Genomic DNA, 288,358 nt, shown 5'->3' on the forward strand with positions numbered 1-288,358 from the left:
CTTCTGGCTTCAGGCCACAGCTTTCCACTAGTCTTTGCCTTCATTGACATCTCATTGTTTGCCAGCATATTATGGGGGCTGCAATGGGTGTCAACGCTGGCTTTCTCAATTACATCCAAAGGGCTCACAGACGCCGTGAGAGAGTGGCAGCCCTGGCTAGACGGAGAGGGGGCAACAGGCGTCGGCAAAGGAGGCCTTACCCACCCAGGGTATACCGCCAGCAGTTCTCCTATCTCAACATGTCTGAGGAGCAGTGTGTTCGGAGGCTGCGATTCAGAAGGGACGTGGTCACAGAGATCTGCCAGCTGCTTGGCGGTGATCTGCAGCCACAGCTGAGGAGCAGGACGTCTCTGTCGGTGGCAGTGAAGGTGACGGTGGCTCTCAACTTCTATGCCACCAGCTCCTTCCAATCCGCTACTGGGAACATTGCCAACATCTCCCAGTTCGCCGTGCATTGCTGCATCCGCCAGGTGACCAATGCCCTTTTCAAAAGGAGACGTCAGTTCATCTCCTTCTCCATGGCCCTTGCTAAGCAGCAACAGCGTGCATTGGGCTTTGCAGCATTCGCGGGCTTCCCCATGGTGCAGGGCGCCATTGACTGCACGCATGTGGCTTTGCGGGCACCTCTGGAGAATGCCAAGGATTACCGCAACCGGAAGGGCTACCATTCGCTGAACGTACAGCTGGTGTGTGACCACAGGCAGCTCATCCTAGCTGTCAATGCCCGCTTTCCAGGCAGCAGCCACGATGCCTTCATCCTGCGACAGACTTCTGTGGCAGACATGTTCCAGGCACAGCCTCACCCACGAGGATGGCTTATCGGGGACAAAGGCTATCCTTTGTGTACCTGGCTGATGACCCCGCTCCGTGCGCCCAGCACCCCTGCTGAAGAGGGATACAACGATAGCCATCAAGCGACCAGGAACATCATCGAACAAACAATCGGCGTCCTGAAGCAACGGTTCCGCTGTCTCGATCGTTCCGGGGGAGCACTGCAGTATTCGCCGGAGCGAGCCTCCCATTTCGTGGTCGTTTGCTGCATGCTGCACAACCTGGCTATCCGCAGGACTCAGCCACTGCCACCAGAGATTGGAGGACCACCTGAGGAGGAGGAGGAGGAGGAGGAGGAGGAGGAGGAGGAGGAGGAGGAGGACCAGCACAGGAGGGAGGCAGAAAGTGCAAGGGCCGCCCATTGCCGGCTTATTGAACGTCGGTTCTAGGCCCCCTCTCAGGGACTGGCTTGTGCCAATGTCAGCAGATGAATGTAGCCGCTCCACAAGCCCTCAGCCGAGCAGGGCAACCAGGACTTAACCAAAAAACCATGCACACTGCAATTTAACAGCAATAATTTATTGAAAACCGCTGCCCTTCCCACATTACATGCTCATGTGGAGAAGCCCCCTCCAAAAACAAAACTACCAGTCTCAGCCTTACAAAAAGAAAGAAAGACACCAGTCTCGGCCTTACACAAAAACAATTGCACCAGTGTCGGCCTTACAACAAGCACCAGGCATTTGTGCATACCTCTACTTTTTGCCCTGCGAGGGTGATGCCTTGCGCATCCTTGCCTGGCCCCTGCCCGCCCTGCTGCTCCTCCTCAATGGGAGCCCAGTGGCTGCAGCAAGGCTGGGGTAAGGCTGCTGAGGGGCAGATGGCGAGACGGCAGATGCCCTTGGGGGTCGCCCTGCACCAGCTCTGGCCTTGGAGTGTCCGGCTGTTGACTGCTCCAACTCTGGCTGGGCGGCAGCAGTCTGTCCAGCGGCTCGTGGCAGCTGCAATGGCGGAGTGGCAGTGTCGGCTGCAGGAATGGTGGCAACCTGGCAGATCGCAGGTGCTCGCTGGTCGCCTGAGACATTGGCACTCGCACGGGCCAGCACTGCAGCATGCGCAGCAAACAGCTGAAGAACAGACTGCTGGGCTGCTGCTGCGCGGCGAGTGCCCTGGCGATGCCTGGCTGATCCAGTGAGGGTGGCAGCAGTTAGTGCCCGTGTGGCCCTGGTCTGTGTCCGCATGACACCAGCCAGTGAATGGACGGCACGACTGAGCACTTGGCTAGAAGCCGACTGTGCTGCCGCGAAGTCCTGCAGACTCCTGGCCTGTGCTGCACTGAATTGTTGCAGACTCCTGGCCTGTGCTGCTCCGAATTGCTGCACACTCCTTGACGGACACTCTATGGAGTCAGGCATCCTTGCCACTGCAGCCATGAGCTCAGTGTGCCTGCGCTCAGCCTGGACGGCCATTTCCTCTAGGAGGCGCACCTCCTCTGCGCTGACCGTCGCAGGACTGGAGGCCGCACTCACCCTCTGGGGAGAAGTCCGCTGAGCTTCCCCACACCTCCCGTGTTGCTGCAGGCCGCTGGGCCCCGGAGCTTCACTCTCCTCCGACCCTTCCCCCCGGCTCCCCTCCAGGGAAGACGTGTCCCCTACATCGCCATGGGCTGGCGCGGCTGAGGGTGGCACTGATGGGCCGGCATCCTCTTCCTCCTCCTCATCTTCCGAAGGGCTGACAGTGGCAGCTTGAGGGCCCGCCTCCTCACCTGGCGATTCACCATCTGAAAGCAGGAAGGCACAAGAGTAGCTTTAGAGTGAGGACAGGGCAGCAGCGAGGGAGGCATGAGTGCTGCCATTCACCGCATTGGTCGGACAGTGGCAAAGGATGCTGATCTGATGCGCAAGTGGAACGAGAGAGGTCCAAAAGGTGATGCCCTTACCATTGGTGCCCAGAACAGGGTCGGCATCTCCACTGGCGACGGGGCCAATCAGCCGGCCTACCATAATGCGCTCCACACGCTGGTCGAGGTCGGAGAGCTCTTTGAGGTCAGGACGGCCTCCCCCGGTCTCAGTTCGGTTGCGCCGGTTGTGCACCACCTTGGCCTGCAAGAGAAAGGACGGCCTCTAGGTAGTGTGAAGCCCTGATCTTGTCTACACTGCCTCCCATGGTCGAATAGCTTGTACAGTGTGTAGCCCTGATCTTGTCTGCACTGCCTCCCATGGTCGAATAGCTTGGACAGTGTGTAGCCCTGATCTTGTCTGCACTGCCTCCCATGGTCGAATAGCTTGGACAGTGTGAAGCCCTGACCTTGTCTGCACTGCCTCCCATGGTCGAATAGCTTGTACAGTGTGTAAAGTGCTGAATGTGCAATTGATTTTCATGCCAGTCCCATAGCTGCTGGATGAGGGCTGGCCATTAGGGCTTTCAGTTCCCTTTGCCCATAATGTGAGGTGCACATGCAAGGATGAGGAGGACACTGGAAAGGGTACTCACCCTGACAACCCGAGTGAGGTCGTTGAACTTCTTCCGGCATTGCACAGGAGTCCTGGCAACCACGCTGTTGGAAGACACCCTGTTGGACACCTCCCTCCAGGCTTTCCGGTAGGCGCTGGGCAGCGGCCTCTTGCCACCTTCTGGGAACAAAACATGGCGCCTGCTCTCCACTCCGCCAACCAGCAGCCTCAGGTCGCCGTCGCTGAAGCGCTGCGCTCTCTCCCTGGCCTTCTCCATAGTCCTGGGCGTTGTACAGGTGAAGCTGAAGTGGTCAGGCCTAGGTTGAGGGCTGCAGTGTGCAGGGCGTGGCAGGCAAACAAATCCACCCTCCCCCTTTAAGAGATGACCAGCGCCAGAGTGTCTGCCGTCAATCAAGAACTCGCCGCACCGGCGCTGCGCCCGGCCTCGGGGGTATCGCTCATCACCGCCGGCTTAGCGCCTAAAGATAATCGTGCATCGCCTGTTTTAGCGCAGCAGCAACCTCTTGGGGCGATGCGACTGAATATCGGCGAAGGGGGCGCGACTTTGCGCCGGGCGCAAACTTTAGCGGCCGCCCGACTTTACCGCCCCAAAAGTGGCTATACTGAATTTCTAGGCCTATGACTCTATGGGGGAGAAATTTGGTTGATAGCGCCACCGATTAATGCCTAAAGAGGCCGAGAAGTGGGGTGCTAGCCAATTTCCGGCCGGGTGCAAGGCGCCTAGTGCCTCACCCCATATTGAGCATGCATTTAGCGCCGTCGCTAAATCTTAGTGCCCGCTCATGGGCGCAGGCTGATTGTGATAAAAATAATAACTTCCGGGAAGTTATGTCATCACTTCCTGTGAACTGTGAACTATGAACTGTGTACATACCTCACTTCCTGTCATATGTCACTTCCTGTTGGACTGGTATAAATACTGGTCTGTTCAGTATTGTAAGAGGCTTCTACCAGAGGTATGGTAAAGACCTCTCTTGTATATAGTGTGTTTATAAGTTACTTAAAGCTTACTTTAAAGTTACTTGATGGTAAGTCTCCTTTTTCTTACATCAATTTAAGTAACTTAGTATTTACACTGACAAATACTAGACCTTCAGACAAACTCGGAAGTTAAGGATCCAGGGAACCACCCATCATGGAGAAAATCCTTAGACCTATTCGTCTGGACTTGGACCCGAATACACCAGCAGCTGGCAGGGTATGGAAGCATTGGTATCGTACTTTTGAGAATTTTCTGGATGAATGTAAAGCGGATGCTCCTGCTAAATTGAAGATACTTGTCAATTATGTGACCCCAAAAGTGTTCGAATATGTTGATGACTGGGATAATTACGAAGAGGTGATTCGGGCACTTAAGAAACTGTATGCGAAGACCCCAAATGAGGTCTATGCTAGACATCTACTGGCCACAGCCCGACAAGGGCCAGGGGAATCAATTGACGAATTCCTGCAAGAACTTCGCAGGCTCAGCGTAGATTGTAACTTTCAGGCAGCCTCAGCTGAGCTGTACCGCCAAGAAATGATTCGTGATGCTTTCATCTGCGGGATTGCCTCTCCATTTATACGCCAGCGTCTACTAGAAAGTAAAACACTTGAGCTACAAAAAGCTTTTGACCTAGCTTGTTCACTGGATTTGGCAAAGAGAAATGCAGACCTCTATCAGCTGCCCAGATCTCGATCTGCTGCTGTAGCTGCAACCAGACAATTCAAGCGGTCTCAGGTGAACCCTATCATGGGGGAATCTAATTCTGATGAAGAAGAGGAGGACGACCCCACTTTAGCAGCCTCTTGGCAATCTAGGAAGGAATGCTTCTTTTGTGGAGATGCTTTTCACCCTAGGAAAACCTGCCCTGCTCGCAATGCAATCTGCAGTTATTGCGGGAAAAAAGGACACTTTGCTAAAGTTTGCCTATCAAGGGCCTCTACGAGGGCCAATCCAGCTAAGGCCTACCGAACTGCCCCAATTAGGGCCTATCAAGATGCTCCAGCTAGGACCTATCAAGCTTCCTCTCGACCTCTCCCCCGAAGAAGCACACCGAGAGTTTTAGCCACTCTCTGTGCAACGACACCAATTACAGCTGCTTGCCCACAGAACTTGTCTCATGCAGCCACAAAAATTTCAATTAAAGGGCATACCTTAGATGCCTTAATTGACTCAGGAAGTACTGATAGTTTCATTAAGGAACAGATTGTTGCGAAATTGAAACTACATGTCTTCCCATCGGACCAGGCAATTGCGATGGCCCAGTCATCACTTAATACCAGAATCTCCGGCTTTTGTGTTGTTGATATGACACTTCATGGTCGTATGTATCCCTCCACCCGACTTTCGGTGCTCAAAGACTTATGTAGTGATCTCCTCTTAGGGCTGGACTTCCAAAAACAGCATAAGAAACTCACCATTGAGTTTGGTGGATCCAAACCCGGACTTACTATTTCTAATATACCGTCTAAATTACCATTTTGTGCATTATCAGCAGCTTCACTTGATGAACCCTCATTATTTGCCAGTATTCCGCCTCAATGCCAACCGATAATAACGAAATCGCAGCGCTTTAATCAGGAAGACCAATCTTTTATTGCGGCTGAAATCTCTCGACTTCTAGCAGAGGATATCATTGAACCATGTTCGTCGCCCTGGCGGGCTCAAGTCGTCATTGTCAAGAACCCTCTAAAACCTCACAAACAGCGACTATGCATCGATTATTCGCAAACCATCAATCAATATACCGACTTGGACGCCTACCCATTGCCACGCATTGATGATATGGTTAATAAACTGGCCGAATACAAAGTGTTCTCAACTTACGATTTAAAAAGTGCCTATCATCAGTTACCCTTGAAGGTCTCAGATAAGCAGTACACAGCCTTTGAGGCTAATGGATGGCTGTACCAATTTCGTCGCCTCCCATTCGGGGTTACTAATGGAGTGGCTGTCTTTCAACGGGCAATGGATGGCCTGGTTAAGCAGGAAAACCTAAGGGACACTTTTCCCTATCTTGATAACATTACCATTGCAGGTCACGATCAACAGGAACACGACTCCAACCTCCAAAAATTTCGGGATGCCCTCCATCGCCGTAATTTGACCCTGAATGAATCCAAATCTGTTGAGTCGCAACCGACCATCAACATCCTTGGCTACTGCGTAGGCAATGGTATCATTAAGCCAGACCCAGAAAGACTTCGCCCGCTCCAAGAGCTCCCGTCACCTAAGAATCCGGCTTCTTTACGTCGGGCTCTCGGTCTGTTTGCATACTACGCTAAATGGATTCCTCATTTTTCGGACAAAATCCAACCCTTGCTGCATGCTAGATCATTTCCACTGGGAACAGCGGCTGTTGCAGCCTTTAACCTTCTCAAAAAACAGTTGGAGAAAGCGGCTCTTCACTCCATCGATGAGAATCTCCCTTTCGTGGTTGAATGTGATGCCTCGGAGGTGGCGATCTCGGCTACTCTGAATCAGGAAGGTCGTCCTGTAGCATTTATGTCCAGGACCTTACAAGGTGCCGAGCTACATTATCCTCCGGTTGAGAAAGAAGCCACAGCCATCATAGCGGCAGTACGGAAGTGGAACCATTTTCTAGCTCGCCAGCACTTTACATTGATCACGGACCAACGATCAGTCGCCTTCATGCTCGATAATCGAAAACGAACCAAAATTAAGAATAATAAAATACAACTTTGGAGGATGGAACTGGCCTCTTTTGGTTATACCATTCTCTATCGGCCTGGCAAGGAGAATGTGGCCCCGGACACCCTCACACGGGCATTCTGCTCCACTATGTCATCCTCCACTCTTATGGATGTCCACAATGGTTTGTTTCATCCTGGCGTTACGCACATGCTACATTTCGTACGATCACGGAATCTCCCTTTTTCCACTGGAGATGTAAAGAAAATATGCTCAGAATGCCGGCTTTGTGCGGAATTAAAACCTCAGTTCTTCCGCCCCTCAGATGGTATACTCATACATGCAACCCAACCGATGCAACGACTTAGCATCGATTTTAAGGGCCCAGTGCCCTCTTCAACTCGGAACACATATTTGCTCACCATGATCGACGAATATTCACGTTTTCCGTTTGCCTTCCCCTGCGCCAATATGCTGGCGTCCACAGTAATCTGCTGCCTTGAGCAGGTATTTTCTCTCTGTGGCATGCCGGCTTATATTCACTCAGATCGGGGTCCATCCTTTATGTCAAGGGAACTCAAGGACTACCTCTCAGAACGGGGAATTGCTACAAGCAAAACAACACCATACCATCCCATCGGAAATGGGCAGGTAGAGAGGTATAACGGTATCATCTGGAATTCCGTACGTCTCGCTTTAAGATCTCGGGGCCTACCAGACCAGCAATGGGAAACAGTGCTTCCGGATGCATTGCACTCTATACGGTCCCTGCTTTCTACAGCCACAAATACTACACCTCATGAGCGGTTCTTTGGATTCCAGCGTCGCTCATCTCATGGGACATCACTCCCGTCATGGCTAACTACTCCTGGACCTGTATTACTCCGAAGATACGTTCGGACGTCTAAAAATGACCCTCTTGTAGACGAGGTCGAACTAACCGATGCCAACCCCACCTATGCAAACATACGATATTCCGACGGCCGAGAATCTACCGTATCATTACGGGATCTGGCTCCCTGCCCACCAGGACCTAGTGGGACATCGGGTGATGGCATTTCACCAGGAAACTCTTGGGACCTATCGGGTACCCCTCTCCAGGATCCTGATCGGACACCAACTAGCTTGGTGCCGGTAGAACCCCGTGCTCAAGGTTGCGACCCTCCCAGTACCGCGCATGAAAGTACTGATCCGCCACAGACCAGCTCTGCACCTCCCTCTGAACAGAGGCAGTCCGACTTTGAACCTATTGGGGCTCGTACTCGAAGCCATGGTCTCCCCGACCCTTCACAGGGCAATCCAGGCCACACAGACTCTGACCAATGGCCAACCGCATGTAAGCGGACCAGCGACCCTCTACGACGGGAATCCAAACGGGTGCGACTCTTCCTTGTTCGGCGGCTGTGGACCAAAAGGTAGACCACAGCCTCCTAATCCTGCAGGAGGGAAGAATGTGATAAAAATAATAACTTCCGGGAAGTTATGTCATCACTTCCTGTGAACTGTGAACTATGAACTGTGTACATACCTCACTTCCTGTCATATGTCACTTCCTGTTGGACTGGTATAAATACTGGTCTGTTCAGTATTGTAAGAGGCTTCTACCAGAGGTATGGTAAAGACCTCTCTTGTATATAGTGTGTTTATAAGTTACTTAAAGCTTACTTTAAAGTTACTTGATGGTAAGTCTCCTTTTTCTTACATCACTGATTATGACGTCATTTGAGTGTGCAACGCCTTTTGGGTGCCCCGGACCGGAAATTCAGTGGCGCCCCCCTCCGTAGCGCCTGGCGCTAATAGTGACAGCTTTCCTGGGCCTTACCAAGTCGCTCTCGGGCTGGAGGAGCGTTATTTAAAGGGGACTAGTGTGGTTTAAAAGCGGCAGCCATTTTTGGATCACAATTTCCTCGAGAGCTACAAAGAGTTGCTGAGCTGCACACTGAGAGCCATTTGACCACTGAGCCAGCGCAGGCAGACGATCTTCAGCCTTCTGACCATCACCTTGCTGTTGGTGAGCCTTGACAATGGGGAACCTTCCTGTGGGCTATTATTATGGGGGCTGCATTGGAGGGGAACGTCCTGCTGCTGAATCATCTGGAAAGGGCACTGAGATGCTGGGAGAGGAGGGCGGGCATGGCCAGACGGAGGAGGGCCAACAGACGTCGCCACAGCAGACCTTACGCTGGCAGGGTTATCCGACAGCAGTTTTCCTACATGAACATGCCGGAGGAGCAGTGTGTCAGAAGGCTGCGATTTAGAAAGGAGTTGGTGACTGAGCTGTGCCAGCTGCTTCAGCCAGATCTGCAGCCACAGATAAGGTGCAGGACATCTCTGTCGGCGGCTGAGAAGATGGCTGCTGGCCTGAACTTCTACGCGAGCGGCTCTTCTCAGGCTGCGCGTCAGAGGCTGATCAGAAGTAGCTTCTAGGCCCCTCTCACGGAATGCTTGCTGCCATTCCAAGAACAGGAATGGAACCGGTCTGATACCCCCAAGCCTGTGAAGGGCAAGATGCATGTAAATAGCAGGCATGGCCAGTGTAAATGAAGAAAGTGTTTCATTACACAAAATGTGGTTCCTTCAAACATGAGAAAGCTATGGCAACAGAAAGCAAAACTAATACACTGACACATAACTGCCTCTCACACCCGGGAGACTGTCCAAAACATAAATCACATTCCGACCATCTTCCTTGGCCTTGATTCCACTGCGCCAACCAAAGCATCCAATGCCCCATCAGTGAGGCGTTCCGCCCTCTGCCTCACCCTTTCCATGTCTTGCTAGGCTGGTGCGCCACAGGTAGGCTCCCACCGCTTTGAAGGCCTACAAGGCAGTGAGTGTGTCTGGTGATGCCAATTGGCCTGCCCCTTTAAGAGCTGGCCGGCGCCACTGTGTCTCAGGGAAAGTGATTATTGACAGCACCCTCGCTGCACCCCGCCGCCGCAAAATTGGGTTGCGCCGCCGGGTTAGCGCCTTAAGAGTAGCATTCAGCACCTGATTTAGCGCCGCAATCACCTTTAGGGGCGCTGCAACCCAATATCGCGCTAGTGGCGCTTAATTGCGCCTAGCGCTAAACTTTGCGCATCACCAGGACTAGCGCCCCAAATGCGGCTATACCGAATTTCTAGGCCTATGACTCTAACATGGGGATTAGTGAGAGAGAGAGAGCACATTGGGATCAGAGAGAGAGAGAGAGAGAGAGAGAGAGAGAGAAAACATTGGGATCAGAGAGAGAGAAAACATTGGGATCAGAGAGAGAGAGAGAGAACATCGGGGATCAGAGAGAGAGAGAGAGAGAGAGAGAACATCGGGGATCAGAGAGAGAGAGAGAGAGAGAGAGAGAGAGAATCGGGGATCAGAGAGAGAGAGAGAACATCGGGGATCAGAGAGAGAGAGAGAGAGAGAGAGAGAATCGGGGATCAGAGAGCGAGAGAGAACATGGGGATCAGAGAGAGAGAGAGAGAACATGGGGATCAGAGAGAGAGAGAGAGAACATGGGGATCAGAGAGAGAGAGAGAGAGAGAGAGAGAGAACATCGGGGATCAGAGAGAGAGAGAGAACATGGGGATCAGAGAGAGAGAGAGAGAGAGAGAGAGAACATCGGGATCAGAGAGAGAGAGAGAGAGAGAGAACATCGGGGATCAGAGAGAGAGAACATCAGGGATCAGAGAGAGAGAGAGAGAGAGAGAACATGGGGGATCAGAGAGAGAGAACATGGGGATCAGAGAGAGAGAGAGAGAACATAGCTACACTAAAAATGGGAAAAACACACAATAGAAGCCCTACATGCAGAATTTTGCCGAAGCATTCTTCGCACCCAAAGGAAAACACCAACAAATGCATGCAGAGCCGAACTAGGCAGATACCCACTGATAATAAACATCCAAAAACGAGCACTAAACTTCCTAAATCACCTCAAATCTAGCTCCCCAGACACCCTTCATTTTAAAGCCTTCCAGACCCAAGAGCTAAACCCAGAAAAGAGTCCCCTGAGTCAGCTGCTACTGAAACTAAGTACTCCTACTCAGCCAGACCCTGACCAGTCCCAGACCAACACTGCCGTCCAAACACCAATCCGAGTGAACCAAATCATTAAACAATGCAAAGAAACCTACCTGGAACATTGGAACAAAATAACCAAAAGCCAAAGCAGATTAGAATGTTACCAGGCCCTAAAAAGAGAATATAAACTGGCAGACTATCTCTCGACCATCAGAGACACAAAACAGAGACAGACCCTCACCAGGTACAGACTAAGCGACCACCAACTGGCAATTGAAAAAGGAAGATACAAGAAATCCTGGCAGCCTAGAGAGAATAGAATATGTGATCAATGTCTGGCCGGCGAGGTTGAGACAGAGATGCACTTCCTCCTAAAATGCGAAAAATTCAACAAAACAAGAAACATATTATTTGACAAGCTCAGCCAAACAACCCCAGATTTCAAAGAATTGGATGACCTGTCAAAATTAAGATTAGTCCTGGGAGAAGGAGACAGACCATACCTTGGTGCCAAATATGTAACATGTCACAACCTGAGGACTGTTTAAAATTAATACTGAATGTACCCAACGATGTTCAATGACTGTTTAAATTAATATTGTTTAAATTAATATTGTATGTACCCAACGAAGGTCAAAATTGTTTGACACCTACAGAATGTTGGAAAACTGTACTTTTTGTTATGTAAGCTTTGGCAATATGGTTCCCTGTAAACTTTCATGCCAATAAAGCATTTGAATTGAATTGAATTGAATTGAGAGAGAGAGAACATGGGGATTAGAGAGAGAGAGAGAACATCGGGGATCAGAGAGAGAGCGAGAGAGAGAACATCGGGGATTAGAGAGAGAGAGAGAGAGAGAGAGAGAACATCGGGGATTAGAGAGAGTGATAGAGAGAGAGAGAACATCGGGGATTAGAGAGAGAGAGAGAGAGAGAATCGGGGATCAGAGAGAGAGAGAGAGAGAGAGAGAGAGAGAACATCGGGGATTAGAGAGAGAGAGAGAGAGAGAGAGAATCGGGGATCAGAGAGAGTGATAGAGAGCATGTAGACACCAGAGGTAACAGTGTGGGAGCGGGAAGAGAAGCCATTGCAGGAGATTCTCTGGTTGCGATTAAAGAGATAAGAATGGAACCAGGTGAGTGCAGTCCCACCCAGCTGGATGACAGTGGAGAGGCATTGGAGGTGGATGGAGTGGTCAACTGTGTCAAAGTCTGCAGACAGGTCGAGAAGGACGAGGAGGGATAGTTTATCTTTATCACAGTCACATAGAAATAGCCTTGGTATAATTCTAGTAAATCAGCATTGTACTTGCTCCAAGGCCAATATATCCTTCCTGAGGGGCGGTGCCCAGAACTGAATGCAGTGTCCAGATGGGGTCTGACCAGAGCTTTATATAACTAACATAATTTCCACTCCTTTGTATTCCAGCCCCCTGAGATAAATGTCAACATTCCATTCGCCTTTTTAATTATTTTTTGTGCCTGTCCACCAGTTTTGAGTGATTTCTGTGCTTGGATCCCTAGATGTCTGTCCACTGTTTCCAACACTTGTCAATATAAAGAGGACAATTAAGGAGATGCGATTGGGGATTTTACCACAGCCAGAAAGGACACTTATCCTGTTTTAATATCAAAATAGTAAACTTCAGGTTTGTGTTGTACTGAGAACCAAGCCAACTCAAATGTGAAATGAGTGTAAATGCAGTGTGGCAGTGCCTCAGTGTCCCACGATAGCACCTTGAGGTGGCAGTGTGGCATCTCTCCTAGTTGACATTGAGGGATGGAAAGGTCACCTTCTGATAACCAGATGGATGTTCAAGGCTCCACATTGCTTTAGCCGCCTCTCTGTAATAAAGGAAACAATGGATTATTTGCATATTATAAATGAGAATAAAGTAATAATTTTGAATTCCAGACCAAAGCTAAAGAATCTGGTTTACAGACAGAGAATTGTTGATCATGTCTTTGCCACAGGGAGTGGCTGAGACAGAGGCCTGGGCAACAGGGCTGTGTCCCCATGGGCACTCAGTACCAGGAAAACAGAAACCCTACCTGTGTGGAAATCCTCAGTAACTCGTTTTAGGGACTCTTAGATGTGGTGATGGGTTTCCAAACATTTGTCGGACACCCGGTTGATCAAATAAAGATCTCTTCATAAAGATCCCTTTGAAACAGAGCTCAGGCCTTTAGGGAAGGTCTCCCATTAACACCAAGTTTGAATCCTTAATTCACTCGAGTTCAATAAGTTAGCATGCAGGTACAGCAAGTAATTAGGAAGGCAAATGGAATGTTGGCCTTTATTGCAAAGGGGGATGGAGTATAAAAGTAGGGAAGTCCTGCTACAGCTGTACAGGGCATTGGTGAGACCACACCTGGAGTACTGCGTACAGTTTTGGTCTCCTTATTTAAGGAGGGATATACTTGCATTGGAGGCAGTTCAGAGAAGGTTCACAAGGTTGATTCCGGAGATGAAGGGGTTGTCTTATGAAGAAAGGTTGAGCAGGTTGGGCCGATACTCATTGGAGTTTAGAAGAATGAGAGGTGATCTTACTGAAACATATAAGATTCTGAAGGGGCTCAACAGGGTAGATGCTGAGAGGATGTTTCCCCCGTGGGGAATCTAGACCTAGGGGGCATAGTTTCAGAATAAGGGGTCACCCATTTAAGACGGAGATGAGGAGGAATTTCTTCTCAGAAGGTCGTGAATCTTTGGAATTCTCTACCCCGGAGAGCTGTGGAGTCTGAGTCATTGAATATATTCAAGGCTGAGATAGACAGATATTTGAGCTACAGGGGAGTCGAGGGTTATGGGGAGCGGGCAGGGAAGTGGAGTTGAGGCCAAGATCAGATCAGCCATGATCTTACTGAATGGCAGAGCAGGCTCGAGGGGCCGAATGGCCGACTCCTGCTCCTGTTTCTCATGTTCTTATGGCAGGTACAGTCTACTGCTGGACACACTCGCTGTCGGACTATAATGTAAAACCACCTGTGATTGTTCTCCATGAAGCAAGGTGGCAAAAATGTGATACGCTGCTCCAGTAACAGCACACGTGGAGAACCTACTCACCATCACTGTTCCCAGTCACAGTCTCACAGAACAGTGTGCACAGAAAGGCTGCTCCCAACAACAAAAGGTCACCGAGGGACAATGGTTGGAGAGATACCTCTTCATTACACTGAGGGCCTGCGGATGTTTAGCAGAATGTACTTTTTTTTTTTTTAAAGTTGTTCTTGGGATGTGGGCAACATTGGCCAGGCCCATTCCCAGTTACCCCAAGAGTCAACCATGTAATGATATCAGCAAATAGAGATGGTATTTGCCTGTTCGATTATGATGCCTTAACAGCATGTTTGCATGTATTGATTGCTTGTGCCTGACCAGCAGAGGGCATGTGATAGAGAGAAGCAAGGCAGTTCAGTTTAGTTTCAGTTTCGTTCTAGATGCATCACTAGCATGATGTCTCCTGTAAATGCTGTATAAAGAGTTGAACAGACTTTAGATTAAAAGACATTCTCTTTCATAAATGTCTCGTCATTGAACCCACAAAGAAATCAATACATGGTGTCAGAAGTGATTGAGAGATGAAGAGAAAAAATCTGAAGTTAAATCAGCTCTCCACAAATTAACAAGCCAAAAGAGAACATCGTTGCTTACCATTGGAGAATAGCTAACGAAGTGAAAAATGGAAGGTTTACACCCACCGGTGAAGCTTCAGTTGACAGGTAATGTGGCTGAAAATTGGAGGAGGTTCAAACAACGTGTGGGGTTGTATTTAGCGGCAATCGGAGCTGATGAGAAAAGTAATAAAAGGAAATCGTCACTGTTCTTACATGTCGTGGGTGATGAAGCGCTGGAGGTGTATAATAACTTCACATTCGCTGCTGATGGAGACAAAATGAAACTGATAAAATAATGGAACAGTTTGAGGCCTACTGCATACTTAAACATAATGTGACATTTGAGAGGCACAGATTTTTCACATGTGTACAGAAAACGGGTGAGACTATTGATCAGTATGTGACTGAACTGAGAAACAGAAGCAAATCGTGTGAATTTGGGGGACTGACAGACTCGCTGATAAAAGACAGACTGGTGTGTGGTATTCCAGATAATGGTCTAAGGGAAAGACTGCTAAGAGAGCAAGATCTAGACCTGGGAAAAGCCATAGCACTGTGTAGGGCTACAGAGACTGTGAAGTTGCAGGCAAAGGAGCTGTTCAGTGACAGTAGCTGCAATGTGGATGCAGTGAGTAAGAACGGACACAAACCGTTTAACAAAAAGAACGCCAATGTGAAAAAAGAGGCGTGGCCAGCGAACGAAAATGAAAGGGACAATCGAAAGTCATGTAGTCGATGCGGTACACAGCATCCACCAAGAAAGTGTCCAGCATATGGTAAAACATGCAATAGTTGCAACAAGAACAACCATTATGCCCGTTGCTGTAAGAACCAAATGCAACAAAGCAAGGTCCATGCAGTAGATGAAAGCGACATAGAGGAGTTCTATGTAGATGTTGTGTCTGAAAACAAAAAAGAAGAAAGAGACTGGATGTTGACACTAAAAGTGAATGACATACACATTCCATTTAAATTGGATACTGGAGCACAAGTTAATGTGATACCAGAGACTGATTTTAAGAAAATTAGACCCAGACCAAAGATACATGGAATAAAAGTGAAAGTGACAGGATACTCAGGTACCGATATACCAGTGAAAGGAAGATGCATTGTCAAAGTAACACACAAGGACAGAGAGCACACGCTAGCATTAATCGTGGTGCCAAAGGATGTGCAAGCCATACTAGGTTTAAAAGCCTGAGAGAGACTGAACCTGGTAAAGAGAGTCCTCGTTGTGGAAAGCGAAGGAGAGACAGTCTATGATGAACTCATGAAAGAGTACAACGACCTATTTAAGGGTCTAGGCTGCATTCCAGGAGAACACACGATCAGAGTAGATAAAAGTATGACACCGGTCATACATCCATGCAGAAAAGTCCCGTTTGCTCTTCAAAAGCAACTGAAGGCAGAGTTGGACAGGATGGAAAGCCTGAACGTGATTCGGAAGATAGATGAGCCAACTGAGTGGGTGAGTTCCCTCGTCGTAGTGGACAAAAAGAATGGAAAGCTCAGAATTTGCCTGGATCCAAGAGATCTAAACAGAGCAATAAAGAGAGAGCACTTCAAGCTTCCTACACGTGAGGAAATCATGGCACAGTTTGCAAATGCAAAGTACTTCAGCAAGTTAGATGCATCATCAGGATTTTGGCAGATGAAATTGGACGAAGCAAGTTCAAGACTGTGCACGTTCAACAGTCCATTTGGCAGATACAGATTCCCAAGGTTACCATTTGGCATTGCCTCAGCTCCTGAAGTGTATCACAAAACTATCCATATGATCTATGAGCACCTGGAGGGAGTTGATACATCAATGGATGACATCATAGTATGGGGAACCACGAGAATGGAGCATGACGAGAGACTGAAAAAAGTGCTGGAAGCAACAAGGAAAACAAACCTGAAGCTGAATAGAGAGAAATGCCAGCTCGGGGTGACAGAACTGACATTCGTGGGAGATATCCTTAGCAGTGAGGGCATCAGACCAGATCCCAGAAAGGTGTCCGCCATTGAGAATATGCCAAAGTCACAATGCAAAAAGGACATGCAGAGGTTTAATGGAATGATCAACTACATGGGGAAATTCATATCCAACCTCTCAGAAAAGATGGCACCACTGAGAAGACTAACTGAAAAGAACATAGAATGGGAATGGAATCATGAGCATGAGAAGTCATGGAGTGATCTAAAGAAACTGCTCACAGAGGAACCAGTTCTGAGGTTTTATGACCCAGCGAGACCCATCAAGATATCATCAGATGCATCACAGAGTGGGCTCGGTGCCGTTCTTCTGCAACAATATGACTACTGGCAACCTATTGCATATGCATCGCGCTCAATGACAGACGCGGAGACGCGATATGCTCAAATAGAAAAGGAGCTGCTCAGCATCACATACGCCTGTGAAAGATTTCACCAGTTTGTGGCAGGACAAGCAATCAGTGTAGAGACTGACCATAAGCCCTTGATTGCATTGTTCCAAAAGCCGCTAAATAGCTGTCCGCTTAGAATACAAAGAATGATGATCAGGCTGCAACGCTATACACTGAATGTTGCGTACACACCGGGTAAACTGATGTATACAGCAGACACGTTGTCCAGAGCTGTTGACCCAAGTGAGCCCGCAAACACCACAATGGATGAAAAAGTGAACGCCTACGTGGACATGATCACAAGTGCACTGCCCATAGCAGATGCAAAAATGGAGCTCATAAAGACTGAGACAAACAATGATGAAACAATGAGACGACTGAGAAAAAGCATCTTGGATGGATGGCCCAACATGAAGCAAGACTGCTCACGTGACATGGCAGAGTACTGGAACTGCAGGGCGGAACTATCAGTGGTCGAAGACATCATCTACAAAGGAAGTAAAATAGTTATCCCAAAGAGTCTGAGAAAAGAGATGTTAAAAAAGATCCATGGAGGACATCTGGGAATCGAAAAGTGTAAGAAAAGAGCACGAGAGGTGATGTACTGGCCACGAATCAACCAAGATGTGACAAATGAGATGTCAAACTGCACAATATGCCTGAAATATCGAGCAAGCAATCCGGTAGAACCACTAAAACCACACCCAGCGCCAGACAGACCTTACCAGAAGGTAGGCGCTGACCTATTCGTATGTCAAGGGAAGGACTATCTTGTAGTCACAGACTATTACTCCCTGTATCCAGAGGTTTGTAGACTGTACACCACCACTGCAGATGCTGTGATAACATGTATGAAAGCCATATTCTCCAGACATGGCGTGGCAAGCGAGGTCTTCACAGACAACGGACCCCAGTTTTACAATGCAAGTTTCCGACACTTTGCCAAGTCAAGTCCTCACTTTCCACAGTCCAATGGTCTAGTGGAAAAATCGGTCCAGACAGTGAAAAGACTGATGTACAAGGCAAAAGACAGTGGAACTGACTTCTACCAGAGCATGCTTGTATACCACACAACACCGCTCGAGTGTGGTATGTCACCAGCCCAACTCCTGATGGGATGTCGGCTAAGGTCAAACCTACCCATCCCGGAGAACCTCCTGATAACAAAAGAGGGGGAGAAAGTGAGGAAGTTCAAAGAACAGAAAGAAAAGCAAAAGTACTACTATGACAGAGGAACACAAAACCTACCTGAACTCCACACTGGTGACCAAGTAAGGTTCAAAGACAAAACAAACACATGGACTCAGAAGGGAACTGTCCTGAGTGAAGTTCAACCAAGATCATACACCATTCAGACAGATGAGGGTGCTGTTCTGAGAAGAAATCGTCGAGATCTTCTCATGGGACCAGCCACAGCAGGTCAAGAGACTGATACTGTTGAACAACCTGATCACACAGCTGAGAACCAATCATCTGAGGCAACAACTCAGATTCAAGGACAATCAATCAGAAAATCCTCAAGACACGTGAAGCCTCCGGAGAGACTCATTGAGCAAATTTAAGGACTATTGTTATAGAAGGAAGTAATGTTATCTTATTCTTTCTTCAAGTTCTAGCGTATTGGCATATTTCATGTGAACACACAAAGCAAGGTTAAAAAACCTTGATCATGATAATGATAATGTAAGTTCATTAAGTGTTACAGTTAAAATGCAGATTAATACAAAGAAAACATGTTGTTAGTTAAAAGTAAAATACTTTTGTTTTAAGAAAAGGAGATGTAATGATATCAGCAAATAGAGATGGTATTTGCCTGTTCGATTATGATGCCTTAACAGCATGTTTGCATGTATTGATTGCTTGTGCCTGACCAGCAGAGGGCATGTGACAGAGACAAGCAAGACAGTTCAGTTTAGTTTCAGTTTTGTTCTAGATGCATCACTAGCATGGTGTCTCCTGTAAATGCTGTATAAAGAGTTGAACAGGCTTTAGATTAAAAGACATTCTCTTTCATAAATGTCTCGTCATTGAACCCACAAAGAAATCAATACAAACCACAGAGTGAGACTGGAGTCATGTGTAAGCCAGACCGGGTAGGGCCATTAGTGAATCAGTTGGATTTTTAATAAGTGAAAGACTTGCATTTCTATAGTGCCTTTCATGTCCTCAGGACATCTGCAAGTGCTTCACACCCAATGAAGTACTTTTGAAGTGCAATCACTGTTGTAATGTAGGGAAACGCAGCAGGCAATGTGTGTACAGTAAAGCTCCACACACAGCAATCAGATACACGACCAGATAAGCTGGTTTTAGTGATACTGGTTGAAGGATAAAAGTTAGCCAAGACTCCCCTGCTATTCTTTGAAATACTGCCCGCGGGATCTTTTACGTCTATCCAAGAGGGCAGATGGGGCCTCGGTTTAATGTCTCATCTGAAAGACAGCGCCTCCAACACTCCCTCAGCATTGGGAGTGTCAGCCTAGATTTTGTGCTCAAGTCTCTGGAGTGGGGTTTGAACCCACAACCATCTGACTCAAGAGGCGAGAGTGCTGCCCACTGAGCCACAGCTGACCACCCAATCGCTTCTCGTGGTCATTTTCTGATGCCAGCCCACAAACTTATTGAATTCAATTTCACAATTTCACAGGGTGGGATTTGAACTCACGACCTCTGGGTTGCAATCTTACCATAAGAACTAGGTTTACCACACCTGCTGTTGGAAAACATACTTCTATATAGGTTTTAGCATTAAACAGTGACAATATGGCTAACACAGATATCGTGGGTAAGTGAAGTTAGCTTCAGATAAGACATATAGACAGTGACGTAGTGTCTGACATCAAACTGGCTAGAAAATGGGAAAATATGTCTTTGAGCCAGAACAGAAAGATAAGGTTAAGCAACAGAGGGCTAATAGAAAATACGAGACAAAGAAAGGAATTAATTCAGTCTACCATCTTGAGAAAGCTCAGCGAAGAATTAAGCCTCTGCACTAACTGTAGGTCTACTCCTGTGTGGGAGCCAGTGTGCCACAGCCAGCTGAACAAGGTAACAACGAGAATGATTGTATTCAAAGGAGAGGGAGCAGATTAGTTTGCTGGCACTTCGAGAGAGCAGGATTTGGACTGAGAGTTGGATTCTGCCTAGGCGAGGTGTCCTGAGTTGTGACTACACAATGGCTAGAAAGCTCATAACTTGTCAAAGTTGTAATCTATGAATGCACTGCTTGGTTAAGTTGGGGTGGACCTGGGACCTAATAAAGTTAGACACCGAGCTAAGCGTCTTGAATCAGCAGCCATGCCATTTGGTGTGGCCCAACGCCCACAAGCTGGTAACCAGAATGCTGACACCATCTTCTTCCACTTATGTGGGTTTTCCCAACATGACTTCCAATCTTTGCCAATGCCAACCCTGAGAACCACCAAGCAGACACAAGGGCCTTCCCTGACCAATACCTAGTGGCTCCTGTACACCTCCTAATGACTGGTTTAGTAGCAGCGGATCACCTTCCTGCTCTCTGAATATTGATTGGTGCAGGGAGGGAGGCTCATCTCGATGGAGAAACATGCTTTCTCACTTTAGTGTTAAAGTTTATTTTTATCTTCCAACTTTCCTTCCCTCCTGAAACCCCCAACCCATGCAGAGGGCCCTCTGTCACCTTGCAAAGTAGCCATATCCCACGTGTGAGCACAGACGGTGAGTATCTGCTGGCTGTTAGCCCGTGGGGGGCATGCCAGCCAAGCCCGAGACCTACACAGTTACTCCCCAGCAGAGCGACGAGGTCGGGAGTGGGGGACCTGGGCTGATTTCCCCATTCTCTAAGTCGGAGAATGGAAGAGGCCCTACTCTGCCCTGGCTGAGATCAGCTACCTTCGCACAGACTGGGAATCGAGCCGAGGGCCTCACTCCCTGCATTTACCAACAGCGCTGTGTCCTTCTCCTGTCTGGGAGCCTTTAGCTCTTTCCCCTACAGTACCTGGCCAGTGGTCCCTCGACAAACTGTCGATTCAACAGGCTGCGCTTCACTTGGACCTCACTCAGATGCAGTCGAGCAAAGGTCCGTATTATCTGCAAGAAATAGGATACATTATCCAAAACAGGCACAGTGGAGTCCAACTAGATACAGGAGGTCAGGACAGACCGAGGATAGGCGGAGCACGTAGGATCTAAACAGATAAAAGTTAAAGAATGCACCCAACAGCACGTCAGAGAACAGGCTGGGATTTTATCTTTTGCTTCCTTTGTCCTCATCATATTGAGGGATGTTAGGGCCAGAAAATTGGACACCTTATAGTACAGCACAAGTTAGATACAAAGTAAACTACCTCTACACTGTCCCATCCAACACTCCCAGGGCAGGTACAGCACGGGTTAGATACAGAGTAAAGCTCCCTCTACACTGTCCCATCCAACACTCCCAGGGCAGGTACAGCATGGGTTAGATACAGAGTAAAGCTCCCTCTACACTGTCCCATCCAACACTCCCAGGGCAGGTACAGCACGGGTTAGATACAGAGTAAAGCTCCCTCTACACTGTCCCATCAAACACACCCAGGGCAGGTACAGCACGGGTTAGATACAGAGTAAAGCTCCCTCTACACTGTCCCATCAAACACTCCCAGAGCCCCATCTACGGCACCAGAGAGACATTTTTCCATTGCCCACACCTGGAGTACTGTGCACAGTTTTGGTCTTATCTGAGGAAGGATATACTTGCCTTGGAGGCGGTGCAACGAAGGTTCACTAGATTGATTCCTGGGATGAGAGGACTGTCCTATGATAAGAGATTGAGTAGAATGGGCCGATACTCTCTGGAGTTTAGAAGAATGAGAGGTGATCTCATTGAAACATACAAGATTCCGAGGGGGATTGACAGGGTAGATGCTGAGAGATTGTTTCCCCTGGCTGGAGTGTCTAGAACCAGGGGTCACAGTCTCAGGATAAGGGGTCGGCCATTTAAGACTGAGATGAGGAGGAATTTCTTCACTCAGAGGGTTGTGAATCTTTGGAATTCTCTTCCCCAGAGGGCTGTGGAGGCTCAGTCGTTGAGTACATTCAAGGCTGAGATCGATAGATTTTTGGACTCTAGGGGAATCAAGGGATATGGGGATTGGGCGGGAAAGTGGAGTTGAGGTCGATGATCAGCCATGATCTTATTGAATGGCGGAGCAGGCTCGAGGGGCCGAATGGCCGACTCCTGCTCCTAATTCTTATGTTCTTATGTTCAGCCGCCCTACGACCTGAGTGAGATTTAGTGCAGTATTAGGGCCTGTTTACTGCTGTGCCCCATGCTCACTTGGATGAGTAGGACTTTTCTCTCATCACCCAGAGCTGAATTGAACCAAGATAACAGAGCAGAAAGGAGAGCAGTCCCTCAACAAGCCTAGAACTCGTACAAAAGAAACTATTTATACAATCATCTCGCGGAGAAATGATTAATTTGGCGTGACTATCAAGCCCATAGATTGTATGGACATGAACTCTAGCCGTCTAATCTCTGTGATGGGGCAGTTTGCAGCATACAGCCCCTCCAGCTCTGAGCTTTAACTGATAAAGTTTGTATAATCCACCACCTCAAACTTGCACTCCCTCCACCACCGGCGTACCGTGGCTGCAGTGTGCACCATCTACAAGATGCACTGCAGCAACTCGCCAAGGCTTCTTCGGCAGCACCTCCCAAACCCGCGACCTCTACCACCTAGAAGGACAAGGGCAGCAGGCGCATGGGAACACCACCAGCTCCAAGTCACACACCATCCCTTGGAAGTATATCGCCGATCCTTCATCGTCGCTGGGTCAAAATCCTGGAACTCCCTCCCTAACAGCACTGTGGGAGTACCTTCACCACACGGACTGCAGCAGGTCAAGAAGGCGGCTCACCACCACCTTCTCAAGGGGCAATTAGGGATGGACAATAAATGCTGGCCTTGCCAGCGACAGAATGAATTAAAAAGAGGAATGTTGGGCTGGCTGTACCTGGGGTAGAGTCCCACAGGTCTTAGTGCCCCGTGCCAACCCATCCAACTGCCTATTCTCCATGTGTGAGCTTGGCAGGTTAACTCCACCATGGAGGGGGCATTGCACCCAACCCAGCATCATCCTGCCCTCACAAGGTGTCCACCCACATCACACTTCCCAGCAGCAGTCAGTGGGCACTCTTTGGAGCAGGAGTGGGTCTTTGGCCAACGCCCCCTCCCCCACCCCCAGGCCGACTCCCCCCTCCCCCACCCCAGGGGGCCGACTCCCCCCCTCCCCCGCCCCAGGGGGCCGACTCCCCCCTCCCCCGCCCCAGGGGGCCGACTCCCCCCTCCCCCGCCCCAGGGGGGCCGACTCCCCCCTCCCCCGCCCCAGGGGGCCGACTCCCCCCTCCCCCGACCCAGGGGGCCGACTCCCCCCTCCCCCGACCCAGGGGGCCGACTCCCCCCTCCCCCAACCCAGGGGGCCGACTCTCCCCCCCCACCCCAGGGGGTGACACTCCCCTCCCCCACTCCAGGGGGCCGACTCCCCCCACCCCAGGGGCCCGACTCCCCCCACCCCCACCCCAGGGGGCGACACTCCCCTCCCCCACCCCCAGGGGGAGATGCTCCCATCCCCCACCCCAGGGGGCCGACTCCCTCCTCCCCCACCCCAGGCCGACTCCCCCCTCCCCCACCCCAGGGGGCCGACTCCCCCCGACTCCCCCCTCCCCCGCCCCAGGGGGCCGACTCCCCCCTCCCCCGCCCCAGGCCGACTCCCCCCTCCCCCCGCCCCAGGGGGGCCGACTCCCCCCCTCCCCCGCCCCAGGGGGCCGACTCCCCCCCTCCCCCTCCCCCAGGCCGACTCCCCCCTCCCCCGCCCCAGGGGGCCGACTCCCCCCTCCCCCGCCCCAGGCCGACTCCCCCCCTCCCCCAACCCAGGGGGCCGGCTCCCCGCTCCCCCAACCCAGGGGGCCGACTCCCCCCTCCCCCAACCCAGGGGGCCGACTCCCCCCTCCCCCAACCCAGGGGGCCGACTCCCCCCCTCCCCCAACCCAGGGGGCCGACTCTCCCCCCCCCCTCCCCAGGGGGTGACACTCCCCTCCCCCACCCCAGGGGGCCGACTCCCCCCACCCCAGGGGCCCGACTCCCCCCCACCCCCACCCCAGGGGGCGACGCTCCCCTCCCCCACCCCAGGGGGAGATGCTCCCATCCCCCACCCCAGGGGGCCGACTCCCTCCTCCCCCACCCCAGGCCAACTCCCCCTCCCCCACCCCAGGGGGCGACACTCCCCTCCCCCACCCCAGGGGGAGACGCTCCCATCCCCCACCCCAGGGGGCCGACTCCCCCCTCCCCCACCCCAGGCCGACTCCCCCCTCCCCCACCCCAGGGAGAGAAGCACCCATCCCCCACCCTAGGGGGCCGACTCCCCCCTCCCCCACCCCAGGCCGACTCCCCCCTCCCCCACACCAGGGGCCGACTCCCCCCTCCCCCACCCCAGGGGGCGAAACTCCTCTCCCCCGCCCCAGGGGCCGACTCCCCCCTCCCCCACCCCAGGGGGCGACGCTCCCCTCCCCCACCCCAGGGACTGACTCCCCCCTCCGGGGGACGACGCTCCCCCCTACCCCGGGGGCGATGCTCCCCTCCCCACACCAGGGGCTGACTCCCCCCTCCCCCACCTCGGGGGACGACGCTCCCCCCCCACCCCGGGGGCGACTCCCCCCTCCCCCACCCCAGGGGCTGACTCCTCCACCCCAGGGGGCTGACTCCCCCACCCCAGGGGGCAACGCTCCCCTCCCCACCCCAGGGGCTGACTCCCTCCTCCCCCACCCCAGGGGGCCGACTCCCCCCTCCCCCACCCCGGGGGGCACCCAGGCCCATTGTAACAGCCTCTACTGCCAGCCCAGCTGAGATGAATTAACTCAGCACGGCCAGGAATTCAGCTCTTTGCAGCTGAATGCTGCATTGGGAGATGCCTTTCACACCCTGCCCCGGTACCCCTCTATTCCCCCCGGTACCCCTCTATTCCCCCCGGTACCCCTCTATTCTCACCCTGCCCCTGTACCCCTCTATTCACACCCTGCCGCTGTACCCCTCCATTCACACCCTGCCCCGTACCCCTCTGGTCCCCCCGGTAGCCCCTCTGGTCCCCCCGGTAGCCCCTCTGGTCCCCCCCTGTTCCCCCCCTGTACCCCTCTGTTCCCCCCCGTACCCCCCCTGTACCCCTATGTTCCCGCCCCTGTACCCCTATGTTCCCCCCCTGTACTCCTGTATTCCCCCTGTACCCCTCTGTGCCCCCTAACATTAGAACATAAGAACTAGGAGCAGGAGTAGGCCAATCGGCCCCTCGAGCCTGCTCCGCCATTCAATAAGATCATGGCTGATCTGATCCTAACCGCCAATCCACTATCACTGAACCATCTCCTGAATCTAACAGAATTAGACACACGAAATAGGAGCAGGATCAGGCTACATGGCCCCTGGGCCCGCTCCGCTACCCACAGGGCCATGACCGATCCGAACCTAGACTCATGTCCAAATTCCTGCCCACTCCCCATAACCCTTTATTCCCTTTACTTCTAGGAAACTGTCTATTTCTGTTTTAAATTTATGTAATGATGTAGCTTCCACAGCTTTTTGGGGCAGCATATTCCATGGACCTACCACCCTCTGAGTGAAGTAGTTCCTCCTCATCTCAGTTTTGAAAGAGCAGCCCCTTATTCTAAGACTATGCCCCCTAGTTCTAGTTTCACCCATCATCGGGAACATCCTCCCCGCATCCACCCGATCCAACCCCTTCACAATCTTATATGTTTCAATAAGATCGCCTCTCATTCTTCTGAACTCCAATGAGTAGAGTCCCAATCTACTCAACCTCTCCTCATATGTCCATCCCCTCATCCCCGGGATTAACCGAGTGAACCTTCTTTGTACTGACTCGAGAGCAAGTATGTCTTTTCTTAAGTATGGACACCAAAACTGTATGCAGTACTCCAGGTGCGGTCTCACCAATACCTTGTACAACTGAAGCAATACCTCCCTATTTTTATATTCTATCCCCCTAGCAATGAAAGCCAACATTCCATTGGCCTTCTTAATCACTTGCTGCACCTGCATACTAACCTTTTGAGTTTTGTGCACCAGGACCCCCAGATCCCTTTGTACTTCAGTACTTTCCAGTTTCTTGCCATTAAGATAATAACTTGCTCTACGATTTTTCCTGCCAAAGTGCATAACTTCACACTTTCCAGTATTGTATTCCATCTGCCAAATCTCTGCCCACTTACTTAGCCTGTCTATGTCCCCTTGCAGGTTTTTTATGTCCTCCTCACTCACTACTTTCCCTCCCATCTTAGTATCACCTGCAAACTTTGATATGTTACACTCGGTCCCCTCCTCCAAATCGTTAATATAGATTGTAAAGAGTTGGGGACCCAGCACTGACCCCTGCGGAACACCACTAGTTACTGATTGCCAGTCTGAGAATGAACCATTTATCCCAACTCTCTGCCTTCTGTTAGATAGCCAATCCTCTATCCATGCCAGAATATTACCCCCAATCCCGTGATTTTTTATCTTAAGCAATAATTTTTTGTGTGGCACCTTCTCAAATGCCTTTTGGAAGTCTAAATACACTACGTCCACTGGTTCCCCTTTATCCACCCTATATGTTACTTCCTCAAAGAACTCCAGCAAATTTGTCAAACATGACTTCCCCTTCATAAAACCTGTACCCCTCTGTTCCCCCCCTGTCCCCCCGTCCCCCCCCCGTAACCCTCTGTCCCCCCCCGTAACCCTCTGTCCCCCCCAGTAACCCTCTGTTCCCCCCCCGTAACCCTCTGTTCCCCCCCCGTAACCCTCTGTTCCCCCCCCGTAACCCTCTGTTCCCCCCCCGTAACCCTCTGTTCCCCCCCCGTAACCCTCTGTTCCCCCCGTACCCCTCTAACCCCCCTGTACCCCTCTAACCCCCCTGTACCCCTCTAACCCCCCTGTACCCCTCTAACCCCCCTGTACCCCTCTATTCCCCATGTGGTAAGCCACTGTTATTGTTGTTCACTGTTGTTGTTGTTGTTGCACACTGTTGTATCTATGCATGCCTCAGCTGGCTCCGCCCCTGGCTCCACCCACATGCCCAGGTATAAAGGTGACTGCTCTGCAGCCCCCTGCCTTCTTGGAAACCAGTCAACCACGAGAGGCATGCTCTGTTCTTTGTTAATAAAAGCCTTTTAGTTACTCTCCTAACTCTCCGTCTTTTATGAGTAATTAATAGCGCATCAATTTTATTAACAAAAACAAAATGTCGGCACCAAACGCTGAGCAGCAGGCGCTGCAGCTAACGACGGCACCAAACACTGAGCAGCAGGCGCTGCTGCATGCCCTCAGACCAACATGCCTGGACCTAGACCCTCAAGAGGCGGGTTCATCTACCAAGTTCGCTCAATGGCTGCGTTGCTTCGAAGCTTACCCGGAAGCCTCAGCCGTGACACTAGATGGAAACAAACTAAAAATCCTGGCCTCCAAGGCGGGCCACCAAGTCTACACGCTCATCCAGGACGCGACTACCTACGCGGTGGCTATCAATCTGCTAAAAGGACAATACACACGCCCGGTAAATACGGTTTATGCCAGACACCTCCCGAGATCCCGCAAACAGCAGTCCGGGGAATCGGTGGAGGCATTCCTACGGGCACTACAGATACTCGGCCGAGCCTGCGATTGTAAAAAGGTATCGGCCGCGACACACACGGAGGGACTTATCCGAGATGCTTTCGTTGCGGGCCTCAAGTCCGACTACTCCCGGCAGAGACTGCTGGAGAAGGGCAAAATCGACCTGAAGAAGGCAGTGTCCCTCGCGCTCTCGCTAGACGCGGCCCACCGGAATATGGACGCATTCTCCCCTAACCGCTCCGCACCGTGGACGCCGCAACCTTGGGTCATGGGACCGCCACCCCCCGGCACCAACTGCTGCAGTGATGTCCAAGGGCCCGAAATGTTACTTTTGTGGCCAGGCAAAACACCCCAGAGCACGCTGCCCGGCGAAAAACGCTACCTGCTCTGGCTGCGGGAAGAAAGGACACTACGTCAGCGCCTGCAAAGGTAAAACCGCTAACGCCAGCAGCGCCGCGTGTGAACCGTGGGGGCAGCCATCTTGGACACCTCCAGCCGCGTGGGGATCGGGATCATGGGTGCAGCCATTTTGTCCGCCATCTTGGACGCCTCCAACTTCAATCGCGGGTGACCCGGACTCAACCACCGCCTCGTCTGACGACCACAGCGACTCGCTCGACCATACGCTGGCCTGCGTGACGCTGGACCAATCTCTCCCTCACCAACTGTCCAGGTCCATGATGGACATTACGGTAAACGGCCGCGCCACTACCTGCCTTCGACAGCGGGAGCACGGAGAGCTTTATCCACCCCGACACGGTGCGCAGTTACTCTCTCCCGGTCCTGCCAACGCGCCATCGGATCTCTATGGCTTCCAAATCCCATTCAGCAGACGTTGGTGGCTACTGTGTAGTGACCCTTTCAGTAAGGGGCACAGAATACAAAAATTTTAAACTTCTTGTCCTGTCCCATCTCTGCGCTGCCGTTCTACTGGGGTTGGATTTTCAGTGCCACCTTAAAAGTGTCACATTAGCGTACGGCGGACCCCTCCCCCCACTCACAGTCTGCAGCCAGCAGCTTTTAAATCGCCCGCCGCGCACCATTTGCAGCCTCTCCACGCTTAAAGTCTCACCCCCCCCTTGTTCCCTAACCTCACCCGCGACTGTAAGCCCATCGCTACCAAAAGCAGGCGGTACAGTGCCGGGGATAGGTGTTTCATTAAATCCGAAGTAGCAAGACTCCTGAAGGAAGGGATTATTGAGGGTAGCACTAGCCCATGGCGAGCACAAGTGGTGGTAGTGAAGACTGGCGAAAAACAGCGCCTAGTTATTGACTACAGCCAGACGATCAATCGCTACACCCAGTTAGATGCATACCCACTCCCCCGCATATCTGACATGGTCAATCAGATAGCACAATACCGGGTGTTCTCGACGATTGATCTGAAGTCGGCATACCACCAGCTCCCCATCAGGGCTGAGGACCGCCAGTACACAGCTTTTGAAGCTGACGGTCGTCTCTACCACTTCCTCCGAGTCCCTTTCGGCGTCACCAACGGGGTTTCGGTCTTCCAAAGGGAGATGGACCGAATGGTTGACCAGAACGCGCTGCAGGCCACCTTCCCCTATCTAGACAACGTCACCATCTGCGGCCACGACCAGCAGGACCATGACGTTAACCGAGAGAAATTCCTCCGTACGGCCCAGCGGCTGAATCTAACATACAACAAGGACAAATGTATGTTTCGCACCACGCGCCTCGCCATTCTTGGCTGCGTAGTGGAGAACGGAGTCATCGGCCCCGACCCCGACAGAATGCGCCCCCTTATGGAGCTCCCCCTCCCCCACTGCCAAAAAGCACTGAAGAGATGCCTAGGGTTTTTCTCTTACTATGCTCAGTGGGTGCCCAACTATGCGGACAAAGCCAGACCCCTCATCAAGTCCACCTCCTTCCCCCTGACAGCAGAGGCATGTGCAGCCTTCACTCTCATAAAAGGAGATATTGCGAAGGCCACAATGCACGCAGTGGATGAGTCCATCCCTTTCCAAGTGGAGAGCGACGCATCCGACTTCGCCCTAGCTGCAACCCTTAACCAGGCGGGGAGACCAGTGGCCTTTTTCTCAAGGACCCTCCAGGGCCCCGAGATTCGACACTCCTCTGTCGAAAAGGAGGCCCAGGCCATTGTGGAAGCGGTGCGACATTGGAGGCATTACCTGGCCGGAAAACGATTTACCCTGCTCACGGACCAGCGTTCAGTAGCTTTTATGTTTAATAATAAGCAGAGGGGCAAAATCAAGAACGACAAGATCTTGAGGTGGAGAATTGAACTCTCCACCTACAATTACGATATCTTGTACCGGCCCGGGAAACTCAATGAGCCCCCAGATGCCCTATCACGTGGTACATGCGCCAACGCGCAGGTTGATAGACTGCAGACCCTCCACAATGACCTCTGCCACCCGGGGGTCACCAGGTTCTTCCATTTCATCAAATCCCGTAACCTGCCCTACTCCATCGAGGAGGTCAGGACCATGACCAGGAACTGCCAAATCTGTGCCGAGTGCAAACCACATTTTTATAGGCCAGACAGAGCAAGCCTGATCAAGGCCACGCGCCCCTTCGAGCGCCTGAGCGTCGATTTTAAAGGGCCCCTCCCCTCCTCTGACCGCAACGTGTACTTCCTCAACATAATTGATGAGTACTCCCGTTTCCCGTTTGCCATCCCTTGCCCAGACATGACCAGTACCACAGTCATTAAATGTCTGAATGACCTTTTCGCCTTGTTCGGCTTCCCTAGCTATATCCATAGCGACCGGGGCTCATCCTTTATGAGCGACGAACTCCGTCAGTACCTGCTCACGAGAGGTATTGCTACAAGCAGAACCACCAGCTACAACCCCCGGGGGAACGGCCAGGTGGAAAGGGAGAACGCGACGGTTTGGAAGGCCGTCCTCTTAAACTTAAAATCTAAGGGCCTTCCGACCTCTCGCTGGCAGGAGGTCCTCCCTGCAGCGCTCCACTCCATTCAGTCACTGCTTTGTACGGCCACCAATGCCACCCCCCATGAAAAAATGTTCACTTTCCCCAGGAAGTCCACATCGGGGACCTCGCTACCGACATGGCTGACGTCTCCAGGACCCGTCCTACTGCGGAAGCACGTGAGGTCCCATAAAACGGACCCCCTGGTCGAGAGGGTGAGCCTCCTCCACGCCAACCCCCAGTATGCTTACGTGGCGTACCCGGACGGGCGGGAGGACACAGTCTCCATACGAGACCTCGCACCTTCGGGTGCCCCTGAAACACTACCATTGCCATCCACCACTACCCACAACCCAACTCCTGTAGATGGCATGCCGCAGCCCCAGGGCCCGTCATTGACCACACAACCACTCAATGAGACGCCAGATTCAACGTTGGATGCTGCACCATCACCACGACGATCAGGACGGCATACAAGGCCACCTGATAGACTTACTTACACGAACCTTTAGTACACTTCACCCCGCCGGACTCAATTTTAAACAAGGGGTGAATGTGGTAAACCACTGTTATTGTTGTTCACTGTTGTTGTTGTTGTTGCACACTGTTGTATCTATGCATGCCTCAGCTGGCTCCGCCCCTGGCTCCACCCACATGCCCAGGTATAAAGGTGACTGCTCTGCAGCCCCCTGCCTTCTTGGAAACCAGTCAACCACGAGAGGCATGCTCTGTTCTTTGTTAATAAAAGCCTTTTAGTTACTCTCCTAACTCTCCGTCTTTTATGAGTAATTAATAGCGCATCACCCTGTACCCCTCTATTCCCCCTGTACCCCTCTATTCCCCCTGTACCCCACTTTTCCCCCTGTACCCCACTATCTCCCCCATACCCCTCTATTCCCCCATACCCCTCTATTCCCCCATACCCCTCTATTCCCCCCCGTGCCCCATGTCCCTCTATTCCCCCTGTACCCCTCTATCCCCCCGGTACCCCTCTATCCCCCCTGTACCCCTCTATCCCCCCCGGTACCCCTCTATCCCCCCCGGTACCCCCCTCTATTCCCCCCTGCCCCCCCTCTATCTCCCCCGGTACCCCTCTATTCCCCCCTGGTACCCCTCGATTCCCCCCTGTACCCCTCTATTCCCCCCTGCCCCATGTCCCTCTATTCCCTTCTCCCTCATCAAGCCTTTCCTTAAATATATCAGTGCCGTCTGCTTCATGCACTCTGTGGCAGCGAGTTCCACATTCTCACCACTCTCTGTGTAAGGACATTTCTCCTAAATACTTTATTTGATTTGTTAGTGACTATTTTGTATTATTCCCCCTTGTTCTAGTCTCACCCACACGTAGACTCAGTTTCTCCACATCCATCCTATTGAACTCCTCCATCATTTTAAAGACCTCTATCACATCTCTTCATTTTCCCTTTTCCAGAGAAAAGATCCCGAGCCTGCTCAATCTTTCCTGATAAGTTGCATCCTCTCAATTCTGCTAACATCCTTGTAAATCCTTTCTGCACTTTCCCCAGTTCTTCAATATCCTTTTTGTCGTTTGGAGTCCAGGACTGTGCACAGTACTCCACATGTGGTCTAACTGGAATTTTATATAAATTTAACACTACCTCTCTGCTTTTCTGTTCTATTTCTCTTGAAATAAGCTGCAGCATTTGGTTTGCACTCTTTCTGGCCTTATCAACCTCTGTTCCTACGTTTAATTATTCGTGTATCTGTATTCCCAGATCTCTTTGGTCCTCCATCCCATTTAGCTCATTACCATTAAAGGAATAAGTGGCCTCCTTATTCCTCCAACTTTGTGATATTGAATTTTATTTGCCATTTATCTGCCCACTCTGCAACGTGATTACAGTATGTTATAGAATCTCAGCACAGAAGGAGGCCATTCAGCCCACCGTGCCTATGCCGGCTCTTTGAACGAGCTCTCCAATGAGCCCCACTCCCCTGCCCTTTCCCCTGAGCTTTCTCCCCTTCAATTAGATCTCCAATTCCTTCTTGAAAGTTATTATTGACTTTGCTTCCACCAGCCTTTCAGGTAATACATTTCAGATCATCATTCTCCGCATAAAAAAAAAAGTCTCCTCACCTCCCGTCTTGTTCTTTTGCCAATTATCTTAAATTAAAATGTTCTTCCAGTATATTGGCACAGTCTTCCACATTATGAGTTATAAACCCCGATTTGGTATCATCTGCAAATTTCAACACCATACTGCCAATTCCTGAGTCCAAATGGTTTCTGTATTTGGTGAACAGTAGTGGACCCAGCTCGCGATCCCTGTGGGACATCACTTCCCACTTTCCAACAATCTCAGAAACTTCCTTTAACCCCTGCCCTCTGTTTTCTGTCTGTAACTAGCTTTGAATCCACTCTGCTACCTGACCCGGACTCCGCACGCCCTGACCCGGACTCCGCACGCCCTGACCCGGACTCCGCACGCCCTGACCCGGACTCCGCACGCCCTGACCCGGACTCCGCACGCCCTGACCCAACCCGCACTCAGTGCGCCCTGACCCGACCCGGACTCCGCGCGCCCTGACCTTGACCAGACCCGCACTCCGCGCGCCCTGACCCGACTCGCACTCATCACGCCCTCACCCGACCCGCACTCCACGCGCCCTGACCCGCACACCGCTCGTCCTGACCCGCACACCGCTTCCCTGGATGAGTGCAGCTCCAACAACACTCAAGAAGCTCAACACCATCCAGGACAAAGCAGCCCATTTGATTGGCACCCCATCCACCACCTTCAACATTCACTCCCTCCACCACTGGCGCACCGTGGCTGCAGTGTGTACCATCTACAAGATGCACTGCAGCAACTCACCAAGGCTCCTTCAGCAGCACCTCCCAAATCCGCGACCTCTACCACCTAGAAGGACAAGGGCAGCAGGCGCACAGGAACACCACCACCTCCAAGTTCCCCTCCAAATCACACACCATCCTGACTTGGAAATATATCGGCATTCCTTCATCGTCGCTGGGTCAAAATCCTGGAACTCCCTCCCTAACAGCACTGTGGGAGCACCTTCACCACACGGACTGCAGTCGTTCAAGAAGGCGGCTCACCACCACCTTCTCAAGGGCAACTAGGGATGGGCAATAAATGCTGGGCTCGCCAGTGACACCCACATCCCATAAAAAATGAATGAAAAATAACCCTCTCCCTGCCAGTTTATCTGGGGTTAGTTGAATTTCCCCCATGATTAAGATTCTGTGTTTTTTACTCGTTTCATATATTTCCCTATATATTTTTCCTCCACTTCCTTGCCACTATTTGGTGATCTGTGGAATACTCTGAAGTGTGACCGATCCCTTCCTATCCTTTTACAATAGCAAAATACTGCGGATGCTGGAAATCTGAAACAACAGAAAATGCTGGAAATACTCAGCAGGCCAGGCAACATCCGTGGAGGGAGAAACGGAGTTAACGTTTCAGGTCTGGGACCCTTCATCAGAACTGGAAAAAGCTGGAGATGTAACAGATATTAAGCAGGCGCAGAGACGGGGGTGCGGGGGGGGGGGGGGGCGTTCGGAGGGGAGGAAGGAATTGAAAGAACACACTGTGAAAATGTTGCAAATGGGAATAGCAAAATAATACAGCATGAAAAATGGGGGCAGGGATTATTATCTGAATTGTTGTACTCGATGTTGAGTCCGGCAGGCTGTAAAGTGCCCAATTGAAAGATGAGGTGCTGATCCTCGAGCTTACGTTGAGCTTCATTGGAACAATGTAATAGGCCGAGGACAGAGAGATCAGAGTGGGAGTGAAGCGGAGAATTAAAGTGACAGGCGACCGGAAGCTCAGGGTCACCCATACAGACTGAACGGAGGTGTTCCGCAAAGCGGTCACCCAATCTGCGTTTGGTCTCCCCAATGTAGAGGTGACCGCATCGTGAGCAGTGAATACAGTATACTAGATAGCAAGAAGTACAAGTAAATCGTTGTTTCACCTGGAAGGGGTGTTTGGGGCCCTGGACAGTGGGAAGGGAGGAGGTATAGGGGCAGGTGTTGCATCTCCTGCGCTTTCACGGGAAGGTGCCAGGTGAAGGAGCAGGGCTGTTGGGGGTGATTGAGGAGTGGACCAGGGTGTCGCGGAGGGAGCGGTCCCTTCGGAATGCTGAAAGGGGAGGTGAGGGGAAGATGTGTTTGGTGGTGGGATCACGTTGGAGGTTGCGTAAATGGCGGAGGATGATCCGTTGAATGTGGAGGCTGGTGGGGTGAAAGGTGAGGACAAGGGGAACCCTATCGTGGTTCTGGGAGGGAGGGGAAGGGGTGAGAGCAGAAGTGCGGGAAATAGAACGGACATGGTCAAGGGCCGTGTCAACCACAGTAGAGGGGAATCCTCGGTTGAGGAAAAAGGAAGACATGTCGGAAGCACTGGTGTGGAAGGTGGCATCGTCAGAACAGACGCAACGGAGCCGGAGAAACTGGGAGAATGGAATAGAGTCCTTACAGGAAGCGGGGTGGGAGGAAGTGTAGTCCAGGTAGCTGTGGGAGTCGGTGGGCTTGTAGTGGATGTTTGTCGAAAGCCGATCGCCAGAAATGGAGACGGAGAAGTCAAGGAAGGGAAGGGAAGAGTTGGAGATGGACCATGTGAAGGTGAGGGAAGGGTGGAAATTGGAAGTAAAGTGAATGAAATTGTCTAGTTCAGGGCGAGAGCAGGAAACGGCACCGATACAGTCATCGATGTACCGGAAAAAGAGGTGAGGGAGGGGACCTGAGTATGACTGGAACAAAGAATGTTCCACATATCCCATGAACAGGCAGGCATAGCTAGGGCCCATGCGGGTTCCCATAGCAACACCTTTACTTTGGAGGAAGTGAGTGGAGTCAGAGGAGAAGTTGTTCAATGTGAGAACAAGTTCAGCCAGGCGGAGGAGGGTGGTGGTGGATGGGGACTGGTTGGGCCTCTGTTCAAGGAAGAAACGGAGCGCCCTAAGGCCGTCCTGGTGGGATATGGAGGTGTAGAGGGATTGTACGTCCATGGTGAAAAGGAGACGGTTGGGGCCAGGAAACTGGAAACTGTTAAAGTGACGGAGGGCGTCAGAAGAGTCGCGAATGTAGGTGGGAAGAGACTGGACAAGGGGAGAAAAAATAGAGTAGAGATAGGAAGAGATAAGTTCTGTGGGGCAAGGACAGGCTGAAACAATGGGTCTACCAGGGCAGTGTTGTTTGTGGATCTTGGGAAGGAGGTAGAAGCGGGCTGTGCGGCGTTGGGGGACTATGAGGTTGTCGGCCATGGAGGGAAGATCTCCAGAGGAGATGAGGTCAGTGACGTTCTTGGAAACAATGGCTTGATGTTTGCTAGTGGGGTCATGGTCCAGGCGGAGGTAGGAGGAGCTGTTGGAGAGTTGGTGTTCAGCTTCCGCACGGTAGAGGTCGGTTCGCCAAACAACAACAGCACCACCCTTGTCAGCAGGTTTAATGATAATGTTAGGGTTGGATTGGAGAGAACGGAGTCCTGCAAGTTCAGAGGGAGGTAGGTTGGAGTGAGTGAGGGGAGCAGAGAAATGGAGACGGCCGATGTCACGTCGGCAGTTAGCAATGAAAAGATCTAGAGGGTAAGAGGCCAGAGAGAGGGGTCCAAGTAGAACAAGAAATTAGAAAGCGGGATAAACGGTCAGCCGTGCGGGGGGAAGACTCCTGGTCAAAGTAGTGGGAATGGAGACAAAGGCGATGGAAAAAGAGCTCAGCATCGTGCCAGGCTCGATATTTATTCAGATGGGGGCGTAAGGGGATGAAGCTCAGGCCTTTGCTGAGGACTGATCGTTCGGGGTCAGAGAGGGGAAGGTCAGAGGGGACAGTGAAAACATGGCAGGGGGTGGGATTGGAAGAAGGGATGGGATCAGAGGAAAGTAACGGGGAAGAAGGTTCCGGAGGGGCTTTGGTGTCCAAGAGTTGATGACGCTTGCGATCCTTGACATCAGAAAGGAAGAAAAAAAGTTTTTTGTTGAAGCGTCGGATGAGTCGAAGGATGAAATGGAACTGTGGACCCGGACAGCTTTTAGATAGAGTGCATCGGTGCTGCTGAAGAGAGAGGCCGGGATTGTTCATGTGGCGGCGCATGGCGTTGAGTGTGGATCTCAAGATGCGGCGAGATCAGTAGTTCGAGGAACGATGGATATCGAGGAGATATTTGTAATCCTGGGATTACAAATGGACCATGACCCCACTAGCAAACATCAAGCCATTGTTTCCAAGACTGTCACTGACATCATCTCCTCTGGAGATCTTCCCTCCATGGCCGCCAACCTCATAGTTCCCCAACCCTGCACAGCCCGCTTCTACCTCCTTCCCAAGATCCACAAACAACACTGCCCTGGTAGACCCATCGTTTCAGCCTGTTCTTGCCCCACAGAACTTATCTCTTCCTATCTCAATTCTATTTTTTCTCCCCTTGTCCAGTCTCTTCCCACCTACATTCGCGACTCTTCTGACGCCCTCCGTCACTTTAACAGTTTCCAGTTTCCTGGCCCCAACCGTCTCCTTTTCACCATGGACGTACAATCCCTCTACACCTCCATACCCCACCAGGACGGCCTTAGGGCGCTCCGTTTCTTCCTTGAACAGAGGCCCAACCAGTCCCCATACACCACCACCCTCCTCCGCCTGGCTGAACTTGTTCTCACATTGAACAACTTCTCCTCCGATTCCACTCACTTCCTCCAAATTAAAGGTGTTGCTATGGGAACCTGCATGGGCCCTAGCTATGCCTACCTGTTCATGGGATATGTGGAACATTCTTTGTTCCAGTCCTAATCTGGTCCCCTCCATCACCTCTTTTTCAGGTACATCGATGACTGTATTGGTGCCGTTTCCTGCTCTCGCCCTGAACTAGATAAGTTCATTCACTTTACTTCCAATTTCCACCCTTCCCTCACCTTCACATGGTCCATCTCTGACTCTTCCCTTCCCTTCTTTGACTTCTCCGTCTCCATTTCTGGCGATCGGCTTTCGACAAACATCCACTACAAGCCCAACGACTCCCACAGCTACCTGGGCTACACTTCCTCCCACCCCGCCTCCTGTAAGGACTCTATTCCGCCTCCGCCGCACCTGTTCTGATGATGCCACCTTCCATGCCAGTGCTTCCGACATGTCTTCCTTTTTCCTCAACCGAGGATTCCCCTCTACTATAGTTGACGCGGCCCTTGACCGTGTCCGTTCCATTTCCCGCACTTCTATTCTCACCCCTTCCCCTCCCTCCCAGAACCACGATAGGGTTCCCCTTGTCCTCACTGTTCACCCCACCAGCCTCCACATTCAACGGATCATCCTCCGCCATTTCCGCCACCTCCAACGTGATCCCACCACCAAACACATCTTCCCTCACCTCCCCTTTCAGCATTCTGTAGGGACCGCTCCCTCCGCGACACCCTAGTCCACTCCTCTATCACTCCCAACACCCCTTCCCCTTCACCTCGCACCTTCCTGTGCAAGCGCAGGAGATGCAACACATGCCCTTTTATCCCCTCCCTTCCTGCTGTCCAGGGCCCCAAACACCCCTTCCAAGTGAAACAGCGATTTACTTGTAATTCTTGCAACTTAATATACTGTTTTCGCTGCTCACGATGCGGTCTCCTCTACATTGGGGAGACCAAATGCAGATTGGGCGACCGCTTTGCGGAACACCTCCGTTCAGTCCGTAAGGGTGACCCTGAGCTTCCGGTCGCCTGTCACTTTAATTCTCCGCTTCACTCCCACTCTGATCTCTCTGTCCTCGGGCTATTACATTGTTCTAATGAAGCTCAACATAAGCTCGAGGAACAGCACCTCATCTTTCGATTGGGCACTTTACAGTCTTCCGGACTCAATATCGAGTTCAACAATTTCAGATAATAATCCCTGCCCCCATTTTTCATGCAGTATGATTTTGCTATTCCCATTTGCAACATTTTCACAGGATGTTCTTTCAATTCCTTCCTCCCCTCCTAAACCCCTCCCCCCGTCTCTGCGCCTGCTTAATATCTGTTACATCGCCAGTTTTTTCCAGTTCTGATGAAGGGTCCCAGACCGGAAATGTTGACTGTTTCTCTTTCCACGGATGTTGCCTGGCCTGCTGAGTATTTCCAGCGTTTTCTGTTGTTATTCCTTCCTATCCTTTCTCTTAATCCAGGTGGATTCTGTTTCTATCTCTTTGTTAGTTATGTCCTTTCTTGCTACTGCCTTTGTTATTTTTGATTAACTCAGCTACCCCACCCTACACCTTCCTTCTCTATCATTTCTAAATACAATATAACCTGCGATATTTCACTGCCAATCCTGTCCTGTCTGCAGCCATGTTTCCATTATCACGATTATATTTCCTTACTTCTAATTACTGCCTCTAATTCCCCCATTTTGTTGCTGATGCTCTAAGTTGCTCCACAGGCAATTTAATCTGCTCTTACTTTTCATAACTCCTGCCTTATTTTTATCAGGTATTTTATTATTACTTCCTGTAACCTTTTCTGTCCTCGGAGTATTGATATTATCTTTATCTCTTTTTGTACTTTGTTCTTACCCCTTTTTCTTATCTCTAGGTTACCTAGACCCCACCCCCTTTACTAGTTTAAAGTCCTAGCGACAGCCCTATTTATCCTTTCCGCCAGGACACGGGTCCCACTCTGGTTCTGGTGGAGCCTGTCCCAGCAGTACAGCTCCTTCCTGTCCCAGTACTGGTGCCAGTGGCCCATGAAGTGGAGCCCCTCCTTCCCACACCAGTCTTTCAGCCACGCATTCACCTTCCTGATCAGCCTATCCCTCTGCCAATCTGCCCGAGATTACCACCTGTGAGGTCCTGTTTCCTAACTTAGCTCCTATCTCCTGATATTCCCTTAGCAGGAAACATAACATAGAAACATAGAAGATAGGAGCAGGAGTAGGCCATTCGGCCCCTCAAGCCTGCTCCACCATTTAATGAGATCATGGCTGATCATCCAAATTCAGTACCCTGTCCCTGCCTTCTCTCCATATCCCTTGATCCCTTTAGCCTTAATATATCTAACTCCTTCGTGAATATATTTAATGAATTGGCCTCAACTGCCTTGTGTGGTAGAGAATTCCACAGGTTTACCACTCTCTGGGTGAAGAAATTCCTCCTCATCTCTGTCCTAAATGGCTTACCCCTTATCTTTAGACTGTGACCTGGTTCTGGACTCCCCAGCCATCGGGAACATCCTTCCTGCATCTAGTCTGTCTAGTCCTGTTAGAATTTTATAAGTTTCAATGAGATTCCCTCTCATTCTTCTAAATTCCAGTGAGTACAAGCCCAATCGACCCAATCTCTCCTCATACGTCATTCCTGCCATCCCAGGTATCAGTCTGGTGAATCTTCGCTGCACTCCCTCCATGGCAAGAACATCCTTCCTCAGATAAGGTGACCAAAACTGCACACAATACTCAAGGTGTGGTCTCACCAAGGCCCTGTACAACTGCAGCAAGACATCCTTGCTCCTGTACTCGAATCCTCTCGCTATGAAGGCCAACATACCATTTGGCTTCTTAACCGCCTGCTGCACCTACATGCTTACCTTCAGCAACTGGTGCACAAGGACACCCAGGACTCGTTGCACTTCCCCTTCTCCCAATCTATTGCTGTTCAGATAATAATCTGCCTTCCTGTTTTTGCCACCAATGTGGATAACCTCGCATTTATCCACGTTATATTGCATCTGCCATACATCTGCCCAATCACCTAACCTGTCCAAATCATCTTGTAGTTTCTCGGCATCCTCCTCACAGCACACACGCCCACCCAGCTTTGTATCGAGGACCTCCTCACTGTTCTTTCCTAAGTTGTTGGTCTCGACACAGACCACGGCAACTGGTTCTTCACCCTCTGTTCCATAAACTGGTTCTCGGGTACAATGGGCCTTCACTGGTGTTTATAACCAGGGCTGTTGAAGCCCAGGATGAAGTACTAACCTGGAATCGCAGGTATTGGCTGGAGTCCAGCTCTGCCATCTCCAGCAGTGTTTGGAGCACTCTGCGGTTCGGCAGCCCAAGAACGCTCTGTAAACAAAAGGACAAAGGTCACCATTTCACTTCCTTTCAACCAAGTGTCTGGCATTGTCACACCAAGCAGTGTGGCCGCCTCCCGCCAAGGGCTGAGTCGGACAGTCCAGCTGTGGAGATTTCTAAAATACAATCTCCAACTCACTCCAGTGTCAAAGGAAAACAGTAAACAACGCATGCAGGGCGGAACTAGGCCAATATCCATTAATAATCACTATCCAAAAAAGAGCCACCAAATTTTGGAATCACCTACAAATGAGCAACCCCCAATGCTATCACTACGACGCCCTGAAATGCCAAGAGCTGACCATAAAGAAGAATACCCTCAGTCAACTAGTCCTGGGACTCAATAAAGTAACTAATAACAATACTAACAATAACCAGCCCCAGGACAGTGACAGGGTAACACAAAGAATTCGACCCAACACAATCGTCGCTAAGCAAAAGGAAAAATATCTGTCATATTGGGCAGAAACAACAAAAACCCAAAGCAAACTCAATTGCTACTTGGCCCTAAACAGACAATACAACATAGCTGATTACCTGACCATGGTAAAGGATAACAAACTGAGAAGAACCTTGACAAGGTACAGACTTAGCGAACATAGCCTAGCGATCGAAAAAGGCAGACACAGGCAGACCAGGCTGCCAAGAGAAGACAGGATATGCTCTCACTGCAGTCAGGGAGTAGTTGAGACAGAGATGCACTTCCTCACAGCCTGTGGAAAGTATCAGGGCATCAGAGAGAATTTCTATCAAAAATTCTCACAAATATGCCCTGAATTCAGAAATCTGACTGACAACCAAAAACTCCCATTCCTACTGGGGGAGGAGAGAAGCTGTGTAACACTGGCGGCACACTATGTTACAGCTTGCCATGAACAGAGGGTCAACCAGTAAACTAAGACAAGAGTATATATAAACAAGGCGAGGATATATTTATAAACTCAGGGATATACCTGTTTATACACTGTATGAATGGAACCGCGTTTATGTGTTCAACCATAAATGTATTTTGATGCTTTGGCAACATAAGATGTACCTTATCATGCCAATAAAGCGATTTGTATTGTATTGTATTGTATTGTCTTGGGTTGTGGAGCCAAACGCTTGGGTTTTCAGTTCATTTCAATCATTGGCAAAGGCAATGGCAGAGCCAAAGACTCCTGCAACACCCCCTGACCCTTGACCCCCCCAGTACCCCACCCCTGACCCCCCCAGTACCCCACCCCTGACCCCCAGTACCCCACCCCTGACCCCCAGTACCCCACCCCTGACCCCCCAGTACCCCACCCCTGAACCTCCCAGTACCCCCCACCCGACCCCCAGTACCCCACCCGACCCCCAGTACCCCACCCCTGACCCCCCAGTACCCCCCCTGAACCCCCCAGTACCCCACCCCTGAACCCCCAGTACCCCACCCCTGAACCCCCCAGTAATCTACCCCCCACCCGAGCCCCAGTACCCCACCCCTGAACCCCCCAGTAATCTACCCCCCACCCGACCCCCAGTACCCCACCCCTGACCCCCCAGTACCCCACCCCTGAACCCCCAGTACCCCCCCTGAACCCCCCAGTACCCCACCCCTGAACCCCCAGTACCCCACCCCTGAACCCCCCAGTACCCCACCCCTGAACCCCCCAGTAATCTACCCCCCACCCGAGCCCCAGTACCCCACCCCTGAACCCCCCAGTAATCTACCCCCCACCCGACCCCTAGTACCCCACCCCTGAACTGCACTGCGCATGCGCGGGAAACCGGAACTTCCGTTCCCCTGAAAGCAGGGGTTCAGAGGTGGAATGCGTGCGCGGGAGAGGCTGCGTGTGCGCATCGAACTTACGTTTTTTTTGCATGTTTTCCCGGGAGGGTAAGTCTCCAGAAGTTACACATTTAAAAAGCAGTCGCAAGGCCTGCTTTTTACAAGGTAAGTGGTGAATTAATTAAAATTAAAACATTTTTTCCACAGGTTTATTATTTTTAAATACTTTAAAGAAAGGTAAGTTTATTTTTAGCCCCGTTAGAAAATAAAATTATTTTGTTCAAAAATTTAAATTATTGTTTAAAATAGTTATTTCATGTAATTTATAGTTTATTTAAAAAATGTGATTTAAAAAAAATTTATTTGAAGATTTAGTGATGTTTTGGGGCTTATAGTATTTATAGGTTTGACAGCCCTTCCTGTCCAACTTATGAATGGAGCATTCCCTGCTCCGATTGGCTCTCCATGGCCCACGTGATCCCAGGGGATGCATCGAACTAACTGCGCCCCTGGGATGCGCAAGCACAGCGCGCCGGCAGCTGGAGGAGGCCCAGGATCGGAATTCCACGGGGGCCCACAGCACAACAGCCGGCACGCAAGGTAAGTGCAGGACGGGGGCTTACACCCGCAGGAAGCCCCCGACCCGAATTTCTGGGCCAATGGACACCAGGACTGCGCACAGTACTCCAAGTGTGTTCAAGGTTCTATACAAGTTTAACATCATTTCTCAGCTTTCCAATGCTATTCCTCTAAAACTGAACTCCAGTGCTTTGTTTGTGATTTTGATGGCCTTACTTTTAGTGATTTGTTTATCTGTACCCCAAGATCTCTGATCCTCTACCTGATTTCGACTCTTATTTTCCTAGGCGTATGGGGCCTCTTTATTCTTCCTACCAAAATGTACGCTTATGCTTATTCAGAAGCCATGGGATGGCTGGTGCAGGAAATGGTAAAATGTCACACAGTGCAGTATTGGCAATGATCAGAATTTGAGAGTGTCCAACCCATGCTGTACCTGCCCTGGGATTGTTTGATGGGACAGTGTAGAGGGAGCTTTACTCTGTATCTAACCCGTGCTGTACCTGCCCTGGGATTGTTTGATGGGACAGTGTAGAGGGAGCTTCACTGTGTATCTAACCCGTGCTGTACCTGCCCTGGGATTGTTTGATGGGACAGTGTAGAGAGAGCTTTACTCTGTATCTAACCCGTGCTGTACCTGTCCTGGGAGTGTTTGATGGGACAGTGTAGAGGGAGCTTTACTCTGTATCTAACCCGTGCTGTACCTGCCCTGGGAGTGTTTGATGGGACAGTGTAGAGGGAGCTTTACTCTGTATCTAGCCTGTGCTGTAATTGCCCTGGGAGTGTTTGATGGGACAGTGTAGAGGGAGCTTTACTCTGTATCTAGCCTGTGCTGTACCTGCCCTGGGAGTTTTTGATGGGACAGTGTAGAGGGAGCTTTACTCAGTATCTAACCCGTGCTGTACCTGCCCTGGGAGTGTTTGATGGGACAGTGTAGAGGGAGCTTTACTCGATATCTAACCCGTGCTGTACCTGCCCTGGGAGTGTTTGATGGGACAGTGTAGAGGGAGCTTTACTCTGTATCTAACCCGTGCTGTACCTGCCCTGGGAGTGTTTGATGGGACAGTGTGGAGGGAGCTTTACTCTGTATCTAACCCGTGCTGTACCTGCCCTGGGAGTGTTTGATGGAACAGTGTAGAGGGAGCTTTACTCTGTATCTAACCTGTGCTGTACCTGCCCTGGGAGTTTTTGATGGGACAGTGTAGAGGGAGCTTTACTCTGTATCTAACCCGTGCTGTACCTGCCCTGGGAGTATTTGATGGGACAGTGTAGAGGGAGCTTTACTCTGTATCTAACCCGTGCTGTACCTGCCCTGGGAGTGTTTGATGGGACAGTGTAGAGGGAGCTTTACTCTGTATCTAACCCGTGCTGTACCTGCCCTGGGAGTGTTTGATGGGACAGTGTAGAGGGAGCTTTACACTGTATCTAACCCGTGCTGTACCTGCCCTGGGAGTGTTTGATGGGACAATGTAGGGGGAGCTTTACTCTGTATCTAACCCATGCTGTGTCTGAGCTACGAGTGTTTCATGCCAATATTGGGTGTGATAGTCCCAGGCAGTAACATCTCACCTTCACTAGCACAAAATTCACACAAATACAATCACTATGAAAACGTAATGAAGAGATGTTGTCTCACCAGTGAGATGACTGCCCTGCTTCTGAGCTCTGCATCATTGTCTTCCAGTTGTCTATTAAACAGAAATGGAATATGTCATTGTGCTGGAAGGGGATTGATGTTTTTGGTAAGGTGTTTGGTTATGAGGTGTGAGACCCAGTAATTCTGATCATCCAAAAACACAGCAAAAAAACCCTGTTTTTGTTATCATTTTCGGGATGTGTGTGTTGTCGTGAATCTTATTATTCATAGAGAAATGACTCATGAAATAACACTGTGCGGCCAGCTGGTGACGCCGTCCAAGGCGTATAAATACTCGGGCGTGGGCCCAGCTTGCTCAGGACGTTTTTGTAACCAGGAACTGGTGATGTAACTAGAATCTCATGGTTGTGAAACAGTTGATTAAAGCCTTGTTTTATACTCACACCAAGTGCTTCGTAGTCTTTTTACATCACGTGTCACTTGCAAGGCCAGCATTTCTTACCTAAATGGGAGAGGTGGGTACTAGAGGGATGGGCTGTGATGGGAGAGTTAGGGTACTAGAGAGATGGGCTGTGATGGGAGAGTTAGGGTACTAGAGAGATGGGCTGGGATGGGAGAGTTAGGGTACTCGAGGGATGGACTGTGATGGGAGAGTTAGGGTATTAGAGGGATGGACTGTGATGGGAGAGTTAGGGTACTAGAGGGAGGGGCTGTGATGGGAGAGTTAGGGTACTAGAGGGATGGGCTGTGATGGGAGAGTTAGGGTACTAGAGGGATGGGCTGTGATGGGAGAATTAGGGTACTAGAGGGATGGACTAATGGGAGAGTTAGGGTACTAGAGGGATGGGCTGTGATGGGAGAGTTAAGGTACTAGAGGGGTGGACTGTGATGGGAGAGTTAGGGTACTGGAGGGATGGGCTGTGATGGGAGAGTTAGGGTACTAGACGGATGGGCTGTGATGGGAGAGTTAGGGTACTGGAGGGATGGGCTGTGATGGGAGAGTTAGGGTACTACACGGATGGGCTGTGATGGGAGACTTAGGGTACTAGAGGGATGGACTGTGATGGGAGAGTTAGGGTATTAGAGGGATGGGCTGTGATGGGAGAGTTAGGGTACTAGAGGGATGGACTGTGATGGAAGAGGTAGGGTACTAGAGGGATGGGCTGTGATGGGAGAGTTAGGGTACTAGAGGGATGCGCTGTGATGGGAGAGTTAGGGTACGAGAGGGATGGGCTGTGCTGGGAGAGTTAGGGTACTAGAGGGATGGGCTGTGATGGGAGAGTTAGGGTACTAGAGGGATGGGCTGTGATGGGAGAGTTAGGGTACTAGAGGGATGGACTGTAATGGGAGAGTTAGGGTATTAGAGGGATGGGCTGTGATGGGAGAGTTCGGGTACTAGAGGGATGGAATGTGATGGGAGAGTTAGGGTACTAGAGGGATGGGCTATGATGGGAGAGTTAGGGTACTAGAGGGATGGGCTGTGATGGGAGAGTTAGGGTACGAGAGGGATGGACTGTGATGGGAGAGTTAGGGAATTAGAGGGATGGGCTGTGTTGGGAGAGTTAGTGTACTAGAGGGATGGACGGTGATGGGAGAGTTAGTGTACTAGAAGGATGGACTGTAATGGGAGAGTTAGGGTACTAGAAGGATGGACTGTGATGGGAGAGTTAGGGTACTAGAAGGATGGACTGTGATGGGAGAGTTAGGGTACTAGAGGGATGGGCTGTGATGGGAGAGTTAGGGTACTAGAGGGATGGACGGTGATGGGAGAGTTAGTGTACTAGAGGGATGGACTGTAATGGGAGAGTTAGGGTACTAGAAGGATGGACTGTGATGGGAGAGTTAGGGTACTAGAGGGATGGGCTGTGATGGGAGAGTTAGGGTACTAGAGGGATGGGCTGTGATGGGAGACTTAGGGTACTAGAGGGATGGGCTGTGATGGGAGAGTTAGGGTACTAGACGGATGGGTTGTGATGGGAGAGTTAGGGTACTAGAGGGATGGACTGTGATGGGAGAGTTAGGGTACTAGAAGGATGGACTGTGATGGGAGAGTTAGGGTACTAGAGTGATGGACTGTGATGGGAGAGTTAGGGTACTAGAGGGATGGACTGTGATGGAAGAGTTAGGGTACTAGAGGGATGGACTGTAATGGGAGAGTTAGGGTATTAGAGGGGTGGGCTGTGATGGGAGAGTTAGGGTACTAGAGGGATGGACTGTGATAGGAGAGTTAGGGTACTAGAGGGCTGGGCTGTGATGGGAGAGTTAGGGTACTAGAGGGATGGGCTGTGATGGGAGAGTTAGGGTACTAGAGGGATGGGCTGTGATGGGAGAGTTAGGGTACGAGAGGGATGGGCTGTGATGGGAGAGTTAGGGTACGAGAGGGATGGGCTGTGATGGGAGAGTTAGGGTACTAGACGGATGGGTTGTGATGGGAGAGTTAGGGTACTAGAGGGATGGACTGTGATGGGAGAGTTAGGGTACTAGAAGGATGGACTGTGATGGGAGAGTTAGGGTACTAGAGTGATGGACTGTGATGGGAGAGTTAGGGTACTAGAGGGATGGACGGTGATGGGAGAGTTAGTGTACTAGAGGGATGGCCTGTAATGGGAGAGTTAGGGTATTAGAGGGATGGGCTGTGATGGGAGAGTTAGGGTACTAGAGGGATGGACTGTGATGGGAGAGTTAGGGTACTAGAGGGATGGACTGTGATGGGAGAGTTAGGGTACTAGAGGGATGGACTGTAATGGGAGAGTTAGGGTATTAGAGGGATGGGCTGTGATGGGAGAGTTAGGGTACTAGAGGGATGGGCTGTGATGGGCGAGTTAGGGTACTAGAGGGATGGACTGTGATGGGAGAGTTAGGGTACTAGAGGGATGGACTGTGATGGGAGAGTTAGGGTACTAGAGGGATGGGCGGAAGTCACACCCCCATCCACATCAATGGGGCGGAGGTGGAAAGGGTGGCCAGCTTTAAGTTCCTCGGAGTCCACATCACGGAAGACCTCTCCTGGTCCCTCAACACCTCTTCTCTGGTGAAGAAGGCCCAGCAGCGCCTGTATTTCCTGAGGAGGCTGAAGGGATGTAATCTGTCACCCCCGATCCTCTCTAACTTCTACCGCTGCACTATAGAGAGCATCCTGACAAACTGTATCATGGTATGGTACGGCAGCTGTAGCTCCCATGACCGGAAAGCCCTGCAGCGGGTAGTCAAAACTGCCCAACGCATTACCGGCACCCGGCTACCGACCATAGAACATATATATCAGAAACGCTGCCTACGGAGGGCACGGTCCATCATCAAAGACCCTACCCACCCCAGCCACAGTCTGTTCGCCCTCCTACCATCTGGAAGACGCTACAGATGCATTCGCACCCGTACGACCAGATTTAGCAACAGCTTCTTTCCCAGGGCTGTCATCCTACTGAACTCCACAAATAAACACTAAAGCCTGCACATCTGCCGATGCACTTTATTATGGTCATATTTATGCTAATATATATGTACAAATGTATGTTGAAATGTTTAAGTGTCCTAATCCAAATTGTACACTCTCGGGAGCCGCAAGCCTACATTTCGTTGTACTGCACTTGTGCACTAACAATGACAATAAAAGTTGATTTGATTTGATGGGAGAGTTAGGGTACTAGAGGGATGGGCTGTGATGGGAGAGTTAGGGTACTAGAGGGATGGATTGTGATGGGAGAGTTAGGGTACTAGAGTGATGGACTGTGATGGGAGAGTTAGGGTATTAGAGGGATGGGCTGTGATGGGAGAGTTAGGGTATTAGAGGGATGGACTGTGATGGGAGAGTTAGGGTACTAGAGAGATGGGCTGTGATGGGAGAGTTAGCGTACTAGAGGGATGGGCTGTGATGGGAGAGTTAGGGTACTAGAGGGATGGACTAATGGGAGAGTTAGGGTACTAGAGGGATGGGCTGTGATGGGAGAGTTAGGGTACTAGAGAGATGGGCTGTGATGGGAGAGTTAGGGAATTAGAGGGATGGACTGTGATGGGAGAGTTAGGGTATTAGAGGGATGGGCTCTGTTGGGAGAGTTAGGGTACTAGAGGGATGGGCTGTGATGGGAGAGCTAGGGTACTAGAGGGATGGACTGTGATGGGAGAGTTAGGGTACTAGAGGGATGGACTGTGATGGGAGAGTTAGGGTATTAGAGGGATGGGCTGTGATGGGAGAGTTAGGGTACTAGAGGGATGGACAGTGATGGGAGAGTTAGGGTATTAGAGGGATGGGCTGTGATGGGAGAGTTAGGGTATTAGAGGGATGGGCTGTGATGGGAGAGTTAGGGTACTAGAGGGATGGGCTGTGATGGGAGAGTTAGGGTACTAGAGAGATGGGCTGTGATGGGAGAGTTAGGGTACTAGAGGGATGGGCTGTGATGGTAGAGTTAGGGTACTAGAGGGAGGGGCTGTGATAGGAGAGTTAGGGTGCTAGAGGGATGGGCTATGATGGGAGAGTTAGGGTACCAGAGGGATGGGCTGTGATGGGAGAGTTAAGGTACCAGAGAGATGGGCTGTGATGTGAGAGTTAGGGTACTAGAGGGATGGACTGTGATGGGAGAGTTAGGGTATTAGAGGGATGGGCTGTGATGGGAGAGTTAGGGTACTAGAGGGGTGGACTGTGATGGGAGAGTTAAGGTACTAGAGGGATGGACTGTGATGGGAGAGTTAGGGTACTAGAGGGATGGGCTGTGATGGGAGAGTTAGGGTACGAGAGGGATGGGCTGTGATGGGAGAGTTAGGGTACTAGAGGGATGGACTGTAATGGGAGAGTTAGGGTACTGGAGGGATGGGCTGTGATGGGAGAGTTAGGGTACTAGAGAGATGGGCTGTGATGGTAGAGTTAGGGTACTAGAGGGATGGGCTGTGATGGGAGAGTTAGGGTACTAGAGGGATGGACTGTGATGGGAGAGTTAGGGTATTAGAGGGATGGACTGTGATGGGAGAGTTAGGGAATTAGAGGGATGGGCTGTGTTGGGAGAGTTAGGGTACTAGAGGGATGGGCTATGATGGGAGAGTTAGGGTACTAGAGTGGTGGGCTGTGATGGGAGAGTTAGGGTACTAGAGGGATGGGCTGTGATGGGAGAGTTAGGGTACTAGAGTGATGGGCTGTGATGGGAGAGTTAGGGTACTAGAGGGACGGACTGTGATGGGAGAGTTAGTTTACTAGAGGGATGACTGTGATGGTAGAGTTAGGGTACTAGAGGGATGGACTGTGATGGGAGAGTTAGGGTGCTAGAGGGATGGGCTGTGATGGTACAGTTAGGGTACTAGATGGATGGGCTGTGATGGGAGAGTTACGGTACTAGAGGGATGGACTGGGAAGGTAGAGGTAGGGTTCTAGAGGGATGGGAGAGTTAGGGTACTGGAGTGATGGGCTGTGATGGGAGAGTTAGGGTTCTAGAGGGATGGGCTGTGATGGGAGAGTTAGGGTACTAGAGGGATGGGCTGTGATGGGAGAGTTAGGGTACTAGAGGGATGGACTGGGATGGTCAAATGGTCTTTCCTCATCCTCTTATTGACTGTATGATGCTTCCTATATGGCTAAGCTATTGTAGCAGAGAGTGTAGTGTATGTAACCTGTACTACCTTAAGAGGATAACTTAAGGTGATGGACTACTTTTTAACGGCTCCTGTACATTGTAGTACCGGTGGTGACCACACCGGTATATAAACCCTGCGGAGCAAAGTGTACCTCAGTTCCCGCCCTGACCCTCAATCACTAAAGACCTGTTTACTTACTTCTGTTGTCTGTGTCCTGTTATTCAGTATAACTGCACTTGAAAACACAGACTCAACAGTGGCGATGAGTCTGATCGTACCTAGCGGCAGTTTTGCATCACCTCCCCCAGTACTGATTCTGGGGCCCATTCCAAGGAAGCTTCGTCCTCAGAAACGGGCGTCGGAAAAGGGCATCCGCCCTCAACATCCTGCTGAGCACTGCATCACACGGGAGGCCATCGGGAACCCTGTTTGGTTTTCTGGCCACGAAGTCCAACATCAGCAACAGGCAGCGATCATCCCTTCTACGACAGCGGCAGGTAAGCCCGATCGAGCGGCATGGGGGGGGAAGTCGGCCGAGTTGTCAGTGGGAGAAGGGGAGGAAAAACGAAGAAAAAGGGCGGAGAACACGACCGCAGCCGGTGTCAGGGGCCGGACTGCAATCGGGGCAGAGACGCGCAGCAGCCAGAAAAGCGCTTTATTGCCACAAGGACCGTGGGAGCGGCGGGGCAACAAGAGCAACAGCGCAATGAAGTGTATATACGGGAAAATAAAGGCAGGAAGGACCGCTGGGAGGCGTGGACAGCAACAGCGCGGGAATCGCCATTTTGAGTCGGCGGGGGAAGAAGACAAGCGCGGGAAAAGCCACCAAGCGCGGGAAAAGCCGCCATCTTAAAAAAAAAAATTCATCATATTAAATAATATCCGAAGGGAAAGGAGAAACTCAGCAAGGATACCGAAAACGGGTAACATCACTGCCTTCGACAACAATGTGGAAGATTGGGCCACTTATGTGGAGCGCATTGAAGTTTACTGTAGAACGAATGACGGATGATAAGAAAGCACTAACCCTATTAAACTCGATGGGTGCGAAGACATACGGGTTATTAAGGAACCTGGTAACCCCAGACAAACCGGTAGGAAAGAGTTTCGCGGATATTGTTACTATCCTGCAAGAGCATTTAAACCCCACACTGCTGCTGATAGCGGAACGATTTAAATTCCACAAAAGAATTCAACTTAAAGAAGAAAGCAACGCTGAATTCCAAACAGAACTGCGCAAGTTATCAAAGTACTGCCAGTTCGGAACAGGACTAGCAGACGCACTGAGAGATAAGTTTGTGTGTGGGCTCCTAAGGGAAGGAACCCAGAAGCGACTGCTAGAGGAAAAGGATCTTACGCTGGACAAAGCTTTCAGCATTGCAGCATCCCACGAGGCAGCAGCACGGGGCGCAGCAGAGATACAGCAAAGGCCACTGGAATTCAGCACCAATGAAATGGCATTGGGTGCAGTAAAGTGCTATCGTTGCGGAAGGACAACGCATGACCAGAACCAGTGCTGGTTCAAAGACAAAGAATGCAGGTAATGTGGCAAACTTGGTCACATAGCGAGAGTATGCCAGTCAGGAAAGAAGACCAGCAACAAAAAGTCACCACAGGAGAAGTACAAAAAAGTACACAAGGTGACAGAGAACAGTTCGGATGAACAGAAGACGGATTCAGACTCCAGCAGTAAGGAACTGGGTTGTCTGAAAATACATAATGTGGGTAACACAGCAGACCACCAAACTATCTGGGTCATGCTCCGGATAGCAGGAGTCCAAGTGAAGATGGAATTGGACACAGGGTCGGCATTAATGGTCATGAATAAGCAAGATTACAAAAGGTTATTCTCGCACATTCCCCTAAGGGATACGGAGATTGTATTGAAAACATACACGGGGCAAATAGTATACCCCAAAGGAAAGATAAAAGTAAATGTGGTCTACAATGGTAAAGAAAGTCAGAAAATGGACTTGTACGTGTTACCTGATGGAGGTCCGCCACTACTAGGACGGGAATGGATCCGGAGAATAAATTTGGACTGGCATTCCATACAAGCACTGACTGTGGATGCCTGTAAGGAGGACGACGTCAAACCTAAACGACTGTCCAAAATCTTAGACGATGCTAAGGAGGTGTTCCAACAGGGACTTGGAACACTGAAAGGAATTACGGCAAACATCAAGGTTGAAGAACATGCAAACCCAAAATTTTTCAAAGCCAGATCGGTGCCTTATGCGATACGACCTGCTGTGGAAGCAGAGCTGGAAGGGCTAGAACATTCAGGGGTACTGTCCAAGGTGGACTGGAGCGAATGGGCTACACCCATTGTTCCTGTCATGAAGCGTTCGTTGAGCAACAAGCCGGGGGAACCTGGGAAGGTTCGCATCTGTGGCGATTTCAAGATCACTGTTAATCCAGTTCTTCACACGGTGCAATATCCGCTTCCGCGGATTGAAGGTATCTTCGCTTCGCTGTCTGGCGGAAAGCACTTCACCAAGATAGACCTGGCGCAGGCGTACCTACAGATGGAAGTTGATGAAGCGTCACGACAGTATCTCACGATCAACACACATAAGGGCTTATATCAGTATAATAGGCTGGTTTTTGGAGTGGCATCGGCTCCAGCGATTTGGCAAAGGGCCATGGAGCAGGTATTGCAGGGAATTCCAGGCACACAATGCTACCTGGATGACATCCTGATTACAGGAGATAACAATAATGATCAACTCGCGAATTTGGAGCAGGTGCTCATCAGATTGAAAGAATATGGGCTAAGAGCCAATCGCCAGAAATGCGAGTTCTTTCAAAAGTGAATCTCGTACTGCGGCCACGTCATTGACCATAAGTCACCTGACAAGATCGAAACTGTTGTCAAAGCTCCAGCACCGGAAAATGTATCCCAGTTGAGGTCGTTCCTCGGGTTGGTTAACTATTACCACAAGTTTCTTCCAAATTTATCCACGGTGTTACACCCACTAAACACTCTTTGCAAACGGGAATACCATGGAAGTGGAGCGATGATTGTAAGCGGGCTTTTCAAAAGAGCAAGGCACTGATCACCTCTAAGGAAGTGTTGGCTCACTTTAACCCAACGCTGCCTATTCGCTTAGCTTGTGATGCTTCTCCATATGGTATCGGGGCAGTGCTCTCACATAAGTTTCCAGATGGCTCGGAAAGGCCAGTCGCTTTCGCATCCAGATCATTGACCTCCGCTGAGCGCAACTATGCTCAGATCGATAGGGAGGCTCTCAGCCTCGTGTGGGGAGTTAAGAAATTTAACCATTACCTGCAAGGCCAAAAGTTTACGCTGCTGACAGATCACCAGCCGTTGGTTTCCATTTTCAACCCTAAGAAGGGTGTTCCGGTAATGACGGCGCAGAGGCTTCAGAGATGGTCCCTTTTCCTAGGGGCACATCAATATGATATTGAGTTCAAAGGTACAAAGCAACATGGTAATGCTGATGGGCTGTCGCGCCTGCCACTACCTACAGCGGAAGAGGCACCGGCAGTTGACCCTGTCGAGACATTTCACTCGACCATCATCGAATGCTTACCAGTCACCAATGCGCGTATTGAGAGAGAGACCCGAAATGACCCGACACTGTCTCGGGTCTACGACTTGACAGTGAAGGGATGGCCAGCACATGGCGAACCACTGTTACCAGCATTCTCAGCCAGACGAGAACAGCTGTCTGTATGTCAAGGAACATTGATGTATGGAACAAGGGTGATTATTCCTCCTAAATTAAGGGAGAGTTCTAAAAGAATTGCACGAAGGTCATCTGGGGGGAGTCAAGAGGAAAAGCCTTGCTAGGGCTTATGTGTGGTGGCCAGGTATTGACAAACAAATAGAGGATCTGACTAAAAGCTGCTCAGGGTGCCAAAAAGTTCAGAACGCACCTCCAATTGCACTGCTGCATCCGCGGGAATGGCCTTCAACCCCATGGCAACGTATGCATATCGACTTTGCAGGTCCATTCATGGATTCCATGTTTTTGATAGCAGTAGACACACATTCTAAATGGCCAGAAGTGATTAAGATGTCGACCACTACCTCTGAGAAGACGATTGCAGTTCTAAGAACCATATTTGCAAGGAATGGATTGCCGGAGCAAATATGTTCAGACAACGGACCACAGTTCGTGTCAGAAGAATTCCAGAAATTCATGAAAAAGAATGGTGTGAAACACTATACATCTGCCCCATATCATCCGGCTACAAATGGGTTGGCCGAGAGATTTGTACAAACGTTCAAAAAGGCGATAAAGGCCATGAGTGAAGATCATATTCCACTACAACACAAGGTGGACAATTTCCTAATGGCGTATCGAAACGCCACGCATGCAGTGACAAATCAAAGCCCTGCCATAATGTTCTATAACAGAAGGTTGTGGTCCCGGTTGGATTTGTTAAAACCCAATGTGCGACGGGAAGTCGAACACAAGCAATTCCAGCATGTAAATAAAAAGGCCACTCGTAGTTTTGAAATAGGACAACTAGTGTTGGCCAGGGACTATAGGGATGATAAATGGCAACCTGGGACAATTTGTGCACGACAGGGACCCTTGATGTACATGGTAGACATTGGAGAGAACGTAATATGATGTCATGCTGACCAACTTGTGGAATCGAGAACAAGGGTTGACCCCATGTCTACGGCAGAGACACCAGTTGAAGAACTTATTGAGCCTGTAGCATCTACCTCAGATTCGAATGTATTGGATGATGTTGAATCCATAGGAGATCAAGTGGCTGAGTCACCCCAGCAACGGGAACCAGAGATCCCTGAAAGGCGTTATCCGGGCCGGATCAGGAGGCCTCCTCAGAGACTGAGGCCTAGAAATTCACTTTGGGCCCGCCAGCTGGCGTGCGCCCAAAAGTTAGCGCTGAGCGCGGAGCCAGTTGCGCCCGTCAGATATTCAGTTTTTGCGCCCCAAGTCGGAACCGGGCGCTATTCCAGGGTGTGCCCGCCCCCGCTTGGGGCGCTGAAACTGAATTTCAGCGCTCTAGGCGCCGCTGCGCCACCCGCTGCGGAGCGGCAGGCTGCGGTACTGCAGGCCTCCTCCTTCTCTTAAGGGGGAGGTGCCTGCAACGGGGAGATCGCCGCTGGATAGTGCCGGCAAATGAGCCCGGCACCACGGAGAAGTGCCGGGTTCGCGGAAAGCAGCCGGCAATGTCGCCGGGGGGGGCGTGGAGGAGGCCGGGGAAGGAGGTGCGGGCAGGCGGCCGCCGAGAAAGTGGCCGGCCGCACCTCCACCTTAAAGTGCCCCACTAAGGCTACAGGACGGCCCCGTTTTCTGGTCGCTGTTTGCGGCCGCTGCGGAAGAGGCGGCTGCAACTCAATATGGGGTTCGGGCCAGTATCGGGGCGGAACCGGGGCACTGCGCACACCGATGACGTCATCGGTGCCGGCGCAGCGCTAACGGCTACCGCCGCCATTACCGCTGCGCTGAATATCAGCGCAAACTCCTCTATTGGTGCAGAAGCCCTCTTTGGGCGGTAACTGGCCGCAAAGCTGGCAGCGCCTTACTGAATTTCTAGGCCTGAATCTTTGAACAGTTCTTATGTGTAAATTGTATATATGTTATCCATGTAGTGTATTAATTGGGGGTGTCCACTGTTAAGCTAAAAGGGGAGGAATTGTAGTGTATGTAACCTGTACTACCGTAAGAGGATACCTTAAGGTGATGGGCTACTTTTTAACGGCTCCTGTACATTGTAGTACCGGTGGTGACCACACCGGTATATAAACCCTGCGGAGCAAAGTGTACCTCAGTTCCCGCCCTGACCCTCAATCACTAAAGACCTGTTTACTTACTTCTGTTGTCTGTGTCCTGTTATTCAGTATAACTGCACTTGTAAACACAGACTCAACAGAGAGCACTGGAAGTTGCTGTATAAGGAGATGTGATGGCAGACCAGGACACTGCCCTCCATGTCCCGCAGAGACGAGAATCTCTGTTTTTTCATATCACCCTAAAAGGTCTGCTGGAATGGTTGGAAAGGGTTCTTTAATGATTAGACAGACTCACCTTTTAAAAAGTGACAACTGGGCTTCCAAGCTATTCTGTGAGTTACGCTAAAAGGGGTAACTCACCAGTCAGAGACCTAGAAAACACCCTAAGATGCATCTTAACATTAACTTGTATTTATATAGTGCCTTTAATGTAGCAAAACGTCCCAAGGTGGTTCACAGGAGCGATTATCAAACAAGAATTGACACTGAGCCACATAAGGAGATATTAGGAGATTGGTCTAAAAGATAAGTTTGGAGGAGCGTCTTAAAGGAGGAAAGAGAGGCGGAGAGGTTTAGGGAGGGAATTCCAGAACTTAGGGCCTCAGCAGCTGAAGGCACGGCCACCGATGGTGGAGCGATTAAAATCGGGGATGCTCAAGAGGCCAGAATTGGAGGAGTGTAGAGATCTCAGAGGGTTGTAGGGCTGGAGGAGGTTAGAGAGATAGGGAGGGACGAGGCCATGGAAGGATTTGAAAACAAGGATGAGAATTTTAAAATGGAGGTATTGCCGGACCGGGAGACAATGTAGGTCAGTGAGCACACTCCATGACTGAGTAGAGAATTTCAAAGATTCACCACCCTCTGAGTGAAGAAATTTCTCCTCATCTCAGTCCTAAATGGCCGACCCCTTATTCTGAGACAGTGACCCCTGGTTCTGGACTCCCCAGCCAGAGGAAACATCCTCCCTGCATCTACCCTGTCAAGCCCTGTAAGAATTTTGTGTGTTTCAATGAGATCACCTCTCATTCTTCTAAACTCTAGAGAATATAGACCTTGTCTACTCAATCTCTCCTCATAGGACAATCCCCCCATCCCAGGAACCAGTCTGGTGAACCTTCGTTGCACTCCCTCTACGGAAAGTATATCCTTCCTTAGGTAAGGAGAGCAAAACTGTACACAATACTCCAGGTGTGGTCTCACCAGGGCCCTATATAATTGTAGTAAGACGTCTTTACTCTTATACTCAAATCCTCTTGTAATAAAGGCCAACATACCATTTGCTTTCCTAATTGCTTGCTGTACCTGCATGTTAACTTTCAGTGATTCGTGTACAAGGACACCCAGGTCCCTCTGAACACCAACATTTCCCAATCTCTCACCATTTAAAAAATACTCTGCTTTTCTATTTTTCCTACCAAAGTGGATAACTTCACATTTCTCCACATTATATTCCATTTGCCATGTTCTTGCCCACTCATGTAGCCTGTCTATATCCCCTTGAAGCCTCCTTGCATCCTCCTCACAACTTACATTCCCACTCACTACATTACCCCCAACCCATTGAGCCCTAATCTTGTGTAATAACCTTTTATGTGGCACCTTATCGAATGCCTTTTGGAAATCCAAATATACTACATCCACTGGTTCCCCTTTATCTACCCTGCTAGTTACATCCTCAAAAAACTCTAATAAATTTGTCAAACACAATTTCCCTTTCATAAAACCATGTTGACTCTGCCTAATTATGTTATGATTTTCTAAGTGCCCTGATACCACTTCCTTACAACCATGCATCCTCCTCACAACTTACGTTCCCACCTAGCTTTGTATCATCAGCAAACTTGAATATATGATATTTGGTCCCCTCATCCAAATCATTGATGTGGATTGTGAATAGCTGAGGTCCAAGCTCTGATCCTTGCGGTACCCCACTAGTTACAGCCTGCCAACCCAAAAATGTCCTGTTTATTCCTACTCTCTGTTTTCTGTCCGTTAACCAATCCTCACTCCATGCTAGTATATTACCCCCAATCCCATGAGCCCTAATTTTGTTTAATAAACTCTTGTGTGGCACCTTATGAAAATCCAAATACACCACATTCACTGGTTCCCCCTTATCTACCGTGCTAGTTACAACCTCAAAAAACTCTAACAGATTTGTCAAACATGATTTCCCTTTCATAAGTCCATGTTGACTGCCCAATCCTATTATTATTTTCTAAGTGTCCTGTTACCTCGTCCTTAATAATAGATTCTAGCATTTTCCCTACTACTGATGTCAGGCTAACTGGTCTGTAGTTCCCCGTTTTCTCGCTCCCTCCTTTCTTAAATAGTGGGGTTACATTTGCTACCTTCCAATCCACGGGAACTGTTCCAAAATCTATGGAATTTTGGAAAATGACAACCAATGCATCCATTATCTCTATAGCCACCTCTTTCAAAACCCTAGGATGTAGGCCATGAGGTCCAGGGGATTTATTGGCTTTCAGTCCCATTAATTTCTCCAGTACTACTTTTTTATTAATACTAATTTCTTTCAGTTCCTCATTCTTGCTAGAGCCTTGGTTCTCCACTATTTCTGGGAAGTTTTTTGTGTCTTCTTCCATGAAGACAGACACAAAATATTTGTTTAATTTCTCAGCCATTTCCTTATTCACCATTATAATTTCTCCTGTCTCAGCCTGCAAGGGACCCACATTTACTTTCGCTAATCTTTTCCTTTTTACATACCTATAGAAGGTTTTACAGTCTGTTTTTATGTCTCTTGCAAGTTTATTCTCATTCTATTTCCCCTTTCTTTATCAATTTCTTGGTCCTCCTTTTCTGAATTCTAAAATCCTCCCAATCCTCAGGCTTACTACTCTTTTGGCAACAGTATAAGCCTCTTCCTTTGATCTAATACTATCTTTAACTTCTCTTGTTAGCCACGGTTGGACCACTTTTCCTGTGGGGTTTTTGTGCCTTAAAGGAATGTATATTTGTTGTAAATTATGTATTAATTCTTTAAATGCTAGCCATTGCTCATCCACTGTCATACATTTTAATGTAGTTTTCCAATCTACCGTAGCCAACTCACTCCTCATACCTACATAGTTTGCTTTGTTTAGATTTAAGACCCTAGTTTCGGATTTAATGAAGTCACTTTCAAACTCAATATAAAATTCTATCATATTATAGTCACTCTTCCCTAAAGGCCCCTTTACTACAAGGTTATTAATGAACCCTTTCTCATTGCACAATACTAGATCTAAAACAGCCTGTTCCCGAGTTGATTCCTCAACATACTGATCTAGAAAACTATCTTTCATTTACATTCCATGAATTCGTCCTCCACACTATTACTGCAAATTTGGTTTGCCCAGTCTATATGTAGATTAAAGTTCCCCATGATTACTGTATTACCCTTGTTACATGCACCTCTAATTTCCTGATTAGATGGAGAATGAAGTAGTTGACTCAGAGACAAGGGTCCTCAATGTAAATAAAGGAAACTACGATGGTCTGAGGAGCGAGTTGGGTAGGATTGATTGGGGAATGGCACTCAAAGGGTTGACAGTGGATAGGCAATGGCAAACATTCAAAGACCGAATGGATGAGCTACAGAATTTGTTCATCCCAGTTTGGCATAAAAATAAAACAAAAAAGGTGACTCAACCATGGCTAACAAGGGAAATTAGGGATAGCATAAGATCCAAGGAGAGGACATATAAATTGGCTAGAAAAAGCAATAATCCTGAGGATTGGGAGCAGTTTAGGAGTCAACAAAGGAGGACAAAGGGATTAATTAAGAAAGGGAAAATAGAATATGAGAGTAAGCTTGCAGGGAACATAAAAACTGACTGTAAAAGCTTTTATAGATATGTGAAGAGAAAAAGATTGGTGAAGTCAAGCGTAGGTCCCTTACAGTCAGAATCAGTGGAATTTATAATGGGAAACAAGGAAATGGCAGACCAACTAAATACATACTTTGGTTCTGTCTTCACTAAGGAGGACACAAATAACCTCCCAGAGATGTCGGGGAACATAGGGTCTGATGAAAGGGAGGAACTGAAAGAAATCAGTATTTGTAGGGAAATGGTGATAGGAAAATTGATGGGACTGAAGGCCGATAAATCCCCAGGGCCTGATGGTCTACATCCCAGGGTACTTAAGGAAGTGGCCCTAGAGATAGTAGATGCATTGCTGGTCATCTTCCAGAACTCGATAGACTCTGGAACGGTACCCATGGATTGGAGGGTAGCTAATGTTACACCACTATTCAAAAAAGGTGGTAGAGAAAAAGCGGGGAATTATAGACCGGTAAGCCTGACATCGGTAGTGGGGAAAATGCTGGAGTCTATTATAAAAGATGTAATAGCAGATCACTTGGAAAGCAGTGACAGGATCAGACAAAGTCAACATGGATTTACAAAAGGTAAATCATGCTTGACTAATCTACTGGAATTTTTTTGAGGATGTAACTGGTAAAATAGATAAGGGAGAACCAGTGGATGTGATGTATTTGGACTTTCAGAAGGCTTTCGATAAGGTCCCACATAAGAGATTAGCGTGCAAAATTAAGGCACATGGGATTGGGGGCAAGGTATTGGCTTGGATAGAGAACTGGTTGGCGGACAGAAAGCAAAGAGTTGGAATAAATGGGTCGTTTTCCGAGTGGCAGGCAGTGACTAGTGGGGTACCACAAGGATCGGTCCTAGGACCCCAGCTGTTCACAATATATATTAATGATCTGGACGAGGGAATTGGATGGAATATCTCCAAATTTGCAGACGACACAAAGCTGGGTGGGAGGGTAAGCTGTGAGGAGGATGTCGTGAAACTCCACTACGATTTGGACGAGTTGGGCGATTGGGCAGAAACATGGCAAATGCACTACAATGTGGATAAATGTGAGGTTATCCACTTTGGTGGCAAAAACAGGAAGGCAGATTATTATTTGAATGGCAATAGATTGGGAGAAGGGGAAGTGCAAAGAGACCTGGGTGTAATTGTGCACCAGTCGGTGAAGGTAAGCATGCAGGTGCAGCAGGCGGTTAAGGCGGCAAATGGTATGTTGGCCTTCGTAGCAAGAGGGTTCGAGTACAGGAACAAGGATGTCTTGCTACAGTTGTACAGGGCCTTGGTGAGACCGCACCTTGAGTATTGTGTGCAGTTTTGGTCACCTTACCCGAGGAAGGACGTTCTTGCCATGGAGGGAGTGCAGCGAAGATTCACCAGGTTGATACCTGGGATGGCAGGAATGACGTATGAGGAGAGATTGTGTCGATTGGGCTTATACTCACTGGAGTTTAGAAGATTGAGAGGGGATCTCATCGAAACCTATAAAATTCTGTACGGTCTGGACAGACTAGATGCAGGAAGGATGTTTCTGATGGCCGGGGAGTCCAGAACCAGGGGTCATAGTCTAAGGATAAGGGGTAAGCCATTTAGGACTGAAATGAGGAGGAATTTCTTCACCCAGAGAGTGGTGAACCTGTGGAATTCTCTGCCACAGAGGGCGGTGGAGGCCAGTTCATTAAATATATTCAAGAAAGAGTTGGATATATTTCTTGAGGCTAAAGGGATCAAGGGATATGGGGAGAAGGCAGGGACAGGGTACTGAATTTGGATGATCAGCCATGATCTCATTGAATGGCGGAGCAGGCTCGAAGGGCCGAATGGCCTACTCCTGCTCCTATCTTCTATGTTTCTATGTTTCTATATTTCTATGTTTCTACTCTGCCCTGCATTACAACCAACTCATTACTTCAGAAATGTTAATACTTTCATTTTGCAGGCAAACATAGCAGCCAACTACAGGAAACTTTCGATTAACCGGCCCCTAAATAACCGGAAATGTCGGTTAACCGGCAAAATTCAGGAGTCGGTTTCAGCTAACTTTTATAACTTGCACAGCAACAAATTGAGGAAGGCAAGGGTTTGGCTGCAGCTGTTGCTAAGCTACAGAGACGCTTGCAACTTGTGGACGTTGTTCTGAAGCTGTTGCTAAGCAACAGGGTTTGTTGCTTCACTATAGCTTTCGGTTATCCGGAATTGTTGCTGAACCGGCACCATGTCTGTCCCGTCCGTGCCGGATACCAGAAAGTTTCCTGTACACACAGACAGATCCCACTGGCAATAAATTAATCTGTTTCTTTTGGTGGTGTTGGTTGAGGGACAACTGTCGGACAAGACACATGACAATTTCTCGCGCTCCTCTTCGAATTGTGCCGTGGAATCCTTTACATCCACCGGAACAGGCAGACGCTGGGATGGGCAAGGCAAAGTCAGCCAATCATTATCACCGGGAGTCCTGGTGAAAGGTGACGCACATGTCAACGTTGGACATATAGCAAGCTGACTTTTAGCATCTAGGCTCACACATGTACAGTGGCCACTTACGTAAGGTATAAATCAGCACCCCAGGAGGGGAGGAGACAGAAGGCAGGTGTTAAGTCTGTGTTATAGTGATAATTACTACACAGACTATAAGAGTAAATTCAACAGGTCTTTACTGGTTGGAGGTAGGGACTATACTGAATACAATATTACTACACAGTGCTTATATACCGGTGTGGTCACCACCGGTATTACGTATACAGCAGCCAGAGAAAGTAGTACATCTCTTAAGGTGGAACAGGCTTAAGTTCTCTTAAGGTGGAACAGGTTACATACACCACAATCCTCCCTTTTTAGCTTAACAGTCATATCCCCATTTAACATAACATAATAACATATATACATATATAACTTCAGGTATAACAGTTCAAAGGTTCAGTCTCTCAGGAGGCTTTCTGATGCGGCTTGGATAACGCCTCTCAGTAGTCTCTGGTTCTTGTTGTTGAGGTGCCTCCTCTATTTGGTTTCCAATGTATTGGGTGTCATCATCATCAAGTACATTCCCTGCCGAGGTAGATGCTTCAGGTTCATTAACGTCTTCCACAGTTGTCTGTCACAACCATGGGTTCGACCCTTGCTCTCGACTCTACCAGTTGATCCGCATGACGCCTTATCACATTATGACCAATATCTACTGTGTACATCAGAGGTCCTTGTCTGGCCCAAATTGTTCCGGACTGCCATTTTTCGTTTCCATAGCCCCTTGCCAACACTGGTTGTCCTACGTCGAAAGTTCGAGTGGTCTTGTTGTTAATATGCCGAAACTGTTTGTTTTCCACTTCCCTCCGCACATTTGGTTTTAACAAGTCCAACTTGGACCGCAACCTCCTGTTATAAAACATCATGGCAGGACTTTGGTTAGTCACTGCATGATCGGCGTTTCGATATGACATCAGGAACTTGTCGGCCTTGTGTTGCAGCGGAATCTGATCATCGTTCATGGCCTTAATTGCCTTTTTGAATGTCTGGACAAATCTTTCAGCCAACCCATTTGTCGCCGGATGATATGGGGCAGAGGTATAATGTTTTACTCCATTCTTCTTTAAGAATTGTCAGAATTCTTCCGATACAAACTGTGGTCCGTTGTCCGAACAGATCTGTTCTGGCAATCCGTTCCTTGCGAATATTGTTCTTAACACCGCAATTGTCTTTTCTGAAGTAGTGGTATTCATCTTGATGACTTCTGGCCATTTGGAATGTGTGTCCACCGCGATTAGGAACATGGAGTCCATGAATGGACCAGCAAAGTCAATGTGTACGCGTTGCCATGGGGCTGAAGGCCATTCCCATGGGTGTAGCGGTGCTATCGGAGGTGCATTTTGCACTTTTTGGCACCCAGCGCAGCTTTTCGTTAACTCCTCAATCTGTTGGTCAATACCCGGCCACCATACATAAGCCCTAGCAAGACTTTTCATTTTAACTCCCCCCAGATGACCTTCATGCAGTTCGTTTAAGACTCTTTCCCTTAACTTGGGAGGAATAATCACTCTTGTCCCGTACATCAAGGTACCATGGCAGACGGACAGCTGGTCTCGCCTTGCCGAAAATGCCGGTAACAGAGGATCACCCCGTGTTGGCCATCCTTTCACTGTCACCTCGTAGACTCTGGACAGTGTCGGGTCGTTCCTGGTTTCTCTTTCAATACTTGCATTGGTGACTGGTAAACACTCGATGATGGTCGAATGAAATAACTCAACGGGGTCAACTTTCGTCGTGTCTTCTTCTTCAGGTAGTGGCAGGCGCGACAGCCCATCAGCATTGCCATGCTGTTTCGTACCTTTGAATTCTATTTGATATTGATGTGCCCCTAGGAAAAGAGACCATCTCTGGAGATGCTGCGCTGTCATCACCGAAACACCCTTCTTTGGGTTAAAAATGGATACCAACGGTTGATGGTCTGTCAGAAGTGTGAATTTTTGGCCCTGCAGGTAATGATTAAACTTCTTCACTCCCCATACAAGGCTAAGAGCCTCCCTATCAATCTGCGCATAGTTGCGCTCAGCGGAGGTCAATGATCTGGATGCAAACGCGACTGGCCTTTCCGTGCCATTTGGCAACTTGTGAGAGAGTACTGCCCCAATACCATATGGAGAAGCATCACAAGCCAACCGAATAGGCAGTGTTGGGTTGAAGTGAGCCAACACTTCCTCTGAGGTGATTAATTCTTTGCTTTTGCAAAATGCCTTCTTACAGTTTCCGCCCCATTCCCATGGTACCCCTTTCTGTAAAAGAGCGTTTAACGGGTGCAGTACCGTGGATAGATTTGGCAGAAATTTATGGTAATAGTTAATTAATCCTAGAAACGACCTCAACTGAGAGACATTCTCCGGAGCAGGAGCCTTTACAACTGCCTCAATCTGGTCAGGAGACTTATGAAGCCCCTCCCGGTCAATGACATGGCCACAGTACGAGATCCGCTTCTGGAAGAACTCACATTTCTGCCGATTTACTCTAAGTCCATACTCTTTCAGTCTGTTGAGCACCAGTTCCAAGTTTGCGAGATGTTGTTCATCACCATCACCTGTGATCAGAATATCATCCAGGTAACATTGTGTGCCTGGAATTCCCTGTAATACCTGCTCCATGGCCCTCTGCCAAATTGCTGGAGCCGATGCCACTCCAAAAACCAGCCTATTGTACCGGTACAACCCTCGATGCGTGTTGATCGTGAGGTATTGGCGTGACTCTTCCTCAACCTCCATCTGCAAGTACGCCTGCGCCAGGTCTATCTTGGTGAAGTGTTTCCCGCCAGACAATGAAGCGAAAATATCCTCAATCCGTGGAAGCGGATACTGCACCATGTGAAGCACCGGATTAACGGTGATTTTGAAATCTCCACAGATGCGAACCTTCCCTGGATCTCCTGGCTTGTTGCTCGCAGGACGTTTCATAACGGGAACAATGGGCGTAGCCCACTCACTCCAATCTACCTTAGACAGTACACCTGAACGTTCTAGTGCTTCCAGTTCCGCTTCAACAGTAGGTCGTATTGCATAGGGTACCGGTCTGGCTTTAAAAAATTTTGGTTGTGCATGTTCATCAATCTTGATGTTTGCCGTAATTCCTCTCAGTGTTCCCAGTCCCTGCTGGAACACCTCTTTAGCATCATCCAATATTCTGGACAATCGTTTAGGTTTGACATCTGTTTCCCCGGAATCTACCGTTAGTGCCTTCAAGGAGTGCCAGTCCATATTCATTTTCCTAATCCACTCCCGTCCTACTAGTGGTGGACCTCCTTCAGGTAGCACATATAAGTCCATTACTTGGCTTTCTTCGCCCTTGTGGGCCACTTCTACCTCTATTTTTCCGATGGGGTACACTCTTTGCCCCGTGTATGTTTTCAATATAATCTCCGTATCCTGTAGGGGAATATGTTGGAATAACCTTCTGTAATCTTTCTTATTCATGACCGTCAATGCCGATCCAGTGTCCAATTCCATTTTTACTTGGACTCCTGCTATCTGAAGAGTGACCCAAATTGTCTGGAGATCTGCATCCTTACCAACGTTGTGTACTCTTAAGCTATCCAGTTCATTACTGCTAGCGTCTGAATCTGACTTCTGTTCGGTCAAACTGTTCTTTGTCACCTTGTGTACCTTTGCGTATTTTCCTTGCGGTGACTTTTTGTTGCTGGTCTTCTTTCCTGACCGGCATACTTTAGCTATGTGGCCAAGCCTGCCACACGTTCTGCATTCTTGGTTTTTAAACCAACACTGGTTCTGATCGTGCGTTGTCTTTCCACAATGATAACATTTGGCAGAACTCAAACCCAATTTGTTTGTACCGAGTTCCGGTGACCGTAGCTGCATTACTGCCGTGCCTCTCGCTGCGGCTTCGTGTGCTGCTGCCATAGTGACCGCCTTCTCAAGCGTCAGCTCATTCTCCTCGAGCAGTCGCTTTTGTGTATCCTGTTTAAATAAACCACACACAAATTTATCTCGTAGTGCCTCTGTCAGTCCCGTTCCAAACTGACAATATTTTGCTAGCTTACGTAATTCCATCAAATATTCAGCATTACTTTCATTCTGCAGCTGCCTTCTGTCGTAAAATTTAAATCGTTCCGCTAGCATCAGCGGCGTGGGGTTTAGATGATTTTTCAGGACAGTAACAATCTCCTCGAACGTCTTATCCGCCGGTTCATCTGGTGATACAAGGTGTTTCAATTGCCCGTATGTCTTCGCACCCATTAAATTTAATAATGTTAGTGCTTTATCTGCATCAGGAATTTTATTTGCCTTACAATAATTTTGTATGCGTTCTACATACATGGCCCAATCTTCGATGTCACTATCAAAGGTATTAATGTTCCCATGTTTAGGCATCGTTGCAATTTATTGTATTTTTATGTTATCCAAGATGGCGGCTTCCCGCTCTTGTCGTCGTCCTCCGCCCACAAAATGGCGGTTTTCCCGCGCTTGGCGGTCTTCAACCGTCCCCCGACGCTGTATCCACTTCACCGCGGCTCTCGCGCCTTCAGTTTCCCCAGACGCTGCGCCTTTTAGCCCGAATGCGGCCCTTATCTCCGGTCGCGATCGATGTCCCCGCGCTGCGCCTCTCGCTCGAAAGCGGCCCGGCCCTTATCTCTGGTTGCGATCGATCTCACCGCCCTTATTCCTCCGTCTTCCCAGCCCCGTCTGTACAGCCAACGCGGTTGACTTTCTGTCGCGTCGCTGCCCGGCTTACCCACCACCGAGGTAGAAAGAAGAAGCTGACAGTCGCTGATGGAGGCTTCGAGGTCAGGATGTCTTCTGCACTCCGGTTTCTCGATGCCTGCCGCTCGACGTGTCTTCCAGTAGGGTGATGAGGGTGGAAACCTCTCTTCGACGTCCTGTCTGTGGACGAAGCCGTCGTGGAAATAACTGCCGCAGGGTAAGAATCGGACTCGTCGCCACTGTTAAGTCTGTGTGTTATAGTGATAATTACTACACAGACTACAAGAGTAAATTCAACAGGTCTTTACTGGTTGGAGGTAGGGACTATACTGAATACAATATTACTACACAGTGCTTATATGCCGGTGTGGTCACCACCGGTATTACGTATACAGCAGCCAGAGAAAGTAGTACATCTCTTAAGGTGGAACAGGCTTAAGTTCTCTTAAGGTGGAACAGGTTACATACACCACAGCAGGAATATCTGGTGGAGGGGTAGGTGGTAGGGAGGTCAAATCGTGAGTAATTTTCAGCCTCTGGCAGAGCGTATAGTCCACAGATTGTAGAAGCTTTCAATGGGATGGGAGTCAGGCGGGTCCTCGAACAGGCGGGCAATCGGCTCCATCAGATTACAGCCCAGGCCGGGAGGGGAAAATAACTGAGATAAATTTGACTGTGGTGATGAGCCTGTTAGGAACTCACTTTTCAAGATCCTCCCACACAGTCCTCTTCATATTCAGAAAATTCACAACCAGGGCTGCCCGTCGACACACAGCCTGAAATACAGGAAGGAAAGGGTTAACTTATACAACATCACCAGAGAACGCAGTCCTGCCATAGGCTTTGAGATAACTTGACCAGTGTTGTCCAATAGAAATCACTGGCCAGTCACAGGTGTGACTACAGCCACACCATTTTAGCCACTTGCACTAATTATCATCGAAAATGCCTCACAAAAACCCCTGGTGCCAGGACAAAGGATGACACAGAATGGGTGCAGAACATCCTGTGGTTCGGGGGGTGGGGAGGGGGCTGGGGGAAGAAGGGAAACAGCCAGAAGTCATGGACCATGCGGGAACCAATGATATAAGGAAAAAGGCTGAGGTCCTGCAGTCAGAATTTCAGGAGCTCGGGAGGAAGTTAAAGAGCAGGACGTCAAAGGTAGTAATCTCTGCCACGCGCTAGTGAGTATAGGCGCTGTAAGATAAGACAGGGTAATGCGTGGCTGGAGAAATGGTGCAGGAGGGAGGACTTCAGATTCCTGGGGCATTTGGACCAGTTCTGGGGCAGGAGGGACCTGTTCAAGGTGGCTGGGTTGCACCTCAACAGGGCTGGGATCAATGTCCTTGCAGGAAGGTTAGTGGTGCTATGGGGGAGAGTTTAAGTTAATTTGACAGGGGGATGGGCACCAGGATGAAACATTAGAGGAGAAATGAGGTGCAAGAGAACTGGGAGAGACAAAAAGCACTGGAGTAAAGAATAGTTCAGAAACAGGATGGATCAGATGGGGCAAATATGAAGCAGTCTAAGATGGTTTGGAGTGCGTGTACGTGAATGCACATAGCGTAGTTTTGACTACAAGGTTTCTAGGAAAGATAGGGAAGGATATAAGGAGGGGTGGGGTGGCAATATTGATCAAAGAAACTAGTATAGCACTGAAATGGGATGATGTAATTGAGGGGCCAAGGACACGTCTATTTGGTTAGAATTAAGGAACAATAGAGGAGTTATTACACTACTGGGTGTTTACTATAGGCCACCAAACAGTGGGAAGGAGATAGAGGCACAAATTTGCAGGAAAATTACAGAAAGATTCAAAAATCGCAGAGTAGTGATAATGGGAGACTTCAATTATCCTAATATAGACTGGGATAGTAACAGTGTAAAGGACAGAGGGGGAGGAATTCCTGAAATGTGTACAAGAGAACTTTCTTGATCAATGTGTTTCCAGCCCAACGAGGAAGGAAGCAGTGCTGGAGAATTAAGTGGGTCAAGTGGAGCATGTTTTAGTGGGGGAGCATTTGGGGAACAGTGATCATAATATCATCAGGTCTGGAATAGTTATGGAACAGGCCACATAATAGGCTTGCCAGCAAAGTTGAAGCCCATGGAATAAAAGGGACAGTGGCAGCATGGATACGAAATTGGCTAAGTGATAGGAAACAGAGAGTAGTGGTGAATGGTTGTTTTTCGGACTGGAGGAAGGTACACAGTGGTGTTCCCCAGGGGTTGGTACTAGGACCTGCTTTTCTTGATATATATTAATGACTTGGACTTGGGTGTACAGGGCACAATTTAAAAATTTGCAGATGACACAAAATTTTGAAGTATGGTGAACAGTGAGGAGGATAGTGATAGACTTCAAGAGGACATAGACAGGCTGGTGGAATGGGCGGGCACGTGACAGATGAAATTTAATGCAGAAAATTGCGAAGTGATACATTTTAGTAGAAAGAACGAGGAGAGGCAATATAAACTAAAGGGTACAATCTTAAAGGGGGTGCACGAACAGAGAGACCTGGGGGTATGTGTGCACAAATCATTGATGGTGGCAGGGCAGGTTGAGGAAGTGGTTAAAAAGCATATGGGATCCTGGGCTTCGTGAATAGAGGTATAGAGTACAAAAGCAAGGAAGTTATGATGAACCTGTGTAAAACACTGATTCGGCCCCAACTGGAGTACTGTGTCCAATTCTGGACACAGCACTTTAGGAAGGATGTGAAGGCCTTAGAGAGGGTGCAGAAAAGATTTACAAGAATGGTTCCAGGGATGAGGGTCTTCAGTTACGTTGATAGACTGGAGAAGTTGGGGTTGTTCTCATTGGAGCAGAGAAGATTGAGAGGAGATTTGATAGAGGTGTTCAATATCATGAGGGGTCTGGACAGGGTAGATAGAGAAACTGTTCCCATTGGCGGAAGGGTTGAGAACCAGAGGACACAGATTTAAGGTGATTGGCAGAAGAACCAAAAGCGACATGAGGAAAAACTTTTTAACGCAGCGAGTGGTTAGGATCCGGAATGCACTGCCTGAGAGGGTGGGGGAGGCAGACTCAATCGTGGCTTTTAAAGGGAATTGGATAAGTACCTGAAGGAAAAAATTTGCAGGGCTACGGGGAAAGGGACTAGCTGAGGTGCTCTGGCAAAGAGCCGGCATGGGCTCAATGGGCTGAATGGCCTGATTCTGTGCTGTAACCATTCGATGATTCTATGATTCTAGGACAAGGCCCAATCAAGCATAAAAATACTTAACTGGAGGAGCGCTAATGTCAGGGAGTTGAAAAAGGATCTGGCCCAGGTGGATTGGAATCAAAGGTTGGTAGGCAAAACCGCAATTGAACAATGGAAGGCCTTGAAAGAGGAGAAGGTTCGGGTACAGAGCAGACACAGTGCCACGAGGGGAAAGGAAGGGCATCCAAAGCTAGAGCTCCCTGGATCATGGAAGATATATAGAGGTTAAAATAAGACAGAAAAAGGAGGCTTATGACAAATGTAAGGTTCAGAATATAGTAGAAAACCAAACTGAATGTAGAAAGTACAGAGGAGATCTAAAAAAAAGGAGTAAGAGGGGCAAAGAGCGTGTATCAGAATCGATTAGCGGCCAACATAATAGAGAACCCAAAAGTCTATTATAAACATATAAAGAATAAAAGGAAGGGTGGGGCTGATTAGGGATTAAAAAGGGGATCTTCTTGTGGAGGCAGAGGGCATGGCTGAGGAACTAAATGAGCACTTTGCATCTGTCTTCACTAGAGAGGAGGATGCTGTCAATGTAGCAGTACAGGAGGAGACAGTAGTGATATTAGATAGGATAAAAATAGATGAAGAGATAGATCAATAGATTGGCAGTCCTCAAAGTAGAAAAGTCACCCGGCCCGGGTTGCTGTGGGAAGCTAGGGTGGAAATTGCGGAGGCTCTGGCTACAATCTTCCAATCCCGCTTGGATAGGGGGGTGGTGCCAGAGGACTGGAGGATTGCAAATGTTACACCCCTATTCAAGAAAGGAGAGAGGGAAAAACCCGGCAACTACAGGCCAGTCAGCCTGATGTCTGTGGTGGGGAAACTTGTAGAGACAATAATCTGGAACAAAATTAATTGGCATTTAGAAAAATATGGGTTAATAAATGAAAGTCAGCACAGATTTGTTAAAAGCAAGTTATGTTTGACTAGTGAATCCTCAGCCATTGCTGCCACCTCCAGCACGATCCCACCAACAAACACATCTTCCCCTTCCTCCCCTCCCCTTTCAATGTTCCGAAGGGACCGCTCCCTCCACGACACCCTCTTCAATCGCCCCCAACACCCCTTCCCCTGGCACCTTCCTGTGCAAGCGCAGGAGATGCAACACCTGCCCTTCTACCTCCTCCCTTCCCACTGTCCAGGGCCCCAAACACTCCTTCCAGGTGAAACAGCAATTTACTTGCATTTCTTTCAATCTAGTACACTGTATTCACTGCTCTCAATGTGGTCTCCTCTACACTGGGGAGATCAAACGCAGATTGGGTGATCACTTTGTGGAACACCTCCATTAAGTCCGCAAGTGTGACCCTGAGCTTCTGGTTGCTTGTCATAGTCATAGTCATAGAGTCATAACGGCACAGAAGGAGGCCATTCGGCCCATCGAGTCCATGCCGGCTCTCTGTAGAGCAATCCAGTCAGTCCCATTCCCCCGCTCTATCTCCGTAGCCCTGCAAGTTTATTTCCCTCAAGTGCCTATCCAGTCGCCCCTTGAAAACATTGAGTGTCTCCGCTTCCACCACTTCCGTCGGCAGCGAGTTCTAGGTCCTCACCACTCGCTGTGTTAAAAAGTTTTTCCTCACATCCCCCCTGTATCTCTTGCCCAAAACCTTAGATCTGTGTCCCCTAGTCCTTGTACCATCAACTAGTGGGAACAACCCTTCCCCGTCTAGCCTATCCAAACCCATCATAATCTTGTACACCTCTATCAAATCACCCCTCAACCTCCTTTGCTCTAATGAAAATAAATCCAGCTTCTCCAACCTGTCCTTGTAGATAAGATCCCCCATCCCCGGAACCATTCTGGTAAATCTCCTCTGCACCCTCTCAAGGGCCTTCACACCCTTCCTAAAGTGTGGTGACCAGAACTGGACGCAATACTTCAGTTGTGGCCTAACCAGCGCTTTATAAAGGTTCAGCACAACTTCTCTACTTTTGTACTCAATACCTCTATTTATGAAACCCAAATCCCATATGCTTTGTTAACCACTCTCTCAATATGTCCTGCCACCTTCAGGGACCTATGCACATTAACTCCCAGGTCCCTCTGTCCCTGCACACTCTGTAAAACTGTGCCATTAAGTGTATATTGCCTCTCCCTGTTCCTTCTGCCAAAATGCATCACCTCACACTTCTCTGCATTAAATTCCATCTGCCACTTGTCTGCCCATTCTGTTAGCCTTTCCACATCCTGTTGCAGTCGATTGGTATCATCCTCACTGTTTGCCACACCCCCAAGTTGGGTGTCATCGGCAAATTTAGAAATTCTACTCTGTATTCCAATATCTAGGTCATTTATACATATCAAAAAAAGCACTGACCCTTGGGGAACACCACTGTCTACCATCCTCCAGTCTGAAAAATAGCCATTTACCACAACTCGCTGTTTTCTGTCCTTAAGCCAATTCCTTATCCAAGCTCCCACTGACCCACCTATTCCATGAGCCTCAATTTTGTTAACCAGCCTTCTATGTGGTACTTTGTCAAACGCCTTCCGAAAATCCATATAGACAACATCCATTGCATTCTCTTCATCAATCCTCTCTGTTACTTCATCAAAAAATTCAATTAGATTAGTCAAATACGATCTGTCTTTTACAAACCCGTGTTGGCTCTCCTTAATTAACTTAAACCTCTCCAAATGCCCATTAATTTTTTCCTTGATTATTGTTTCTAAAACTTTATCCTCCATTGATTTTAAACTGACCGGCCTGTAGTTACTAGGATTGTCCTTACACCCTTTCTTGAACAATGGTGTCAGATTTGCCACTTTCCAATCCTCAGGCACCTCCCCCGCATCTAGGGAAGATTGACAAATTATGGCAAGCCCTTCCGCTATCTCCTCCCCCAATTCCCTTAGCAACCTGGGATGCAAGCCATCTGGACCAGGTGACTTATCCACTCTAAGCATACCCAGCCTTTCTAGTACATCCTGTCTATCAATTTTCACCCCTTCTATTGCTTCTACCTTTTCCACTTCTACTGATATTTTGTCAGCACCCACCTCCTTAGTAAACACCGATACAAAGTACTCATTGAGTATTCTAGCCTTGCCCTATACCTCTAAGCATATATCACCTTTTTTGTCTCTAATAGGCCCCACCCCGCCTCTTACTATTTACATGGAGTGGGCCTTTGGTGTAGCGGTAGCATCCCTGCCGCTGGGCCAGAAGGAGTAGGGTTTCAAACCCCGCTCCAGACAGTCCCGGCAAGTGGAGTCGGAGCTCCGGCTCTAAATTCTGGGTTGACATTCAGCAGGATACTTGCGTCTGTGGGTGTGGGTGGCCCCCCCCCTCGTATGGGTTGTGGGAGCCCGTAAAACCCTCCCGCCATAGGACTAACCACCCTAATGGCTGGTATGAAGATGGTTACGGTCACGGAAGGAGCGTTAATCGCGGCCAGAAATCCTTCCACCACTTCATACAGTTCCCCAAAGGGAACAGTGTGAAGACACGTACGACGATGACGACTATTTACATGCCAGTAGAAGATTTTTGGGTTCCCTTTTATGTTAACCACCATTCTACTCCCATATTCTCTTTTTGCCAATCTTATTTTCATCTTCACATCCCCTCTCAACCTATTCCATTTGGCCTGGTTCTCCCTTGTAGAATTCACCTGACATGCATCATACACCCTCTTTTTTTGTTTCATCAGCTTCTGTATCTCCCACATCACCCAAGGAGCCCTTGCTTCGGTTCCCTTACCCTTCCCTCTTGTTGGAATGTACCTAGCCTGTACTTGAGCTTCTCTGTCCTCGGCCTCCTACAGCTCAACGGAAGTTCGAGAATCAGTACCTCATCTTTGATTAGGCACTTTACAGCCTTCTGGATCCAACATTACGTAGGATTACACAGGATATACTGCACAGAAACAGGCCATTCGGCCCAACCAGTCCATGCCGGCGTTTATGCTCCACTCGAACTTCCTCCTTATCTAACTCTATCAGCATAACCCAACATTGAGTTCAACAATTTCAAATCATAGGCACTGCTCCCATTTTTTCGGACAGCAGCTGTTGGCAATTGTGCTGTTGCCAACCGTTAAGTGTGGAATGATGTGAGAGTGGGCTTTTAATTGTTGGACTATCACCAAGGCGTCTGGAAATCTGGAGGGAGTGTGACAGGAGAATTTCTAGAGAAAAGAGCCCCAGCCTGTTCAGCCTTTCGCTGGGGTAAAGTTCCACAGATACCAGGCCACTGTCTCGTATGCCACCAGTCGCCATTCTTCCTGTGTGAGTCTTGGCAGTGAGTACCAGCGGGACATTCAAACATGGGGGGGGAAATCGCAGCAGAGCCAGAGCAGACCCATCCGACATCCCCGTATTTTCCAGTGGGATTCTGATCAAGAGTAGGAAGCCTGGCTGAGTTTTCCCTCCTCCGTGGCCCAGTCACACTGAGGTGAAGTCAGCCCCCGTGTTGAATCTGGGGCCTCCTGGTCTGTATTGTTCGATACTGCACCGTGTGGTGCGTTCACACACCCAGCCATCGGGGAACCTACATGCCAAGCTTTACAAGTTCCTTACCAGAACTGGGTCATCCCACAGTTTGTCCTTCAGCGCCTCAACTACAGTCTGGTACAGGCCAGCCATTTTGATGTCCGGTGATCCGATGACGACCAATAGATCCAACGCCTTCAACCGGTGCTGGGGCCATTAAACATGGAAATGGATTTGTTAGCAAGCAGCAGACTCGATAATGGAATACATCAGGCAGAACCATTTTGCAGCACACCAGGTAGGCTTTAAGAACATAAGAATTAGGAGCAGGAGTCGGCCATACGGCCCCTCGAGCCTGCTTCGCGATCATGGCTGATCATCGATCTCAACCCACTTTCCCGCCCGATCTCCATATCACTTGATTCCCATAGAGTCCAAAAATCTATCCATCTCAGCCTTGAATATACTCAAAGACTGAGCTTCCACAGCCCTCTGGGGTAGAGAATTCCAAAGATTTACAACCCTCTGAGTGAAGAAATTTCTCCTCATCTCGGTCTTAAAAGGCCGACCCTTTAACCTGGGACTATGACTCCTACTTCTAGACTCACCAGCCTCTCAGCATCTACCCTGTCAATCCCTCTCAGAATCTTGTATGTTTCAATGAGATCACCACTCATTCTTCTAAACTCCAGAGAGTACAGGCCCATTCTACACAATCTCTCCTCATAGGACAACCCTCTCACCCCAGGAGTTAGTGGAATGTGCCACAACAAGAACTTGTATTTATAGGAACAGGAGGAGGCCGTTCAGCCTCTTGAACATGTTCCTCCATTCTATTGGATCATGGCTGATCTGTACCTCAATGCTAGTTACTTCCTAAATGGTCGAGCTCTAATTTTAGGATTGTGTCCCCTTGTTCTGGATTCACCCGCCAGAGGAAATAGTTTCTCTCTGTCTACCCTGTGGAATCCTTTTAACATTTTAAACACCTTGATTAGATCACCCCTTAATCTTCTAAACTCGAGGGAGTACAAGCCCAGTCTGTGCAACCTGTTTTAGCCCCGGGATCATTCTGGTGGATCTGTGTTGCTCCCCCTCAGAGGCCTATCCTTCCTGAGGGGTGGAGCCCAGAACTGGACACAGGGTCCAGATGTTGTCTGGACAGCTGTAACATCACTTCCTCCCCTTTGTATACCAGCCCCCTGAGATAAAGGTCAACATTCCATTCATCTTTTTAATTATTTTTTGTACCTGTCCACCAGTTTTTAGTGATTTCTGTGCTTGGACCCCGAACTCTCTCCGCTCCCCCACTGTTCCCGGCTTCTCACCATTTAGAAAATACTCTGATCTATCGTTCTTGGATCCAAGTGGATGACCTCACACTTTCCCACATTAAACTCCAGCTGTCACAGTTTTGCCCACTCACTTAATCTGTCGAAGTCCCTTTGAGACTTCCTGCTCCCATCTGCACTACTGACTGGGTGTAATGTTGACTTTGTGCGACTGTGAAATGAGTGAAAGTGAATCGTCGATCCATTTTACATCTCTCCTGATTTCATTGACTTCAACGAGCTGCCAACTCGCTTTCGCCCATTTTACACTATCGCACAGAGTCAAATTACCCGCACTGTGCCTCCTAACTTGTGACATAAGCCTTTTACATTGTGGTTGGGGGCTGTGGGCGGATCTATGTCAAGGGGGCATGTTTGAGAGTACCAGGGTTTCCCATGAAAATTCCGCTCTTTTCGGCCTTGAAAAACCTCAGCGGAATTCACGACAGCTGAGCAAAAAGCTGGTGTGGGTCCCTTTTGAGGCCTTCTGATAGGCCCCAAACATTTACAGGGCCAAGGTCATCGATCCCGCAGATATAACATAAGAATATAAGAACATAAGGAATAGGAGCAGGAGTAGGGCATTTGGCCCCTCGAGCCTGCGCCGCCATTCAATAACATCATGGCTGATCTTCGGCCTCATCTCCACTTTCCGGGGAGTGGGACTAGCTGAAGTGCTCTTGCAGAGAGCCGGCACGGGCTCGACGGGCCGACTGGCCTTCTTCCGTGCTGTAACCATTCTAAGATTCTATGATTCCTGCACTATCTCCATATCCCTCGATTCCCTTGATATCCTAAAATCTATCGATCTCTGTCTTGAATGTACTCAACGACTGAGCCTCCACAGCCCTCGGGTAGAGAATTCCAAAGATTCACCACCCTCTGAGTGAAGAAATTTCTCATCTCAGTCCGAAATGGCCGACCCCTTATTCTGAGGCTGTGACCCCTGGTTCTAGACTCCCCATCCAAGGGGAAACATCCTCCCCGCATCTACCGTGCAATTTTGAAAAATGACCACCAATGCATCCACTATCTCTAAAGCCACCTCTTTCAAAACCCTAGGATGTAGGCAATCAGGTCCAGGGGATTTATCAGCTTTTAGTCCCATTAATTTCTCCAGTACTTTTTTTTTACTAATACTAATTTCTTTCAGTTCCTCATTCTCACTAGACCCTTGGTTCTCCACTATTTCCGAGAGGTTTTTTGTGTCTTCTTCCATGAAGACAGACACAAAGGCCGCAATTTTGCACTTCGAGGCGGCTTGGGAGCGGGTCAGCTGCCTTCCGGGTTCCAGTCCAGCCCCCAACTACATCCAACCCAGACGTGATTTTACGTCAATTGGCCTTGTTAAGCCCGCCCTGCAGGCTTGCCGGACAATTAAAAGGAAGCCGGTGTCAGATGACGTCATTTGATGACGTGTCACCTGCTGGTTTTCTTAAAGGGACCATGCACAATTTTTTTTGACTGTTGATTTTTCAGTGTTTGACAGCATTGAGGTGCTGCAAACACTGACAATCACTGTACAAAGGTGAGTTAACATGTAAAGTCGGTGACCCTTCGTCAAAACGTGAATATATTACAGATTTAATGGTTTCTAAGCCAGTACAGATCCAGGGAAAGATGGGCAGGAAGCAAACAAAGAGAAAGGCCTGTGCTAGGGTGGACAGCAGGAGTGATTAAACAGCAAAAGGGGATGGTAATGGGACAAGTAAAGCAACAAAAGATGGGTCTAAAGGAGGTGTAAATGGTTACAGAAGAACAGCAGGGCAGACACCTGGGGTCTACCTGCCCGTCTCTGCCACATTCCTCGAGGCCACATTTTCCAAGCTTCCCCCCCCTGCTATTCTGCTGTTGTCATTTTCAGCTCCTCTAGACTCATCTTTTGTTTCTTAACTTGTCCCATTACCATCTCCTTTCGCCTCGCACCATCATCCCTTTTGTCTGTTAATCTCTCCTGCCTTCCGCCCTATCACAGACCTTCCCTTTTGTTCTTTCCTTCCCTCCCCCCTTTCCCTGCCCCCACACCTGCTTAAAATCTGTTCCATCTCTAACTTTTTCCAGTTCTGACGAAAGGTCATCGACCTGAAACGTTAACTCTGTTTCTCTCTCCACAGATGCTGCCTGACCTGCTGAGTATTTCCAGCATTTTCTGTTTATTTCAGATTACCAGCAATCACAGTATTTTCCTTTTGATTTAGAAGGTAATCTGAATGCGTTATAAATTCATCCAAGATATTAAGAGGGAATCGCTAAGGTCGATAGAGAGAAACTATTTCCGCTGGTTGGGGAGTCCAGGACTGGGGGGGCAAAGTGTAAAAATTAGAGCCAGATCTTTCAGGAGTGAAATTAGGAAACACTTCGACACACAAAGGGTGGTAGAAGTTTGGAACTCTCTTCCGCAAACAGCAATTGATGCTCGGTCAATTGTTAATTTTAAATCTGAGTTTGATTGCTTTCTGTTAACCAAAAGTATTAAGGGATATGGGCCAAAGGCAGGTATATGGAGTTAGGTCACAGATCAGCCATGATCTCATTGAATGGTGGAACAGGCTCGAGGGGCTGAATGGCCTCCTCCTGTTCCTATCCATTTATATCACCAACGGTCATTTCTAGAATATTCTTGATCCAAACTGACATTAACCTGATTGCAGCCTATTGCGCTGGTCACTCGCACGGAACAAGACGACGGGTGGAATCTGCCAACAAACCTTGTATACAGGAGAGGTTCGGAGCTGGTCCAGGAGAACTTGGATTGGGAATGGTTTGTATATCCCGAGGTACTCCAGCACCACCTTCAGAGCCTGTGGGGGGGGGGGGGTAAGACAAGGCTAAATCCAGTATTTTTTCTTCACTTGCTCATTTATAAAAGTAAAATTAGCAAAGACGCGTCACCACGAGTTGCCACTGTAGCCGACTGGCTACTGGACTGAACCCAAAGACGGCAAGTTCAAATCCCACCATGCCAAGTTGAGAAATTCAAATGAATCTGGTCATTTGTGGGCCAGCACCAGATTAATAACCGTAAAAGCTGTCATGAGAAATCAATTGGTTCACCAGAGTCTTGTAGGGATTGATTCTTACCTCAAATTATTGAGATTCAAGGGGGGCTGGGTGGTGCAGTGGGTTAGATGCTGGCCTCATAGAATCTCACAGCACAGAAGGAGGCCATTCGGCCCATCGTGCCTGTGCCGGCTCTTAAGCAGAGCTGTCCAATTAGTCCCACTCCCTGCCCTTTCCCCACAATCCTGCACATTTTTCCTTTTCAAGTACTTAACCAATTTGAAAGTTACTATTGAATCTGCTTCTACCGCCCTTACAGGCAGCGCATTCCAGATCACAACTCACTGCGTAAAGAAAACTCTCCTCATCTCCCCTCCGGTTCTCCTGCCAGAAGATTCAAAGGTGAATTGAGATTGAGCAGCCAACACTCAGGTCCCAGTGGGAAAGGATCACAGCATAACAGTGACCCTAATTTGGTACAATTTAGCAATCTCACTCAGTCACAGGATGCCTGGTGTGGATAATGGAAAGGTGTCACACTTGTACAGTATGGGGCACTCGACTGAAGCTGGGACTGAGAGGTACTGTTGGGTCAGTGTAGAGGGAGTTTACTCGGTATCTAACCCCGTGCTGCACCTGCCCTGGGAGTGTTTGATGGGACAGTGTAGAGGGAGCTTTACTCTGTATCTAACCCGTGCTGTACCTGCCCTGGGAGTGTTTGATGGGACAGTGTAGAGGGAGCTTTACTCTGTATCTAACCCGTGTTGTACCTGCCCTGGGAATGTTTGATGGGACAGTGTAGAGGGAGTTTACTCTGTATCTAACCCGTGCTGTACCTGCCCTGGGAGTGTTTGATGGGACAGTGTAGAGGGAGCTTTACTCTGTATCTAACCCCGTGCTGTACCTGCCCTGGGAGTGTTTGATGGGACAGTGTAGAGGGAGCTTTACTTTGTATCTAACCCATGCTGTACCTGCCCTGGGAGTGTTTGATGGGACAGTGTAGAGGGAGCTTTACTCTGTATCTAACCCGTGCTGTACCTGCCCTGGGAGTGTTTGATGGGAGAGTGTAGAGGGAGATTTACTCTGAATCTAGCCCGTCCTGTACCTGCCTTGGGAGTGTTTGATGGGACAGTATAGAGGGAGCTTTACTCTGTATCTAACCCGTGCTGTACCTGCCCTGGGAGTGTTTGATGGGACAGTGTAAAGGGAGCTTTACTCTGTGATGTGCCTCAATGAATCCGAGACTCGACGTTAACGGAACAAAGCAAGGCTTTTATTAACACAGAAAGTAATACACATTGGAGAAGTGTCTCTCATCCAGAGATCTGCTGTACTGCTGTGAGACATGCTGGGGCTTGCTTAAGTAGGGGCCAGGTATGGGCGGAGCCCTACACACAATACAATACAGGTAAGGAAATGAAACTGAAACTAAACTAAACACAGGGAATACAGTGCCTGATGAATGGCATATTTCATCACATTCTGTATCTAACCCGTGCTGTACCTGCCCTGGGAGAGTTTGATGGGACAGTGTAGAGGGAGCTTTACTTTGTATCTAACCCGTGCTGTACCTGCCCTGGGAGTGTTTGATGGGACAGTGTAGACGGAGTTTACTCTGTATCTAACCCGTGCTGTACCTGCCCTGGGAATGTTCAATACTGACAATGGATACCTGAAATGGAATGTGTTTCCTGCATGGAACCAATAATCCTCACTTTGAGGAGCACAATAAAGTTATATAAAAACTGGAATACTGAGATGCAACTTCCAACATTATAGAAATTATAAAGTTGGAATGCTTAAAGAGAGAGTTGGCATAGCTGATTACTGGGGTAGGTTTGACTGTGCGGTAAAGTGTTGTTAGCAGATTGGCCGCCTGTTATAAACCCCGCTCGATTGAAGTTAATGGAAAGGAAAATTGGGCGGGCGGGCGGCGGGGGTGGGGGTTGCATAATGTGCAGCCAATCCGCTTCCAATAGTTGACAGCCACTGGAGAAAGATCAAATCTGCCCCTCTAAATAAAAGCTTTAATTGATGTGAATGGACCTTTCCCATATTACTATCAGGACCCCATCTGCAAATGGCAGGAGCCCAACACCCAACGCCCAGGTGCCTTTACTCAACTGCCGCCACCGCCGATCACTGTGACACCGGCCTAGCGCCACATCGCTCACTGATCCCAGTTTCCTGTCGATGCCCAGAGGGGACCATTCAACCGGGGGGAGCATTAACAGAACTCTTTACCGATTCGATCGCCAGATAAACACGTCCAGGTTCCTGTTTCACGATTTAGTCACTGAAATCGTGAAGTGAAAGCTGGGGGCGCTGTTTGGAGAATTACCTTCATCTAAACTTTATCAGTGAAGCTTCCGGCCTGGGCGAACAACCTGACAAAATGGCTGCCCTCTTCTGGATTTGAGGCCTAGTTTGACCATCTCCACGAGTAAAACAATTTAGGAGGTCTGTACCTGATTCTTCTGGTAGGAGTCACCTTCATAAAGGTAGCTCATTAAATAGCTGATGGCTTCTTGGTCATTACTGTTGAGGTAACAAAGGCAGGCTGCGGCCTGCACAGGGACCATGTCTTTGGAATGTAGAACTTTCATGTATGAATTTAACAGAGAAACCAGATTTTCCTTAGCTTTGATCTCCGGCCTCTGAAAGCACAGTGAGACACAGTTGGAGTTGTGCAGCATTCGGGAATAAGCAGGAATATTGTAACATAAAACACCCAATGGATTATTCATAGTATCATCATATAATCTTACAGCACAGAAGGAGCCATTCAGCCCATCATGCCTGTGCGAGCTCTTTGAAAGAGCGATCCAATTATTTCCCCGCCCTTACCCCACAGCCCTGCAGATTTCTCCCCTTCAAGTATTTATCCAATTCCCTTTTGAAAGTTACGATTGAATCTGCTTCCCCCGCCCTTTCAGGCAGCGCATTCCAGATCACAACAACTCGCTGCGTAAAAAAAATTCTCATCTCCCCCTCTGGTTCTTTTGCCAATTATTTTAAATCAGGTTACCAACCCTCCTGCCAGTGAACATAAGAAATAGGAGCAGGAGTCGGCCATTCGAGCCTGCTCCACCATTCATGGAGATCATGGCTGATCTTCTGCCTCAACTCCATTCACCGGCCCGATCGCCATATCCCTTGATGCCCTTACTAGTCAGAAATCTATCGACTTCTGTTGAATATACCCAATGACTGAGCCTTCACAGCTGTCTGGGGTAGAGAATTCCAACGATTCACCACCCTCTGTGAAGAAATTTCTTCTCATCTCAGTCCTGAATGGCCTACCCTTTATCCTGAGGCTGTGGCCCCTGGTTCGAGACTCCCCAGCCAAGGGAAACATTCTCCCAGCATCCACCCTATCAAGCCCTGTAATAATTTTGTATGCTTCAATGAGATCCCCTCTCATTCTTCTGAATTCAAGAGTATACAGGCTTAGTTTACTCAATCTCTTCTCATACGACAGTCCCGCCATCCCAGGAATCAATCTCGTGAACCTTTGTTTCACTCCCTCTATGGCAGGTATATCCTTCCTTAGGTAAGGAGACCAAAATTGTACACAGTACTCCAGGTGTGGTCTCACCAAGGCCCTATATAATTGGAGTAAGACTTCTTTACTCCTGTACTCAAATCCTCTTGTAATGAGGGCCAGCATACCATTTGCCATCCTAATGGCTTGCTGCATCTGCACATTCACTTTCAGTGACTCATGTACAAGGACACCCAGGTCCCTTTGAGCATCTGCATTCCCCAATCTTTCACCATTTAGCAAATACTCTGCCTTTCAGTTTTTTCTACCAAAATGGATAACTTCACATTTATCCACATTATAGTCCATCTGCCATGTTCTCACCCACTCACTGAGCCTGTCGAGATCCCCTTGAAGCCTCTTCACAACTGACACTGCCACTGCCACCTAGCTTTGTATCAGGAGCAAATTTGGAAATGTCACATTTAGTCCCCTCATCCAAATCATTGATATAGATTGTGAATAGCTGGGGCCCAAGCATCGATCCTTGCGGTACCCCACTAGTCACAGCCTGCCATCCTGAAAAAGACCCGTTTATCCCTACTCTTTGTTTTCTGTCTGTTAACCAATTCTCAATCCATGCTAGTATATTACCCCCAATTCCATGTGCCCTAATTTTGTTCACCAACCTCTTGTGTGGGACTTTATCGAAACAGTTTCTTCTTATTTACTCTGTCAAAACCCATCCTAATTTTGAAGACCTCTATTAAATCTCCACTTAACCTGCTTTGCTCTAAGGAGAAAAATCCCAGCTTCTTCAGTCTCTCCATGTAACTGAAGTCCCTCATCTCTGGTAGCATTCTGATAAATCTCCTCTGCACCCTCTCCAAGGCCTGTTTTACCAAGAAGGAGCTGTGTGTAATGTAACCTGCTTCTGTGAGGTTATTTAGCTTAATTGCTATAAATAGCAATATCCTGAGGTCAGGGTTAGAGGCCAATTACCGTTGAACACATCCTGAGTTCAATTAAAGGGAATTTGTATCTGTATAGATTGGCGGCTGCTTGTAAATCCCTGGGTACTTACAAAGGTCAGGAAAAACCAGCAGGAAATGACTGGCTATCTTATACGTTGATTCCATAACAAATTGTGACAATTTTAAACATACTCGGGATAAAGGAGATATTGGAAAAATGAGGGGGAAAGGGTCAAAACAATTGGGCTAATTAAAATAAACCTGCACAGCATCTGTGGCGATTAAAAACCCATAACATCTGGGGCAATTAAAGAGCAAGTTGGACAATGGGGTTGTGGAAAAGAAATGGAGTAAGACTATGAAATAAAGTTTCTATTACTGTATAAGCCCACTGACTCCCACAGCTACCTTGATTACACTTCCTCCCACCCTGCTTCCTGTAAGGACTCTTCCATTCTCCCAGTTTCTCCGTCTCAGCCGCACCTGCTCTGACCTTCCACTAGTGCTTCCGACAGGTCTTCCTTTTTCCTCAACTGAGGATTCCCCTCTACTGTGGTTGACATGGCCCTCGACCGTGTCCGTTCCATTTCCCACACTTCTGCTCTCACCCCTTCCCCTCCCTCCCAGAACCACGATAGGGTGCCCCTTGTCCTCACCATCCACCCCACCAGCCTCTGCATTCAACAGATCATTCTTCGCCATTTCTGCCACCTCCAGCATGATGCCACCGCCAAACACATCTTCCCCTCCCCCCCATCAGCATTCCGAAGGGACTGCTCCCTCCGCGACACCCTGGCCCACTCCTCTATCACCCCCAACACTCCTTCCCCATCCCATGGCACCTTCCCGTGCAAACGCAGGAGATGCAACATCTGCCCTTTTACCTCCTCCCTTCCCAGTGACCAGGGCCCCAAACACCCCTTCCAGGTGAAACAGCGATTTACTTGTACTTCTTGCAATCTAGTATACTGTATTCACGGCTCACGATGCGGTCTCCTCTACATTGGGGAGACCAAATGCAGATTGGGCGACCACTTTCCGGAACACCTCCGTTCAGTCTGTAAGGGTGACCCTGAGCTTCCGGTCGCCTGTCACTTTAATTCTCCGCTCCACTCCCACTCTGATCTCTCTGTCCTCGGCCTCTTACACTGTTCCAACGAAGCGCAACGTACAGCCTTCTGGACTCAACATCGAGTTCAACAATTTCAGATCCGAACCACTGCTCCCATTTTTCTGGCCAGCAGTTGCTGGTAATGACGCTGCTGTTACCATTTACACCTCTTCTGGGCCCATCTTTTGTTGCTTTACTGATCCAATCAGCAACACTTCTGCCTCGCACCATCATCCCTTTTGTCATTCAATCTCTCCTGTCTTCCACCCTATCACAGACCTTCCCTTTTGTTCTTTCCTCCCCTCCGCCTTTCCCTGCCCCTGCACTTGCTTAAAACCTGTTCCATCTCTAACTTTTTCCAGTTCTGATGAAAGCTCATCGACCTGAAACGTTGACTTTGTTTCTCTCTCCACTGAGGCTGCCTGACCTGCTGAGTGTTTGCAGCATTTTCTGTTTTTTATATTAAATAAAGGAGCAGGGCTGGAGCTGAAGGCAGCAGAACCAGGGCTATTACAGAAATCGGAATAATGGGGGCAATTTAATATAACAGCAGTAGTGGGACAATTTGGGACTTACTGAATAATGCGCAGGCTAGATGAGCGCACAAAGACGCCAACTGGAGTGAGGTGAAAGAAGAAATTGGACCCATAAAAATTGCAGCAGGATTGGAGGAGCAAAGCATCTCTGGGAGGAATGAGAGGCTGCAGGCGGCCGGAATTTCAACGGCATCAGGAGAGTTGGGGCGGGAAGTCTCCAACAGCGGGTCTCTGGCCATCAGATGGGGCATCAGAGTGGACTAGGTCACAGTTCACAGGGCAGGGGGAGGCGCATAGGCGAGTGACTGAAACCAGAGGGTGATGTCTGAAAGGAGAAAAAGTTTTAGTTGATCTCTCGTGGAGTTGTCCAGAGAGTCAGGACCTGGCCTTTAGGTGAAGTGAGGCTGGAGGGCAGCGATCACTGGACCAGGGCACAGGCGTAATTCAGTCCCCATTTCATAACCATATCCTTCTTTTCACTTTTATGCAATATTTTGATTTTATATTAATACTTGAACATAAAAAGCAAAACTTGCAGCAATTTGGGAAGCAGAGAGATAGATCTGGAGGGAGTTTCTCTGTGGTACAGGCTGAGGAGCTGAGAGACTCAAACCGGAGAGTTAGAGCGCCACTGCTGGTGGGAGGGTGCAATTACAGCATGACAAGTTTACATAGGGAGTTTCCATTATGAATGTGGACACAGGAATTTATAATGGGAAAAAGTTGACACAAAAGTGTGACAAAAACATGACAACAGGAAGTAAGTTTTTGTAGGCAGGAAGTGCATAAAAATGTAAGATTTTTAATATGTTCGCGATAATTAAAAACTATGACCTAGAAATTTGACCGCGCCCAAAAATGTGTCTGCGTGCTCCTGTTGGTGTTGGTCCAGGCATCATGTAAAACTGTTTGGAGAAGTTGCTGTGGCGGAAGTGCTAACGTGCCACCAGTAAGACAGAATTTGCATTTCTATAGTGCCTTTCACATCCTCAGGATGTCCCAAAGCACTTTACAGCCAATGTTGTAATGTAGGAAACGCGGCAGCCAATTTGCACACAGCAAGATCCCACAAACAGCAATGTGATAATGACCAGATAATCTGTTTTAGTGATGTTGATTGAGAGACAAATATTGGCCAGGACACCGGGGAGAACTCCCTGCTCTTCTTCAAATTACACCCACCTGAGAGAGAGCAGACACCTCATGGTTTAACACCTCATCCAAAAGACGGCACCTCCGACAGTGCAGCACTCCCTCAGCACTGCACTGGAGTGTCAGCCTGGATTATGTGCTCAAGTCTCCTGGAGTGGGACTTGAACCCTCTGACAGAGGTGAAGTGAGAGTACTATCCACTGAGCCACAGCTGACACCAGTATGTACTGTACCTGGTGGCTAGGCTTAATTGCCCAATCTTGCAGTGACTTCATCATAGTTACAATGATGTCTTCCACAATCTGTCTTTTAGCCACATTCATAATTTGGATTAATTTCAGCACCACCTCCTCCTCCCAGTAACCTGTAAGGAAATGATAAAGTTCAGGACAAGTTATGCCTGGTTTGTTTGTGAATCGTGAGTCCCTTCCCTTCCTCCCTCCCCTTCCTTCTCTCCCCCCCACCACCGACTGAAGGAGCCGGCTGTTGCTGTATTACAGTTCCAATGAGACCAGCTAGCACTCAGTACCTCAGTCATGTTACCTGTGTGAGTCATGGCAGACTATTCAAGCATATATGGCATCACACCCACCCTGATCTGTCCTCACCCACACACAGCAGAGTAAACAATAGTGGGAATCGCAGATGACTTTTCCTCTCTCAAACCCTAAGATGCTGAGGGTGATTGTCATGCACCAACTGTTTGTTACGGGTGTGGTAGTGGGCCCAAACGCAGACAGACAGCCAGAGACCGGAGATGGAGTAAAACTCAAAAGATGCTTTAGTAGAAGGCTCTTCAAATACAGGGCGTACAGAGAATTCTTCCAACAAAAGATCAAAGTAACAATCCAAAGAAACAAAAGCGAGTATACAAAACGCAGGGCAAGGACTCAAAACTAACCTGTGACTTGCAGGCATGAGAACTTAAGACTGAGTGACTGGGGCTGGAAATAGTCAGCTTAAATAACAGGCCTGACTACTCTGACGAGACAATTACTCTGATGAGACACAGGTGAGGAGAGAGGTACAGAGACATGGCAGCAGTGTACTGAGGCCTCCTAAACCACCCTCTGGCGGCCAGCGGAGGAACGTGTAGCTGGGACCCTGACAGTACCCCCCCCACCCCCTAGGGACGACACCTGACGTACCCACAGTAGCCTCTGGCTGGCGCTGGTGGAACTGCCGGATAAGCTCAGGATCGAGGCAACAGGAGACGGAAGATAACTGGGTTTATCTTCTGGAGTATCTTGAAATGGACCTCATTACACCCAGGTGATTCAATATGCCCAGGTGATTCATTATGCCCAGGAGATTCATTATGCCCAGGAGATTCAATATGCCCAGGAGATTCAATATGCCCAGGTGATTCAATATGCCCAGGAGATTCAATATGCCCAGGTGATTCAATATGCCCAGGTGATTCAATATGCCCAGGAGATTCATTATGCCCAGGAGATTCATTATGCCCAGGAGATTCATTATGCCCAGGAGATTCAATATGCCCAGGAGATTCAATATGCCCAGGTGATTCAAAATGCCGTGGCGAGAGTGCGGAATTCTATGGCGTAGTCCGATACACTATGATTCCCCTGATGGAGATGGAGCAGTCTATTGGCCGCCTCTCGCCCGCTAACTGGATGGTCGAAGACTCGCCTCATCTCCTCAGTGAACATCCGACAGTTGGAGCAGGCAGGGGTTTGTCGCTCCCACATGGCCGTGGCCCAAGCGAGGGCTCTCCCGGTGAGCAAGGAGATGATTGTCTTGTCGAGGATTAGATGCTGGAGGTTGTGCGGAAACCGACTGCTGGCCGTGCCCGAAAGCCTCGGTTAGGGAATGCAGGCTATCACGAATCTCCCGCAGCAGTCGGTCAAGCCTCCCGACCGTGGCTCCCTGGCTCATCAGGGCAGAGCGCCGTTGATTAATCTCCTCCCTTAGTTGGCTGGTTTCTGCTGGGTCCATGTTGATGGCTCAGTCTTGCTGTTACGGGTGTGGTAGTGGACCCAAACGCAGGCAGCCAGCCAGAGACCTGAGATGGAGTAAAACTCAAAAGATGCTTTAGTAGAAGGCTCTTCAAATACAGGACGTACAGAGAATTCTTCCAACAAAAGATCAAAGTAACAATCCAAAGAAAGAAAAGCGAGTATACAAAACACGGGGCAAGGACTAGAAACTAACCTGTGACTTGCAGGCATGAGAACTCAAGACTGAGCGACTGGGGCTGGAAATAGTCAGCTTAAATAACAGGCCTGATTACTCTGATGAGACAATTACTTTAATGAGACACAGGTGAGGAGAGAGGAACAGAGACATGGAAGCAGTACTTCCGTGACCGGTGGGCGCCACGGGGACTGGAGTGCATAATTAATTTGGATAACCAAATTCTAATTTGATTTATTAACGTTTATGTAAAGTTCTATTAGTTACAGTTTATTTGTTTATTTTTGATTGGTCCTACCAAAAGAGGGACATGACAGCAGTGTACTGAGGCCTCCTAAACCGCCCTCTGGCGGCCAGCAGAGGAACGTGTAGCTGGGACCCTGACACTGTTGTCCCGACTCAGCTCAACTCACTCAGGGTAGACAGCAGAATGAACATGGGGTGGCCTGGCCTGAACTGCTCACTCCTACACTGGGCCAGGCCAACACTCAACCAAGATTCAGACTTCACAACTGTGCCGAACACAAGGGGGAGAAATTCGGTATCGCCCCATTTGGGACGTAAGTATCGAGCGGGCGCAAATTTCTGCGCCCGGCGCAAATTATCACCACCTACTGCTAAATTGACCTGCTTCGCCCCAGGAGGTGCTTGGAGCGCTAAAACAGGCGCTGCACGACTGTCTTAAGGCGCTAAGCCGGAGGAACGAGGTGCTACCTCCGAGGGCGGGGGCAGCGCAGGTGCGGCCAGTTAGCGATTGTACGCAGACACGCTGGCGCCGGTCAAATCTTAAAGGGGAGGTTCGATCTTGGATTGCAGCCACACCCTGCGCATCGGAGCCCTGATTCTCGGCCTGGACAGACCTGCTGCCATATTCTACCGCCTAGGACCATGGAGAGGGCCAGGGAGCGAGTGCAGTGGTTCAGTGAGGGGGCCCTGCAGGTTCTGGTTAGCGCGGTGGAGCGCAGGCGATCTATCCTGTTCCCGGACAGTGGCAGGAGGCCGCTGCCCAACGACTATCGCAAAGTTTGGAGGGAGGTGGCTCACAGAGTGACCTCCAGCAGCATGGTGCCTAGGACCCCTGTGCAATGCAGGAAGAAGTTCAACGACCTCACTTCGGTCGTCAGGGTGAGTACCCTTTTCAGAATCCTCTTCATTCCTGCATGTCCACCTCATTTTATGGCCAAAGGGTCCTGAAAGCCCCAATGCCCAGCCCTCATCCAACACCTATGGGCCTTTCATGAAACTCACACGCACATTCATCACTTTACACACTCTAAGGGCTAATCGACCATGGGAGGCAGTGCAGCCAAGGTCAGGGCTTCACACTGTAAGGGCTATTCCACCATGGGAGGCAGTGCAGCCAAGATCAGGGCTTCACACTGTAAGGTCTATTCCACCATGGGAGGCAGTGCAGCCAAGATCAGGGCTTCACACTGTAAGGGCTATTCGACCATGGGAGGCAGTGCAGCCAAGATCAGGGCCCGTCCTTTCTCTTGCAGGGCAAGCTGGCCCATAACAGGAGGCAGCAGCAATGGACCGGGGGAGGCCAGCCTCACCTTCAAGCCCTCACTGATCTGGAGCAGCGAGTCCAGCGGATTATGGCAGGCCGGATGATTGGCCCCGTCGCCACTGGAGATGCTGACCCCGTTCTGGACAGCAATGGTAAGGTCATCACCTTTTTGACCTCTCTCCTTCCACTTGTGCCTCACACCAGCATCCTTTGCCACTATCGAACAAATACAGTGCATTGCAGCACTCATGCCTCCCTCGCTGCCACCCTGTCCTCACGCTAAAGCCACTCTTGCACCTCCCGGCTTTCAGATGCTGATTCGCCAGGTGAGGAGGCGGGCCCTCAAGCTGCCACTGTGAGTGACTCTGAAGGCGATGACGAGGAGGAAGCCGGACCATCAGTGCCACCCTCAGCCGAGGCAGCCCATGGCCATAATGGGGACACGTCTTCCCTGGAGGGGAGTGGGGGGGGAATGGTCTGAGGAGGGTGAAGCTCCAGGGCCCAGCGGGCTGCAGCAACATGGGGGGGGGGTAGGGAAGCTCAGCGGCCTTCTCCCCGGAGGGAGAGTCTGTCCTCGAGTCCTGCTACAGTGAGCGCAGAAGAGGTGCGGCTCCTCGCTGAAATGAGCGCCCAAGCGGAGCACAGGCACACTGAGCTAATGGCTGCAGTGACAAGGATGCCCGAATCCATTGAGTCACTGGCAAGGAGTGTCCAGGACTTCGGCGCGTCACTGGCAAGGAGTGTCCAGGACTTCGGCGCAGCACAGGCGGCTGCCACGCAAGTGCTTAGTGGTGCAATGCAGTCAGTGGCTGGTCTCATGCAGATGCAGATTGAGGCCACATGAGCACTGACTGCTGCCACCCTTGCTGGATCGGGCACGAATCGCCGGGGCCCTCGCCGCGCCGCAGCAGGCCAGCAGTCTGTGCTTCAGCAGATTGCTCCGCATGCTGCAGTGCTGCCCCGTGGGAGTGCCAGTGTGTCGTCCGACCAGGGAGTTGCTGTCCTCTGTCAGGATGGCAGCATTCCTGCTGCCAACACTGTCACTTCTCCACTGCAGCTGCCACCACCTGTAAGACAGACTGCTGCCCATGCAGAGTTGGAGCAGTCAGCAGCCGGGTCCTCCAGGCCCAGAGCTGGTCCAGGCCGTCCCTCAAGGGCATCTGCAGTCTCAGTTTCTGATACTCAGCAGCCTTCCCCTGCCTTGCTGCAGCCACTGGGGTCCCATTGCGGAGGAGCTGCAGGGCGGGAAGGGGCGAATCTCGCAAGCGAAGCAGATCACCCTCGAAGGGCAAAAAGTAGGAGGTGTGGCAAAATGCTGTTAAATGTTTTATTGAAGGCCGAGGATCGTGGTCATTTTTTGGTTACTGTTTCGTTCATTGTCTCCAGGTTGTGAGAGCCAGTTATGTATCTGACTGCTTTTTTGGGGGTTTCTCTCTGTTACTTTGTCATGCGGGAAGGGCACACAGTTTGTTAAATAAAGAAGTGTCTTTATTCAGAATGTGCATGTTTGCTCTTTGAACTATTTGTTGCCTTGACCGGCTTAGAGGTTGCGGCACGGTTCCATTCATGTTCTTTGAATGGCAGAAGCCATTCCCTCAGAGGGGGCCTAGAACCAACTTGCTATAAGCCGCTGACGGACGGCCCTTGCACTTTGTGCCTCCCTCCCGTCTTGGTGCTCCTCCTCCTCCTCCTCCTCCTCCTCCTCCTCTGCTGGTGCTCCAATGTCTGGTGGCAGTGGCTGAGTCCTGAGGATTGCCAGGTTATGCAGCATGCAGCATGCAGCACACAACAACGAAATGGGAGACTCGCTCAGGTGAGTACTGAAGGGCTCCCCCAGAATGGTCCAGACAGCGGAACCATTGCTTGAGCACGCCGATTGTGTGCTCAATGATATTCCTGGTCGCTTGATGGCTCTCATTGTATCGTTCTTCAGCAGGGGTGCTGGGCGCACGGAGCGGGGTCATCAGCCAGGTGCACAGAGGATAGCCCTTGTCCCCGATAAGCCAGCCTCCTGGGCGAGCCGGGGCCTCGAAAAGGTCTGCCACAGAAGTCTGGCGCAGAATGAAGGCATCGTGGCTGCTGCCTGGAAAGCGGGCATTGACAGCGAGTATCAGCTGTCTGTGGTCACAGACCAACTGGACGTTCAACGAATGGAACCCCTTCCGGTTGCGGTAATCCTCGGCATTCTCTTGTGGCGCCCGCAAAGCCACATGCGTGCATTCAATGGCGCCCTGGACCATGGGGAAGCCCGCTATTCTTGCAAATCCCATTGCACGCTCTTGCTGCTTGTCCAGGGTCATGGGGAAGGAAATGTACTGATGTCTCCTTTTAAAGAGGGCATTCGTGACTTGATGGATGCAGCAATGCACCGCGAACTGGGAGATATTGGCGATGTCCCCAGTAGCGGATTGGAAGGAGCTGGTGGCATAGAAGTTGAGAGCCACTGTGACCTTCACTGCCACCGACAGAGATGTCCTGCTCCTCAGTTGAGGCTGCAGATCTGGCTGAAGCAGGTGGCAGAGCTCAGTGACCGCCTCCCTGCTGAATCGCAGCCTCCGAAAACACTGCTCCTCAGACATGTTGAGGTATGAGAACTGTTGGCGGAAAACCCTGGGACGGTAAGGTCTCGTGTGCCGACGCCTGTTGTCCCTCCTCCGTCTGGCCATGATTGGCACTCTCTCTCGGCGTCTCTGAGCCATCTCAATGTAATGGAGAAGCCCAACGTTCTCACCCATTGCAGCCCCCATAGTATGTGGCCACTCAAGGTTATGCCAGTGAAAAAGCAAACCAACTACAAAGTTCTGGTCAGAAGCCAAAAGTACCTCTGCGAGCGCTGACTCAATGCAGAAAGCTCTCTCCCTTTGTCTTTCTGCAAATCTCTCTCTCTCTCTCACAGAAGGCGTGGTCCAAAAATGGCTACCACAAAGAAGCCAGGAAGAGTCCCCTGTAAATAGCGCCCCCCCAGCCCCACAGTGACTGGGAACCGTTCCAGTCAACCAGTCACTGGGAGCGCCAGGCGGAAAGGAGGGGGGCGCCACTGAATTTCCGGTTCGGGGCGCCCCAAGGGCGTTGCACCATGAAATGACATCAGGATCTGCATGCGCAGCTGAGCGGGCGTTGCGGTTTAGCGCCGCCGCAAAATGTCCGCTCAATTTCGCGAGAGGCGCAGGTCTCGCCGCGCCCGGGCGCTAGCCGCCTCGCACCCCATTTATCGGCCTCTTAAGGCACTAACGGATGGCGCTAACAACTGAATTTCTCCCCCAAAATCTTTCTTACCGTTTGCCACAAGCAACACTTACACTGAAACCATATTCGAGCAGATCACTCATCATAAGACCATTTACCCGTCAATCCCTCTCCTCCCTCAGCCGATGTACACTCTCCCCATCACAGACCACAGACTCTACCCACCCATTTAATCTCCTCCCGCAGCCCATGTACACTCTCCCCATCACAGATTCTATCCGCCCATTTAATCCCCTCCCACAGCCCATGTACACTCTCCCCGATCACAGATTCTATCCGCCCCTTTAATCTCCTCCCACAGCCCATGCACACTCTCCCCTACCACAGATTCTATCCGCCCATTTAATCCCCTCCCACAGCCCATGTACACTCTCCCCTATCACAGACTCTACCCACCCATTTAATCTCCTCCCACAGCCCATGTACACTCTTCCCTATCACAGACTCTATCCGCCCATTTAATCCCCTCCCACAGCCCATGTACACTCTCCCCATCACAGACTCTACCCACCCATTTAATCTCCTCCCACAGCCCATGTACACTCTCCCCTATCACAGACTCTATCCACCCATTTAATCTCCTCCCACAGCCCATGTACACTCTCCCCATCACAGACTCTCCCCGCCCATTGAATCTCCTCCCACAGCCCATGTACACTCTCCCCATCACAGACTCTATCCGCCCATTTAATCTCCTCCCTCAGCCCATGTACACTCTCCCCATCACAGACTCTATCCGCCCATTTAATCTCCTCCCTCAGCCCATGTACACTCTCCCCATCACAGACTCTCCCCGCCCATTTAATCTACTCCCACAGCCCATGTACACTCTCCCCATCACAGACTCTACCCACCCATTTAATCACCTCCCTCAGCCCATGTACACTCTTCCCTATCACAGACTCTATCCGCCCATTTAATCCCCTCCCACAGCCCATGTACACTCTCCCCATCACAGACTCTACCCACCCATTTAATCTCCTCCCATAGCCCATGTACACTCTCCCTATCACAGACTCTACCCGCCCATTTAATCTCCTCCCATAGCCCATGTACACTCTCCCCATCACAGACTCTATCCGCCCATTTAATCCCCTCCCACAGCCCATGTACACTCTATCCACCCATTTAATCTCCTCCCAGAGCCCATGTACACTCTCCCCTATCACAGATTCTCCCCGCCCATTTAATCTCCTCCCGCAGCCCATGTACACTCTCCCCATCACAGACTCTCCCCGCCCATTTAATCTCCTCCCACAGCCCATGTACACTCTCCCCATCACAGATTCTCCCCGCCCATTTAATCTCCTCCCACAGCCCATGTACACTCTCCCCTATCACAGATTCTCCCCGCCCATTTAATCTCCTCCCTCAGCCCATGTACACTCTCCCCATCACAGATTCTCCCCACCCATTTAATCTCCTCCCACAGCCCATGTACAATCTCCCCTATCACAGATTCTCCCCGCCCATTTAATCCCCTCCCACAGCCCGTGTACACTCTCCCCATCACACACTCTACCCACCCATTTAATCTCCTCCCACAGCCCATGTACACTCTCCCCATCACAGACTCTATCCGCCCATTTAATCTCCTCCCACAGCCCATGTACACTCTCCCCTATCACAGACTCTACCCACCCATTGAATCTCCTCCCACAGCCCATGTACACTCTCCCCTATCACAGACTCTATCCACCCATTTAATCTCCTCCCACAGCCCATGTACACTCTTCCCTATCACAGACTCTCCCCGCCCATTTAATCTCCTCCCACAGCCCATGTACACTCTCCCCTATCACAGATTCTCCCCGCCCATTTAATCCCCTCCCTCAGCCCATGTACACTCTCCCCTATCACAGATTCTCTCCGCCCATTTAATCTCCTCCCACAGCCCATGTACACTCTCCCCTATCACAGACTCTACCCACCCATTTAATCTCCTCCCACAGCCCATGTACACTCTCCCCTATCACAGACTCTACCCACCCATTTAATCTCCTCCCACAGCCCATGTACAGTCTCCCCTATCACAGATTTTCCCCGCCCATTCAATCTCCTCCCACAGCCCATGGACACTCTCCCCTATCACAGACTCTATCCACCCATTTAATCTCCTCCCACAGCCCATGTACACTCTCCCCTATCACAGACTCTACCCACCCATTTAATCTCCTCCCACAGCCCATGTACACTCTCCCCTACTACAGACTCTACCCACCCATTTAATCTCCTCCCACAGCCCATGTACACTCTCCCCTATCACAGACTCTATCCACCCATTTAATCTCCTCCCACAGCCCATGTACACTCTCCCCTATCACAGACTCTACCCACCCATTTAATCTCCTCCCACAGCCCATGTACACTCTCCTCTATCACAGACTCTAGCCACCCATTTAATCTCCTCCCACAGCCCATGTACACTCTCCCCTACCACAGACTCTACCCACCCATTTAATCTCCTCCCACAGCCCATGTACACTCTACCCTACCACAGACTCTATCCACCCATTTAATCTCCTCCCATAGCCCATGTACACTCTCCCCTATCACAGACTCTACCCACCCATTTAATCTCCTCCCACAGCCCATGTACACTCTCCCCTACTACAGACTCTACCCACCCATTTAATCTCCTCCCACAGCCCATGTACACTCTCCCCTATCACAGACTCTACCCACCCATTTAATCTCCTCCCACAGCCCATGTACAATCTCCCCTATCACAGATTTTCCCCGCCCATTCAATCTCCTCCCACAGCCCATGGACACTCTCCCCTATCACAGACTCTATCCACCCATTTAATCTCCTCCCACAGCCCATGTACACTCTCCCCTATCACAGACTCTACCCACCCATTTAATCTCCTCCCACAGCCCATGTACACTCTCCTCTATCACAGACTCTAGCCACCCATTTAATCTCCTCCCACAGCCCATGTACACTCTCCCCTACCACAGACTCTACCCACCCATTTAATCTCCTCCCACAGCCCATGTACACTCTACCCTACCACAGACTCTATCCACCCATTTAATCTCCTCCCTCAGCCCATGTACACTCTCCCCTACCACAGACTCTATCCACCCATTTAATCTCCTCCCACAGCCCATGTACACTCTCCCCTATCACAGACTCTACCCACCCATTTAATCTCCTCCCACAGCCCATGTACACTCTCCCCTATCACAGATTCTCCCCACCCATTTAATCTCCTCCCACAGCCCATGTACACTCTCCCCTATCACAGACGCTACCCACCCATTTAATCTCCTCCCTCAGCCCATGTACACTCTCCCCTATCACAGATTCTCCCCACCCATTTAATCTCCTCCCACAGCCCATGTACACTCTCCCCTATCACAGACTCTACCCATCCATTTAATCTCCTCCCACAGCCCATGTACACTCTCCCCTATCACAGACTCTACCCACCCATTTAATCTCCTCCCACAGCCCATGTACACTCTCCCCTATCACAGACTCTACCCACCCATTTAATCTCCTCCCACAGCCCATGTACACTCTCCCCTATCACAGACTCTACCCACCCATTTAATCTCCTCCCACAGCCCATGTACACTCTCCCCTATCACAGACTCTACCCACCCATTTAATCTCCTCCCACAGCCCATGTACACTCTCCCCTATCACAGATTCTCCCCACCCATTTAATCTCCTCCCACAGCCCATGTACACTCTCCCCTATCACAGACTCTACCCACCCATTTAATCTCCTCCCACAGCCCATGAACACTCTCCCCTATCACAGACTCTACCCACCCATTTAATCCCCTCCCACAGCCCATGTACACTCTCCCCTACCACAGACTCTATCCACCCATTTAATCTCCTCCCATAGCCCATGTACACTCTCCCCTATCACAGATTCTCCCCGCCCATTTAATCTCCTCCCACAGCCCATGTACACTCTCCCCTATCACGGACTCTACCCACCCATTTAATCTCCTCCCATAGCCCACACTCTCCCCTATCACAGACTCTACCCACCCATTTAATCTCCTCCCACAGCCCATGTACACTCTCCCCTATCACAGACTCTATCCACCCATTTAATCTCCTCCCACAGCCCATGTACACTCTCCCCTATCACAGATTCTCCCCGCCCATTTAATCTCCTCCCTCAGCCCATGTACATTCTCCCCTATCACGGACTCTACCCACCCATTTAATCTCCTCCCATAGCCCATGTACACTCTCCCCTATCACAGATTCTCCCCGCCCATTTAATCTCCTCCCACAGCCCATGTACACTCTCCCCTATCACAGATTCTCCCCGCCCATTTAATCTCCTCCCACAGCCCATGTACACTCTCCCCTACCACAGACTCTATCCACCCATTTAATCTCCTCCCCCAGCCCATGTACACTCTCCCCTATCACAGACTCTACCCACCCATTTAATCTCCTCCCACAGCCCATGTACACGCTCCCCTATCACAGATTCTCCCCGCCCATTTAATCTCCTCCCACAGCCCATGTACACTCTCCCCTATCACAGACTCTACCCACCCATTTAATCTCCTCCCAAAGCCCATGTACACTCTCCCCTATCACAGATTCTCCCCGCCCATTTAATCTCCTCCCTCAGCCCATGTACACTCTCCCCTACCACAGATTCTCCCCGCCCATTTAATCTCCTCCCACAGCCCATGTACACTCTCCCCTATCACGGACTCTACCCACCCATTTAATCTCCTCCCTCAGCCCATGTACACTCTCCCCTATCACAGACTCTATCCACCCATTTAATCTCCTCCCACAGCCCATGTACACTCTCCCCTACCACAGATTCTCCCCGCCCATTTAATCTCCTCCCATAGCCCATGTACACTCTCCCCTATCACAGACTCTATCCACCCATTTAATCTCCTCCCACAGCCCATGTACACTCTCCCCTACCACAGATTCTCCCCGCCCATTTAATCTCCTCCCATAGCCCATGTACACTCTCCCCTATCACAGATTCTCCCCGCCCATTTAATCCCCTCCCACAGCCCATGTACACTCTCCCCTATCATGGACTCTACCCACCCATTTAATCTCCTCCCATAGCCCATGTACACTCTCCCCTATCACAGATTCTCCCCGCCCATTTAATCTCCTCCCACAGCCCATGTACACTCTCCCCTATCATGGACTCTACCCACCCATTTAATCTCCTCCCATAGCCCATGTACACTCTCCCCTACCACAGATTCTCCCCGCCCATTTAATCTTCTCCCTCAGCCCATGTACACTCTCCCCTATCACAGATTCTCCCCGCCCATTTAATCTCCGCCCAAAGCCCATGTACACTCTCCCCTATCACAGACTCTACCCACCCATTTAATCTCCTCCCATAGCCCATGTACACTCTCCCCTATCACAGATTCTCCCCGCCCATTTAATCTCCTCCCAAAGCCCATGTACACTCTCCCCTACCACAGACTCTATCCACCCATTTAATCTCCTCCCACAGCCCATGTACACTCTTCCCTGTCACGGACTCTACCCACCCATTTAATCTCCTCCCTCAGCCCATGTGCACGCTCCCCTATCACAGACTCTACCCACCCATTTAATCTCCTCCCACAGCCCATGTACACTCTCCCCTATCACAGATTCTCCCCGCCCATTTAATCTCCTCCCAAAGCCCATGTACACTCTACCCTACCACAGACTCTATCTACCCATTTAATCTCCTCCCACAGCCCATGTACACTCTACCCTACCACAGACTCTATCCACCCATTTAATCTCCTCCCACAGCCCATGTACACTCTTCCCTGTCACGGACTCTACCCACCCATTTAATCTCCTCCCTCAGCCCATGTGCACGCTCCCCTATCACAGACTCTACCCACCCATTTAATCTCCTCCCACAGCCCATGTACACTCTCCCCTATCACAGACTCTCCCCACCCATTTAATCTCCTCCCACAGCCCATGTACACTCTTCCCTATCATGGACTCTACCCACCCATTTAATGTCCTCCCTCAGCCCATGTACACTTTCCCCTATCACAGACTCTACCCACCCATTTAATCTCCTCCCACAACCCCTGTTCAGCCATCTCCTGCTGCATCGCCCCCACATGAAGCATCCATGTCGTGGGGAGTATTTGATTATCTCAGTCTGTGTTGATCTCTGTAACCACCAACACCATTCCCTACCTCCAGATTCGACTATTCCAATACTCACCTGGCCAGCCTCCCACCTAGCAATCTCCGTAAACTTGAGTTTACCTAAAACTCTGCTGCCCGTGTCCTAACTCGCACCAAGTCCCGCTCACCCATCACCCCTGTGCTCGTCTATCTACATTGGCTCCCAGTTAAGCAACACCTCAATTTTAAAATTCCAATCCTTATTTTCAAACCCCGCCATGGCCTGATTATGTCTATGTTGTGCACTTTGGGACATTTTTCTACTTTAAAGATTCTGTAAATGCAGATTGTTGCTGTAGTAATTACAATACAATACAATACAATACAAATCGCTTTATTGGCATGATAAGGTACATCTTATGTTGCCAAAGCATCAAAATACATTTATGGTTGAACACATAAACGCGGTTCCATTCATACAGTGTATAAACAGGTATATCCCTGAGTTTATAAATATACATTCGCCTTGTTTATATATACTCTTGTCTTAGTTTTTACTAATTTACTAATTTACTAATTACTAATTAAGTAGCCTCCAGAGGGAGCTGCAGACCAGGCCTGGAGCCGGCATTGTTTGAGCATTTCCGATTTACATTGTCCAGTTTTCTCTCTACGTAAACTCCCCGACCACTGCTGGGGTACGGATTCCATAGACACCCGCCCTCTGCCACCTTGCTCATGTGCACCCAGACAGTAAGCCTTCAACTGTGAGGTGTATCTCTGCCCGAGCCCCTGCCACACATTTGCACTTGGCAGCGGGGTACTGAGGCCAACGATAGTCCTCCTACGATAGCAAAATACTGCAGATGCTGGAAATCCGAAATAACAACAGAAAATGCTGGAAAAACTCAGCAGGCCAGGCAACATCCGTGGAGAGAAATTAGAGTCGACGTTTCGGGTCTAACCCTTTTTCAAACCTGGAAAGGAAATGAAATAGATCGAAGGCAGGGCTGCGATAGTCCTCCTACCCCTTCCTCAGCAGATCACGCGGGTCCTTTAAAGGTCGTCCCTGTAATGTATGTACCTTTAAGGGGACAACTACTTTTTACAGCTCCTGTATACTGTAGCACCGGCAGTGACCACACCTGTATATAAACCCTGAGTAGTGATCTGTACAGTTAGTTCTAGAGTAACCCTCATTCAGTAAACACCTGTTGAATCGTTCCCTGCAGTCTTGTTGTCTGATTATTGAAGGACACAACATCAAGATACAGGGATCTAACATTGGCGACGAGCAGATTCAAACCTACCTGCAACTCTGCATCACCTCCCAGGGATTCGTTCCTGGAGAACAGTGGAAGGAGGTCGAGTCCAGAAGCACGGGCGTCGACCACGGGCAACCGCCCAGTCATCCAGCGGAGATTTGAGCATCGCAGGGGAGGCTATCGAGAGCTAGGCTTGGCTTTCCAGTCACGGTGGTCCAGCGAAATGGGCTGGCAACAGGTACTGCGCAGACCCTTCCCGGACAGCGGCGGCTAGAGCCGACCGAGCTGCACAGAAAAAGGCCGAGCAGCGTCGACGGGGGAGAGAGAGAGAGGGCAGAGCGCACAGGGCGCAGCCGGTGTTCAGGACCGAGCGGTGTCAACGGGGGAGAGAGGCGAGAGAGAGCAGAGCGCAGCCGGTGTTCAAGGGCCGAGCAGCATCAACGGGGGAGAGAGGCACGCAGGAAAACGCGCAGAGCGCAGCCGGTGTTCAAGGGCCGAGCAGCGTCAATGGGGGAGAGAAGCGCGCAGGAAAACGCGAGGCGCTGCCATTGCCACGAGGACCGCAGAGAGCGGCATTGGCAGCAGTGCAGGAGCAGCGCACGAAACCCACAGGGCATCACCATTTGCCACGAGGACTGCCGAGAACGGCGTTGGCAGCAGCGCGGGAGACGCCATTTTAAGCCGCAGCGGGGAAGAAAGGAAAGCGCGGGAGACGCCATTTTAAGCCTCAGCGGGGAAGAAAGAAAAGCGCGGGAGACGCCATTTTAAGCCAGTCTAACCACACCCAAAAATGCCGAAGAGTGGCAGTATCACAGCGTTCGACAATGAAGTCGAAGATTGGACGACATATGTCAAACGCATAGAAGTATACTGCAAGGCGAATGAAGTGCCAGATGACAAGAAAGCGCTGGTATTGTTGAATTCAATGGGTGCAAAAACGTATGACTTACTACGAAACCTAGTAACCCCAGAGAAGCCAGTAGAAAAGGATTTTGAAAACATAGTGTCAATCCTACAGGACCACTTAAACCCCACACCGCTGCTGATAGCAGAAAGATTTAAGTTTCACAAAAGGAACCAGCATAAAGATGAAAGTAATGCTGAGTATTTAACAGAACTGCGCAAGCTATCGAAACACTGCCAGTTTGGAACGGGACTAGCAGATACTTTAAGGGACAAGTTTGTGTGTGGTCTTCAAAGTGAAGGAATCCAGAAACGGCTTCTATCAGAAAAGGATCTTACGCTGGACAAGGCTTTCAGCATTGCAGTGTCACATGAAGCAGCAGCACGGGGCGCGGCAGAGATACATCGGAGGCCGCAAGAATATGGCACAAATGAAATGTCATACGGAACAGTGAAGTGCTATCGTTGCGGCAGAACAACACACGACCATAATGATTGCTGGTTCAAGGACAAAGTGTGCAGACAGTGTGGAAAAGTAGGACACATAGCAAGAGTCTGCAGGTCGGGAAAGAAAACCAGCAGCAAGAAATCTCCACAGGAGAAGTACAAGAAGGTACATAAGGTGACAGAGAGTAGTTCAGACGAACAGAAAAGTGATACAAGCTCCGGAAGCAAGGAGCTGGGTTGTCTGAAACTACATAATGTGATCAAAACGGAGGATCACCAAACTATCTGGGTCACGCTCAGGATAGCAGGAGTCCAAGTGAAAATGGAATTGGACACAAGATCAGCCCTAACAGTCATAAATCGAAGGGACTACAAGCGGCTATTCTCACATATACCCTTGAGAGATACAAAGATTGTCTTGAAGACGTACACGGGGCAAAAAGTCTACCCCAAAGGAAAAATAAGGGTGAACGTTATATATAACAGCAAGGAAACACCAAAAATGGACCTATATGTATTGCCAGATGGAGGACCACCACTACTAGGATGTGAATGGATCCGGAAGATACAGCTAGATTGGCATTCCACACAAGCACTGACTGTAGATGCCAAAAAGGATGACGACATCACACCTGGACGACTGTCAAAAATGCTAACTGACGCACAAGAAGTGTTCCAGCAGGGACTCGGAACACTAAAAGGCATAACAGCGACAATCAATATAGAGGAAAATGCAAGCCCAAAGATTTTTAAGGCCAGACCGATACCTTATGTGATCCGCCCAGCCGTCGAAGCAGAGCTGGAAGGTTTGGAACGTTCAGCAGTACTGTCCAAAGTGGACTGGAGCGAGTGAGCTACACCCATCATTCCTGTAATGAAGAGGTCGTTGAGTAATACGCCTGGGGAACCAAAGAAGGTTCGCATCTGTGGGGACTTTAAGGTGACAGTGAACCCAGTCCTTCACACTGTACAATATCCGCTTCCGCGGATTGAAGATATTTTCGCCTCGCTATCTGGAGGGAAGCACTTCACTAAGATTGATCTGGCCCAGGCGTACCTGCAAATGGAGGTAGAAGAAGCCTCAAAACAGTACCTCACGATCAACACTCATAAAGGTCTCTACCAATACAACCAGCTGGTGTTCGGGGTAGCATCAGCTCCGGCTATTTGGCAAAGGGCAATGGAACAAGTCCTGCAAGGGATTCCAGGGACCCAGTGTTATTTGGACGACATCCTGGTCACGGGCGAAAATGACAGTGATCACCTCGCCAACCTGGAGCAGGTGCTCACTAGAGTGAAGGAATATGGGCTCCGAGCTAATCGCCACAAATGCGAGTTTTTCCAGAAGCAGATCTCGTATTGTGGCCACATTATTGATAAAGAGGGGTTACATAAGTCCCCTGAAAAGATTGAGGCAGTAGTCTGTAATGATATCAGCAAATAGTGATGTTATTTGCCTGTTTGATTATCATGCCTTACCAGCATGTTTGCATGTATTGATTACTTATGCCTGACCAGCAGAGGTCATGTGAGAGAGACAAGCAGTTTGGGTTTAGTTTCAGTTTCGTTCTAGATGCATCACTAGCATGCTGTCTCCTGTAAATGCTGTTAAAAGAGTTGAACAGACTTTAGATTAAAAGACATTCTCTTTCATAAATGTCTCGTCATTGAACCCACAAAGAAATCAATACATGGTGTCAGAAGTGATTGAAAGAGATGAAGAGGAAAAATCTGAAGTTAGCAACTCGACGAGATACTGGCAAGTAAGCTATCCAGTGAAATCAGCTCTCCACATATTAGCAAGCCAAAAGAGAAAATCGTTACTTACCTTGGAGAATAGCTAACGAAGTGAAAAAATGGAAGGATTACACCCACCGGCGACGCTTCAGTTGACAGGTAATGTGGCTGAAAATTGGAGGAGATTCAAACAACGTTTGGAGTTGTATTTATCAGCAATCGGAGCTGACGAGAAACGTGATAAAATGAAAGCGTCACTGTTCTTACATGTCGTGGGTGATGAAGCGCTGGAGGTGTATAATAACTCCACATTCACTGTTGATGGAGACAAAATGAAGCTAGATAAAATAATGGAACAGTTTGAGGCCTACTGCATACCTAAACGTAACGTGATGTTTGAGAGGCACAGATTTTTCACATGTGTACAGAAAACGGGTGATACTATTGATCAGTATGTGACTGAACTGAGAAACCGAAGCAAAACATGTGAATTTGGGGGACTGACAGACTCGCTGATAAAAGACAGACTGGTGTGTGGTATTCCAGATAATGGTCTAAGGGAAAGACTGCTAAGAGAGCAAGATCTAGACCTGGGAAAAGCCATAGCACTGTGTAGGGCTACAGAGACTGTGAAGTCGCAGGCAAAAGAGCTGTTCAGTGATAGTAGCTGCAACGTGGATGCAGTGAGTAAGAACGGACACAAACCGTTTAACAAAAAGAGCGCCAATGTGAAAAAAGAGGCGTGGCCAGCGAACAAAAATGAAAGGGGCAATCGAAAGACATGTAGTCGATGCGGTACACAGCATCCACCAAGAAAGTGTCAAGCATATGGTAAAACATGCAATAGTTGCAACAAGAACAACCATTATGCCCGTTGCTGTAAGAACCAAATGCAACAAAGCAAGGTCCATGCAGTAGATGAAAGCGACATAGAGGAGTTCTATGTAGATGTTGTGTCTGAAAACAAAAAAGAAGAACGAGACTGGATGTTGACACTAAAAGTGAATGACATACACATTCCATTTAAATTGGATACTGGAGGACAAGTTAATGTGATATCAGAGACTGATTTTAAGAAAATTAGACCCAGACCAAAGATACATGGAATAAAAGTGAAAGTGACAGGATACTCAGGTACTGAAATACCAGTGAAAGGAAGATGCATTGTCAAAGTGACACACAAGGACAGAGAGCACACGCTAGCATTAATCGTGGTGCCAAAGGATGTGCAAGCCATACTAGGTTTAAAAGCCTGTGAGAGACTGAACCTGGTAAAGAGAGTCCTCGTTGTGGAAAGCGAAGGAGAGACAGTCTATGATGAACTGAATGTTGCGTACACACCGGGTAAGCTGATGTATACAGCAGACATGTTGTCCAGAGCTGTTGGCCCAGGAGAGCCCGCAAACACAGTGAAAAGACTGATGTACAAGGCAAAAGACAGTGGAACTGACTTCTACCAGAGCATGCTTGTATACCGCACAATGCCGCTCGAGTGTGGTAAGTCACCAGCCCAACTCCTGATGGGACATCGGCTAAGGTCAAACCTACCCATCCCGGAGAACCTCCTGAAAACAAAAGAGGGGGAGAAAGTGAGGAAGTTCAAAGAACAACAGAAAGAAAAGCAAAAGTACTACTATGACAGAGGAACACAAAACCTACCTGAACTCCACACTGGTGACCAAGTAAGGTTGAAAGACAAAACAAACACATGGACTCAGAAGGGAACTGTCCTGAGTGAAGTTCAACCAAGATCATACACCATTCAGACAGATGAGGGTGCTGTTCTGAGAAGAAATCGTCGAGATCTTCTCATGGGACCAGCCACAGCAGGTCAAGAGACTGATACTGTTGAACAACCTGATCACACAGCTGAGAACCAATCATCTGAGGCAACAACTCAGATTCAAGGACAATCAATCAGAAAATCCTCAAGACGCGTGAAGCCTCCTGAGAGACTCATTGAGCAAATTTAAGGACTATTGTTATAGAAGGAAGTAATGTTATCTTATTCTTTCTTCAAGTTCTAGTGTATTGACATATTTCATGTGAACACACAAAGCAAGGTTAAAAAACCTTGATCATGATAATGATAATGTAAGTTCATTAAGTGTTACAGTTAAAATGCAGATTAATACAAAGAAAACATGTTGTTAGTTAAAAGTAAAATACTTTTGTTTTAAGAAAGGGAGATGTAATGATATCAGCAAATAGTGATGTTATTTGCCTGTTTGATTATCATGCCTTACCAGCATGTTTGCATGTATTGATTACTTATGCCTGACCAGCAGAGGTCATGTGAGAGAGACAAGCAGTTTGTGTTTAGTTTCAGTTTCGTTCTAGATGCATCACTAGCATGATGTCTCCTGTAAATGCTGTTAAAAGAGTTGAACAGACTTTAGATTAAAAGACATTCGGCTGAAAATTCAGTAGCCTTAGCGCCTCATTTGAGGCGCTAGAGGGCCTTGCGCCGGAGTTATGGCCAGTAGTGAAATTCCCTGGGGCCCTAAATCGGCGTTGCTCCGGTAGCGCTGCGCCGGCACCGATGACGTCATCGGTGTGCGCAGCGTCCCGGTTACCGTGGTAACCCGCCTGAACTCCGAAATTGAGTTGCGGCCGCCTCGCCCGTGGCAGCCGCAACCAGCGTTTTGTCAGAGGTGCCTTACTGCAGTTAGCGCCGGCGCATTAAAGGCCCCGCGGCGGCTGGCCGCTTTCCCGCCGGCCGCCTGCCCGCAGCTCCCTCCCCGGACTTCTCTCCCCCCCCCCCCGGAACAGATGCAAGCCCGGCACTTGTCCGAGGTGCCGGGCTCATTTTTAAGCAGATTTGCGCGGGCCGCGGCCGGGCGCAGGCAGCTCCTCCTTAACGGAAGGAGGAGGCCTGCACTTCCCGAGCCTGCCGCACCGCATCGGGTGCCGCAGCACCGGAATTGCGGCGCGAAACGGCAGTTAGCGCCCTTTTCCAGGCGCTAAGACCCTTCAGTAGCGCCGGCAGCCGTTTGGGCGCGGCGCCACTGAATTTTTGGCGCGCGCAGGGGACTTAGCGCCGGCACTAATTTCCAGCGCTAAAGCCCTGGCTAAGCCAAAACCCAATTTCTAGGCCATTCTCCTTCATAAATGTCTCGTCATTGAACCCACAAAGAAATCAATACATAGTCAAGGCTCCAGCACCGGAAAATGTGTCACAACTGAGGTCGTTCCTCGGGCTGGTGAACTACTACCATAAGTTCTTGCCAAATTTGTCTACCGTACTACACCCACTGAACACCCTACTGCAAACGGGGATACCATGGAAGTGGAGTGACAAATGTAAACGAGCTTTCCAGAAGAGCAAAGCATTGATCACATCAAAAGAGGTGTTGGCTCATTTCAACCCAGTACTACCAATTCGGTTGGTGTGTGATGCATCACCCTATGGCATTGGAGCGGTGCTGTCGCACAAATTCCTGGACGGCTCGGAGAGGCCAGTAGCCTTTGCGTCTCGGTCACTAATCTCAGCCGAGCGTAACTACGCCCAGATTGACAGGGAGGCCCTCAGTGGGGAGTGAAAAAGTTCAATCACTATCTGCACGGGCAGAAGTTCACCTTGCTGACCACCAACCACTTGTCTCTATCTTTAATCCAAAGAAGGGCGTTCCGGTGATGACTGCGCAACGGCTACAAAGATGGTCCCTTTTTCTAGGGGCGCACCAATATGAAATCGAGTTTAAGGGCACGAAACAGCATGGAAATGCTGATGGGCTATCACGCCTGCCACTGCCTACTGCGGAGGAAGCACCAGCAGTGGATCCTGTCCAAATATTTCATTCAACTATAATTGAATGCTTGCCAGTAACTAACGCTGGTATAGAGAAGGAGACCCGAAATGACCCGACACTGTCTCGGGTATATGATTTGACGATGAAGGGATGGCCAGCACATGGCGACTCACTGTTGCCAGCATTCTCATCCAGAAGAGAACAGCTGTCAGTATGCCAGGGGACCTTGATGTGTGGATCCCGAGTGGTAATTCCACCCAAGTTAAGGGAGAGAGTGCTCAATGAGCTTCACGAAGGTCATCTGGGAGGGGTGAAAAATGAAAAGCCTTGCTAGGGCTTATGTGTGGTGGCCGGGGATCGATCAGCAAATCGAGGGCCTGACAAAGAGCTGCTCAGGATGCCAGAAGGTCCAAAATGCACCACCACATGCCCCTCTACACCCATGGGAGTGGCCCTCATCTCCATGGCAACGGGTGCATATTGATTTTGCTGGTCCATTCATGGACTCAATGTTTTTAATAGCCGTGGATGCGCACTCGAAATGGCCTGAGGTGATCAAAATGTCCTCCACCACCACGGAGAAAACTATTGCAGTCCTACGGACCATTTTTGCCAGGAACGGCTTGCCAGAGCAGATTTGCTCTGATAACGGACCACAGTTTGTGTCCAAAGAGTTTCGAAGATTTATGAAAAGGAATGGGGTAAGGCATTACACATCCGCCCCGTATCATCCAGCCACAAATGGATTGGCTGAGAGGTTCGTACAAACCTTTAAGAAGGCAATAAAGGCTATGTACAATGACAACATTCCGCTGCAGCACAAGGTGGACAATTTCCTGTTCGCCTACCAGAATGCGACACATGCAGTCACCAACCAGGCCCCGGCCATGATGTTCTTTAACCGAAGGTTGAGATCTCGTCTGGATTTCCTCAGACCAAATGTACGAAGAGATGTTGAGAGTAAGCAATTCCAGCACATCAATGAGATGCCGACAAGGAGCTTCAATGTAGGGCAACCAGTCTTGGCCCGCGACTACCGAACAGAGAAATGGCAACCAGGAACGATATGCACATGGCAGGGGCCACTAATGTACACAGTGGATGTTGGGGAGAACATTGTGAGATGCCATGCTGACCAGATCCTAGAGTCACAGGAATGAGTCAACCCCATGTCTCGGCCATACGTACCTGGTGAGGAACCCGATGTACAGGTCGCATCTACCTCAGAAACAATAGCATTGGAAGCTGATGAATCAACTGACGACAGGGTGTTAGAATCCCCTCCGCACCAAGAGCAAGACACTCGGGAAAGGCGTTATCCAGAAAGAATCAGGAAGCCTCCCCAAAGACTGATTTTATAAATAGACTATTTTCAGTTAATGTTGCATGTTAAAAGTGTTAATTGTAATTAGTTTGATATTTAATTGTTAAATGAGTGTTATGGTACTGTTAATCTAAAAGGGGAGGAATTGTAATGTATGTACCTTTAAGGGGTGAACTACTTTTTACAGCTCCTGTATACTGTAGTACCGGCAGTGACCACACCTGTATATAAACCCTGAGTAGTGATCTGTACACTTAGTTCTAGAGTAACCCTCATTCAGTAAACACCTGTTGAATCGTTCCCTGCAGTCTTGTTGTCTAATTATTGAAGGACACAACATCAAGATACACGGATCTAACAGTCCCTCTTCTCTGTCTCGACATTAATCAAGCTCAAGTCAGACAGTGAGGTCCTGGCACATTTGCATTTAACCTTGTCTCTCACCTCTCACCCTCCCCACCTCTCACCTCTCACCCCTCACCCTCCCCACCTCTCACCCTCCCCACCTCTCACCTCTCACCCACCCTACACCTCACCTGTGACCCAGGGTCAGCTCATGTGCCCTTGGAACCCCTCAGATCAGTCAGTTATATTAAGCAGCACTGTTGAATGTAAGACTTTGAGTTTCTGACACTCACCTAGTGTGACCAGAGCCTTGGCAGCTTCATATTTCACCACACAGTCCTCATCCGTCTGTAACTAAAGTAAACAAACCAGCTGCAGCTCAATCACTTCACACTGTGCTCGACAACAACCCTCACCGCAGTTACTGCCTCTCACCGAACCCCTCGATTAGATTCCAGCCTGTAACTCACTCCCGAGTATCTGTTATTCTATATATAAACCCCCTGAACACCTCGATTAGATTCCAGCCTGTAACTCACTCCCGGGTATCTGTTATTCTATATATAAACCCCCCAAACCCCTCGATTAGATTCCAGCCTGTAACTCACTCCCGGGTATCTGATATTCTATATATAAACCCCCTGAACACCTCGATTAGATTCCAGCCTGTAACTCACTCCTGGGTATCTGTTATTCTATATATAAACCCCCCGAACCCCTCGATTAGATTCCAGCCTGTAACTCACTCCCGGGTATCTGTTATTCTATATATAAACCCCCCGAACTCCTCGATTAGATTCCAGCCTGTAACTCACTCCCGGGTATCTGTTATTCTATATATAAACCCCCCGAACCCCTCGATTAGATTCCAGCCTGTAACTCACTCCCGGGTATCTGTTATTCTATATATAAGCCCCCCGAACCCCTCGATTAGATTCCAGCCTGTAACACACTCCCGGGTATCTGTTATTCTATATATAAACCCCCCGAACCTATCGATTAGATTCCAGCCTGTCACTCACTCCCGGGTATCTGTTATTCTATATATAAACCCCCCGAACCCCTCGATTAGATTCCAGCCTGTAACACACTCCCGGGTATCTGTTATTCTATATATAAACCCCCCGAACCCCTCGATTAGATTCCAGCATGTAACTCACTCCTGGGTATCTGTTATTCTATATATAAACCCCTGAACCCCTGATTAGATTCCAGCCTGTAACTCACCCCCGGGTATCTGTTATTCTATATATAAACCCCCTGAACCCCTCGATTAGATTCCAGCCTGTCACTCACCCCCGGGTATCTGTTATTTTATATATAAACCCCCCAAACCCCTCGACTAGATTCCAGCCTGTAACACACTCCCGGGTATCTGTTATTTATATATAAACCTCTCGAACCCCTCGATTAGATTCCAGCCTGTAACTCACCCCCGGGTATCTGTTATTCTATATATAAACCCCCTGAACCCCTCGATTAGATTCCAGCCTGTAACTCACTCCCGGGTATCTGTGATTCTATATATAAACCACCCCGAACCCCTCGATTAGATTCCAGCCTGTAACTCACTCCTGGGTATCTGTTATTCTATATATAAAACCCCCGAACCCCTTGATTAGATTCCAGCCTGTCACTCACCCCCGGGTAACTGTTATTCTATATATAAACCCCCGAACCCCTCGATTAGATTCCAGCCTGTAACTCACTCCCGGGTATCCGTTATTCTATATATAAACCCCCCCGAACCCCTCGATTAGATTCCAGCCTGTAACTCACTCCCGGGAATCTGTTATTCTATATATAAACCACCCGAACCCCTTGATTAGATTCCAGCCTGTAACTCACTCCCGGGTATCTGTTATTCTATATATAAACCCCCCGAACGCCTGGATTAGATTCCAGCCTGTAACTCACTCCCGGGTATCTGTTATTCTATATATAAACCCCCGAACCCCTCGATTAGATCCCAGCCTGTAACTCACTCCCGGGTATCTGTTATTCTATATATAAACCCCCCAAACCCCTCGATTAGATTCCAGCCTGTAACTCACCCCCGGGTATCTGTTATTCTATATATAAACCCCCCGAACCCCTGGATTAGATTTCAGCCTGTCACTCACCCCCAGGAATGTCAATCTCTGGATGAGACTCTAAGACAGCCCATTACCTCCGAGTGCTTCCCCCACTTTCCCGATATGTTAAGGCGTCTGAGCTCTCGAACGGATTGCTCCACGACTCTCCCCCAGTAACTCAAACTTCATGCTTGTTGAACAACTTATTGTAAAGGAAAGCAATTGGAAAATGATAATATTGCAAGAATTGAGGAAGTAAAGTGCAGTTTGCTGCTGCTGTGAATACGTACTGTGGTATAGAGAGCAGAAACAACCTCCTTATTGGTGCATTGAAGGCACTGCAGAGCCTGGGGGGAAAACCACAAGCATTGGAACAATCATCACAAAATAACAATTTGTTAGAGGGCAGGGCGAAGGTTAGAGAGGGCAGGGCGAAGGTTAGAGAGGGCAGGGCGAAGGTTAGAGGGGGCAGGGCGAAGGTTAGAGAGGGCAGGGCGAAGGTTAGAGAGGGCAGGGCGAAGGTTAGAGAGGGCAGGGCGAAGGTTAGAGAGGGTAGGGCGAAGGTTAAAGAGGGCAGGGCCAAGGTTAGAGAGGGAAGGGCGAAGGTTAGAGGGGGCAGGGCAAAGGTTAGAGGGGGCAGGGTGAAGGTTAGAGAGGGCAGGGCGAAGGTTAGAGAGGGCAGGGGGCAGGGTGGTGGCGGCAGGGTGTGTGTGCAGTGCAAAGCTCCCTCTTCACTGTCCCATCAACGTGCCTGAGCTGAAACACTACATCTAGTGCCATAATTCTCCATTCCCACAACTGCCATTATCTGTTGCGTATTTCGGGCCAAGTGTATTTTATACATGTCACACTTATATCCAGCAGATTGAGAAGACTTTCACCCCTCAGCCAGGTCTGTATATGAACCAAAGCCCCAGAGGTGAAAGGTCAGTGATTAACCCATGGCACCACTCTTCCCTGAAGACAGTAATCTCCCTTTAACCTTTCAGGTGTTGCATTTATTCCCTTTCCACATAAAGTTAAATTGTGGGACTTGCCTTGGCAGCATCTTTTCTCTCAAGCACAACGGCAGAATTTAAACTCTTTATAAGATGCTAAAATGACAAAAAAAACAAGGAATGTAAAACAGAGTAAGATGTGCAGAAGTATCTTTGTTCTTGGCATTGATTCAAGGCCATGAACAAGGTGCAGAAAAAAACAGTCCAGCAGTCGAATAGTCCCACAGCCCATGTACACTCTTCCCTATCATGGACTCTACCCAACCATTTAATCTCCTCCCACAGCCCATGTACACTCTTCCCTATCACAGACTCTATCCAACCATTTAATCTCCTCCCACAGCCCATGTACATTCTTCCCTATCACAGACTCTACCCACCCATTTAATCTCCTCCCACAGCCCATGTACACTCTTCCCTATCTCAGACTCTACCCACCCATTTAATCTCCTCCCACAGCCCATGTACACTCGCCCCTATCAGGGACTCTACCCACCCATTTAATCCCCTCCCACAGCCCATGTACACTCTCCCCTACCATGGACTCTACCCACCCATTTAATCTCCCTCGACAGCCCATGTACACTCTCCCTTATCAGGGACTCTACTCACCCATTTAATCTCCTCCCACAGCCCATGTACACTCTCCCCTATTACAGAATCTCCCCACCCATTTAATCTCCTCCCACAGCCCATGTACACTCTCCCTTATCAGGGACTCTACCCACCCATTTAATCCCCTCCCACAGCCCATGTACATTCTCCCCTATCACAGACTCTACCCACCCATTTAATCTCCTCCCATAGCCCATGTACACTCGCCCCTATCACAGACCCTACCCACCCATTTAATCTCCTCCCACAGCCCATGTACACTCTACCCTATCATGGACTCTACCCAACCATTTAATCTCCTCCCACAGCCCATGTACACTCTTCCCTATCATGGACTCTACCCACCCATTTAATCTCCTCCCACAGCCCATGTACACTCGCCCCTATCACAGACTCTACCCACCCATTTAATCTCCTCCCACAGCCCATGTACACTCTACCCTATCATGGACTCTACCCAACCATTTAATCTCCTCCCACAGCCCATGTACACTCTTCCCTATCATGGACTCTACCCACCCATTTAATCCCCTCCCACAGCCCATTACACTCTCCCCTATCATGGACTCTACCCACCCATTTAATCTCCCTCCACAGCCCATGTACACTCTCCCCTATCAGGGACTCTACCCACCCATTTAATCTCCTCCCACAACCCATGTACACTCTCCCCTATCAGGGACTCTACCCACCCATTTAATCTCCTCCCACAGCCCGTGTACACTCTCCCCTATCACAGACTCTAACCACCCACTTAATCTCCTCCCACAGCCCATGTACACTCTCCCCTATCAGGGACTCTACCCACCCATTTAATCCCCTCCCACAGCCCATGTACACTCTCCCCTATCATGGACTCTACCCACCCATTTAATCTCCCTCCACAGCCCATGTACACTCTCCCCTATCAGGGACTCTACCCACCCATTTAATCTCCTCCCACAGCCCATGGACACTCTCCCCTATCAGGGACTCTACCCACCCATTTAATCCCCTCCCACAGCCCATGTTCATTCTCCCCTATCACAGACTCTACCCACCCAATTATTCTCCTCCCTCAGCCCATGTACACTCTCCCCTATCACAGACTCTAACCACCCATTTAATCTCCTCCCACAGCCCATGTACACTCTCCCCTATCACAGACTCTACCCACCCATTTAATCTCCTCCCTCAGCCCATGTACACTCTGCCCTATCACAGACTCTACCCACCCATTTAATCTCCTCCCACAGCCCGTGTACAATCTCCCCTATCACGGACTCTACCCACGCATTTAATCTTCTCCCTCAGCCCATGTACACTCTGCCCTATCACAGACTCTACCCACCCATTTAATCTCCTCCCACAGCCCATGTACACTCTCCCCTATCACAGACTCTACCCACCCATTTAATCTCCTGCCACAGCCCATTTACAATCTACCGTATAATGACAGGAAAGGGCTCACACTTCTACAGTAACTTTCATGACCTCAGGACATCCCAAAATGCTTTACAGTCAATGAAATAAATTCTGAAGTGTAGTCACTGTTGTAATGTAGGAAATGCAGCAGCCAATTTGCGCACAGCAAGCTCCCATTAACAGCAATGAGATAAATCAAGAAGCTCGACACCATCCAGGACAAAGCAGCCCACTTGATTGACACCCCATCCACCACCTTAAACATTCACTCCCTCCACCACTGGCGTACCGTGGCTGCAGTGTGTACCATCTACAAGATGCACTGCAGCAACTCGTCAAGGCTTCTTCAGCAGCATCTCCCAAACCCGCAACCTCTTCCACCTAGAAGGACAAGGGCAGCAGGCTCATGGGAACACCACCATCTCAAAGTTCCCCTCCAAGTCACACACCATCCTGACTTGGCAGTATATCGGCCATTCCTTCATCATCACTGGGTCAAAATCCTGGAACTCCCTCCCTAACACTGTGGGAGTACCTTCACCGCATGGGCTGCAGCAGTTCAAGAAGGCAGCTCACCACCACCTTCTCAAGGGCAATTAGGGATGGGCAATAAATGTTGGCCTTGCCAGCGACACCCACATCCCATGAACAAATAAAATAAATGACCAGATTATCTGTTTTTTAACAATGTTGATTGAGGGAAAGATATTGGGCAGGACACTGGAGAAGATCCCTGGTCTGTTTCGAATAGTGCTGTGTGATCGCCCAGGTCCACTCGCTTTAGCGTCTCACCCAAAAGATGGCACCTCCGACAGTGCAGGGTCAGCCTGGATTATGGGCTCAAGTTCCTGGAGTGGGGCTTGAACCCATGACCATCTGAGAAAAAAGCAAGAGTGCCACCCACTGAGCCACAGCTGCGACCAGATATGGGCAGATCTCAGCTACCAACACATTGGGCCAGCAATCGCTTCCCAGGACTCTGCTAACGTCCCTTTGGGCAATAGGAACTGTGTTAAGGCTGCCCGTCTCAATCCATGTTGGATGCCTCTGGGCAGCAATCTCAGCTTGATATGAACCAACGTACCAGAGATGTGAGACCAGTGTCTAACCCAGGGCAGAGCCCAGCTACCCACAGCCTGGTCTTAGCCATGCCAGGTATATCCAACTCTACCCACCGACATGTCCTTACCCCGGGAGTGTTTGACGGGACACTGTAGAGGGAGCTTTACTCTGTATCTAACCCGTGCTGTACCTGCCCCGGGATTGTTTGATGGGACAGTGTAGAGGGAGCTTTACTCTGTATCTAACCCATGCTGTACCTGCCCTGGGAATGTTTGATGGGACAGTGTAGAGGGAGCTTTACTCTGTATCTAACCCATGCTGTACCTGCCCCGGGAGTGTTTGATGGGGACAGTGTAGAGGGAGCTTTACTCTGTATCTAACCCGTGCTTTACCTGCCCTAGGAGTGTTTGAGGGGACAGTGTAGTGGGAGCTTTACTCTGTATCTAACCCGTGCTGTACCTGCCCCGGGAGTGTTTGATGGGACAGTGTAGAGGGCGCTTTACTCTGTATCTAACCCGTACTGTACCTGCCCCGGGAGTGTTTGATGGGACCGTGTAGAGAGAGCTTTACTCTGTATCTAACCCGTGCTCTACATGCCCTAGGAGTGTTTGACGGGACAGTGTAAAGGGAGCTTTACTCTGTATCTAACCCGTGCTGTACCTGCCCCGGGAGTGTTTGATGGGACCGTGTAGAGAGAGCTTTACTCTGTATCTAACCCGTGCTGTAACTGCCCTAGGAGTGTTTGATGGGACAGTGTAGAGGGAGCTTTACTCTGTATCTAATCCGTGCTGTACCTGCCCTGGGAGTGTTTGATGGGACAGTGTAGCGGGAGCTTTACTCTGTATCTAACCCATGCTGTACCTGCCCTGGGAGTGTTTGATAGGACAGTGTAGGGTCCTTATTAAAATATTTGAATTCGCCATTTTAATAGTTAGTGCATGCGGCAGGACGCCTACAGAGAAGTCCAATCCAATATGCCGGGCGGAGCACTCCCGGCTCATACTGAGCACGTGCGCTCCACTCACTATATTGGATGCTTAGGCGTTTTGACTGAATGGGCGGAGCTACATCGGATTACTGGGCCAGAGACATGCTTCGCGCTGGATGGCCGTCTGCTCGGAGATCCCTGTGAGTTGAGCAGGCAGCCCGCTGTTGTATGGAGCTATGTGCAGGCACTGTTAGCACCATTAGTTTCTCAGACCATTTGCGAAAATCATAGCCATGTAGAAAAGTCAGAACTCACAAACAAATTTTGTGGCAAGCGAAACATTTTTCCAATGCTTATTTCTCTCTTTTAGTCTGAGTCTCTCTTTCACTCTCTCTCTCTCTTTCTCTGTCTCCCTCTTTCTCTGTCTCTCTCTCTCCCTTTCTCTGTCCCTCTACCCCTTTCTCTGTCCCTCTCTCCCTTTCTCTGTCCCTCTCTCCCTTTCTCTGTCTCTCACTGCCTTTCTCTGTCTCTCTCTCCCTTTCTCTGTCTCTCTCTCCCTTTCTCTGTCCCTCTCTCCCTTTCTCTGTCTCTCTCTCTCTCTTTCGCTTTGTCTCTCTCTCTCCCTTTCTCTGTCTCTCTCTCCCTTTCTCTGTCTCTCTCTCTCTTTCTCTGTCCCCCTCTCCCTTTCTCTGTCCCTCTCCCCCTTTCTCTGTCTCTCTCTCCCTTTCTCTGTCCCTCTCTCCCTTTCTCTGTCCCTCTCTCCCTTTCCCTGTCCCTCTCTCCCTTTCTCTGTCCCTCTCTCCCTTTCTCTGTCCCTCTCTCCCTTTCTCTGTCCCTCTCTCCCTTTCTCTGTCTCTCTCTCCCTTTCTCTGTCTCTCTCTCCCTTTCTCTGTCTCTCTCTCCGTTTCCCTGTCTCTCTCTCCGTTTCTCTGTCCCTCTCTCCCTTTCTCTGTCCCTATCTCCCTTTCTCTGTCCCTCTCTCCCTTTCTCTGTCCCTCTCTCCCTTTCTCTGTCCCTCTCTCCCTTTCTCTGTCTCTCTCTCCCTTTCTCTGTCCCTCTCTCCCTTTCTCTGTCTCTCAATTCAATTCAATTCAATTCAAATCGCTTTATTGGCATGACAAGGTACATCTTATTTTGCCAAAGCATCGAAAAAACATTTATGGTTGAACACATAAACGCAGATCTATCCATACAGTGTATAAACGGATATATCCCTGAGTGTATAAATATACATTCATATAATTTGTATATATTCTATTCTTAGATTTAATGGTTGTCCCTCTGTTTATGGCAAGCTGTAACATAGTTTGCCGCTAAGGTTACACAATTTCTCTGTTCCCCTAATAGGTATGGGAGTTTTTGGTCGTCATTCAAATTTTTGAATTCAGGTTATATTTTTGTGAATTTTGGGTAGAAATTCCCCTTATGCCCTGATATTTTCCACAAGCTGTGAGGAAGTGCATCTCTGTCTCCACCACTCCCTGACTGCAGTGAGAGCATATCCTGTCCTCTCTTGTCAGCCAGGTCTGTCTGTGTCTGCCTTTTTTGATAGCCAGGCTATGCTCACTAAGTCTGTACATAGTCAAGGTTTTTCTCAATTTGCTATCTTTTACCGTGGTCAGGTATTCAGCCATGTTGTATTGTCTGTTTAGGGCCAAGTAGCAATTGAGTTTGTTTTGAGTTTTTGTTGTTTCTGCCCAATATGACAGATGTTTTTCCTTTTGCTTAGTGACAATTGTGTTGGGTCGAATTCTCTGTGCTACGATGTCACTGTCCTGGGGCTGGTTATTGTTAGTAGGGTTAATATTTACTTCACTGAGTCCCAGGACTAGTTGACTGAGGGTATTCTTCTTTATGATCCTCTCTTGGCATTTCAGGGCTTCGTAATGATAGCAGTGGGGGTTGCTCATTCTTAGGTGTTTCCAAAATTTGGTGGCTCTTTTTTGGATAGTAATTAATAGTAGATATTGGCCTAGTTCTGCCCTCCATGCATTGTTTGCGGTTTTTCTTTGAGTCCGGAGGATACTTTTACAGAATTCTGCATGTAGGATCTCAATTGGATGTTTGTCCCATTTTGCAAATTCTTGTTGTGTTAGCGGTCCCCAAACCTCACTGCCATAGAGTGCAATTGGTTCAATTACTGATATAAAAATTTTGAGCCAAATGACAATTGGGATTTCTATTTGGATTGATTTTTTAATGGCATAGAAAGCCCTTCTTGCTTTCTCTTTCAGTTCATTCACAGCCAGATTCTCTTTCTCTTTGTCTCTCTCTCTCCCTTTCTCTGTCTCTCTCTCCCTTTCTCTGTCCCTCTCTCCCTTTCTCTGTCCCTCTCTCCCTTTCTCTGTCTCTCACTGCCTTTCTCTGTCTCTCTCTCCCTTTCTCTGTCTCTCTCTCCCTTTCTCTGTCCCTCTCTCCCTTTCTCTGTCTCTCTCTCTCTTTCGCTTTGTCTCTCTCTCTCCCTTTCTCTGTCTCTCTCTCCCTTTCTCTGTCTCTCTCTCTCTTTCTCTCTCCCCCTCTCCCTTTCTCTGTCCCTCTCCCCCTTTCTCTGTCTCTCTCTCCCTTTCTCTGTCCCTCTCTCCCTTTCTCTGTCCCTCTCTCCCTTTCCCTGTCCCTCTCTCCCTTTCTCTGTCCCTCTCTCCCTTTCTCTGTCTCTCTCTCCCTTTCTCTGTCTCTCTCTCCCTTTCTCTGTCTCTCTCTCCCTTTCTCTGTCTCTCTCTCCGTTTCCCTGTCTCTCTCTCCGTTTCTCTGTCCCTCTCTCCCTTTCTCTGTCCCTCTCTCCCTTTCTCTGTCCCTCTCTCCCTTTCTCTGTCCCTCTCTCCCTTTCTCTGTCTCTCTCTCCCTTTCTCTGTCTCTCTCTCCGTTTTCCTGTCTCTCTCTCCGTTTCTCTGTCCCTCTCTCCCTTTCTCTGTCCCTCTCTCCCTTTCTCTGTCCCTCTCTCCCTTTCTCTGTCCCTCTCTCCCTTTCTCTGTCTCTCTCTCCCTTTCTCTGTCCCTCTCTCCCTTTCTCTGTCTCTCAATTCAATTCAATTCAATTCAAATCGCTTTATTGGCATGACAAGGTACATCTTATTTTGCCAAAGCATCGAAAAAACATTTATGGTTGAACACATAAACGCAGATCTATCCATACAGTGTATAAACAGATATATCCCTGAGTGTATAAATATACATTCATATAATTTGTATATGTAGCCAAGTGGGAAAATGCAGTGAATATTTAAGTCCACTAGATGGCGCGGTTCATTTTCCCCTTTAGAATTTGAGAAAAGGGTTATGGGTAAGGCCATGTGATGCCAAAGGAACCTCCCCTTTCTTCACAGCCTCCATTTTCTAGATCCAGCGTGGGGGGTGTGCTCAGGAGAGTTGGGCAAGCCACTGCCGTATTTTGTCGACTGTGTTTTATGTATTTACAATTTCATCCTAAACCTAGACCCAAGTTATTAATACAGAATAAAAAACCCCAAAAACGAAAGTTCGTGTCCTGTGCTGCTCCATTTCGCCAGGCTACACATTTTGGTACCAGGAGTGGGGTCTGTTAGCTTGGAGTTTCTCAGGTTTGGGAAAGTTACATAAAATACGGCAGTGGGGGAAGAGCGGTGTGGTGCCAAGTGGACCTGGAGACGGACGGAGAGTGCTGCCTGGGGTTGCTAAGGAGGACCAGACCAGACAGACGGGATCCAGAGGGCGCCAGGACCAATCTGGGAGAGGACCCATCAAGGCACCGAGGAGGGACACCATTGGAGAAGAATCGTCACAGCGGCCATCCCATTCAGTGACTGTCAGGGACTTGTGAACTGAGTCAAAATGTTAGACCCTCCTGAGGAGGTGGGTGGAGCTCACAATTCGGATGGTGAGGACAATACCTCGAGTGTGGGTGAGGGCAACCAGATAGATCAACTCAAGGCACAGATTTCAGAGTTGAAAAAAACCCATGACCAAGCAATGGCAATTATTGCCACTCTAGGTAATGGGGCAACCAAGTCATATGTGTATGTACCCAGAGAGCGTCAGATCCAACCATTCAGTGGTGAGGTATCTAAAGATAGTCGTTCAGTTGATGAGTTCATTGAAGAGGTTGAAAGTGTACTACGAGCTAGAGATCAGACTCCTGCAGAGCAGGTAGATTTCATTCGATCTTTGTTGAGGGGGGCAGCCCTCCAGGAAATTAGGTTACGGTTGGGTGGAGAGTCTAAGCAGCCCAGTGACCTGTTCAGTTACCTAAGGGGGGCTTTCACCGAAAAACGCAGTGAGTCCCAGCTGTTAGAAACTTTCTATGGACGCAAGCAAGAAGAGGGTGAAGATTTCCGAGAATACTCACATGCACTCTCTCAGATTATTAGAACTTTGGTAAAGCAATCACCTGATGCTGTGCCGGACACAAAACGGGTTGTCAGAAACAGATTTGTTGATGGTGTTAGAGATCCCTCACTCCGGAGAGAGTTGCGCAAGTTTGTACGAGACAACCCCCAGTCTACCCTGTTCGATGTACGTGAGGAAGCTGTCTTATGGTCCTTAGAAGACCAGCCCTGTAGCACTAAAGTTGCAAAGAGCAAGAATGTAGTGTGTGACAGTACGGGGAGGGATCTTCAGTGTTCTGCCATTGGGGTACCAGGCAGCCAGGCTGTCACTTTACAGGATGTTCTTAAAGTGGTGGCGGAACAGGGTAAAGCTATCGGGGAACTAACAGAGGCAGTACGGGGTCTTGCTCTACAGAAGGAAAACACGGGTAATGACAAGGTTGGGAAACCTAGAGCCAAGCCAAAGTTCACTGATGAAGGTCAGCCTATTTGCTTTAAGTGTAACGGGGCGGGGCACATTGCCAAACAGTGTCCTCAGAAGCGCGAGGTAGCAAACACATCCACCAATGCTGGCTGGGGTGCAGGAAAACTAACTCCCTCGATTGCCATGAGCCGGGCAATGCGAGGAAAACCTGCAGGCTCTCAGAACAGTACTGGTATTCGTGACAGATTTCTTGACCGTGCAGTAGGTAAATGTCCAGTAGTAGATCTCAAGATTGGGGGGGTTACTGCTAACTGTTTACTGGATACCGGGAGCCAAGTCAGCACTATTACTGAAGTTTTTTTCAGAGAGCACTTACTTGGGAGGGATGAGGATATGCTGCCTACAACCGGGTGGCTTAAGATCACTGCCGCCAACGGGTTGGACATTCCCTACTTGGGCTACCTTGAGTTAGACGTTGAAACTATGGGCATAACCTTACCCGAATGTGGTTTCCTGGTAGTCAAAGAGCATCAGCAGTCACAGCCTGCAGCACCAGGTCTTATTGGTATGAACATCATCAGCCGATGCAGACAACTAGTTTATGCTGAGTTTGACACTACTCTAGGGGGAAAGTTGGATTCAGATTGGAGGGAAGCATTTCAGCAAGTACAACAGTGTAACATCACTCCAAAGTCATCTTCTGTCCGTGTAGCTGGTAGGGGTGCTGTACATGTGCCTACGTCTTCCATAGCTACAGTCTACGTAAAGGGACTTAAAACTCAGTCAGGTGGCAGCACTAAAATGCTGTTGGAGCCAGGTAACACACCATTGCCAGGTGGCCTGGTAGTTGTCCCCACTCTAGTTGAATCAAAGGGACATTTATTTCCAGTGCAGGTGGTAAATTTCTCTGAGGAGGATGTGTGGTTAAACCCCAGGACCAGGCTTGGTATTCCGACTCAGGCAGAGTGTGTAGACAAGGACTCCTGTGAGGTGCGATTTCAACGCATCTCCGCTGACACAGAGGAAGTAACTGTTGGCAGACAAGAAGGACAGATGACAGACAAAGACATTCAGTTGCTTTTGGACAAACTACACATAGGTGGCACACAGGGCCAACAAGCAGAGTTAGGTGCACTTTTAGCCAGGTATTCGGAAGTATTTGCTTTTAAGGATGAGGACCTAGGCTACACTGATAAAGTTGAGCATGAGATTAACTTGGTAGATGACGCACCAGTTACAGAGCCATACCGTCGTATCCCACCTACACTGTACAAAGAGGTGAGGGACCACATCACTAAGCTTTTAAGAAAGCGTGTCATCCAGGAGAGCAATAGTTCATACGCTTCACCCATAGTGGTAGTTCGTAAGACTGATGGAGACATACGACTATGTGTTGACTTTAGGAAACTAAACTCAAAAACCAGACGTGACGCATTTCCTTTGCCCCGCATTGACGAGAGTTTTGATGCCCTTCATGGTGCAAAGTTCTTCTCGACCATTGATCTTGCAAGTGGGTACCACCAGGTTGCTGTTCGTGAAAGTGACAGGCCTAAGACTGCTTTTACAACTCCTTTTGGCCTTTTTGAGTACCTCAGAATGCCTTTTGGTGTCTGTAATGGACCTGCGACTTTTCAACGACTTATGCAAGCGACTATGAGCGACTTAGTGTTCCACATCCTATTAGTGTATTTAGATGACATCCTTGTGTTCTCTCAGACCTTCCCGGACCATTTAGAGAGGCTTGAGACAGCTCTAAGACGACTGAAAGAGACAGGTTTGAAAGTAAAGCTTGAAAAGTGTCACTTCCTGCAGCAGGAAGTCAGGTTCCTTGGGCATCAAATTTCAGGGGAGGGTATAGGGACAGATCCAGAGAAAATTGCCGCCGTAAAGAAGTGGCCGGTCCCCAGTACAGTCAAAGATCTGAGGTCATTTCTTGGTTTCTGTAGTTATTACAGGAGGTTCATTGAGGATTTTTCTAAACGAGCTGGCCCTCTCCATGACGTAGTCAATGCATGCCTTAGGGAAGACAGCCCAGCAAAAGCAAAACGGTTGTTTGAAGGTTCATGGACAGCGGCGTGCCAAGCTGCTTTCGAACAGCTGAAAGAAAAGCTGATCAGTGCTCCAGTGTTAGGTTACGCAGATTTCACTCAGCCTTTTATTGTAGAGACGGATGCCAGTAACCTAGGATTAGGTGCCATCCTCCACCAGCAGCAGGGAGATAGGAAGAGAGTGATAGCATATGCCAGTAGGAGGCTCCGTAATGCTGAAAGAAATGACAGAAACTACAGCAGTATGAAACTAGAGCTCCTCGCCCTCAAATGGGCTGTTTCAGAGAAATTTCGAGGTTACCTTCTAGGTTCCAAGTTCACTGTCATAACAGATAACAACCCCCTGTGTCACCTTTCTACAGCTAAGTTAGGTGCTGTTGAGCAAAGATGGGTGGCTCAGTTAGCTGTTTTTGACTTTGACGTCAAGTACCGCCCAGGCCGCTGTAATGCAGCAGCAGATGCCCTCTCTAGGCAGCCGTTAGCAGGGGAGCCCGAGTCAGACAGTGGGGATGCGGACTATGATGGTTGTGTGGCCATATGTAATGTCACTCACAAGGGAACAGCTCTAGGACCAGACTTAGGGACAGCAGGAGTCAAGTGCTGTAAAGTCAGACAGATCCGTGTTTCGGACGCAGAAGAAAGTACTGAGCGTAGTGAGTTGCAGGGTAACACACCAACACTTCCCGGTTACTCTAAAGAGGAACTACGTAAGTTTCAGGACACAGACCCCACCCTCAGCGTGTTTAGGAAGTTTTGGGGTGAGCAGCGAAGGCCAACTTACAAGGAGAGGTCGCAGTTATCCAAGCTAGTATTATCCACGTTAAAGCAGTGGCCCCGTATTTGTGAGCAAGATGGTTTGTTGTACCGTGTAATCGAGGATGTCCATGTTGGTGAGTGCCACCAGCTACTACTGCCCTCTTGTTTGAAAGAAGTCGTGCTTGAAGGTGTGCATGATCGTATGGGCCATCAGGGAATAGAGCGCACACAGAACCTTTTGAGACAGAGATGTTTTTGGGTTGGGATGTATGGGGATGTGGAACAGTGGGTCAAGAAATGCGAGAGGTGTGTTTTGACAAAAATGCCCCACCCCAAGATACATGCCCCTATGAAATCATTTCTAGCCTCCCGGCCCCTTGAAGTAGTTGCTGTAGATTTCACCATGCTGGAACCGGCCTCCGATGGTCGTGAGAATGTGTTAGTGGTGACCGATGTTTTCACTAAATTCACACAAGCCTTCCCTACTCGGGACCAAAAGGCTGATACCACGGCAAAAGTCCTTCTCAAAGAGTGGTTCATGAAGTATGGGGTCCCAGAAAGATTGCATTCAGACAGAGGTCGAAATTTTGAGAGTGAAATCATTGCCGAGCTGTGTAAGCTTTATGGTGTAAAGAAAACCCACACTACCCCACACCACCCAGAAGGAAATGCTCAATGTGAGAGATTCAACAGATCTTTACATGATCTTTTGCGTACACTGCCTCCAGAAAAGAAGCGCCGCTGGCCTGAGCACTTATCTGAGTTGGTGTATGCCTACAATGTAACACCCCATGCTACGACTGGCTACTCACCGTACTATCTGCTTTTCGGGGTTCATCCACACCTTCCTGTAGATGCTTTATTAGGTCAGGAGCAAGTGTTAGACAAGAAACATGAGTGGTTGGTTGTCCATCAAGAGCGTTTGAAGGAGGCACATGCAAGGGCAAGAGAGTACACTGAAAAGAAATCAGCTCAAAGAATTGAACTTAACAAAGACAAAGTGTACTGTCCAACCATTGAGGTGGGTCAGTTGGTATACTTACGACACAGGCCTTTGGGTAGGAACAAAATTCAGGATGCGTGGGGTCCTACTGTGTACAGAGTGGTGGAGGTACAGGGTACTACACATGCAGTTGAGCCTGTAGAGGGCGGTCCTTTAAAAAGGGTCCATAGAGTTAATCTTAGGCCATGTGTTACCTCTGTCCCTGAGCCTAGGCGGACGAGAACCAAGTCCCCTGTCACCGTACCCCCTGTCACTCTTTTGACAGAATCGTTGCCAGAGCCCTCTGATACTGAGTTTGTTGTGGTAGAGGAAGTCACCTATCCAGAGTTAACTCAGGAGGAAAAAGTAAACAATGATCCTGTTGGTAACGCCCAAGATGTACAGGAATCAGAGGCTGTTTCTGAGCCAGAGCATTCAGACCCTTCTGAGTGTGGGACTGAGGTTGAGGTACCCATTCCGGCTCCTCGCAGAACGAAAAGAGCCAATGCTGGGGTAAACCCTAACCCATACCATTTGCCTCAGTCAGCCTGTAATGCAGTCTCACTCAGTCCTGAGGTGTTCTCTCATGTTTTATCGAGTCTGGGTACTGCATTTTTTCGAGAAGCTGTAAAAGAAGTGAAAAACGGGTGCTAAGTCACCGAGGACGTTGACTTTAAAGCAGGGGAGAATGTAGCCAAGTGGGAAAATGCAGTGAATATTTAAGTCCACTAGATGGCGCGGTTCATTTTCCCCTTTAGAATTTGAGAAAAGGGTTATGGGTAAGGCCATGTGATGCCAAAGGAACCGCCCCTTTCTTCACAGCCTCCATTTTCTAGATCCAGCGTGAGGGGGGTGCTCAGGAGAGTTGGGCAAGCCACTGCCGTATTTTGTCGACTGTGTTTTATGTATTTACAATTTCATCCTAAACCTAGACCCAAGTTATTAATACAGAATAAAAAACCCCAAAAACGAAAGTTCGTGTCCTGTGCTGCTCCATTTCGCCAGGCTACATATATACTCTATTCTTAGATTTAATGGTTGTCCCTCTGTTTATGGCAAGCTGTAACATAGTGTGCCGCTAAGGTTACACAATTTCTCTGTGCCCCTAATAGATATGGGAGTTTTTGGTCGTCATTCAAATTTTTGAATTCAGGTTATATTTTTGTGAATTTTGGGTAGAAATTCCCCCTTATGCCCTGATATTTTCCACAAGCTGTGAGGAAGTGCATCTCTGTCTCCACCACTCCCTGACTGCAGTGAGAGCATATCCTGTCCTCTCTTGTCAGCCAGGTCTGTCTGTGTCTGCCTTTTTTGATAGCCAGGCTATGCTCACTAAGTCTGTACATAGTCAAGGTTTTTCTCAATTTGCTATCTTTTACCGTGGTCAGGTATTCAGCCATGTTGTATTGTCTGTTTAGGGCCAAGTAGCAATTGAGTTTGTTTTGAGTTTTTGTTGTTTCTGCCCAATATGACAGATGTCTTTCCTTTTGCTTAGTGACAATTGTGTTGGGTCGAATTCTCTGTGCTACGATGTCACTGTCCTGGGGCTGGTTATTGTTAGTAGGGTTAATATTTACTTCACTGAGTCCCAGGACTAGTTGACTGAGGGTATTCTTCTTTATGATCCTCTCTTGGCATTTCAGGGCTTCGTAATGATAGCAGTGGGGGTTGCTCATTCTTAGGTGTTTCCAAAATTTGGTGGCTCTTTTTTGGATAGTAATTAATAGTAGATATTGGCCTAGTTCTGCCCTGCATGCATTGTTTGCGGTTTTCCTTTGAGTCCGGAGGATACTTTTACAGAATTCTGCATGTAGGATCTCAATTGGATGTTTGTCCCATTTTGCAAATTCTTGTTGTGTTAGCGGTCCCCACACCTCACTGCCATAGAGTGCAATTGGTTCAATTACTGATTTAAAAATTTTGAGCCAAATGCCAATTGGGATTTCTATTTGCATTGATTTTTTAATGGCATAGAAAGCCCTTCTTGCTTTCTCTTTCAGTTCATTCACAGCCAGATTCTCTTTCTCTTTGTCTCTCTCTCTCCCTTTCTCTGTCTCTCTCTCCCTTTCTCTGTCTCTCTCTCCCTTTCTCTGTCCCTCTCTCCCTTTCTCTGTCCCTCTCTCCATTTCTCTGTCTCTCACTGCCTTTCTCTGTCTCTCTCTCCCTTTCTCTGTCTCTCTCTCCCTTTCTCTGTCCCTCTCTCCCTTTCTGTCTCTCTCTCTCTTTCGCTTTGTCTCTCTCTCTCCCTTTCTCTGTGTCTCTCTCCCTTTCTCTGTCTCTCTCTCTCTTTCTCTGTCCCCCTCTCCCTTTCTCTGTCCCTCTCCCCCTTTCTCTGTCTCGCTCTCCCTTTCTCTGTCCCTCTCTCCCTTTCTCTGTCCCTCTCCCCCTTTCTCTGTCCCTCTCTCCCTTTCTCTGTCTCTCTCTCCCTTTCTCTGTCCCTCTCTCCCTTTCTCTGTCCCTCCCTCCCTTTCTCTGTCTCTCTCTCCCTTTCTCTCTCTCTCTCTCCCTTTCTCTCTCTCTCTCTCCCTTTCTCTGTCTCTCTCTCCGTTTCTCTGTCTCTCTCTCTGTTTCTCTGTCCCTCTCTCCCTTTCTCTGTCCCTCTCTCCCTTTCTCTGTCCCTCTCTCCCTTTCTCTGTCCCTCTCTCCCTTTCTCTGTCTCTCTCTCCCTTTCTCTCACCCTCTCTCCCTTTCTCTGTCCCTCTCTCCCTTTCTCTGTTCCTCTCTCCCTTTCTCTGTCTCTCTCTCCCTTTCTCTGTCCCTCTCTCCCTTTCTCTGTCCCCCTCTCCCTTTCTCTGTCCCTTGTTATGTTCATTAATAACTAGACATTCTTATTATGAACACAGCTAGCTTCTAGCTAGTCATTTATTCAGTACACGTTCTCTAGGTACAGTATCTGTAGAGATGCAGCATGTGTGCTCCTGTGTGCAGGCTGCCATCTTGACTGTTGCCTTGTGGGCAGCCTAGTGCCTCATGAGTAATGTAGTCTTAATATCTTTACAGCTGGATAGTGTAGTCTTATATACATACAGCTATATACAGCTCTACACAGCTCTACGGCTCCACCTAGTGTCCACTATAGAATGACATGTTATTGATCATTACATCCCCCTTTCTTTGAGGTTTAACAAAATCAATATCAATCAACTTTCAAGAAAACAATAAAGATAATATCAGTAACACTTTTGTTAGTGCTCTATAAACATAAACATTTTCCAAACAGTCAACACATTTTCAAAGCTTTACATTGTACTCAAAGATTAAGTCTATCAGGCTCTTTTACTTCACGTGTGGATCTTCTCAACACGGGTAAGTCTGATGTGTCTTCATGAGATTGTTCTGGCGGTGAATGACAAGATGCAGTTGCGGCATTGTCATCGATCTGCTCTTGTATAGATCGAGGTCTCCTTGCGATCTTTGCTTGGAGAGGGTTTCAGTGTTTCCTTCACTCTTCATACCATAACTCTCAATGTAGTCAATGCACTCTCGAAAAACTGCTGGCAGCTGGATCCCATCATACAGCATAGTCCTCTCGGCAGCCTCGGCCAATGGAACACCAAAGATTGGCCTGAGGGAAGAAGGAGTATCCACCGGAACTGCTTCCTGCTCTGGTGCAGGCTTCTTCTTTTTCTTTTTCTCTTTCCACTGCTTAACAACATCTGCTGCGGTTATATCTTTGGACTTTTTCTCCTTGTGTTTTTCCTCTTTGTGCTTTTCTTCCTTTGGCTTCTCTTTGACCTTAAAGTCTTTTTATTTCTTCTTGGAGAAACTAGGCTTTTTGAAGACATGGATACCCTTTGGCCTTTTCATCTTTGATGGGCTCTCTGCTTCATCACCTGAGTCATCTGGTCTGCTTATGGCACAGTTTATACGGTAGACTCTCTTGACCAGTTCTAAGTCTTCACAAGCTTTGTCACCTAGTATCGAATGAAGTCTTTCAGCCACAACAGAAAACATGAGATGATGCACTTTGTCTTTGACTGTCACTTTAAGTCTGCATACACCTAAGCTATCTATTTTCTGTCCATTATAGCTCTTCAGTAGTACTGACTTTTTCTGTATTTTGGGCTTTTCTTTCATATTTTTTATGTCACTCATACTGATTAATTTTGCTTTTGCCCCAGTGTCCAGTTTCAATGTAACTAATGCTCCATTTATCTGCAGTGGGATCATCCGTTTGTCCACTTTTACTGCATTGACTTTATGTTCAGCATTGTCCATTTCTGAGGGCTGCACATTTTATGTATCTTTTTTGATATCGTCACATGACACCATTCTTACAAAAAATGTCTCACTTAAATCAGTGTCCTCAATCACATTAACTTGTTGTCCTTTCTTAGTTTGTACTTTTGAAAAGCATTGTTTGGCAAAGTGATTCTTTCCATTACACTTTGTGCACATTTTTCCAAACGCTGGGCATTGTCTTAACTGGTGTTTGTAACCATAGCGTTTACAATTAAAAATTTCATCCTCCGATGGTTTTCATTTCTGTTCTGCCCATGTTTCTTCCCCTTATAGGACACAGCACCAACAGCAGCATTATCACTCATTACAATCGCATCATTATTGATTTCACTGAAAGTCTTCGCGTGCTTTCGAGCTAGCTCGCTGGCTTGGCATATTTTCACCGCATTTTCCAAATTTAGTTTGGTTTCTCTCAACAGATGTTCCCTGACTTTTTTTATCATGAATTCTGTGGGAGACAGCAGAACCAGGTCGTCCGCATAGAACAGGGATTTCACTTCTCCATCCAGGAGACGGAGACCTGGTGACTCGCTTTGCTCCAGCATGTCTGCTAATTCATTTATGTATATGTTAAACAGGGTCGGGCTCAAATTGCAGCCCTGCTGGACGCCTCTTCTCTGGGTGAAGAAATCGGTGCGTTTGTCTCCAATTTTGACCCCGCATTTGTTTTTCAGATACATTGATTTAATAAGGTCATAGACTTTGCCCCCTATTCCACACTGAAGAAGTTTATAATAGAGCCCTTCATGCCATATAGAGTCAAAGGCTTTCTTGAAGTCGATGAAACAGGCGAATATTTTCCCATTTTTTGTTTGGTGCATATGTTTTTCAATGAGGGTGTGAAGGGTATAGATATGGTCGGCGGTGCGGTGTTTTGGAAGAAAGCCTATTTGGTTTTTTCTGAGGATATTATGTTTGTTAAGAAAATCAAGTAATGTACTATTTAGAATACTGCAGAATAACTTCCCTAGACAACTGTTGACACAGATGCCGCGGTAGTTATTTGGGTCTGATTTGTTTCCACTTTTATATATGGGGGAGATTAGTCCTTGGCACCAGATATCGGGAAAACAGCCTGAACGTAATATGATGTTGAATAATTTGAGTACCGCACCCTGCATCTCCATATTGCTGAACTTGAGCATTTCATTTTTGATGTTGTCTGGGCCACAGGCTTTCTTTAGGTGGAGAGATTTTGTTTTTGTGGCCAGTTCTTTCCATGTGATTGGGGAGTCTAGAGGGTTTTGGTTGTCTTTAATTGTTGCTTCTAATGTGTGGAGTTTTTCTGTGACCTGATGTTGACTTGGGTTTGTTTCGTTTATTGGGATGTCTTTGTAGAGGTCTCTCTCTCCCTTTCTCTGTCTCTCTCTCCCTTTCTCTGTCCCTCTCTCCCTTTCTCTGTCTCTCTCTCCCTTTCTCTGTCCCTCTCTCCATTTCTCTGTCTCTCTCTCTCTTTCTCTTTGTCTCTCTCTCTCTTTCTCTCTCGCTCCCTCCCTTTCTCTGTCTCTCTCTCCCTTTCTCCGTCTCTCTCTCCATTTCTCTGTCTCTCTCTCTCCCTTTCTCTGTCCCTCTCTCCCTTTCTCTGTCCCTCTCTCCCTTTCTCTGTCCCTCTCTCCCTTTCTCTGTCTCTCTCTCCCTTTCTCTGTCTCTCTCTCTCCATTTCTCTGTCCCTCTCTCCCTTTCTCTGTCCCTCTCTCCCTTTCTCTATCTCTCTCTCCCTTTCTCTGTCCCTCTATCCCTTTCTCTGTCCCTGTCTCCCTTTCTCTGACTCTCTCTCCCTTTCTCTGTCAATCTCTCCCTTTCTCTGTCCCTCTCTCCCTTTCTCTGTCTCTCTCTCCCTTTCTCTGTCTCTCTCTCTCCATTTCTCTGTCCCTCTCTCCCTTTCTCTGTCCCTCTCTCCCTTTCTCTGTCTCTCTCTCCCTTTCTCTGTCTCTCTCTCTCCATTTCTCTGTCCCTCTCTCCCTTTCTCTGTCCCTCTCTCCCTTTCTCTGTCTCACTCTCCCTTTCTCTGTCCCTCTCTCCCTTTCTCTGTCTCTCTCTCCCTTTCTCTGTCCCTCTCTCCCTTTCTCTGTCTCTCTCTCCCTTTCTCTGTCCCTCTCTCCCTTTCTCTGTCTCTCTCTCCCTTTCTCTGTCTCTCTCTCCCTTTCTCTGTCCCTCTCTCCCTTTCTTTGTCTCTCTCTCCGTTTCTCTGTCTCTCTCTCCCTTTCTCTGTCCCTCTCTCCCTTTCTCTGTCCCTCTCTCCCTTTCTTTGTCTCTCTCTCCGTTTCTCTGTCTCTCTCTCCCTTTCTCTGTCCCTCTCTCCCTTTCTCTGTCCCTCTCTCCCTTTCTCTGTCCCTCTCTCCCTTGCTCTGTCCCTCTCTCCCTTTCTCTTTCTCTCTCTCCCTTTCTCTGTCTCTCACTCCCTTTCTCTCTCTCTCCCTTTCTCTGTCTCTCTCTCCCTTTCTCTGTCTCTCTCTCCCTTTCTCTGTCCCTCTCTCCCTTTCTCTGTCTCTCTCTCCCTTTCTCTTTCTCTCTCTCCCTTTCTCCGTCTCTCACTCCCTTTCTCTCTCTCTCCCTTTCTCTGTCTCTCTCTCCCTTTCTCTGTCCCTCTCTCCATTTCTCTGTCTCTCTCTCCCTTTCTCTGTCTCTCTCTCCCTTTCTCTGTCTCTCCCTTTCTCTGTCTCTCTCTCCCTTTCTCTGTCCCTCTCTCCCTTTCTCTGTCCCTCTCTCCCTTTCTCTGTCTCTCGCTCCCTTTCTCTGTCTCTCTCTCCCTTTCTCTGTCTCTCTCTCCCTTTCTCTGTCTCTCTCTCCCTTTCTCTGTCTCTCCCTTTCTCTGTCTCTCTCTCCCTTTCTTTGTCTCTCTCTCCGTTTCTCTGTCCCTCTCTCCCTTTCTCTGTCCCTCTCTCCCTTTCTCTGTCTCTCTCTCCCTTTCTCTGTCTCTCTCTCCCTTTCTCTGTCTCTCTCTCCCTTTCTCTGTCTCTCCCTTTCTCTGTCTCTCTCTCCCATTCTTTGTCTCTCTCTCCATTTCTCTGTCCCTCTCTCCCTTTCTCTGTCTCTCTCTCCCTTTCTCTGTCTCTCTCTCCCTTTCTCTGTCTCTCCCTTTCTCTGTCTCTCTCTCCCTTTCTCTGTCCCTCTCTCCCTTTCTCTGACCCTCTCTCCCTTTCTCTGTCCCTCTCTCCATTTTTCTGTCTGTCTCTCCCTTTTTCTGTCTCTCTCTCCCTTTCTCTGTCTCTCTCTCCTTTTCTCTGTCTCTCTCTCCCTTTCTCTCTCTCTCTCTCCCTTTCTCTGTCCCTCTCTCCCTTTCTCTGTCTCTCTCTCCTTTTCTCTGTCTCGCTCTCCCTTTCTCTGTCTCTCTCTCCCTTTCTCTGTCTCTCTCTCCCTTTCTCTGTCTCTCTCTCTCCCTTTCTCTGTCCCTCTCTCCCTCTCTCTGTCTCTCTCTCCCTTTCTCTGTCTCTCTCCCCCTTTCTCTGACCCTCTCCCCCTTTCTCTGTCTCTCTCTCCCTTTCTCTGTCTCTCTCTCCTTTTCTCTGTCTCTCTCTCCCTTTCTCTGTCCCTCTCTCCCTTTCTCTGTCTCTCTCTCCCTTTCTCTCAGTTCAGTTCAGTTCAGTTCAAATGCTTTATTGGCATGAAAGTTTACAGAGAACCATATTGCCAAAGCTTACATAGCAAAAAGGTACAGTTTTCCAACATTCTGTAGGTGTCAATCGATTTGACATTTGTTGGGTACATACAATATTACTTTTAAACAATATTAATTTTAAACAGTCTTTGTACTTCATTGGTACGTTCAATATTAATTTTAAACAGTCTTAATTTTAAACAGTCCTCAGGTTGTGACATGTTGTTACATATTTGGCCCCAAGGTATGGTCTGTCTCCTTCTCCCAGGACTAATCTCAATTTTGACAGGTCATCCAATTCCTTGAAATCTGGGGTTGTTTGGCTTAGCTTGTTGAATAATATGTTTCTTGATGTGTTGAATTTTTCGCATTTTAGGAGGAAATGCATTTCTGTTTCAACCTCGCCGGCCAGACATTGATCGCATATTCTATTCTCTCTAGGCTGCCAGGATTTCTTGTATCTGCCTTTTTCAATTTCCAGTTGGTGGTCGCTTAGTCTGTACCTGGTGAGGGTCTGTCTCTGTTTTGTGTCTCTGATGGTCGTGAGGTAGTCTGCCAGTTTATATTCTCTTTTTAGGGCCCGGTAACATTCTAATCTGCTTTGGCTTTCGGTTATTTTGTTCCAATGTTCCAGGTAGGTTTCTTTGCATTGTTTAATGATTTGGTTCACTCGGATTGGTGTTTGGACGGCTGTGTTGGTCTGGGGCTGGTCAGGGTCCGGCTGAGTACTTAGTTTCAGTAGCAGCTGACTCAGGGGACTCTTTTCTGGGTTTAGCTCTTGGGTCTGAAAGGCTTTGAAATGAAGGGTGTCTGGGGAGCTAGATTTGAGGTGATTTAGGAAGTTTAGTGCTCATTTTTGGATGTTTATTATCAGTGGGTATCTGCCTAGTTCGGCTCTGCATGCATTTGTTGGCGTTTTTCTTTGGATGCGAAGGATGCCTCGGCAGAATTCTGCATGTAGGGCTTCTATTGTGTGTTTTTCCCATTTAGTGTAGCTTTGGTGATTTAGCGGGCCCCATACTTCACTACCGTACAGTGCAATGGGCAGGATTATGCTGTCAAATATTTTGAGCCAGATTTTGATTGGGATTTGGATGTTGTAGAATTTTCTTTTTATTGCATATAGGGCTCTTCGGGCTTTTTCTTTTAGTGCATTCACTGCTATGCTGAAGCTCCCTGATGCTGTAATAGTTAGACCAAGGTAGTTGTAGCTCATAGTGTGTCCTATAGTGGTATCACTGAGGGTAAACTGGTATTTGTTTTCCTGACATCTGGGCCTTTTTTGAAAAATCATGATGTTGGTTTTCTTTAGATTTACTGTTAGAGCCCAATTTTGGCAGTATTTGTCGAGTAGGTCTAGTTGTTGCTGTAATCCCTGTTCTGTGGGAGACAGCAGAACCAGGTCGTCCACATAGAACAGGGATTTCACTTCTCCATCCAGGAGACGGAGACCTGGTGACTCGCTTTGCTCCAGCATGTCTGCTAATTCATTTATGTATATGTTGAACAGGGTCGGGCTCAAATTGCAGCCCTGCCGGACGCCTCTTCTCTGGGTGAAGAAATCGGTGCGTTTGTGTCCAATTTTGACCCCGCATTTGTTTTTCAGATACATTGATTTAATAAGGTCATAGACTTTGCCCCCTATTCCACACTGAAGAAGTTTATAATAGAGCCCTTCGTGCCATATAGAGTCAAAGGCTTTCTTGAAGTCGATGAAACAGGCGAATATTTTCCCATTTTTTGTTTGGTGCATATGTTTTTCAATGAGGGTGTGAAGGGTATAGATATGGTCGGCGGTGCGGTGTTTTGGAAGAAAGCCTATTTGGTTTTTTCTGAGGATATTATGTTTGTTAAGAAAATCAAGTAATCTACTATTTAGAATACTGCAGAATAACTTCCCTAGAAAACTGTTGACACAGATGCCGCGGTAGTTATTTGGGTCTGATTTGTTTCCACTTTTATATATGGGGGAGATTAGTCCTTGAAACCAGATATCGGGAAAACAGCCTGAACGTAATATGATGTTGAATAATTTGAGTACCGCACCCTGCATCTCCATATTGCTGAACTTGAGCATTTCATTTTTGATGTTGTCTGGGCCACAGGCTTTCTTTAGGTGGAGAGATTTTGTTTTTGTGGCCAGTTCTTTCCATGTGATTGGGGAGTCTAGAGGGTTTTGGTTGTCTTTAATTGTTGCTTCTAATGTGTGGAGTTTTTCTGTGACCTGATGTTGACTTGGGTTTGTTTCGTTTATTGGGATGTCTTTGTAGAGGTCTCTCTCTCCCTTTCTCTGTCTCTCTCTCCCTTTCTCTGTCCCTCTCTCCCTTTCTCTGTCTCTCTCTCCCTTTCTCTGTCCCTCTCTCCATTTCTCTGTCTCTCTCTCTCTTTCTCTTTGTCTCTCTCTCTCTTTCTCTCTCGCTCCCTCCCTTTCTCTGTCTCTCTCTCCCTTTCTCCGTCTCTCTCTCCATTTCTCTGTCTCTCTCTCTCCCTTTCTCTGTCCCTCTCTCCCTTTCTCTGTCCCTCTCTCCCTTTCTCTGTCCCTCTCTCCCTTTCTCTGTCTCTCTCTCCCTTTCTCTGTCTCTCTCTCTCCATTTCTCTGTCCCTCTCTCCCTTTCTCTGTCCCTCTCTCCCTTTCTCTATCTCTCTCTCCCTTTCTCTGTCCCTCTATCCCTTTCTCTGTCCCTGTCTCCCTTTCTCTGACTCTCTCTCCCTTTCTCTGTCAATCTCTCCCTTTCTCTGTCCCTCTCTCCCTTTCTCTGTCTCTCTCTCCCTTTCTCTGTCTCTCTCTCTCCATTTCTCTGTCCCTCTCTCCCTTTCTCTGTCCCTCTCTCCCTTTCTCTGTCTCTCTCTCCCTTTCTCTGTCTCTCTCTCTCCATTTCTCTGTCCCTCTCTCCCTTTCTCTGTCCCTCTCTCCCTTTCTCTGTCTCACTCTCCCTTTCTCTGTCCCTCTCTCCCTTTCTCTGTCTCTCTCTCCCTTTCTCTGTCCCTCTCTCCCTTTCTCTGTCTCTCTCTCCCTTTCTCTGTCCCTCTCTCCCTTTCTCTGTCTCTCTCTCCCTTTCTCTGTCTCTCTCTCCCTTTCTCTGTCCCTCTCTCCCTTTCTTTGTCTCTCTCTCCGTTTCTCTGTCTCTCTCTCCCTTTCTCTGTCCCTCTCTCCCTTTCTCTGTCCCTCTCTCCCTTTCTTTGTCTCTCTCTCCGTTTCTCTGTCTCTCTCTCCCTTTCTCTGTCCCTCTCTCCCTTTCTCTGTCCCTCTCTCCCTTTCTCTGTCCCTCTCTCCCTTGCTCTGTCGCCTCTCTCCCTTTCTCTTTCTCTCTCTCCCTTTCTCTGTCTCTCACTCCCTTTCTCTCTCTCTCCCTTTCTCTGTCTCTCTCTCCCTTTCTCTGTCTCTCTCTCCCTTTCTCTGTCCCTCTCTCCCTTTCTCTGTCTCTCTCTCCCTTTCTCTTTCTCTCTCTCCCTTTCTCCGTCTCTCACTCCCTTTCTCTCTCTCTCCCTTTCTCTGTCTCTCTCTCCCTTTCTCTGTCCCTCTCTCCATTTCTCTGTCTCTCTCTCCCTTTCTCTGTCTCTCTCTCCCTTTCTCTGTCTCTCCCTTTCTCTGTCTCTCTCTCCCTTTCTCTGTCCCTCTCTCCCTTTCTCTGTCCCTCTCTCCCTTTCTCTGTCTCTCGCTCCCTTTCTCTGTCTCTCTCTCCCTTTCTCTGTCTCTCTCTCCCTTTCTCTGTCTCTCTCTCCCTTTCTCTGTCTCTCCCTTTCTCTGTCTCTCTCTCCCTTTCTTTGTCTCTCTCTCCGTTTCTCTGTCCCTCTCTCCCTTTCTCTGTCCCTCTCTCCCTTTCTCTGTCTCTCTCTCCCTTTCTCTGTCTCTCTCTCCCTTTCTCTGTCTCTCTCTCCCTTTCTCTGTCTCTCCCTTTCTCTGTCTCTCTCTCCCATTCTTTGTCTCTCTCTCCATTTCTCTGTCCCTCTCTCCCTTTCTCTGTCTCTCTCTCCCTTTCTCTGTCTCTCTCTCCCTTTCTCTGTCTCTCCCTTTCTCTGTCTCTCTCTCCCTTTCTCTGTCCCTCTCTCCCTTTCTCTGACCCTCTCTCCCTTTCTCTGTCCCTCTCTCCATTTTTCTGTCTGTCTCTCCCTTTTTCTGTCTCTCTCTCCCTTTCTCTGTCTCTCTCTCCTTTTCTCTGTCTCTCTCTCCCTTTCTCTCTCTCTCTCTCCCTTTCTCTGTCCCTCTCTCCCTTTCTCTGTCTCTCTCTCCTTTTCTCTGTCTCGCTCTCCCTTTCTCTGTCTCTCTCTCCCTTTCTCTGTCTCTCTCTCCCTTTCTCTGTCTCTCTCTCTCCCTTTCTCTGTCCCTCTCTCCCTCTCTCTGTCTCTCTCTCCCTTTCTCTGTCTCTCTCCCCCCTTTCTCTGACCCCCCTCTCCCCCTTTCTCTGTCTCTCTCTCCCTTTCTCTGTCTCTCTCTCCTTTTCTCTGTCTCTCTCTCCCTTTCTCTGTCCCTCTCTCCCTTTCTCTGTCTCTCTCTCCCTCTCAGTTCAGTTCAGTTCAGTTCAAATGCTTTATTGGCATGAAAGTTTACAGAGAACCATATTGCCAAAGCTTACATAGCAAAAAGGTACAGTTTTCCAACATTCTGTAGGTGTCAATCGATTTGACATTTGTTGGGTACATACAATATTACTTTTAAACAATATTAATTTTAAACAGTCTTTGTACTTCATTGGTACGTTCAATATTAATTTTAAACAGTCTTAATTTTAAACAGTCCTCAGGTTGTGACATGTTGTTACATATTTGGCCCCAAGGTATGGTCTGTCTCCTTCTCCCAGGACTAATCTCAATTTTGACAGGTCATCCAATTCCTTGAAATCTGGGGTTGTTTGGCTTAGCTTGTTGAATAATATGTTTCTTGATGTGTTGAATTTTTCGCATTTTAGGAGGAAATGCATTTCTGTTTCAACCTCGCCGGCCAGACATTGATCGCATATTCTATTCTCTCTAGGCTGCCAGGATTTCTTGTATCTGCCTTTTTCAATTTCCAGTTGGTGGTCGCTTAGTCTGTACCTGGTGAGGGTCTGTCTCTGTTTTGTGTCTCTGATGGTCGTGAGGTAGTCTGCCAGTTTATATTCTCTTTTTAGGGCCCGGTAACATTCTAATCTGCTTTGGCTTTCGGTTATTTTGTTCCAATGTTCCAGGTAGGTTTCTTTGCATTGTTTAATGATTTGGTTCACTCGGATTGGTGTTTGGACGGCTGTGTTGGTCTGGGGCTGGTCAGGGTCCGGCTGAGTACTTAGTTTCAGTAGCAGCTGACTCAGGGGACTCTTTTCTGGGTTTAGCTCTTGGGTCTGAAAGGCTTTGAAATGAAGGGTGTCTGGGGAGCTAGATTTGAGGTGATTTAGGAAGTTTAGTGCTCGTTTTTGGATGTTTATTATCAGTGGGTATCTGCCTAGTTCGGCTCTGCATGCATTTGTTGGCGTTTTTCTTTGGATGCGAAGGATGCCTCGGCAGAATTCTGCATGTAGGGCTTCTATTGTGTGTTTTTCCCATTTAGTGTAGCTTTGGTGATTTAGCGGGCCCCATACTTCACTACCGTACAGTGCAATGGGCAGGATTATGCTGTCAAATATTTTGAGCCAGATTTTGATTGGGATTTGGATGTTGTAGAATTTTCTTTTTATTGCATATAGGGCTCTTCGGGCTTTTTCTTTTAGTGCATTCACTGCTATGCTGAAGCTCCCTGATGCTGTAATAGTTAGACCAAGGTAGGTGTAGCTCATAGTGTGTCCTATAGTGGTATCACTGAGGGTAAACTGGTATTTGTTTTCCCGACATCTGGGCCTTTTTTGAAAAATCATGATGTTGGTTTTCTTTAGATTTACTGTTAGAGCCCAATTTTGGCAGTATTTGTCGAGTAGGTCTAGTTGTTGCTGTAATTCCTGTTCTGTGGGAGACAGCAGAACCAGGTCGTCCGCATAGAACAGGGATTTCACTTCTCCATCCAGGAGATGGAGATCTGGTGACTCGCTTTGCTCCAGCATGTCTGCTAATTCATTTATGTATATGTTGAACAGGGTCGGGCTCAAATTGCAGCCCTGCCGGACGCCTCTTCTCTGGGTGAAGAAATCGGTGCGTTTGTCTCCAATTTTGACCCCGCATTTGTTTTTCAGATACATTGATTTAATAAGGTCATAGACTTTGCCCCCTATTCCACACTGAAGAAGTTTATAATAGAGCCCTTCGTGCCATATAGAGTCAAAGGCTTTCTTGAAGTCGATGAAACAGGCGAATATTTTCCCATTTTTTGTTTGTTGCATATGTTTTTCAATGAGGGTGTGAAGGGTATAGATATGGTCGGCGGTGCGGTGTTTTGGAAGAAAGCCTATTTGGTTTTTTCTGAGGATATTATGTTTGTTAAGAAAATCAAGTAATCTACTATTTAGAATACTGCAGAATAACTTCCCTAGACAACTGTTGACACAGATGCCGCGGTAGTTATTTGGGTCTGATTTGTTTCCACTTTTATATATGGGGGAGATTAGTCCTTGGCACCAGATATCGGGAAAACAGCCTGAACGTAATATGATGTTGAATAATTTGAGTACCGCACCCTGCATCTCCATATTGCTGAACTTGAGCATTTCATTTTTGATGTTGTCTGGGCCACAGGCTTTCTTTAGGTGGAGAGATTTTGTTTTTGTGGCCAGTTCTTTCCATGTGATTGGGGAGTCTAGAGGGTTTTGGTTGTCTTTAATTGTTGCTTCTAATGTGTGGAGTTTTTCTGTGACCTGATGTTGACTTGGGTTTGTTTCGTTTATTGGGATGTCTTTGTAGAGGTCTCTCTCTCCCTTTCTCTGTCTCTCTCTCCCTTTCTCTGTCCCTCTCTCCCTTTCTCTGTCCCTCTCTCCATTTCTCTGTCTCTCTCTCTCTTTCTCTTTGTCTCTCTCTCTCTTTCTCTCTCGCTCCCTCCCTATCTCTGTCTCTCTCTCCCTTTCTCCGTCTCTCTCTCCCTTTCTCTGTCTCTCTCTCTCCTTTCTCTGTCCCTCTCTCCCTTTCTCTGTCCCTCTCTCCCTTTCTCTGTCCCTCTCTCCCTTTCTCTGTCTCTCTCTCCCTTTCTCTGTCTCTCTCTCTCCATTTCTCTGTCCCTCTCTCCCTTTCTCTGTCCCTCTCTCCCTTTCTCTGTCTCTCTCTCCCTTTCTCTGTCTCTCTCTCCCTTTCTCTGTCCCTCTCTCCCTTTCTCTGTCTCTCTCTCCGTTTCTCTGTCTCTCTCTCCCTTTCTCTGTCCCTCTCTCCCTTTCTCTGTCCCTCTCTCCATTTCTTTGTCTCTCTCTCCGTTTCTCTGTCTCTCTCTCCCTTTCTCTGTCCCTCTCTCCCTTTCTCTGTCCCTCTCTCCCTTTCTCTGTCTCTCTCTCCCTTTCTCTGTCCCTCTCTCCCTTTCTCTTTCTCTCTCTCCCTTTCTCTGTCTCTCACTCCCTTTCTCTCTCTCTCCCTTTCTCTGTCTCTCTCTCCCTTTCTCTGTCTCTCTCTCCCGTTCTCTGTCCCTCTCTCCCTTTCTCTGTCTCTCTCTCCCTTTCTCTTTCTCTCTCTCTCCCTTCTCTGTCTCTCTCTCCCTTTCTCTGTCCCTCTCTCCATTTCTCTGTCTCTCTCTCTCTTTCCCTGTCTCTCTCTCCCTTTCTCTGTCTCTCTCTCCCTTTCTCTTTCACCCTTTCTCTGTCTCTCTCTCCCTTTCTCTGTCCCTCTCTCCATTTCTCTGTCTCTCTCTCTCTTTCCCTGTCTCTCTCTCCCTTTCTCTGTCTCTCTCTCCCTTTCTCTGTCTCTCTCTCCCTTTCTCTGTCTCTCCCTTTCTCTGTCTCTCTCTCCCTTTCTCTGTCCCTCTCTCCCTTTCTCTGTCCCTCTCTCCCTTTCTCTGTCTCTCTCTCCCTTTCTCTGTCTCTCTCTCCCTTTCTCTGTCTCTCTCTCCCTTTCTCTGTCTCTCCCTTTCTCTGTCTCTCTCTCCCTTTCTCTGTCCCTCTCTCCCTTTCTCTGTCCCTCTCTCCCTTTCTCTGTCTCTCTCTCCCTTTCTCTGTCTCTCTCTCCCTTTCTCTGTCTCTCCCTTTCTCTGTCTCTCTCTCCCTTTCTCTGTCCCTCTCTCCCTTTCTCTGACCCTCTCTCCCTTTCTCTGTCCCTCTCTCCATTTTTCTGTCTCTCTCTCCCTTTTTCTGTCTCTCTCTCCCTTTCTCTGTCTCTCTCTCCTTTTCTCTGTCTCTCTCTCCCTTTCTCTCTCTCTCTCTCCCTTTCTCTGTCCCTCTCTCCCTTTCTCTGTCTCTCACTCCTTTTCTCTGTCTCGCTCTCCCTTTCTCTGTCTCTCTCTCCCTTTCTCTGTCTCTCTCTCCCTTTCTCTGTCTCTCTCTCTCCCTTTCTCTGTCTCTCTCTCCCTTTCTCTGTCTCTCTCCCCCTTTTTCTGTCCCTCTCTCCATTTTTCTGTCTCTCTCTCCCTTTTTCTGTCTCTCTCTCCCTTTCTCTGTCTCTCTCTCCTTTTCTCTGTCTCTCTCTCCCTTTCTCTGTCCCTCTCTCCCTTTCTCTGTCTCTCTCTCCCTTTCTCTCTCTCTCTCTCCCTTTCTCTTTCTCTCTCTCCCTTTCTCTGTCTCTCTCTCCCTTTCTCTGTCTCTCTCTCCCTTTCTCTGTCTCTCTCTCCCTTTCTCTGCCTCTCTCTCCCTTTCTCTGTCTCTCTCTCCCTTTCTCTGTCTCTCTCTCCCTTTCTCTGTCCCTCTCTCCCTTTCTCTGTCTCTCTCTCCCTTTCTCTTTCTCTCTCTCCCTTTCTCTGTTTCTCTCTCCCTTTCTCTGTCTCTCTCTCCCTTTCTCTGTCTCTCTCTCCCTTTCTCTGTCTCTCTCTGCCTTTCTCTGTCTTTCTCTCCCTTTCTCTGTCTCTCTCTCCCTTTCTCTTTCTCTCTCTCCCTTTCTCTGTCTCTCTCTCCCTTTCTCTGTCTCTCTCTCTCCCTTTCTCTGTCTCTCTCTCCCTTTCTCTGTCCCTCTCTCCCTTTCTCTGCCTCTCTCTCCCTTTCTCTGTCTCTCTCTCCCTTTCTCTGTCTCTCTCTCCATTTCTCTGTCTCTCTCTCCATTTCTCTGTCTCTCTCTCCCTTTCTCTGTCTCTCTCTCCCTTTCTCTGTCCCTCTCTCCCTTTCTCTGTCTCTCTCTCCCTTTCTCTGTCCAATTCCAATTCCAATTCCAATTCAAATGCTTTATTGGCATGAAAGTTTACAGAGAACCATATTGCCAAAGCTTACATAGCAAAAAGGTACAGTTTTCCAACATTCTGTAGGTGTCAATCGATTTGACATTTGTTGGGTACATACAATATTACTTTTAAACAATATTAATTTTAAACAGTCTTTGTACTTCATTGGTACGTTCAATATTAATTTTAAACAGTCTTAATTTTAAACAGTCCTCAGGTTGTGACATGTTGTTACATATTTGGCCCCAAGGTATGGTCTGTCTCCTTCTCCCAGGACTAATCTCAATTTTGACAGGTCATCCAATTCCTTGAAATCTGGGGTTGTTTGGCTTAGCTTGTTGAATAATATGTTTCTTGATGTGTTGAATTTTTCGCATTTTAGGAGGAAATGCATTTCTGTTTCAACCTCGCCGGCCAGACATTGATCGCATATTCTATTCTCTCTAGGCTGCCAGGATTTCTTGTATCTGCCTTTTTCAATTTCCAGTTGGTGGTCGCTTAGTCTGTACCTGGTGAGGGTCTGTCTCTGTTTTGTGTCTCTGATGGTCGTGAGGTAGTCTGCCAGTTTATATTCTCTTTTTAGGGCCCGGTAACATTCTAATCTGCTTTGGCTTTCGGTTATTTTGTTCCAATGTTCCAGGTAGGTTTCTTTGCATTGTTTAATGATTTGGTTCACTCGGATTGGTGTTTGGACGGCTGTGTTGGTCTGGGGCTGGTCAGGGTCCGGCTGAGTACTTAGTTTCAGTAGCAGCTGACTCAGGGGACTCTTTTCTGGGTTTAGCTCTTGGGTCTGAAAGGCTTTGAAATGAAGGGTGTCTGGGGAGCTAGATTTGAGGTGATTTAGGAAGTTTAGTGCTCGTTTTTGGATGTTTATTATCAGTGGGTATCTGCCTAGTTCGGCTCTGCATGCATTTGTTGGCGTTTTTCTTTGGATGCGAAGGATGCCTCGGCAGAATTCTGCATGTAGGGCTTCTATTGTGTGTTTTTCCCATTTAGTGTAGCTTTGGTGATTTAGCGGGCCCCATACTTCACTACCGTACAGTGCAATGGGCAGGATTATGCTGTCAAATATTTTGAGCCAGATTTTGATTGGGATTTGGATGTTGTAGAATTTTCTTTTTATTGCATATAGGGCTCTTCGGGCTTTTTCTTTTAGTGCATTCACTGCTATGCTGAAGCTCCCTGATGCTGTAATAGTTAGACCAAGGTAGGTGTAGCTCATAGTGTGTCCTATAGTGGTATCACTGAGGGTAAACTGGTATTTGTTTTCCCGACATCTGGGCCTTTTTTGAAAAATCATGATGTTGGTTTTCTTTAGATTTACTGTTAGAGCCCAATTTTGGCAGTATTTGTCGAGTAGGTCTAGTTGTTGCTGTAATTCCTGTTCTGTGGGAGACAGCAGAACCAGGTCGTCCGCATAGAACAGGGATTTCACTTCTCCATCCAGGAGATGGAGATCTGGTGACTCGCTTTGCTCCAGCATGTCTGCTAATTCATTTATGTATATGTTGAACAGGGTCGGGCTCAAATTGCAGCCCTGCCGGACGCCTCTTCTCTGGGTGAAGAAATCGGTGCGTTTGTCTCCAATTTTGACCCCGCATTTGTTTTTCAGATACATTGATTTAATAAGGTCATAGACTTTGCCCCCTATTCCACACTGAAGAAGTTTATAATAGAGCCCTTCGTGCCATATAGAGTCAAAGGCTTTCTTGAAGTCGATGAAACAGGCGAATATTTTCCCATTTTTTGTTTGTTGCATATGTTTTTCAATGAGGGTGTGAAGGGTATAGATATGGTCGGCGGTGCGGTGTTTTGGAAGAAAGCCTATTTGGTTTTTTCTGAGGATATTATGTTTGTTAAGAAAATCAAGTAATCTACTATTTAGAATACTGCAGAATAACTTCCCTAGACAACTGTTGACACAGATGCCGCGGTAGTTATTTGGGTCTGATTTGTTTCCACTTTTATATATGGGGGAGATTAGTCCTTGGCACCAGATATCGGGAAAACAGCCTGAACGTAATATGATGTTGAATAATTTGAGTACCGCACCCTGCATCTCCATATTGCTGAACTTGAGCATTTCATTTTTGATGTTGTCTGGGCCACAGGCTTTCTTTAGGTGGAGAGATTTTGTTTTTGTGGCCAGTTCTTTCCATGTGATTGGGGAGTCTAGAGGGTTTTGGTTGTCTTTAATTGTTGCTTCTAATGTGTGGAGTTTTTCTGTGACCTGATGTTGACTTGGGTTTGTTTCGTTTATTGGGATGTCTTTGTAGAGGTCTCTCCCTCCCTTTCTCTGTCTCTCTCTCCCTTTCTCTGTCCCTCTCTCCCTTTCTCTGTCCCTCTCTCCATTTCTCTGTCTCTCTCTCTCTTTCTCTTTGTCTCTCTCTCTCTTTCTCTCTCGCTCCCTCCCTATCTCTGTCTCTCTCTCCCTTTCTCCGTCTCTCTCTCCCTTTCTCTGTCTCTCTCTCTCCCTTTCTCTGTCCCTCTCTCCCTTTCTCTGTCCCTCTCTCCCTTTCTCTGTCCCTCTCTCCCTTTCTCTGTCTCTCTCTCCCTTTCTCTGTCTCTCTCTCTCCATTTCTCTGTCCCTCTCTCCCTTTCTCTGTCCCTCTCTCCCTTTCTCTGTCTCTCTCTCCCTTTCTCTGTCCCTCTATCCCTTTCTCTGTCCCTGTCTCCCTTTCCCTGTCTCTCTCTCCCTTTCTCTGTCAATCTCTCCCTTTCTCTGTCCCTCTCTCCCTTTCTCTGTCTCTCTCTCCCTTTCTCTGTCTCTCTCTCTCCATTTCTCTGTCCCTCTCTCCCTTTCTCTGTCCCTCTCTCCCTTTCTCTGTCTCTCTCTCCCTTTCTCTGTCTCTCTCTCCCTTTCTCTGTCTCTCTCTCTCCATTTCTCTGTCCCTCTCCCCCTTTCTCTGTCCCTCTCTCCCTTTCTCTGTCTCTTTCTCCCTTTCTCTGTCCCTCTCTCCCTTTCTCTGTCTCTCTCTCCCTTTCTCTGTCTCTCTCTCCCTTTCTCTGTCCCTCTCTCCCTTTCTCTGTCTCTCTCTCCCTTTCTCTGTCTCTCTCTCCCTTTCTCTGTCCCTCTCTCCCTTTCTCTGTCTCTCTCTCCGTTTCTCTGTCTCTCTCTCCCTTTCTCTGTCCCTCTCTCCCTTTCTCTGTCCCTCTCTCCATTTCTTTGTCTCTCTCTCCGTTTCTCTGTCTCTCTCTCCCTTTCTCTGTCAATCTCTCCCTTTCTCTGTCCCTCTCTCCCTTTCTCTGTCCCTCTCTCCCTTTCTCTGTCTCTCTCTCCCTTTCTCTGTCCCTCTCTCCCTTTCACTTTCTCTCTCTCCCTTTCTCTGTCTCTCACTCCCTTTCTCTCTCTCTCCCTTTCTCTGTCTCTCTCTCCCTTTCTCTGTCTCTCTCTCCCGTTCTCTGTCCCTCTCTCCCTTTCTCTGTCTCTCTCTCCCTTTCTCTTTCTCTCTCTCCCTTTCTCTGTCTCTCTCTCCCTTTCTCTGTCCCTCTCTCCATTTCTCTGTCTCTCTCTCTCTTTCCCTGTCTCTCTCTCCCTTTCTCTGTCTCTCTCTCCCTTTCTCTTTCACCCTTTCTCTGTCTCTCTCTCCCTTTCTCTGTCCCTCTCTCCATTTCTCTGTCTCTCTCTCTCTTTCCCTGTCTCTCTCTCCCTTTCTCTGTCTCTCTCTCCCTTTCTCTGTCTCTCTCTCCCTTTCTCTGTCTCTCTCTCCCTTTCTCTGTCTCTCTCTCCCTTTCTCTGTCCCTCTCTCCCTTTCTCTGTCCCTCTCTCCCTTTCTCTGTCTCTCTCTCCCTTTCTCTGTCTCTCTCTCCCTTTCTCTGTCTCTCTCTCCCTTTCTCTGTCTCTCCCTTTCTCTGTCTCTCTCTCCCTTTCTCTGTCCCTCTCTCCCTTTCTCTGTCCCTCTCTCCCTTTCTCTGTCTCTCTCTCCCTTTCTCTGTCTCTCTCTCCCTTTCTCTGTCTCTCCCTTTCTCTGTCTCTCTCTCCCTTTCTCTGACCCTCTCTCCCTTTCTCTGTCCCTCTCTCCATTTTTCTGTCTCTCTCTCCCTTTTTCTGTCTCTCTCTCCCTTTCTCTGTCTCTCTCTCCTTTTCTCTGTCTCTCTCTCCCTTTCTCTCTCTCTCTCTCCCTTTCTCTGTCCCTCTCTCCCTTTCTCTGTCTCTCACTCCTTTTCTCTGTCTCGCTCTCCCTTTCTCTGTCTCTCTCTCCCTTTCTCTGTCTCTCTCTCCCTTTCTCTGTCTCTCTCTCTCCCTTTCTCTGTCTCTCTCTCCCTTTCTCTGTCTCTCTCCCCCTTTTTCTGTCCCTCTCTCCATTTTTCTTTCTCTCTCTCCCTTTTTCTGTCTCTCTCTCCCTTTCTCTGTCTCTCTCTCCTTTTCTCTGTCCCTCTCTCCCTTTCTCTGTCTCTCTCTCCCTTTCTCTCTCTCTCTCTCCCTTTCTCTTTCTCTCTCTCCCTTTCTCTGTCTCTCTCTCCCTTTCTCTGTCTCTCTCTCCCTTTCTCTGTCTCTCTCTCCCTTTCTCTGCCTCTCTCTCCCTTTCTCTGTCTCTCTCTCCCTTTCTCTGTCTCTCTCTCCCTTTCTCTGTCCCTCTCTCCCTTTCTCTGTCTCTCTCTCCCTTTCTCTTTCTCTCTCTCCCTTTCTCTGTTTCTCTCTCCCTTTCTCTGTCTCTCTCTCCCTTTCTCTGTCTCTCTCTCCCTTTCTCTGTCTCTCTCTGCCTTTCTCTGTCTTTCTCTCCCTTTCTCTGTCTCTCTCTCCCTTTCTCTTTCTCTCTCTCCCTTTCTCTGTCTCTCTCTCCCTTTCTCTGTCTCTCTCTCTCCCTTTCTCTGTCTCTCTCTCCCTTTCTCTGTCCCTCTCTCCCTTTCTCTGCCTCTCTCTCCCTTTCTCTGTCTCTCTCTCCCTTTCTCTGTCTCTCTCTCCATTTCTCTGTCTCTCTCTCCATTTCTCTGTCTCTCTCTCCCTTTCTCTGTCTCTCTCTCCCTTTCTCTGTCCCTCTCTCCCTTTCTCTGTCTCTCTCTCCCTTTCTCTGTCCAATTCCAATTCCAATTCCAATTCAAATGCTTTATTGGCATGAAAGTTTACAGAGAACCATATTGCCAAAGCTTACATAGCAAAAAGGTACAGTTTTCCAACATTCTGTAGGTGTCAATCGATTTGACATTTGTTGGGTACATACAATATTACTTTTAAACAATATTAATTTTAAACAGTCTTTGTACTTCATTGGTACGTTCAATATTAATTTTAAACAGTCTTAATTTTAAAGTCCTCAGGTTGTGACATGTTGTTACATATTTGGCCCCAAGGTATGGTCTGTCTCCTTCTCCCAGGACTAATCTCAATTTTGACAGGTCATCCAATTCCTTGAAATCTGGGGTTGTTTGGCTTAGCTTGTTGAATAATATGTTTCTTGATGTGTTGAATTTTTCGCATTTTAGGAGGAAATGCATTTCTGTTTCAACCTCGCCGGCCAGACATTGATCGCATATTCTATTCTCTCTAGGCTGCCAGGATTTCTTGTATCTGCCTTTTTCAATTTCCAGTTGGTGGTCGCTTAGTCTGTACCTGGTGAGGGTCTGTCTCTGTTTTGTGTCTCTGATGGTCGTGAGGTAGTCTGCCAGTTTATATTCTCTTTTTAGGGCCCGGTAACATTCTAATCTGCTTTGGCTTTCGGTTATTTTGTTCCAATGTTCCAGGTAGGTTTCTTTGCATTGTTTAATGATTTGGTTCACTCGGATTGGTGTTTGGACGGCTGTGTTGGTCTGGGGCTGGTCAGGGTCCGGCTGAGTACTTAGTTTCAGTAGCAGCTGACTCAGGGGACTCTTTTCTGGGTTTAGCTCTTGGGTCTGAAAGGCTTTGAAATGAAGGGTGTCTGGGGAGCTAGATTTGAGGTGATTTAGGAAGTTTAGTGCTCGTTTTTGGATGTTTATTATCAGTGGGTATCTGCCTAGTTCGGCTCTGCATGCATTTGTTGGCGTTTTTCTTTGGATGCGAAGGATGCCTCGGCAGAATTCTGCATGTAGGGCTTCTATTGTGTGTTTTTCCCATTTAGTGTAGCTTTGGTGATTTAGCGGGCCCCATACTTCACTACCGTACAGTGCAATGGGCAGGATTATGCTGTCAAATATTTTGAGCCAGATTTTGATTGGGATTTGGATGTTGTAGAATTTTCTTTTTATTGCATATAGGGCTCTTCGGGCTTTTTCTTTTAGTGCATTCACTGCTATGCTGAAGCTCCCTGATGCTGTAATAGTTAGACCAAGGTAGGTGTAGCTCATAGTGTGTCCTATAGTGGTATCACTGAGGGTAAACTGGTATTTGTTTTCCCGACATCTGGGCCTTTTTTGAAAAATCATGATGTTGGTTTTCTTTAGATTTACTGTTAGAGCCCAATTTTGGCAGTATTTGTCGAGTAGGTCTAGTTGTTGCTGTAATTCCTGTTCTGTGGGAGACAGCAGAACCAGGTCGTCCGCATAGAACAGGGATTTCACTTCTCCATCCAGGAGATGGAGATCTGGTGACTCGCTTTGCTCCAGCATGTCTGCTAATTCATTTATGTATATGTTGAACAGGGTCGGGCTCAAATTGCAGCCCTGCCGGACGCCTCTTCTCTGGGTGAAGAAATCGGTGCGTTTGTCTCCAATTTTGACCCCGCATTTGTTTTTCAGATACATTGATTTAATAAGGTCATAGACTTTGCCCCCTATTCCACACTGAAGAAGTTTATAATAGAGCCCTTCGTGCCATATAGAGTCAAAGGCTTTCTTGAAGTCGATGAAACAGGCGAATATTTTCCCATTTTTTGTTTGTTGCATATGTTTTTCAATGAGGGTGTGAAGGGTATAGATATGGTCGGCGGTGCGGTGTTTTGGAAGAAAGCCTATTTGGTTTTTTCTGAGGATATTATGTTTGTTAAGAAAATCAAGTAATCTACTATTTAGAATACTGCAGAATAACTTCCCTAGACAACTGTTGACACAGATGCCGCGGTAGTTATTTGGGTCTGAATTGTTTCCACTTTTATATATGGGGGAGATTAGTCCTTGGCACCAGATATCGGGAAAACAGCCTGAACGTAATATGATGTTGAATAATTTGAGTACCGCACCCTGCATCTCCATATTGCTGAACTTGAGCATTTCATTTTTGATGTTGTCTGGGCCACAGGCTTTCTTTAGGTGGAGAGATTTTGTTTTTGTGGCCAGTTCTTTCCATGTGATTGGGGAGTCTAGAGGGTTTTGGTTGTCTTTAATTGTTGCTTCTAATGTGTGGAGTTTTTCTGTGACCTGATGTTGACTTGGGTTTGTTTCGTTTATTGGGATGTCTTTGTAGAGGTCTCTCTCTCCCTTTCTCTGTCTCTCTCTCCCTTTCTCTGTCCCTCTCTCCCTTTCTCTGTCCCTCTCTCCATTTCTCTGTCTCTCTCTCTCTTTCTCTTTGTCTCTCTCTCTCTTTCTCTCTCGCTCCCTCCCTATCTCTGTCTCTCTCTCCCTTTCTCCGTCTCTCTCTCCCAATTCCAATTCCAATTCCAATTAAAATGCTTTATTGGCATGAAAGTTTACAGAGAACCATATTGCCAAAGCTTACATTGCAAAAAGGTACAGTTTTCCAACATTCTGTAGGTGTCAATCGATTTGACATTTGTTGGGTACATACAATATTACTTTTAAACAATATTAATTTTAAACAGTCTTTGTACTTCATTTGGTACGTTCAATATTAATTTTAAACAGTCTTAATTTTAAACAGTCCTCAGGTTGTGACATGTTGTTACATATTTGGCCCCAAGGTATGGTCTGTCTCCTTCTCCTAGGACTAATCTCAATTTTGACAGATCATCCAATTCCTTGAAATCTGGGGTTGTTTGGCTTAGCTTGTTGAATAATATGTTTCTTGATGTGTTGAATTTTTCGCATTTTAGGAGGAAATGCATTTCTGTTTCAACCTCGCCAGCCAGACATTGATCGCATATTCTATTCTCTCTAGGCTGCCAGGATTTCTTGTATCTGCCTTTTTCAATTTCCAGTTGGTGGTCGCTTAGTCTGTACCTGGTGAGGGTCTGTCTCTGTTTTGTGTCTCTGATGGTCGTGAGGTAGTCTGCCAGTTTATATTCTCTTTTTAGGGCCCGGTAACATTCTAATCTGCTTTGGCTTTCGGTTATTTTGTTCCAATGTTCCAGGTAGGTTTCTTTGCATTTTTTAATGATTTGGTTCACTCGGATTGGTGTTTGGGCGGCTGTGTTGGTCTGGGGCTGGTCAGGGTCCGGCTGAGTACTTAGTTTCCGTAGCAGCTGACTCAGGGGACTCTTTTCTGGGTTTAGCTCTTGGGTCTGAAAGGCTTTGAAATGAAGGGTGTCTGGGGAGCTAGATTTGAGGTGATTTAGGAAGTTTAGTGCTCGTTTTTGGATGTTTATTATCAGTGGGTATCTGCCTAGTTCGGCTCTGCATGCATTTGTTGGCGTTTTCCTTTGGGTGCGAAGGATGCTTCGGCAGAATTCTGCATGTAGGGCTTCTATTGTATGTTTTTCCCATTTAGTGTAGCTTTGGTGATTTAGCGGGCCCCATACTTCACTACCGTACAGTGCAATGGGCAGGATTATGCTGTCAAATATTTTGAGCCAGATTTTGATTGGGATTTGGATGTTGTAGAATTTTCTTTTTATTGCATATAGGGCTCTTCGGGCTTTTTCTTTTAGTGCATTCACTGCTATGCTGAAGCTCCCTGATGCTGTAATAGTTAGACCAAGGTAGGTGTAGCTCATAGTGTGTCCTATAGTGATATCACTGAGGGTAAACTGGTATTTGTTTTCCTGACATCTGGGCCTTTTTTGAAAAATCATGATGTTGGTTTTCTTTAGATTTACTGTTAGAGCCCAATTTTGGCAGTATTTGTCGAGTAGGTCTAGTTGTTGCTGTAATCCCTGTTCTGTGGGAGACAGCAGAACCAGGTCGTCCGCATAGAACAGGGATTTCACTTCTCCATCTAGGAGACGGAGACCTGGTGACTCGCTTTGCTCCAGCATGTCTGCTAATTCATTTATGTATATGTTGAACAGGGTCGGGCTCAAATTGCAGCCCTGCCGGACGCCTCTTCTCTGGGTGAAGAAATCGGTGCGTTTGTCTCCAATTTTGACCCCGCATTTGTTTTTCAGATACATTGATTTAATAAGGTCATAGACTTTGCCCCCTATTCCACATTGAAGAAGTTTATAATAGAGCCCTTCGTGCCATATAGAGTCAAAGGCTTTCTTGAAGTCGATGAAACAGGCGAATATTTTCCCATTTTTTGTTTGGTGTATATGTTTTTCAATGAGGGTGTGAAGGGTATAGATATGGTCGGCGGTGCGGTGTTTTGGAAGAAAGCCTATTTGGTTTTTTCTGAGGATATTATGTTTGTTAAGAAAATCAAGTAATCTACTATTTAGAATACTGCAGAATAACTTCCCTAGACAACTGTTGACACAGATGCCGCGGTAGTTATTTGGGTCTGATTTGTTTCCGCTTTTATATATGGGGGAGATTAGTCCTTGGCACCAGATATCGGGAAAACAGCCTGAACGTAATATGATGTTGAATAATTTGAGTACCGCACCCTGCATCTCCATATTGCTGAACTTGAGCATTTCATTTTTGATGTTGTCTGGGCCACAGGCTTTCTTTAGGTGGAGAGATTTTGTTTTTGTGGCCATTTCTTTCCATGTGATTGGGGAGTCTAGAGGGTTTTGGTTGTCTTTGATTGTTGCTTCTAATGTGTGGAGTTTTTCTGTGACCTGATGTTGACTTGGGTTTGTTTCGTTTATTGGGATGTCTTTGTAGAGGTTTTCAAAATGTGTTCTCCAGATGTCGCCATCTTGGATTGGTAATGCTTGCAATTGTGTTGTACTCAGGTTATTCCACATTTCCCAGAATTGTTTTGGGTTGGTGGAGTTTTCAATTTCTTCTAGTATTTTGTGGGTATAGTTTTGTGTTTTGTTCCTAATGGTGTGTTTATATCTTTTGAGGGTTTCATTGTATCTAGTACGTAGGTCCAGATTGTTTGGTTGGCGATGCTTTTGGTTTGATATTTTTCTCAGGTCTTTTCTGGCATTTTTGCATTCGTGGTCAAACCATTTCTTATTTTTATTTTGTCTTTTGTGACTCTTCCTCTTCTGTTTCACGAGGTCGGCTTTTACAGCTGCCTCATGAAAGATCATATTTATATCCTCTATGGCCATGTTTACCCCATCTCTGGTGATCTCATATAGATTTTCTTTAAATTTTGAAATTTTACTTGTGAGATCAGGTGAATTTAGTGCTGTGATGAATTTATCTCCACTGTCTGGGGCCCATCTGTATGTCTGGTTTATTTTATGTAGCTTACTGGGTTCCTTTTTTGTGTCTGTAGTTTGGGCAGAAAGTTTAAGGTACACATTTATTTGGTTATGGTCTGAGAGGGGGGATTGCTGCCTGACAGTGAATGCGTTGATATCGCAGGGGTCCAGGTCAGTGATTGTATAATCCACCACACTAGACCCAAGAGTTGAGGAATATGTGAGTCTCCCTAAGGAGTCCCCTCTGAACCTACCGTTAACTATGTACAGGCCTAAGGCTCGGCAGAGTTGCACTACCTCCCTGCCGCTTTTATTTATTTCACAATCGAGGTTGTTTCGGTTTGCGATGGCTGGTGTGACATATAGAGGGGTCTGGCCAAACACATGGTTGTTGCCCTGTGGGTCTATGAAGTCAGGTTCACATCCTGTCCTTGCATTTAGGTCCCCACATAGTAGCACCTTTCCTTGGGCCTGGAAATGGCTGATTTCCATGTGGAGAGTGTCAAATATCTCCTCTTCAAAATATGGCGATTCTATTGGAGGTATGTAGATCGCACATAAGTAAACATCGTTTTTTTCTATTCCTATATTTTTATCTAATTTTAGCCATACGTGTGATTTTCCCTGTTTTATCGGTGAGATGTGTTTGTTCAGTTCTCCTTTATACCACACCAGGATTCCCCCGGAGGTTCTGCCCTTGCGTGTCTTAATGTTCTTTACTGAAGGCACAATAATTTCATGGTACATTGGGGGACAGTGGGTCGGCATGTCCTTTTGGCACCATGTTTCTGTTAACACAATTATATCAATGTCTTTTATAGCTTTTAGGAATTCAGGGTCTGTACTCTTCATCCCAAAAGTTGAGGAGCGGAGGCCCTGGATATTCCAGCAGCTTATGTGGAAAGAACGCATTTATATAGTTCAATAAAACGAAATAAAATGGACCTATTTTGTGGGATGAGTGTGGAAACACTATTTTCTATAATGCTAAATGATGATTTAGTATAAATTTCATGAGGCATGCACATATATCTATCTAATAGTAGTAATAATACTGATAAGATAACAATAATGATAATGATAAATAACAATATTAATAATTTCTCCGGCTTTCTATCAGGCTGTTCAGCATCGTCATGATCTTTCTCAGTTCTTGGTCTACAGTCTGTGGTCTAGAGGGGGGTCTTGGGTTCTGTTGTTGGTTTTGTAAAGGGGGGTGGGGGACATTGGTGGTCCTGTTTGGGTTACGGCTCCCAATGGTAGAGGGGGTGGGAGGGCTGCGTCTTTTGGCAGTGTTTATGAGGTTTTTTGCAAAGACCCACATCCGCTGTTTGAGTAGATGTATTTCGTCATAGAGGTCCCTTGTGTTGATGTTTGGATGATGGGCCAGGTAGACGTTGGGGAAGACAGAACATCTCGTGTCGATCTCCCTTTCTCTGTCTCTCTCTCTCCCTTTCTCTGTCCCTCTCTCCCTTTCTCTGTCCCTCTCTCCCTTTCTCTGTCCCTCTCTCCCTTTCTCTGTCTCTCTCTCCCTTTCTCTGTCTCTCTCTCTCCATTTCTCTGTCCCTCTCTCCCTTTCTCTGTCCCTCTCTCCCTTTCTCTGTCTCTCTCTCCCTTTCTCTGTCCCTCTATCCCTTTCTCTGTCCCTGTCTCCCTTTCCCTGTCTCTCTCTCCCTTTCTCTGTCAATCTCTCCCTTTCTCTGTCCCTCTCTCCCTTTCTCTGTCTCTCTCTCCCTTTCTCTGTCTCTCTCTCTCCATTTCTCTGTCCCTCTCTCCCTTTCTCTGTCCCTCTCTCCCTTTCTCTGTCTCTCTCTCCCTTTCTCTGTCTCTCTCTCCCTTTCTCTGTCTCTCTCTCTCCATTTCTCTGTCCCTCTCTCCCTTTCTCTGTCCCTCTCTCCCTTTCTCTGTCTCTTTCTCCCTTTCTCTGTCCCTCTCTCCCTTTCTCTGTCTCTCTCTCCCTTTCTCTGTCTCTCTCTCCCTTTCTCTGTCCCTCTCTCCCTTTCTCTGTCTCTCTCTCCCTTTCTCTGTCTCTCTCTCCCTTTCTCTGTCCCTCTCTCCCTTTCTCTGTCTCTCTCTCCGTTTCTCTGTCTCTCTCTCCCTTTCTCTGTCCCTCTCTCCCTTTCTCTGTCCCTCTCTCCCTTTCTTTGTCTCTCTCTCCGTTTCTCTGTCTCTCTCTCCCTTTCTCTGTCCCTCTCTCCCTTTCTCTGTCCCTCTCTCCCTTTCTCTGTCCCTCTCTCCCTTGCTCTGTCCCTCTCTCCCTTTCTCTTTCTCTCTCTCCCATTCTCTGTCTCTCACTCCCTTTCTCTCTCTCTCCCTTTCTCTGTCTCTCTCTCCCTTTCTCTGTCTCTCTCTCCCGTTCTCTGTCCCTCTCTCCCTTTCTCTGTCTCTCTCTCCCTTTCTCTTTCTCTCTCTCCCTTTCTCTGTCTCTCTCTCCCTTTCTCTGTCCCTCTCTCCATTTCTCTGTCTCTCTCTCTCTTTCCCTGTCTCTCTCTCCCTTTCTCTGTCTCTCTCTCCCTTTCTCTTTCTCTCTCTCCCTTTCTCTGTCTCTCTCTCCCTTTCTCTGTCCCTCTCTCCATTTCTCTGTCTCTCTCTCTCTTTCCCTGTCTCTCTCTCCCTTTCTCTGTCTCTCTCTCCCTTTCTCTGTCTCTCTCTCCCTTTCTCTGTCTCTCCCTTTCTCTGTCTCTCCCTCCCTTTCTCTGTCCCTCTCTCCCTTTCTCTGTCTCTCTCTCCCTTTCTCTGTCTCTCTCTCCCTTTCTCTGTCCCTCTCTCCCTTTCTCTGTCTCTCTCTCCGTTTCTCTGTCTCTCTCTCCCTTTCTCTGTCCCTCTCTCCCTTTCTCTGTCCCTCTCTCCCTTTCTCTGTCCCTCTCTCCCTTGCTCTGTCCCTCTCTCCCTTTCTCTTTCTCTCTCTCCCTTTCTCTGTCTCTCACTCCCTTTCTCTCTCTCTCCCTTTCTCTGTCTCTCTCTCTCCCTTTCTCTGTCTCTCTCTCCCTTTCTCTGTCTCTCTCTCCCGTTCTCTGTCCCTCTCTCCCTTTCTCTGTCTCTCTCTCCCTTTCTCTTTCTCTCTCTCCCTTTCTCTGTCTCTCTCTCCCTTTCTCTGTCCCTCTCTCCATTTCTCTGTCTCTCTCTCTCTTTCCCTGTCTCTCTCTCCCTTTCTCTGTCTCTCTCTCCCTTTCTCTTTCTCTCTCTCCCTTTCTCTGTCTCTCTCTCCCTTTCTCTGTCCCTCTCTCCATTTCTCTGTCTCTCTCTCTCTTTCCCTGTCTCTCTCTCCCTTTCTCTGTCTCTCTCTCCCTTTCTCTGTCTCTCTCTCCCTTTCTCTGTCTCTCCCTTTCTCTGTCTCTCTCTCCCTTTCTCTGTCCCTCTCTCCCTTTCTCTGTCTCTCTCTCCGTTTCTCTGTCTCTCTCTCCCTTTCTCTGTCCCTCTCTCCCTTTCTCTGTCCCTCTCTCCCTTTCTTTGTCTCTCTCTCCGTTTCTCTGTCTCTCTCTCCCTTTCTATGTCCCTCTCTCCCTTTCTCTGTCCCTCTCTCCCTTTCTCTGTCCCTCTCTCCCTTGCTCTGTCCCTCTCTCCCTTTCTCTTTCTCTCTCTCCCTTTCTCTGTCTCTCACTCCCTTTCTCTCTCTCTCCCTTTCTCTGTCTCTCTCTCCCTTTCTCTGTCTCTCTCTCCCGTTCTCTGTCCCTCTCTCCCTTTCTCTGTCTCTCTCTCCCTTTCTCTTTCTCTCTCTCCCTTTCTCTGTCTCTCTCTCCCTTTCTCTGTCCCTCTCTCCATTTCTCTGTCTCTCTCTCTCTTTCCCTGTCTCTCTCTCCCTTTCTCTGTCTCTCTCTCCCTTTCTCTTTCTCCCTTTCTCTGTCTCTCTCTCCCTTTCTCTGTCCCTCTCTCCATTTCTCTGTCTCTCTCTCTCTTTCCCTGTCTCTCTCTCCCTTTCTCTGTCTCTCTCTCCCTTTCTCTGTCTCTCTCTCCCTTTCTCTGTCTCTCTCCCTTTCTCTGTCTCTCTCTCCCTTTCTCTGTCCCTCTCTCCCTTTCTCTGTCCCTCTCTCCCTTTCTCTGTCTCTCTCTCCCTTTCTCTGTCTCTCTCTCCCTTTCTCTGTCTCTCTCTCCCTTTCTCTGTCTCTCCCTTTCTCTGTCTCTCTCTCCCTTTCTCTGTCCCTCTCTCCCTTTCTCTGTCCCTCTCTCCCTTTCTCTGTCTCTCTCTCCCTTTCTCTGTCTCTCTCTCCCTTTCTCTGTCTCTCCCTTTCTCTGTCTCTCTCTCCCTTTCTCTGTCCCTCTCTCCCTTTCTCTGACCCTCTCTCCCTTTCTCTGTCCCTCTCTCCATTTTTCTGTCTCTCTCCCTTTTTCTGTCTCTCTCTCCCTTTCTCTGTCTCTCTCTCCTTTTCTCTGTCTCTCTCTCCCTTTCTCTCTCTCTCTCTCCCTTTCTCTGTCCCTCTCTCCCTTTCTCTGTCTCTCACTCCTTTTCTCTGTCTCGCTCTCCCTTTCTCTGTCTCTCTCTCCCTTTCTCTGTCTCTCTCTCCCTTTCTCTGTCTCTCTCTCTCCCTTTCTCTGTCTCTCTCTCCCTTTCTCTGTCTCTCTCCCCCTTTTTCTGTCCCTCTCTCCATTTTTCTGTCTCTCTCTCCCTTTTTCTGTCTCTCTCTCCCTTTCTCTGTCTCTCTCTCCTTTTCTCTGTCTCTCTCTCCCTTTCTCTGTCCCTCTCTCCCTTTCTCTGTCTCTCTCTCCCTTTCTCTCTCTCTCTCTCCCTTTCTCTTTCTCTCTCTCCCTTTCTCTGTCTCTCTCTCCCTTTCTCTGTCTCTCTCTCCCTTTCTCTGTCTCTCTCTCCCTTTCTCTGCCTCTCTCTCCCTTTCTCTGTCTCTCTCTCCCTTTCTCTGTCTCTCTCTCCCTTTCCCTGTCCCTCTCTCCCTTTCTCTGTCTCTCTCTCCCTTTCTCTTTCTCTCTCTCCCTTTCTCTGTTTCTCTCTCCCTTTCTCTGTCTCTCTCTCCCTTTCTCTGTCTCTCTCTCCCTTTCTCTGTCTCTCTCTGCCTTTCTCTGTCTTTCTCTCCCTTTCTCTGTCTCTCTCTCCCTTTCTCTTTCTCTCTCTCCCTTTCTCTGTCTCTCTCTCCCTTTCTCTGTCTCTCTCTCTCCCTTTCTCTGTCTCTCTCTCCCTTTCTCTGTCCCTCTCTCCCTTTCTCTGCCTCTCTCTCCCTTTCTCTGTCTCTCTCTCCCTTTCTCTGTCTCTCTCTCCCTTTCTCTGTCCCTCTCTCCCTTTCTCTGTCTCTCTCTCCCTTTCTCTTTCTCTCTCTCCCTTTCTCTGTTTCTCTCTCCCTTTCACTGTCTCTCTCTCCCTTTCTCTGTCTCTCTCTCCCTTTCTCTGTCTCTCCCTCCCTTTCTCTGTCCCTCTCTCCCTTTCTCTGCCTCTCTCTCCCTTTCTCTTTCTCTCTCTCCCTTTCTCTGTCTCTCTCTCCCTTTCTCTGTCTCTCTCTCCCTTTCTCTGTCACTCTCTCCCTTTCTCTGTCTCTCTCTCCATTTCTCTGTCTCTCTCTCCCTTTCTCTGTCTTTCTCTCCCTTTCTCTGTCTCTCAGTTCAGTTCAGTTCAGTTCAAATGCTTTATTGGCATGAAAGTTTACAGAGAACCATATTGCCAAAGCTTACATTGCAAAAAGGTACAGTTTTCCAACATTCTGTAGGTGTCAAACGATTTGACATTTGTTGGGTATATACAATATTACTTTTAAACAATATTAATTTTAAACAGTCTTTCTACTTCATTTGGTACGTTCAATATTAATTTTAAACAGTCTTACTTTTAAACAGTCCTCAGGTTGTGACATGTTGTTACATATTTAGCCCCAAGGTATGGTCTGTCTCCTTCTCCTAGGACTAATCTCAATTTTGACAGATCATCCAATTCCTTGAAATCTGGGGTTGTTTGGCTTAGCTTGTTGAATAATATGTTTCTTGATGTGTTGAATTTTTCGCATTTTAGGAGGAAATGCATTTCTGTTTCAACCTCGCCAGCCAGACATTGATCGCATATTCTATTCTCTCTAGGCTGCCAGGATTTCTTGTATCTGCCTTTTTCAATTTCCAGTTGGTGGTCGCTTAGTCTGTACCTGGTGAGGGTCTGTCTCTGTTTTGTGTCTCTGATGGTCGTGAGGTAGTCTGCCAGTTTATATTCTCTTTTTAGGGCCCGGTAACATTCTAATCTGCTTTGGCTTTCGGTTATTTTGTTCCAATGTTCGAGGTAGGTTTCTTTGCATTTTTTAATGATTTGGTTCACTCGGATTGGTGTTTGGACGGCTGTGTTGGTCTGGGGCTGGTCAGGGTCCGGCTGAGTACTTAGTTTCAGTAGCAGCTGACTCAGGGGACTCTTTTCTGGGTTTAGCTCTTGGGTCTTAAAGGCTTTGAAATGAAGGGTGTCTGGGGAGCTAGATTTGAGGTGATTTAGGAAGTTTAGTGCTCGTTTTTGGATGTTTATTATCAGTGGGTATCTGCCTAGTTCGGCTCTGCATGCATTTGTTGGCGTTTTTCTTTGGGTGCGAAGGATGCTTCGGCAGAATTCTGCATGTAGGGCTTCTATTGTGTGTTTTTCCCATTTAGTGTAGCTTTGGTGATTTAGCGGGCCCCATACTTCACTACCGTACAGTGCAATGGGCAGGATTATGCTGTCAAAAATTTTGAGCCAGATTTTGATTGGGATTTGGATGTTGTAGAATTTTCTTTTTATTGCATATAGGGCTCTTCGGGCTTTTTCTTTTAGTGCATTCACTGCTATGCTGAAGCTCCCTGATGCTGTAATAGTTAGACCAAGGTAGGTGTAGCTCATAGTGTGTCCTATAGTGGTATCACTGAGGGTAAACTGGTATTTGTTTTCCTGACATCTGGGTCTTTTCTGAAAAATCATGATGTTGGTTTTCTTTAGATTTACTGTTAGAGCCCAATTTTGGCAGTATTTGTCGAGTAGGTCTAGTTGTTGCTGTAATCCCTGTTCTGTGGGAGACAGCAGAACCAGGTCGTCCGCATAGAACAGGGACTTCACTTCTCCATCCAGGAGACGGAGACCTGGTGACTCGCTTTGCTCCAGCATGTCTGCTAATTCATTTATGTATATGTTGAACAGGGTCGGGCTCAAATTGCAGCCCTGCCGGACGCCTCTTCTCTGGGTGAAGAAATCGGTGCGTTTGTCTCCAATTTTGACCCCGCATTTGTTTTTCAGATACATTGATTTAATAAGGTCATAGACTTTGCCCCCTATTCCACACTGAAGGAGTTTATAATAGAGCCCTTCGTGCCATATAGAGTCAAAGGCTTTCTTGAAGTCGATGAAACAGGCGAATATTTTCCCATTTTTTGTTTGGTGTTTATGTTTTTCAATGAGGGTGTGAAGGGTATAGATATGGTCGGCGGTGCGGTGTTTTGGAAGAAAGCCTATTTGGTTTTTTCTGAGGATATTATGTTTGTTAAGAAAATCAAGTAATCTACTATTTAGAATACTGCAGAATAACTTCCCTAGACAACTGTTGACACAGATGCCGCGGTAGTTATTTGGGTCTGATTTGTTTCCACTTTTATATATGGGGGAGATTAGTCCTTGGCACCAGATATCGGGAAAACAGCCTGAGCGTAATATGATGTTGAATAGTTTGAGTATCGCACCCTGCATCTCCATATTGCTGAACTTGAGCATTTCATTTTTGATGTTGTCTGGGCCACAGGCTTTCTTTAGGTGGAGAGATTTTGTTTTTGTGGCCAGTTCTTTCCATGTGATTGGGGAGTCTAGAGGGTTTTGGTTGTCTTTAATTGTTGCTTCTAATGTGTGGAGTTTTTCTGTGAGCTGATGTTGACTTGGGTTTGTTTTGTTTTTTGGGATGCTCTGTCTCTCTCTCCCTTTCAAATTCAAATTCAAATTCAAATTCAAATGCTTTATTGGCATGAAAGTTTACAGAGAACCATATTGCCAAAGCTTACATAGCAAAAAGGTACATTTTCAAACATTTTGTAGGTGTCAATCGATTTGACATTTGTTGGGTACATACAATATTGCTTTTAAACAATATTAATTTTAAACAGTCTTTGTACTTCATTTGGTACGTTCAATATTAATTTTAAACAGTCTTAATTTTAAACAGTCCTCAGGTTGTGACATGTTGTTACATATTTGGCCCCAAGGTATGGTCTGTCTCCTTCTCCCAGGACTAATCTCAATTTTGACAGGTCACCCAATCTTTCTCTCTCTCTCTCACTCCCAGTCTCTCTCTCTCACACTCCCAATCTCTCTCTCACACTCCCAATCTCTCTCTCTCTCACACTCCCAATCTCTCTCTCTCTCTCTCACACTCCCAATCTCTCTCTCTCACACACTCCCAATCTCTCTCTCTCTCACACACTCCCAATCTCTCTCTCTCTCACACTCCCAATCTCTCTCTCTCACACTCCCAATCTCTCTCTCTCTCACACTCCCAATCTCTCTCTCTCACACTCCCCATCTCTCTCTCTCTCTCACACTCCTAATCTCTCTCTCTCTCTCACACTCCCAATCTCTCTCTCTCTCACTCCCAATCTCTCTCTGTCTCTCACACTCCCAATCTCTCTCTCTCTCTCACACTCCCAATCTCTCTCTTTCTCACTCCCAATCTCTTTCTCTCTCACACACTCCCAATCTCTCTCTCTCTCACACACTTTCTCTGTCTCTCTCTCCCTTTCTCTGTCCCTTTCTCCCTTTCTCTGTCTCTCGCTCCCTTTCTATGTCTCTTTCTCCCTTTCTCTGTCTCTCTCTCTCCCTTTCTCTGTCTCTGTCTCTCCCTTTCTCTGTCCCTCTCTCCCTCTCTCTGTCTCTCTCTCCCTTTCTCTGTCTCTCTCCCCCTTCTCTGACCCTCTCCCCCTTTCTCTGTCTCTCTCTCCCTTTCTCTGTCTCTCTCTCCCTTTGTCTGTCTCTCTCCCCCTTTCTCTGTCCCTCTCCCCCTTTCTCTGTCTCTCTCTCCCTTTCTCTGTCTCTCTCTCCCTTTCTCTGTCCCTTTCTCCCTTTCTCTGTCTCTCGCTCCCTTTCTATGTCTCTTTCTCCCTTTCTCTGTCCCTCTCTCACTTTCTCTGTCTCTCTCTCCCTTTCTCTTTCTCTCTCTCCCTTTCTCTGTCTCTCTCTCCCTTTCTCTGTCTCTCTCTCCCTTTCTCTGTCCCTCTCTCCCTTTCTCTCTCTCTCTCCATTTCTCTGTCTCTCTCTCCCTTTCTCTGTCTTTCTCTCCCTTTCTCTGTCTCTCTCTCTCCCTTTCTCTGTCTCTCTCTCCCTTTCTCTGTCTCTGTCTCTCCCTTTCTCTGTCCCTCTCTCCCTTTCTCTGTCTCTCTCTCCCTTTCTCTGTCTCTCTCCCCCTTTCTCTGACCCTCTCCCCCTTTCTCTGTCTCTCTCTCCCTTTCTCTGTCTCTCTCTCCCTTTCTCTGTCCCTCTCTCCCTTTCTCTCTCTCTCTCCATTTCTCTGTCTCTCTCTCCCTTTCTCTGTCTTTCTCTCCCTTTCTCTGTCTCTCTCTCTCCCTTTCTCTGTCTCTCTCTCCCTTTCTCTGTCTCTGTCTCTCCCTTTCTCTGTCCCTCTCTCCCTTTCTCTGTCTCTCTCTCCCTTTCTCTGTCTCTCTCTCCCTTTCTCTCTCTCTCTCTCCCTTTCTCTGTCCCTCTCTCCCTTTCTCTGTCTCTCGCTCCCTTTCTATGTCTCTTTCTCCCTTTCCCTGTCCCTCTCTCCCTTTCTCTGTCTCTCTCTCCCTTTCTCTGTCTCTCTCTCCCTTTCTCTGTCACTCTCTCCCTTTCTCTGTCTCTCTCTCCCTTTCTCTTTCTCTCTCTCCCTTTCTCTGTCTCTCTCTCCCTTTCTCTGTCTCTCTCTCTCCCTTTCTCTGTCAAATTCAAATTCAAATTCAAATGCTTTATTGGCATGAAAGTTTACAGGGAACCATATTGCCAAAGCTTACATAACAAAAAAGTACAGGTTTCCAACATTCTGTAGGTGTCAAACAATTTTGACCTTTGTTGGGTACAGACAGTATTAATTTAAACAGTCGTTGACCCTCGTTGGGTACATTCAGTATTAATTTAAACAGTCGTTGGGTACATTCGGCATTGATTTAAACATTTTTAGAGTGTATATGCTATGGGTGTGCTCGTTAGTCACTCACTGTTCCTCACATTGTGACATGTTGTTACATGTTGGGCACCAAGACATGGTCTGTCTCCCTCCCCCAGGACCATTCTTAATTTTGACAGGTCATCCAATTCTTTGAAATCTGGGGTTGTAAGGCTGAGCTTGTCAAAATATATGTTTCTTGTTTTGTTGAATTTTTCGCATTTTAGGAGGAAGTGCACCTCTGTCTCAACCTCGCCGGCCAGACAGTGATCACATATTCTATTTTCTTTAGGTTGCCAGGATTTCTTGTATCTTCCTTTTTCAATTGCCAGTTGGTGGTCGCTTTGTCTGTACCTGGTGAGGGTCTGTCTCTGTTTTGTGTCTTTGATGGTCGAGAGATAGTCTGCCAGTTTATATTCTCTTTTTAGGGCCCGGTAGCATTCTAATCTGCTTTGGCTTTTGTTTATTTTGTTCCAATGTTCCAGGTAGGTTTCTTTGCATTGTTTAATGATTTGGTTCACTCGGATTGGTGTTTGGAGAGCAGTGTTGGTCTGGGACTGGTCAGGGTCCGGCTGGGTAGAAGTACTTAGTTTCAGTAACAACTGACTCAGGGGACTCATTTCTGGGTTCAGCTCTTGGGTCTGGAGGGCTTTAAAATGAAGGGTGTCTGGGGAACCAGATTTGAGGTGATTTAGAAAGTTTAGTGCTCATTTTTGGATGTTTATTATTAGTGGGTATCTGCCTAGTTCGGCTCTACATGCATTTGTTGGTGTTTTCCTTTGGGTGCGAAGAATGCTTCGGCAAAATTCTGCATGTAGGGCTTCTATTGTGTGTTTTTCCCATTAAGTGTAGCTATTCCCTCTCACCCTTTCTCTGTCTCTCTCTCCCTTTCTCTGTCTCTCTCTCCCTTTCTCTGTCTCTCTCTCCTTTTCTCTGTCTCTCTCTCCCTTTCTCTGTCTCTCTCTCCCTTTCTCTGTCTCTCTCTCCCTTTCTCTGTCTCTCTCTCCTTTTCTCTGTCTCTCTCTACCTTTCTCTGTCCCTCTCTCCCTTTCTCTGTCTCTCTCTCCCTTTCTCTGTCCCTCTCTCCCTTTCTCTGTCCCTCTCTCCCTTTCTTATTCTCTCTCTCCATTTCTCTGTCTCTCTCTCCCTTTCTCTGTCCCTCTCTCCCTTTCTCTGTCCCTCTCTCCCTTTCTCTGTCTCTCTCTCCCTTTCTCTGTCCCTCTCTCCCTTTCTCTGTCCCTCTCTCCCTTTCTCTGTCTCTCTCTCCCTTTCTCTGTCTCTCTCTCCCTTTCTCTGTCTCTCTCTCCCTTTCTCTGTCCCTCTCTCCCTTTCTCTCTCTCTCTCTCTCCCTATCTCTGTCCCTCTATCCTTTCTCTGTCCCTCTCTCCCTTTCTCTGTCTCTCTCTCCCTTTCTCTGTCTCTCTCTCCCTTTCTCTGTCTCTCTCTCCCTTTCTCTGTCCCTCTCTCCCTTTCTCTGTCTCTCTCTCCGTTTCTCTGTCTCTCTCTACCTTTCTCTGTCCCTCTCTCCCTTTCTTTGTCTCTCTCTCCGTTTCTCTGTCTCTCTCTCCCTTTCTCTGTCCCTCTCTCCCTTTCTCTGTCTCTCTCTCCCTTTCTCTGTCTCTCTCTCTCTTTCTCTGTCCTCTCTCCCTTGCTCTGTCCCTCTCTCCCTTTCTCTTTCTCTCTCTCCCTTTCTCTGTCTCTCACTCCCTTTCTCAATTCAATTCAATTCAATTCAATTCAAATGCTTTATTGGCATGAAAGTTTACAGAGAACCATATTGCCAAAGCTTACATAGCAAAAAGGTACAGTTTTCCAACATTCTGTAGGTGTCAATCGATTTGACATTTGTTGGGTACATACAATATTACTTTTAAACAATATTAATTTTAAACAGTCTTTGTACTTCATTTGGTACGTTCAATATTAATTTTAAACAGTCTTAATTTTAAACAGTCCTCAGGTTGTGACATGTTGTTACATATTTGGCCCCAAGGTATGGTCTGTCTCCTTCTCCTAGGACTAATCTCAATTTTGACAGATCATCCAATTCCTTGAAATCTGGGGTTGTTTGGCTTAGCTTGTTGAATAATATGTTTCTTGATGTGTTGAATTTTTCGCATTTTAGGAGGAAATGCATTTCTGTTTCAACCTCGCCAGCCAGACATTGATCGCATATTCTATTCTCTCTAGGCTGCCAGGATTTCTTGTATCTGCCTTTTTCAATTTCCAGTTGGTGGTCGCTTAGTCTGTACCTGGTGAGGGTCTGTCTCTGTTTTGTGTCTCTGATGGTCGTGAGGTAGTCTGCCAGTTTATATTCTCTTTTTAGGGCCCGGTAACATTCTAATCTGCTTTGGCTTTCGGTTATTTTGTTCCAATGTTCCAGGTAGGTTTCTTTGCATTTTTTAATGATTTGGTTCACTCGGATTGGTGTTTGGGCGGCTGTGTTGGTCTGGGGCTGGTCAGGGTCCGGCTGAGTACTTAGTTTCCGTAGCAGCTGACTCAGGGGACTCTTTTCTGGGTTTAGCTCTTGGGTCTGAAAGGCTTTGAAATGAAGGGTGTCTGGGGAGCTAGATTTGAGGTGATTTAGGAAGTTTAGTGCTCGTTTTTGGATGTTTATTATCAGTGGGTATCTGCCTAGTTCGGCTCTGCATGCATTTGTTGGCGTTTTCCTTTGGGTGCGAAGGATGCTTCGGCAGAATTCTGCATGTAGGGCTTCTATTGTATGTTTTTCCCATTTAGTGTAGCTTTGGTGATTTAGCGGGCCCCATACTTCACTACCGTACAGTGCAATGGGCAGGATTATGCTGTCAAATATTTTGAGCCAGATTTTGATTGGGATTTGGATGTTGTAGAATTTTCTTTTTATTGCATATAGGGCTCTTCGGGCTTTTTCTTTTAGTGCATTCACTGCTATGCTGAAGCTCCCTGATGCTGTAATAGTTAGACCAAGGTAGGTGTAGCTCATAGTGTGTCCTATAGTGATATCACTGTCTCTTTCTCCCTTTCTCTGTCTCTCTCTCCTTTTCTCTGTCTCTCTCTCCCTTTCTCTGTCCCTCTCTCCCTTTCTCTGTCTCTCTCTCCCTTTCTCTGTCTCTCTCTCCCTTTCTCTGTCTCTCTCTCCCTTTTTCTGTCTCTCTCTCCCTTTCTCTGTCTCTCTCTCCCTTTCTCTGTCTCTCTCTCCCTTTCTCTGTCTCTCTCTCCCTTTCTCTGTCCCTCTCTCCCTTTCTCTGTCTCTCTCTCCCTTTCTCTGTCCCTCTCTCCCTTTCTCTGTCTCTCTCTCCCTTTTTCTGTCTCTCTCTCCCTTTCTCTGTCTCTCTCTCCCTTTCTCTGTCTCTCTCTCCCTTTCTCTGTCTCTCTCTCCTTTTCTCTGTCTCTCTCTCCCTTTCTCTTTCTCTCTCTCCCTTTCTCTGTCTCTCTCTCCCTTTCTCTGTCCCTCTCACCCTTTCTCTGTCTCTCTCTCCCTTTCTCTGTCTCTCTCTCCCTTTCTCTGTCTCTCTCTCCCTTTCTCTGTCTCTCTCTCCCTTTCTCTGTCTCTCTCTCCTTTTCTCTGTCTCTCTCTCCTTTTCTCTGTCTCTCTCTCCCTTTCTCTGTCTCTCTCTCCCTTTCTCTGTCTCCCTCTCCCTTTCTCTGTCTCTCTCTCCTTTTCTCTGTCTCTCTCTCCCTTTCTCTGTCTCTCTCTCCCTTTCTCTGTCCCTCACTCCCTTTCTCTGTCCCTCTCTCCCTTTCTCTGTCCCTCTCTCCCTTTCTCTGCCCCTCTCTCTCTTTCTCTTTGTCTCTCTCTCCCTTTCTCTGTCTCTCTCTCCCTTTCTCTGTCTCTCTCTCCCTTTCTCTGTCTCTCTCTCCTTTTCTCTGTCTCTCTCTCCCTTTCTCTGTCTCTCTCCCTTTCTCTGTCTCTCTCCCTTTCTCTGTCTCTCTCTCCCTTTCTCTGTCCCACTCTCCCTTTCTCTGTCTCTCTCTCCCTTTTTCTGTCTCTCTCCCTTTCTCTGTCTCTCTCTCCCTTTCTCTGTCTCTCTCTCCTTTTCTCTGTCTCTCTCTCCCTTTCTCTGTCTCTCTCTCTCTTTCTGTCCCTTTCTCCTTTTCTCTGTCTCTCTCTCCCTTTCTCTGTCTCTCTCTCCCTTTCTCTGTCTCTCTCTCCCTTTCTCTGTCTCTTTCTCCCTTTCTCTGTCTCTCTCTCCCTTTCTCTGTCTCTCTCTCCCTTTCTCTGTCTCTCTCCCTTTCTCTGTCTCTCTCTCTCCCTTTCTCTGTCTCTCTCTCCTTTTCTCTGTCTCTCTCTCCCTTTCTCTGTCCCTCTCTCCTTTTCTCTGTCTCTCTCTCCCTTTCTCTGTCTCTCTCTCCCTTTCTCTGTCTCTCTCTCCCTTTCTCTGTCTCTCTCTCCCTTTCTCTGTCTCTCTCTCCCTTTCTCTGTCTCTCTCTCCCTTTCTCTGTCTCTCTCTCCCTTTCTCTGTCTCTCTCTCCCTTTCTCCATCTCTCTCTCCATTTCCCTGTCCCTCTCTCCCTTTCTCTGTCTCTCTCTCCCTTTCTCTGTCCCTCTCTCCCTTTCTCTGTCTCTCTCTTTTTCTGTCTCTCTCTCCCTTTCTCTGTCTCTCTCTCCCTTTCTCTGTCTCTCTCTCCCTTTCTCTGTCTCTCTCTCCCTTTCTCTGTCTCTCTCTCCCTTTCTCTGTCCCTCTCTCCCTTTCTCTGTTTTTCTGTCTCTCTCTCCCTTTCTTTGTCTCTGTCTCTCTCTCTCTGTCCCTCTCTCCCTTTCTCTGTCTCTCTCTCCCTTTCTCTGTCCCTCTCTCCCTTTCTCTGTCTCTCTCTCCCTTTCTCTGTCTCTCTCTCACTTTCTCTGTCTCTCTCTCTCTTTAGATAAAAATAAAATAGATTAAAAAAAACATTCTAAATTGGGGAAAAGCAAATTTTGCTAAGCTCAGAGGGGATTTAGCCATCGTGGACTGGAAACAGCCACTTGAAGGTAAATCAGTGTCAGAGCAGTGGGAAGCATTTAAGGAGGAGATCCGGAGGGTTCAGACCAAATATGTGTCCTTAAAGAAAAATGGTGGGACTAAGAAATCCAAAGCCTTAAAGAAAAAAAGGGAGGCGTATGACAGATACCGAGGGCTAAATACTCCAGAATCTTTAGAGGAGTACAGAAAGTGCAGGGGTGCAATTGAAAAGGATATTAGGAAAGCAAAGAGAGAGCATGAAAAATTCTTGGCAAGTAAAATCAAGGAAACCCCAAAGATGTTTTATAAATATATTAAGAGTAAGAGGATAACTAAAGAAGGGGTAGGGCCTATTAGAGATCATGAGGGTAATCTGTGTGTGGAGGCGGGAGACGTCGGTAGGGTTCTTAATGAATACTTTGCGTCTGTTTTCACAAAGGAGAGGGGCGAAGCAGACATTGCTATCAGGGGGAGGAGTGTGAAATATTAAATGAAATAAACATAGTGAGAGAGGAAGTATTAAGGGGTTTAACAGCTTTAAAAGTGGATAAATCCCCAGGCCCAGATGAAATGTATCCCAGGTTGTTAAGCGAAGCGAAAGAGGAAATAGCAGAGGTCCTGACCATCATTTTCCAATCCTCTCTGGCTTCAGGTGTGGTGCCGGAGGACTGGAGGACTGCTAATGTGGTACCCTTGTTTAAAAAGGGAGAAAAGGATAGACCGAGTAATTACAGGCCAGTCAGCCTAACCTCGGTGGTGGGAAAATTATTGGAAAGAATTCTGAAGGACAGGATAAATCTTCATTTAGAAAGACACTGATTAATCAAGGATAGTCAGCACTGATGTTAAGGGAAGGTCGTGTCTGACAAACTTGATTGAATTTTTTGAGGAGGTAACGAGAGTAGATGAGGGTAGTGCATTTGATGTAGTGTATATGGACTTTAGCAAGGCTTTTGATAAGGTTCCACTTGGCAGACTGGTCACGAAGTTAAAAGCCCATGGGATCCAGGGCAAAGTGTCAAGTTGGATTCAAAACTGGCTCGGAGGCAGGAAGCAGAGGGTAATGGTTGATGGGTGTTTTTGTGACTGGAAGGCTGTTTCCAGTGGGGTTCCGCAGGGCTCAGTACTCGGTCCCTTGCTTTTTGTGGTATATATCAATGATCTAGACTTAAATATAGGGGGTATGATTAAGAAGTTTGCAGATGATACTAATATCGGCTGTGTGGTTGATACTGAAGAAGGAAGCTGTAGACTGCAGGAAGATATCAATAAATTGGTCAGGTGGGCAGGACAGTGGCAAATGGAATTAAATCCAGAGAAGTGTGAGGTAATGCATTTGGAGAGGGCCAACAAGGAAAGGGAATACACATTAAATGGTAGGACACTGAGTAGTGTAGAGGAACAAAGGGACCTTGGAGTGCATGTTCACAGACCCCTGAAGGTAGCAGGCCAGGTAGATAAGGTGGTTAAGAAGGCATACGGAATGCTTGCCTTTATTAGCCGTGGCATAGAATACAAGAGCAGGGGGGTTATTCTTCAACTGTATAAAACACTAGTTAGGCCTCAGCTAGAGAACTGCGTGCAGTTCTGGTCACCACATTACAGGAAAGATGTGATTGCACTGGAGAGGGTACAGAGGAGATTTACAAGGATGTTGCTGGGAGTAGAGAATCTTAACTATGAGGAAAGACTGGATAGGCTGGGTCTGTTTTCCTGGAACAGAGGAGGCTGAGGGGAGACCTTATTGAGGTGTATAATATTATGAGGGTCATAGATAAAGTGGATAGAAAGGACCTATTTCCCTTAGCAGAGGGGTGAAAAACCAGGGGGCACAGATTTAAAGTAATTGGTGGAATGTTTAGAGGGGATTTGAGAGGAAATTTCTTCACCCAGAAGGTTGTGGGGGTCTGGAACTCACTGCCTGAAAGGGTGGTAGAGGCAGGAACCCTAACCACATTTAAAAAGTACTTGGATGTGCACTTGGGATGCTCCAACCTGCAGGGCTACGGACCAAGAGCTGGGAAGTGGGATTAGGCTGGATAGCTCTTTGTTGGCCGGCGCGGACACGATGGGCCGAAATGGCCTCCTTCCGTGCTGTAACTTTCTATGACTCTATGATAGACTTCAGGAGGCCATAGACAGGCTGGTGAAATGGGCAGAATCATGACAGAGAAATATAAAGTGATACATTTTGGTAGGAAGAATGAGGAGAGGCAATATAAACTAAATGGTACAATTTTAAAGGGGAACAGTGAGACCTGGCTGTGTTGGCCCACCATGGTGGAATATCTTGCTCATTCCCTGGGCTCACGCCTGGAGAATGGCCATTTGGGTGAGGGCAGCCAATACTGTGGCGCCGAGCAAGACTCAGCACCTTCAGGAGGGGAAGGAGAAAATGTTAAATTGCTGAATACTTCTGTTAATCTTATTCCCATTTGAACAGAAAGGAGGCGCTTGTTAAATGGTCTTAGCCACGGCTCAGTGGGCAGCACTCTCACCGCTGGTCATAGGTTCAAGTCCCACTCCAGAGACTTGAGCACAAAATCCAGGCTGACACTCCAGTGCAGTGCTGAGGGAGTGCTGCACTGTCGGAGGTGCCGTCTTTCGGATGAGACATGAAACCGAGGCCCCGTTTGCTCTCTGAGGTGGAAGTAAAAGATCTCATGGCACGATTTCGAACAAGCGCAGGGGAGTTCTCCCCAGTGTCCTGGCCAATATTTATCCCTCAATCAACATCACTAAAAATAGATTATCTGGTCATTATCTCAAGTTTGTGGGAGCTTGCTGTGTGCAAACTGGCTGCCACGTTTCCCACATTACAACAGTGACTCCACTTCAAAAAGTGCTTCATTGGCTGTAAAGCGCTTTGGGACGTCCCGAGGGGAAAGGTGTTGTAGAAATGGGAGTTGTTTATTAAATGTGTGAGATCACCGTACTCACCATCAACCGCTGCCACTTGTAGGATTCGTGCTCCGGGTCGACAGCTCTTGGTCTTTTATGTATTTTTTGAACGCTTAGAAGGACGGCATAAGCTGTCACACGGAACTGATGCGTGCAGTGCTCATGCCTGAAGGAGGAACAGAGGCACCATCAGGGTTCACAGAGAAATGCTCATCATCAGTCCATTCCCAAACCCACTGCCACCCAGACGGCACAGATGGAGGAGAGCCAAGCAGGCATGACAGTGTGGGGAGGGACCTCACCCTTCCTATATGCAGGGGGCATTTCCACATCCCCAACCCAATCCCCCCCGCCGCCGCCCGCCCCGGCACCCCGCTGCCCACTCCCAACCATCGAGGATATTTGCCAACTCTGGTGGGACGTATTCCCGGAGCTGTCGTCTCATGACCTCATGCCTCCAGCCATCCCGCCTTTGGTCGGCAGACACATCTACCCTCACGGAGACCCGCCCCCACACTCCGCCATTGGTCGCCAGACACGTCCATCCCCGCGGAGCCCCACCCCCACACTCCGCCATTGGTCGCCAGGCACGTCCATCCCCGCGGAGCCCCACCCCCACACTCCGCCATTGGTCGCCAGACACGTCCATCCCCACGGAGCCCCACCCCCACACTCCGCCATTGGTCACCAGACACGTCCATCCTCGCGGAGCCCCGCCCCCACACTCCGCCATTGGTCACCAGACACGTCCATCCCCGCGGAGCCCCACCCCCACACTCCGCCATTGGTCGCCAGACACGTCCATCCCCGCGGAGCCCCACCCCCACACTCTGCCATTGGTCACCAGACACGTCCATCCCCGCGGAGCCCCGCCCCACACTCCGCCATTGGTCACCAGATACGTCCATCCTCGCGGAGCCCCGCCCCCCACACTCCACCATTGGCCACCAGACACATCCCCACAACAATGGGAAAGTGAGTGGACTCTTCATTACCCGATGGGATGATTTGACTCTTGGTCAAACACACTTTAGTCCGTGTCCAGAATTTTTATAACTAATAAACAAAATAAAAAAGAAAGAACACAATTCTTTTAAATGCCCCTGTGATTTTTCTCCCAAAGTTGCTGGAGATTACTCGTTAATTCCGGGAGACTCCAGGACTGTCTGGGAGGGCTGGCGACCTGAATCGGGGAGACCCCTGGTGAAGGGGAGGCGCAGTCACAGAATGGCGACCACAGGACGAAGGCACCTGCTCCAGGGATGCTCACTGTCCTGGGCAGTGCAACTAATTCACAGACTGGGGCAGACCCATGACATTTTAACAGAACTGCCCCTTTCACCGCCATAGCAACCAGTGTTTCCAGGGCACCAATGGCAGAAAGTATGTCAGCAGACATTTTACCAAACTACACGTTTGCATCTCATTTTTAATACACCCGCTTATATTGGCAGCGATATATTCAATGTTCCCTGCCACTTCTGGTGGGAAATTCCAGAAAGGTCAGGGGTCAGGGCTCGAGGAGCCAGCAGAGCAGCTCGTGGACTGATTTCCCACTTCAGTCTGCTGGAGTTAGGCCGGGAGCCAGTGTAGCTCCACCAGAACAGCCTGGGAGTGCTTGATGGGACAATGTAGAGGGAGCTTTACTCTGTATCTAACCCGTGCTGTACCTGCCCTGGGAGTGTTTGATGGGGCAGTGTAGAGGGAGCTTTACTCTGTATCTAACCTGTGCTGTACCTGCCCTGGGAGTGTTTGATGGGACAGTGTAGAGGGAGCTTTACTCTGTATCTAACCCGTGCTGTACCTGCCCTGGGAGTGTTTGATGGGACAGTGTAGAGGGAGCTTTACTCTGTATCTAACCCGTGCTGTACCTGCCCTGGGAGTGTTTGATAGGACAGTGTAGAGGGAGCTTTACTCTGTATCTAACCCGTGCTGTACCTGCCCTGGGAGTGTTTGATGGGACAGTGTAGAGGGAGCTTTACTCTGTATCTAACCCGTGCTGTACCTGCCCTGGGAGTGTTTGATGGGACAGTGTAGAGGGAGCTTTACTCTGTATCTAACCCGTGCTGTACCTGCCCTGGGAGTGTTTGATGGGACAGTGTAGAGGGAGCTTTACTCTGTATCTAACCCCCTGTACCTGCCCTGGGAGTGTTTGATGGGACAGTGCAGAGGGAGCTTTACTCTGTATCTAACCCATGCTGTACCTGCCCTGGGAGTGTTTGATGCTGACACTGGGTGCAGTAAAATGGAAAGTCCCCCATTCCCAAGCACCAGTTTAGTGTTTAACTTGTTAATGTTAAAGGAGCAGTTGAATTTGCTCTTACTTGAGTTTTTTCTTCTTCTGCTCCTTGACCAGCCGCCATGTGTTGCTCCTGGTCTGACAAGTCACACTGTTCTGGCTGATTATGTGGGGCTGTTGCTTGATGGACTCTGGGTTCTCACCTGACCATCTGGTCGGCAGTGGTGGAAGGATCTGTTACAGATTTTTGGAGATAGTGTGAGACAAATTTGAGCCATTGAAAAGAAACCTCTCATCCCCCAGCCCTTAAACACCGATCAGAATGAATGTAATAAAATGCCCTTGTAACTATGTGCTCATGGCTCCTTCACCTCTTTCATTTAAGAAGGAATTGGATAAACGTTTTAACACGGAAATTATTTGTGGGTGAGGACAATAGAGCAGTGAAGCTGGATTTGAGTAGAGTGTGGAACTAGCAGAACAAGTGGCTGAATGGCCTCCTCCTGTGCTGCACTTTCACTGAGGAGTCCCTTAACCCCATTGATGTGCCTCAATAAATCCGAGACTCGATGTTAGCGAAACAAAACAAGGCTTTTATTGACTTAGAAGGTAACACACAGGAGAGAGGTATCTTCCATCCAGAGCTCTGCCGTACTGGATGTGCTGCAGGCTGGGCCAGCTTACATAGGGGCCAGGTATGGGCGGAGCCCTACACATAGTACAATACAATGGGCCAGGTATGGGCGGAGCCCTACACATAGTACAATACAATGGTGAGGAAATGGAACAGAGGTAAGGGAAGTGAAACTGAAACCAACCACAGTCACAGGCAGTGATGAATGGAATATTTCATCACACCCTTCACTCTCCTCCTGGGATTCGCCAGTCTCCTCACACCTGGCTCTGTGTACTTCGGTTATTCGGGGTCTTGGGGAAGAATCGCGCCAATCTCTCGTGAGGTCCGAACACATGCCTGAGCTCACCGATCCCGGGCCTCATTTGTACGAAACAGGCGAGCTGCAGACACTAGCCAGGTCGGTCCTGGGGGGGAGTGGGGGAGGGGGGCGGTCTCCGTTGAAGACCAGGAACAAATTGGGGGAGCAGGCTCTGCCCCATTTTCTGACGAATGTGGTTCGGAGTCTTACAGCCGGCGCTCAGATCCAGATTTGCAAACCAAGAAGTCGCCTGCTTCCAATTTGGGAGCCAGGGCAGTTCTGGAAGAGATGGGGCGCGGGAGGTCACAACCTGAAATTGGTCTCCTTGACCAACATTTTTAACCCTAAAGAGGCAAAGTTGAGTTTGAGTTTCTTCGCCTGTAATCTCATCCAAAACTCGGCTTCCCGTGTCCTGACTCGCACCAAGTCCCGTTCACCCATCACCCATGTGCTCACTGCCCCGTGTCCTGACTCGCACCAAGTCCCGTTCACCCATCACCCATGTGCTCACTGACCCGTGTCCTGACTCGCACCAAGTCCCGTTCACCCATCACCCATGTGCTCACTGACCCGTGTCCTGACTCGCACCAAGTCCCGTTCACCCATCACCCATGTGCTCACTGACCCGTGTCCTGACTCGCACCAAGTCCCGTTCACCCATCACCCATGTGCTCACTGACCCGTGTCCTGACTCGCACCAAGTCCCGTTCACCCATCACCCATGTGCTCACTGACCCGTGTCCTGACTCGCACCAAGTCCCGTTCACCCATCACCCCTGTGCTCACTGACCCGTGTCCTGACTCGCACCAAGTCCCGTTCACCCATCACCCCTGTGCTCACTGACCCGTGTCCTGACTCGCACCAAGTCCCGTTCACCCATCACCCCTGTGCTCACTGACCCGTGTCCTGACTCGCACCAAGTCCCGTTCGCCCATCACCCCCTGTGCTCACTGCCCCGTGTCCTAACTCACACCCAGTCCCGTTCACCCATCACCCCCTGTGCTCACTGCCCCGTGTCCTGACTCGCACCAAGTCCCGTTCACCCATCACTCATGTGCTCACTGACCCGTGTCCTGACTCGCACCCAGTCCCGTTCACCCATCACCCCCTGTGCTCACTGCCCCGTGTCCTGACTCGCACCAAGTCCCGTTCACCCATCACCCCCTGTGCTCACTGACCCGTGTCCTGACTCGCACCAAGTCCCGTTCACCCAACACCCATGTGCTCACTGACCCGTGTCCTGACTCACACCAAGTCCCGTTCACCCATCACCCCCTGTGCTCACTGCCCCGTGTCCTGACTCGCACCCAGTCCCGTTCACCCATCACCCCCTGTGCTCACTGACCTACATTGGCTCCCGGTCCAACAACGTATCAAATGTAAAATTATTATTGTTGTTTTCAAATCCCTCCATGGCCTCGCACCTCCCTATCTCTGTAACTTCCTCCAGCTCTACAATCCTCCGAGATATCTGCGCTCCTCCAATTCTGGCCTCTTGTGCTTCCCCGATTATCATCGCTCCACCATCGGTGGCCGTGCCTTCAGCTGCCGAGGCCCTAAGCTCTGGAATTCCCTCCCTAAACTGTCTACCTCACTACCTCTCCTGCCTCCTTTCAGACGCTCCTTAAAGCCTACCTCTTTGACCAAGCATTTGGTCACCTGCCCTAATATCGCATGTGGTTTTGCGTCACCTTTGTGTCTGATTACACTGCTGTGAAGCACCTTGAGCCATTTTACAGGGTAAAGGCGCTATATAGATACAAGTTGTTGTAGTTACTGAAAAGTCCAGTTTTAGGGATTGACCCTTGCCCTTGCTGGAAGTCAAAAGCCAGCAGATGGCCGTAGAATTTCAGTAAACCCTGGCAGTGAAGGCAGCGCTTGCTCAGTCCCTGCGAGCACCTGAATCTTTCATTCTCAATGAATTGCTTCAATCCGAGGCCAGACAGCAGCACATAGGTTTAAGCTACTTTACCTCTTTGAAAAATCGAGCTTCCTTTCTCATCTCAAACAAGGAGACCATTCGATAATCAGTTTCAGAACTTGCTGCCGACTCTGACAGCAATTCTTCTTCCTCAGTCATCCTCGAAGGCTGCAAGATAATAGCAACACAACCGCTCAAAAATAGCACAATGATTGTCCCCAGTAAAAATAACTGTTCTGGTACAGCACGGGTTAGATACAGCGTAAAGCTCCCTCTACGCTGTCACATCAAACATTCCCAGGGTAGGTACAGCATGGGTTAGATACAGCGTAAAGCCCCCTCTACACTGTCCCATCAAACACTCCCAGGGCAGGTACAGCACGGGTTAGATACAGAGTAAAGCCCCCTCTACACTGTCCCATCAAAACTCCCAGGGCAGGTCCAGCACAGGTTAGATACAGAGTAAAGCTCCCTCTACACTGTCCCATCAAACACTCCCAGGGCAGGTACAGCATGGGTTAGATACAGAGTAAAGCTCCCTCTACACTTTCCCATCAAACACTCCCAGGGCAGGTACAGCGTGGGTTAGATACAGGGTAAATCTCCCTCTACACTGTCCCATCAAACACTCCCAGGGCAGGTACAGCATGGGTTAGATACAGAGTAAAGCTCCCTCTACACTGTCCCATCAAACACTCCCAAGGCAGGTACAGCACAGGTTAGGTACAGAGTAAAGCTCCCTCTACACTGTCCCATCAAACACTCCCAGGGCAGGTACAGCATGGGTTAGATACAGAGTAAAGCTCCCTCTGCACTGTCCCATCAAACACTCCCAGGGCAGGTACAGCACGGGGTTAGTTACAAAGTAAAGCTCACTCTAGACTGTCCCATCAAACACTCCCAGGGCAGGTACAGCACAGGTTAGATACAGAGTAAAGCTCCCTCTACACTGTCCCATCAAACACTCCCAGGGCAGGTACAGCACAGGTTAGATACAGAGTAAAGCTCCCTCTACACTGTCCCATCAAACACTCCCAGGGCAGGTACAGCACGGATCAGATACAGAGTAAAGCTCACTGTACTGTGCAAAGATCATACACTAACCGTTTTAATCTTCAGTAAAGTCACTTTGAAGAAATGGGACAGAAGCTGAGGACATTAAACTGGGCTAAGCTGTTAACCTACAGAGAAACAGTGAGAGGTTTTCAAAGAAGTATTTGGTACAGTACAAGACAAATACAAACCCTAAAGTGCCAAAATTCCAGTTGTACAGTCAAGCAACCACTGGCAATGTGTGAGGTAAGACGCAGTATAAAGCGAGAGGAAGTGACTTATACACGTGCCAAGCACACTGGTAATGCAGAGCGCTGGGAGAGATGTAGAAAGCAAGAAAGGCACAAAAAGAAAATATTAAGAGCTGTAAAATGGGAATAAAAACAACTTCCAAGTAATATAAAGGCTATTAGTAAAATTTTTTATAAATATATTAAGAATAAGAGAGTGGCTAAGGGAGATGTGGGCCCATTACAGACAGCCACAGGTGATACAGGAATAGAGAACAAGGTAATCGCAGATTTATTAAACAAATACTTCAGAAACATCGAATGGTTACAGCGCAGGAGGAGGCCATTCAGCCCGTCGAGCCTGTGCCGGCTCTCCACCACAGCACTTCAGCTAGTTCCACTCCCCCGCCCTTTCCCTGTAGCCCTGCAATTTTCTATCCTTCAAATTCCCTTTAGGAAGCCATGATTGAATCTGCCTCCCGCACCCTCTCAGGCAGTGCATTCCAGATCCTAACCACTCGCTGCGTAAAAAAGTTTTTTCTTATGTCGCCTTTGGTTCTTCTGCCAATCACCTTAAATCTGTGTCCTCTGGTTCTCAACCCTTCCACCAATGGGAACAGTTTCTCTCTATCTACTCTGTCTAGACCCCTCATGATATTGAACACCTCGATCAAATCTCCTCTCAATCTTCTCTGCTCCAAGGAGAACAACCCCAACTTCTCCAGTCTATCCACGTAACTGAAGACCCTCATCCCTGGAATCATTCTCGTAAATCTTTTCTGCACCCTCTCTAAGGCCTTCACATCCTTCCTAAAGTGTGGTGCCCAGAATTGGGGCCGAACCAGTGTTTTATACAGGTTCAGCATAATTTCCACACTTTTGTACTCTGTGCCTCTATTCATGAAGCCCAGGATCCCGTAAGCCTTTTTAACTGTTTTCTCAACCTGCCCTGCCACCTTCAACGATTTGTGCACATATACCCCCAGGTCTCTCTGTTCATGCACCCCCTTTAGGATTGTACCCTTTAGTTTATATTTCCTCTCCTCATTCTTTCTACCAAAATCTATCACTTCACACTTTTCTGTGTTAAATTTCATCTGCCACATGTCCGCCCATTTCACCAGCCTGTCTATGTCCTCTTGAAGTCTATCACTCTCCTCCTCACTGTTCACTATAATTCCAAGTTTTGTGTCATCTGCAAATTTTGAAATTGTGCCCTGTACACCCTCATCCAAGTCATTAATATATATCAGGAAAAGCAGTGGTCCTAGTACCAACCCCTGGGGAACACCACTGTGTACCTTCCTCCAGTCCGAAAAACAACCGTTCACCACTGCTCTCTGTTTCCTTAGCCAATACCGTATCCATGCTGCCACTGTCCCTTTTATTCCATGGGCTTCAACTGTGCTGGCAAGCCTATTATGTGGCACTTTGTCAAACGCCTTTTGGAAATCCATGTACATACGTCAACCGCATTACCCTCATCAACCCTCTCTGTTACCTCATCAAAAAACTCGATCAAGTTAGTTAAACACGATTTGCCTTTGACAAATCCATGCTGGCTTTCCTCAATTAATCCACACCTATCCAAGTGACTGTTAATTTTGTCCCTGATTACTGTTTCTAAAAGCTTCCCCACTACCGAGGTTAAACTGACTGGCCTGTAGTTGCTGGGTTTATCCTTGCAACCTTTTTTGAACAAGGGTGTAACATTTCCAATTCTAAGGAGGATTGAAATATTATGGTCAGTACCTCCGCGATTTTCGCCCTCAATTCCCTCAGCATCCTCGGATGCATCCCATCAGCTCCTGGTGATTTTTCTACTTTAAGTACAGCCACCGTTTCTAACACCTCTTCTTTTTCAATTTTTATCCTATCAAGTGCCTCCACTACCTCCTCCTTCACTATGTCTATGGCAGCATCCTCTTCCTTGGTGAAGACAGTTGCAAAGTACTCATTTAGTACCTCAGTCATACCCTCTGCCTCCATGCATAGGTCTCCTTTTTGGTCCCTAATCGGCCCCACCCCTCCTCTTACTACCCTTTTACAATTTATATGCCTATAGAAGACTTTTAGATTCCCTTTTATGTTGGCTGCCATTCTATTCTCATACCCTCTCTTTGCCTCTCTTATTTTCTTTTTCACTACTCCTCTGAACTTTCTATATTCAGCCTGATTCTCAGATGTATTTGCAACCTGACATCTGTCATATGCACTCTTTTTCTGCTTCATCATATTCTCTAACTGTTTTGTCATCCAGGGAGCTCTGACTTTAGTTGCCCTGTCTTTCCACCCAGTGGAATGTACCTCAACTGTATCTGACCTATTTCCTCTTTAAAGGCAGCCCAGTTTTGGTAGGATTGGGGAATGTCACTCAAAGGGTTAACGGTGGATAGGCAATGGCAAACATTCAAAGGCCGCATGGATGAACTACAGAATTTGTTCATCCCAGTTTGGCATGAAATAAAAAAGGTGACTCAACCATGGCTAACGAGGGAAATTAGGGATAGCATAAGATCCAAGGAGAGGGCATATAAATTGGCCAGAAAAAGCAGTAATCCAGAGGATTGGGAGCAGTTTAGGATTGAACAAAGGAGGACAAAGGGATTAATTAAGAAAGGGAAAATAGAATATGAGAGTAAGCTTGCAGGAAACATAAAAACTGACTGTAAAAGCTTTTATAGATATGTGAAGAGAAAAAGATTGGTGAAGTCAAGCGTCGGCCCCTTGCAGTCAGAAACAGGGGAATTTATAATGGGGAACAAAGAAAGGGCTGACCAATTAAATACATATTTTGGTTCTTTCTTCACAAACGAGGACACAAATAACCTCCCAGAAATGTCGGGGAACATAGGGTCTGATGAAAGGGAGGAACTGAAAGAAATCAGTATTTGTAGGGAAATGGTGTTAGGGAAATTGACGGGATTGAAGGCCGATAAATCCCCAGGGCCTGATAATCTACATCCTAGGGTACTTAAGGAAGTGGCCCTAGAAATAGTAGATGCATTGCTGATCATCTTCCAACATTCGATGGAATCTGGAACAGTACCCATGGATTGGAGGGTAGCTAATGTTACCCCACTATTCAAAAAAGGTGGTAGAGAGAAAACGGAGAATTACAGACTGGTAAGCCTGACATCAGTAGTGGGGAAAATGCTGGAGTCTATTATAAAAGATGTAATAGCAGAGCACTTGGAAAACAGTGACCGGATCGGACAAAGTCAACATGGATTTACAAAAGGTAAATCGTGCTTGACTAATCTACTGGAATTTTTTGAGGATGTAACTAGTAAAATAGATAAGGGAGAACCAGTGGATGTGGTGTATTTGGACTTTCAGAAGGCTTTCGATAAGGTCCCATATAAGAGATTAGCGTGTAAAGTTAAGGCACATGGGATTGGGGGCAAGGTATTGACTTGGATAGAGAACTGGTTAGCAGATAGAAAGCAAAGAGTTGGAATAAACGGGTCTTTTTCCGAGTGGCAGGCAGTGACTAGTGGGGTACCGCAGGGATTGGTCCTTGGACCCCAGCTATTCACAATATATATTAATGATCTAGACAAGGGAACTAGATGTAATATCTCCAAATTTGCAGATGACACAAAGCTGGGTGGACGTGTGTGCTGTGAGGACGATGCCAAGAAACTACAGGATGATTTGGACAGGTTGGGTGATTGGGCAGAAGCATAGCAGATGCAATATAACGTGGATAAATGTGAGGTTATCCACTTTGGTGTCAAAAGCAGGAAGGCAGATTATTATCTGAATGGCAATAGATTGGGAGAAGGGGAACTGCAACGAGACCTGGGTGTCCTTGTGCACCAGTTGCTGAAGGTAAGCATGCAGGTGCAGCAGACGGTTGAGAAGGCAAATGGTACGCTGGCCTTCATAGAGAGAGGGTTTGAGTACAGGAACAAGGATGTCTTGCTACAGTGGTACAGGGCCTTTGTGAGACCACATCTTGAGTATTGTGTGCAGTTTTGGTCGCCTTATCTGAGGAAGGATATTCTTGCCATGGAAGGAGTTCAGCAAAGATTCACCAGGCTGATACCTGGGATGGCAGGAATGACGTATGAGGAGAGATTGGGTTGAATGGGCTTGTACTCGCTGGAGTTTAGAAGAATGAGAGAGGATCTCATTGAAACTTATAACATTCTGGCAGGACTGGACAGACTAGATGCAGGGAGGATGTTCCCGATGGTCGGGGAATCCAGAACCAGGGGTCACAGTCTAAGGATAAGAGGTAGGCCTTTTAGGACAGAAATGAGGAGGAATTTCTTCACCCAGAGAGTGGTGAACCTGTGGAATTCTCTACCACAGAAGGCAGTGGAGGCCAATTCATTAAATATATTCAAGAAGGAGTTGGATATATTTCTTAAGGCTAAAGGGATCAAGGGGTATGGGGAGAAAGCAGGTACCGGGTATTAGGTCCGTGTATAATTGAGACACGGACTGCAGGAGTTGATTATAACAAGTCTTTACTGAATGGAGACAACCTGGAAACTGAAACTACAGAAGCCTGCTAGGGCCTTTTATACAGGGGTGGTCACTGCCGGTACTGCAGTCTGAGACCAGTTATTCCCTTAAAGGTACATACACAACAATTCCTCCCCTTTTAGATAAACAGTACATAACATTCATTTAACAACTAAATAATAACTAATTACAATTACAATTACGGTTGCTCGATACATTGGTTGAAGTTATCAATTATAAGTTCAGTCTTTGAGGAGGCTTCCTGATTCTGTCTGGATAACGCCTCTTTGGGATATCAGGTTCTTCTGGCAAGGTTGAGTCGGGATCAATGCCGTTGTTTGGTTCGTCTGCTTCCAATATCGCTGATTCTGCGGTAGATGCAATTGGTACTTCGGTTTCATTGTCAGGTGTATCAGATCGTAGTGTGGAGTTGATGTTTTCCAGTGACTCTAGAATCTGGTCAGCATGGCGTCTTACAATGCTCTCCCCAACGTCCATGGTATACATTAGAGGTCCTTGCCGTGTACAGATCGTTCCTGACTGCCATTTCTCTGTGCGGTAGTCCCGGGCCAAAACTGGTTGACCTATCTTAAAACTCCTGGTCGGCCTTTCATTCATATTCTGAAACTGCCTGTTCTCCACATCTCTTCTGACATTTGACTTAACCAAGTCCAAGCGGCATCGTAGTCTTCGATTGAAGAACATCATGGCTGGAGTTTGGTTGGTAACCGCATGTGTCGCATTCCGGTAGGCAAACAAGAAGTTATCCACCTTGTGTTGTAGGGGTATATCTTCATTACACATTGCCTTGATAGCCTTCTTGAATGTTTGAACAAACCTCTCGGCCAATCCATTAGTGGCTGGATGATATGGGGCGGATGTGTAATGCTTAACACCATTGTTCTTTAAGAACCTCCGGAACTCTTCAGACACAAACTGTGGTCCATTGTCAGAGCAAATCTGTTCAGGCAGCCCATTCCTGGCGAATATGGTTCGTAAGACTGTGATAGATTTTTCTGTGGTGGCTGAGGACATTTTTATTACCTCTGGCCACTTTGAATGTGCATGCACCGCAATTAAAATCATCGACTCCATAAAGGGACCAGCAAAATCAATGTGCACCCTTTGCCATGGAGATGAGGGCCACTCCCATGGATGTAGAGGGGCTTGTGGTGGGGCGTTTTGGACCTTCTGGCATCCTGTACAGCTCTTGGTCATCTCTTCGATTTCTCTATCGATTCCCGGCCACCACACAAATGCTCTGGCTAAGTTCTTCATTTTTACCCCTCCCAGATGACCCTCATGAAGCTCATTGAGCACTCTATCCTTCAATTTGGGTGGAATTACTACTCTGGATCCACACATCAAGGTTCCTCTGCACACTGACAGCTGTTCTCTTCTCGGCGAGAATGCTGGCAGCAGTGGTTTGCCATGTGCTGGCCATCCCTTCACCATTAAATCATAGACCCAGGAGAGTGTCGGGTCATTTCGTGTTTCCTTTTCTATGTTTGCATTCGTCACAGGGAGACATTCGACTATAGTCGAGTGGAATAACTCCACTGGATCCACTGCCAGTTCTTCTTCCACCATCGGCAACGGTAGGCGCGACAATCCATCAGCATTCCCATGCTGTTTAGTTCCTTTGTACTCGATGTCATATTGGTGAGCCCCTAGGAAAAGGGACCACCTCTATAGCCGTTGTGCCGTCATTATCGGCACGCCCTTCTGAGGGTTGAAAATGGAGACGAGAGGTTGATGATCAGTTAGCAGAGTAAATTTCTGACCGTGCAGGTAGTGATTGAACTTCTTCACCCCCCACACCAGGCTGAGGGCCTCTCTGTCAATCTGGGCGTAGTTACGCTCGGCTGAAGTTAACGAGCATGACGCAAAAGCTATCGGCCTCTCTGAACCATCAAGGAATTTATGTGACAGTACCGCCCCAATGCCGTAGGGAGACGCATCACACGCCAGTCTTATCGGTAGTGATGGGTTGTAGTAAGCCAATACTTCTCTTGAAGTGATTAGATCCTTACTCTTCTGAAAGGCCCGCTTGCATTCATCGCTCCATTTCCATGCTACTCCCGTTCGTAGTAGGGCGTTCAGTGGATGCAGAATTGTGGACAAATTTGGCAAAAACTTATGGTAGTAATTCACAAATCCGAGGAATGACCTCAGTTGCGAGATATTTTCAGGCACTGGAGCCTTAACTACCGCTTCAATTTTGTCAGGGGACTTATGCAACCCCTCTTCATCAATCACGCGGCCACAATACGATATCTGTTTCTTAAAAAACTCGCACTTGGGGCGATTGGCTCGTAGCCCATGTTCACGTAGTCTAGTGAGCACCTGCTCTAGGTTGGCAAGGTGTTCACTGTCATCTTCACCTGTCACTAGGATGTCGTCCAAGTAACACTGAGTCCCCGGAATCCCTTGCAGGACTTGTTCCATTGCTCTTTGCCATATCGCCGGAGCTGATGCTACTCCGAATGCCAGTCGATTATACTGGTAAAGACCTTTGTGACTGTTTATCGTGAGATACTTCCTAGAGGATTCTTCAACCTCCATCTGCAAATATGCTTGTGCTAGGTCAATTTTTGTAAAACGCTTCCCTCCAGATAGTGAGGCGAAGATATCTTCTATCCTTGGAAGAGGATATTGTACTGTGTGAAGGACTGGGTTCACCGTCACCTTGAAGACCCCACAGATGCGAACCTTCCTTGGCTCCTCAGACTTATTGTTTAACGTTTTCTTCATGATGGGTGTCGCCCACTCACTCCAGTCTACCTTAGATAACACGCCTGCCTTCTCCAGATTCTCCAGCTCTGCCTCGACGGCTGGGCGAGTTGCATATGGTACCGGTCTTGATTTGAAAAACTTGGGAATTGCATTCTCCTCTATTTTTATCGAGGCGGTTATGCCTTTAAGAGTGCCCAGTTCTTGTTGAAATACCTCTTTGGCGTCAGCTAAGATTGTTGACAATCGTCCAGGAGTGACGTCGTCATCCTTTTTACCAGCCACCGTCAGTGCCTGAATGGAGTGCCGGTCTAAACTTATCTTTCTGATCCATTCACGTCCCAACAACGGTGGTCCACCATCTTGCAGAATGTAGAGGTACAATTTCCGTATTTTCTTGCCGTTGTATTCGACAGGCACCCTTATTTTTCCTCTGGGGTATACTTTTTGCCCCGTATACATCCTCAAGACAATGGATGTCTCTCTCAAGGGTATGTGTGGGAATAGCCGCTCGTAGTCTCATCGATTCATGACGGTTAGAGCTGATCCTGTATCCAATTCCATTTTGACTTGGGACCCTGCTATCGTGAGGGTGACCCAAATGGTTCGGTGATCCTCTTTTGTGATTACGTTGTGAAGTTTGAGACAGCTTAGTCTCTTGTTCCCGGATTCACTATCGCTCATCTGGTCTTCGGAACTACTGTCCGTCATCTTTTGTACTTTCCTGTACGGTTCCATAGTAGCCTTTTTGTTGTCGTTGGTCTTCTTCCCAGACCTGCAAACTCGTGCAATGTGTCCCATCTTTCCGCAATGCCTGCATATTTTGTCCTTGGACCAGCAGTCCTTCTGGTCATGGTTTGTTCTGCCGCAGCGATAACATTTTGCAAATCCCTGTGTCATTTCATGGGTGCCGTATTCCTGTGGCTTTTGTTGTATTTCTGCAGCTCCCCTTGCTGCTGCTTCATACGATACTGCCACACTGAAAGCCTTATCTAGCGTCAGCTCTTTCTCTGAGAGTAACCTCTTCTGGGTTCCTTCACTCAGGAGTCCACAGACAAATTTGTCCCGTAGGGTATCTGCCAGTCCTGCTCTGAACTGGCAGTGCTTTGATAGCTTGCGTAAGGTTCCGTAAGGTAATCAGCATTGCTCTCATTTTTATGCTGATTTCTCCTGTGGAATTTAAATCTTTCTGCTATCAGCAGCAGTGTAGGATTTAGGTGTTCCTGTAGGATAGCAACAATTTCGTTAAAACTCTTCGGCCTAGAAATTCAGTGCCCTTAGCACCGATTTTGCGGTGCTAGAGGGCCTAGCGCTGCAATTGGCGCCGGTTCCTAAATTGCCTGGCGCCCTTCCGCGGCGGTAGACCGGTAGCGCTGCGCCGGCACCGATGACGTCATCGGTGTGCGCAGCGTCCCGGTTGCCGTGGTAACCCGGCCCCAAGCCGAAATTCAGCTGCGGCCGCCTCGCCAGTGGCAGCCGCAACTAAGACTCCGGCAAACGAGTGTTGCTGGAGTCTGCGCCGGCGCTTTAAGGAGGCGCGGCGGCCGGCCACTTTCCCGCCGGCCGCCTGCCCGCAGCTCCCTCCCCGGACTTCTCCCACCCCCCCCCGGAACAGATGCAAGCCCGGCACTTGTCCGAGGTGCCGGGCTCATTTTTGATGAGATTTGCGCGGGCCGCGGCCGGGTGCAGGCAGCTCCTCCTTAACGGAAGGAGGAGGCCTGCACTTCCTGAGCCTGCCGCACCGCAGCGGGCGCCGCAGCGCTGGAATAGCGCCGCAATGCGGCGCGTTGCGCCAGTTTTCAGGCGCTAAAACCCTTCAGTAGCGCCGGCAGCCGTTTGGGCGCGGCGCTACTGAATTTTTGGCGCGCGCAAAGGGCTTTAGCGCCGGCGCTAACTTCCGGCGCTAAAGCCCTGGCGCAGCGCAAACTCAATTTCTAGGCCTTCGCCTTCGGTTTGGCTGGAGTAATCAGGTCCCGCAATAGGCCATACGTTCTTGCGCCCATTAAATTTAGCAATACCGATGCCTTTTTCTCATCGGCTATTTCGTTTGCCTCGCAATATACCTCGACTCTTTCCACATACGTGGTCCAGTCTTCTATTGCATTATCGAAGGCAGTGATATCGCCAGTCTTTGGCATCTTGAAAATCTAAGATGGCGCCTCCCGCGCTTTTCCTTCTTCCCCGCCGAGTTAAGATGGCGCCTCCCGCGCTTTCCCGCCACTGCCACTGCTGCCAACGCTGTTGCTGGTGATTATATTTATTTTACTATCCTGTAATGGCGACGCCCTATGGTCTTTGCGCCTCCCCGATCGCTGCTGCCAATGCCGCTCTCCGCGGTATTTTTATTTTTCTATCGCACTTCAATATTTGCTCCGTTAATTGAAGAACCGTTCCCGTCATGGAGCGGACCCTCTGGGACACTTCCCTCCCTCTTCTTAGGTCCGAACGCTGCCCGGCTTCGAAGCACCGGCCACGCCCTGTGTGCTCCACCCTCTCTCTCTCTCTTTGCTTCCCGACTCGCTGCCTGGCCCCATTGCAGAGCCACCCGATCGAGCTGTAGCCCGTCGCAGCCCAGGAAGAATCAGTGCACTACCTGCCACCAGCCCGATTAGCTGGGAAACCACAGACTGGAGAACCAAGCCTGGCTCTCAACAGTCTCTCCTGCAATTTTTCAACTCGATGATTTGGAGGGCGGTTGCCCACGGTCGACGCCCGTTTCTCGAGTTTCTTTGGATTATTTATTTTTTTCTTTATTCTGGCTCCGACCTTCAATAACGTCGTCTGAGGTGCTGCCGAGTTGCAGGTAAGTTCATTTCTTACTCGTCGCCAGTATTATGTCCGTGTATAATTGAGACACAGACTGCAGGAGTTGATTATAACAAGTCTTTACTGAATGGAGACAACCTGGAAACTGAAACTACAGAAGCCTGCTAGGGCCTTTTATACAGGGGTGGTCACTGCCGGTACTGCAGTCTGAGACCAACACCGGGTACTGAACTTGGATGATCAGCCATGATCGCATTGAATGGCGGAGCAGGCTCGAGGGGCCAAATGTCCTACTCCTGCTCCTATCTTCTATGTTTCTATGTTTCTATATCTGCCAATCTTTGATTCCAGTTCACCCAGGCCAGATCCGTTCTCATCCCACTGAAATTTGCCTTCCCCCAGTTAAACATTCTTACTCTTGATTGCTCCCTGTCCTTTTCCGTAGTTAATCTAAACCTTATGATACTATGATCACTGTTCCCTAAATGTTCCCCTACTGACACTTGCTGCACTTGCCCCACCTCATTCCCCAGAACCAGATCCAGCAATGCCTCCTCCCTCGTCGGGTCAGAAACACACTGATCAAGGAAGTTCTCCTGAACACGCTTCAGAAATTCTTCCCCCTCTCTGCTCTTTACACTATTACTATCCCAGTCTATATTAGGATAAATGTGAGAAGCCGCACAACACCAAATTATAGTCCAACAGCTTTATTTGAAATCACAAGCTTTCGGAGTGCTGCTCCTTCGTCAGGTGAAGTGAAGAGATGCATATAGGCACAGCATATATAGTCAGAGAGCACTGCCAGATGATTACAGGTAATCTTTCTAACTGCCCTTTATAACACCTCGGCAGAGAGACAATCACAGCAATCAAAGGTGTGAATGGTGTCCAAACAGGTCAGTCAGGAAAACATTACATCAAAGAACAATGAGGTGGGGTCACAAGGGGTCAAATGTTGCAGATGCTGGGGTCTGTATGAAAAACAAAAACAAAAAACAAACAAAACATTTTTTTTTGCTGGAAATCACAGCAGGTCCGGCCGCATCTGTGTAGAGAGAACAAGCCAACGACGACTCGAGTCTGGATGACTCTATGTCAGGTGGGGTTACATGTAGCATGACATGAACCCAAGATCCCAGTTGAGGCTGTCCTCATGGGTGCGGAACTTGGCTATCAATTTCTGCTCGACGATTTTGCGTTGTCGTGTGTCTCGAAGTCCGCCTTGGAGAATGCTTACCCGAAGATCGGAGGCGGAATGTCCTTGACTGCTGAAGTGTTCCCCGACTGGGAGGGAACACTCCTGCCTGGCAATTGGTGTGCGGTGTCCGTTCATCCGTTGTCGCAGTGTCTGCATGGTCTCGCCGATGTACCATGCTCCGGGGCATCCTTTCCTGCAACGTATGAGGTAGACAACGTTGGGCAAGTCACATGAGTATGTACCATGTAACTGGTGGGTAGTGTCCTCACGTGTGATGATGGTATCTATAGTAATCTGGGATGTAATGTTTAAGTTATCCACCAGATGGAGCCAAAGAGTAAGGTTTCACATTCACCAGTATTTAAGGTAATGGGTCATGTACTCAATGTCCTGGTACACTAGTTATTAAGGTAATGTGGCATTGCATTATGGGTATGACTCAGAGGTGAATCCTCCATCTTGCCATCGTGCAGTAAGAAGTGTGTGTTTTGCTTGCAGCCTGTAAGAGATGTTTCTCTGCTACACCGGGTAATTAAACAGTTGGGTTTTGTTCCTAAGATCTCGCTTCTCTCAGTTTCTGACCATACTACTCGGATATCACATATTGGCGACAAGGATCAACAGATCACATCGTGACGGAGAATAAAAAAATAGCACTGAATAGAGGATCATGGCTGCTACGGTAGGAAAGATCTCTGCTTTTGATGTTCAGACGCAGGCCTGGGATGAATACTGCGAGTTGCTGATGCATTTCTTTGAAGCAAATGATATAGATGATGTCGGAAAAAGGAGAGCTATTTTGCTCACTTCCGTGGGAAGTCAGACGTATAGTTTAATGAGAAACTTATGCAGTCCTGAAAAGCCTGGAGACAGTACATTTGCTAACTTAGTGGCCTTGCTAATGGACCATTTCAATCCCAGACCGAGTGTGATTGTACAGCGTTTCAAATTTAATTAACGGAACAGAAAACTGGGAGAGACTGTATTGGATTATGTAGCGGTGTTGAGGAAATTGGCACACGATTGCAATTACGGCAACAACCTGAAAGACATGCTGAGAGATAGGCTAGTTTGCGGGATAATGGATGATCGAATGCAGCGGAGATTATTGTCCGAGACTGGGCTGACGTATGAAAAAGCGTTGGAACTTTCTCAAGCCATAGAGACAGCGAACCGAGATGTAAAAGAAATACAAGGTTCAGACTGGGCTACTACAAAGCAAGTTGGAGGTCAGGTTGTTGTGCACAAGTTAAATATGCGTCAGAAACCACAACATGGGCATGTAAAGGCATGTTATAGGTGCAATGGTGATCACCTGGCGAGGGAATGCAGGTTTCTGGAGGAAAAGTGCCACAAGTGTGGGAAAAAAGGACACATAAAACGTGTATGCAGGGCAAAAGCAATTGTGGAGGAATCCAAACCAAAAGGGGGAGGAAAGCAAAACCAAGGAAGAGAAGTGAAAAAACAGGGAGCACATCACATCAGCGGAGAAGCTGAGAAAGAAGACGACATGTTCATAATGCATAGTATGGTAGAGAACATTCCAAAAGTGGATCCTATCACTTTGCAACTGACAATAAATGACTCTAAGGTCAACTTTGAAGTGGATACAGGATGCGGTGTAACCATGATGAACAGGGAGGAGTACTCAAAATTGTGGAACCGTGCAAAAGTTCCAGAGTTAAAGTCTTGCTCTATGCAGCTTAAAACATATACTGGTGAACGAGTGGTGACATTGGGTACAGCTACTGTAGCGGTGCAACACAGGGACACCGTGGAACAGCTACCTGTAGTTGTAGTATCGGGTTCTGGACCAAACTTGTTAAGTCGGGGCTGGATACAAGAACTTAAATTAGATTGGGGAGCAATAAATCAAATAGAGGGAGGCAAACAGTTGTCTTTGCAAGAAGTGTTGATTGAACATGAGAACGTGTTCAAGGAAGAACTTGACACATTTAATGGCCCCCCAGCTAAGATTTATGTAGACAAGGAGGCACTGCCAAGGTTTTTTAAACAACGACCTGTGCCGTATGCCATGAAACCGAAGGTAGAGGCTGAGCTTGACCGTCTTTTGAGAGAGAACATTCTGGAACCCGTGAAATGTTCAGAATGGGCAGCTCCCATTGTACCTGTTTTAAAACCGAACAATTCGGTACGACTCTGTGGAGATTATAAATTGACAGTAAATAGGGTGTCTAAACTAGAACAGTATCCTATTCCCAAAACAGAGGATCTCTTTGCGAACCTGGCTGGAGGGAAGAAATTCACCAAGCTGGATATGAGTCATGCATACTTGCAGATTACACTAGATGAGGAATCCAAGAAGTATGTAACCATAAATACACACAAGGGTTTGTTTACCTATAACCGCTTACCATTCGGTGTCTCATCTAGTCCAGCTATTTTCCAGAGGACTATCGAGGGTGTACTGCAAGGGATCCCACATGTTTCAATCTATCTGGATGACATTCTGGTGATGGGAAGAACTGACCAGGAGCATCTGAGCACACTGAGAGAGGTACTACAAAGATTGGATAAGGCGGGGTTACGGCTCAAGAGGAGTAAGTGCACTTTCCTGGGGAATGAAGCCATGTTCCTGGGACCCAGAGTGGATGCCACCGGGCTCCATCCAATCAAGGAGAAGGTACAAGCACTGCAGGAGGCCCCAGCTCCTACCAATGTGACTGAGTTAAAAGCTTACCTGGGACTGCTAAACTATTATAACAGATTTTTACCAAACTTGTCAACTGTGTTAGCACCTCTTCACAAACTTCTGCACAAGGAGACACAGTGGCAGTGGGAAGAGGAACAGAGGGTTTCATTTGAACAGTCCAAGAAACTGGTGCTGTCCTCGGATGTGCTGGTTCACTACAATGCAGAGAAAGACATCATTCTCTCTTGTGATGCTTCACCTTATGGGGTGGGGGCGGTTCTTTCACACAGCTTGGAAGATGGATTAGAAAGACCAATAGGGTTTATGTCTCGAACTCTGACACCAGCGGAAAAGAATCTATTCCCAGTTAGATAAAGAGGGGTTAGCAGTAATGTTTGGGTTACAGAGGTTTCACAAGTACATATATGGCAGGAAATTCACCATATGCACCGATCATAAACCTCTTCTATCTCTTTTTAATGAAATGAAAGCAGTACCACAGATGGTGTCACCCTGGATCCAGAGGTGGGCAGTGACGTTGAGGGCATATGAGTATGTCATCGTTTACAAGGCGGGCAGGTACCATGGGAACGCAGATGCCTTGAGCCGTCTTCCACTACCAGGTACACCTATCTGTGCAGCTCCAGAGGACCGAGTTTTGATGTTGGAGGACACGGACACGGCAATTGTGGCCACAGAACAAGTAAGGACTTGGACCGGTAAAGATCCAGTACTGTCTAGAGTCTGAGAATATGTGATGAGGGGTTGGCCACAGCATCCGGAAGGGACTGATTTCACACCTTACAGTGTCAGGAAGACAGAGCTGAGTGTGTAGGATGGTTGCGTGTTGTGGGGAGCACGAGTGATTATTCCACAGCCAGCACGACAGTCTATCCTAGGGCAACTACATCAGTGTCATCCTGGAGTTTCGCGTATGAAAGGCTTGGCAAGGAGTTACTTGTGGTGGCCAAAGCTAGATGAGGAGATAGAAAATCTAGTCACAACATGCAGCACTTGTCAAGTACACAGGAAGGCACCAGCAGCGGCTCCTCTCCACCCCTGGGAGTGGCCGGATAAACCATGGAGAAGATTACATGTAGATTATGCGGGTCCATTCATGGGAAAGATGTTCCTCATAATCATTGATGCACATTCCAAATGGATGGATGTGTATCCTGTAAATTCTGCTTCATCTACTGTTACTATAGACTGCCTGTGTAGGAGTTTTAGTAATCAAGGGCTACCGGAGATCGTAGTAAGTGACAATGCCACGTGTTTTGTGAGTACAGAAACAAAAGAATTCATGAGAAACAATGGCATAGTGCACGTGACCTCAGCTCCATATCATCCGTCTTCAAATGGACTTGCGGAGAGAGCCATACAAACATTTAAGGAGATGATGAAAAAAAGTGCGGAAGGGAGTTTGGCAACCAAGGTGTCACGAGTTCTGTTCAGCTACAGAATAACACCTCAATCTACCACAGGACTCTCTCCTGCTGAGCTGTTGTTAGGACGTCGACTACACTCCACTCTTGACCTGGTTCACCCAGATCTAAAAAGGAAGGTGGAAAACCAACAAATCAAACAAAAGGAGAACCATGACAGAAGGACAAAGAGCCACAGTTTTGGAGAAGGAGATGCGGTCCTTACCAGGAATTTCAGTTATGGTACAAAATGGATTCCTGGTGTCATAGACTCAATGACCGGTCCAGTATCATATACGGTCATGGTGGGAACTGGTCAGGTGGTGCGCAGACATGTAGATCAGATACTGACCAGACAAGGGGAAATTGAACTGGAGGTTCCAGAGGAGATGTCGGAGGACAAGTTGGCCCCCAGTTATCCAAATGCATCGGTGGTACCACCACCATGAACAGAGCCAGTTCCACCTGGACCCCTTAGTCAAGTGGAAACCATCATAGCAGAGTCAGATACTCTGAGTACTGCTCAGGAGCAGCAGGTGGCTCTACCACAACCAAGCAGGGACTTGACTGTAAGACGTTCACAAAGGCCTCACAAGCCGCCAGAGAGATTGATAATGACCTGCTAGATTTGGTCAGTATGGACTATCGTTAAAGGAGTTTCCTTATGGGACTTTTTAAGAATGTTGTTAAGAAATTGATGTTCAACTTAAGAGGGGAGGGATATAGTAATCTGGGATGTAATGTTTAAGTTATCCACCAGATGGAGCCAAAGAGTAAGGTTTCACATTCACCAGTATTTAAGGTAATGGGTCATGTACTCAATGTCCTGGTACACCAGTTATTAAGGTAATGTGGCATTGCATTATGGGTATGACTCAGAGGTGAATCCTCCATCTTGCCATCGTGCAGTAAGAAGTGTGTGTTTTGCTTGCAGCCTGTAAGAGATGTTTCTCTGCTACACCGGGTAATTAAACAGTTGGGTTTTGTTCCGAAGATCTCGCTTCTCTCAGTTTCTGACCTTACTACTCGGATATCACAGTATCTGTGTTGATGATCTGGCAAGGTGAGTAGTGGAGGCGTGGGGATGGCCTTAGCGAGGTGTTCATCGTCATCGATGACATGTTGAAGGCTGCGAAGAACATGGCGTAGTTTCTCCGCTCCGGGGATTACCTGTAATCATCTGGCAGTGCTCTCTGACTATATATGCTGTGCCTATATGCATCTCTTCACTTCACCTGATGAAGGAGCAGCGCTCCGAAAGCTTGTGATTTCAAATAAAGCTGTTGGACTATAACCTGGTGTTGTGCGACTTCTCACATTTGTCCACCCCAATCCAACACCGGCATCCCCACATCATGGCTACGATCGACACCACAAACTGCCGGCTCAAAGTGGAGAGGATCTCCAAGAAGATTGCGCATATCGACACAGACATCAAGTTTCTACAGAGATGCAAGAAAGCAGACAAGATCCTGAAAGGACTACAGATCACGAACCCACTCAAGTCGACGTACAACACAGACTACACTGAGAGACTCTGCCGTCGTACCTCTCGCACACTCCTCAAACATCTCTTACACCAGCTCTACAGCAGACGCCGCAACCTCGAAACCAAGATAGAGTCCATGTTCTCAGCCTGTGCTCAGGACACAGCAGACCAGCTACGAGACACCGCCAAACAGATAAGGCAATGGAACTACGCTGCCTACATGCACACCAAGAACAGGAAGCTTGAGAAACTCGGCATCACCAGCAGCAGCAACCAAGCCTCCCCCGGTACCACAGTTGAAACCACAGGGAAGTCCATCGTCAACTTGTCCGACCACACCCTTCAACCAGACGAAATCGAAGTTCTCAGCCGAGGACTCAATTTCTGCCCCACCACCAAAATGGACCCCATTGGTCTCACGGTAGACACAGAGGAATTCATCAGGAGAATGAGGCTCCGGAAATTCTTCCACAAGTCCCAAGATGTCAGCAGCGAACCCAATGAGACAATCAATGATCCGGAACAGCAGACAGAGGGATCCGCGGTGCAGCAACCGAAGAAGAAAGAGTCAAAGTGGACCCCTCCGGAGGGTCGCTGCCCTAAGCTTGACATGTATGCTCAAGCTGTCAGGAGATGCATCAACGCCAGATTCATCAACCGCACTCACAAGACAGTCCAGAATGTCACCCGAGCACAACGCAACGCCATCCACACTCTCAAGACCAACCGCAACATCGACATCAAACCAGCGGACAAAGGAGGAGCCATTGTCATACAGAACAGAATGGACTATTGCAAAGAAGCATACCAACAACTGGACAACCAGGAACACTACAGTTACCTGCAGATCCGACCAAAGAACACACCCGCCAACTCAACAGACTGATCAAGACCTTCGATCCAGACCTTCAAAGCATCCTACGCACTCTCATCCCACGTACTCCCCGCGTAGGAAACTTCTACTGCCTCCCAAAGATACACAAAGCCAACACACCCGGACGTCCTATCGTATCAGGCAACGGAATCCTGTGTGAGAACCTCTCTGGATATGTCGAGGGCATCCTGAAACCCATCGTACAGGGAACCCCCAGCTTCTGTCGCGACACTACAGACTTCTTACAGAAACTCAGCACCCATGGATCAGTTGAACCAGGAACACTCCTCGCCATGATGGGTGTCTCGGCACTCTACACCAGTATCCCCCATGATGACGGCATCGCTGCGACAGCCTCACTCCTCAACACCAACAACAGCCAATCTCCAGACGCCATCCTACAACTCATCCGCTTCATCCTTGACCACAATGTCTTCACCTTTGACAATCAGTTCTTTACCCAAACACACAGAACAGCCATGGGGACCAAATGCGCACCCCAATATGCCAACATCTTCAAGCACAAGTTCGAGCAAGACTTCTTCACTGCACAGGACCTCCAACCAACGCTATACACCAGATACATCAATGACATTTTCTTCCTATGGACCCACGGCGAAGAATCATTGAAAAGACTACACGATAACATCAACAAGTTCCATCCCACCATCAAACTCACCATGGACTACTCCTCAGAATCGGCTTCATTCTTGGACACACAAATCTCCATCAAAGACAGACACCTCAGCACTTCACTCCACCGCAAGCCCACGGACAACCTCAGGATGCTCCACTTCTCCAGCTTCCACCCTAACCACGTTAAAGAAGCCTTCCCCTATGGACAAGCCCTGCGAATACACAGGATCTGCTCAGATGAGGAGGAACGCGATGGACACCTACAGACACTGAAAGATGCCCTCGTAAGACCGGAATATGACGCTCGACTCGTCGATCGACAGTTCCGACGGGCCACAGCAAAAAATCGCATAGACCTCCTCAGAAGATAAACATGGGACACAACCAACAGAGTACCCTTCGCCGTCCAATACTTCCCCGGAGCGGAGAAACTACGCCATGTTCTTCGCAGCCTTCAACATGTCATCGATGACGATGAGCACCTTGCTAAGGCCATCCCCACGCCTCCACTACTCACCTTCAAACAGCCGCCTAACCTCAAACAGACCATCGTTCGCAGCAAATTACCCAGCTTTCAGGAGAACAGCGACCACGACACCACACAACCCTGCCACGGCAATCTCTGCAAGACATGCCAGATCATCAACACAGATACCATCATCACACGTGAGGACACCACCCACCAGGTACATGGTACATACTCATGTGACTCGGCCAACATTGTCTACCTCATACGTTGCAGGAAAGGATGCCCCGGAGCATGGTACATCAGCGAGACCATGCAGACACTGCGACAACGGATGAACGGACACCACGCAACAATCGCCAGGCAGGCGTGTTCCCTCCCAGTCGGGGAACACTTCAGCAGTCAAGGACATTCAGCCCCTGATCTTCGGGTAAGCATTCTCCAAGGCGGCCTTCGAGACACACGACAACGCAAAATCGTCGAGCAGAAGTTGATAGCCAAGTTCCGCACCCATGAGGACGGCCTCAACCGGGATCTTGGGTTCATGTCACGCTACATGTAACCCCACCTGACATAGGGTCATCCAGACTCGAGTCGTCGTTGGCTGGTTCTCTCTACACAGATGTGACTGGACCTGCTGTGATTTCCAGCAAAAAAAATGTTTTTTTGTCTGTTTTTTGTTTTTCATACAGACCCCAGCATCTGCAACATTTGACCCCTTGTGACCCCACCTCATTGTTCTTTGATGTAATGTTTTCTTGACTGACCTGTTTGATTGCTGTGATTATCTCTCTGCCGAGGTGTGGTAAATGGCAGGTAGAAAGATTACCTGTAATCATCTGGCATTATTCTCTGACTATATAAGCTGTGTCTTTATGCATCTCTCCACTTCACCTGACGAAGGAGCAGCGCTCCAAAAGCTTGTGATTTCAAATAAAACTTAGACTATAACCTGGTGTTGTGTGACTTCTTACATAAGAACATAAGAACATAAGAAATAGGAGCAGGAGTAGGCCAATCGGCCCCTCGAGCCTGCTCCACCATTCAATAAGATCATGGCTGATCTGATCCTAACCTCAAATCTTCTATCACTCTGCATCCACCCGAACCCATGTGATCTCCCGGGAGAGGCGAAAAACCAGATAAAGACCCAATGGCCAATTTGGGAGAAAAAAAATCTGGGCAATTCCTCTCCGACCCATCTAGGCAATCGAAACTCGTCCAGGAGATCACTCTGTCCCTATATTTTCTACAGTACTTGCCTTCGGTAAAGGCGATCTCCACCCCAGCCAGGAACAGGAATAAAACCATCTCCTGAAATCTAACAGAATTAGAACACAGTAGGAGCAGAACAAGTCTACACGGCCCCTGGGCCCACTCCACTACCCACAGGGCCATGACCATTCCAAACCTAGACTCATGTCCAATTTCCTGCCCGCTCCCCGTAACCCTTAACTCCCTTTACTTCTAGGAAACTATCTATTCATCATAATCTTGTACACCTCTATCAAATCACCCCCCAACCTCCTTTGCTCTAATGAAAACAAATCCAGCTTCTCCAAGCTGTCCTTGTAGCTAAGATCCCCCATCCCCGGAACTATTCTGGTAAATCTCCTCTGCACCCTCTCAAGGGCCTTCACATCCTTCCTATAGTGTGGTGACCAGAACTGGACGCAATACTCCAGTTGTGGCCGAACCAGCGCTTTATAAATGTTCAGCATAACTTCTCTCCTTTTGTCCTCAGTACCTCGAGGTGAGGAAATTGCAGATGCGTTCGTTATAATTTTTCAAAACACTCTTAATTCAGGAATTGTGCCATTAGATTGGGAACGTCACTCCATTAATGAAGATGAATGCGAGAGATTAACCAGGTGACTGCAGGCCTGTCAGTTTCATGTCAGTTGTGGGGAATTACTAGAATCTGTTATTAGGGACAGAGTGACTGAGCACTTGGACAAACATGAGCTGATCTGAGAGCCAGTATGGCTTTGTTATACACACCCCATGTTTGTTAGTTGTGTCTGACTAATCTAGTTGAATTTTTTGAGGTCACTAACAAGGTAGACAAAGGTGTGTCCATGGAGGCTACCTCACTGGATTCCAGAAGAAATTAGATAAGGTTCCACACAAAAGATTATTGGCAAAAATGAGAGCTCCTGTGGCAGAACCACTGAATGACTCTGGCTAACTGTATATAAATCTCTTTAACGATGTTCTAACACCAGCCTAAACCTGTACCATTGTGTTAGGCATTACTGTGTTTTGTATATAGAGTTTGCATGTATGGGGCGTGGCCCCTTTAAGAGCGCGGGAAAACGCGGGCAAACGCGATGACGTCACGTCGCAAACCACGGGGCTGCCCAGGCAGTCCTCGTGGCATCTCTGTTGAGTAAAGACCTGTTTAGTTGTTCTCTTGTGTCGATCTCCGTTATTTGTTGGAATTCGTTAATTCCTACATTGGTGACCCCGTTTTTATGAACGTTTTCACAAAAGAAGAGCACAGCATGGAGGCAAACGCCGTTTCGCTAAAGCTACTGCAGTTCTGGGAGCAGCAAGCGCCCTCGTGGTTTATTCAGGTCGAGGCCCAGTTCGCCCTGAGGAACATCGATGCGGATCAGACCAAGTACCTTTACGTGGTCTCCGCACTCGACAGCTCTACCGCCTCTCGGATCGTCAGCCTCCTCGAAAACCCCCCAATGGAGCGCAAGTATGAAACCCTCAAAGCGCGGTTACTGCAGGTTTTCGGGCTCACAAAATCGGAGCGCGCCCGTCGATTACTCGCTATGCCCGGGCTCGGGGACTCCAAGCCTTCAGAGTTGATGAGCCAAATGCTCACACTCCTGGACTCAGAATGGGAATGTTTCCTATTCCGCGAGATTTTCCTCAGCCAACTGCCTGAACAGGTACAAGCTGCCCTGGCCAGATCTGAAATTGAAGACTGCGCAACACTCGCTGCGGAGGCTGACAAAATTTTCGCTGTAACTCGGCAGTTCTGCGCTGCCACGAGGCACCCATCCCCCACAGACGCCGCCCCAGCTCATCAGCCTGCTGGGCTGTGTTTCTACCACGCGCAGTTCGGCGCGAAGGTGAAGCGTTGCCGCCCTCCCTGCAGTTTTCCCAAAAAAATACAAACAACAACTGACACTGCGACCACCGAGGAACGGGTCTAACGGGCACCCCGCGGCCGCGATGGCGATCGGCAATGCAGGAAAATTGCTGTTCATCACTGATACTCTCTCCGGTCGTCGTTTTCTGTGCGACACCAGAGCGCAGTGCAGCATTTTACCTGCGTCCGCACTCGATGTGCAGACGGGGAATCACAGCCCCACCCTTGAAGCGGCCAATGGCGGAACAATTCGGACCTTCGGCAGATGGCGAGTGGAGGTGTGCCTCGGGGGGCAACGTTTTCACTGGGAGTTTGTTGCGGCCAGAGTTTCCCAGCCCCTCCTCGGCGCGGATTTCCTGTGCGCCAACAGCCTCCTGGTCGACGTTAGGAACCGACGGCTGATCAACGCAGCAACTTTTAATTCTCCTCCGTGTTACCGCAGTAACACTACGTCACGCACCGTCTCCTGTGCGTTCCCGACTCCTGATGAGTTCGCTCGCCTGCTCGGTGAATTTCCCGACCTGACAAGACCCACGTTCTCCTCCACAGCCACGAAACATGGTGTGGAACACCACATCACCACCAACGCCCCCCCGGTCTACGCACGGGCCCGGCGCCTGGAACCTGGCAAGCTGGCGGTCGCAAAGGCGGAGTTCGCAACCATGGAATGGTTAGGGATTATTCGCCGGTCGAATAGTCCCTGGTCTTCACCCCTCCATATCGTCCTGAAGCCTGGCGGCGGATGGCGGCCATGTGGCGACTATCGCCGCCTCAATGATGCCACCACTCTTGATCGGTACCTGATCCCCATATCCAGGATTTCTCTGCCCATTTGGCAGGGAACACCGTGTTCTCAAAAGTCGACCTCGTCCGGGGCTACCACCAGGTCCCAGTTCATCCACAAGACGTCCAGAAGACCGCAGTCATCACCCCATTCGGCCTCTTCGAGTTTTTACAAATGCCATTTGGTTTAAAGAACGCCACCCAGGCTTTCCAACGCCTGATGGACTCCGTGCTGCGGGACCTCAAGTTCCTCTTCGTCTACCTGGATGATATTCTAATTGCCAGTCCTACTAAGGAAGAACATACCTGTCACCTACGCACCCTTTTTCGACGCCTCAGCCAGCACGGCCTGATTATCAACCCGGCCAAGTGTCAGTTTGGCCTGCACCAAATTGACTTCCTGGGGCATCGCATCACCTCAGAGGGAGCAGTTCCTTTACCTTCGAAAGTAGAGGCGATGACATCCTTTCCACGCCCGCAGAACGTAAAGGCCCTGCAGGAATTTTACCACCGTTTCGTGCCCAAGGCGGCACTACTCATGCAGCCCCTGTATGAGACCCTCAAGGGCAAGACTGGCAAGAACCCAGTAGACTGGACGGAGGACATGGCCCGAGCGTTCGCCGACACCAAAAGCGCCTTAGCCAACGCGACTATGCTGGCGCACCCGCTGCCAGGAGCCACCTTCGCCCTTACCACCAACGCGTCGGACTACAGCAGTGGGTGAATGGGACGTGGCAGCCGTTGGCATTCTTCAGCCGTCAACTACGGCAGAACGAGAGAGCATACAGCACATTCGACTGGGAGTTGCTCACCCTTTTTCTGGCCATCCGCCATTTTCGGTTCCTACTGGAAGGACGTCCTTTCACCGCCTTTATGGACCATAAACCGCTAACCTTTGCAATGGCCAAGACCACTGAACCGTGGTCAGCCCGACAGCAGCATCAACTGATCTACATATCCGAATTCACCACGGATATACAGCACGTGGCCGGTAAGGACAACCTGGTGGCAGACTGCCTCTCTCGCGCGATCTTCAATACGATTCATTTGGGCATCGACTACGCCCTCATGGCAGCGGACCAAGCCTCAGACCCGGAAGTCCAAGCTTACAGAACGGCCATCACTGGCCTCCAGTTGGCCGACGTCAAGTTCCATTCGGCAGGTACCACGCTGTTGTGTGACGTCTCCGTACAGGATCCTTGCCCTGTCGTGCCGGTCGTCTGGTGCCGCAAAGTGTTCGACGCCATACATGGGTTGTCACACCCAGGAATGAAGGCCTCTCAGAAACTGATGTGAGCGAAATTTGTATGGCATGGCATGCATAAAGACGTCCGCGACTGGGCCAACACCTGCGTGGTCTGCCAAAAGGCCAAGGTACAGCGCCACATCAAGGCTCCGTTGGCCACCTTCACAGTTCCGGAGCGACGTTTTGACCATGTCAACGTGGACCTGGTAGGACCACTCCCACCCTCCATGGTTTTTCACACATCCTGACCATGGTTGACTGCACCACCAGATGGCTGGAGGCGGTCCTCCTGTCATCCACTACTTTGGCGGACGTGGCCAGGGTGTTCATTTCCTCCTGGATCGCCCGTTTCGGAGTGCCCGCAGATATTTCGCCAGACAGGGGACCGCAGTTTTCCTCCGAAATCTGGAATGCAGTGGCCCAAGGACTCGGTGTCAAATTACACTGCACCACAGCCTACCACCCACAGGCGAATGGCCTCCGCGAACGCTTCCACCGGTCACTGAAAGCCGCCCTGAGAGCCAGCCTCCAGGATGCTGGATGGGCAGACAAGCTACCATGGGTCCTGTTGGGCCTTCGCACGGCCCCCAAAGAAGACCTTCACTCTTCATCAGCGGAGCTTGTGTATGGTCAGCCGCTGCGAGTCCCAGGGGACTTCCTGCCAACATCGACGGAGCCCTGGTCCGCGTCTGCCCAGCTTGCTAGTCACCAAGAGGCGGCCAGATGTTTCACACCGGTGCCCACTTCGCACCACGGGCCGCAGAGGTCACACGTTCCCATGGAGCTTCACAAGGCTGAATACGTTTTTATTCGCCATGACGCACATAGGGATCCGCTCAAGGCCACATATACCGGTCCCTTCCGCGTGTTGGAAGCAGGGGACAAAACCTTCACGGTAGATGTCGGTGGTAAACCGGACCACATTTTGGTCGACCGCTTAAAGCCAGCACATTTAGACCTCGACCGCCCCGTCAAGACAGCACAACCACCGAGACGGGGTCGGCCACCCATCGTCGTTATGGCAGACCGAGTGTGACCGCCCGCCAGACCACCAGCCGACCAGCAGCCTCCGCCTCGAGAGTACAGGAGTCGTTTTGACAGGCTCGTCAGACCCCCTCACTGGTTGACTTTGTCCGTTAAAGCGAATTCTGGGGGGGCGCATGTGGCAGAACCACTGAATGACTCTGGCTAACTGTATATAATTCTCTTTAACAATGTTCTAACACCAGCCTAAACCTGTACCATTGTGTTAGGCATTACTGTGTTTTGTATGTAGAGTTTGCATGTACGGGGCGTGGCCCCTTTAAGAGCGCGGGCAAATGCAATGACGTCACGTCGCAAACCACGGGGCTGCCCAGGCAGTCCTCATGGCATCTCCGTTGAGTAAAGACCTGTTTAGTTGCTCTCTTGTGTCGATCTCCGTTATTTGTTGGAATTCGTTAATTCCTACACTCCCAGAATTGGAGGCAACCTTTTGATTTGTGTTGGGAATTGGTCGGGAGGTGGGAGAGAGAGCAGGGGGTGGGGGGCTGGGGGCTGGGAGACAGAGCGGGGGGGGAGACAGAGCGGGGTGGGGGGGAGACAGAGCGAGGTGGGAGAGAGAGCAGGGGGTGGGGGGCTGGGGGCTGGGAGACAGAGCGGGGGGGGAGAGAGAGTGGGGTGGGGGGGAGGCAGAGCGGGGTGGGGGGAGTCAGAGTGAGGTGGGGGGAGACAGAGTGAGGTGGGGGGAGACAGAGCGAGGTGGGGGGAGTCAGAGCGAGGTGGGGGGAGTCAGAGTGAGGTGGGGGGAGACAGAGCGAGGTGGGGGGAGTCAGAGCGGGGTGGGGGGAGTCAGAGCGAGGTGGGGGGAGTCAGAGTGAGGTGGGGGGAGACAGAGTGAGGTGGGGGGAGATAGAGCGAGGTGGGGGGAGTCAGAGCGAGGTGGGGGGAGACAGAGTGAGGTGGGGGGAGACAGAGTGAGGTGGGGGGAGACAGAGCGAGGTGGGGGGAGTCAGAGCGAGGTGGGGGGAGTCAGAGTGAGGTGGGGGGAGACAGAGCGAGGTGGGGGGAGTCAGAGCGGGGTGGGGGGAGTCAGAGCGAGGTGGGGGGAGTCAGAGCGAGGTGGGGGGAGTCAGAGTGAGGTGGGGGGAGACAGAGTGAGGTGGGGGGAGTCAGAGCGAGGTGGGGGGAGTCAGAGTGAGGTGGGGGGAGACAGAGTGAGGTGGGGGGAGACAGAGCGAGGTGGGGGGAGACAGAGCGAGGTGGGGGGAGTCAGAGCGAGGTGGGGGGAGACAGAGCGAGGTGGGGGGAGACAGAGCGGGGTGGGGGGAGTCAGAGTGAGGTGGGGGGAGACAGAGTGAGGTGGGGGGAGACAGAGCGAGGTGGGGGGAGTCAGAGCGAGGTGGGGGGAGTCAGAGTGAGGTGGGGGGAGACAGAGTGAGGTGGGGGGAGACAGAGCGAGGTGGGGGGAGACAGAGCGAGGTGGGGGGAGTCAGAGCGAGGTGGGGGGAGACAGAGCGAGGTGGGGGGAGACAGAGCGAGGTGGGGGGAGACAGAGCGAGGTGGGGGGAGTCAGAGGGAGGTGGGGGGAGACAGAGCGAGGTGGGGGGAGACAGAGCAAGGTGGGGGGAGTCAGAGCGAGGTGGGGGGAGTCAGAGCGAGGTGGGGGGAGACAGAGCGAGGTGGGGGGAGACAGAGCGAGGTGGGGGGAGACAGAGCGAGGTGGGGGGAGTCAGAGCGAGGTGGGGGGAGTCAGAGCGAGGTGGGGGGAGACAGAGCGAGGTGGGGGGAGACAGAGCGGGGTGGGGGGGAGACAGAGCGAGGTGGGGGGAGACAGAGCGAGGTGGGGGGAGTCAGAGCGAGGTGGGGGGAGTCAGAGCGAGGTGGGGGGAGACAGAGCGAGGTGGGGGGAGACAGAGCGAGGTGGGGGGAGACAGAGCGAGGTGGGGGGAGACAGATCGGGGTGGGGGGAGTCAGAGCGAGGTGGGGGGAGTCAGAGCGAGGTGGGGGGAGTCAGAGCGAGGTGGGGGGAGACAGAGCGGGGTGGGGGGGAGACAGAGCGAGGTGGGGGGAGACAGAGCGGGGTGGGGGGGAGACAGAGCGAGGTGGGGGGAGACAGAGCGAGGTGGGGGGAGACAGAGCGAGGTGGGGGGAGACAGAGCGGGGTGGGGGGAGACAGAGCGGGGTGGGGGGAGACAGAGCGAGGTGGGGGGAGATCGAGCGAGGTGGGGGGAGACAGAGCGAGGTGGGGGGAGACAGAGCGGGGTGAGGGGAGACAGAGCGGGGTGGGGGGAGACAGAGCGGGGTGGGGGGAGACAGAGCGAGGTGGGGGGAGACAGAGCGAGGTGGGGGGAGACAGAGCGGGGTGGGGGGAGACAGAGCGGGGTGGGGGGAGACAGAGCGAGGTGGGGGGAGGCAGAGCGAGGTGGGGGGAGACAGAGCGGGGTGGGGGGAGACAGAGCGAGGTGGGGGGAGACAGAGCGAGGTGGGGGGAGTCAGAGCGAGGTGGGGGGAGTCAGAGCGAGGTGGGGGGAGACAGAGCGGGGGGGGGAGACAGAGCGGGGGGGGAGACAGAGCGAGGTGGGGGGAGACAGAGCGAGGTGGGGGAGACAGAGCGAGGTGGGGGGAGACAGAGTGAGGTGGGGGGAGTCAGAGCGAGGTGGGGGGAGACAGAGCGGGGTGGGGGGAGACAGAGCGAGGTGGGGGGAGACAGAGCGGGGTGGGGGGGAGACAGAGCGAGGGGTGGGAGACAGAGTGAGGTGGGGGGAGTCAGAGCGAGGTGGGGGGAGACAGAGCGGGGGGGGAGACAGAGCGGGGGGGGAGACAGAGCGGGGGGGAGACAGAGTGAGGTGGGGGGAGACAGAGCGAGGTGGGGGGAGACAGAGCGAGGTGGGGGGAGACAGAGCGGGGGGGGGGAGACAGAGCGGGGTGGGGGGAGACAGAGCGAGGTGGGGGGAGGCAGAGCGAGGTGGGGGGAGACAGAGCGGGGTGGGGGGAGACAGAGCGAGGTGGGGGGAGACAGAGCGAGGTGGGGGGAGACAGAGCGAGGTGGGGGGAGACAGAGCGGGGTGGGGGGAGACAGAGCGGGGTGGGGGGAGACAGAGCGAGGTGGGGGGAGACAGAGCGAGGTGGGGGGAGACAGAGCGAGGTGGGGGGAGACAGAGCGAGGTGGGGGGAGACAGAGCGGGGTGGGGGGAGACAGGGCGGGGTGGGGGGAGACAGAGCGAGGTGGGAGGAGACAGAGCGAGGTGGGGGGAGACAGAGCGAGGTGGGGGGAGACAGAGCGAGGTGGGGGGAGACAGAGCGGGGTGGGGGGAGACAGAGCGGGGTGGGGGGAGACAGAGCGAGGTGGGGGGAGACAGAGCGAGGTGGGGGGAGACAGAGCGAGGTGGGGGGAGACAGAGCGAGGTGGGGGGAGGCAGAGCGAGGTGGGGGGAGGCAGAGCGAGGTGGGGGGAGACAGAGCAGGGGTTGGGGGGAGTAAAGGGTATGTGCTCTGATTGGCAGGATGTAACAAGTGGTGTTCCCCAGTACTGGGGCCTCAGCTTTTCACCGTATTTATTAATGACTTGAATAAAGCAAGAGAGAGTTATATATCCAAGGTTGTTGATGACACTCAGTTAGGAGGGACAGTAAATAGTGCAGATGACAGCAGGAAGTTGCGAAATGACACACATATTAAGTGAGTGGGCAAAACTGTGGCAGGTAGAGTTCAATGTGGGGAAGTGTGAGGACATCCACTTTGGACCCAAGAAAGATAAATCGGAGTATTTTCTAAATGATGAGAAACTAGGAACTGTGGAGAAGCAGGGATTTGAGAGTCTAAATACACAAATCATTTAAAACTAGTAAACAGGTCCAAATAGCAATCAAAACGGCCAATTAAATGTTGGCCTTTATCTCGAGGGGGCTGGAATACAAAGGGGAAGAAGTGATGCTTCAGTTATATAAAGCTCTGGTCAGACCCCATCTGGAGCCTGTGTTCAGTCCTGGGCCCCGCCCCTCAGGAAGGATATACTGACCATGGAGAGGGAGCAGCGCAGATTCACCAGAATGATACCGGGGGTAAAAGGGTTAAATTATGAGGACAGCTTGCATTAACTTGGCTTGTATTCCCTTCAGTTTAGATGATTGAGGGGTGATCTAATGAAGGTGTTCAAAATGTTAAAAGGATACGATAAGGTAAATAGAGAGAAAGTATTACCTCTGGTGGGCGAAACCCAAAACAAGGGGCAGAACCTTAAGATTAGAGCAAGGCCAATCAGGAGGGAAATCAGAAAGCACTTTTTCACACAGTGGAAGTAGGCGAGAACACTGCAGATGCCCAAACTATAATCTTCCAAAGTTCTCTCAATTCAGGAACCACTGCTTTAGATTGGAAAATTGCATATGTCACTCCGATATTTAAGAAAGGTGAGAGAAGGAAACCAGGGAATTATAATGTAGCGGTTCGTGTAGATCGCCACTAAATAAGAGAGTTTGACTTCGACGAACTATTAACAAGTTGTTTATTTACAGGAACAGACTAATTACATCAGGTAAGCTGGCTGACTGTAGGAGCACCATGGTATAGGTCTTGTCCCAGCGGGGACTCCACGAGGACTGAGTTCGCAGTCCTGTGGGGAGCGTGATGACGTCATCGCGTTTGTGTTGTGACGTCATCACGGTGTTCGCGTTTCCCGCGCTTAGGGCATCACGTGATGCGCGTCATTGCGTCGCTGGCCGTTGAGGCCGAGGTCGCGCGGCTGGGCTGTGCCGGTGCTTGCCGCGGGAGCGGAAGATCGCGTCGCTCCCGTCAGCTGGCCGTTGAGGCCGAAGACGCTAGGCCGGGCTGTGCCGGTGCACGCACATCACGTCGTACGTGACGTGATGTCAGCGCGCTAGGGCGCATCTTAAAGGGGCAATGGCCCCAACAGGTAAGTTAAAGGGGCAACGGCCCCAACAGGTAAGTTAAACATACAGTAAGGTAAGTTAAAGGGAATTATGTGTCTTTACGTAAGGTACAACCAGTGGTACCGCCACATGGGCACCCCCAGAATTCGCTTTAACGAAAGTCCAAGGATGAGATGGTCTGACGCTGGTGGTCTCGGCGGTCATGCTGTCTCGGCTTGGCGAGCGAGTTCCGAAGATGCTGCTCGTGAGGGGATCCATACGCGCGTCGTGGCGAATAAAGTGTATCCGTCAGGCGAAGGACCGTGGAGACGTGCGAAACAGCAGGCCTTGCCAGAGTGACGGGCAGGTTGGGTGGACGCGGGCGATGACTCTGTTGATGTTGGAACAAGTCCTTGTTATAACGAACTCTGCAGGAACGCCAACGGGCGATCCAGGAGGACTTGACTGGTGAGGTCGGTGAACTCGCCGACAGGCGAGCGAAACCTTCAGGAGGCTGGAACACGCGAAACGGTGTGTGCCATAGTGCTACGACATGAACACAACAGAGGGTGAAGAGTTGCTGCATTGATCAGTGATCGGTGAGGCCAGCAACTTTCACGTGACTGATCGCGGCCGCAGGATGCCCGTTGGACCCGTCCTCGATGTGTGCAGCTTCAGTAGACGTTTGCGTTTGTTAAAGGGAAAACTGGATAAAGGGCAGCAACGGTCCAGGTTGTTGTTGCTTTCGGGTGGGGTAAACTCTGCCTGGAGGGCAGCAACACTTGAAACTGTTGTAGATTTAGGAGAAAACAGCCGGGAGGGCGGCACGCTTTTGTTCACGCCGAATCGTGTAGTAGGTAACACAACCAGCAGGCTGAAGGGCTGGTGCGTCGTCGGCGGGGAAGGAGTCGTCGGTGTTCACGAGGGATGGGTTCTCGTGGTTCGCGAGGGATGGGTCTTCGTGCGCGAGGGGTGTGTCCTCGTGTTTTGCGGGGGTGAGTCCTCGTGGTATCCCCGCGGGGCGCGCTCCGATCTTGTGGGCCTGAACATGCTGTACCCCGCGCTTGGAGAGATGTATACTTGCTGTCGCTTTGGATGTAGAGGTGGACGATCCGTGTGGCGGTAGAAGAGTCGAATATGGAGACCGTGAGCACGTGCGTGGTCTGTGCCGCATCGATGTTCTCGGCGAACAGGGCTTCTTCCTGCATAAAGCACGAGGGAGACCGTGGCTCCCTGGATTGCGGTAGCGACAGCAGAACGGCTGATGCTTCCATAGCGTGCTTCGTTTGTGAAAGACGTTCACAAACCCACCAATTGTAGCGCTGGTGGATGACGGTTGCCGTTGGTCATGCTCTACCTCTGTGAGATCGTTCGTGAAAAACGGGCTCACCTCCAAGCTGCGCTTCCGTTGCGAATATGTACGCAAAGACGGGGTCGCTTTTGGTGGAATCGATGTTAGGCGGTTGCTGTTCCGTGGTTGTTCGTCGGTTGTGCGTTGGTCGTCTTGAGGGAAGACGAGGTTCAGGCGCGCGTTGCTACCGTGAAAATCGTTCACGGATACGGGTTCACCAATTGTAGCGTTGGAATTGATGAGCTCCCGTATTCACGTCGTTGGGTCGCCAATGTAACGGTTCGTGTAGATCGCCACTAAATAAGAGAGTTTGGGCTAGAAATTCAGTATAGCCACTTTTGGGGCGGTAAAGTCGGGCGGCCGCTGAAGTTTGCGCCCGGCGCAAAGTCGAGGCCACTTCGCCGATATTCAGTAGCATCGCCCTAAGAGGTTGCTGCAGCGCTAAAACTGGCGATGCACGACTATCTTTAGGCGCAAAGCCGGCGGTGCTGAGCGATACCGCCGAGGCCGGGCGCAGCGCAGGTGCGGTCATTTGTTGATTGACGGCAGACACGCTGGCGCCGGCCATCTCTTAAAGGGGGAAGGGTCGAGTTGTTTGGCTGCCACGCCCTGGACACTGCAGCCCTCCAGCTAGGCCTGAGCACTGCTGCTGCACCTATTTAGCGACCAGGACGATGCAGAAGGCCCGGGAAAGAGCGCAGCGCTTTACTGAAGCTGACCTGAGGCTGCTGGTTCGCGCTGTGGAGCGAAGACGCCATATTTTGTTTCCAGACACTGGCAAGAAACCGGTGACCAGCGTCTTCCGCAAAGCCTGGAGGGATGTCTCCAACAGGGCGACATCCAACAGTGTGGTTGGCAGGACTCCTGTACAATGCAGGAAGAAGTTTAATGACCTCACTAGGATTGTCAGGGTGAGTACCCTTTCCAGTGTCCTCCTCATCCTTGCATGTGCACCTGACATTATGGGCAAAGGGACCTGAAAGCCCTAATGGCCAGCCGTCATCCCGCAGCTATGGGACTGGCATGACCATCAATTGCACATTCTGCACTTTACACACTGTCCAAGCTATTCCACCATGGGAGGCTGTGCAGACAAGATCAGGGCTACACACCGTACTTAGAGGCCATCCTTTCTCTTGCAGGCCAAGCTGGCTAACAATAAGCGTAGCCAGCTTGCCACCGGGGGAGGCGGTCCTCGGCACCAGGAGCTGACTGACCTAGACCAGCGCGTGGAGCACATCATGGGAGTCCGTGTCATTGGCCCCGTTGCCACTGGAGATGCCGACCCTGTTCTGGGCACCAATGGTAAGGACCTGACCTTTTGGACCTCTCTCGTTCCACTTGCGCATCAGATCAACATCCTTTGCCACTGTCCGAACAATGCGGTGAATGGCACCACTCATGCCTCCCTCGCTGACGCCCTGTCCTCACTCTAAAGCTACTCTTGTGCCTTCCTGCTTTCAGATGGTGAGGCGCCAGGTGAGGAGGATGTCCCCGAAGCTGCCAGTGTCAGCCCCTCGTCGTCGGAGGAGGAGGAGGAAGAGGAGGAGGAAGAGGAGGAGGAAGAGGAAGGCGGGCCATCAGTGGCACCCTCAGCCGCGCCAACCCATGGCGATGTAGGGGACACATCTTCCCTGGAGGGGAGCCTGGGGGAAGGGTTGGTGGGGAGTGCAGTTCCTGGGCCCAGCGGCCTGCAGCAACGCGGGAGGGGTGGGGAAGCTCGGTGGCCTTCTCCCCAGAGGGTGAGTGCGGCCTCCAGTCCGGCGACGGTCAGCGCAGAGGTGCGCCTCCTCGAGGAAATGGCGGTCGACTCGGAGCGCAGGCACACGGAGCTCATGGGGGTAGTGGCACGGATGCCTGACGCCATAGAGTCATTGGCGAAGAGTGTCAAGGAATTCGGGGCATCACAGGCCAGAAGTCTGGAGCAATTCGGGGCATCACAGGCCAGAAGTCTGGAGCAATTCGGGGCAGCTCAGGCCAGGAGTCTGGAGGAAGTCGTTGCAGCTCAGGCCAGGAGTCTACAGGAAGTCGGGGCAGCTCAGGCAGCTAGTAGCCAAATGATCAGTGGTGCCGTCCAGTCACTGGCTGGTCTGATGCGGTCACAGACCAGGGCAACATGGGCACTAACTGCTGCCACACTCGCTGCGTCAGCCAGGCATCGCCAGGGCACCCGCCGCGCTGCAGCAGCACAGCGGTCTGTCCTTCAGCAGATTGCTGCGCATGCTGCAGTGCTGGCCCGGGCGAGTGCCAGTGTCTCAGGCGACCAGCGAGCGCCTGCCATCAGCCAGCTTGCCCCCATTCCTGCAGCCGCCACTGCCACTCCCCCAGTGGAGCTGCCACGAGCTGCTGGACAGACTGATGCTGCCCAGCCACAGCTGCAGCAGTCACCAGCCGGCCCCTCGAGGGCCAGAGCTCGTCTAGGCCGACCCCCAAGGGCATCTGCCGTCACACCATGTGCCCCTCAGGAGCCTTCCCCCAGCCTTGCTGCAGCCACTGGGCTCACTTTGAGTAGGAGCAGCAGGGCGGGCAGGGGCCACACAAAGATGCCCAAGGCATCGCCCTCGCGGGCCAAAGAGTAGAATGTGTGGCCAGTTGTGTTTGTTTTTGGAGGCCGAGAATTTGATGTTAGTTGTTTGAAGGCCGTGGATGTGATGTTTGTTTTTTACGAAGGCCGAGGATGATGGCCATTTTTGTTTCACACTTTTGTTAATCCTCTCCAGGTTGTGGGAGCGAGTAATGTGTCTGAATGTTTTTTGGGGGTTTCTTCTGTTTTTGTTTTTCATGTGGGAAGGGCTCTGAGTTTGTGCAATAAACAATTTTCTTTATTCATATTGTCCATGTTTGAACGTTGAAGTTTTGGTTGCCTTAACCGGCTGAGGGCTTGCGGAGCGGCTGCATTCATGTTCTTTCATTGGCACAAGCCATTCCCTGACAGGGGGCCTAGAACCTACGTTCAATAAGCCGCCGACGGGTGGCCCTTGCACCTTGTGCGTCCCTCCTGTGCTGGTCCTTCTCCTCCTCCTCCTCCTGCTCCTCCTGCTCCTCCTCCTGAGGTGGTGCTCCAACCTGAGGTGGCAGTGCCTGAGTCCTGCGGATAGCCAGGTTGTGCAGCATGCAGCAAACGACCACGAAATGGGAGAGTCGCTCCGGCGAATACTGCAGGGCTCCGCCGGAATGATCCAGGCAGCGGAACCGTTGCTTCAGGACGCCAATTGTTTGTTCGATGATGTTCCTGGTCGCTTGATGGCTCTCGTTGTATGCCTCTTCAGCAGGGGTCCTGGGCGCGCGGAGCGGGGTCATGAGCCAGGTACACAAAGGATAGCCTTTGTCCCCGATAAGCCATCCTCTTGGGTGAAGCTGTGCCTGGAACATGTCAGCCACAGTTGTCTGTCGCAGGATAAAGGCATCGTGGCTGCTGCCTGGAAAGCAGGCATTGACAGCTAGGATGCGCTGCCTGTGGTCACACACCAGCTGTACGTTGAGGGAATGGTAGCCCTTCCGGTTGCGGTAATCCTCGGCATTCTCCAGCGGTGCCCGCAAAGCCACATGCGTGCAGTCAATGGCACCCTGCACCATGGGGAAGTCCGCTATTCTTGCAAATCCCACTGCACGCTGCTGCTGCTTCTCCAGGGTCATGGGGAAGGAGATGAATTGACGTCTCCTTCTGAAAAGGGCATTGGTCACCTGGCGGATGCAGCAATGCACGGCGAACTGGGAGATGTTAGCAATGTCCCCAGCAGCGGATTGGAAGGAGCCGGTGGGATAGAAGTTCAGAGCCACCGTCACCTTCACTGCCACCGACAGAGACGTCCTGCTCCTCAGCTGTGGCCAGAGATCTCTGAAGCAGCTGGCAGATCTCTGTGACCACCTCCCTTCTGAATCGCAGCCTCCTAACACACTGCTCGTCAGACATGTTGACATAGGAGAACTGCTGGCGGTATACCCTGAGTGGGTAAGGCCTCCCTTGCCGACGCCTGTTGCCCCATCTGCGTCTAGCCAGGGCTGCCACTCTCTCACGGCGTCTGTGAGCCCTTTGGACGTAATGCTGAAAGCCAGCGTTGACAGCCCCCACAATATGCTGGCAAACAATGAAATCTCAATGAAGGCAAAGAGAATTACAAAGCTGTGACCTGAAGCCAGAAATACCTGTCCTAGTGTTGGGCCAAAGCAGTAAGCTCTCTACCTTGGTCTCTCTCCAAAAATCCGTCTCAAAAGAGTGAGTGCTGCAAAATGGCTGGCCTTTATAGTGCAGGGGAAGTGCCCTTTAATTTGCGCTCCCCGCGGCCCGCATCGGCTGTGCACCGTTCCACTCCACAGTCCTTAGGGCCGCCAGGCGCACAATGGGGCGGCGCGACTGAAGTTCCGGTTTGGGGCGCACAAAGGGCGTTGCACGAGGAAATGACGTCATGATCTGCGCGCGCAGCTGAGCATGCGCAAAGACTTTGCGCCGGCGCTAAATGTCTACTGAAGTTGGGGGGAGGCGCAGATCGCGCTGCGCCCGGTCGCTAAGCGCCTAGCGCTCGAGATCTACTCCTCCTAAGGCGCTAACGGCTGGCGCACGCAACTGAATTTCTAGGCCTTTGACTTCGACGAACTATTAACAAGTTGTTTATTTACAGGAACAGACTAATTACATCAGGTAAGATGACTGACTGTAGGAGCACCGTGGTATAGGTCTTGTCCCAGCGGGGACTCCATGAGGACTGAGTTCGCAGTCCTGTGGGGAGCGTGATGATGTCATCGCATTTGTGTTGTGACGTCATCACGGTGTTCGTGTTTCCCGCGCTTAGGGCGTCACGTGATGCGCGTCGTTGCGTCGCTGGCCATTGAGACCGAGGTCGCGCGGCCGGGCTGTGCCAGTGCTTGCCGCGGGAGCGGAAGATCGCGTCGCTCCTGTCGGCTGGCCGTTGAGGCCGACGACGCTAGGCTGGGCTGTGCCGGCGCACACACATCACGTCGTACGTGACGTGACGTCAGCGCGCTAGGGCGCGTCTTAAAGGGGCAATGGCCCCAACAGGTAAGTTAAAGGGGCAACGGCCCCAACAGGTAAGTTAAACATACAGTAAGGTAAGTTAAAGGGAATTATGTGTCTTTACGTAAGGTACAACCGGTGGTACCGCCACTGCAGCGGGTAGTCAAAACTGCCCAATGCATTACCGGCACCCGGCTACCGACCATTGAGCACATATACCAGAAACGCTGTCTACGGAGGTCACGGTCCATCATCAAAGACCCTACCCACCCCAGCCACAGTCTGTTCGCCCTCCTGCCATCTGGGAGATGCTACAGATGCATTCGCACCCGTACGACCAGATTTAGGAACAGCTTCTTTCCCAGGGCTGTCATCCTACTGAACTCCACAAACAAACTCTAAAGCCTGCACATCTGCCAATGCACTTTATTATGGTTATGTTATGTTAATATACTACAAGCCAAATGTATGTTGAATGTTTAAATGTCTTAATCCAAATGTACACTCTCGGGAGCCGCAAGCCTACATTTCGTTGTACTGCACTTGTGCACTAACAATGACAATAAAAGTTAATTTGATTTGATTGATTTGATTTGATTTGATTTTGATTTTGATTTGATTTGATTTGATTTTGAATAGACCAGTTAGCCTAACATCTGTTGTTGTGAAATTACTAGAGTCAATAATTAAGGATAGAGTGACTGAAGACCTTGACAATTTTCAGCTGATCAGAGAGAGCCAGCATGGATTGTTTTATTCATTCAGGGAGCTGCGCGTTGCTGGTAAGGCCAGCATTTATTGCCCATCACTAGTTGCCCTTGAGAAAGTGGTGGTGAGCTGCCTTCTTGAACCGCTGCAGTCCGTGTGGTGAAGATGCTGTTAGGGAGGGAGTTCCAGGATTTTGACCCAGTGACAATGAAGGAACAGCGATATACTTCCATGTCACGATGGTGTGTGACTTGGAGGTGGTGGTGTTCCCATGCGCGTGCTGCCCTTGTCCTTTTAGGTGGAAGAGGTCGCGGGTTTGGGAGGTGCAGCAGAGGAAGACTTGGCGAGTTGCTGCAGTGCATCTTGCAAATGGTACACACTGCAGCCACGGTACGTCGGTGGTAGAGGGACTGAACGTTTAAGATGGTGGCTGGGGTGCCAATCAAGCGGCTACTTTGTCTTGGATGGTGTTGAGCCTCTCGAGTGTTGTTGGAGCTGCACTCACCCAGGCAAGTGGAGAGTATTCCATCACACTCCTGACTTGTAGATGGTGGAAAGGCTTTGGGGAGTCAGGAGGTGAGAACTCGCAGTAGAATACCCAGCCTCTGGCCTGCTCTTGTTGCCACAGTATTTATGTGGCTGGTCCAGTTAAGTTTCTGGTCAATGGTTACCCCCAAAGTGGTGATGGTGGGGGATTCAGCGATGGTAACACCTCAATAATGTCTCCCCTCAGCCTCCCCTGTTCCAAGGAAAACAGACCCAGCCTATCCAGTCTTTCCTCATAGCTAAGATTCTCTACTCCCAGCAACATCCTTGTAAATCCCCTCTGTACCCTCTCCAGTGCAATCACATCTTTCCTGTAATGTGGTGACCAGAACTGCACGCAGTACTCTAGCTGAGGCCTAACTAGTGTTTTATACAGTTGAAGCATAACCTCCCTCCTCTTGTATTCTATGCCATGGCTAATCAAGGCAAGCATTCCGTATGCCTTCTTAACCACCTTATCTACTTGGCCTGCTACCTTCAGGGATCTGTGGACATGCACTCCAAGGTCCCTTTGTTCCTCTACACTACTCAGTGTCCTACCATTTAATGTGTATTCCCTTTCCTTGTTAGCCCTCCCCAAATGCATTAACTCACACTTCTCCGGATTTAATTCCATTTGCCACTGTTCTGCCCACCTGACCAATTTATTGATATCTTCCTGCAGTCTACAGCTTCCTTCTTCAGTATCAACCACACAGCCGATTTTAGTATTATCTGCAAACTTTTTAATCATACCCCCTATATTCAAGTCTAGATCATTGATATATACCACAAAACGCAAGGGACCTAGTACTGAGCCCTGCGGAGCCCCACTGGAAACAGCCTTCCAGTCACAAAAATACCCATCAACCATTACCCCCTGCTTCCTGCCTCCGAGCCAGTTTTGAATCCAATTTGACACTTTGCCCTGGATCCCTGGCTTTTAACTTCGTGACCAGTCTGCCATGTGGAACCTTATCAAAAGCCTTGCTAAAGTCCATATACACTACATCAAATGCACTACCCTCATCTACCCTCCTTCTTACCTCCTCAAAAAATTCAATCAAGTTTGTCAGACACGACCTTCCCTTAACAAATCCGTGCTGACTATCCTTGATTAATCCGTGTCTTTCTAAATGAAGATTTATCCTGTCCTTCAGAATTCTTTCCAATAATTTTCCCACCACCGAGGTTAGGCTGATTGGCCTGTAATTACTCGGTCTATCCTTTTCTCCCTTTTTAAACAAGGGTACCACATTAGCAGTCCTCCAGTCCTCCGGCACCACACCTGAAGCCAGAGAAGATTGGAAAATGATGGTCCGGGCCTCTGCTATTTCTTCTTTTGCTTCGCTTAACAGCCTGGGGTACATTTCATCCGGGCCAGGGGATTTATCCATTTTTAAAGCTGCTAAACCCCTTAATACTTCCTCTCTCTCTAGGTTTATTTCATCTAATATTTCACACTCCTCCTCCCCGATAGCAATGTCTGCTTCACCCCGTCCTTTGTGAAAACAGACGCAAAGTATTCATTAAGAACCCGACCGACGTCTCCTGCCTCCACACACAGATTACCCTCATGATCTCTAATAGGCCCTACCCTTTCTTTAGTTATCCTCGTACTCTTAATATATTTATAAAACATCTTTTGGTTTTCCTTGATTTTACTTGCCAAGAATTTTTCATGCTCTCTCTTTGCTTTCCTAATATCCTTTTTAATTGCCCCCCTGCACTTTCTGTACTCCTAAAGATTCTGGAGTATTTAGCCCTCGGTATCTGTCATACGCCTCCCTTTTTTTCTTCATCCTACCCTGTATGTCTCTAGATATCCAGGGGGCTCTAGATTTGTTAGTCCCACCTTTTTTCTTTAAGGACACATATTTGGTCTGAACCCTCCGGATCTCCTCCTTGAATGCTTCCCACTGCTCTGACACTGATTTACCTTCAAGTAGCTGTTTCCAGTCCACTATGGCTAAATCCCCTCTGAGCTTAGCAAAATTTGCTTTTCCCCAATTTAGAATTTTTATTCCTGGTCTATCCTTGTCCTTTTCCATAACTACCTTAAATCAGAATTATGGTCACTAGCACCAAATTGCTGTCACGCCTTCTACCTGCCCAGCTTCATTCCCTAAAACTAAGTCCAGAACAGCCGCCTCCCTTGTTGGGCTTGCTACATACTGGCTGGATGCATTTTAGGAATTCTGCACCCACTATACCCTTCACACTAATTTTATTCCAGTTAATATTGGGGTAATTGAAATCCCCTACTATTACTGCCCTATAGTTTTTGCACTTTGATACGCTTATCAATTACTTCATAAAAGGTGATGAGTCGAAGAAGAGATGATGAGTCGAAAGAAGAGATGAATAAGGCTTTTATTAGCTAAGAAGAGACCATGCTTCTTCGTGAGTGACTGAACAAGTCTGAACGAAACCCACACAGTGGTGGGTGGAGTCAGCTGAGGCATGCCTCCATACACAGCGCCACCCAGAGGTGGCAATATACAATACAGTGGTTTACCACATTCACCCCTTGTTTAATGTGAAGTCCGGCGGGGTGAAGGGTACTACAAGTTAAGTCTATCAGGAGGCCTTGTCTGACGTCCTGATCGTCGTGGTGGCGGCGGTGGTGTTGCAGCATCCGACGTCGGGTCTGGTGTCTGGGTGGTTGGCGAAGATTCCTGGGGCTTTGGCATGCCGTCTGCAGGGGTTGGGTTGGGAGGGGTGGTGGGGGATAACAGTGGTAAGGGGGATAACGGTGGTAAGGGGGATAACGGTGGTAATTCAGGGGTACCCGAGGGTGCGAGATCTCGTATGGAGACCGTGTCCTCCCGCCCGTCTGGGTATGTCACCCAGGCATACTGGGGGTTGGCGTGTAGGAGGTGCACCCGCTCGACCAGGGGGTCCGTTTTATGCGTCCTCACGTGCCTCCGCAGTAGGACGGGCCCAGGAGAAGTCAACCATGCCGGTAGCGAGGTTCCCGATGTAGACTTCCGGGGGAAAACGAACATTTTCTCATGAGGGGTCGCATTAGTGGCAGTACAAAGCAGTGACCGAATGGAGTGAAGCGCTGCAGGGAGGACCTCCTGCCAGCGGGAGGTCGGAAGGCCCTTAGATTTTAGTGCTAAGAGGACTGCCTTCCAAACCGTCGCGTTCTCCCTTTCCACCTGGCCGTTCCCCCGGGGGTTGTAACTGGTGGTCCTGCTCGTGGCGATACCTCTTGTTAGCAGGTACTGCCGAAGTTCGTCGCTCATGAACGATGAGCCCCTGTCGCTATGTATATAGCTGGGGAACCCGAACAGAGCGAAGATGTCATTCAGACACTTGATGACCGTGGTACTGGTCATGTCTGGGCAAGGGATGGCAAAGGGGAAATGGGAGTACTCATCAACTATGTTGAGGAAGTACACATTGCGGTCAGCGGAGGGGAGGGGCCCTTTAAAATCGACGCTCAGGCGTTCGAAGGGGCGGGTGGCCTTGATCAGGCTTGCTCTGTCCGGCCTATAGAAGTGCGGTTTGCACTCGGCGCAGATTTGGCAGCTCTTGGTCATGGTCCTGACCTCCTCGATGGAGTAGGGCAGGTTACGGGATTTGATAAAATGGAAAAACCTGGTGACCCCCGGGTGGCAGAGGTCATTGTGGAGGGACTGCAGCCTATCACTCTGCGCGTTGGCGCATGTACCACGTGATAGGGCATCTGGGGGCTCATTGAGTTTCCCTGGCCGATACAAGATATCATAATTGTAGGTGGAGAGTTCGATTCTCCACCTCAAGATCTTGTCGTTCTTGATTTTACCCCTCTGCTTATTATTAAACATAAAAGCTACTGAACGCTGGTCAGTGAGCAGGGTAAATCGTTTCCCGGCCAGGTAATGCCTCCAGTGACGCACCGCTTCTACAATAGCCTGGGCCTCCTTTTCGACGGAGGAGTGTCTCGTCTCGGGGCCCTGGAGGGTCCTTGAGAAAAAGGCCACGGGTCTGCCCGCCTGGTTAAGGGTCGCGGCTAGGGCGAAGTCGGAGGCATCGCTCTCCACTTGGAAGGGGATGGACTCATCCACCGCGTGCATTGCGGCCTTCGCGATATCGTTCTTGATAAGAGTGAAGGCTGCACACGCCTCTGGTGTCAGGGGGAAGGAGGTGGCTTTGATGAGGGGCCTGGCTTTGTCTGCATAGAGGGGCACCCACTGGGCGTAGTAGGAGAAAAACCCCAGGCATCTCTTCAGTGCTTTTTGGCAGTGGGGAAGGGGTAGCTCCATTAGGGGGCGCATTCTGTCGGGGTCGGGCCCGATGACTCCGTTCTCCACCACGCAGCCGAGGATGGCCAGGCGCTTGGTGTGAAACATACATTTTTCCTTATTGTACGTTAGGTTCAGCCGTTGGGCCGTACGGAGGAAATTTGCTAGATTAACGTCGTGGTCCTGCTGGTCGTGGCCGCAGATGGTGACGTTATCCAAATAGGGGAAGGTTGCCCGCAGCGCGTTCTGGTCAACCATTCGGTCCATCTCCCTTTGGAAGACCGAAACCCCATTGGTGACGCCGAAGGGGACCCTAAGGAAGTGGTAGAGGCGGCCGTTTGCCTCGAAGGCAGTATACTGGCGGTCCTCATGGCGGATGGGCAGCTGGTGGTACGCTGACTTAAGGTCGATGGTGGAGAATACTTTGTATTGCGCAATCTGATTGACCATATCAGATATGCGAGGGAGGGGGTACGCGTCCAGCTGGGTGTACCGGTTTATGGTTTGGCTGTAGTCGATTACCATGCGGCGTTTTGCAGTGGTTTTAACGACTACAACCTGGGCTCGCCAGGGGCTAGTGCTACCTTCGATAATGCCCTCCTTCAAGAGCCGCTCCACCTCAGAGCTGATAAAAGCTCTGTCCCCGGCACTGTACCGCCTGCTTTTGGTAGCGATGGGTTTACAGTCGCGGGTGAGGTTAGCGAACAGGGGAGGGGGGGGGACTTTTAATGTGGAAAGGCTGCAGGTGGTTTGCAGCGGGCGATTTAAAAGTTGTTGGTTGCAGACTGTGAGTGGGGGGAGGGGTCCACCGTATGCTAGTGTGACACTCTTAAGGTGGCACTGAAAATCCAACCCTAGCAGGACGGCAGCGCAAAGACGGGGCAGGACTAGCAGTTTAAATTTTTGATATTCAGTGCCCCCTACTGACAGGGTCACCACACAGTAGCCGCTGATGTCCATTGACTGGGACTTGGACGCCATAGAAATGCGATGGTGCGTTGGCAGAATCGTGAGGGAGTGGCTACGTACCGTGTCGGGGTGGACGAAACTCTCTGTGCTCCCGCTGTCGATCAGGCAACTGGTGGCGCGGCCGTTTACCGCGATATCCATCATGGAGCTGGATAGATGGTGAGGGTGGCCTTGATCCAGCGTCACGGAGGCCAGTATGTGGCTTAGTGAGTCACTATAGTCATCCGCCGAGACGGTGGTCGGTTCCGGTGACGAAATGGCGGTTGAGTGCGTTGGATACGATGGCGGCGGATGCCATGCGGCCGGGGGTACACAAAATGGCGGATAAGATGGCTGCTCCCACGGCCCGCACGCTGCGCTGCTGGCTGGCTTCCCCTTGCAGGCGTTAGCGTAATGGCCTTTCTTCCCGCAGCCCGAGCAGGTAGCTGTCTTAGCTGGGCAGTGCGCTCTGGGATGTTTTAACTGGCCACAGAAATAGCATTTTTGGGCCTGGTTACTGGGCATCGAAGCAGTTCTTACCGGAGGCTGCTGTCTCGGTTGGGTCGCTGCAGCGGTTGGTGCCGGGGGCGGCGGTCCCGTGTCCCACGGTTTCGATTGCCATGTCTCGGCGCCGTTACGGGGGTATGCCTCGAGGTTTCGGTGGGCCTCCTCTAACGAGAGCGCAAGGGCAATGGCCGTCTTCAGGTCGGGTTCCTTGCTTTCTAGCAGTCTCTGCCGGGTGTGGTCTGACTGGAGGCCCCTGACGAAGGCATCACAGGCGAGTCCCTGCGCGTGCTCCACAGCCGTTACCGCTTTACAATCGCAGTCTCTGCAGAGTGCCAGTAGCGCCCGTGCAAATGCCCCTACCGATTCTCCCGGTTGCTGCCTGCAGGATCCCAAGAGGTGTCGGGCGTAAATTGTGTTCACTGGGCGCGTATATTGCCCTTTTAGTAGCTCGAGGGCCGCCACGTACGTATTAGAGTCCCGGATTAGCATATATACTTGATGGCTCACCTGGGCGGTCAAAATTTTCAGTTTGTGATCCTCCTCTGTAACCTGTGAGATTGCGAGGAAGGATTCAAAGCAGCTCAGCCAGTGTTCAAACTTGGCTGATGCACCCACATCTTGAGGGTCGAGGTCCAGGCGTGGTGGTCTGAGGGCTCTCAGCAATGTCTGCTGTATCCGTTGCTGTTGTTGCTCCTCAGGTGTCGCCATTTAACTTTTAGCTAATAAAATTGATACGCTTATCAATTACTTCATAAAAGGTGATGAGTCGAAGAAGAGATGATGAGTCGAAAGAAGAGATGAATAAGGCTTTTATTAGCTAAGAAGAGACCATGCTTCTTCGTGAGTGACTGAACAAGTCTGAACGAAACCCACACAGTGGTGGGTGGAGTCAGCTGAGGCATGCCTCCATACACAGCGCCACCCAGAGGTGGCAATATACAATACAGTGGTTTACCACACACTTCTCAGGAATTTGTCTACATATTTGTTCTTCTAGCTCCCTCTCACTGTTTGGGGGTCTGTAGTACACTCGCAGCAGTGTGATCGCCCCTTTTTTGTTTATCAATTTGACCCATATGGCCTCGTTTGATGATCGCTCCAACATGTCATCCCTCCTCACAGCTGTAATAGTTTCTTTAATCAACACCGCGACCTCCCCTCCCTTTTTACCTCCCTCTCTATCCCATCTGAAAATCCTGTAACCAGGAATGTTGAGCTGCCATACCTGCCCCTCTTTCAGCCACGTCTCTGTAATAGCTCAAGTGGTGCATAGCAATTGGGTGTTAATTGTACTCAGTTGTTGGGTATTAATTGGGGAGTAGGCTGGGGAAGCGTCACATGCTTATCTTGGGGTGCAAAGTATGTCATTTGTGCCTCTCTAAATAAGGACTTGTCAGCAACTAAAGGCGAGGCTCGCGTATTCTATTTTTCACCACCTGGATATCCGACTTTTACACTCCTCACTCTTTACGTACTACATTTTCAAGTTTCATGTCATCTGCAAACTTTGAAATTATGCCCTGTACACCCAAGTCCATGTCATTAATATAATCCTTTCTTTGTCTCTTTACTGCAGTGTTTTAACCGAAGTAGGTGATGAAATTGCAGATGCTTTATCCATAATCTTCCAAAATTCTCTCGATTCAGGAATTATCCCTTTTAGATTGGCAAATTGCAAATGTCACTCCATTATTTTAAGAAAGTGAGAGAGAGAAACCGGGAATGTATAGACCTGTTAGTCTAACATCTGTTGTGGGGATGTTGTTGGAATCTATAATTAAGGACAGAGTGACTGAGCACTTAGAGAAATTTGAGTTGATTAGAGATCCAACATGGATTTGTAAAGGGTAGGTCATGTCTAGTGAACCTAATTGAATTTTTTGAGGAAGTAACTGAAGTAGTAGACAGGGGAATGTCTACGGATGTAGTTTATATGGACGTCCAGAAGGCATTCAATAAGGTTCCACATAAGAGACTGTTAGCTAAAATTAAAGCTCATGGAATTGAAGGCAAATTATTGACCTGATTAGAAGATTGGTTAGGCAGGAGACAGGGAGTAGGGATAATGGGTATGTACCCAAATTGGCAGGATGTGACTAGTGGTGTCGCACAAGGACCTGTGCTGGGGCCTCAACTATTCACTGTATTTATTAATGACTTAGATAATGCAACAGAGAGCCGTATATTCAAGTTTGGTGATAACACAAAATTTGGTGGCATAGTAAGTAGTGTAGGCGGGAGCATAAAATTACAAAGAGACATCGATAGATTAAGTGAGTGGGTGAAACTGTGGCAGGTGGATTTCAACACAGGTAAGTATGAGGTCATCCATTTTGGACCAAGAAAGGAGAGATCGGACAGAGTATTATTTAAATGGTGAAAAGCTAGGAACAGTGGAGGGCCAAAGAGATTTAGGGGTCCATGTACACAGATCACTAAAGTGTAGTAGTCAGGCACAAAAAAAATCAAAAAGGCTAATGGAATGTTAGCCTTTGTAACTAGAGGGTTAGAATATAATGGGGAATACAACTATACAAAGCCCCGGTTAGATCACATCTGGAGCACTGTGTACAGTTCTGGGCACTGCAACTTAGGAAGGATATACTAGCCTTAGAAGGAATGCAGCACAGATTCACTAGAATGTTACCAGGGCTCCAAGGGTTAGATTATATAAACTAGGCTTGTATTATCAGGAATATAGAAGGTTAAGGGGTGAATTGATTGAGGTTTTTAGGATTTTGAAAGGAATTGATAAGGTAGATAGAGAGAAATGTTTTCCGCTGGTGGGGGAGTCTAGGACAAGGGGACATTACCTTAAAAGCAGAGCCAGGCCATTCAGGAGTAGTTAGGAAACACTTCTTCACACAAAGGGTGGTCGAAGGGTGGAACTCTCTCCCACAAACAGCAGTCGATGGCGGGGCTCAATTCATCATTTTAAATCTGAGATAGGTTTTTGCTGAACAAGGGTATTAAGGCATATGGAGCCAAGGCAGGTGGATTGAGTTGGGATGCAGATCAGCTCTGGTCTTATTGAATGGTGGAACAGGCTCAAGGGGCTGAATGGCCTGCTCCTGTTCCTTTGTTCTCAACATTCCCATTATATATGGGGAGAAGGGAGTGAGGGATATGGTAAGTTCCCATTCCTGCCCTTGTTTAAGCCAGGTCTCTGTTATTGTCACTACATCATAGGCCCATGTGGCAACTTACGTCTGCCGCTCACCAACTTTATTCACCCTGCTACGCGCATTTATGAACATGCACTCCAAACCCATCTTTGTCTGCTTTAACATTTCCCCACTTCTGATCCCTCCTTTTCCTGAACGACTCTTTATTCTAATGCTGCTTGTCTCACCCAGTCCTCTATGCACCTTGTAGCTCCTCTCTGATGGCTCATTCTGGTTCCCCTCCCTCTGTCACAGCACTAGTTAACCTCCCCATGAGGACATTGGTCCCAGCTCTGTTCAGGTGCAACCCGTCCACTCAGTTGTACCAAAACTGCTAGAAGGCCCACCACCACCTTCTCAGGACACCTGGGGATGGGCAATAACTGCAGCTTTGCCAGAGACGCCCACATCCCGAGATTGAATTTTTTAAAATGTGTACACCCTGCAGTGTTCAAAGCTGGGAGAAGGAGGAGGACCTAGGGGTTCCAGTGACCTCATCACTGAAGGCCCATGTCCAGTGTCGCAGGCCTATTGTGAAAGTGAATTGGGGATTGCCAGGGCAATTAAATGCAAAAGAAGTCATTCCACTCTGAACCTGTACAAGGCCTTGGCCAGGCCTCATCTAGAATACTTGGGGTAGATTTTTGTCTTCACTCCCTGGCAGTGGAGCTCGTAGAGCTGATCAAGGCCCAACCAATAGTCATGCATCAATTTCAATAAAGTGAAAGCTGAAAATCTACCCCACTGATCAGTGCCAGTGGTGATCAGCGCCAGTGGTGATCAGCGCCACTGGTGATCAGTGCCAGTGGTCATCAGCGCCAGTGGTGATCAGCGCCAGTGGCGATCAGTGCCAGTGGTGATCAGTGCCAGTGGTAAGTGCAAGTTGTTGTTGTTGCTGTTGTGGTGTTGGCGTCATCGTATCATATCATCACACTTTTCCCTGCCGCAAGGCTACACATGCCTTAGCATTTTCATTGTATTCAGCAAAGTCAGAAGCATTACAGGAGATGACAGTGATCCATTGTTTGCAGCTCATCTCCACAGTCACACATCACTGGGTGATCACTAACAGTGGTGATCATTGTCAGTGGTGACCAACACCAGTGGTGATCAATACCAGGATCAATACAAACCGGGATCAATACAAACCGCGATCAATACAAACCGGGATCAATACAAACCGGGATCAATACAAACCGTGATCAATACAAACCGTGATCCATACATACCGGGATCAATACAAACCGGGATCAATACAAACCAGGATCAATACAAACTGGGATCAATACAAACCGTGATCCATAAATACCGGGATCAATACAAACCGGGATCAATACATACCACGATCAATACAAACCATGATCCATACATATCGGGATCAATACAAACTGGGATCAATACAAACTGTGATCAATACAAACTGCGATCAATACATACGGCGATCAATACAAACCGCAATCCATACATACTGGGATCAATACAAACCGCGATCAAAACAAACCGCGATCCATACAAACCGGGATCAATACATACAGCGATCAATACAAACCGCAATCAATACAAACCGGGATCAATACAAACTGGGATCAATACAAACTGGGATCAATACAAACCGCGATCAATACAAACCGCGATACATACATACCGGGATCAATACAAACGGCGATCAATACAAACCGCGATCAATACAAACTGTGATCAATACAAACCGCGATCCATTCATACCGCAATCAATACAAACCGAGATCAATACAAACCGGGACCAATACAAACCAGGATCAATACAAACCGGGATCAATACAAACCGCGATAAATACAAACCGGGATCAATACAAACCGCGATCAATACAAACCGGGATCAATACAAACGGGGATCAATACAAACCGCGATCAATACAAACCGTGATCCATACATAACAGGATCAATACAAACCGGATTCAATACATACTGGGATCAATACATACCGGGATCAATACAAACCGGGATCAATACAAATCGCGATCAATACAAACCGGGATCAATACAAACTGGGATCAATACAAACTGCGATCAATACAAACCGCGATCCATACATACCGGGATCAATACAAACGGCGATCAATACAAACCGCGATCAATACAAACTGTGATCAATACAAACCGTGATACATTCATACCGCAATCAATACAAACCGAGATCAATACAAACTGGGATCAATACAAACCAGGATCAATACAAACTGGGATCAATACAAACCGCGATAAATACAAACCGGGATCAATACAAACCGCGATCAATACAAACCGGGATCAATACAAATGGGGATCAATACAAACCGCGATCAATACAAACCGTGATCCATACATAACGGGATCAATACAAACCGGGATCAATACAAACCACGATCAATACAAGCTAGGATCAATACAAACCGGGATCAATACAAACCAGGATCAATAAATACCGGGATCAGTACAATCTGGGATCAATACAAACCGTGATCAATACAAACCGCGATCAATACAAATCGTGATCCATACATACCGGGATCAATACAAACCGGGATCAATACAAACCACGATCAATACAAACCGGGATCAATACAAACCGGGATCAATACATACCCGGATCAATATAATCGGGATCAATACAAACCGGATCAATACAAACTGGGATCAATAAAAACCAGGATCAATACAAACCGCAATCAATACAAACTATGCTACATACATACCGGGATCAATACAAACTGGGATAAATACAAACGATGATCAATACAAACTGGGATCTATACAAACCGGATTCAATACATACCGGGATCATTACATACTGGGATCAATACAAACTGGGATAAATACAAACCGTGATCAATACAAACCACGATCAATACAAACCGCGATCAATACATACCGGGATCAATACAAACTGCGATCAATACAAATCGTGATCCATACATACCGGGATCAATACAAACCGGGATGAATACAAACCACAATCAATACAAACGGGGATCAATACAAACCGGGATCAATACATACCGGGATCAATACATACCGGGATCAATACAAACCGGGATCAATACAAACGGCAATCAATACAAACCACGATCCATACATACCGGGATCAATACAAACCAGGATCAATACAAACCGGGATCAATACAAACCATGATCCATACATTCCGGGATCAATACAAACCAGTATCAATACAAACCGCGATCAATACAAACCATGATCCATACATTCCGGGATCAATACATACAGGGATCAATACAAACCAGGATCAATGCAAACTGGGATCAATACAAACCGCAATCCATACATACCAGGATCAATACAAACCAGGATCAATACAAACCGGGATCAACACATACCGGGTTCAATACAAACTAGGATCAATACAAACCGGGATCAATATAACTGGGATCAATACAAAGCGGGATCAATACAAACCGGGATCAATACATACCGGGATCAATACAAACCGGGATCAATACATACTAGGAAAAAAACATACCGGGATCAATACAAACCAGGGTCAATACAAACTGCGATCAATACAAACCGCGATCAATACAAACCGGGATCAATACAATCCACGATCCATACAAACCATGATCCACACATACCAGGATCAATACAAACCAGGATCAATACAAACCGGGATCAATTCAAACCGAGATCAATACAAACCGGGATCAATACAAACTGGGATCAATACAAACCGCAATCTATACAAACCGCGATCCATACATGCCGGGATCAATACACACCGGGATCAATACAAACCGGGATCAATACAAACTGGGATCAATACAAACCGCAATCCATACATACCGGGATCAATACAAACCAGGATCAATACAAACCAGGATCAATGTAACTGGGATCAATACAAACCGGGATCAATACAAACCGGGATCAATACATACTGTGATCCATACATTCAGGGATCAATACAAACCGGGATCATTACATACTGAGGTCAATACAAACCGAGATCAATACAAACCGCGATCCATACATACCACGATCAATACATAACAGGATCAATACAAACTGGGATCAATACAAACCATGATCCATACATACCGGGATCAATACAAACCAGGATCAATACAAACTGCGATCAATACAAACCGTGATCCATACATTCCGGAATCAATACAAACCGGGATCAATACATACCGGAATCAATACAATCCGGGATCTATACATACCAGGATCAATACATACCAGGATGAATACATACTGGGATCAATACAAACCGGGATCAATACAAACCGCAATCCATACATACCGGGATCAATACAAACCGGGATCAATACAAACCGCGATCCATACAAACCGCGATCCATACAAACCACGATTCATACATACCGGGATCAATACATACCGGGATCAATACAAACTTGGATCAATGCAAACCGGGAACAATACAAACCGCAATCCATACATACCGGGATCAATACAAACCAGGATCAATACAAGCCACGATTCATACAAACCACGATCAATACAAACCAGGATCAATACAAACCGGGATCAATACAAACCGCGACCCATACAAACCATGATCCATACATACCGGGATCAATACAAACCACGATCCATACATACCGGGATCAATACATACCGGAATCAATACAAACCAGGATCAATACATACCAGGATCAATACATACCGGGATCAATACAAACTGGGATCAATACAAACCACAATCCATACAAACCACAAACAAAACAAACCGTGATCCATATATACCGGGATCAATAATACCGGGATCAATACAAACCGGGATCAATACAAACCAGGATCGATACAAACCACAATCCATACATACTGGGATCAATACAAACCGGGATCAATACAAACCGCGATCCATACAAACCGCGATCCATACAAACCGCGATCCATACATACAGGGATCATTACAAACCAGGATCAATGCAAACCGGGATCAATACAAACCGGGATCATTACAAACCGGGATCAATACAAACTGCGATCCATACATACCGGGATCAATATATACCGGGATCAATGCAAACCGGGATCAATACAAACCGGGATCAATACTAACCGCAATCAATGCAAACCAGGATCAATACATACGAGGATCAATACATACCGGGATCAATACAAACTGGGATCAATACAAACCACGATCCATACAAACCACAATCAATACAAACCGTGATCCATATATACCGGGATCAATAATACCGGGATCAATACAAACCGGGATCAATACAAACCAGGATCAATACAAACCGCAATCCATACATACCGGGATCAATGCAAACCGGGATCAATACAAACCGCGATCCATACAAACCGCGATCCATACAAACCACGACCCATACATACAGGGATCATTGCAAACCAGGATCAATACAAACCGGGATCAACACAAACCGGGATCATTACAAACCGGGATCAATACAACCGCGATCCATACATACCGGGATCAATACATACCGGGATCAATACAAACCGGGATCAATCCATACATACCAGGGTCAATACAAACCAGGATCAATACAAACCGGGATCAACACATACAAGGGTCAATACAAACCAGGATCAATTCAAACTGGGATCAATATAACAGGGATCAATACAAACCGGGATCAATACAAACCAGGATCAATATAACCAGGATCAATGCATACCGGGATCAATACAAACTGGGATCAATACAAACTGTGATCCATACATACCGGGATCAATACAAACTGGGATCAATATAACTGGGATCAATACAAACCAGGATCAATACAAACTGGGATCAATATAACCGGGATCAATACATAACAGGATCAATACAAACCGGGATCAATACAAACCATGATCCATACATACCGGGATCAATACAAACCGGGATCAATACAAATTGCGATCAACACAAACCGTGATCCATACATTCCGGGATCAATACAAACCGGGATCAATACATACCGGAATCAATACAAACCGGGATCAATACATACCAGGATCAATGCATACCGGGATCAATACAAACTGGGATCAATACAAACCGCGATCCATACAAACCGCGATCCATACAAACCACGATTCATACATACCGGGATCAATACATACCGGGATCAATACAAACATGGATCAATGCAAACCGGGAACAATACAAACTGCAATCCATACATACCGGGATCAATACAAACCAGGATCAATACAAACCGGGATCAATACAAACCGCGATCCATACAAACCACGATCCATACAAACCACGATCAATACAAACCAGGATCAATACAAACCGGGATCAATACAAACCGCGATCCATACAAACCATGGTCCATACATACTGGGATCAATACAAACCACGATCCATACATACCGGGATAATACAAACCGCGATCCATACATACCGGGATCAATACATACCGGAATCAATACAAACCAGGATCAATACATACCAGGATCAATACATACCGGGATCAATACAAACTGGGATCAATACAAACCACGATCCATACAAACCACAATCAATACAAACCGTGATCCATATATACTGGGATCAATAATACCGGGATCAATACAAACTGGGATCAATACAAACCAGGATCAATACAAACCGCTATCCATACATACCGGGATCAATACAAACCGGGATCAATACAAACCGTGATCCATACAAACCGCGATCCATACAAACCACGATTCATACATACCGGAAGCAATACATACCGGGATCAATACAAACCGGGATCAATACAAACCGGGATCAATACAAACTGCAATCCATACATACCAGGATCAACACAAACCAGGATCAATACAAACCGGGATCAATACATACCGGGATCAATATAAACCAGGATCAATAGAAACCGGGATCAATACAAACCGCGATCCATACAAACCACGATCCATAAATACCAGGATCAATACAAACCACGATCCATACATACCGGGATCAATACAATCCGCGATCCATACAAACCGGGATCAATACAAACCGCGATCAATACAAACCGGGATCAATACCAACCGGGATCCATACATACCGGGATCAATACCAACCGGGATCCATACAAACCGGGATCAATACCAACAGGGATCCATACATACCGGGATCAATACAAACCGGGATCAATACAAACCGCGATCAATACAAACCGGGATCAATACATACTGGTTTCAATACAAACCGGGATCAATACAAATCAGGATCAATGCAAACCAGGATCAATACAAACTGGGATCTATACAAACCGGATTCAAAACATACTGGGATCAATACATAACTGGATCAATACAAACCGGGATCAATACAAACCAGGATCAATGCAAACCGGGATCAATACAAACCACGATCAATACGAACCGGATTCAATACATACCAGGATCAATGCAAACCGGGATCAATACAAACTGGGATCAATACAAATCGCGATCAATACAAACCGGGATCAATACAAACCAGATTCAATACATACCTGGATCAATACATACCGGGATCAATACAAACCAGGATCAATACAAACCAGGATCAATGCAAACCGGGATCAATACAAAGTGGGATCAAGACAAACCGGATTCAATACATACCGGGATTAATACATACCGGGATCAATACAAACCGGGTTCAATACAAACCGCGATCAATACAAACCGCGATCCATACAAACCGGGATCAATACATACCGGGACCAATACAAACTGGGATCATTAAAAACAGGGATCAATACAAACCACGATCAATACAAACCGTGATCAATACATACCGGGATCAATACAAACCGCGATCAATACAAATTGTGGTCCATACATACTGGGATCAATACAAACTGGGATCAATACAAACCGCGATCAATACATACCGGGATCAATACATACCGGGATCAATATAACTAGAATCAATACAAACCGTATCAATACAAACTGGGATCAATACAGACCGGGATCAATACAAACCGCAATCAATACAAACCGCGATCCATACATACCGGGATCAATACATACCATGATCAATACAAACCGGGAACAATAAAAACCATGATCCATACATACCGGGATCAATACAAACCGGGATCAATACAAACCGTGACCGATACCAACCATGATCCATACATTCTGGGATCAATACAAACCGGGATCAATACATACCGGGATCAATACTAACCGGGATCAATACATACCAGGATCAATACATACCGGGATCAATACAAACTGGGATCAATACAAACCACGATCCAGACAAACCGCAATCCATACATACCGGGATCAATACATACCGGGATCAATACAAACCGGGATCAATACATACTAGGTTAAATACATACCGGGATCAATACAAACTGGGATCAATACAAACCGCGATCCATACAAACCACGTTCCTTACATACCGGGATCAATACAAACCAGGATCAATACAAACCGGGATCAATACAAACCGAGATCAATACAAACCGGGATCCATACAAAGCACGATCCATACATACCGGGATCAATACAAACCGCGATCCATACATACCAGGATCAATACAAACCGCGAACCATACATACCGGGATCAATACATACCGGAATCAATACAAACTGGGATCAATACACACCAGGATCAATACATACCGGGATCAATAAAAACTGGGATCAATACAAACTGCGATCCATACAAACCACATTCAATACAAACCGTGATCCATACATACCGGGATCAATAATACCGGGATCAATACAAACCGGGATCAATACAAACCTGGATCAATACAAACCACAATCCATGCATACCAGGATCAATACAAACTGGGGTCAATACAAACCGCGATCCATACAAACCGCGAGCCATACAAACCACGATTCATACATACCAGGATCAATACATACCGGGATCAATACAAACTGTGATCAATACAAACCGGGATCAATACAAACCACAATCCATACATACCAGGATCAATACAAATGAGGATCAATACAAACCAGGATCAATACATACCGGTATCAATACAAACCAGGATCAATACAAACCGGGATCAATACAAACCACGATCCATACAAACCACGATCCATACATACCGGGATCAATACAAACCGCGATCCATACATACCGGATCAATACAAACCGGGATCAATACAAACCGGGATCAATACAAACTGGGATCCATACATACCAGGATCAATACAAACCAGGATCAATACAAACCGGGTTCAATGCAAACCGCAATCCATACATACCAGGATCAATAAAAACGAGGATCAATACAAACCGGGATCAATACATACCGGGATCAATACAAACCAGGATCAATACAAACCGCGATCAATACAAACCGTGATCCATACATTCCGGGATCAATACAAACCGGGATCAATACATACCGGAATTAATACAAGCCGGGATCAATACATACCAGGATCAATACATACCGGGATGAATACATACTGGGTTCAATACAAACCGGGATCAATACAAACCACAATCCATACATACCGGGATCAATATAAACCGGGATCAATACAAACCGCGATCCATACAATCCGCGATCCATACAAACCATGATTCATACATACCGGGATCAATACATACCGGGATCAATACAAACATGGATCAATGCAAACCGGGATCAATACAAACCACAATCCATACATACCGGGATCAATACAAACCAGGATCAATACAAACCGGGATCAATAAAAACCGCGATCCATACAAACCACGATCCATACAAACCACGATCAATACAAACCAGGATCAACACAAACCGGGATCAATACAAACCGCGATCCATACAAACCATGATCCATACATACCGGGATCAATACAAACCACGATCCATACATACCGGGATCAATACAAACCGCGATCCATACATACCGGGATCAATACATACCGGAATCAATACAAACCAGAATCAATACATACCAGGGTCAATACATACCGGGATCAATACAAACTGGGATCAATAAAAACCATGATCCATACACACCGGGATCAATACAAACCGGGATCAATACAAACCGTGATCGATACCAACCATGATCCATACATTCCGGGATCAATATAAACCGGGATCAATACATACCGGGATCAATACTAACCGGGATCAATACATACCAGGATCAATACATACCAGGATCAATACAAACTGGGATCAATGCAAACCATGATCCAGACAAACTGCAATCCATACATACCGGGATCAATTCCTACCGGGATCAATAGAAACCGGGATCAATACATACTAGGATAAATACATACCGGGATCAATACAAACTGGGATCAATACAAACCGCGATCCATACAAACGACGTTCCTTACATACCGGGATCAATACAAACCAGGATCAATACAAACCGAGATCAATACAAACCGAGATCAATACAAACCGGGATCCATACAAAGCACGATCCATACATACTGGGATCAATACAAACCGCGATCCATACAAACCGCGAGCCATACAAACCACGATTCATACATACCAGGGTCAATACATACCGGGATCAATACAAACTGGGATCAATACAAACCGGGATCAATACAAATCGCAATCCATACATACCAGGATCAATGCAAACGAGGATCAATACAAACCGGGATCAATACATACCGGGATCAATACAAACCAGGATCAATACAAACCGGGATCAATACAAACCGCGATCCATACAAACCACGATCCATACATACCGGGATCAATACAAACCGCGATCCATACATACTGGATCAATACAAACCGCGATCAATACAAACCAGGATCAATACAAACCGCGATCAATACAAACCGGGATCAATACAAAACGGGATCAATATAAACTGGGATCCATACATACCAGGATCAATACAAACTGGGATCAATACAAACCGGGATCAATACAAACCGCAATCCATACATACCAGGATCAATACAAAAGAGGATCAATACAAACCGGGATCAATACATACAGGGATCAATACAAACCAGAATCAATACAAACCGCGATCAATACAAACCGTGACCCATACATTCCGGGATCAATACAAACCAGGATCAATACATACCGGAATCAATACAAACCGGGATCAATACATACCAGGATCAATACATACCGGGATGAATACATACTGGGTTCAATACAAACCGGGATCAATACAAACCGCAATCCATACATACCGGGATCAATATAAACCAGGATCAATACAAACCACGATCCATACAAACCCCGATCCATACAAACCATGATTCATACATACCGGGATCAATACATACCGGGATCAATGCAAACATGGATCAATGCAAACCGGGATCAATACAAACCACAATCCATACATACCGGGATCAATACAAACTAGGATCAATACAAACCGGGATCAATACAAACCGCGATCCATACAAACCATGATCCATACATCCCGGGATCAATACAAACCACGATCCATACATACCGGGATCAATACATACCGGAATCAATACAAACCAGGATCAATACATACCAGGATCAATACATACCGGGATCAATACAAACTGGGATCAATACAAACCAGGATCCATACAAACCACAATCAATACAAACCGTGATCCATATATACCGGGATCAATAATACCGGGATCAACACAAACCGGGATCAATACAAACCAGGATCAATACAAACCACAATCCATACATACCAGGATCAATACAAACCAGGATCAATACAAACTGCGATCCATACAAACCGCGATCCATACAAACCACGATTCATGCATACCGGGTTCAATACATACCGGGATCAATACAAACCGGGATCAATACAAACCGGGATCAATACATACCAGGATCAATACAAACCAGGATCAATACATACCGGGATCAATACAAGCCAGGATCAGTACAAACCAGGATCAATACAAACCGTGATCCATACAAACCACGATCCATACATACTGGGATCAATACAAACCACGATCCATACATACCGGGATCAATACAATCCGCGATCAATACAAACCGGGATCAATACAAACCACGATCAATACAAACCGGGATTAATACAAACTGGGAACAATACCAACTGGGATCCATACATACTGGGATCAATACAAGCCAGGATCAATACAAACCACAATCAATACAAACCGGGATCAATACATACCGGGTTCAATACAAACCGGGATCAATACAAATCAGGATCAATGCAAACCGGGATCAATACAAACCGGGATCTATACAAACCGGATTCAATACATACTGGGATCAATACATAACGGGATCAATACAAACCAGGATCATTACAAACCAGGATCAATGCAAACTGGGATCAATACAAATCGCGATCAATACAAACCGGATTCAATATATACCAGGATCAATGCAAACCGGGATCAATACAAACCGGGATCAATACAAAGCGCGATCAATACAAACCAGGATCAATACAAACCGGATTCAATACATACCTGGATCAATACATACCGGGATCAATACAAACCAGGATCAATACAAACCAGGATCAATGCAAACCGGGATCAATACAAAGCGGGATCAAGACAAACCGGATTCAATACATACCGGGATTAATACATACCGGGATGAATATAAACCGGGATCAATACAAACCGCGATCAATACAAACCGCTATCCATACAAACCGGGATCAATACATACCGAGACCAATACAAACCGGGATCAATAAAAACAGGGATCAATACAAACCACAATCAATACAAACCGCGCTCAACACATTCCGGGATCAATACAAACCGCGATCAATACAAATTGTGGTCCATACATACCGGGATCAATACAAACTGGGTTCAATACAAACCGCGATCATTACATACCGGGATCAATACATACCGGGATCAATACATACCGGGATCAATATAACTAGAATCAATACAAACCGTATCAATACAAACTGGGATCAATACAGACTGGGATCAATACAAACCACAATCAATAAGAACCGCGATCCATACATACCGGGATCAATACATACCAGGATCAATACAAACCAGGATCAATAAAAACCATGATCCATACATACCAGGATCAATACAAACCGGGATCAATACAAACCTTGATCGATACCAACCATGATCCATACATTCCGGGATCCATACATACCGGGATCAATACATACCGGGATCAATACAAACCGGGATCAATACATACTAGGATAAATACATACCGGGATCAATACAAACTGGGATCAATACAAACCGCGATCCATACAAACCACGTTCCTTACATACCAGGATCAATACAAACCAGGATCAATACAAACCGAGATCAATACAAACCGAAATCAATACAAACCGGGATCCATACAAACCACGATCCATACATACCGGGATCAATACAAACTGCGATCCATACATACCGGGATCAATACAAACCGCGATCCATACATACCGGGATCAATACATACTGGAATCAATACAAACTGGGATCAATACATACCAGGATCAATACATACTGGGATCAATAAAAACTGGGATCAATACAAACCGCGATCCATACAAACCACATTCTATACAAACCGTGATCCATTCATACCGGGATCAATAATAACGGGATCAATACAAACTGGGATCAATACAAACCAGGGTCAATACATACCAGGATCAATACAAACCAGGATCAATACAAACCGGGACCAAACCTTCCGCGATCCATACATACCGGATTAATACATACCGCGATCAATACAAACCGGGATCAATACAAACCGGGATCAATACAAACCGGGATCCATACATACCAGGATCAATACAAACCAGGATCAATACAAACCATGATCAGTACAAACCGCGATCAATACATACCGGGATCAATACAAACCGGGATCAAAACAAACCAGGATCAATGCAAACCGGGATCAATACAAACCGGGATCAATACAAACCGGATTCAATACATACTGGGATCAATACATAAGGGGATCAATACAAACTGGGATCAATACAAACCGCGATCAATACAAACCGGATTCAATACATACCGGGATCAATACATACCAGGGTCAATACAAACCGGGATCAATACAAACCGCAATCAATACAAACCGGGATCAATACAGACCGGATTCAATACATACCGGGATCAATACATACCGGGATCAATACTAACCGGGATCAATACAAACCAGGATCAATGCAAACCGGGATCAATACAAACTGCAATCAATACAAACTGGGATCAATAAAAACAGGGATCAATACAAACCACGATCAATACAAACCACGATCAATACATACCGGGATAAATACAAACCGCGATCAATACAAACCGTGATGCATACATACCGGGATCAGTACAAACTGGGATCAATACAAACCGCGATCCATACGTACCGGGCTCAATACATACTGGGATCAATACATACCGGGATCAATACATACCGGGATCAATATAACCAGAATCAATACAAACCATATCAATACAAACCAGGATCAATACAAACTGGGATCAATACAAACCGCAATCAATACAAACCGCGATCCATACATACCGGGATCAATACATACCAGGATCAATACAAACCGGGATCAATAAAAACCATGATCCATACACACCGGGATCAATACAAACCGGGATCAATACAAACTGTGATCGATACAAACCATGATCCATACATTCCGGGATCAATACAAACCAGGATCAATACATACCGGGATCAATACTAACCGGGATCAATACATACCAGGATCAATACATGCCGGGATCAATACAAAACGTGATCAATACAAACCATGATTGAGACAAACCATGATCCATACATTCCGGGATCAATACAAACCGGGATCCATACATACCGGGATCAATACATACCAGGATCAATACAAACAGGGATCAATACATACTAGGATAAATACATACCGGGATCAATACGAACTGGGATCAATACAAACTGCGATCCATACAAACCACGTTCCATACATACCGGGATCAATACAAACCAGGATCAATACAAGCCGAGATCAATACAAACTGGGATCAATACAAACCACGATCAATACAAACTGGGATTAATACAAACCGGGATCAATACAAACCGGGATCAATACATAACGGGATCAATACAAACCAGGATCATTACAAACCAGGATCAATGCAAACCGGGATCAATACAAACCGCAATCAATACAAACCGGATTCAATATACACCAGGATCAATGCAAACCGGGATCAATACAAACCGGGATCAATACAAAGCACGATCAATACAAACCAGGATCAATGCAAACCGGGATCAATACAAAGCGGGATCAAGACAAACCGGATTCAATACATACCGGGATTAATACATACCGGGATGAATATAAACCAGGATCAATACAAACCAGGATCAATGCAAACCGGGATCAATACAAAGCGGGATCAAGACAAACCGGATTCAATACATACCGGGATTAATACATACCGGGATGAATAAAAACCGGGATCAATACAAACCGCGATCAATACAAACCGCTATCCATACAAACCGGGATCAATACATACCGAAACCAATACAAACCGGGATCAATAAAAACAGGGATCAATACAAACCACAATCAATACAAACCGCGATCAACACATACCGGGATCAATACAAACCGCGATCAATACAAATTGTGGTCCATACATACCGGGATCAATACAAACCGCGATCATTACATACCGGGATCAATACATACCGGGATCAATACATACCGGGATCAATACATACCGGGATCAATACATACCAGGATCAATACATACCGGGATCAATACATACCAGGATCAATACAAACCGTATCAATACAAACTGGGATCAATACAGACTGGGATCAATACAAACCACAATCAATAAAAACCGCGATCCATACATACCGGGATCAATACATACCAGGATCAATACAAACCAGGATCAATAAAAACCATGATCCATACATACCAGGATCAATACAAACCGGGATCAAAACAAACCTTGATCGATACCAACCATGATCCATACATTCCGGGATCAATACAAACCGGGATCAATACATACCGGGATCAATACAAACTGGGATCAATACAAACCACGATCCATACAAACCACGATCCATACATACCGGGATCAATACAAACCAGGATCAATACATACTAGGATAAATACATACCGGGATCAATACAAACTGGGATCAATACAAACCGCGATCCATACAAACCACGTTCCTTACATACCGGGATCAATACAAACCAGGATCAATACAAACCGAGATCAATACAAACCGAGATCAATACAAACCGGGATCCATACAAATCACGATCCATACATACCGGGATCAATACAAACTGCGATCCATACATACCGGGATCAATACAAATCGCGATCCATACATACCGGGATCAATACATACCGGAATCAATACAAACTGGGATCAATACATACCAGGATCAATACATACTGGGATCAATAAAAACTGGGATCAATACAAACCGCGATCCATACAAACCACATTCTATACAAACCGTGATCCATTCATACCGGGATCAATAATAACGGGATCAATACAAACTGGGATCAATACAAACCAGGGTCAATACATACCAGGATCAATACAAACCAGGATCAATACAAACCGGGATCAAAACATGCCGCGATCCATACATACCGGATCAATAAATACCGCGATCAATACAAACCGGGATCAATACAAACCGGGATCAATACAAACCGGGATCCATACATTCCGGGATCAATACAAACCAGGATCAATACAAACCACGATCAATACAAACTGGGATCAATACAAACCACGATCCATACAAACCACGATCCATACATACCGGGATCAATACATACCGGGATCAATACAAACCGGGATCAATAGATACTAGGATAAATACATACCGGGATCAATACAAACTGGGATCAATACAAACCGCGATCCATACAAACCACGTTCCTTACATACCGGGATCAATACAAACCAGGATCAATACAAACCGAGATCAATACCAACCGAGATCCATACAAACCACGATCCATACATACCGGGATCAATACAAACTGCGATCCATACATACCGGGATCAATACATACCAGGATCCATACATGCCGGGATCAATAAAAACTGGGATCAATACAAACCGCGATCCATACAAACCACATTCTATACAAACCGTGATCCATTCATACCGGGATCAATAATAACGGGATCAATACAAACTGGGATCAATACAAACCAGGGTCAATACATACCAGGATCAATACAAACCGGGATCAATACAAACCGGGATCAATACAAACCGGGATCCATACATACCAGGATCAATACAAACCAGGATCAATACAAACCACGATCAGTACAAACCGCGATCAATACATACCGGGATCAATACAAACCGGGATCAAAACAAACCAGGATCAATGCAAACCAGGATCAATACAAACCGGGATCAATACAAACCGGATTCAATACATACTGGGATCAATACATAAGGGGATCAATACAAACTGGGATCAATACAAACCAGGATCAATGCAAACCGGGATCAATACAAACCGCGATCAATACAAACCGGATTCAATACATACCGGGATCAATACATACCAGGGTCAATACAAACCGGGATCAATACAAACCGCAATCAATACAAACCGGGATCAATACAAACCGGATTCAATACATACCGGGATCAATACATACCGGGATCAATACAAACCGGGATCAATACAAACCAGGATCAATGCAAACCGGGATCAATACAAACCGCAATCAATACAAACTGGGATCAATAAAAACAGGGATCAATACAAACCACGATCAATACAAGCCACGATCAATACATACCGGGATAAATACAAACCGTGATCAATACAAACCGTGATGCATACATACCGGGATCAGTACAAACTGGGATCAATACAAACCGCGATCAATACATACCGGGCTCAATACATACCGGGATCAATACATACCGGGATCAATACATACCGGGATCAATACATACCGGGATCAATATAACCAGAATCAATACAAACCATATCAATACAAACCAGGATCAATACAAACTGGGATCAATACAAACCGCAATCAATACAAACCGCGATCCATACATACCGGGATCAATACATACCAGGATCAATACAAACCGGGATCAATAAAAACCATGATCCATACATACCGGGATCAATACAAACCGGGATCAATACAAACTGTGATCGATACAAACCATGATCCATACATTCCGGGATCAATACAAACCGGGATCAATACATACCGGGATCAATACTAACCGGGATCAATACATACCAGGATCAATACATGCCGGGATCAATACAAAACGGGATCAATACAAACTGTGATTGATACAAACCATGATCCATACATTCCGGGATCAATACAAACCGGGATCCATACATACCGGGATCAATACATACCAGGATCAATACAAACAGGGATCAATACATACTAGGATAAATACATACCGGGATCAATATGAACTGGGATCAATACAAACTGCGATCCATACAAACCACGTTCCATACATACCGGGATCAATACAAACCAGGATCAATACAAGCCGAGATCAATACAAACCGAGATCAATACAAACTGGGATCAATACAAACTGGGATCAATACAAACCGCAATCAATACAAACTGGGATTAATACAAACCGGGATCAATACAAACCGGGATCAATACATACCGGGTTCAATACAAACCGGGATCAATACAAATCAGGATCAATGCAAACCGGGATCAATACAAACCGGGATCTATACAAACCGGATTCAATACATACTGGGATCAATACATAACGGGATCAATACAAACCGGGATCATTACAAACCAGGATCAATGCAAACCGGGATCAATACAAACCGCGATCAATACAAACCGGATTCAATATATACCAGGATCAATGCAAACCGGGATCAATACAAACCGGGATCAATACAAAGCGCGATCAATACAAACCGGGATCAATACAAACCGGATTCAATACATACCTGGATCAATACATACCGGGATCAATACAAACCAGGATCAATACAAACCAGGATCAATGCAAACCGGGATCAATACAAAGCGGGATCAAGACAAACCGGATTCAATACATACCGGGATTAATACATACCGGGATGAATATAAACCGGGATCAATACAAACCGCGATCAATACAAACCGCTATCCATACAAACCGGGATCAATACATACCGAGACCAATACAAACCGGGATCAATAAAAACAGGGATCAATACAAACCACAATCAATACAAACCGCGATGAACACATACCGGGATCAATACAAACCGCGATCAATACAAATTGTGGTCCATACATACCGGGATCAATACAAACTGGGTTCAATACAAACCGCGATCATTACATACCGGGATCAATACATACCGGGATCAATACATACCGGGATCAATATAACTACAATCAATACAAACCGTATCAATACAAACTGGGATCAATACAGACTGGGATCAATACAAACCACAATCAATAAAAACCGCGATCCATACATACCGGGATCAATACATACCAGGATCAATACAAACCAGGGTCAATAAAAACAATGATCCATACATACCAGGATCAATACAAACTGGGATCAATACAAACCTTGATCGATACCAACCATGATCCATACATTCCGCGATCAATACAAACCGGGATCAATACATACCGGGATCAATACAAACTGGGATCAATACAAACCACGATCCATACAAACCGCGACCCATACATACCGGGATCAATACAAACCGGGATCAATACATACTAGGATAAATACATACTGGGATCAATACAAACTGGGATCAATACAAACCGCGATCCATACAAACCACGTTCCTTGCATACCGGGATCAATACAAACCAGGATCAATACAAACCGAGATCAATACAAACCGAGATCAATACAAACCGGGATCCATACAAACCACGATCCATACATACCGGGATCAATACAAACTGCGATCCATACATACCGGGATCAATACAAACCGTGATCCATACATACCGGGATCAATACATACCGGAATCAATACAAACTGGGATCAATACATACCAGGATCAATACATACTGGGATCAATAAAAACTGGGATCAATACAAACCGCGATCCATACAAACCACATTCTATACAAACCGTGATCCATTCATACCGGGATCAATAATAACGGGATCAATACAAACTGGGATCAATACAAACCAGGGTCAATACATACCAGGATCAATACAAACCAGGATCAATACAAACCGGGATCAAAACATACCGCGATCCATACATACCGGATCAATACATACCGCGATCAATACAAACCGGGATCAATACAAACCGGGATCAATACAAACCGGGATCCATACATACCAGGATCAAAACAAACCAGGATCAATGCAAACCGGGATCAATACAAACCGGGATCAATACAAACCGGATTCAATACATACTGGGATCAATACATAAGGGGATCAATACAAACTGGGATCAATACAAACCAGGATCAATGCAAACCGGGATCAATACAAACCGCGATCAATACAAACCGGATTCAATACATACCGGGATCAATACATACCAGGGTCAATACAAACCGGGATCAATACAAACCGCAATCAATACAAACCGGGATCAATACAAACCGGATTCAATACATACCGGGATCAATACATACCGGGATCAATACTAACCGGGATCAATACAAACCAGGATCAATGCAAACCGGGATCAATACAAATCGCAATCAATACAAACTGGGATCAATAAAAACAGGGATCAATACAAACCACGATCAATACAAACCACGATCAATACATACCGGGATAAATACAAACCGCGATCAATACAAACCGTGATGCATACATACCGGGATCAGTACAAACTGGGATCAATACAAACCGCGATCAATACGTACCGGGCTCAATACATACTGGGATCAATACATACCGGGATCAATACATACCGGGATCAATATAACCAGAATCAATACAAACCATATCAATACAAACCAGGATCAATACAAACTGGAATCAATACAAACCGCAATCAATACAAACCGCGATCCATACATACCGGGATCAATACATACCAGGATCAATACAAACCGGGATCAATAAAAACCATGATCCATACACACCGGGATCAATACAAACCGGGATCAATACAAACTGTGATCGATACAAACCATGATCCATACATTCCGGGATCAATACAAACCGGGATCAATACATACCGGGATCAATACATACCAGGATCAATACATGCCGGGATCAATACAAAACGGGATCAATACAAACCGTGATTGATACAAACCATGATCCATACATTCCGGGATCAATACAAACCGGGATCCATACATACCGGGATCAATACATACCAGGATCAATACAAACAGGGATCAATACATACTAGGATAAATACATACCGGGATCAATACGAACTGGGATCAATACAAACTGCGATCCATACAAACCACGTTCCATACATACCGGGATCAATACAAACCAGGATCAATACAAGCCGAGATCAAAACAAACCGAGATCAATACAAACCGGGATCAATACAAACTGGGATCAATACAAACCGCAATCAATACAAACCGCAATCAATACAATCCGCAATCCATACATACCGGGATCAATACAAACCAGGATCAATACAAACCGGGATCAATGTAACTGGGATCAATACAAACCGGGATCAATACAAACCGGGATCAATATAAACCGTGATCCATACATACCGGGATCAATACAAACCGGGATCAATACAAACCACGATCAATACAAACCACGATCAATACATACCGGGATCAATACAAACCAGGATCAATACAAAGCAGTCCAAAGATGTGCGGGTTAGGTTGATTGACTATGATAAATTGACCCTTAGTGTTAGGGGGATTAAATACGTGGGGTTACGGGGATAGGGAGGGATATGTGTTGGTGTAGGGTTTATGGGGATCGGGTGGGATATGTGTCGGTGCAGGCTCGATGGGCCGAAATGGCCTCTATCTGCATTGTGGGGTTTCTGTGATTCTGTGAAAGCGGGATCAATACAAACCATGATTAATACATACCGGGATCAATACAAACCGGGATCAATACAAACCGGGATCCATACAAACCACAATCAATACAAACCGTGATCCATATATACCGGGATCAATAATACCGGGATCAATACAAACCGGGATCAATACAAACCAGTATCAATACAAACCGCAATCCATACATACCGGGATCAATACAAACCAGGATCAATACAAACCGCGATCCATACAAACCGGGATCAATACAAACCGCAATCCATACATACCAGGATCAATAGATACCGGGATCAATACAAACCGGGATCAATACAAACCGGGATCAATACAAACCGCAATCCATACATACCAGGATCAATACAAACCAGGATCAATACAAACCGGGATCAATACAAACCGCGATCCATACATACCGGGATCAATACAATCCGTGATCAATACAAACTGGGATAAATACAAACCGCGATCAATACAAACCGGGATTAATACAAACCGGGATCAATACCAACCGGGATCCATACATACCGGGATCAATACAATCCGTGATCAATACAAACTGGGATAAATACAAACCGGGATCAATACAAACCGCGATCAATACAAGCCGGGATCAATACATACCGGGTTCAATACAAACCGGGATCAATACAAATCAGGATCAATGCAAACCGGGATCAATACAAACCGGGATCTATACAAAGCGGATTCAATACATACTGGGATCAATACATAACGGGATCAATACAAACCAGGGTCAATGCAAACCGGGATCAATACAAACCACGATCAATACGAACCGGATTCAATACATACCGGGATCAATGCAAACCGGGATCAATACAAACCGGTATCAATACAAACCGCGATCAATGCAAACCTGGATCAATACAAACCGGATTCAATACATACCTGGATCAATACATACCGGGATCAATACAAACCAGGATCAATACAAACCAGGGTCAATGCAAACCGGGATCAATACAAAGCGGGATCAAGACAAACCGGATTCAATACATACCGGGATTAATACATACCGGGATCACTACAAACCGGTATCAATACAAACCGCGATCAATACAAACCGCGATCCATACAAACCGGGATAAATACATACCGGGACCAATACAAACCGGGATCAATAAAAACAGGGATTAGTACAAACCACAATCAATACAAACCGCGATCAATACATACCGGGATCAATACAAACCGCGATCAATACCAATTGTGGTCCATACATACCGGGATCAATACAAACTGGGATCAATACAAACCGCGATCATTACATACCGGGATCAATACATACCGGGATCAATACATACCGGGATCAATACAAACCGCGATCCATACAAACCACATTCTATACAAACCGTGATCCATTCATACCGGGATCAATAATAACGGGATCAATACAAACTGGGATCAATACAAACCAGGGTCAATACATACCAGGGTCAATACAAACCAGGATCAATACAAACCGGGATCAAAACATACCGCGATCCATACATACCGGATCAATACATACCGCGATCAATACAAACCGGGATCAATACAAACCGGGATCAATACAAACCGGGATCCATACATACCAGGATCAATACAAACCAGGATCAATACAAACCACGATCAGTACAAACCGCGATCAATACATACCGGGATCAATACAAACCGGGATCAAAACAAACCAGGATCAATGCAAACCGGGATCAATACAAACCGGGATCAATACAAACCGGATTCAATACATACTGGGATCAATACATAAGGGGATCAATACAAACTGGGATCAATACAAACCAGGATCAATGCAAACCGGGATCAATACAAACCGCGATCAATACAAACCGGATTCAATACCTACCGGGATCAATACATACCAGGGTCAATACAAACCGGGATCAATACAAACCGCAATCAATACAAACCGGGATCAATACAAACCGGATTCAATACATACCGGGATCAATACATACCGGGATCAATACAAACCGGGATCAATACAAACCAGGATCAATGCAAACCGGGATCAATACAAACCGCAATCAATACAAACTGGGATCAATAAAAACAGGGATCAATACAAACCACGATCAATACAAACCACGATCAATACATACCGGGATAAATACAAACCGCGATCAATACAAACCGTGATGCATACATACCGGGATCAGTACAAACTGGGATCAATACAAACCGCGATCAATACATACCGGGCTCAATACATACCGGGATCAATACATACCGGGATCAATACATACCGGGATCAATATAACCAGAATCAATACAAACCATATCAATACAAACCAGGATCAATACAAACTGGGATCAATACAAACCGCAATCAATACAAACCGTGATCCATACATACCGGGATCAATACATACCAGGATCAATACAAACCGGGATCAATAAAAACCATGATCCATACATACCGGGATCAATACAAACCGGGATCAATACAAACCGTGATCGATACAAACCATGATCCATACATTCCGGGATCAATACAAACCGGGATCAATACATACCGGGATCAATACTAACCGGGATCAATACATACCAGGATCAATACATGCCGGGATCAATACAAAACAGGATCAATACAAACCATGATTGATACAAACCATGATCCATACATTCCGGGATCAATACAAACCGGGATCCATACATACCGGGATCAGTACATACCAGGATCAATACAAACAGGGATCACTACATACTAGGATAAATACATACCGGGATCAATACAAACCAGGATCAATACAAGCCGAGATCAATACAAACCGAGATCAATACAAACCGGGATCAATACAAACTGGGATCAATACAAACTGCAATCAATACAAATCGCAATCAATACAATCCGCAATCCATACATACAGGGATCAATACATACCAGGATCAATACAAACCGGGATCAATAAAAACCATGATCCATACATACCGGGATCAATACAAACCGGGATCAATACAAACCGTGATCGATACAAACCATGATCCATACATTCCGGGATCAATACAAACCGGGATCAATACATTCCGGGATCAATACAAACCGGGATCCATACATACCGGGATCAATACATACCAGGAACAATACAAACAGGGATCAATACATACTAGGACAAATACATACCGGGATCAATACGAACTGGGATCAATACAAACTGCGATCCATACAAACCACGTTCCATACATACCGGGATCAATACAAACCAGGATCAATACAAGCCGAGATCAATACAAACCGAGATCAATACAAACCAGGATCAATGTAACTGGGATCAATACAAACCGGGATCAATACAAACCGGGATCAATATAAACCGTGCTCCATACATACCGGGATCAATACAAACCGGGATCAATACAAACCACGATCAATACAAACCACGATCATTACATACCGGGATCAATACAAACCAGGATCAATACAAAGCAGTCCAAAGATGTGCGGGTTAGGTTGATTGGCTATGATAAATTGACCCTTAGTGTTAGGGGGATTAAATACATGGGGTTACGTGGATAGGGAGGGATATGTGTTGGTGTAGGGGTTACGGGGAGTGGGTGGGATATGTGTCGGTGCAGGCTCGATGGGCCGAAATGGCCTCTATCTGCATTCTGGGGTTTCTGTGATTCTGTGAAAGCGGGATCAATACAAACCATGATTAATACATACCGGGATCAATACAAACTGGGATCAATACAAACCGGGATCCATACATACCGGGATCAATACAAACCACGATCCATACATGCCGGGATCAATACAAACCACGATCAATACATACCGGGATCAATACATACCGGAATCAATACAAACCAGGATCAATACATACCACGATCAATACATACCGGGATCAATACAAACTGGGATCAATACAAACCACGATCCATACAAACCACAATCAATACAAACCGTGATCCATATATACCGGGATCAATAATACCAGGATCAATACAAACCGGGATCAATACAAACCAGGATCAATACAAACCGCAATCCATACATACCGGGATCAATACAAACCGGGATCAATACAAACCGCGATCCATACAAACCGGGATCAATACAAACCGCAATCCATACATACCAGGATCAATACAAACCAGGATCAATACAAACCGGGATCAATACATACCGGGATCAATACAAACCAGGATCAATACAAACCAGGTTCAATACAAACCGCGATCCATACAAACCACGATCCATACATAACGGGATCAATACAAACCACGATCCATACATACCGGGATCAATACAATCCGTGATCAATACAAACTGGGATAAATACAAACCGCGATCAATACAAACCGGGATTAATACAAACCGGGATCAATACCAACCGGGATCCATACATACCGGGATCAATACAAACCAGGATCAATACAAACCGCGATCAATACAAGCCGGGATCAATACATACCGGGTTCAATACAAACCGGGATCAATACAAACCAGGATCAATGCAAACCGGGATCAATACAAACCGCGATCAATACAAACCGGATTCAATACCTACCGGGATCAATACATACCAGGGTCAATACAAACCGGGATCAATACAAACCGCAATCAATACAAACCGGGATCAATACAAACCGGATTCAATACATACCGGGATCAATACATACCGGGATCAATACAAACCGGGATCAATACAAACCAGGATCAATGCAAACCGGGATCAATACAAACCGCAATCAATACAAACTGGGATCAATAAAAACAGGGATCAATACAAACCACGATCAATACAAACCACGATCAATACATACCGGGATAAATACAAACCGCGATCAATACAAACCGTGATGCATACATACCGGGATCAGTACAAACTGGGATCAATACAAACCGCGATCAATACATACCGGGCTCAATACATACCGGGATCAATACATACCGGGATCAATACATACCGGGATCAATATAACCAGAATCAATACAAACCATATCAATACAAACCAGGATCAATACAAACTGGGATCAATACAAACCGCAATCAATACAAACCGTGATCCATACATACCGGGATCAATACATACCAGGATCAATACAAACCGGGATCAATAAAAACCATGATCCATACATACCGGGATCAATACAAACCGGGATCAATACAAACCGTGATCGATACAAACCATGATCCATACATTCCGGGATCAATACAAACCGGGATCAATACATACCGGGATCAATACTAACCGGGATCAATACATACCAGGATCAATACATGCCGGGATCAATACAAAACAGGATCAATACAAACCATGATTGATACAAACCATGATCCATACATTCCGGGATCAATACAAACCGGGATCCATACATACCGGGATCAGTACATACCAGGATCAATACAAACAGGGATCACTACATACTAGGATAAATACATACCGGGATCAATACAAACCAGGATCAATACAAGCCGAGATCAATACAAACCGAGATCAATACAAACCGGGATCAATACAAACTGGGATCAATACAAACTGCAATCAATACAAATCGCAATCAATACAATCCGCAATCCATACATACAGGGATCAATACATACCAGGATCAATACAAACCGGGATCAATAAAAACCATGATCCATACATACCGGGATCAATACAAACCGGGATCAATACAAACCGTGATCGATACAAACCATGATCCATACATTCCGGGATCAATACAAACCGGGATCAATACATTCCGGGATCAATACAAACCGGGATCCATACATACCGGGATCAATACATACCAGGAACAATACAAACAGGGATCAATACATACTAGGACAAATACATACCGGGATCAATACGAACTGGGATCAATACAAACTGCGATCCATACAAACCACGTTCCATACATACCGGGATCAATACAAACCAGGATCAATACAAGCCGAGATCAATACAAACCGAGATCAATACAAACCAGGATCAATGTAACTGGGATCAATACAAACCGGGATCAATACAAACCGGGATCAATATAAACCGTGCTCCATACATACCGGGATCAATACAAACCGGGATCAATACAAACCACGATCAATACAAACCACGATCATTACATACCGGGATCAATACAAACCAGGATCAATACAAAGCAGTCCAAAGATGTGCGGGTTAGGTTGATTGGCTATGATAAATTGACCCTTAGTGTTAGGGGGATTAAATACATGGGGTTACGTGGATAGGGAGGGATATGTGTTGGTGTAGGGGTTACGGGGAGTGGGTGGGATATGTGTCGGTGCAGGCTCGATGGGCCGAAATGGCCTCTATCTGCATTCTGGGGTTTCTGTGATTCTGTGAAAGCGGGATCAATACAAACCATGATTAATACATACCGGGATCAATACAAACTGGGATCAATACAAACCGGGATCCATACATACCGGGATCAATACAAACCACGATCCATACATGCCGGGATCAATACAAACCACGATCAATACATACCGGGATCAATACATACCGGAATCAATACAAACCAGGATCAATACATACCACGATCAATACATACCGGGATCAATACAAACTGGGATCAATACAAACCACGATCCATACAAACCACAATCAATACAAACCGTGATCCATATATACCGGGATCAATAATACCAGGATCAATACAAACCGGGATCAATACAAACCAGGATCAATACAAACCGCAATCCATACATACCGGGATCAATACAAACCGGGATCAATACAAACCGCGATCCATACAAACCGGGATCAATACAAACCGCAATCCATACATACCAGGATCAATACAAACCAGGATCAATACAAACCGGGATCAATACATACCGGGATCAATACAAACCAGGATCAATACAAACCAGGTTCAATACAAACCGCGATCCATACAAACCACGATCCATACATAACGGGATCAATACAAACCACGATCCATACATACCGGGATCAATACAATCCGTGATCAATACAAACTGGGATAAATACAAACCGCGATCAATACAAACCGGGATTAATACAAACCGGGATCAATACCAACCGGGATCCATACATACCGGGATCAATACAAACCAGGATCAATACAAACCGCGATCAATACAAGCCGGGATCAATACATACCGGGTTCAATACAAACCGGGATCAATACAAACCAGGATCAATGCAAACCGGGATCAATACAAACCGCGATCAATACGAACCCCGATCAATACAAACCTGGATCAATACAAACCGGATTCAATACATACCGAGACCAATACAAACCGGGATCAATACAAACCAGGATCAATGCAAACCGGGATCAATACAAAGCGGGATCAAGGCAAACCGGATTCAATACATACCGGGATTAATACATACCGGGATCAATACAAACCGGGATCAATACAAACCGGGATCAATACAAATCAGGATCAATGCAAACCGGGATCAATACAAACCGGGATCTATACAAAGCGGATTCAATACATACAGGGATCAATACATAACGGGATCAATACAAACCGGGATCAATACAAACCAGGATCAATGCAAACCGGGATCAATACAAACCACGATCAATACGAACCGGATTCAATACATACCGGGATCAATGCAAACCGGGATCAATACAAACCGGTATCAGTACAAACCGCGATCAATACAAACCTGGATCAATACAAACCGGATTCAATACATACCTGGATCAATACATACCGGGATCAATACAAACCAGGATCAATACAAACCAGGGTCAATGCAAACCGGGATCAATACAAAGCGGGATCAAGACAAACCGGATTCAATACATACCGGGATTAATACATACCGGGATCACTACAAACCGGTATCAATACAAACCGCGATCAATACAAACCGCGATCCATACAAACCGGGATCAATACATACCGGGACCAATACAAACCGGGATCAATAAAAACAGGGATTAGTACAAACCACAATCAATACAAACCGTGATCAATACCAATTGTGGTCCATACATACCGGAATCAATACAATCTGGGATCAATACAAACCGCGATCATTACATACCGGGATCAATACATACCGGGATCAATACATACCGGGGTCAATATAACTAGAATCAATACAAACCGTATCAATACAAACTGGGATCAATACAGACCGGGATCAATACAAACCGCAATCAATACAAACCGCGATCCATACATACCGGGATCAATACATACCAGGATCAATACAAACCGGGATCAATAAAAACCTTGATCCATACATACCGGGATCAATACAAACCGGGATCAATACAAACCGTGATCGATACCAACCATGATCCATACATTCCGGGATCAATACAAACCGGGATCAATACATACCGGGATCAATACTAACCGGGATCAATACATACCAGGATCAATACATACCGGGATCAATACAAACTGGGATCAATACAAACCACGATCCATACAAACCGCGATCCATACATACCGGGATCAATACATACCGGGATCAATACAAACCGGGATCAATACATACTAGGATAAATACATACCGGGATCAATACAAACTGGGATCAATACAAACCGCGATCCATACAAACCACGTTCCTTACATACCGGGATCAATGCAAACCAGGATCAATACAAACCACGATCCATACATACCGGGATCCATACAAACCACGATCCATACATACCGGGATCAATACAAACCACGATCCATACATACCGGGAACAATACAAACCGTGATCCATACATACCGGGATCAATACATACCAGAATCAATATAAACTGGGATCAATACATACCGGGTTCAGTACAAACCGGGATCAATACAAATCAGGATCAATGCAAACTGGGATCAATACAAACCGGGATCTATACAAACTGGATTCAATACATACTGGGATCAATACATAACGGGATCAATACAAACCGGGATCATTACAAACCAGGATCAATGCAAACCGGGATCAATACAAACCGCGATCAATACGAACCGGATTCAATACATACCAGGATCAATGCAAACCGGGATCAATACAAACCGGTATCAATACAAACCCCGATCAATACAAACCTGGATCAATACAAACCGCATTCAATACATACCGAGACCAATACAAACCGGGATCAATACAAACCAGGATCAATGCAAACCGGGATCAATACAAAGCGGGATCAAGACAAACCGGATTCAATACATACCGGGATTAATAAATACCGGGATCAATACAAAACGGGATCAATACAAACCGCGATCAATACAAACCGCGATCCATACAAACCGGGATCAATACATACCGGGGCCAATACAAACCGGGATCAATAAAAACAGGGATCAATACAAACCACGATCAATACAAACCGTGATCCATACATACCGGGATCAATACAAACCGCGATCAATACAAATTGTGGTCCATACATACCGGGATCAATACAAACAGGGAGCAATACAAACCGCGATCATTACATACCGGGATCAATACATACCGGGATCAATACATACCGGGATCAATATAACTAGAATCAATACAAACCGTATCAATACAAACTGGGATCAATACAGACCGGGATCAATACAAACCGCAACCAATACAAACCGCGATCCATACATACCGGGATCAATACGTGCCAGGATCAATACAAACCAGGATCAATAAAAACCATGATCCATACATACCGGGATCAATACAAACCGGGATCAATACAAACCTTGATCGATACCAACCATGATCCATACATTCCGGGATCAATACATACCGGGATCAATACAAACTGGGATCAATACAAACCACGATCCATACAAACCGCGATCCATACATACCGGGATCAATACATACCGGGATCAATACAATCCGGGATCAATACAAACCAGGATCAATGCAAACCGGGATCAATACAAACCGCGATCAATACAAACCTGGATCAATACAAACCGGATTCAATACATACCTGGATCAATACATACCGGGATCAATACAAACCAGGATCAATACAAACCAGGATCAATGCAAACCGGGATCAATACAAAGCGGGATCAAGACAAACCGGATTCAATACATACCGGGATTAATACATACCGGGATCAATACAAACCGGGATCAATACAAACCGCGATCAATACCAACCGCGATCCATACAAACCGGGATCAATACATACCGGGACCAATACAAACCGGGATCAATAAAAACAGGGATCAATACAAACCACGATCAATACAAACCGCAATCCATACATACCGGGATCAATACAAACCGCGATCAAGACAAATTGTGGTCCATACATACCGGGATCAATACAAACTGGGATCAATACAAACTGCGATCATTACATACCGGAAGAAATACATACCGGGATCAATACATACCGGGATCAATACATACCGGGATCAATATAACTAGAATCAACACAAACCGTATCAATACAAACTGGGATCAATACAGACCGGGATCAATACAAACCGCAATCAATACAAACCGCGATCCATACATACCGGGATCAACACATACCGGGATCAATACAAACCGGGATCAATACAAACCGTGATCGATACCAACCATGATCCATACATTACGGGATCAATACAAACCGGGATCAATACATACCGGGACCAATACTAACTGGGATCAATACATACCAGGATCAATACATACCGGGATCAATACAAACTGGGGTCAATACAAAGCACGATCCATACAAACCGCGATCCATACATACCGGGATCAATACATACCGGGATCAATACAAACCGGGATCAATACATACTAGGATAAATACATACCGGGATCAATACAAACTGGGATCAATACAAACCGCGATCCATACAAACCACGTTCCTTACATACCGGGAGCAATCCAAACCAGGATCAATACAAACCACGATCCATACATACCGGGGTCCATACAAACCACGATTCATACATACCGGGATCAATACAAACCGCGATCCATACATACCGGGATCAATACAAACCGCGATCCATACATACCGGGATCAATACATACCAGAATCAATACAAACCGGGATCAATACATACCAGGATCAATACATACCGGGATCAATAAAAACTGGGATCAATACAAACCGTGATCCATACAAACCACATTCAATACAAACCGTGATCCTACATACCAGGATCAATAATACCGGGATCAATACAAACCGGGATCAATACAAACCAGGATCAATACAAACCACAATCCATACATACTGGGATCAATACAAACTGGGATCAATACAAACCGCGATCCATACAAACCGCGAGCCATACAAACCACGATTCATACATACCAGGATCAATACATACCGGGATCAATACAAACTGGGATCAATACAAACCGGGATCAATACAAACCGCAATCCATACATACCAGGATCAATACAAACCAGGATCAATACAAACCGGGATCAAAACATACCGCGATCCATACATACCAGATCAATACAAACCGCGATCAATACAAACCAGGATCAATAGAAACCGCGATCAATACATACCGGGATCAATACAAACCGGGGTCAATACAAACCAGGATCAATGCAAACCGGGATCAATACAAACCGGGATCAATACAAACCGGATTCAATACATACTGGGATCAATAAATAAGGGGATCAATACAAACTGTGATCAATACAAACCAGGATCAATGTAAACCAGGATCACTACAAACCGCGATCAATACAAACCGGATTCAATACATACCGGGATCAATACATACCAGGATCAATACAAACCGGGATCAATACAAACCGCAATCAATACAAACCGGGATCAATACAAACCGGATTCAATACATACCGGGATCAATACATACCGGGATCAATACAAACCGGGATCAATACAAACCAAGATCAATGCAAATCGGTATCAATACAAAGCGGGATCAATACAAACCGGATTCAATACATACCGGGATCAATACATACCGGGATCAAAACAAACCGCGATCAATACAAACCGCGATCAATACAAACCGCGATCAATACAAACCACGATCAATACAAACCGGGATCAATAAAAACAGGGATCAATACAAACCACGATCAATACAAACCATGATCAATACATACCGGGATCAATACAAACCGCGATCAATACAAACCGTGATGCATACATACCGGGATCAATATAACCAGAATCAAGACAAACCATATCAATACAAACCGGGATCAATACAAACCGGGATCAATACAAACCGCAATCAATAGAAACCGCGATCCATACATACCGGGATCAATACATACCAGGATCAATACAAACCGGGATCAATAAAAACCATGATCCATACATACCGGGATCAATACAAACCGGGATCAATACAAACCGTGATCGATACAAACCATGATCCATACATTCCGGGATCAATACAAACCGGGATCAATACATACCGGGATCAATACTAACCGGGATCAATACATACCAGGATCAATACATACCAGGATCAATACATACCGGGATCAATACAAAACGGGATCAATACAAACCGTGATTGATACAAACCACGATCCATACATTCCGGGATCAATACAAGCTGGGATCCATACATACCGGGATCAATACATACCGGGATCAATACAAACAGGGATCAATACATGCTAGGACAAATACATACCGGGATTAATACAAACTGGGATCAATACAAACCGCGATCCATACAAACCACGTTCCATACATACCGGGATCAATGCAAACCAGGATCAATACAAACCGAGATCAATACAAACCGAGATCAATACAAACCGGGATCAATACAAACTGGGATCAATACAAACCGCAATCAATACAATCCGCAATCAATACAATCCGCAATCCATACATACCTGGATCAATACAAACCAGGATCAATACAAACCGGGATCAATGTAACTGGGATCAATACAAACCGGGATCAATACAAACCGGGATCAATATAACCGGGATCAATGCATACAGGGATCAATACAAACCAGGATCAATATAAACCATGATCCATGCATACCGGGATCAATACAAACCTGGATCAATACAAACCACAATCAATACAAACCACGATCAATACATACCGGGATCAATACAAACCAGGATCAATACAAAGCAGTCCAAAGATGTGCGGGTTATGTTGATTGGCTATGATAAATTGACCCTTAGTGTTAGGGGGATTAAATACGTGGGGTTACGGGGATAGGGTGGGATATGTGTTGGTGTAGGGGTTACGGGGATCGGGTGGGATATGTGCCAGTGCAGGCTCGATGGGCCGAAATGGCCTCTATCTGCATTGTGGGGTTTCTGTGATTCTGTGAAAGCGGGATCAATACAAACCATGATCAATACATACCGGGATCAATACAAACCGGGATCAATACAAACCGGGATCCATACATACCGGGATCAATACAAACCACGATCCATACATACCGGGATCAATACAAACCGCGATCAATACATACCGGGATCAATACATACCGGAATCAATACAAACCAGGATCAATACATACCACGATCAATACATACCGGGATCAATACAAACTGGGATCAATACAAACCACGATCCATACAAACCACAATCAATACAAACCGTGATCCATATATACCGGGATCAATAATACCGGGATCAATACAAACCGGGATCAATACAAACCAGGATCAATACAAACCGCAATCCATCCATACCGGGATCAATACAAACCGGGATCATTACAAACCGCGATCCATACAAACCGCGATACATACAAACCACGATTCATACATACCGGGATCAATAGATACCGGGATCAATACAAACCGGGATCAATACAAACCGGGATCAATCCAAACCACAATCCATACATACCAGGATCAATACAAACCAGGATCAATACAAACCGGGATCAATACATACCGGGATCAATACAAACCAGGATCAATACAAACCAGGTTCAATACAAACCGCGATCCATACAAACCACGATCCATACATACCGGGATCAATACAAACTACGATCCATACATACCGGGATCAATACAATCCGCGATCAATACAAACCGGGATAAATACAAACCGCGATCAATACAAACCGGGATTAATACAAACCGGGATCAATACAAACCGGGATCAATACATACCGGGATCAATACAATCTGCGATCAATACAAACCGGGATAAATACAAACCGCGGTCAATACAAATCAGGATCAATGCAAACCGGGATCAATACAAACCGGGATCTATACAAACCGGATTCAATACATACTGGGATCAATACATAACGGGATCAATACAAACCGGGATCAATACAAACCGCGATCAATACGAACCGGATTCAATACATACCAGGATCAATGCAAACCGGGATCAATACAAACCGGGATCAATACAAACCGCGATCAATACAAACCTGGATCAATACAAACCGGATTCAATACATACCTGGATCAATACATACCGGGATCAATACAAACCAGGATCAATACAAACCAGGATCAATGCAAACCGGGATCACTACAAAGCGGGATCAAGACAAACCGGATTCAATACATACCGGGATTAATACATACCGGGATCACTACAAACCGGTATCAATACAAACCGCGATCAATAAAAACAGGGATCAATACAAACCACAATCAATACAAACCGCGATCAATACATACCGGGATCAATACAAACCGCGATCAATAAAAATTGTGGTCCATACATACCGGGATCAATACAAACTGGGATCAATACAAACCGCGATCATTACTTACCGGGATCAATACATACCGGGATCAATACATACCGGGATCAATACATACCGGGATCAATATAACTAGAATCAATACAAACCGTATCAATACAAACTGGGATCAATACAGACCAGGATCAATACAAACCACAATCAATACAAACCGCGATCCATACATACCGGGATCAATACATACCAGGATCAATACAAACCGGGATCAATAAAAACCTTGATCCATACATACCGGGATCAATACAAACCGGGATCAATACAAACCGTGATCGATACCAACCATGATCCATACATTCCGGGATCAATACAAACCGGGATCAATACATACCGGGATCAATACTAACCGGGATCAATACATACCAGGATCAATACATACCGGGATCAATACAAACTGGGATCAATACAAACCACAATCCATACAAACCGCGATCCATACATACCGGGATCAATACATACCGGGATCAATACAAACCGGGATCAATATATACTAGGATAAATACATACCGGGATCAATACAAACTGGGATCAATACAAACCGCGATCCATACAAACCACGTTCCTTACATACCGGGATCAATACAAACCAGGATCAATACAAACCACGATCCATACATACCGGGATCCATACAAACCACGATCCATACATACCGGGATCAATACAAACCGCGATCCATACATACCGGGATCAATACAAACCGTGATCCATACATACCGGGATCAATACATACCAGAATCAATATAAACCGGGATCAATACATACCGGGTTCAATACAAACCGGGATCATTACAAATCAGGATCAATGCAAACCGGGATCAATACAAACTGGGATCTATACAAACCGGATTCAATACATACTGGGATCAATACATAACGGGATCAATACAAACCGGGATCAATACGAACCGGATTCAATACATACCAGGATCAATGCAAACCGGGATCAATACAAACCGGGATCAATACAAACCGCGATCAATACAAACCTGGATCAATACAAACCGGATTCAATACATACCTGGATCAATACATACCGGGATCAATACAAACCAGAAATAACAACAGAAAATGCTGGAAAAACTCAGCAGGTCAGGCAACATCCGTGGAGAGAAATTTGAGTTGACGTTTCGGGTTTGACCCTTCTTCAAAACTGGAGAGAAAAAGAACTAGATCGAAGGCAGGGCTGCGATCGGACAAAAGAATAAAAGAACCAAAAGAAGTAAAAGAGATTAGAAGCTAGACGAGATGGTAATAGGCTGGGATTAGGTGTAAAGTGTACTGGCAGGGCAAAAGATAGCTGCCAGGTGTGAGAGAGAAACAAAAGGAAAGGGGGGGGGGAGGAAAGGAGTGGAAAAATATAAGTAAAAATGAAATAGGGGCCGAGGTTATGATCTGAAATTGTTGAACTCGATATTGAGACCGGAAGGCTGCAGAGTGCCTAATCGGAAGATGAGGTGCTGTTCCTCGAGTTTACGTTGAGCTTCCATGGAACAGTACAAGAGGCCAAGGACGGTGAGGTCCGAGTGGGAATGGAGCGGTGAATTGAAATGACAGGCGACCGGAAGCTCGGGGTCACCCTTACGGACTGAACATAGGTGTTCTGCAGAGCGGTTACCCAATCAATACAAACCAGGATCAATACAAACCAGGATCAATGCAAACCGGGATCAATACAAAGCGGGATCAAGACAAACCGGATTCAATACATACCGGGATTAATACATACCGGGATCAATACAAACCGCGATCAATACAAACCGCGATCCATACAAACCGGGATCAATACATACCGAGACCAATACAAACCGGGATCAATAAAAACAGGGATCAATACAAACCACGATCAATACAAACCGCGATCAATACATACCGGGATCAATACAAACCGCAATCAATACAAATTGTGGTCCATACATACCGGGATCAATACAAACTGGGAGCAATACAAACCGCGATCATTACATACCGGGATCAATACATACCGGGATCAATACATACCGGGATCAATATAACTAGAATCAATACAAACCGTATCAATACAAACTGGGATCAATACAGACCGGGATCAATACAAACCGCAATCAATACAAACTGCGATCCATACATACCGGGATCAATACATACCAGGATCAATACAAACCAGGATCAATACAAACCTTGATCGATACCAACCATGATCCATACATTCCGGGATCAATACATACCGGTATCAATACAAACTGGGATCAATACAAACCACGATCCATACAAACCGCGATCCATACATACCGGGATCAATACATACCGGGATCAATACAAACCGGGATCAATACAAACCAGGATCAATGCAAACCGGGATCAATACAAACCACGAACAATACAAACCTGGATCAATACAAACCAGATTCAATACATACCTGGATCAATACATACCGGGATCAATACAAACTAGGATCAATACAAACCAGGATCAATGCAAACCGGGATCAATACAAAGCGGGATCAAGACAAACCGGATTCAATACATACCGGGATTAATACATACCGGGATCAATACAAACCGGGATCAATACAAACCGCGATCAATACAAACCGCGATCCATACAAACCGGGATCAATACATACCGGGACCAATACAAACCGGGATCAATAAAAACAGGGATCAATACAAACCGCGATCAATACAAATTGTGGTCCATACATACCGGGATCAATACAAACTGGGATCAATACAAACTGCGATCATTACATACCGGGAAGAAATACATACCGGGATCAATACATACCAGGATCAATACATACCGGGATCAATATAACTAGAATCAATACAAACCGTATCAATACAAACTGGGATCAATACAGACCGGGATCAATACAAACCGCAATCAATACAAACCGCGATCCATACATACCGGGATTAATACATACCAGGATCAATACAAACCGGGATCAATAAAAACCATGATCCATACATACCGGGATCAATACAAACCGGGATCAATACAAACCGTGATCGATACCAACCATGATCCATACATTCCGGGATCAATACAAACCGGGACCAATACATACCGGGATCAATACTAACTGGGATCAAAACATACCAGGATCAATACATACCGGGATCAATACAAACTGGGATCAATACAAACCATGATCCATACAAACCGCGATCCATACATACCGGGATCAATGCATACCCGGGATCAATACAAACCGGGATCAATACATACTAGGATAAATACATACCGGGATCAATACAAACTGGGATCAATACAAACCGCGATCCATACAAACCACATTCCTTACATACCGGGATCAATCCAAACCAGGATCAATACAAACCACGATCCATACATACCGGGATGCATACAAACCACGATTCATACATACCGGGATCAATACAAACCGCGATCCATACATTCCGGGATCAATACAAACCGCGATCCATACATACCGGGATCAATACATACCAGAATCAATACAAACCGGGATCAATACATACCAGGATCAATACATACTGGGATCAATAAAAACTGGGATCAATACAAACCGCGATCCATACAAACCACATTCAATACAAACCGTGATCCATACATACAAGGATCAATAATACCGGGATCAATACAAACCAGGATCAATACAAACCAGGGTCAATACAAACCACAATCCATACATACTGGGATCAATACAAACTGGGATCAATACAAACCGCGATCCATACAAACCGCGAGCCATACAAACCACGATTCATACATACCAGGATCAATACATACCGGGATCAATACAAACCAGGATCAATACAAACCGGGATCAAAACATACCGCGATCCATACATACCAGATCAATACAAACCGCGATCAATACAAACCAGGATCAATACAAACCGCGATCAATACATACCGGGATCAATACAAACCGGGGTCAATACAAACCAGGATCAATGCAAACCGGGATCAATACAAACCGGGATCAATACAAACCGGATTCAATACATACTGGGATCAATAAATAAGGGGATCAATACAAACTGTGATCAATACAAACCAGGATCAATGTAAACCGGGATCAATACAAACCGCGATCAATACAAACCGGGATCAATACAAACCACGATCCATACATACCGGGATCAATACAATCTGCGATCAATACAAACCGGGATTAATACAAACCGGGATCAATACAAACCGGGATTAATACAAACCGGGATCAATACAAACCGGGATCAATACATACCGGGTTCAATACAAACCGGGATCAATACAAATCAGGATCAATACAAACCGGGATCTATACAAACCAGATTCAATACATACTGGGATCAATAAATAAGGGGATCAATACAAACTGTGATCAATACAAACCAGGATCAATGTAAACCGGGATCAATACAAACCGCGATCAATACAAACTGGATTCAATACATACCGGGATCAATACATATCAGGATCAATACAAACCGGGATCAATACAAACCGCAATCAATACAAACCGGGATCAATACAAACCGGATTCAATACATACCGGGATCAATACAAACCAGGATCAATGCAAATCGGGATCAATACAAAGCGGGATCAATACAAACCGGATTCAATACATACCGGGATCAATACATACCGGGATCAAAACAAACCGCGATCAATACAAACCGCGATCAATACAAACTGCGATCAATACAAACCACGATCAATACAAACCGGGATCAATAAAAACAGGGATCAATACAAACCACGATCAACACAAACCACGATCAATACATGCCGGGATCAATACAAACCGCGATCAATACAAACTGTGATGCATACATACCGGGATCAGTACAAACTGGGATCAATACAAACTGCGATCAATACATACCGGGCTCAATACATACCGGGATCAATACATACTGGGATCAATACATACTGGGATCAATATAACCAGAAACAATACAAACCATATCAATACAAACCGGGATCAATACAAACCAGGATCAATGCAAACCGCAATCAATAGAAACCGCGATCCATACATACCGGGATCAATACATACCAGGATCAATACAAACCAGGATCAATAAAAACCATGATCCATACATACCGGGATCAATACAAACCGGGATCAATACAAACCATGATCGATACAAACCATGATCCATACATTCCGGGATCAATACAAACCGGGATCAATACATACCGGGATCAATACTAACCGGGATCAATACATACCAGGATCAATACATACCAGGATCAATACATACCGGGATCAATACAAAACGGGATCAATACAAACCGTGATTGATACAAACCATGATCCATACATTCCGGGATCAATACAAGCCGGGATCCATACATACCGGGATCAATACATACCGGGATCAATACAAACAGGGATCAATACATACTAGGACAAATACATACCGGGATCAATACAAACTGGGATCAATGCAAACCGCGATCCATACAAACCACGTTCCATACATACCGGGATCAATACAAACCAGGATCAATACAAACCGAGATCAATACAAACTGGGATCAATACAAACCACAATCAATACAATCCGCAATCAATACAATCCACAATCCATACATACCTGGATCAATACAAACCAGGATCAATACAAACCGGGATCAATGTAACTGGGATCAATACAAACCGGGATCAATACAAACCAGGATCAATATAACCGGGATCAATGCATACAGGGATCAATACAAACCAGGATCAATATAAACCATGATCCATACATACCGGGATCAATACAAACCGGGATCAATACAAACCACAATCAATAAAAACCACGATCAATACATACCGGGATCAATACAAACCAGGATCAATACAAAGCAGTCCAAAGATGTGCGGGTTAGGTTGATTGGCTATGATAAATTGACCCTTAGTGTTAGGGGGATTAAATACGTGGGGTTACGGGGATAGGGTGGGATATGTGTTGGTGTAGGGTTTACGGGGATCGGGTGGGATATGTGTCAGTGCAGGCTCGATGGGCCGAAATGGCCTCTATCTGCATTGTGGGGTTTCTGTGATTCTGTGAAAGCGGGATCAATACAAACCATGATCAATACATACCGTGATCAATACAAACCGGGATCAAAACAAACCGGGATCCATACATACCGGGATCAATACAAACCACGATCCATACATACCGGGATCAATACAAACCACGATCAATACATACCGGGATCAATACATACCGGAATCAATACAAACCAGGATCAATACATACCACGATCAATACAAACTGGGATCAATACAAACCACGATCCATACAAACCACAATCAATACAAACCGGGATCAATACAAACCGCGATCCATACAAACCGCGATACATACAAACCACGATTCATACATACCAGGATCAATAGATACCGGGATCAATACAAACCGGGATCAATACAAACCGCAATCCATACATACCAGGATCAATACAAACCAGGATCAATACAAACTGGGATCAATACATACCGGGATCAATACAAATCAGGATCAATACAAACCGGGTTCAATACAAACCGCGATCCATACAAACCACGATCCATACATACCGGGATCAATACAAACCACGATCCATACATACCGGGATCAATACAATCTGCGATCAATACAAACCGGGATTAATACAAACCGGGATCAATACAAACCGGGATTAATACAAACCGGGATCAATACAAACCGGGATCAATACATACCGGGTTCAATACAAACCGGGATCAATACAAATCAGGATCAATGCAAACCGGGATCAATACAAACCGGGATCTATACAAACCGGATTCAATACATACTGGGATCAATACATAACGGGATCAATACAAACCGGGATCAATACAAACCAGGATCAATGCAAACCGGGATCAATACAAACCGCGATCAATACAAACCGGATTCAATACATACCAGGATCAATGCAAACCGGGATCAATACAAACCGGGATCAATACAAACCGTGATCAATACAAACCTGGATCAATACAAACCGGATTCAATGCATACCTGGATCAATACATACCGGGATCAATACAAACCAGGATCAATGCAAACCGGGATCAATAAATAGTGGGATCAAGACAAACCGGATTCAATACATACCGGGATTAATACAAACTGGGATCAATACAAACCGCGATCAATACAAACCGCGATCCATACAAACCACGATCAATACATACCGGGATCAATACAAACTGCGATCAATACAAATTGTGGTCCATACATACCGGGACCAATACAAACTGGGATCAATACAAACCACGATCATTACATACCGGGATCAATACATACCGGGATCAACACATACCGGGATCAATACATACCGGGATCAATATAATTAGAATCAATACAAACCGTATCAATACAAACTGGGATCAATAAAAACCGGGATCAATACAAACCGTGATCGATACCAACCATGATCCATACATTCCGGGATCAATACAAACCGGGATCAATACATACCGGGATCAATACTAACCGGGATCAATACATACCATGATCAATACATACTGGGATCAATACAAACTGGGATCAATACAAACCACGATCCATACAAACCGCGATCCATACATTCCGGGATCAATACATACCGGGATCAATAGAAACCGGGATCAATACATACTAGGATAAATACATACCGGGATCAATACAAACTGGGATCAATACAAACCGCGATCCATACAAACCACGTTCCTTACATACCGGGATCAATACAAATCAGGATCAATACAAACCATGATCCATACATACCGGGATCCATACAAACCATGATCCATACATACCAGGATCAATACAAACCACGATCCATACATACCGGGATCAATACAAACCGCGATCCATACATACCGGGATCAATACATACCAGAATCAATACAAACTGGGATCAATACATACCGGGTTCAATACAAACTGGGTTCAATACAAATCAGGATCAATGCAAACCGGGATCAATACAAACCGGGATCTATACAAACCGGATTCAATACATACTGGGATCAATACATAACGGGATTAATACAAACCACGATCAATGCAAATCGCGATCAATACATACCGGGATCAATACAAACCGCGATCAATACAAATTGTGGTCCACACATACCGGGATCAATACAAACTGGGATCAATACAAACCGCGATCAGTACATACCAGGATCAATACATACCGGGATCAATACATACCGGGATCAATACATAACGGGATCAATATAACTAGAATCAATACAAACCGTATCAATACAAACTGGGATCAATACAGACCGGGATCAATACAAACCGCAATCAATACAAACCGCAATCCATACATACCGGGATCAATACATACCAGGATCAATACAAACCAGGATCAATAAAAACCATGATCCATACATATCGGGATCAATACAAACCGGGATCAATACAAACCTTGATCGATACCAACCATGATCCATACATTCTGGGATCAATACAAACCGGGATCAATACATACAGGGATCAATACAAACTGGGATCAATACAAACCACGATCCATACAAACCGCGATCCATACATACCGGGATCAATACATACCGGGATCAATACAAACCGGGATCAATACAAATCAGGATCAATGCAAACCAGGATCAATACAAACCGCGATCAATACGAACCGGATTCAATACATACCAGGATCAATGCAAACCGGGATCAATACAAACCGGGATCAATACAAACCGCGATCAATACAAACCTGGATCAATACAAACCGGATTCAATACATACCTGGATCAATACATACCGGGATCAATACAAACCAGGATCAATACAAACCAGGATCAATGCAAACCGGGATCAATACAAAGCGGGATCAAGACAAACCGGATTCAATACATACCGGGATTAATACATACCGGGATCAATACAAACCGGGATCAATACAAACCGCGATCAATACAAACCGCAATCCATACAAACCGGGATCAATACATACCGAGACCAATACAAACCGGGATCAATAAAAACAGGGATCAATACAAACCACGATCAATACAGACCGCGATCAATACATACCGGGATCAATACAAACCGCGATCAATACAAATTGTGGTCCATACATACCGGGATCAATACAAACTGGGATCAATACAAACCGCGATCATTACATACTGGGATCAATACATACCGGGATCAATACAAACCGGGATCAATACAAATCAGGATCAATGCAAACCAGGATCAATACAAACCGCGATCAATACGAACCGGATTCAATACATACCAGGATCAATGCAAACCGGGATCAATACAAACCGGGATCAATACAAACCGCGATCAATACAAACCTGGATCAATACAAACCGGATTCAATACATACCTGGATCAATACATACCGGGATCAATACAAACCAGGATCAATACAAACCAGGATCAATGCAAACCGGGATCAATACAAAGCGGGATCAAGACAAACCGGATTCAATACATACCGGGATTAATACATACCGGGATCAATACAAACCGGGATCAATACAAACCGCGATCAATACAAACCGCAATCCATACAAACCGGGATCAATACATACCGAGACCAATACAAACCGGGATCAATAAAAACAGGGATCAATACAAACCACGATCAATACAGACCGCGATCAATACATACCGGGATCAATACAAACCGCGATCAATACAAATTGTGGTCCATACATACCGGGATCAATACAAACTGGGATCAATACAAACCGCGATCATTACATACTGGGATCAATACATACCGGGATCAATACATACCGGGATCAATATAACTAGAATCAATACAAACCGTATCAATACAAACTGGGATCAATACAAACCGGGATCAATACAAACCGCAATCGATACAAACCACGATCCATACATACCGGGATCAATACATACCAGGATCAATACAAACCAGGATCAATAAAAACCATGATCCATACATACCGGGATCAATACAAACCGGGATCAATACAAACCTTGATCGATACCAACCATGATCCATACATTCCGGGATCAATACAAACCGGGATCAATACATACCGGGATCAATACAAACTGGGATCAATACAAACCACGATCCATACAAACCGCGATCCATACATACCGGGATCAATACATACCGGGATCAATACAAACCGGGATCAATACAAACCAGGATCAATGCAAACCGGGATCAATACAAACCGCGATCAATACGAACCGGATTCAATACATACCAGGATCAATGCAAACCGGGATCAATACAAACTGGGATCAATACAAACCGGGATCAATACAAACCTGAATCAATACAAACCAGATTCAATACATACCTGGATCAATACATACCGGGATCACTACAAACCAAGATCAATACAAACCAGGATCAATGCAAACTGGGCTCAATACAAAGCGTGATCAAGACAAACCGGATTCAATACATACCGGGATTAATACATACCGGGATCAATACAAACCGGGATCAATACAAACCGCGATCAATACAAACCGCGATCCATACAAACCGGGATCAATACATACCGGGACCAATATAAACCGGGATCAATAAAAACAGGGATCAATACAAACCACGATCAATACAAACTGCAATCAATACAAATTGTGGTCCATACATACCGGGATCAATACAAACTGGGATCAATACAAACCGCGATCATTACATACCGGGATCAATACATACCGAGATCAATACATACCGGGATCAATACATACCGGGTTCAATATAACTAGAATCAATACAAACCGTATCAATACAAACTGGGATCAATACATACCAGGGTCAATACAAACCGGGATCAATAAAAACCATGATCCATACATACCGGGATCAATACAAACCGGGATCAATACAAACCGTGATCGATACCAACCATGATCCATACATTCCGGGATCAAAACAAACCGGGATCAATACATACCGGGATCAATACTAACTGGGATCAATACATACCAGGATCAATACATACCGGGATCAATACAAACTGGGATCAATACAAACCACGATCCATACAAACCGCGATCCATACATACCGGGATCAATACATACCGGGATCAATACAAACCGGGATCAATACATACTAGGATAAATACATACCGGGATCAATACAAACTGGGATCAATACAAACCGCGATCCATACATACAGGGATCAATACAAACCAGGATCAATACAAACCACGATCCATACATACCGGGATCCATACAAACCACGATTCATACACACCGGGATCAATACAAACCGTGATCCATACATACCGGGATCAATACAAACTGCGATCCATACATACCGGGATCAATACATACCAGAATCAATACAAACCGGGATCAATACATACCAGGATCAATACATACCGGGATCAATAAAAACTGGGATCAATACAAACCGCGATCCATACAAACCACATTCAATACAAACCGTGATCCATACATACCGGGATCAATAATACCGGGATCAATACAAACCGGGATCAATACAAACCAGGATCAATACAAACCACAATCCATACATACTGGGATCAATAACAACTGGGATAAATACAAACCGCGATCCATACAAACCGCGAGCCATACAAACCACGATTCATGCATAACAGGATCAATACATACCGGGATCAATACAAACTGGGATCAATACAAACCGGGATCAATACAAACCGCAATCCATACATACCAGGATCAATACAAACCAGGATCAATACAAACCGGGATCAAAACATACCGCGATCCATACATACCGGATCAATACAAACCGCGATCAATACAAACCAGGATCAATACAAACAGCGATCAATACAAACCGGGATCAATACAAACCGCAATCCATACATACCAGGATCAATACAAACCAGGATCAATACAAACCGGGATCAAAACATACCGCGATCCATACATACCGGATCAATACAAACCGGGATCAATACAAACCGGGATCCATACATACCAGGATCAATAGAAACCGGGATCAATACATACCAGGATCAATACAAACCGGGATCAATACAAACCGCAATCAATACAAACCGGGATCAATACAAACCGGATTCAATACATACCGGGATCAATACATACCGGGATCAATACAAACCGGGATCAATACAAACCAGGATCAATGCAAACCGGGATCAATACAAAGCGGGATCAATACAAACCGGATTCAATACAAACCGCGATCAATACAAACCGGGATCAATAAAAACAGGGATCAATACAAACCACGATCAATACAAACCACGATCAATACATACCGGGATCAATACAAACCGCGATCAATACAAACCGTGATGCATACATACCGGGATCAGTACAAACTGGGATCAATACAAACTGCGATCAATACATACCGGGCTCAATACATACCGGGATCAATACATACCGGGATCAATACATACCGGGATCAATATAACCAGAATCAATACAAACCATATCAATACAAACCGGGATCAATACAAACCGGGATCAATACAAACCGCAATCAATAAAAACCGTGATCCATACATACCGGGATCAATACATACCAGGATCAATACAAACCGGGATCAATAAAAACCATGATCCATACATACCGGGATCAATACAAACCGGGATCAATACAAACCGCGATCGATACAAACCATGATCCATACATTCCGGGATCAATACAAACCGGGATCAATACAAACCGCGATCAATACATACCAGGATCAATACAAACCGCGATCAATACATACCGGGATCAATACAAACCGGGGTCAATACAAACCGGGATCAATACAAACCGTGATCGATACAAACCATGATCCATACATTCCGGGATCAATACAAACCGGGATCAATACAAACCGCGATCAATACAAACCAGGATCAATACAAACCGCGATCAATACATACCGGGATCAATACAAACCGGGGTCAATACAAACCAGGATCAATGCAAACCGGGATCAATACAAACCGGGATCAATACAAACCGGATTCAATACATACTGGGATCAATAAATAAGGGGATCAATACAAACTGTGATCAATACAAACCAGGATCAATGTAAACCGGGATCAATACAAACCGCGATCAATACAAACCGGATTCAATACATACCGGGATCAATACATATCAGGATCAATACAAACCGGGATCAATACAAACCGCAATCAATACAAACCGGGATCAATACAAACCGGATTCAATACATACCGGGATCAATACATACCGGGATCAATACAAACCGGGATCAATACAAACCAGGATCAATGCAAATCGGGATCAATACAAAGCGGGATCAATACAAACCGGATTCAATACATACCGGGATCAATACATACCGGGATCAAAACAAACCGCAATCAATACAAACCGCGATCAATACAAACCGCGATCAATACAAACCACGATCAATACAAACCAGGATCAATAAAAACAGGGATCAATACAAACCACGATCAACACAAACCACGATCAATACATGCCGGGATCAATACAAACCGCGATCAATACAAACTGTGATGCATACATACCGGGATCAGTACAAACTGGGATCAATACAAACTGCGATCAATACATACCGGGCTCAATACATACCGGGATCAATACATACTGGGATCAATACATACCGGGATCAATATAACCAGAATCAATACAAACCATATCAATACAAACCGGGATCAATACAAACCAGGATCAATGCAAACCGCAATCAATAGAAACCGCGATCCATACATACCGGGATCAATACATACCAGGATCAATACAAACCAGGATCAATAAAAACCATGATCCATACATACCGGGATCAATACAAACCGGGATCAATACAAACTATGATCGATACAAACCATGATCCATACATTCCGGGATCAATACAAACCGGGATCAATACATACCGGGATCAATACTAACCGGGATCAATACATACCAGGATCAATACATACCAGGATCAATACATACCGGGATCAATACAAAACGGGATCAATACAAACCGTGATTGATACAAACCATGATCCATACATTCCGGGATCAATACAAGCCGGGATCCATACATACCGGGATCAATACATACCGGGATCAATACAAACAGGGATCAATACATACTAGGACAAATACATACCGGGATCAATACAAACTGGGATCAATGCAAACCGCGATCCATACAAACCACGTTCCATACATACCGGGATCAATACAAACCAGGATCAATACAAACCGAGATCAATACAAACCGAGATCAATACAAACCGGGATCAATACAAACTGGGATCAATACAAACCACAATCAATACAATCCGCAATCAATACAATCCACAATCCATACATACCTGGATCAATACAAACCAGGATCAATACAAACCGGGATCAATGTAACTGGGATCAATACAAACCGGGATCAATACAAACCAGGATCAATATAACCGGGATCAATGCATACAGGGATCAATACAAACCAGGATCAATATAAACCATGATCCATACATACCGGGATCAATACAAACCGGGATCAATACAAACCACAATCAATAAAAACCACGATCAATACATACCGGGATCAATACAAACCAGGATCAATACAAAGCAGTCCAAAGATGTGCGGGTTAGGTTGATTGGCTATGATAAATTGACCCTTAGTGTTAGGGGGATTAAATACGTGGGGTTACGGGGATAGGGTGGGATATGTGTTGGTGTAGGGGTTACGGGGATCGGGTGGGATATGTGTCAGTGCAGGCTCGATGGGCCGAAATGGCCTCTATCTGCATTGTGGGGTTTCTGTGATTCTGTGAAAGCGGGATCAATACAAACCATGATCAATACATACCGTGATCAATACAAACCGGGATCAATACAAACCGGGATCCATACATACCGGGATCAATACAAACCACGATCCATACATACCGGGATCAATACAAACCACGATCAATACATACCGGGATCAATACATACCGGAATCAATACAAACCAGGATCAATACATACCACGATCAATACAAACTGGGATCAATACAAACCACGATCCATACAAACCACAATCAATACAAACCGGGATCAATACAAACCGCGATCCATACAAACCGCGATACATACAAACCACGATTCATACATACCAGGATCAATAGATACCGGGATCAATACAAACCGGGATCAATACAAACCGCAATCCATACATACCAGGATCAATACAAACCAGGATCAATACAAACCGGGATCAATACATACCGGGATCAATACAAACCAGGATCAATACAAACCGGGTTCAATACAAACCGCGATCCATACAAACCACGATCCATACATACCGGGATCAATACAAACCACGATCCATACATACCGGGATCAATACAATCTGCGATCAATACAAACCGGGATAAATACAAACCGCGATCAATACAAACCGGGATTAATACAAACCGGGATCAATACAAACCGGGATCAATACATACCGGGTTCAATACAAACCGGGATCAATACAAATCAGGATCAATGCAAACCGGGATCAATACAAACCGGGATCTATACAAACCGGATTCAATACATACTGGGATCAATACATAACGGGATCAATACAAACCGGGATCAATACAAACCAGGATCAATGCAAACCGGGATCAATACAAACCGCGATCAATACAAACCGGATTCAATACATACCAGGATCAATGCAAACCGGGATCAATACAAACCGGGATCAATACAAACCGCGATCAATACAAACCTGGATCAATACAAACCGGATTCAATGCATACCTGGATCAATACATACCGGGATCAATACAAACCAGGATCAATGCAAACCGGGATCAATAAATAGCGGGATCAAGACAAACCGGATTCAATACATACCGGGATTAATACAAACCGGGATCAATACAAACCGCGATCAATACAAACCGCGATCCATACAAACCACGATCAATACATACCGGGATCAATACAAACTGCGATCAATACAAATTGTGGTCCATACATACCGGGATCAATACAAACTGGGATCAATACAAACCGCGATCATTACATACCGGGATCAATACATACCGGGATCAACACATACCGGGATCAATACATACCGGGATCAATATAATTAGAATCAATACAAACCGTATCAATACAAACTGGGATCAATAAAAACCGGGATCAATACAAACCGTGATCGATACCAACCATGATCCATACATTCCGGGATCAATACAAACCGGGATCAATACATACCGGGATCAATACTAACCGGGATCAATACATACCATGATCAATACATACTGGGATCAATACAAACTGGGATCAATACAAACCACGATCCATACAAACCGCGATCCATACATTCCGGGATCAATACATACCGGGATCAATAGAAACCGGGATCAATACATACTAGGATAAATACATACCGGGATCAATACAAACTGGGATCAATACAAACCGCGATCCATACAAACCACGTTCCTTACATACCAGGATCAATACAAACCAGGATCAATACAAACCACGATCCATACATACCGGGATCCATACAAACCACGATCCATACATACCAGGATCAATACAAACCACGATCCATACATACCGGGATCAATACAAACCGTGATCCATACATACCGGGATCAATACATACCAGAATCAATACAAACTGGGATCAATACATACCGGGTTCAATACAAACTGGGTTCAATACAAATCAGGATCAATGCAAACCGGGATCAATACAAACCGGGATCTATACAAACCGGATTCAATACATACTGGGATCAATACATAACGGGATTAATACAAACCACGATCAATGCAAACCGCGATCAATACATACCGGGATCAATACAAACCGCGATCAATACAAATTGTGGTCCATACATACCGGGATCAATACAAACTGGGATCAATACAAACCGCGATCATTACATACCAGGATCAATACATACCGGGATCAATACATACCGGGATCAATACATAACGGGATCAATATAACTAGAATCAATACAAACCGTATCAATACAAACTGGGATCAATATAGACCGGGATCAATACAAACCGCAATCAATACAAACCGCAATCCATACATACCGGGATCAATACATACCAGGATCAATACAAACCAGGATCAATAAAAACCATGATCCATACATATCGGGATCAATACAAACCGGGATCAATACAAACCTTGATCGATACCAACCATGATCCATACATTCTGGGATCAATACAAACCGGGATCAATACATACAGGGATCAATACAAACTGGGATCAATACAAACCACGATCCATACAAACCGCGATCCATACATACTGGGATCAATACATACCGGGATCAATACAAACCGGGATCAATACAAATCAGGATCAATGCAAACCAGGATCAATACAAACCGCGATCAATACGAACCGGATTCAATACATACCAGGATCAATGCAAACCGGGATCAATACAAACCGGGATCAATACAAACCGCGATCAATACAAACCTGGATCAATACAAACCGGATTCAATACATACCTGGATCAATACATACCGGGATCAATACAAACCAGGATCAATACAAACCAGGATCAATGCAAACCGGGATCAATACAAAGCGGGATCAAGACAAACCGGATTCAATACAAACCGCGATCAATACAAACCGCAATCCATACAAACCGGGATCAATACATACCGAGACCAATACAAACCGGGATCAATAAAAACAGGGATCAATACAAACCACGATCAATACAGACCGCGATCAATACATACCGGGATCAATACAAACCGCGATCAATACAAATTGTGGTCCATACATACCGGGATCAATACAAACTGGGATCAATACAAACCGCGATCATTACATACCGGGATCAATACATACCGGGATCAATACATACCGGGATCAATATAACTAGAATCAATACAAACCGTATCAATACAAACTGGGATCAATACAAACCGGGATCAATACAAACCGCAATCGATACAAACCGCGATCCATACATACCGGGATCAATACATACCAGGATCAATACAAACCAGGATCAATAAAAACCATGATCCATACATACCGGGATCAATACAAACTGGGATCAATACAAACCTTGATCGATACCAACCATGATCCATACATTCCGGGATCAATACAAACCGGGATCAATACAAACCACGATCCATACAAACCGCGATCCATACATACCGGGATCAATACATACTGGGATCAATACAAACCAGGATCAATACAAACCAGGATCAATGCAAACCGGGATCAATACAAACCGCGATCAATACGAACCGGATTCAATACATACCAGGATCAATGCAAACCGGGATCAATACAAACTGGGATCAATACAAACCGGGATCAATACAAACCTGAATCAATACAAACCGGATTCAATACATACCTGGATCAATACATACCGGGATCACTACAAACCAGGATCAATACAAACCAGGATCAATGCAAACTGGGATCAATACAAAGCGTGATCAAGACAAACCGGATTCAATACATACCGGGATTAATACATACCGGGATCAATACAAACAGGGATCAATACAAACCGGGATCAATACAAACTGCGATCCATACAAACCGGGATCAATACATACCGGGACCAATATAAACCGGGATCAATAAAAACAGGGATCAATACAAACCACGATCAATACAAACCGCAATCAATACAAATTGTGGTCCATACATACCGGGATCAATACAAACTGGGATCAATACAAACCGCGATCATTACATACCGGGATCAATACATACCGAGATCAATACATACCGGGATCAATACATACCGGGATCAATATAACTAGAATCAATACAAACCGTATCAATACAAACTGGGATCAATACAGACCGGGATCAATACAAACCGCAATCAATACAAACCGCGATCCATACATAACGGGATCAATACATACCAGGGTCAATACAAACCGGGATCAATAAAAACCATGATCCATACATACCGGGATCAATACAAACCGGGATCAATACAAACCGTGATCGATACCAACCATGATCCATACATTCCGGGATCAATACAAACCGGGATCAATACATACCGGGATCAATACTAACTGGGATCAATACATACCAGGATCAATACATACCGGGATCAATACAAACTGGGATCAATACAAACCACGATCCATACAAACCGCGATCCATACATACCGGGATCAATACATACCGGGATCAATACAAACCGGGATCAATACATACTAGGATAAATACATACCGGGATCAATACAAACTGGGATCAATACAAACCGCGATCCATACATACAGGGATCAATACAAACCAGGATCAATACAAACCACGATCCATACATACCGGGATCCATACAAACCACGATTCATACACACCGGGATCAATACAAACCGCGATCCATACATACCGGGATCAATACAAACTGCGATCCATACATACCGGGATCAATACATACCAGAATCAATACAAACCGGGATCAATACATACCAGGATCAATACATACCGGGATCAATGAAAACTGGGATCAATACAAACCGCGATCCATACAAACCACATTCAATACAAACCGTGATCCATACATACCGGGATCAATAATACCGGGATCAATACAAACCGGGATCAATACAAACCAGGATCAATACAAACCACAATCCATACATACTGGGATCAATAACAACTGGGATAAATACAAACCGCGATCCATACAAACCGCGAGCCATACAAACCACGATTCATGCATAACAGGATCAATACATACCGGGATCAATACAAACTGGGATCAATACAAACCGGGATCAATACAAACCGCAATCCATACATACCAGGATCAATACAAACCAGGATCAATACAAACCGGGATCAAAACATACCGCGATCCATACATACCGGTTCAATACAAACCGCGATCAATACAAACCAGGATCAATACAAACAGCGATCAATACAAACTGGGATCAATACAAACCGCAATCCATACGTACCAGGATCAATACAAACCAGGATCAATACAAACCGGGATCAAAACATACCGCGATCCATACATACCGGATCAATACAAACCGGGATCAATACAAACCGGGATCCATACATACCAGGATCAATAGAAACCGGGATCAATACATACCAGGATCAATACAAACCGGGATCAATACAAACCGCAATCAATACAAACCGGGATCAATACAAACCGGATTCAATACATACCGGGATCAATACATACCGGGATCAATACAAACCGGGATCAATACAAACCAGGATCAATGCAAACCGGGATCAATACAAAGCGGGATCAATACAAACCGGATTCAATACAAACCGCGATCAATACAAACCGGGATCAATACAAACCACGATCAATACAAACCACGATCAATACATACCGGGATCAATACAAACCGCGATCAATACAAACCGTGATGCATACATACCGGGATCAGTACAAACTGGGATCAATACAAACTGCGATCAATACATACCGGGCTCAATACATACCGGGCTCAATACATACCGGGATCAATACATACCGGGATCAATAAAACCAGAATCAATACAAACCATATCAATACAAACCGGGATCAATACAAACCGGGATCAATACAAACCGCAATCAATAAAAACCGTGATCCATACATACCGGGATCAATACATGCCAGGATCAATACAAACCGGGATCAATAAAAACCATGATTCATACATACCGGGATCAATACAAACCGGGATCAATACAAACCGTGATCGATACAAACCATGATCCATACATTCCGGGATCAATACAAACCGGGATCAATACATACCGGGATCAATACTAACCGGGATCAATACATACCAGGATCAATACATACCAGGATCAATACATACCGGGATCAATACAAAACGGGATCAATACAAACCGTGATTGATACAAACCATGATCCATACATTCCGGGATCAATACAAGCCGGGATCCATACATACCGGGATCAATACATACCGGGATCAATACAAACAGGGATCAATACATACTAGGACAAATACATACCGGGATCAATACAAACTGGGATCAATACAAACCGCAATCCATACAAACCACGTTCCATACATACCGGGATCAATACAAACCAGGATCAATACAAACCGAGATCAATACAAACCGGGATCAATACAAACTGGGATCAATACAAACCGCAATCAATACAATCCACAATCAATACAATCTGCAATCCATACATACCGGGATCAATACAAACCAGGATCAATACAAACCGGGATCAATGTAACTGGGATCAATACAAACCGGGATCAATACAAACCGGGATCAATATAACCGGGATCAATGCATACAGGGATCAATACAAACCAGGATCAATATAAACCGTGATCCATACATACCGGGATCAATAAAAACCGGGATCAATACAAGCCACAATCAATACAAACCACGATCAATACATACCGGGATCAATACAAACCAGGATCAATACAAAGCAGTCCAAAGATGTGCGGGTTAGGTTGATTGGCTATGATAAATTGACCCTTAGTGTTAGGGGGATTAAATACATGGGGTTACGGGGATAGGGTGGGATATGTGTTGGTGTAGGGGTTACGGGGATCGGGTGGGATATGTGTCGGTGCAGGTTCGATGGGCCGAAATGGCCTCTATCTGCATTCTGGGGTTTCTGTGATTCTGTGAAAGCGGGATCAATACAAGCCATGATCAATACATACCGGGATCAATACAAACCGGGATCAATACAAACCGGGATCCATACATACCGGGATCAATACAAACCACGATCATACATACCGGGATCAATACAAACCAGGATCAATACATACCACGATCAATACATACCGGGATCAATACAAACTGGGATCAATACCAACCACGATCCATACAAACCACAATCAATACAAACCGTGATCCATATATACCGGGATCAATAATACCGGGATCAATACAAACCGGGATCAATACAAACCAGGATCAATACAAACCGCAATCCATACATACCGGGATCAATACAAACCGGGATCAATACAAACCGGGATCTATACAAACCGGATTCAATACATACTGGGATCAATACATAACGGGATCAATACAAACCACGATCAATACAAACCGCGATCAATACATACCGGGATCAATACAAACCGTGATCAATACAAATTGTGGTCCATACATACCGGGATCAATACAAACTGGGATCAATACAAACCGCGATCATTACATACCAGAATCAATACATACCGGGATCAATACATACCGGGATCAATACATAACGGGATCAATATAACTAGAATCAATACAAACCGTATCAATACAAACTGGGATCAATAAAGACCGGGATCAATACAAACTGCAATCAATACAAACCGCGATCCATACATACCGGGATCAATACATACCAGGATCAATACAAACCAGGATCAATAAAAACCATGATCCATACATATCGGGATCAATACAAACCGGGATCAATACAAACCTTGATCGATACCAACCATGATCCATACATTCCGGGATCAATACAAACCGGGATCAATACATACAGGGATCAATACAAACTGGGATCAATACACACCACGATCCATACAAACCGCGATCCATACATACCGGGATCAATACATACCGGGATCAATACAAACCGGGATCAATACAAACCAGGATCAATGCAAACTGGGATCAATACAAACCGCGATCAATACGAACCGGATTCAATACATACCAGGATCAATGCAAACCGGGATCAATACAAACCGGGATCAATACAAACCGCGATCAATACAAACCTGGATCAATACAAACCGGATTCAATACATACCTGGATCAATACATACCGGGATCAATACAAACCAGGATCAATACAAACCAGGATCAATGCAAACCGGGATCAATACAAAGCGGGATCAAGACAAACCGGATTCAATACATACCGGGATTAATACATACCGGGATCAATACAAACCGGGATCAATACAAACCGCGATCAATACAAACCGCAATCCATACAAACCGGGATCAATACATACCGGGACCAATACAAACCGGGATCAATAAAAACAGGGATCAATACAAACCACGATCAATACAAACCGCAATCAATACAAATTGTGGTCCATACATACCGGGATCAATACAAACTGGGATCAATACAAACCGCGATCATTACATACCGGGATCAATACATACCGAGATCAATACATACCGGAATCAATGCATACCGGGATCAATATAACTAGAATCAATACAAACCGTATCAATACAAACTGGGATCAATACAGACTGGGATCAATACAAACCGCAATCAATACAAACCGCGATCCATACATAACGGGATCAATACATACCAGGGTCAATACAAACCGGGATCAATAAAAACCATGATCCATACATACCGGGATCAATACAAACCGGGATCAATACAAACCACGATCGATACCAACCATGATCCATACATTCCGGGATCAATACAAACCGGTATCAATACATACCGGGATCAATACTAACTGGGATCAATACATACCAGGATCAATACATACCGGGATCAATACAAACTGGGATCAATACAAACCACGATCCTTACAAACCGCGATCCATACATGAGAGGGGTGTGGATAGCACATTTAGTGAGTTGGTCACACCGCAGGTTAAGGCCAGCGTAGACAGTACATGGGTGACCAAAAGGCAGAGCAAGGGCAGGAAGGTAGTGCAGAAATCCCCTGGGGTTGTCTCCCTTAGCAACAGGTTCACCGTCTTAGGTACTGTTGTCGGGGGGGGTGACGCATCGGGGGAAGGCACCAGCAGCCAGGCTCATGGCACCATGACTGGCTCTGTTGCAAAGAAGGGAGGGAAAAAGAGTGGCAGGGCTATAGTAATAGGGGATTCGATTGTAAGGGGAATAGATAGGGGTTTCTGTGGTCGCGACCGAGACTCCAGGATGGTATGTTGCCTCCCTGGTGCAAGGGTCAAGGATGTCTCGGCGCGGGTGCAGAACATTCTGGAGGGGGAGGGGGAACAGCCAGTTGTCGTGATACATGTTGGTACCAACGACGTAGCTAAAAAAAGGGAAGAGGTCCTACAAGTAGAATTTAGGGAGTTAGGAGCCAAGCTAAAAAGTAGGACCTCGAAGGTAGTAATCTCTGGATTACTACCAGTGCCACGTGCTAGTAAGAGTACAGAGAACAGGATAGTTAGGCTAAATACGTGGCTTGAGCAGTGGTGTAAGAGGGAGGGTTTTAAATTTTTGAGGCATTGGAACCAGTTTTGTGGTAGGTGTGACCTATACAAAAGGGACGGTCTACACCTGTGCAGAGATGGAACTGATGTTCTCGGGGTAATTTTTGATAAAGCAGTTCGGGAGCATTTAAACTAGTATGGCAGGGGGCTAGAAACCTATGTAGTGAAATAGAGGAAAGTGAAAGGCAGACAGAAATAAATGGTAAAAGGGTGAGGAACAAAAAACAAAGGGCCAAACTAATTCATAAAAAATGTGAGCATAAAAAAAGCCTGAGGGTTTTATACCTTAATGCGAGAAGCATCAGGAACAAGGTAGATGAATTAGCTGTGGAAATAGAGGTTAATAATTATGATCTAATTGGGATTACGGAAACATGGTTGCAGGGTGAGCAGGGCTGGGAGCTTAACATACAGGGGTATTCAGTATTTAGGAAGGATCGACAAAAAAGAAAGGGAGGAGGGGTAGCATTGCTAGTAAAAGAGGGGATAAATGCAATTGAAAAGAAGGATATTAACTCAGTTAATACAGAATCTATATGGGTGGAGCTAAGAAATAGCGAGGGGCGAAAAACATTAATAGGAGTGGTATATAGGCCTCCAAATAGTAAAATAGAGGTTAGGGAGGGCATCACGAGGGAAATTAGAGAAGCGTGCAATAAGAGCACAGCTGTCATCATAGGTGACTTTAACTTACATATAGATTGGACTAGCCTAATCAGTAAAAATAATGAGGAGGAGGAATTCCTTGAGTGTTTAAGGGATGGTTATCTGGATCAATATGTCGAGGAACCAACTCGGGAACAGGCTATATTGGACTGGGTACTGTGCAATGAGAAGGGACTAATCAGTAATCTTGTTGTACGGGGACCCTTGGGTCAGAGCGATCATAACATGATCGATTTCTCACTCGAAATGGAGAGCGAAGAAATTGACTCAGAGACTAAGGTCCTGAATTTAAACAAGGGGAATTATGATGCCATGAGACGGGAACTGAGTAGGTCTGATTGGACAACGTTCCTGGGAGGACTGGAGGTAGATAAACAATGGCAAACATTTAAAGATAGAATGACAAAATTGCAAAAATTGTTTATACCAATCTGGCATAAAAGGAAATCTAAAAAGGTGACTCAACCGTGGATAACAGGGGAAATTAGAGACAGCATAAAATCCAAAGATAGGGCGTATAAAATAGCCAAAAAAAGCGCCAGAGCGGAAGATTGGGAACAGTTTAAGATAGAGCAAAGGAGGGCAAAGGGCATGATCAAGAGGGGCAAAATAGCTTACGAAAACAAGCTGGCGGAAAATATAAAAACTAACTCCAAAAGCTTTTATAAATATATCAAAAGGAAAAGACTGGTGAAAACCAAAGTTGGTCCATTGCAGTCAGATACGGGGGAATATATAATGGGAAATAAGGAAATGGCAGATCAACTAAATGCATACTTTGGGTCAGTCTTTACGAAGGAAGACACAAAAAACCTCCCTGGGATATCGGGAAAAATAGGGACATTGGCAAAGGAGGAACTGACGCAAATCAATATCTCTAAGGATATGGTGTTAAGGAAGCTAAAGGGATTGAAGGTGGACAAATCCCCAGGGCCTGATAACATGCATCCTAGGGTACTGAAGGAGGTGGCCCTAGAGATAGCGGATGCACTAAGGATGATTTTTCAGAATTCATTAGACTCGGGAACAGTGCCGATGGATTGGAGGGTAGCTAACGTTACCCCACTATTCAAAAAGGGGGGTAGGGAAAAAGCAGGTAATTACAGACCTGTAAGCCTTACATCAGTTGTGGGCAAAATGCTGGAGTCCATCATTAAGGATGAAATAGCGGAGCACTTAGCAAATGGGGACAGGATAGGACAGAGTCAACATGGATTTACAAAGGGTAAATCGTGCTTGACTAATCTATTGGAATTTTTTGAGGGAGTAACTGGTAGAATAGATGGGGGAGAGCCAGTAGATGTGGTGTACCTGGACTTCCAAAAGGCCTTCGATAAGGTCCCACATAAAAGATTAGCATGGAAAATTGAGGCTCATGGGATAAAGGGGAAAGTTTTGGCGTGGATAGGGAACTGGCTGTCAGATAGAAAACAGAGAGTTGGAATAAACGGCTCATTTTCTGAATGGCAGGCAGTAACAAGTGGGGTACCACAGGGATCTGTCCTGGGCCCCCAGCTGTTCACAATTTACATTAATGACCTGGATCAGGGAGTCGGATGCAGCATTTCCAAATTTGCAGACGACACTAAACTAGGAGGGGGGGTGGGCTCAGAGGAAGAGACCAGGAAGCTCCAGAGCGATTTGGACAGACTGGGCGATTGGGCGGATAAATGGCAGATGCACTATAATGTGGACAAGTGCGAAGTTATCCACCTTGGGTGCAGGAACGGGAGGGCAAATTATTATTTAAATGGCAATAGATTGGGAGAGGGGGAAGTACAGAGAGACCTGGGTGTTCTTGTACACCAGTCACTGAAGGCGAGCATGCAGGTGCAACAGGCGGTCAAGAAGGCAAACGGTATGCTGGCCTTCATAGCAAAAGGGTTAGAATACAGGAACAGGGATACCTTGCTGCAGCTGTACAGGGCACTGGTGAGACCACACCTCGAGTACTGTGTACAGTTTTGGTCGCCTCATCTGAGGAAGGATGTTCTTGCCATGGAGGGGGTGCAGCGGCGATTCACCAGGCTGATACCAGGAATGGCGGGAATGACCTATGAGGAGAGACTATGTAGTTTAGGGATGTACACACTGGAGTTTAGAAGATTGAGAGGGGACCTCATAGAAGTGTATAAAATTCTGACAGGTCTAGACAGACTGGATGCAGAAGGAATGTTTCCCTTGGCGGGTGAGAACAGAACTAGAGGACATAATTTAAGGATAAGGGCTAAACCATTTAGGACAGAGATGAGGGGGAATTTCTTCACTCAGAGAGTGGTGAACCTGTGGAACTCATTGCCACAGAGGGCAGTGTACGCCAGCTCATTAAATATATTTAAGAGGGAATTAGATATATTTCTACGGGCAAAAGGGGTTAAGGGTTACGGAGAGAAGGCGGGGACGGGATACTGAATTAAAGGATCAGCCATGATCTCATCGAATGGCGGAGCAGGCACGAAGGGCCGAATGGCCTACTCCTGCTCCTATCTTCTATGTATCTATGTATACCGGGATCAATACATACCGGGATCAATACAAACCGGGATCAATACATACTAGGATAAATACATACCGGGATCAATACAAACTGGGATCAATAGAAACCGCGATCCATACATACAAGGATCAATACAAACCAGGATCAATACAAACCACGATCCATACATACCGGGATCCATACAAACCACGATTCATACACACCGGGATCAATACAAACCGCGATCCATACATACCGGGATCAATACAAACTGCGATCCATACATACCGGGATCAATACATACCAGAATCAATACAAACCGGGATCAATACATACCAGGATCAATACATACCGGGATCAATAAAAACTGGGATCAATACAAACCGCGATCCATACAAACCACATTCAATACAAACCGTGATCCATACATACCGGGGATCAATAATACCGGGATCAATACAAACCGGGATCAATACAAACCAGGATCAATACAAACCACAATCCATACATACTGGGATCAATAACAACTGGGATCAATACAAACCGCGATCCATACAAACCGCGAGCCATACAAACCACGATTCATGCATACCAGGATCAATACATACCGGGATCAATACAAACTGGGATCAATACAAACCAGGATCAATACAAACCGCAATCCATACATACCAGGATCAATACAAACCAGGATCAATACAAACCGGGATCAAAACATACCGCGATCCATACATACCGGATCAATACAAACCGCGATCAATACAAACCAGGATCAATACAAACAGCGATCAATACAAACCGCAATCCATACATACCAGGATCAATACAAACCAGGATCAATACAAACCGGGATCAAAACATACCGCGATCCATACATACCGGATCAATACAAACCGGGATCAATACAAACCGGGATCCATACATACCAGGATCAATAGAAACCGGGATCAATACATACCAGGATCAATACAAACCGGGATCAATACAAACCGCAATCAATACAAACCGGGATCAATACAAACCGGATTCAATACATACCGGGATTAATACATACTGGGATCAATACAAACCGGGATCAATACAAACCAGGATCAATGCAAACCGGGATCAATACAAAGTGGGATCAATACAAACCGGATTCAATACAAACCGCGATCAATACAAACCGGGATCAATAAAAACAGGGATCAATACAAACCACGATCAATACAAACCACGATCAATACATACCGGGATCAATACAAACCGCGATCAATACAAACCGTGATGCATACATACCGGGATCAGTACAAACTGGGATCAATACAAACTGCGATCAATACATACCAGGATCAATACATACCGGGATCAATATAACCAGAATCAATACAAACCATATCAATACAAACCGGGATCAATACAAACCGGGATCAATACAAACCGCAATCAATAGAAACCGTGATCCATACATACCGGGATCAATACATACCAGGATCAATACAAACCGGGATCAATAAAAACTATGATCCATACATACCGGGATCAATACAAACCGGGATCAATACAAACCGTGATCGATACAAACCATGATCCATACATTCCGGGATCAATACAAACCGGGATCAATACATACCAGGATCAATACTAACCGGGATCAATACATACCAGGATCAATACATACCAGGATCAATACATACCGGGATCAATACAAAACGGGATCAATACAAACCGTGATTGATACAAACCATGATCCATACATTCCGGGATCAATACAAGCCGGGATCCATACATACCGGGATCAATACATACCGGGATCAATACAAACAGGGATCAATACATACTAGGACAAATACATACCGGGATCAATACAAACTGGGATCAATACAAACCGCGATCCATACAAACCGCGATCCATACAAACCACGTTCCATACATACCGGGATCAATACAAACCAGGATCAATACAAACCGAGATCAATACAAACCGGGATCAATACAAACTGGGATCAATACAAACCGCAATCAATACAATCCACAATCAATACAATCTGCAATCCATACATACCGGGATCAATACAAACCAGGATCAATACAAACCGGGATCAATGTAACTGGGATCAATACAAACCGGGATCAATACAAACCGGGATCAATACAAACCGGGATCCATACATACCGGGATCAATACATACCGGGATCAATACAAACAGGGATCAATACATACTAGGACAAATACATACCGGGATCAATACAAACTGGGATCAATACAAACCGCGATCCATACAAACCACGTTCCATACATACTGGGATCAATACAAACCAGGATCAATACAAACCGAGATCAATACAAACCGAGATCAATACAAACCGGGATCAATACAAACTGGGATCAATACAAACCGCAATCAATACAATCCACAATCAATACAATCTGCAATCCATACATACCGGGATCAATACAAACCAGGATCAATACAAACCGGGATCAATGTAACTGGGATCAATACAAACCGGGATCAATACAAACCGGGATCAATA

The 288,358-nt window shown here is 47.3% G+C and overlaps 1 protein-coding gene across 1 annotated transcript; it reads right to left on the reverse strand.

Moving 5' to 3' along the window:
* Window positions 1-12,472: 12,472 nt before the first annotated feature.
* Window positions 12,473-174,780, reverse strand: LOC147102553 (protein HEATR9-like). The gene is made up of 15 exons (XM_085964052.1): window positions 174,673-174,780; window positions 171,850-171,998; window positions 169,565-169,691; window positions 111,849-111,905; window positions 111,102-111,158; window positions 109,030-109,090; window positions 86,172-86,302; window positions 81,150-81,338; window positions 78,390-78,482; window positions 74,438-74,557; window positions 67,382-67,455; window positions 44,390-44,441; window positions 40,326-40,412; window positions 20,842-20,933; window positions 12,473-12,723 (listed from the first exon to the last, which is right to left on the reverse strand). The coding sequence occupies exons 1-15, from the start codon at window positions 174,778-174,780 to the stop codon at window positions 12,642-12,644; spliced, it is 1,479 nt and encodes a 492-aa protein (XP_085820178.1). The 3' UTR covers window positions 12,473-12,641.
* Window positions 174,781-288,358: the final 113,578 nt, after the last annotated feature.

The sequence above is a fragment of the Somniosus microcephalus genome, chromosome 21 (genome assembly GCF_052327205.1).
Source record: "Somniosus microcephalus isolate GS21.2 chromosome 21, FLI_Smic_1.0, whole genome shotgun sequence".
NCBI lineage: Eukaryota > Metazoa > Chordata > Chondrichthyes > Squaliformes > Somniosidae > Somniosus > Somniosus microcephalus.

Bases quoted from the DNA above. Each gene is read 5' to 3' on its own strand.
- LOC147102553 (XM_085964052.1), bottom strand. From the start codon at position 174,780: ATGACTGAGGAAGAAGAATTGCTGTCAGAGTCGGCAGCAAGTTCTGAA. The intron at 171,999-174,672 runs GTAAAGTAGCTT...AATCTGTAACAG, and splicing joins AAGCTCGATTTTTCAAAGAG to ATCCTTCCACCACTGCCGAC. The intron at 67,456-74,437 runs GTAAGGAACTTG...CCTGTATTTCAG, and splicing joins TGTGGGATGACCCAGTTCTG to GCTGTGTGTCGACGGGCAGC.